This window comes from Sarcophilus harrisii, chromosome 4 (genome assembly GCF_902635505.1).
Source record: "Sarcophilus harrisii chromosome 4, mSarHar1.11, whole genome shotgun sequence".
Taxonomy (NCBI): domain Eukaryota; kingdom Metazoa; phylum Chordata; class Mammalia; order Dasyuromorphia; family Dasyuridae; genus Sarcophilus; species Sarcophilus harrisii.
Window position 1 is genome coordinate 107,191,012 of NC_045429.1, and position 288,358 is coordinate 107,479,369.

General features: G+C 35.8%; 2 protein-coding genes and 1 pseudogene across 4 annotated transcripts; 2 read left to right on the forward strand and 1 right to left on the reverse strand.

Moving 5' to 3' along the window:
- Positions 1 to 56,429: 56,429 nt before the first annotated feature.
- INTS7 (integrator complex subunit 7) lies at positions 56,430 to 123,922 on the reverse strand. Its single transcript, XM_003767682.4, has 20 exons — positions 123,666 to 123,922; positions 118,563 to 118,692; positions 115,102 to 115,248; positions 111,732 to 111,869; positions 110,444 to 110,490; positions 105,065 to 105,264; positions 101,919 to 102,041; positions 97,168 to 97,285; positions 94,153 to 94,287; positions 89,847 to 89,944; positions 87,118 to 87,357; positions 84,175 to 84,312; positions 78,957 to 79,163; positions 71,995 to 72,189; positions 71,263 to 71,366; positions 69,530 to 69,598; positions 66,604 to 66,736; positions 64,375 to 64,473; positions 62,042 to 62,227; positions 56,430 to 58,857 (listed from the first exon to the last, which is right to left on the reverse strand). The coding sequence occupies exons 1-20, from the start codon at positions 123,757 to 123,759 to the stop codon at positions 58,573 to 58,575; spliced, it is 2,886 nt and encodes a 961-aa protein (XP_003767730.1). The 5' UTR covers positions 123,760 to 123,922; the 3' UTR covers positions 56,430 to 58,572.
- A 104-nt stretch (positions 123,923 to 124,026) lies between these two features.
- Positions 124,027 to 170,761, forward strand: DTL (denticleless E3 ubiquitin protein ligase homolog). Of its 3 annotated transcripts, none has more exons than XM_031937330.1 (16): positions 124,027 to 124,291; positions 136,826 to 136,951; positions 137,844 to 137,942; positions 138,814 to 138,875; positions 138,956 to 139,076; positions 140,940 to 141,005; positions 141,785 to 141,897; positions 143,534 to 143,607; positions 145,381 to 145,484; positions 145,923 to 146,027; positions 150,391 to 150,503; positions 155,382 to 155,471; positions 159,121 to 159,256; positions 167,246 to 168,081; positions 170,090 to 170,213; positions 170,315 to 170,761. In XM_031937330.1, exons 1-15 carry the CDS (start codon positions 124,147 to 124,149, stop codon positions 170,186 to 170,188), a joined length of 2,289 nt encoding a protein of 762 aa, XP_031793190.1. In that variant the 5' UTR covers positions 124,027 to 124,146; the 3' UTR covers positions 170,189 to 170,213; positions 170,315 to 170,761. The 3 variants fall into 3 exon arrangements, with proteins under 3 accessions (XP_031793190.1, XP_031793192.1, XP_031793191.1); XM_031937332.1 differs by having other exon boundaries at positions 167,246 to 167,829; XM_031937331.1 differs by having other exon boundaries at positions 167,249 to 168,081.
- On the forward strand, positions 130,606 to 131,354 carry LOC100931053 (annotated as a pseudogene).
- Positions 170,762 to 288,358: the final 117,597 nt, after the last annotated feature.

Below are 288,358 nucleotides of genomic sequence, written 5' to 3' on the forward strand. Positions count from 1 at the left end.
GTCATCCATTTTATGAAGAAAATAAAGTGAAAAATATATTTCAATTTATAGAATCCAACAGTTCTTTCCCTACCTCCCCTTCTTCCTTTCTCCTTTCCTTTCTCCCTCTCTCTCTCCCCTCTCTTCCCTCTCTTTTTCTCTCCTTTCTCCCTTCCTCCCTTCCTCCCTTCCTTCTTCTTCTTCTTCTTCTCTCTCTCTCTCTCTCTCTCTCTCTCCGCCCCTGAATAGTATTTTATATCAGGAATCTTTTAGAGTTGTTGTGGATCATTGTATTGATCATAATAGCAAAGTCACTCACAGTTGAATATCACTACACTATTTCTTTACAACATTCTCCTGGTTCTGCTCAGTTTACTTTATGTCAGTTCATATATCTTCCCAGGTTTTTTCTAGAACCACATCTTTAATCATGTCTTACCATCACAATCATATACCACAACTTGTTCAGTCATTTCACAATTGATGTGAAATCTCAGTTTCCAATTCATTGCAGGACTCAGGTTCTTGAAAAAATGCTGCAGCATGTACCACTAATCTTGCTGCCTGAGATGACAAATGAAAAGGGTGATAATGATATAAACTTCCTCACCTTTAGTAGAACTAATTATTAATTGACACAGTCAGCATGGCCTTGACTTATACCTGTAGCCTTAGGGTTTCAGTTCAAAGTCTATTATGGTAAGGATGAATCAGTCCTGGTGCTTAGTCCTATACCACAAATTGAGTGCCAGGGTTTTTTCAGTGCTCTGAAAAGTGACAGGAAGTTGAAAAGTTCCCACCCTTTGTCCCATTATCTTAGCAGACTTTGCCCTGATGATGCAGGCAACTTTTAGGATGTGTCCTTTCAGCCCAACATAGCATTCTTCCCTTCGTTTGAATCCATGCTCTGTAGACATTTCCACTAAAGGTGATTGTTGTTTAGTCTTCATTCTCAAAGAGGACCACGACATCAGGGAGGTGATGCCGTGACATGAGAGCAAATTAGATTTAAGTGTAGGAGCTTTGGGCAAAGTCAACAGCCTCACTTTCTCCTCTGGAATCATCTGGGTCCAGTGGTAAGATCTAGATCATAATGATTGGAGATGGCCCTGGATGCAGTGGGAGACCTTGGTCTTTGAAGTTAAGGTCATTCCCAGGTCTCAGACTGAGACAAACTCAATCAGTGGTTAAGATTAGCTAAGAAATCAGGCAAAAAAAAATGGCCTCTTTTACTTAGGCCAAAAAATATCAATCTGGAAGGGAAAGCTCCTAAGGGTTTCTCACCAAAATGGAAACAACTATTGTTTACCTTCACTGTGAGCCAGTCAGGTTCAAAGACCAAGTGGGGCTTGGCCTGGGACCTATTGCTGACTAATTAATAAGAACCAGAGTCATTTGAGTTCAAAGCATAGTTCTTAGGAAAGAAATCTAACATGTAGCAAGGAAAAAGGAGAAAGAGAGAGAGACAGAGAGAGAGAGAAAGAGAGAGAGAGAGAGAGAGACAGAGACAGAGAGACAGAGAGAGAGACAGAGACAGAGAGACAGAGATACAGATAGACAGAGAGTCAAAGACAGAGAGAGATACAGATAGACAGAGAGACAGAGATAGAGAGACAGAATCAGAGACAGAGAGACAGAGATTCAGACAAAGACAGAGAGACAGAAAAAGACACAGAGAGAAACAGAGAGATAGAGACAGAGGCAGAGACAGAGACAGAGACACAGAGACAGAGAGACAAAGACAGAAGAAGCAAAGACACAGAGACAGATAGAAAAACAGAGATAGAGACATAAATACAGAGAGGAGACAGAGACAAAGAAATAGGGACAGAGCTATGCTGCCCAACTGGCCAGTTCCAATTGGATTCCAGTGGGTTAGCTCCTCCTCCTACTCAAAGAGGTTGTTGTTTGTCCTTCATTCTAGACTATGTTATCAGGGAGGTGATATCATGACTTACAAGTGAATTAGACTTAATTGAGGGAAGGCTATGCAAGTTCACCAACCTCATTTTCTCCTCCACTGGAGAAGGGAGATGATCATAGAAAAGAGGAAGGTGTCTGATTACTTTCCTGTTCCAAAGCTTAGACTTTTAGGTCAGTCATGTCTGACTCTTCATGACCCAATTTGGGATTTTCTTGGCAAATATGCTGCAGTGGTTTGCCATTTCCTTCTCTATTTTTACAGATGAGGATACAAGACCGGAAGGATGGAGATTCTTTTCCCAGGGTAGCTCCTTCCTATCACCTCATTCCTGTGCTCAGCCTCTGGGACCAAATTCCTTCACCAGGGTTCTTATGACCATCACATCCTTCTTTCTAAAGTGCCTGGATACTAGGGCAGATTGCCTGAATTGGAGATTTGGGCCAATAGACATCAGTCAGTATCATTGATGTAATAGATAAGGTACTCTGCCCCATCTCCAAAAAACTCAGCTTTCCATAATCTCTTCCTCCTTCCCTTTTCCTTGTACCTTCTAGTGTTCTATATTACTAGTATTATTAATAAAGTTCCCATTTACCCTCCAACTCTCTAGTCTTCTGTTTTGTGATTTCTTAAAGCAAGATTTCTGCTGGAGGCATCTTCTATCAAGCTAGCATCTCTTTCTCTCACACCACAACACATAGGTCCAGGAAGCGGATTGGGCATATTCCTTACTTTATACCATGACTTCCAGACCTCCCTGCCTGTCCCAGTAAGTCAGTAGCTATCTGTCATCCTTTAAAGTTCATTCCAGGCTTTCCAGATATTGTCTAGATATTATCAAGCCTGGACCTGCAGGCCCCTCTCCCAGCTTCCAATAAATTCCCTACTTGTGTCTCAATCTCCTTAATCCCAATGAATATCCTAATAAACTTTCCCAACTCCTACGTCATGTGACTCCAGCCTACCTCAATGAGATCACATAATCACTCAGTGGATTGGCTCCGAGTTTCAGAATTCCTCTGACCCATGACCACTTGAGAATGAGCAGATGGTTCCTGCTCGGACGGGGCTTGGCTTAGGTCACTTCAGACTAATTGTAAGAGCTTAGGGCAAAAGTCAATCATACAGTGCACTTACTAGGGATCAGGGGTTGAACTGTGGAACCCCAATTAAGGGTGAGCTATTTTATTCTGAATACAAGCGTGTTTGAGTCACATTCAAAATGAGGCAACAGTGATGTGGCAACCCCCAAAGATACTATTGTATTAGGCTGCATCAATAGAGGCACTGTATTCCTAATGAAGGCACTCTCAGACTCAGTGTCCTGGGCCCCGATCAGGCCATATCTGAAGTCTGGTATTCAATTCTGATGGACACACTATAGAAAAGTCATTCTCAAAGTGAGCAGAGGCTGGATGACCATTTATGGTATATGTTTTTATTATAGCTTTTTATTTACAAAGATACATGCATGGGTAATTTTACAGCATTGACAATTGCAAATCCTTTTGTTCCAATTTTTCCCCTCCTTCCCCTCTCCCCATTTCCCCAGAAGGCAGGTTGACCAATACATGTTAAATATGTTAAAGTATAAATTAAATACAATATAAGCATACATATCCAAACAGTTATTTTGCTGCACAAGAAGAATCAGACTTTGAAATAGTGTACAATTAACCTGTGAAGGAAATAAAAAATGCAGGTAGACAAAAATAGAGGGATTGGGAATTCAATGTAGTGGTTTTTACTCATCTCCCAGAATTCTTTCGCTGGGTGTAGCTGGTTCAGTTCATTACTGCTCTATTGGAACTGATTTGGTTCATCTCATTGCTGAGGATGGCCAGGTCCATCAGAATTGATCATCATACAGTATTGTTGAAGTATATAATGATTTCCTGGTTCTGCTCATTTCACTCAGATCAGTTCATGTTAAGTCTCTCCAGGCCTTTCTGAAATCCTCCTGCTGGTCATTTCTTACCAAACAATAATATTCCATAATATTCAATGGTATATGTTTTTTTTAAAAAGGAGATGGTGGATTCCTATTCAGATATGGATTAATTTAGATAAACTCTGAAGTAATTTTCTACCATAAGATGCTGTAACTGGGAAATTTCTCACTATTAAGGGTAGGAATGGGAGGGGAATTGGGACATCCATGTCCCTCTCTCCTCAAAAGACAAATCTAGTATCTACAGATCATTAAAGGGTCTTCAAGAGTTGCTGTACCTGAAAAATTCACCATTTTGAGCTAAGAGATTAAGATGAGCCTCTCCAAGTGTAGCTAGACTGGTACAACGGATAAGAGACAGTTCATGATCGGTCCATATTAAAAGCCTATCCAGCTTTGTGGGGCCTTCGCTTCTTTTTCCAGGGGTCCTCAAACTTTTTAAATAGGGGGCCAGTTCACTGTCCCTCAGACTGCTGGAGGGCCAGACTATAGCAAAAACAAAAACTTTGTTTTGTGGGCCTTTAAATAAAGAAACTTCATAACCCTGGGTGAAGGGGATAAACGTCCTCAGCTGCTGCATCTGGCCTGCGGGCTGTAGTTTGAGGCCCCCTGCAGTGAGTTTTTGTATTCATTAGACTGGCAAAGCTTTGAATGATCCAAGGTCACCTCTACACCAAAATGAGGCATTCAAGTGGAGCTTTGGTGGGTATTTCCCTGAATGTTAGAACAAACGCCTCCGATGACAATAGCAGTGGGAACAAAGGTAGCAGGAGAACAGGAAGGGTTTCAGCTGCAGTGTACCAGTCCAGATTGGTAGCTTCATTCAACATGCTTGCCAAGTAGCTGTTGGAAATGTTGACTACCAGACTGGGGGGAAATAGAGCCAAAATAAAATGGATGCAGATCAAGCTGTGGTAAATGAAGTAGGAATGCATAGATTGACAAGCAATTTATTTTTCTTAAAAGTTTAGCAGCAACAGCAAGGCAATGGGCTTTGGGAGATCTTGAACTGATTAGCTTTGATTGCATGAAAATCCTCGACCTTTCCTTAGGTACTAAAGGAGCAATATTGGAATTATCATCTATTTCAGTTTCAAATAATTGCATGAAGCTTAATATAGGAACCCAACACGAATACTGTAATCCTGTTGGACTAATTATAATTCCAAGTGAAATTAATTGTTTTCAGATGTTTCTATAAATGAGCAGAGCTCCCTTAATAATGATAAAGACATATCTGCATAGAGCTAGTCCTTTAAGTTTTACAAAACATCATCACAACTAAATTCAATTGAATTTGTTTCAGTCCAATATGCATTTTTAAACATAATGACCGAGCTTGGCCTGGAGAAGAGATGAGAAAAGTGCCGCATGTTGCATGAGCTATTTTTGGTCCCCATTAATGTGTTGATTGGTTTCAGAGAACCAGTTTTTATTTATTTATTTATTTATTTATTTTGCTGAGGCAATTGGGGTTAAATGACTTGCCCAGGGTCTCACAGACAGGAAAGGTTAAGGGTCTGAGGTCAAATTTGAACTCAGGTCCTCCTGACTTCAGGGCTGGTGCTCTATCCCTGTTTATTTGTTTTTTTGTTTTTAAATGTTTTCTACAAAAGCAGACAGTGGAGAGGGAACAAGATATTCAGAAGGTTCTATTAGAATGAATATAATAAATGAAAGGCAGTAATAAAGTTTATTTTTAAAATGCACAATGAATTATGGGTCTTCTATTTGACAAAAGTTGTGCTAAGTTCTGGGGATACATATATGCTACTACTACCAATAGCTATCAATAACATAGTGATTTAAGATTTGCAAAGTGTTTTCTATATGTTTAACTCATTTCATCTCTACAACAATCTTGTGAAGTAGGTGCTATCATTCTCCCCATTTTACAGATAAGGAAAAGATGAGGTTGAAATAGGTTAAGTGGCTTGCCCAGGGGTACATAATTAATAATAATAATATTATATATTAAATATATTATAATAACAAATAGCATATAATAAAAATAAATAACATTTACATAGTGTTTATTATGTACCAGACACTATGCTAAGTGCTTTATCTCATTTGATCCTCACAACAATCCTTTGAGGTAGGTGCTATTATAATCCCCATTTTACAGATGAGGAAACTGAGACAAACAGGTTAAGTGACTTTACCAGGATCACCCAGCGAATAAGAATCTGAAGTCAAATTCAAGCCCAAGTCTTGGAGGAGATAGCAATTGATCTAGGGCTTGAATTAAGATTTCAATAGTTGGAATGGAACAGAGGAAAGTGTTCTAGGTAAAGGGAACCAGGAGCATGGAGCCAAGGAAAACAGGATATATTTGAAGAGGAGTATGGCATAGACATTCTTCACCTAATGTTATTACTAGGTTAGTAATAATAATAATAGCTCATAGGTGATTCAGGCCAGTTGCAATCGTCTTGTGCTGCAGAGAACCATCTGTTACCCAGAGAGAGAACTGTGGGAACTGAGTTTGATTCACAACATAACATTTTCACGTTTTTGTTGTTGGTTTTTTTTGTTTTCTTTTTCACCTTTTTCCCTTTTTGATCTGATTTTTCTTGCATAGAATGATAATTGTGGAAATACATATGGGAGAACTGCACATGTTTAACCTATATTGGATTATTTACCATCTAGTGGAAGAATTGGGGGAAAGGGAGGAAAAAAAATCAGAACACAAGGTTTTGCAAGGGTGAATGTTGAAAATTATCAATGCATATGTTTTGAAAATAAAAAGCTTTAATAAAATAAATACATTTAAAAAAATAAGATTAAAAAAAGAAAAAATCCTGGATTTAAATTGAAAAAATATTAAACCTCAAAAAAATAATAGCTCATAGATGTATACTTTTTCATACTTTACAAAGTACTTTTCTACAGCTCTGTGAGTAATGAAAAAATGATTGTCCTAATTTTACAAAGTCGTGAAGCTTAACTGACTCATTTATGGTATCACTACTTACTAGGGAGATGTTAGAGATGGAACAGATATAGATCATGTGAATCCAAGTTCAACATTACTCTGGACTATTTTTACAAACAGAAGATGTCAGGTGATGTGATATTACAGGGGAGAAATTATTATCAGAATAAATGGGGTAAATTGACAGTTGGCTAGATGATGCTACAGCATAAGGTTTCATAGTTTTACAGTTGCTGTTGCGTGGGGCAGCTATATCTGGCATATGCCTGTAGCTCATTTTGGCTGCATTATGGAATACATGAAGGGGAATGAAGATAAGGCCAAAAAAATACAAAGCCCTGCAAAAAGACTTCAGTGCTGGACTTAGGAGAATGGACTTGGTTTGGTAAGACAAAAAAGAGACATTGAAAATTTGTGAGCAGTAAAGTGATAGGGTAAGAGTTGTAATTTAGCAAAATTAATATAGATATGATATATATAGATTAATATGTTAATTAACAATTATATGATATATAATTATCTATAAAATATAATTAATATATATTAACATAGAATGAGATGGGGTTGAACTTGGAGACAAAGAAACCAGTTAGGAGGCTATTTCCAGAGTGCCCAATCCTATTGATTCTACCTTCTCCATAATTCAGACACATTCCTTTCATTCTGCTCACTAAAAAAACCCGCTCACTAAAAAAACCCGCCCACTAGTTTGATCTTATATCACCTCTCAACTGAAATATTTCAAAAGATTCCTAGTTGGTCTCTCTATATCCAGCCTTTGCCTTCTCATTCCAACCTTCCCTCAGTTGCCAAATTAATGGTTTTTTAAATTAATTTGCATTTTAAGCTAGTAGCATTCATAGATTATTTTGCTTTTGACCTTTGCTAATTTTTTCTTTGAAACTTCATTAATGTAGTTGATTTTGTATGAGCAATAATTGAATTGAATGGAAAATTACTTTTTAATGAACTGGCAGTTAGATGAACCCCTAATATGTTTATTTACAATTTTTATCTAATTCATTCATAATTAGGAAAGAGGAAAGAAAACAATATATACTCAACATATCTGCCATAGGAAGCTTACAATATATTAAATGAAAACTCAATACATTTGTTAATACCCTTTTATGGGATACTTCCCTTAACTTGGAATTTACAGATAGGTTTGTAGATTAGGTTCTTTGGGGATGACAGTTTTAAGGTTAAAACATACATTTATATATATGAGCCTTTAGTAGTGCATTTCTTATTAATTGTCAACCAACAGAATCAATTAGCATTAACAAAGCCAATTACCAAGAGGGTAGAGTAAAAACAGTGGCAAACAAAGCATCCTTTCCCTATCCCCAAAATTCGAGATATACTTTCCACAAACATACACAGCATCCATGGAAAGAGTAGCTCAGACTTATAGTCTAAAATAGTAGTGGAGAATACATGTGCCACGGAACTCATGACTGAAACTTCAGGGCCTGAAAGTTTCCTGTTTGCAGGACAAACCATCTCTTGAGTCAGAACTGGCTCTTTTCTCTTCAACCACAGGATATGTTCCTTAAAACTGATGTTTCTCTTAGATATTCATGTCTGTCTGGTGCATGAGTTCCTAAGCTGGGCTTCAAACGCTATCAAACTGACTCTCCAACATCTGAATGAAACGTCTTTGGGGCTGGCAAATATGTTGCTAGATGGTTTTTCTTTCTAACCTCCTTCCCTTATCACGACATACCTGTTTCAAGCCCTAACTGTCTCCTCTTGCTTTCAAGCAAGTCATTCATCAATTCAGGAGGAGGAAGTCTAGATTCAAAGCAATTGTGTAGTGAGTTGGATAAATTGATAGATAGGTAGATGTATAGACAGACAGACAGACAAATAGATAGATGCGGAGATAAAGATACACAGATAATCAGATAGTTAGACTGAGAGATGGATGGATGGATGGATAGATGGACAGATGGACAGATGGACAGATGGATAGATGGCTAGATAAATAGAGAAATGATAGATAGACAGACAGATAGATGGTTAGGTGGGTGGATAGATAGAGATAGATAGAGACAAATAGACAGACAAGTAGATAGATAGATGCATAGATAGATAGTTATATAGATAAATGGTTAGGTAAATATCCCTATCTACCTGTGTGGTATAATTTGCCTTCATCCAACAGGCAAGCCATTTTAACTTTTTATTAGTTGATTAAGGAATTTTTTCACACTTTGTTGTAGGGTTGAGGAAAAATTTCTTAACACTCCTTTATAGTTTATAAGGATATAAAACAACTTCAGATTATCTTTCCCCCCTCACATTATATATTTGTAACTAAAGCATTCAAAAGAGGAAAATATAAAAAAACTTTATATATATATTGATGTTAACTTTTTTTCTGATACTGTATTCAGTAATATTTTTACTTAAGGCCAAAATAACTTCAGATTAGGCAGATATAACTTCATTTTACCAGCTTTACAAAATCATAGTGGGACTTAGCACTAAAAGAGAACTAAAATTTGACTTAGTCCAATGATCTCAAGTTTTAAATATTGTCTTTTGTCACTTTATTCTTGGGCAATGACTAAGTTTATAATAATAGCATGATCTTCTTTGGATAAGTACATTTTAACCACAAGAATGTAGCATGACTTAAATAAGATGAATGGAAGGGTTCTCAAAAAAAGTAATCTTTAAAAAATAAATGAAAACACGAAAAAAATCAAAGCAATAAACTTTAATATTCAAATTACTTTTCTATTAAAAATATTCATGAGTGATGGTTATTTGGTTGATTTTTCCCACAATTATATAGAGTTAGGGGAAGAGGATCTTATAGTTAAATCATATTCAATACATATAGTCTTTTATTTGAAACTATTGCTTTAAATTTAAAGGTATTATCATTTCAAAAAAGTTTTCTTGTTATTATTATTAATTTGACAAATGTAAAAAATTCCTTATAAAAAATAGAAAAAAATGATGATATAGAAAGCTGCAAATCATTATGGCATATTATTCTTACCAAAGTACATACTAATTTAACACAATTCTAACACTGTGATCATCTTCATATTAACATATTTTTAAAAATCTCTATACTATGTTCCTGCTACAAAGTCTAAAACATCCTTTGATCCATCAGTTTTCTTATTCAATAAATGTTTATCTTAACCTTTTCCAGTCATAGTAATGTTTCAATATATTTCTGCTTTCAGGGCTGATTCTGTACCCAAAGAAACAACCCTTGATATATATTCTTAATGAAGTGTTACTACATGTAGTTTGTTTCTATAACATGAAAGTCTTTTCCTGCATTGATGAGAATTTATTTCCATTGGACAACATCCTTCAAAGCTCTTGAAGCATAGTTTAAGAGATTTCTCTTGCATCATTGATGTGATTATTGCACCATCCACAACTACCAGGTGTCCAAACAAGGAAATTGGAAACAAACCTTCTAAGAGAAAGAACATTGACAATTATGTGAGATTATAAATTTGCTGTCTTTGAATGCTAAAAAGCAGCAGGGGCTAATCCTGACTTACTTTTCTTTCATTTACTAATGAGATTATTGTGGAGAAAGGGCTTTGAAAAACTCAAATCGATGTATAAATGTGAGTTATCATCACGACTGTCGTGAAGTCCAGTGACCTTACTTTATTGCTATAGAAATTGAGGACTCAGAGAAGGTAAGAGACTTGTTTATAATCAGGCAATGAGCTTTGGGCAGGGCTTGTACTTTCTCAACTAATTCCTTGTTGACTTGAAATTCTTTTGGCATTTAGCCACTTTGTACAGCTTGGGTTGCAACCCTGAAAATATCATATGACTAGTTTTTTGATCTTGCTCCAGTACCCATTTGAGGAACTGAACTCTTCTCTTTTTTCCATGAGCTGAGATTTCATAATAAGAAATCCCAGACGATAATGGTTCCTTCTTTTGGTGCTCTCATTGGCTACAGTATTGACAACAGATCTCAGAGCTCTGTTCATGGACTCTTCTTGCTTTGTAGGCGTAGATGAAGACTGAGTTAGTGGGCCATTTCCTTAAAATTATCATTCAATTCATAATTAACTTTACTAGAGCTAAAGGAGAAAAGGAGTATGTTTATCACTGTCTGAGACAAATGACTTTCAAAGTGTCCTGGCCTAGTATTTACTCCAGTGAATGATTTAAACATATCCAAAACCTTAATGATTTCTGGTAGAGTTATGCTATCATTTCCTATACCTTAAAGACCATCTGCCCTCTCTTTTCCACTAAACAAATATAATCCCATTCCACAACCTCTCCAGGCCAGGGCTTCTTAAACTTTTTTCACTTCTAAGCCCTTTTTGCCCAAGAAATTTCTATGTGACCCCAGGTATATAGATATATAAAATAGGTATATGAATCAAACATTTACTGATGACAAATCACAATTTTATTACCTCCACATTCAGCTGCAAGACCCACTTATGGGATTTAGAACCATAATTTAAGAAGTTGGGCTCTGGAACACACTCAACATTGTTGTGAATGTGATATTGCTTAAATGGACCACCATAGCAAGTCTTTTCACATGAGCTCTGTGTGTGCTGTGATTCCACCTTATTTCTCTCCACAGGATGCCATGGTTTATCTGCCTACCTGGAGCAATGGGTGTCCCTTTCCTTGAGCAGGTGTGCATTTGTACTCTCAGCTGTCCAAACGGTGGTTGATCCAAAACTGACATGCATAAAACACATATCTGCTTTAGAGCTAACACTCCTCTGCTCTAGAAGCCTCAATGGTTTTCCATTGCCTTAATAATAAATTACATCTTTATATGACCAATAAAACCCAGCAGCGAAACATAAAAAGAGAAATTCCATTTAAAATAAATATAAACAGTATGAAATATTTAGGAGTCTACCTGGCAGGACAAACTCAGGAACTATATGAATACAATTACCAAACACTTTTCATACAAAGACAAATCTAAACAATTGGAAAAATATCAGTTGCTCATGGGTAACTGAGACAATATAATAAAAATGACAATGCTGCCTAAACTAATTTACTTATTCAATACTATATCAAATTACCAAAAAATCTGATAGAGATAGAAAAAAAAATCATAGAGAAGAGCCAAAGGTCAAGAATATCCAGGGAATTAATGAAAAAAAAATATAAAGGAAAATACCAAATCTCAGACTATATTATAAAGCAGTTATCACCAAAACTATCTGGTATTAGCCAAGAAATAGAGTGGTAAAGCAGTGGAATAGATTTGGTATATAAGACACAAAAGTTAATGATTATAGTAATTTAATGTTTGATAAACCCAAAGATCCTAGCTTCTGGAGGAAAAAGACCTCACTATTTGACAAAAACTTCTGGGAAAACTGAAAAACAATAGGATAGAAACGAGGTCTAGGTATAACTAACATCCCACACCATGTTCCAAAATAAGTTCAAAATGAGTGCATGATTCAGACATAAGAAGTGACACTATAATCAAATTAGAAAAGCAATGAATAATCTACCTGACAGATCTATAGCAAGGGGGAAAATTCATTACTAAACAAGAGATAGAGAGCATTGCAAAACACAAAATAAATAATTTTGATTATATTAAATTTTTGCTCAAACAAAACCAATGCAACCAAGATTAGAAGGAAAGCAAAAAAGTGGAAAAACAATCTTGACAGCAAGTGTCTCTGATAAAGGCCTAATTTCTCAAATGTATGCTGAGTTAAATTTATAAGAATACAAGCCATTCCCCAATTGATAAATGGTCGAACGATAGGATCAGGCAGTTTTCAGATGAAGAAATCAAAATATGCAAAGGCATATGGAAGTGCTCTAAATCACTTTTGATTAGAGAAATGAAAACTAAAACAACCCTATGATGTTACTTCATACTTATCAGATTGGCCTATGTGACAAAAAAAAAAAAAAGGAAAATGATAAATGTTGGAGAGGATGTGGGAAAATTGGGACACTAATGCATTAATGGTGGAATGATTCAACCATTCTGGAGAGCAATTTGGAACTATATCCAAAAGGTTATAAAACTGTGCATACTTTTGATGCAGCACTACCACTACTTGATCTATGTTTCAAAAGAATTATAAAAAAAGGAAAAGAACTTATACATGTAAAAATATTCACAGCCATCTTTTCCTTGGTGACAAAGAACTGGAACTTAAGGCAATGTCCATCAATTGGGAAATGTCTAAACAAGCTATGTTATATAAATTCAATAGAATACCATTGTGCACTAAGAAATAATCCACTGCAGAAAAGAAATGTATAACTGATGCAAAGCAAAATGAGCAGAGCCAGGTATACAGCATCAGCAACATTGTGTAATCACACAATTAATAATAAATGACTCGGTTCTTCTCAGCAACACAGTGATCCCAGACAAAGAACTCATGGAGAAAAATGCTGTCCATTTCCAGATAAAGAACTGATGGACTTTGAATGCCCACTGAAGCATTTTTTTCACTTATTTTATTCTCAATTTAAATTTAGTTTAAATTTTAAAATACAAAGTTTTCAAAAAGTTGAAAAATGCTTTTTTTTGGAGACATTAGGGTGTGCCTGGGCAAAACTACCTCAACTTACACACGCCTGTGGGTTTTCTGATATCATTAATTTTATACTTAAAATTAAACTATTACATTTTTATAGCTAAAGGTTAATTTTATTTCACTTAATATAATCAAAAGTATCTATTTTGTTATCAATTATTAATTCTAGTTTTTCTTTGGACACAAATTCATTCCCTTTCCACATATCTGAGATGTAAACTATCCTATGTTCTTCTAATTTGCTTATAATATCACCATGTCTAGATCATGAACCCATTTTCATCTTATCTTGGTCCGGTGTTAGATGTGGGTCTATGTTTAGTTTCTGCCATACTAATTTCCAGTTTTCCCAGCAGTTTTTGTCAAGTAGTGAGTTCTTATTCCAAAAGCTGGGGCCTTTGGGTTTATCAAACACTAGATTGCTGTAGTTATTGACTATTTTGTCCTGTGAACCTAACCTATTCCACTGATCAACTACTCTTATTTCTTAACTAGTACTAAATGGTTTTGGTGACTGCTGCTTTATAATATAGTTTTAGCAAACCCTTAGAATTTGCTATCTGTGTCTGAAAGTAGATCCAAGCCCTCTGGCTGGATCTGAAGTTCACTGATTCATTTATTCCATATATATTTATTAATATGTAAAGCTCTACCAGGATCCCCCAGGACAAAGAAAGTTCACTGTGGGCAGGTATTGTCTCATTTTTCCTTTTGTGTTCCCAGTGCCTAACAGTGTAGCATATAGTGTGTAATTATTAAATCTTTGATGATTGAAAGATAGATCACCCAGAGGAGCCATACGAGTCTGCACAGGGATGGAGTCAGTGGGTACAGATATGAATGTACTGTGATCCTTGGGAGCATGGATTCTCTAGCTCTGCTACTTACACAGTGATCCTTTTGAGGAAATTGTAGCAGAATCTGGCATAGACCCAGACCCAAGACATTTAAATGGCACTGAACCAACCTTAGTTAATATAGGAGAACATTTCTTGTACTTTAGGGATAATGTTCACTGGTGATTGCTCAACAAGTTACTGCAATGATTTGTGGGGCTCCCGAGGCCCCAGATTACCTCTCAGGCTAGCAGTAGGCTATAGTGTGACCCTTTGTCTATTATTTCTTGCCATTATTCTTTGGAATTACCCACCAAAGGGAGGAGCCTTTGAAAGGCCGCTGCTAAAATACCTGTTTCAGGGTATCAGTTATAGCTTAAGCTTAACAGCACAGGAAAACCTATAGAATTGTGGTGCTGGACCATTAGTCCCGGAAAAGGATTAGGGTGCCGTAAGAGTTGGGTCAAAGAAGGCAGGCTCTGGGAGATGAAACATAACAACAAAGAGAAAGGAGACAACTCAAAAAAAAAAACTTTACAACTTAGAATGGGGTTGCAGAGGCAGCTCCTTGTGGCCCCCTTTCCTACTTCCATTCCTACTGGTCTTGAATAAAGTTGTTCTGGGGCAAGTTAATGCATTTGGAGGCAAGGGTTTTCTTTTAACATAATGTTCAAAGTTATATAATATAGATGTTTATATGCAAGTTAATACCAAACAAAATAAACCGTAGATTGCCTGAAGGCCATTTGGCAGTCTTTGAACAGGATTCTTTTCTTTGCTCTGTAGAAGGGGCACAGTCCCCAAGGCAGTGTCTGGGCAGATTTGTTAAAATGAAATCAAAAAAGAGGACATGTTACTCTTTGTTGGATAATTCCAAAGGTCATCAGTCTTTTTTATTCCAAGGGAAATTCATGGAGAAGGGGGAAAACTTAAAAGTTGATAGATGTTCCTTTCCCCCTACTCCAGGGTTTGGAAAGGAGCCTAAATGTTATTCTAAGAAACCAAACCAAACCAAAAAATAAAAAATAAAACAAACACATAAGAAAGTGAAGGGATTAGCCCAAGGTTATCCAACTAGTTAGTGCCAGATCCAGAATCAGAAAGTAGGCCTCCAGGCCAAGCTCTTTCACTTATACCATATTACTCTTTCCTTTAGCCTAATACTCCAAATGCAGATTTTTAAGTAGTGGCTAGAGAGGTATTTCTTGGTCATGTTGAATAGGAGATTCATGCATTAGACATGCGGTTAGAAGTCTTCAAAGTGACCATGATCTCTCATATACCAAATCTAATAGCTTTTTCTCACTCCTAATGCTTCTGACCTCAAGAAGTTGGAATGAGACAGATCTAAGTGGCAGAGCAGAAGAAAGAAGTATATTGAGTTTTCCACAAAAACTCCTGCAAAAAGGCTCAGAAAATGCATCAGACCATAATGGGAAAAATCCACAAAAAAGTCACAATGAGTGAATTTTCTAACTTAGATCAGCATATGTAAGACATGGAAACACTGAGGAAAGGAAGTTTGAAGGTGGTCATTTTAAAATTTTCCCCATCCTCAAATTTCTGAGCTGTGGCCAGTCATCAATAAACATTTATTAAGCACCTACTATGTGCCAGGCACTATGTTAAGGACTGTGGACACCTGTGGACACAAAGAAAGAGAGACAGAGAGAGAGAGACAGAGAGAGAGACAGAGAGAGACAGAGATTGAGAGAGAGAGAGAGAGAGAGAGAGAGAGAGAAATTCCCTGATCCCAAGGATCTCACAATCTATTTGAGGTGAGGGAAATAGCATGCTAACAACTAAGTACAAACAAGATGTGGATAGAAAAATTGAAAATAATCAACCAAAGGAAGACTCCCAAATTAAAGGGGATCAAGAAAGGCATCCTGCAAGAGGTGGGATTTTTAACCAGAACTTGAAAGAAGTCAGGGAAGGTAGAAGGTGGAGATGAAGAAGCTCTACAATGGGGACGGACAGCGAAAAAGCTTCATTTCCACATTTCTCGCAGCTGGGAAATGAAACAGCAAGAAAGCCATTGTCTCTAGAAGGAAGAGGGTACATGGAGGTCAGTGATGTAAAAGGAGCCTGGAGATGTAGTGGGAGGCCAGAGTTCTGTATTTGATCTGGAGGTTACAGGATTGTCGGGAGCCACTGAAGTTTATCAGGTAAGGGGATGACACGGTCAGATCTGTGCATTAGGAAGATTACTTGGACAACTGAATGTTAGACTGGACTGGTGAGACCATGGCAGAAAGACCAACTAATAAGCTGTTGAAATAGGCCAGGAGTGAGGTGATGAAGGCTTGTGGCAGGGGAGTAGCAGAGTCAGAGAAGATCTTTCCCACTGGATTATAAGTGACAAAATTGCAGAGTTGAGGAGGGTATCATTAGCTATATCATTCTAATCATCCTGTAAAAAGAACTCTTGGTGTTAAATTATTTGCTCAAGTTAAAATGAGTAGAATAGTTGACACTAGGGATCCAGATTTCATGTGATTTAGAACTGGTAGAAACCTAAATTAATGTCTAGGCTAATCCCCTCATTTCACAGATTTAATTTCTCCCTTCTTCGGATATACATAACACTTGGCTGATTTCTCCCCTGAATTTTATTGTATAACGCCCAGAAGGCATGGCCAGAGTTGGGGATCTCATAGGAGTTAATGCTTTTAATGACAGGTGTACACCTTGGGAACTGAAATTCTCACCACCACCCTTCCTTCCCCCATTAGCCGGGTATAAGATGGATAAAGCATAGGCTCTGTTGGGCACTGAGGGTATGAGATCTAGCAGCTTCAGCAGAAGGGCTGGAGCTGGGACCACAGCATGGCTGAGAGAGAAGGCTCCATGGTCAGCTACAGAGAATGGATCATAAGCCAAATTTTACTGGAAGGGGAGCAACCAAGCTCCATTTGTGGAAGCCAGTCCTTATTTATTCACTGCAGGCAGATAAGATTGCATTGACCCCCCTGGAGGAAGGGCCTGAGCAGTAGTGGGTCCCTCCTCTCCTTTGCTTAGCCCAAAAGCTACGTCTTTTTCCTTGTCTCCTCATCACTCTGAAGTTAAAAAACAAAACTCAGCATCCTATTTTCCTATTCTATCCCCAGTTTCCTATCGCTAATGGCAGTCTTTAAGCCTGATTTTCTTTTAAAAATGGAATTTGTTCCTATTGTCTCTCTCGGCAGGTTTTCACTCGAGGTCTGAGGGTACAGCCCACCTATGCTAGGATCCTGCAGTTCTGATGTGAAAAGTTAAATGGTCTTCCTGGGGGGTTAGGGAGCTATGGTTTGGTTTTATGAATGATCCTATAATTTTCCCAAACAGAACCCTAAAACTAGAACCCAAGGCTCATTTAAATTTCCCTTAGAAGAATGAAACTATTGAGACCAGGGTGCTACTGAGGATGTGAGGGGGTGAGTTCTGGTTCCAAAAGCTAAACTCCACCCATTTTTCTCAAAGAGAAGGTGGGAGGTGGGCGTTACTGAAGGGAAATGTCCTTCCTCCGAATTGGTCCAGTAGGTGTGGTCTGGGAAGAATCTGACTCTTCCGCTTTTGGGTTGGAAGGGGATTTTAAGGTGAGCGCAGATCCCTTTGAGATCCACAATAACACAGTATTAAATCTGTTTTTAAATATTATATTTGCATAATTCCCTATTCCTGTAAACATTAGGAGACATAAATTAAATATCTATCTTTGTAATCCTCTTGCTGTCCTTCCCCCCTGGTACCTACTATACTAGGGCCTACTATATTGTCTTGCATATGCACATATGTTCCTCCTATGGTGGGAACAAGAGCTGTCACAAGCCTGAGGCATTTTGGACCCTCCAAGCTGTGGGGATCAGAAAACACATGAAATAGATACCTACTATTCCAAGAGGACAAAGACAGTTTCAAGCTTTTTTTGTGTGAGTGTATTTTGGTCTCTGAGTTCCCATCCTAACAGTCACTGGCAAATAGTAGGCACATAAATGTTTGTGAAATTAAATTGAATTCAATGAGGTGACTCAGGCCAATTCCAATAGACTTGTGATGGAGAGAGCCATCTGCATCCAGAAAGAGAACTATGACTGAATGTGAATCATAGTATTTTTACCTTTTTTTGTTGTTGTTTATTTACTTTTTTTTCTCATTTTTTTCCTTTTTGATCTGATTTTTCTTGTGCAGCACGATAAATGTGGAAACATATACAGAAGAATTGTACATGTTTAACCTATATTGGATTACTTGCTGTCTAGGGGAGGGGAGGGGGGGGGGGGAAATGGAGGGAAAAAAAATTGGGATGAATGTTGAAAACTATCTCTGCATATATTTTGAAAATTAAAAGCTATTATTAAAAAATTGAATTGAATTAATTTAGTGGGGAGAATGATTTTATAGTCTTGCCGTAAGCCCAAAATTAGCTAGTCACAGTGCCTTTGATAAGTTCAAATGAATGAGAAACAGGACAGATTTTTTTTCATGATATATATATATATATATATATATATATATATATATACTTTTCCACAATCAGTGGAGCAGTAGATAGAGTTCTGTCCTGGAGTCAGGAACACCTGAGTAAATTTGGTCTCAGAAACTTCCTAGTTGTGTGACTTGGGGCAATCACTCGGCCTCTGTCTGCCTCAGTCTCCTCATCTGTAAAGTGGGGATAATAATATCATTTACTTCCCGGGGTGCTTGTAAAGGATCAAATGAGATATTCTTTGGGCAGTGTCTTGCAAACCTCAAAGTGCTATTTAAATGTTAGCCATTATTATTATTCTCTCACTTCTAGAATGACCACTTAGTAAAATACTTGCCGGCTTTAATTCACATCATCAAATAAAATATTATTTATAGAGCACTTTACATACTGTAAAAACTCTGGCTATTATTACAGTAAGAAGCTAGCTTGTTCTGACATGATTGAAAAAGCTTTCTTTCTAAAACCTGCAGAAGGGTAGTTTTGGGTTTGTTTTAAAATCGGGGTCCGAGCCCAGGATTTTATTCTTCCTTTATGAAGTGAGGGTGTGTGCAGAGAGCCGACAAGCACACTGAGGTTATCTCAGTTACCCCCAGGAAATCTTGCTGGGGGATACAGAAAGCCACCAATCTTCATCCCACAGGCTTCCTTCAGAATTCTGCAGAACTAAAAGACCTTTGTGTTTCTCTCCATGATCTTTCTGACTTCATGATCAGTTAAGGTCTATGCCTGTTGCTTAATTGGGGCAGTCATTCTGCTCCGCTGGGCTGTCATTGTTCCGGGTGAGCGAGTGGCGACGGTTTGCTCTTGGTCTGAGGTCTGTCAGATTACTTCCTGACAATGGCACCCAGTTCTACTTGGCTGGTGATGGCCCCCGCTCTGGGCTGTAGCTGTCCCTCCCCGGCTCTTTGTCCCAGAATGACTCACAAGAAAACCTGAGGAGAAAGGAACTAGTCACAGTCATTCCAGAGGAACAGAACCGTTTCAGGAATTTTCTGTTGGGGATTTTTGGACAGTGTGTTGCCACCCCAACAGTCACTGGCAAACATTAGGCCCTCAATAAATATTTAAATGCAATAAATGTGGGAAGCTTTTAACATTTATGTACCACTTTAGGTGTTTTCATGGGAGGGAAGGCAAATGGAGAGAGTTTCTTGCATCATCTCCAGAGAACTGAGAATTCTTAATTCCTAGCACAGAGATTTTATCAGATGTTAGAGGATCAGAAGTTACTGCCAAGGAAAGGTGGGGGAAAGAGCCTGTCCCCTGCCAATAAAAGGTAGCCAAGGTCCTCCTCAAGGACTGAATTCCTGAGCCTTCCCTCATTAGACTGCAAGAATCACAGAGCAGGACTTGTTTGCTCATTACCTACCTTTGTATCCTGTATGTGTCTATCTCCCTCTCCCTCTCTCTCTTCCTTTCCCTCTTTCTCTCCTTCTCCCTCTCCCTCTCCTTCCCTTCCTTCTTATTGAACACAATGTCTGGTATACAGTCGTTGCTTGATAAACGCTTGCTTACTGATTCACTGAGATCCTCTGACACAGGCTGACTTTGTGACCTGAAAGCCAATATTTAACCTCTCAGAGCTTGGAGCACCTCTTTTTTTTTTAAAATTAAAGCTTTTTACTTTTCAAAACATATACGTGGACAATTGTTCAACATTAGCCCTTGCAAAACCTTGTGTTTCAATTTTCCTTCCCTTCCCCCATCCCCTTCCCTAGATAGCAAGTAGTCCAATATATGTTAAACATGGTAGAAATAAATGTTAAATTTGTCATTGAACAAGCATTTATTAAGCCTGCTCATGTTTAGAATAGATTTTCCCTGGCAGGGAGATAGAAGCCTCTATCTCTCTGTCTCTCTGTGTGTCTCTGTCTTTTTCCTTTCTTTCTCTGTCTCCCGCTCTTCCTCCCTCCTCCTTCCTTCTCTTCATCTCTCCATTCTCTCTCTCCATCTTTCTCCTCTATGTGTGTGTCTCTCTCTTTCCCCTTCTCTCTCTCTCTTCCCCACCCCCTCTCTTCCTTTCTCTCTCTCTCTCTTTCTCTCTCTCTCTCTCTTTCTCCTTCCTTTCCTTCTTCCCTTATTTCCTTCTTTTCCCTTCCCTCTCTTCTGTTCTCTCCCTTCCCTTCCCTCTCTTTTTCTCCCCTCCTCTTCGCTCTTCTCCTCTTCTCTCCTTTCTTCTTCTTTTCTCTTTTCTCTTCTTTTCTCTTCTCTTCTCTCCCTTCCCTCTCCATTCCTGCTTCTCTTCTTTTCTCTTCTCTTCTCTCCTCTCCTTTCCTCCCCTTTTCTTGTTCTCCCTTCAAATCCCACCTCAAAACCTACCTTCGCCTTGATTCCTTTCATGACTCTCTCAGCTGACAATGGTCATTCCCTCCTTACATTCCCCTCCCTAGTTTTTGGCTTTTCTTTGTCCCTTTGTCCCACACTTAGGGATGTGCAAATACTGTGGTTTTCCCCATTAGACTTTAGTTTCCTTGAGGGCAAGGACTATGTCATTTTTTCATCATTGTCTTCCTCATCTCTCTCCCAAAGTACTTCACATTTTGTGATTGTTTATTCTCCGCATGATTTCACTGGCCTAGGAACTCCTTTGGGGAAATTCCCCCAACCAGTGGGAACCATCACCTGTTGAGCACTCCAAGTCTTACAGCTGCCTAGGGCCCTGAGGGGTTAGGGAACTTTCTCCCTGGTGATGGAGCCAGTTTGTGCCAGAGGTGGGACTTTAACCCAGGGCTTCCTCATTTTGAGGATATTTCTGATATGTCAAACCGCCCGCCTCTTCACGTTCCTGTAGAAAGCATTTAATAAGTTTGTTGAATTGAATTGATTGGGGGGAAAGGGAGGGGAAAGAGAGACAGAATTTAAGCTTTTACCAATGACTTTCAGGGGTCCTCAAACTACGGCCAGCGGGCCAGATGCGGCAGCTGAAGGACGATTATCCCTCTCACCCACGGCTATGAAGTTTCTTTATTTGAAGGCCCACAAAACAAAGTGTTTGTTTTTACTATAGTCCGGCCCTCCAACAGTCTGAGGGACAGTGAACTAGTCCCCTACTTAAAAAGTTTGAGGACCCCCTGATTAGATCAGTCAATTTATTAAGCCTATGCTATGTGCCAGAAACTGCGCTAAGCACTGGAATACAAAGAAAGGTCTAAAGGAAAAGTTCCTGCCCGCCCTCAAGGAATTCACCATCTAATGTGGAAAATAGCATGCAAAGAATTATATATGAACAAGTTGTATATAGGATAAATAGGAAATAATCAGCAGAGGGAAGTTCCTAGAATTAAGAGTTTAAGAAAGGTTTCATGTAAAAGGCAGGGTTTTTAGCTGAGGTTTGAAGGAAACTAGGAAAGCCAGGAGGGAGAAATGAGGAAGAAGAGATTTTTCCACTTGAACCATGAAGGCTTTCAAGAATTATCTCTATTTTTTTCAGCCTAGTTCCAACGGTCTTGTGATGAAGAGAGTCATCTACACCCAGAGAGAAGACTGTGGGGACTGAGGGTGGATCACAACACAGTATTTTCACTCTTTTTTTTATTGTTGTTTGCATTTTGTTTTCTTTCTCATTTTTTCCTTTTTGATCTGATTTTTCTTGGGCAGCATGATAATAGTGGAAATATGTATAGAAGAATTGCATATGTTTAACATATCTTGGATTACTTGCCATCTAGGGAAGGAGTTGGGGGAAGGGAGGGAAAATTTTAGAGCACAAGATTTTTTAAGGGTGAATGCTGAAAATTATCCATGTATATATTTCGAAAATAAAAAAAAACTAATTAAAAAAGAATTATCCCTATTTTAAAAGCATTCCAAATATTTTCCTATCTCTATTTTTTTTGTTGTTGTTGTTTCTTTTAAGGTCTTCTTTAGTTCAATCCATCAAATTTATGAATTGCCTACTTGTATAAAGAAGTGTGTCTTCCGTATTATTTATCTTCTAAGCTCGTAAAGTGCCTCTTCCTTTTCTTTTTATCATTTCATTTCCCCTTTCTTGCCCATTTCCCAGAGCACCTAGTAGAGGACTCCAGATACTGTGAGCACTCAATGTTATTAACTTGATTTTATGGCATTTTGTGACTACCCAGGCCATCTCCTTGATGGAATCCTATAGATTCAGAGCTAGAAGGTTCATCTAGTCCCAAAGGCCATCTAGTCCAAGCTCTTCATTTTATGATTAGGAAACTGAAGTTGAGGGAGCTCTAGAGCCTTGCTCAAAGTTATGCAAGAAATGAGTTATAAAAGATGGGATTTGCACCCAGATCCTCCAACTAGAATCAGTCCCCTTATCCAGTGCTATATATATTACCTAATAACCCTTTTATGCTCCTCCTTTAAGTCATTTGGTCAGCTCCACAGTGTAGTTAATTCTCTCTCTCTCTCTCTCTCTCTCTGTATATATATATATATATATATATATATATATATATATACATACATACACACACACATATATATACAAGTATATATATAGTTACTATATATACACACATAAATACATATATATGGATATAATTGCATCTATATTTATTTAGCACTTTCATCTTCTGCTATCTATTTTCACATATGGCATTTTATTCTAGCTTTAGGATCACCCTGTGGAATAGGAAGGATAAATCTTTTCTTCTAAAACCAGGTATTCCCCAAATTATAGGGAATTTATATAGAAATTATATAGGAATTTCTAAATTATAGAAATGTTGATTTCAACCAAAAACAAAGGGGCCCATACTTTAAATTATTTATTTAAATCACAAGTTAGTGCCTTCCTCCTTGCACAAAACACTGACTTTTTTTGTTGTTGTCATTTCTAGGACCCTAAAATGACACAGCCTGAGCCTAAGAGATATATAATCAAGTAGTTAAAGTGTGGGAAGCTGCTGGCCACCATTTCTGAGGGCCACAAACAGGGTTCACTCTCTGACTTGTTCCACAATCTCTCTGATCTGTTCCACTTCCTTAGCAGCTGAGTTGACCCTCCCAACCCACCTCAGTCATCTCCATCCTGTGACTGGGGAGTCTCTGCTTGGAACCTTCAGACATTCAGAAGGCTCCCTCACCACGTCCTGGGCCCACTCCAGCCTGCTCCTCTTCAGCGCCAACTATCCAGCCCCCAGCTTTCCTCTTCCTCCCATTTCCCAGCTCTTCTTTACACTTTGTCTTTCTCTGTTAGAAGGTAAGCTTCTTGAGCAGAGGAATCATTGTTTCCTCGCTTTTTAAAAAATCCCTAGCAGAACAGTTCTTGGTACATAGTAAGAGCTTATAGGATGCATTTTCTATTTAGTCTCCAATACAACCTTACTCACTTATACTCAATCCAGCCCAATATTCTCCTGCTCCATCCCCTTCCTCAGTTGGGCCATCTACCGACTTCTGAGTCAGCTTTACAAGGCAGTTTATACATGAAGCCCAATCCAACCCATTTTTTCAACAATTCCCCCATTATACTAACCAGGAAAAAAACTAACAACAATTATATTTTTTATTCCATTCCTATAGTGTTCAATAAAAAAAAATATGGTGATCCTTGCTATGTAGGATGAAAATATTGTCAATTCCTTCACTTGGTATTTAAGGTCCTCCCCAATTTTGTTCTATCTACTCTTTCAGCTTTACTTTAGATTAGTCTCTTTCAAACTAAGCCTGAAACAATTTTTTGGTAGGAATGGAGAATAAACCAGTCTCAGAGCCAGGAAGGCTTTGGTTCAAGATCCAACTCTATCATATATTGGCTGTGTGACCCTGGACTAGTCATTGAATCTCAGTATTTTAGGTCACTGTGTCAAACTGAAGTAGAAACAAGGGTCACTAAACCATACATGAGAATGTCTATGGCTGCCTTAGTGGCTTAGAAAATCACACATATTTGTATATTTTTATTAATACATCAACACATTAAAATCAGATTTTGTTTTTTATCTCTCTTCCCCATTCCCTCCCTTAGACAGTGAGTAATCCAATATATGTCAGTCAAATATGTGCAATTCCTTTATACATATTTCCACAATTTCTTATTGCACAAGAAAAATCAGATCAAAAAGGGAAGAAATGAAAAAGAAAACAAAAAGCAAGCAAATAAAAATAAAAAGTGAAAATACTATGTTGTGGTCTACACTCAGTCCCCACAGTCCTCTCTCTGGATGTAGAGAGATCTTTTCATTACAGTCTTTTAGAATTGGTCTGAATCCCCTCATCGCTGAAAAGAGCCATGTCCCTCATAATTATATATATGTATAAACTTGTCCCTGTGTATGATGTTCTCTTGGTTCTGCTTATTTCACTTATCATCAGTTCATTTAACTCTCTCCAGGTCTTTCTAAAATCATCCATTTCTTACAGAACAATGTTAAATAATATGTATACATATCTATACAGTTATTTTGCTGCACAAGAAGAATCAGACTTTGAAATATTGTACAATTAGCCTGTGAAGGAAATAAAAATTGCAGGCAGACAAAAATAGAGGGATTGGGAATTCTATGTAATGGTTCATAGTCATCTCCCAGAGTTCTTTCGCTGGGTGTAGCCGGTTCTATTCATTATTGAACAAATGGAACTGGTTTGGTTCATCCCATTGCTGGAGATGGCCACGTCCATCAGAATTGATCATCATCTAGTATTGTTGTTGAAGTATATAATGATCTCCTGGTCCTGCTCATTTCACTCAGCATCAGTTCATGTAAGTCTCTCCAGGCCTCTCTGAAATCATCCTGCTGGTTATTTCTTACAGAACAATAATATTCCATAATATTCATATACCACAATTTACCCAATCATTCTCCAATTGATGGGCATTCATTCAATTTCTAGTTTCTGGCCACTACAAAGAGGGCTGCCACAAACATTCTTGCACATGTGGGTCCTTTTCCATTTTTTATGATCTCTTTGGGATACAGACCCAGTATAGGCATTGCTGAGTTAAAATGCACAATTTGATAGTCTTTTGGGAATAATTCCATATCACTTTCCAGTTATGATAGGATCCATGCACAATTCCACCAACAATGTATCGTGTCTCAGCTTTCCCCTCCAACATTTGTCATTATCTTTTCCTGTCATCTTAGCTAATCTGAGAGGTGTGAAGTGATAATTCAGAGTGGTCTCAATTTGCATTTCTCTGATCGATAGTGATAAAATCAGATTTTTAAAAATTAAAAATATAATTTAATTTAAATTTAGCTCTGATAATACTCAGATGGTCACAGGGCAGGTTGTGGGCAGCATGCTGCCTGTACGTGGGGTGTGTACATTCCCTCTGCTCAAAGCAACTCTCTAAAATGACATATTTCAGAAAAAGCAGCAGCCTGCACTGGCAAATGGAGCTTCTGCCCTAGGAATTCTCTATATCAATGATATCACAGGTCTAGTCCATATACCTTGTTGAAGTTCAGTCATGTCCAAGTCTTCTGGACTCCATTTGGAGTTTTCTTGGCAGAAATACCGGAGTGGTTTGCTGTTTACTTCTCTAATTCATTTTACAGACAAGGAAACTGAGGCAAACACAGTTAGATGGCTTGCCTAGGGTCACACAGCTGACCTTTGAGGCTAGTTTGAATGGGGTTCTTCCTGATTCCAGCCCCAGTGCTCTATCCATTGCACCACCTTTTTGAGGCTGGATCAGTTTAATATCTAGCCCTCAGTTTTATATGCCAGAAGCTTGATTTTATCAGTTTATTAAGAGATAATGAAGCTCTGGGAATCAATTCAGGCCAGCCCAACTCACAAGAGACTACTTTATGAAAATAGTCCAGTTTATTAATTTATAAGAAAGATACTGAAATACTCTTGTCCACTATTCATAGTCACTCCTTTCCAGGAACAAAGTGACTAAGATGCCAAAAAGAAAACAGAACCGTTTCTTTGGTGAGCATGGGAATGGGGCAAGTGGGATTTGGTGAATCTGAGTTACTATTTCTTCTGGTTTATGACAATCTGATGAATTACTATTTCCTGTTTCATTCTAAGATATAGGTCAGATAAACACATACACACACTTACCTAGGTAAATCTTCAAGGCTTGCAATGTGCTTTCCCAAGCTTTGTGGGATAAGTAGAATGAATCCCCATTTTAAAGATGAGGACTTTGAGGCTCAATGGTCAAGGGACTTGACTTCGGGCAAGTCAGTTGTTCTCTATATTTTATCTAAAATTCAAATTTATCATCTTTGGTGGTTCATCAGTCCCCTTCAATCATCTTTAGTGGTTCATAAATCTCTTCCGTCTCTTTAACCACATGTTATCTGCCATGATTTTCTTTTTCTTTTAAAATCAATTATACATTTAAAAAAATATAGAATATAGAATTCCATTATTTGGTAATTAATAACATGGAATAAAATTCTCCCTCTTTACCACAGGATCAAGATTTTTAAAAAAATATACATTAATTTCTACATGATAAGATGTGCTATATTCCATCGGCCTATGAGTAATGAGCCCTGGTTCCTTGCTCCAGGTCTTTGAATTCTAAGTCCATTGATTTTTACATTTTATGGCTACTAATTTATTTTTAGCAGGGTTCTCCCACCTTGAGAGGATACCAAATCTACTAAGGGCTTCTGACTCCAGTTCTAAAGTTCTTCAATTATGTCAAGCAGAATATTGTTTTACTGTTGACCAATTTATGTATCACCAATATAGGAATATAGATTTTAAATTCAGAAATAAAGAACCTTAGAAATCATAGGTTCCATAGTGTTTCCTTTACTTATATATAAAAAAATTTCTCTTCAGTTTTATCTGTCCTAAAGAATGGACTTGCCAGGGATAATAGTGGGTTTATCCTCAAAGGAAATCTTCAAGGAGAAGGTAATGGCTTTAAATATGTTATCATGGAGTTTTATTCTTGGAATGGGTTGGACAAGATGGCCTCTGAGATATTGTCTAACTCTGCAATTATGTAGGTATACCTATTTAAGCTGTCATCACGGGGCAACTGCTCCCAAGATCATAGCTTACATTAAATGTATCCAGAAAATACTTGGGGAATACCTGAACCTCATCAATGAAGAGGGTTGCTTCTGGGAAGGTTCACTAGAGACAATTAACCCCATCCCAGACTGTAGAGCTAAAAAGGGACCAAATCTCTACTTTCATATATTCTACAATGTCTAGCAATACAAATTGTTTAATAATTATTTGTTAACACAAAGTCTACTGAATTACAGCTTGTGGTTCTTTCTATCACATGTTTCTTATTCTTTTCTTGCCCTCTGCCCTAATCTTCTTAAATGGATTTCAATGTGCTTCTTATTGATAGAGTGTTAAGATAAATGCTGACGATGGGTAACATTTATTCCCTCCAATCTCCTTTGGGTCATCCTTCTATTTACCCATAAATCTTCTTAGTCTCTGTCGATTATACCCAATAAGAGACATTTCTGAGAGAGCCTGATGAATTATTAATTCAATTTCTATCTGGCAATCTCCCCTTCTTTGGAAGCAAACATATCACTTTGTTTTTTCAACCAACATTTCTCTAGAGTTTTTTTTCTGTTTTTTTTTTCCCCCTCTTCATTTTCTTCAAAACAAGGAGATTTTATAAAGGCTGGTCTAAGTGGCCTTTAAGGGATGTGAGATGGAGTAATAAGTAAGAAAACTGGAAAGGTAGGATGGGGAATGATTGTGAAAGACTTAAATATCAAATGGAAGAGGTGGATTTTTCTATCCCACTGGTCTGTAGTATTATCAGATGACCAAAAATGCTTCTCTTTTTGTTTCTGTTGATCTTCACTCAAATGATCTCTACTATGCTTTTGGATTTCATTATATAATTATATCCTCATTTTTCCCCCTTGGGAAATGTACCTAACTCTGTGTATGTATATCTGTGCAAGTGTGAGTATCCTTCTTTCCTTCTTTGATAAATTGAAATTCTCCTCAATGAATCACTGATATGGCAATTATAAAAGGGCAGTTGGAGTGACTCACCAGGATACAAAAAGACCTGGAGGCAGTAGACATTTCATCAAGGATTGCTAATTATAAGGTTCAAGTGTTTCACCATGATGGGAATAGTTGGGGATGAGAGGAGAGAGAGAGAAATGACAGAGAAAGAGACAGAGGGGCAAAGAGAGGCAGAGATAAAGACAGAGAGAAGCAGAGAGACACTGAGAGAGACAAAGATAGAGACAGAGTCTTGCAAAAACAGGAGTGAGAAGAAAGGGTGAACATTCAGTCTCTTTCTTAGTAACCCATTCCCACTGTCCCTTTCATCAGTTCTTCATATTTTAGAATTTAAATATCTCATACAATTAACTCTCTAATTTTTGATAACATCTCATAATGCAGACCCTTGATCTTCTGAAAACTTCTCCTCTTAGTCATTCTCTAAAGGGCCTGTTCTCAGGACAGCTTTTCTGGTCTCATTTTGGGTGAAATATGTTTATCATAATAAGATTCTTATGATAAATTAGAATTTATTAAACTACTTGGAATTAAGACAAACAGAGAAAATGCATAGATTGGAAGATCTGTTAATTTTTTTGTTAAAGTTTGTGTGATCTTAAACTGTTACCTCAATTTACCAATCTGTGAAGTGGAAAGATAATACCCCACATTGATTTGACAATTCATTGTATTAGGATTATTGGCAAAATAGCAAACTTCTTTTAGATCAATATTCTTTTTTAAAAAGCCTTTTATTTTTAACACACATGCATAGATGATTTTCAACATTCACTCTTGCAAAATCTTGTGTTCCAAATTTTTTCTCCCTCCCCTAGATGGCAAGTAATCCAATATATATTAAACATGCAATTCTTCTATACATATTTCCATAATTATCATGCTGCACAAGAAAAATCAGATCACAAAGGAAAAGAATGAGAAAGAAAACAAAATACAAGCAAACAACAACAAAAAGTTGAAAATACTATGTTGTGATCCACATTTAGTTCCCCATAGCCTGGGTGCAGATGGCTCTTTTCATCACAAGACCACTGGAACTGGCCTGAATCCCCTCACTGTTGAAAAAAATCCACATCCATCAGAATTGATTAGATCAATATTCTTTTGGATAATATATTCAATTGTTAAAAGATTGATGTAATTATGGTTTAAAAAACTTTTTAGAAACATAGAAGATAATGTTTTTTGTGAAGTTGGTATTTAAAAGATTGCTGTAATTTAAAAAACTTTTTAGAAAGATAGAAGATAATAATATTGGTTTTCTGTGAAGTTGGAATTGCAAGAACCCCCTATCTGTGAAAAGCAGATTACTAAGATCTTACCAACCCTCCTAACAGTTTGAAGTAATTACAAAAGGAAAAGAGTCAATCCCTATCCATTGTATCACAAAATTCCCTAAGATTTTTCTGTAACTTTGACTTCTTAGTCTCCTAAAAATGAAGGTGAGATAAATAACTGATAACTGTGTGCTCACAGAGTACTTAGCCTCAAGTCCATTTGTGCCCATCAGTCACTAATAAATATTATTATTATTATGATCTATGACTATTATGTAGTACCTTAAATGTTTCCTTGTTTTGTATAAATTGAGAATTACTTAATTAAACTCCTGTCAGCACCTAACTTAAATCCTCAGGGATTTTATGCTTCCTCCAAAAATCAATCATCTAGAGTCTTAAAGTATTTAGCTCAGCACATTTTAAGTTACCTAATAATAACAGGTGTGAATTCAAATCAGTAAAGCTGTGTATACACACATACCCACCCCCCCCCCCACATATTTAGTATTGTTAATTATAAACAACTTATTTGGTCTGCACTATTTTGAAATTGATTATTCAATGTATTGATCTGTGTTAGAGATCATCTTTTTATATACTCATCAGGACCTACTACCCCTAAAGGGTTGGGAAATTAATTGATTAGAATTAATTAATCAGAATCAGTCAAGTTAATGCAATTGTACCTGGGATTAGAGTTCTAAAAATATTGAGTGAAATTCTGAGGTTTGAGCTAGAGATCACCAAAGGACATGATTACTCGCAAAACAAAAATGAAGTAACTATTGTATTAAATTGTATTAAGATTTATTTTGCAAGAAATTTTATCAGAAAAAAGATGTCCACTAGTAACCTGAACTGGAATTCCAGTTCAGCCTCTACCATAATGTCTAGAAGGAGAGATTTCTAAAGCCCAAATGAGCTCAGGAGGAGATGGTCTCAGAAATCAGGCAGCTGCATGAGATGCCTGAGCCCTAAGACATAGTGGACTGATGAAATGGACAGTGGAAGTGGGTTCATTTCCTTTACTTTTCCCCACACACCTTATTCTTTGTAAAGCCTACTAGCCAAAGGAGACTGCTCGCAATGGCTCCTGTTAAGACTGATCAATCGCTTTCTCCTTTCCCATCACACTATTTACATCATGTTAAGTGTTTGTTATATCAGTCAGTGATTCATTGAGAAGACAATGTCTTTGAGCATATCAGAGGGAAGAATGAAAGGAAAATTAATTTTAATATTGTTAATATCAAATATAATATTCCCTTCTCTGTCAAAAAGCCATCTTGACATTAAGAGAAGCCCTTCTAGTAAAAAATACTAGAAATGTTATTCCATTTCAGCTCCCAAGGCCTTTACTCTCAATTAAGTTGGACTGGGATTCACTCTGGACCTTTGGAATCTGTAGCTCTGTTTATTCTATGAACAGAACTAACTTGGACTGTCCATAGCTACAAAGTGACTTCAAGTTTTCTTGCTCCCTTATTAAGGTTTTGGGCAAATTGGATCATGAAAGGTAAAAACAACCAGAATGGACATAGATTTTCTTGCTCAGAATTCCCAATGACCTCATGACCAGACTTTGCTCCTTATATGATTTCAAACTTATCACCCATTCCTCTTTCCTTCTGAATGTATAAAAAAACTCTTTCTATAAGTTTTCCTAGTGGACATCAGTATATTCAGGTCCCAGGCTCTCAAGCCTCTTTATCTTGATTAAAGATATCTTTTCTTCCATTTTTAAATTTGATTTATTTTAAAAAAATTTGATTTATTTTAGGATTCAACAAACCTAATGATATCCAGATTACAAGTGAAGTCATTTTTCAAACAGTGCTGATGTTACCGAGTTTCATCATATAAACATGTACTTAAATTTACATGAACATACATAAGAAACATATACATAAAATTTGACCAGTTTAGATTTAGTTTATATTTATATAGTTTAGATGTTAATTTCTAACATCATAATGGGCCTACTAGGAGAAGATATCTCCCTTAAAATGTGACCAGAAAAAATCAATATCTAGCAATACTATTTTCCAGTTTCCTCAGCAGCTTTTGTCAAATAATGAGTTCTTATCTCAGAAGCTGGAGTCTTTGGGTTTATCAAACAGTATTATTATGAGGTTAGTTTACAGCATGCTGGGCTAACTATCATAATCCATTGCTTTTAACATTTCTCATTCTAGAATTCTGAATAAAGGATTGATTTTTGTCCAAGCAAAAGAGTATTTTTGAGAAGTTTGGTCTGATCTCCCTTAGATTGAAGTCCTTGAGAGATTTCATAGAATACAAAGAGAGAAAACAATAATTCTCAATTTGTATGACACAAGGAAACATTTAAGATATTATATGATAGTCACATTTAAAACAGAATGGAGCACTAAGAAGCACAGTAGCCAACAATTACATAGTGCTTGATGTATGATATGGGCAATATCTCATGCTAAAAATACTGTACAAATAAGAATTTCTTATAAAATATCCTGAAAGATGGATAAGCTCAACTAACAGAAGCTTATATAATTTCATGTATAGCAGATTAAGAGGTTAAGGTTTAAAAAAACCCCACAAAACACAAAAGGGTGGTGTTATATAAAGGGCTTAATAGAGGGATTGAATCCCTTTTCTTTGTCATTTCCAGTTTTCAAATAAAATTGACAAATTTTCATACTTAGATAGTTAGCATAGCTAGTAAGATCTTAGAACTCTTTCACAAATGAGAGCATTTAAGAGACTATATTAACTGTGTAGAAAACCATTATCTTTATTGTCTACATTTCTAAATAGTTTTTCAAACATATTTATATCAATCTTTTAACAATTGATAATTTCTAACATCACAATGGGCCTACTAAGAGAAGATATTCCCCCTTAAAATGTGACCAGAAGTCAATATGTAGCAATATTATTTTCCAGTTTCCTCAGCAGCTTTTGTCAATTAACCCAAGGAAATAAAAAAAAGTTTATTTTTCTAACAATATTTCTAACACAATAAATTGTCAAATATATTCTAAGCACTTTACAATCACTATAACATTTAATTTCCTCAAGCACCCTAGAAGCACTACCTGTATCAAATTAGAAAACTTTGCCTGAAGTCACTATAATTATGGTATCCCCTGAGATTTAACCGCACATGGTAAAATATCAGTGACAATCACAGAATGAGATAAAAATTAATTTCATTCTCTCATGGATTCTACATATGCATATGTATGTTAATTCTATGAAGCCTTATCATCAGGCAAAGCTTAAAAAAGATAATAAGCTCCCAAATAATAAAAGCCTATTTATTTTGTCAAAATTTTGTCATGCCAAATAGTAATAATTTCTAACATCACAATGGGCCTACTAAGAGAAGATATTCCCCCTTAAAATGTGACCAGAAGTCAATATGTAGCAATATTATTTTCCAGTTTCCTCAGCAGCTTTTGTCAAGTAATGAGGTCTTACGTCAGAAGCTGGAGTCTTTGAGTTTATCAAACAGTATATTACTATAGTCATTGATTATTGTATCTTTTGCACCTAACCTATTCCACTGATTCACCATTCTCCAGTACCAACTAGTTTTGATGATTGCCAATGTTTGATAAACTTGAAAACATAATTTACTGAGAAAATTACTCACTCTTTGAAAAGAACTGGTAGAAGATTGGAAAGTAATTTGACAAAAAATTAGGCTTAGACCAGCATCTTGCACCATATGTCATACTGAATACAAAATAGATATATGACCTGAATATTAAAGACAGTACCATAAAAAATTTAGAAAATAATCAGATAATATGCCTTTCACACATAGGGAGCTATGGATAAAGGATCAATTGTTAACCAAATAAGCAATAGAGGTAATTACAAAATATAAAATAGATAATTTTGACTACTTGAAAGTTAAAAGCTTTATACAGATAAGATTAGCTCATGCATGATAAGTAGATGAGTAGTCAACTGAGAAAAAATTTGATATCTAAAATATAGATAAGATACCAAAGACAAATACCAAATATATAAAGTGTGTGCTGTACATATTGCATATATTTATATGGGCTGTTTAAATGTGACTCACAGGGTTCACATAGATATTTCTATGATAGGGTCACACTGATATTTCTGATATGTGATATCTCTGATCTATATCGATAACTATGATATATGTTGCTAGATATCTTTGTAATTTTGCTCATCCAAAAAAGACTTTGATTCCTTCCTAAAAAGGACAAGAAGGAACTATGAAGCTATTCTCTCTGTTCTCTTCTGAGGGAAAATACTGAACTAGAATTATATCTACCCCTACCCTCAATATTTCTGGTGTAGGGCATCAATTTTTAATTCAAGCCATTTCCCCGACCATTATCTCTCTTTTTTTCTTTATTATTTTTATTAACAACTTTATTTTCAAAATGCATGCAAAAGTTTCCAAGATGGACCCTTGCAAAATCTTGTGTTCCAAATTTTTCTTCCTCCCATCCTTCCCCTAGACAGAAAGTAATTCAATTTAGTTAAACATGTACAATTCTTCTAAACATATTTCCACATTTATTGTGCTGCATAAGAAAAATCAGATTAAAAAGGGAAAAAATGAGAAAGAAAAAAAAGCAAGCAAAAAACCAAAAAAGGCTAAAATAGTATGTTGTGATTTATATTCAGTCCCCATATTCCTCTTTCTGGATGCAGATGGCTCTGTCCATCATGAGTTATTGGAATTGGCCTAAATCACTTGCTGAAAATCATTGTTGAAAAAAGTCAAGTCCATCACAGTTGATTATCACATAAACTTGTTATTGCTGGTTCTCTTGGTTCTACTCATTTCACTTAGCATTCGTTCATATAAGACTCTCAGGGTCTCTCTGAAATCATCCTGCTGATCATTTCTTATAGAACAATCATATTCCATTACATTAATATAACATAACATTCATCAGTTTCCCAACTGATGGGCATCCACTCAGTTTCCAGTTACTTGCCATTACAAAAAGGACTGCTACAAACATTTTTGCACACATAGGTCCTTTTCCCTTTTTTATGATCTCTTTGGGATACAGGTCCAGTAGAGACACTGATGGATCAAAGAAAGGGTAAGTACAGTTTGATAGCTCTTTGGACATAGTTCCACATTACTCTATAGAATTATTGGATCAGTTCACAACTCCACCAACAATGCATTAGTGATCCAGTTTTCCCACATTCCTTCCAACATTTATCATTATCTTTTCCTGTCATCTTAGCCAATCTGAGAGGTGTATAGTGAGTTGTCTTAATTTGCATTTCTCTAATCAATAGAGATTTAGAGCATTCTTTCAAATGACTAGAAATGACTTTAATTTCTTCATCTGAAATTTATCTTTTCATATCCTTTGACCACTTATCAATTGAAAAATGGTTTGTATTCTTATAAATTTGAGTCAATTCTCTAAATGTTTTGGAAATGAGGCCTTTATCAGAGTCCTTAGATGTAAATTTTTTTTCTCAGTTTTCTGCTTCCCTTCTAAAGTTGGCTGCATTGGTTTTGTTTGTACAAACCCTTTTTAATTTAATATCAAAATTATCCATTTTGCATTTTATAATGTTCTCTAATTTTTCTTTGGCCTAAATTCCTTTCTTTTGCACAGATCTGAGAGATAGACTATCCCCTGTTTCTCTAATTTGCTTTTAGCATCACCCTTTATGTCTAAATCATGAACCCATTTTGACCTTTTCTTGGTATAGGTGTTCTGATCATTATTTCTTAAAATAGGGCGATATCCCAAAGTTTGTACCTGCAGGCTTGACGCCTTCCCACCAAAAATTAATTACCCCAAAGAGCATTACAAATAATAATAGAAAGTAAACCCACATATCGAAGGATAACAAAGTTTTGCAGAGTGAAATATGCCGGAAAATATAGATTGTACAGAATGAATAAAATAACTAAAAGAGTTCAATATGGCAACTCAACATGTCCTGAAATGGCTAAACAAATAAAGAGTATGAATTCTTTAAATGAGAGTGAGCTGAAATCTCACTCAAGCAAGAGAGAGGTCTCTATTTAATCCCAGGGAAAAAATCTCTAAAATCTCTAAGGAAGGGAAGTTTGTAATGCACTTAAGGCTAATTACCGATTGTGCATACTCTATTAGCATATACTTGGAAAATGGCCCTTCCCCCTATTCTGTGCTGGATCGATCTGTGGGTGTATACAGAGAATTGGAGGAGGGATTAGAAGGTGGAGTAAGACAAGCCAGAGTTACTTTTGGGTGGGAGATGAAGAAGAGAGATTCCTGTGTCCATTCCTCTCATTTCGACCAAGAATAAAGACCAAGGACTTTTGCTTATCCTGACTCTGGCTGATTCTAAAGTATCCAGGGTGCTAACTCGGTCTTCACAATTGGTGCCCAGAGTGGCAAATTTTATTAAGCCATGGCTCCAAATTTTACACACAGGTCTCCATTAAAGATAACCAGACTATTACATAATTGGCAATGGATTCTTGAAGAAAAGGTTTCTATAGTTCCTCTTAAAGGACCAACTATCTTTACAGATGCATCCAAACATAATATTTGCACTGTATACTCTCTTGACTTAACTATAAAGGGAGTAGTCAGAACTCCTTTACAATCCACAGCAGAATGAATTGTATGCAATCATTCTAGCTCTCCTTTATTATCCAGGAGATATAAATATAATATCTGATTCAGCCTATTCAGTAGGTGTGGTACAAAGAATTGCCACACCCCAAATAAAATTTGTAGCCTCTAATACAGTGGTTCTCAAAGTCTGGTCCAGAGCATCCTGGGAATCTCTGAAATCCTTTCAGAGAGTCTACAAATTCATAATTAGTTTTTATTTTTAATGTGATCAATATCTATAACTATAAACCACATAAACAAAAATTCTTTGGACAGATCCTCAATTATTTTTAATAGGATAAAGATATTGAGAAAAAAAGTTTGAGGACCACTGCTCTAATATATATCAGCTCTTTAAGGAACTTCAAGAGCAAGTGAGAAAGCTTCCAGGTAAGATTTATATCTTGCATGTCCACTCTCATAGTGGACTTCCAGGTCCTATTTTTGATGGTAATTCAAAGGCAGATAGCCTTCTAACTATGTTGACCAATACTCCTTTATTTCAGGAAGCCCAAGAATCTCATTTTAAATATCATCAGGCTGCTTGAGCTTTACGTTCACAATTTGGAATAACAAGAGAAGAAGCTAGGAGCATAGTAAAAGCCTGTACAGCTTGCATTCTTTTCCACATTCCTACACTGCCTCCAGGGAAGAACCCTCGTGGTTTGAGACCCAATGAAATCTGGCAGATGGATGTGACCCATTATAAATCTTTTGGTCTGTCTTTTATCCATATTGTGGTAGACACTTTTTCAGGATTCACTTTTGCAATACCAGCAGCAAAAGAGACAGCCCGAGTGGTCACTGAATTCCTTATACAAGCATTTGCAATTATGGGTGTGCCACAAACAATAAAAACAAATAATAGACCTGCATATATTGCTAAACATTTTGTGCACTTTTGTGCACAGTATAAGATTTTACACACTACTGGTATACCCTTTAATCCTCAAGGACAGGCAATAGTAGAGAGGAGAAACAGACATTAAGATGCTCCTCCAAAAACAAAAGAAATGGGGAGCCACAGTTAACCCTAGAGAACTTCTAAATCTAACCCTTTATACTATTAACTTCTTGATTTTTGACAAAGATGCACTGGGTCTGGCAGACAGGTTTTACAACCCACTGAAAGGGCAGTGTCCAGTGTGAGCAGCTCCACTATCTTTAGATAATCACCAGGTGACGTGGAGAGGTCCAGAAAGTGGTGAATGGAAGGTACCAGATAAGTTAACTGCTTGGGGGAGAGGGTTTGCTTGTATCTCCACAGATGGAGAAGGAATCAGATGGGTGCCAATGAGCCATATTCGCCCTGTCCGACACAGAGAGGCGGAGCAGACCCTTGAAATGAAGGAGAAGACCCAGGAAACATTGGGTGGTTCCGTTGCTGACTGTACCTACCACTGAAAGAGCCTGGTAGTTATGGTGTTTGACTCATGGACATCAAACATTGTTGGACTTGAAAACCCTCAGGAATAATTGGATTCTCTAAGACATGATAAGACTGTTGTAGGACTTGAAAACCCTCAGGAATCATTGGATTCTCTGAGACATGATAAGACTGTTGTAGGACTTGAAAACCCTCAGGAATCATTGGATTTTTCTTAGAAATGATAAGACTGTTGTAGGACTTCAAAAACTTGGGGGGATCACTGGATTCCCTGACCTGTGAAGCAATGGACAATAGATTGGTTTTGGACTAACTCTTGGCTGCTGAAGAAGGCATATGTATGACTGTTGGTTATATACCCTCATTCTAGGACTTCTGGAAATCTTTTACAACAACATGTTGATTCATATTGTTTGTTATATCACTACTTGCATGTATAATTCATGTTCGTTACACCACATTGAGCCTGCACTGACTGTGGGGAGAGTCATCCCTAATAGTCTCTGCATTATTGCTATGTGCTTGTGTAATACTTCCCATGCTGATGGGTTTGTGCATACCTATTTCTAATAAGACCCTTCAGCCCAGAAACCTGCTAGCAATCCCCACTTCCCTTTGGTATTTTTCACCTCCCTTCCTGAGAAGTCAGGGGAGGCATGATCATCTCCTTTTTAGTGCTTTCACCTCCCTTGATGAGAAGTCAGGGATGGTGTTTACTACCTGTGTTCTAAAACAAAAGAAAGCGGGAGAAGTTGGATATCGGGAACTTTTTGAATCAGCTTTTTTATTGGTCACCATTTTCCAAAATCTTTGGTCTCTTCCATGTGTCTTTCCTCAAAGAATTTATGGAATTGCACATGTCCTCAAAGAAAAACTGAAAAATATCCTTCTCCAAAGATCTGGCATTAATCCCACTCATTAAAAAGCCATGTAGCATTTTCTTCATCAATCTAAAATGATGGTTGGCAGACAGCAAGTAGCACAGATCTCCCCCACCCAGCTTAATTAATAATTAGGCTACAAATATAAGACCAAAAGCCATTTCCCAAGAGATAAGTAGTCAAAAGATTTAAATAACAGAAAAGTTGCAAAGTATTAGTAACCATATGAAAGAACATTCCAAATATTGATGATAAGAGAAATGAAAACCAAAACAGCTCTGAAATTTTATCTTATACCCAGAAAATTGGCAAAAATGGCAAAAGATAGGACTATTCATTATTGAGAGACTATGGGAAGAGAGGCGCATTTTTGCATTGTTGGCAGAGCTATTGATGGGTTCCAGCACTCTTTAAAAGCAATTTGCAATTATATAAATGAAATTATTAAATTTTTTACTCAGAGAGTCCACCACTAGGCATATTTTGCAGATGGGTCATTGAAAAAAGAAAGTCTGTATAAACACCAAAATATGTATAATTACCCTGTCTGTAATAGCAAAGAACTGAAAACAAAGTAAATGCCCATCAATTGGGGAATGGCTAAACAAATTATGAATGTAATATAATGTTACTGTTATAATACATAATGAGCATAATGATTTTAAAGACTCATAGAAAAACTTACAGAAGCTGATGAAAAGTAAAGTAAGCAGAGCCAGGAAAATAATATAGAGAATGATTACAATAATGTAGATGGAAAGAAGAAAATCACACAATAATCAAAACTGAATGTTGTAAAGGCTACATCTATCCTCACTCTTTTGTAGATGTTAAAGTCTATGGGAATGGAGCATTGCATATTAGCATCAGATTCTTATTGGAAATGTTGACTGTTTTTGCTGAATTTTTATTTTCTTAAAAATTGTTTTGTTATGAAGAATGGTTCATTGGAAGGGATGTGGAAGAAGTTACAAAGAGAAATCTAGGGGATATGAAAGCAAAAAATACTAATTTGAAAAAATCTGTTTAACAAAGTTTTTAAAAAAGGGATGTTGAAAACTATATGTATTTGGAAAAATAAAATACCTTTGAAAAAGTCTATTAAAAAAAAAAAGAACTAAGACTGATTATTTAGGTCAATAGCAGGGTGTAGGATTACAAGAAAAACTGGTACTATTGTTTGAAAACCTAGAAAAAATTAAAGCCTCTGAAATGTTTGTGTAAAGGATTTCTAGGTAATATGTGCAACAAGATGTCAAACTAGATGTTTTCCCTGATTCCCACAACTGCTCAAATCTCTCCAAAACACAAATTCTGTTTGAACAATAAAGCAACTTCATCAATTTCCATGGTCTAGGACACTCAGAATCCAAAAGGAGCTTAATACCCCTACCGCCCCCCCCCCAAAAAAAAAAAAAACCTAAATTAAAACCTCTGGTCCTGATGCTCACTTACTGAACTCACTTAGCACCTATCTCTATGCTGTGAGGAGCAAAATTTCATCAGTAGACCCAAGGGCATGGCAAAGGCTTACATCAAACTCTCCTACCCACCCCCTACATCCAGATTCCCCCTCTTTCTGGTGTCGTGGAGACCCCAGCTCCAGACAGAGGACATTTGTTTGGAGTTCAACAGCCTGCTTGGTCCGAGCCCTTCAGAAGCATAAAGCCTGGTGGGACTGCAACTCAGAATCACCAGCACAGTAAAACTCTGGTTCTGGTGCCAAGGTAAATAGGTCTCTGAAATGTCAATGATGGGCTAATGAACTGAGAAACATAGAGAGTGGGAGAGGTCATCGGGACAAGGTATTATGGATGTAGGGGGCTATGCAGCCTTCCACCAAGTCTGAGGAAAAGAGCACAGCATCCAGCCAACGCCAGTTTGGACCATCCAAAAATCATCTGGGGCAGGGATCCAGGCTACTGAACTCTGAATTGCTCAATGTGGGAGGGGGCTGAGACACTTTGAAATCTTGTTCTCTCGGAAACCACAGGAGAGGGATCAGGAAGTACATGATAAAGAAAAAAAGGAGAAGGGGGAGGACTGAAAGTGCAAAAGATTTTGGGAAGAAATCTCAAAAACCTTGGAATTAAATAGGTGAATTAACAAGAAAAAAAGTAACAAAAGAAGGAAATTTGATCTCCATATCTAGTAAACAAGGTATCTATGAATATCAAAATAAAGGAAAATGATCCAATACTGATGAGAAAGAAAACTGTGGAATTTGAGGAGAGTGTGAAACCACAACATGCTCTTTTAGAATGGTTTAAAACAGAAATGAGAAATATGAAAGCAGAATCTGTATTCTGCACAGCAAAAGTAACCAAGAAGATAGAAAAACATGGATCTGTAATAATAAGCCCCATCAAAGAAACAAAAGAGAGAATAGATTAAAAATGTAAATACACAGAAGTGAAGGACAACCTAGACTAAGAGAAGAAAAAGCAAGAACATTAAAAGAAAATGTGCTCATTAGACAAGCAAAACATACTGAACTCACAGAAAGGATGCACAGAACCAACACCTAAGGATCATAAGTCTCCCAGAAGTCTATGACAAGACAAAAAATCTTAACAACATAATGAAGGAAAGAATAGAGGAAAATTACTCATAACTTCTAACCACAGAAAATGAAATTCCAACTGAAAGAATTCACATTAAAAAAAAAACCCAAACTGGAAACTCCAATACATGTAATGGTTAGATTTAGTAATATAATTCAGATATCAAATCGCTTGCCTTTTCAGGAATAGGAGAGGCAAGGGAAAGAGGGACAGAATTTGGGACTGAAACATTTTTAAAATGAATGTTAAATATTGTTTTTATGTATAATTAGAAAAAATATATTAAAAATTTCCAAACAAACCCTACCAATCTAATTCAGAAAAAAGTTCTGTAAACCATTAGATAAAGACCTTCAAATACAAAGGAAAGGACATTTGAATAATGTAAGACTATTCCATATCAGAGCTCAGTGGATAATGGACTCCCATCCATGACTTCTATCTATGTAAACTCATTTTAACTGCCCTAATAATTATAAAGTCCTTAGGAGTTACATGTATCATTTTCTCATATAGTGAGATAAACAGTTTAACTTTATTGAGATAAATTACGATTTTCTTTCATGTTTACATTTTTTGCTTCTCTTGGGTCTTCTGTTTTGTAGAGTATGGGCTAACTCCCTGGAGGGCTTCAGGGACAGCCAGAGTCAGGATAAATCAAAGTCCTTGGTTTTTAGGGGGAGAAGTGAAGGAGGCAGCCACGGGCTCACCAAAGATGTATCCTGGATTCTGGAGTCCCCAGCCTCTCTCCTCCTCATCCTATCGCCAAGTGATTCTAAATTCTCTCCCTTTGCCCTCCAATCTGCCCTCCAATCCTTGCCTACAATTATCTCAACACCAAACATTCAGCAAGCACCAAAAGTGAGGAGAGCCATGATCCAAATATATGTGAATAAAGCCATTGTCTCACATCGAATAGGAAATTAGCCTTAAGTGCTCTGCATTCTCAGATTCAAGCACACCTGTTCAGAGTTGAAGTCCTCCACATCTCCCACTTTCTTTTGTTTTAGAACACAGGTGGTCTCGCCCTCCCTGACTCTCAGAGAGGTGAGAACCCCAAAAAAGGAGGTGATCAACTACCTCCCCCACCCCACCCCTGACTTCTCAGGAAGCGAGGTGAAAACTGTTAAGGGTCATGGCCCCAACTTCCAAGTGGAACAGGCCTTCAGTGACCAGCATTGCCTGTCCACCTGAAATGGTGAAAACTGTGAGCAATGAGCGATGAGGGCCATGGGTGGCTCCCAATGCCATCTTGTTCACCCTTAAAAGGCTGCATTACCTGAGCCATGCCCTGTGTGATGTCCAAGGCAAGTCCTCTTATAGAAAACACCAAAAAAGAGGTGATCACCTCCCTACTTCTCAGGAAGGGAGGTGAAAAGCACCAAAGGGAAGTGAGGGTTGCTAGCAGGTTTCTGGGCTGAAGGATCTTATTAGAAACAGGTATGCACAAACCCATCAGCATGGGAGGTATTACACAAGCACATAACAATAACGCAGAGGCTATTAGGGATGACTCTCCCTACAGTCAGTGCAGGCTCAATGTGGTGTAACAAACATGAATTATACATGCAAGTAGTGATATAACAAACAATATGAATCAACATGGTATTGTAAAAGATTTCCAGAAGTCCTAGAATGAGGGTATATAACCAACAGTCATACATATGCCTTCTTCAGCAGCCAAGAGATAGTCCAAAACCAATCTATTGTCCATTGCTTCACGGGTCAGGGAATCCAATGATTCCTGAGGGTTTTGAAGTCCAACAATTTTTGATGTCCATGAGTCAAATGCCATAACTGCCACGCTCTTTCAGGGGTGAGCCCAATCAGAGATGGAATCACCCGATGTTTCAAGGGTCTTCTCCTTTGTTTCAAGGGTCTGCTTCATCTCTTTGCCACGGAGAAGGTCAATATGGCTCATTGGCATCCATCAGATTCCTTCTCCATCTGTGGAGATACAAGCAAACCCTCTTCCCCAAGCAGTTAACCTATCTGGTCCCTTCCATTCACCACTTTCTGGATCTCTCCACATCACCTGGCGATTATCTAAAGATAGTGGAGCTGCTCTCACTGGGCACTGCCCTCCCAGTGGGTTATAAAACCTGTCTGCCAGAGCCAGTGCACTGTTTGAATGTCAAAATTTTCTATTCAGCTTTGGTCTTTTCATCAGGAATGCTTGAAAATTCTCTATTTCATTAAATATCAATGTTTTCTGTCTGAAGGATTATATTCAGTTTTGCTGGGTAAATTATGCTTGGTTGTCATCCTAAATCCTTTTGTCTTCTGGAATCTCATATTCCAAGCCCTTCGCTCCTTTACATGGAAGCTGCTAAATCTTGTGTGATCCTGTGGTTCCAAAATATTTGAATTGTTTCCTTGTGCCTGCTTGAAGTACTTTCTCTTTGACCTGGGAACTCTGGAATTTGGCTCTAATAATGTTAGGAGTTTTCATTTTAAGACCACTTTCAGGAAGTGACTTTGTGATCTCTTTCAACGTCTGTTTTACACTCTGGATATCCTAATATCCAGATATATTTTTAGATATTAGAGAAATTTTTTTTAATTACAGTTTTTTATTTTCAAAATATATACATAGATACTTTTTGACATCCATCCCTACAAACCCTGTTTTAATTTTTTCCCTTTCTTCTCCCCATCCCGCCTCCAGTTCAATATATATAAAACATGTGCAATTCCTCTATACATATTTCCACAAATATCATGATGCTTAAGAAAAATCAGGTTAAAAAGGAAAAAAATGAGAAAGAAAACAAAATGCAAACAAACAACAACAAAAAGAATGAAGATGCTGTTTGTGGTCCATATTCTATTCTCACAGTCCTCTCTCTGGGTACAGATGCTCTCTTTATCACAAGACCATTGGAAGTAGCCTGAATCACCTCACTGAAGAGAGCCACGTCTATCAGAATTGATTATCATATAATCTTGCTTTTGCCATGTATAATGATCTCCTGGTTCTTCTCACTTCACTCAGTATCAGTTCATGTAAGTCTCTCCAGACCTCTCTGAAATCATCCTGCTGGTCATTTCTTACAGAACCATAACATTCATATATCATAACTTGTTCAGATTCTCCAACTGATGGGCATCCACTCAGTTTTCAGTTTCTTGCCACTACAGAAAGGGTTTAGGACAATTTTTCTTGATAATTTTTTGAAGTATGATATCGACTCTTTTTTTTGAACATAGCTGTCAGTTGGTCCAATAATTCATAGGACTGCTTTCTTTTTTTTTTTTTTTTTTTTAATTTAATAGCCTTTTATTTACAGGATATATACATGGGTAACTTTACAGCATTAACAATTGCCAAACCTCTTGTTCCAATTTTTCACCTCTTACCCCCCCACCCCCTCCCCTAAATGGCAGGATGACCAGTAGATGTTAAATATATTAAAATATAACTTAGATACACAATAAGTATACATGACCAAAACATTATTTTGCTGTACAAAAAGAATCAGACTCTGAATTATTGTACAATTAGCCTTGTGAAGGAAATCAAAAATGCAGGTGTGCATAAATATAGGGATTGGGAATTCAATGTAATGGTTTTTAGTCATCTCCCAGAGTTCTTTTTCTGGGTATAGCTGGTTCAGTTCATTACTGCTCCATTAGAAATGATTTGGTTGATCTTGTTGCTGAGGATGGCCTGATCCATCAGAACTGGTCATCATCTAGTATTGTTGTTGAAGTATATAATGATCTCCTGGTCCTGCTCATTTCACTCAGCATCAGTTCGTGTAAGTCTCTCCAGGCCTTTCTGAAATCATCCTGTTGGTCATTTCTTACAGAACAGTAATATTCCATAATTTTCATATACCACAATTTATTCAGCCATTCTCCAACTGATGGACATCCATTCAGTTTCCAGTTTCTAGCCACTACAAAAAGGGCTGCATAGGACTGCTTTCTAGAACTTTTTGGTTCATTATTTGGGTTTATTTTAAATTAACATTGAAAAAAACTAAGTATTTATTTTCTTTCTCTCTCCATAGGGAAAAAGAAAAATTCTTGTGACAAATAATCATGATTAAGCAAACTAAATTCCTACAAATGCACATCTCACTCTGGATCTTGTGTTCATAATCTTTTTAGGAAGTGGGCAGCATGCTCATCAGCCCTCTAGAATCATGATCTGTCATTGCATTAGTCAATAGTCACAAAATTATTTTTCTTTATAATGCTGTTGTTATTGTATAAATTTTTCTCCTGTCTACTTTCTTCTGCATCAGTTCATGCAAGTCCTTCCCAGATTTTCCTGAACTCATTCTTCCATCATTTTTTCCAACTCAATAAATATATATTAATATATATTATCCGGTGTATAACCATTCTAATCAATGGGCTTAATTCCCAGTTCTCTGCCACTACAAAAAAAAGAACTGCTATAAAAATTTTGTGTACATATGAGTACTTTTCCTTTTTCTTTGATTTCTTTGGGGTGTAAGCTATTGGCTCATTTGTATTTCCTGTCCCAATACAAACTCATTTCAACACTAAAAAGTAAAATTCCAAATACATAGCAGAAGCTCCTTAAAGGGTTTCTATATCACCTTGATGCTGGTGATCTAAGGCAAGATACAGCAAAGGAATGGGAGATTTGACCAGAGGACTAAGCAAAAATAAGTAATATTTTACTTATAATAATATAATTATTATTATTAATAAGTAAATATCAATTTTACGTGATATAGCACTAAGTATACAAAATATGTTTAAATAATTTCTGCCTTTTGGGAGGCTTATACATGGGACTTGATTTTGAGCAGGTGAATGGATAATTACATTCTATTTCTATGTTTGGGTCCACACTTTGCCTTCTTATTTTTGAATCACTATTTAACCTTTTGGCTTTGAGATGATGGATCATTTTGGGGAAGAGAGAGAGGGATACATTTGGACACATGCCCTCTGGGAAGTATTTCCTCACAAAGGGCAGGAGTCAGCATGATAGAACGGAGCTGTATACCGGAAACCAAACCTGGACTCCTCTTCTTCGCCCTTGGTATTCAGACTTCTGGCTTCCTTGTGTGGGTTGATTGGCATTTGCCCATTGTCCTGGAATTGTTAAGCTTCCTTGACGCAAATAGTTCTGTGGGTGGAGCCAGTGCTGCTTTAGCGTTAACCTATCAATCAGCCAGGGAATGAGATTCCCTCCAAGCTATGGAAGTAACCCAGATTGTAAAACCCAGAGGAGGTCCAGAGCCTTAGAACTCCATATTCCCAAACTGGAAACTACTGAGCATTCTGCTGGTTATTGGTTGAAATCAGGAAGCTTTTCTCTCACTGCTCTTCCTCTTTTTTCTTTTGGTAGCATCCCTGATCTGAAATTAGGGCTCTTATTTTCTTCTAATTATAGTTATCCCTTCCAGATCATAGGGTTAGGGTTGTTATGTCCCTGTGATCTGGAAAATCTGTGTAAATTTTTTTTGGCTCTCTCTTCGTAACAGAGAAATCCGAATTTTCTTTCTTTTTCTTTTATGGTGCATTTATAGTACCTTATTGTAAAATTTGAGTTAAGTATTTGGTGTTAGGTGATATGTAGGTCAATGCTAAGTAAATATACTATGCATAATTTATGCATTTCTGAGTTTCTAAACTTTTTCTGTGTCATCTGCAGTTTTCACAAAACTTCTGAAAAAATCCCACTTAATTTCATGAAATATCAAAATCACAATGGGAAAGTCTTTTTGTAGAAAGAGCTAATTATTGCTTTCCTATGATTTGCGGATGTATGAAATTTGGAAATCTTCATAAGCACAGAATTCAGAGTTCACCAAAGAAAAGGTTTGGGAAAATAATTAGAATTTGACGGTTCTTTTATGTATATTTATATACTTTTAACTTCCTTTTTTACTAACACCAATAAATCATAGTCAGTTTGTTGAATTTCTGTGTACTTTGACCTTGGGAAAGTAATGATCGGAGAGAGAGGAAAACCTAGATAGGCCATAGAAGTTTTTGAGCTAAAGATTTCATTTTTCCCTTCTTATTTTGAACTATATCCCATATCATTTCCTAACCAAATTCTAAATCTGATCAAATGTGGGTTTATATGGGTCAGTGCTAAGCCCTGAAGTCAACAACATGGTGAGAGTAGGAAGGCTACCTAGGTGTTTTCAGGGTCAATGGCTAGAGAAAATACTCAAGTCTTTAGAAGATTAACATTAGAAATCTGGGAGAGATAATTGAGGTGGTGACGGGTTCATATATTATACTCCCTCAATAGATAATTAATGCAATGACATACTATTATCCCATAGGCTTAAGGAAGGGAGCCAATGTGCCAGTTGAAACAGCTGCCACTTTTGCAGTGATCTAAGTGTCACATGTGGGGCAAACAAGCTATTATACTTGTAGCACATACGGCAAACTGTGGTATAAGGGAAAACAATTGAATTCTGAATCATGAGACCTAATTTCTTTGATTCCTGTCTTTCACTAATGCGTTATGACATTTACTCAGTAATTTTGTCTCTGTTATTGTGTTTCCTTCTCTGTAAAGTAAGTGATTAGGCTATATAATCACATAGCATCCTTCCAGTTCTATACATTTCTAACTCAAAATCAGTAGTGATGGGGAATTTTTATTTTTCATAGGCCTGAGGTATCTAGGTATATAGTTTCACTATGGTGACATCTAGAGGCACATGCATTGATTAGAGCAGGGGATCATATCTTCTTTTGCATCATGGACCCCTTTAGCAGGCTGATGGAACTTATGGATCTCTTCTCATAATAATGTTTTTAAATATAAAGGATTGCCAAGGAAACCCAATTATATTTATCAATATATAAATAAATCAAATTTGCAGAACATGGGTTAAAAAACTTTGAACTAGATGACCTATGAGACAAGGTAAAGATTTTATCTTAATTATACGGAAAATATCACATTACTCAAGAATATGGAAAGCAGAAGAATGGAGTGAGTTATTATACTGATCATAAATGAGCTTCTTATCTCTTAAAATGGGGTGTAAAAGGAGTGGCAAACTAATCCGTAACAGAGGAAATGGTGGATTTTTAATAACAAGACAGCCTTACAGAACTGAGAAGACTCGGGATACAAACCTTCCTGCTAGCACAGACCAAATTATTTTTCAATAATAGCCTGGCATGAGCTTTTCTTCCCCACCCTGCCATGCCCACATCTATCCGAACAGGGGTTGATTGCTTAGGCTTTTATAATTCTCAATTCCTGTTCCAAAGAGCTATTGTGGTTTAAATCAATGTGCTTCTGAAATAAGTGTGCTTATTATTCCTGGTATACATTCTTTGTCATGTTTTTATACCACTGTGACATAATAGTCTTTGTATTGTGGTACAATGCTAGTCCTTTCAAGAAATATCTAAGGGCTTTCAAATCAAGACCCACAGCCACCTGACAGATGGAGAAACTACGCTCAGGCCCACAGAGAGGAGGAACCGTGGCTATGAGGCAGGGGACAAGAAAAATCAAATCCAGGTCTCCTCTTTACAGGTCTGAGACCCCCGTGCCTGCTCACACCGTCTCTGTCTTTAAAGAATGAGGTTTATATAGGATTTTAGAAAGTTCAGTTATAGCCATCAGAACAATCTGACTTCTTTAGAGGAATATTTCTAAGCTGATTTGCTTCTGATATCTGTGTCCAACTTGTGACCTTAGCTATTCACCTGGACTCTTGAAATAGCCTTCTAAGGCTCCCGAAATCAATTCCCCCAAATCAAGTGTAAGCTCCTCCAGGGCAGGGGCTGCTTCGGCTTCGCTGACAGAAGCACTCGAGATGGTCATCTGGGCATCTTAAGGGCCATCGGCAAGGGGGCTGTCTGCAGAGGTTAGAGTAAGGATTAATGGGAGGAAACTAGGCTAGGTTTTGACCAAATATCAAGAATAGTTGTTGCAAAATGGAGCAGATCACCTTCGGGGGACAGTGAGTGGTAGTCTATCCTCCTCCCCCCATCCCCACCTCCAAGTACACAAGGCACAGAAATTAGATAAGGGAGAATTAGGCAGGCGTAAAACCAGCCATCCCTTAAGGCTCCAGGGGGACTGATGCTGGGGGCGTTTTCCAGACCCAGACACCATAAAGGAAACACACAGTCACATCCCCAGGCCTTCAGACCCAGGACGGTTCCCCTGCCCCAATTCCACCGGCCCTGGCTCGGCGGGAGGCCCCTCCCCTCTGGCTGCTGCCTCAGCACTCTCCTCCCCATCATTAACAATCTGTCCTTCCCTGCTTCCCCTGGGCTTAGTGCTCCAGCTGTCCCGTCCCACCCCCACCCCGCCCCCTACCTACTTCCAGTCCAGGCAGAGGCTGAAGGGCCTCATTCTAAGGACAGAAATAGCTGTGCCCGGCTCTGGATTATTTATATCTGCTTCTAGCCGAGCGCTCTGCCTGGAGGGCATTTGCGCTGTCGGGAAGCAGAGCCACATTCCCAAAGTCCCAGGCCCCTCCGACTCCTTTGGGGGGTCGCAGGGACCAGCAGGGAATCGTTGGGCTGGAAGGGACCTGAGTCAGGAAGCAGGTCCAGAGTGGGGAGCCAGAGGGTTCTGGGATTTGCCCCTTTCGATATTTTAAATAATTTGGCTGGTGATAGTTGTAATAATTTATAAATTAGCATTTAATAATTGAGGCCTATTAAAAATGGTGATCCTCTTCACCTAGAAAATTCCGCTGTGGGGGAAAAAACCCAACCAAACCCCCCAAATCCTGGACCAGCCCTGTGTTGATGGTAGAGTTAGTTAAGTCTTGACTATTCCTCACCCTGTCCCTCCTCAGAAAAGCATGAAGGGATGGAAACTTTCCTTCATAGGACCATAGAGTTCAGAGCTGAAAAAGACTTTTTGAGTTCATCTGCCTTTTCTTGTTTTACCCATGAGGAACTGGGGATTCAAAGAAACTAAGGGTAGGAGACCACCTGGAAATGGAGCCCTGGTTTTTGACTCCCAATCTCTTGTTTTTTTCTACCTATTCCAACAGTCTTTTTTCCCCTTCCCTCCCTTTATTTTAAGGAACAAACAACTTCAGCATTCGAGGAACTCACTAAAATCTTTATACTCTCTGGTGGAACCCTGAGGACCCAGGAGAGTCTACTTCCCTTAAGGAGGCTAAGGCAGCCGGATTGGGGTCCCACTGGGATCCCTTCCACTTTGCTCTGTTCTGTAGCAATAATCTAGACCCCTAGACTCACCAACCCTGGAGAGGCATCTCACTAAAGAAGGATATCAAAGGGAGGAAACGAGTCAAAAGCCAACCTCTCTCTGTACTGAGAAGGAAAAAAGATATCCCAAGATATCAATAAACTTTATTAAGCTTCCACTATGTGCCAGGTACTGTTGGGGCTGGGGATACAAGTACCCCACTCCCAAGAGCTTGTTTTCTAATGGGGGAAAACATAAGTACATATAGTAATACAGACCTCATAAATTAATACTTGTCTGATCTATTTCCAACCTCTTTCTCTCTTTGAAGCAGTTAAACACAGGATAGCTTCAGGGAGAGGGCCCTAGGAATCGGAGAGATGGGGAAAGGTACCTTCTGCAGAAGGTGGTACCTGGGCTCCATAAGCAGCTGCTAGAAAGCCCACGAGGCAGAGGTGAGGAGCAAGTGCATTCTAGGCACATGGGAAGAGGTAGTCTTGTCTATGGGGAACAGGAAGGCCAGTTTGGCTAGATTGCCGAGGAGAGGTGGGAGAATAAGGTCTGATAGGGCTGGAAAAACAAGTTGGGTCAAGCTATGAAGGGCTAAATAGTGTAACTTTTATCTTAAAGTTAATTATGAAGTCACTGGGATTGAGTGAGTAGGAGAATCACAGTCAGATCTGTATGTGAGGAAAATCATTTTGGCAAATTTGCACTAGATGGTCTAGTGGTGAGAAACTTTGAGTTAAAAGAGACCTATTAGGAGATAGTGGAAAAGATCCAAGGGAGGAGTGATAGGGGTCTGAACGAAGGTGTTAGCTGTGATCTGGGACATAAAGATATAGCGATTGGAAGATATGACAACTTATTAGCTATGTGGGGGAAGGGAAGGAAAGGAGTTAAGCATGATGATGAGATTATGAATGTGGGAGATTAGGAGAATGGTGAAGCCTTTGACACAGAAAGGGAACTTTTTAAGATGGGAGAGTTTGTACTGGGTTTGTATCCCAAAGAAATACTAAAGAAGGGAAAGGGACCCGTATGTGCCAAAATGTTTGTGGCAGCCCTGTTTGTAGTAGCCAGAAGCTGAAAAATGAATGGATGCCCATCAATGGGAGAATGGTTGGGTAAATTGTGGTATATGAATGTTATGGAATATTATTGTTCTGTAAGAAATGACCAGCAGGATGAATGCAGAGAGGCTTGGAGAGACTTACACAAACTGATGCTGAGTGAAATGAGCAGAGCCAGCAGATCATTATATACTTCAACAATAATACTGTATGAGGATGTATTTTGATGGAAGTGGATTTCTTTGACAAAGAGACCTAACTCAGTTTCAATTGATCAATGATGGAGAGAAGCAGCTACACCCAAAGAAAGAACACTGGGAAATGAATGTAAACTGTTTGCATTTTTGTTTTTCTTCCTGGGTTATTTTTACCTTCTGAATCCAATTCTTCCTGTGCAACAAGAGAACTGTTCGGTTCTGCACACATAGATTGTACCTAAGATATACTGAGACATATTTAACATGTATAGGACTGCTTGCCATCTAGGGAAGGGGGTAGAGGGAGAGAGGGGAAAAATCGGAACAGAAATGAGTGCAAAGGATAATGCTGTAAAAAATTACCCTGGCATGGGTTCTGTCAATAAAAAGTTATTATAATAATAAAAATAAAAAGATGGGAGAGTTTGGAGGGAAGATAAGTTGGGACGTATGGAGTTTGAGATGTTTTTGAGATATCTAGTTTGAAATGTCCAAGAGGCAATTAACAATGCAGAAGTGAAACTCGGGGGAAGAGTGCGGCCGTGTGTACAGATATACATACGCACATATGTGTTTGTATGCATGTGCTTTTAAAAATACTTTACCCTAAGCTTAAAGCAGTTTTCCTGAGAGACAGACCTGCTATGTACAGGAGGAAACATGACTCCTGAACGTATGAGAGAAAGCTACGCTGTGAAGCTGGTCCCTCTGTGCATGGAAACGGGATCTCTACAGGGGCAGCCAGGTGGTGCAGTGGAAAATGTTCTGCACCTGGAGTTAGGAAGAACTGAGTGCAAATCCAGCCTCCAGACTGGATATTTAATCCTGGGTAGTCACAATCTGTTTTCTCATCTGCAAAGTGGGGATAATAAAAACATAATTATACCTACTTCCCAGGCTTGTTGTGAAGATCAAATGAGATTATCTGTGAAGTACTTTGTAAACCTTAAAATGCTATAAAAATGCAAGCTATTATTTCAAGAGAGGTGAGGAGAGACAGATGTGAAGTTTGGAATAATGAACAGAAGATCCCTAGAATCACCAAAATGTGGGGATGCCAGTCCTTTCACATGTCCCTCAATTCCCAAAGCTTGTACCCCAGATGAAAATTTTTTTCCTTCATTTAATTAAGTTCTTATCTTGTTCCTGGACCAAGTATTCCTTTATTCTTATCTATTCTCTGATCTAGTCTAATTTATATATAAACTCTCATTTTAAAATTTTTTTAAAAATAAAGATGTGTACTAAATATATGTAATAGTCTTCTGGGTAACCCGTGTTTGGAGTGAGGGAGCTAAGCTGGATAGTAAGGTATTATCTTCCCTTTGAAAGGGATCAGTGAAAAAGATGCTTATCCTGGGGCACAAAGTATCATATTCCTAAACTTCAATTTTTGTGTTAGACAGAATTCTAGCCTGATGCTGCTTCTGAAGATAGGCAGGGATATAAGCAAGTGCCCAGGCAAAATCCTGCTCCTGTTTCCTACAGAGACAGAAATCAGAGACAAAGGGGACCAAATTCAGAGCAGAAATCAATGGATGTGTGAGCTGAGATGCATTTACATTAGATGGTCATCCCCAGCTACACCCCGTATATGAGGCACACACATACAAACAAACATTTATCTTAGAGTCATCTGTATTTAGATAACAGTTAAGCAATTGGGAACTAAGGAAGTTGTCAAGAGAAAGATTGGGGAGAGGCGGCCAATGCAGAACCTTGGTGAACACCCACAGTGATGGCCTGTGATGTAGTAGGAGTTAAAAAAGAATATGGACAGTGATCCGAGAGCCAGCAGAAAGTACGGTTCCAAACAGCCAGAGAAAGATGTCCAGAAGAGGGGTCAGAAAGGTCAAATGTAACAGACAGACAGAGGCTGAAGACTGGGAAAAGACCATCAAATTTGGCAGGAATTGATCAGTGAGGGCAGGAATTAGACTGCAAGGGTTGAATGAGCAGCTGTTGTAGACAGCTTTCAGGTTCACTAAGAAAGGGAGAAGATACGGGATGGTGACTCACACTAAGGACAGGGGAATGAGATGGCGGTCCCACGTTGGAGGGGCCGGCCTTGTCGAGGAGAGGCTCAGCCTTCATTATGCTGTCAGAGCTTCCTTCTCTCTGGTACTCAGTCTCAGCTAAGGGAGGGTTACCTGGAGCATGGTTTTGACATACTCACAAAGATGCAATGCTGCTGACTTGAACTACTCTTTCCAGCAGAGGTTAAAAAACCCTGAAGAGACTGAGACCATTTTCTTCCTAGACAGACATAGGCCCTGCGTGTGAACTCTAAAGCCTGGTGGGTGGGTCTCTAAAGGTACATGTACATATGCTCTTCAGGCCCCTGGGGTAACAACTGCTGGCAGAAGAGTCAGGAATAATATGCTTGCTGCTCTTGAAAGCCTCCAGTGAGAAACTCCAGAGAGACTAGGGCAGAGTTAATGCTGCATAAATGGCTCTGCACTTCCAGTTGTTTTTCCTCTATCTACCTAACTTAAAAATGAAAGACTGAGATTTTTATGTACCAAAAGCAAGTAGCCAGCCAAGAGAAATTTTAAAAGCGAGCTCTGGAGTTCTTAATAACCTCTTTAGTTTCTCTTTTGGATATATTTTTATTTTTTTCTGGATGTGTCCTGCTGAGAGCTACCTAAGGATTTTCCTTTATTCTCATTTTTTACTGAATATTTCTTGGTTAATATCTAATATAAAGATACAATTCTTGGGCTGATTGCTGAAAAATGTCAAATGACTTAATTCCTAATCATTAAAAATCTTCTATTAGGTACAGAAGTGAGATAAGCTACTAGAAATAATCTTTTTCTAAAGTTCTCCTTAGTCTGTTCCTTGAACCTGTATATATACTGTATATTGTATATGTGTGTGTATGTATATATATATATATATATATATATATGTACTACAGACTGTACACACTAGATATATATGTACTGTATATATACACTAGACAGTATGCTCCTTGAGGACAAAGTCTGTGATCTATTTTTGGACACCCTTTCCCATTCATTCCACAGTCCTTACCTAGGACAACCCTTTCTAATTTTTCTCTCCCTTCCTGCCTTTTGGTTCCTGTTCCAACTCCCTTATTGCCTGGGCATCACTTTTACACACTTTTTGTCAAGTAGGGGATAGTTGCCAGGATATATTCTTCTTTTATCTCAGTCTATCACCTTAATAGTAGGGGAGAGAACTAGACAATGGAGGAGAACACTGGTAAAACCAAACTTAACATCAATTTGACTATTCCGCTATCTCATTGGCTCCTGACACCAATGTTCAACATAGCAAACTCATCAGCTGCCACAATTGGCTTTAGAAATTTATGCAGATAGACTAGGTCAGGAGTAAAAACAAAAACATATCAGGAACTTAAGAAGGGAACAAAGAAGTTAACAAGATCTCAGTTCCCCATGATCATAAGAGATAGTTCAACAGGTTGCACAAATGAAACTGAGACTTTAAGACGTCTTATTCTTTTCTAGAAAGGTTGCCTCATTTTAAACTCTTAATTTGACTTTATTTTCCTTAAAATCTGGATTAATAACTCACTTTAATTAATCTAATTTTAATCTTCCCCTTCCCACTATGGAGAGTAGAGATAATATGAGAGCCACAGGTACAGTATGGTATAAGGGATGGTAGAGTTAAAGGACATGATTACAGAATTCTAGTAGATGAATCACACTACTACTCTCCTGGCCCTATGGTAAAAGAACTGTTGGGGAAAGGTCAAAACTTTATCACACTGAACGTCCTTCTAGCTCTAAAATCTATGATTTCACAATCAAACAACCAACAAGCAGAGAATAGAAGAAAAAAGCTTGTACTGTTTCATCCTACTAAGTGGGTAGCTAACCTCTAAACAACAGTAAGATATTCTACGCAAGGTAGGGACTAAGTAGGAAGAGGAAAAAAACTAATAATTAACACATAATATAAGAATCATATTAATATCTGGCATTTTAAAATTTATTACTATAACAAAAGAAGTTGGACTCAGGTAATTTAGGCTATTTGGGAAAGAAAAATGACTTTTCCACTTAAATCTCTATTTGAGAAGAAAAATGTACTTAGAATTGTTATTTCTGACTGAGACAAAGCATAGTAAAGGGAGGATGGCTTGTGGAATAAAAACTGAGCCAATAAACTGTGTTGTTAAAAAGATCAAAACCTTGGCTTGTACTTTTCCAGGAACAGGCAGTGCCATGCCATCTGCTGGAAGGGTTTGGTAGACAGGAAGCAGCAGCCAGATCCATCATATAGTGTACAGGCTTCCAAGGTTAAAGTTTAAGTTGGACTGGGATTGGATCCAAGAAACAAGTACTAAGAGAGCAGGCTTGGACCAACAGGCTGTAACAGGCATTATCAGAAACTAACAAGTTGATCTAACCCTTTCTCCAAACACATTCTTTCATCTGACTGCTGCATAGAAATTTCCTATATATATTATTATTCTGGAAACTTTAGTACTTTATTACTTTGTAATGATTCCAAAGAAACATTATTTCCAATATCTTAACGGTGGTTAAAAATTATTCAAATTATCAATATGAAGTCACTTGTCATAGTGAAGGGACTTGTCTACCGTCACAGAGAAGACAATGATGTAACTTGATCATGTTATAAAAACACAAATATGCAGACATAATGTGAGTATACATTCACACACACACACACACATCTTTCAGTTTTTTAAAAAAATTATTTTATTTTTAATTAATATTTTCTTTCCCTCCACCTCCCTATCCCATTGTAAAAACAAAACAAATCCCTTGTAACAAATATGTGTACTCAAGCAAAACATTTTCACACTATGTTAAAAAATGTGTCTCATTCTGTACCTTGAGGTCATCCCCTCGGGAAGCTGGAAGCATGCGTCATCATCAGTCCACTATAGTAGGTCATTGCAGTGATCAGGATTCTTAACAATATTACTTTACAATATTGCTATATAAATTATTTTGGGTCTGTTCATTTTACTTTACATCAGTTCATACATCTTCCCAGGTTTCTCCAAATACTCCTTTTTCATTATTTCTTACAGGACAATTAGGACAATTAGCATTATCATTACACTCACATATCATACTTTATTCAGCTACCCCACCAATTGATGGACATCCTCTTAGTTTCCAGTTTCTTTCCATTGTAAAAAAAAAGCTGTTTAAATAGTTTTATACACAAGTCCTTTTTCTCTCTCTTTGATATCTTTGGTGTACAGTACTAGTAGTGGTATCACTGGGTATGCACAAATTTAGTGGCTTTTGGGGTATAATTTCAAATTGCTTTTCAAAATGACTACATCTATGGTGCACTGGCCTCCCATTATAAACATTTTCCTTTCAACTCTAAATCTATGACCTTGTTATTACCAACACTGATAAAAACTAACACATACCCTTCCCTGGAGCTAATCTTTCATCTCCCAGGTCAGAGCAGATTCCAATATAGCCACACTCAGTCCTACAAGTCCTCATCTTTATTCATGCTAAGGCTTTACCTAGAATGTCCTTAAACACAGCCCCTGAAAGCTTATTTTTAATCTCTGTTACAAATGCTATTTTATTTTGTCCTTCCTTACTTGTGGACATGTTTGATTCTTCTTTCCCTCCTCATTCCAGGAGAATCCTCAGCTCCACCTGGGAACAAGACAGTTTTTTTCCTTCTTTTTGATCCCCAGAGCCTCGCTCTTGGTAGGCACTTAAAGTTTGGTGCATTTAATTAAACTTGTTGAATGAAGGGGCACAACTGTACAAATAATTCAATATTGATTTCTACATGGCTTTTCAAAGTTACTCAGATTTTTATAAAAATTTGAAGCTGATCTACCTTCTGTTCAATAAACATTTCAATTAGACACCAATTATACACAGAAAATTTTCTTAGTCACAAATTCCTTTTGGCTTAGGATTAATGTTAAAATTGTTTTGTTTCCTCAGCACATTGTTAATATATATAATGAGGCAACATAGATATATACCAGGTGACAGAGTAAGGTAAACTTGTTATTAAAAATTTGTCTTAGGTAACTCACAAAACAGATAATGCACATATGATTAACAACGTTTACCAAAATGTAGATACCCAACTGAAAACTGATACTTGCTTGTATAGTATTTACAAGCTGCTAACTGTAAGAAATGGTATGTCTGGCTTTCTTGATCCAGATTAGTTTTGAAAACACAGAGTTCAAATAAAAGCAATTTTAATATGAAGGGATATATATATACACTTTATAAAAATGGTTTGTCAAAAAACTATCTTCATTATATTGTGAAAAGGCATGGGAATATTTTTGAAAGATTTTCACAAGTATGGAAACATATCCAATTCCCTGAGTACTACAGTTAACTGAGGTTTTAGTGTATAAGGAGTATCCTCACTAGATAAAGAAGTCTTATATTCAATGACCCTAAGACTTCTCTCCAAAACAAAAACAATATAGCCAACTCACAAAAAATAGGAGTCAAACAGAATGCAAATCGTTATGAAAAATCAGCATAAAACTTAGGATAGGTCTTTCAACAATAATAAAAAAAGAAAAACCCAAACATACACAAAAAAAGCCAAAATTTCCTAGAAACTCCATCTACCACTTTTCTTTACCACCCAGCCATTCCTCAAGGAAATTACCCACATACAGATAAAATTTAAATTTAGAGTCACTATTCAGTATGACAAACCTGAATATTTCAGTTAATTGCTTTAAACATCTCTAGTACGCTAAAATTTTTTGATGTACATTATTCTCAATTAATGAGGTAGGCAGGAAAGACATCCTCCTTTTTTGATTCCCATGCCTTTTAAAAAACAGAAGAGGGAAATCAAAAGTTTTATTATAGATGGATATTTGGTGGCTAAAATCGAGAATATGCATTACGCTGTTGCTGTTGCAAGGGTTGCTGTGCTTGCTGTTGCTGGAGGCGAACTTGCTGGGAGTAAGGATCTTCAAGAGATTTCACAATGATGGTGGTTTTAGGTCCAGTCTTCCATACAATTCCATTGGAGTCCTTCACAGAAGATTCAACTGTGATGTTGTGAGTTCCAAGAATAGCAAAGTTCAACAGAAATTGAGTGCTGAAGTAATCATTGTGTGGTTCAACATTCTGTTCCATCTCATTGGTTATACTGTCAAGGGGTATCTGAAATAGAGGAATTATTGTCATTAGGTACAAGTAGCTGAGTGCTCCTAGTGCTTTTTGCAATCTTCTGTAATTGAGTGAGACCTAATTTCTTTCTGTAGTTTGTAGAAGCTTTGAAGAAATAAGATAAAACCACTACATTGACCAGGCCCTGTGCTATGCACTGGGAATAAAAAAGCAATAGATAATCCTAGCACTCAAGAAACTTGAAATCTAATGGAGAAGACAAAGGGAAGGTACTAGAATTAAGAGGGATTGGGAATAGTGGAAATGATTGGAAAAAGTGGGATTTCAGTTGAGACGAAAGGAACCAGGAGGTATAGATGAAGAGGGAGAGAGTTCCAGGAATGAGAGACAATGAAAATATTTCAGAATTGGAAGATGGGATGTCTTGTTTGAAGAACATAAGAAAGTGGGTCACAGAGTAAGTTGCAGCAGGGAAGTGATAAAGAGGTATAAGAAGATTGGAAAACAGTCTGTGTTGGAGAGATATACACAGGGAACGAGAGAACAGAGACAGAGACATGGCTAGACTGGATCCTTTTGATGGTTAAGTAGAGGATGGACTTGTAGCAACTAATGGGCTACTACTCGACCATGAGATGATGAAGGCTTGCACTAGGTTGCTACCACCCTGCCTCACTTCCTGGCCTCCACTGATGGCTTAGTTGAGTTATATAAGAAACAACTGTGGTCAGCAAGCTGCATGACTTTTTACCATCAATTAGCACAAGTGTAAAGGAGTGAAGGCAGTAGATGATGGGAGCAACTCAATGATAAAGCTTGGCAAGGCAGGATTGGTTTGATATAATAAAGGATGGAAAGGATTAAAAAAAATTAATCAGAGTTGAACTAGTTCACCAAGGGGTCAAGATGGTGAAAGCAGCAGCCTAGGGCTAATGAAGGGAGCATGGCCTAAGGAGAAAATGGGGCGGGGTTCAAGGGATTAGAGGTCACACTGTGGTCAAAACACAAAGATAGATTTTAGAAGGAAGAAGAAGTGGAATTCCAATGGACTATGTTCAAATAAGGGAATTTCAGAATTTCTGAACCCAAAATGGGTACATTTTGTGGTTAAAGGCAAGACCTAGGGTATAGCTATTTTTTTGGTGGCTGAGAGAGTAAAGGAATAGGACATGAGAAATTTGCCTTTAAAAACTAAGCTATAAAGTATATGGTCCAAGGTGGAAAATGTTAAGGGAAAATTATTATTGCTAATTGTTTATACAGTACATTTGATAGTATAAATTCACCCTAAAACTTCAATTTGTATCAAAAAATGAGTTAATGATCGGCCATTTCATTTCTCCCGAAGTACATTAAATGGATGAATTGTGGTAATCAATTTGCAAAACACACTATGAGAACTTGTATTACAGTTAAATTAAAAAAAAAATTTTAAAACACAATTCAATTTGTAAGATATGTTCTTTGGATAAAAAATGTTTTCCTATGTTATTACAAGAATGTGAGAACTTATTTAACAAACATCCCAATTGTCTATGATTTAAATAAACCCTAAGGCACAGAATTTAAATCACATAACTTATCACTGTCAGAGGCTGTATCTGAACTCTGGTCTTCCCTATACTAAGTCTAGAATTAAGGGTATATTGATGTATGTTTAACATTTGGTTCTTTGGAGAAAGAAAAACTGCGTGGTAGGACAGAATTAAATTTAATCTGCACATCTCTTAAATTTCTTTGAGGTCCTCTTTGAAGAATGACTGCTCCAAACATGTTTTACTGCCTTTTGGGTAGGAGTAACCTCCGAGTTCTACTATTTCTCCTCTCTTTTCCAAGTCTGGAACAATAAACAAATCAGTACTTCCAGAGGCTACCAGAAAGGACATGTCAATCTACTTCATAAAAGCTCCACTTATTATTCCAAAGACTTTCCAAATCAAAACACCTCTTGCTGGCCCATTTATTCCTTGAACACGTGTAGAAACCCCTTTTAGAATGTAAACTTTAGAGAAAGGTTTATCTTTGTTTTTTATTTCCCCAGCACTGTCCATGGCACATAAGACTGAATAAGTATCTTCATTCATTCATTCAATAATAAATATCAGTGACAAGTTTTGCTCTTGTAAGTATGATTCCATAATATATAGTGGGACAGTATTACTACAATTTTTCTTTAGTCTATATTTTACTGATGCTAGTTTTATTATACCAGAGAATACAATGATCAGTGTGTTTCCAGATGTGTAAAACATCTTACTAGTGAAGGAAACAGTACCGCAAAGTATTAAAGGGTGACAACAATTATAGTTACTGAGCTGTCCACATGTATAGAGAATTAAAGACAAACAGAAGCAGCAGAAATTTCTCCTTAATTCTGGCATTGATAAGAAGAACTGCACAAATCTATTCCTATATTCCTGCAAAGCAGAACTCAATAGATATTAAACTGATTTTGAATAAAAGAAGAAATTGGGGAAAGAAAGAAGAATTTTCAATATGTGAGTTGATCCTTAAGAAAAAAAAGATGTTAAAAGCCTAAGTCAGAGTGTTCTTGTTCATTTCAGAATCTGTCCTTTTAGCTTGATGCCCTTCCCATTTCTGCATTGCTCTGTGGCTCCATTTCTGCTCCTTCCTTTCATAGTCTTTTATTTATAATCCTGGGTTCTCAAACTACCAAATTCACTTACAGAGGCATTCTTATGCTTTCATAAATGAATCCTATTCCCAGCTAATTTAGGCATTATGGCAACTACATCTATAACTCTGTGTCGTCGTCCTTTTATTCCTTTTCTCAGAGTAGATAATCAAAATGGGAAATGGAAAAGCTTACTGGAACAAATAATTTAAATTTAGGATCCCCCAGATCCTCCCTTTGGCTAGTAAAGTAAGCTTAGTTTTTAACCAAGGCAGCTAATAATATTACTACTAATAGTATTTATATAACACATATTATGTGCCAAGCACAGTGCTAAGAGCTTTATACCAACTCTGGCAGATGGGAGGCACTATTATTATTATTGGCCTTTTATAACCGAGGAAATGAAGGCCCACAGAGGATTTCTCTAGGATCACACAAGTATCAATAAGAGCTCAGGCCTTCTCTACTTGAGGCCCAGAGCTCTATCCCGGCTGCCATGGAGCTGCCTCTCAGGCCAAGCCAAAGATTTTGACAAAAATTAATTTTCTTCTCTAAATAGCATCAGGTCTCTTTCCTTACCTTGTAGTCTTGTATAGATTTACTCTGTAATGTTGAAGAGACATTCAAACACACAGACTGAATTTTACGAAAGAGTCCTGGCTTGGATCCATGCTGAACCACTCCTTCTACCTTTAGAGCCAGTTGCTGATTATTCTGGACTGCAATGGGTTCTGTTGGGTTGCGTGGGGATGGTGATAGAGCAAGCTGAAACATATCAACATCAAGATCAATTCCAACAATGAAGGGCAAGTTTTCTTTTCTTTTCTTTTTTTTTTTAAATTCAATTTTCTTTTCTTTCTTTTTTTGGCTGAGGCTATTTGGGGTTAAGTGACTTGCGCAAGGTCACACAGCTAGGAAGTGTTAAGTGTCTGAGACACTCAGACTTTTTGACTAGAACTCAGGTCCTCCTGACTTCAGGGCTGGTGCTCTATCCACTGTGCCACCTAGCTGCACCTTTTAATTTTATTTTTAATTTCAAATTATCTTTTTCCACCCATTGAGAAGACAAGAAAAATAAAATCTACACACACATATATATGTGTGTATATGTGTGTGTGTGCACACATGCCGATTTCCACATAGTTCTCTTCCTGCCCTCCCCAAAGAAAGTGTAACAAATAAAAAAAAATATACTTTAATCTACAAAGATCCTATCCCCCAGTTTCCTGTTTTTCTTTTAATTTTAGCTGCATTGGTTATATAGTTGGTATATATAACACTTGCCCTGAAATTAAGAGGACCTGAGTTCAAATCTGACCTGAGACAATACTTCCCAGCTACGTGACCCTGGGCAAGTCACTTAGTACCAATTATCTCAGAAAAAAAAAAAAAAAAAAAAAAAGATAACATTCGGGGCAGCTAGATGATGCAATGGATAGAGTACTGGCCCTGGAATCAGGAGGAGTGAAGTTCAACTCCAGCCTCAGATACTTAACATGTACTAGATGTGTTACCCTGGGTAAGTCACCTAACCCCATCTGCCTTAAAAGGTAAAGAAAAAAAAAGAAAAGAAAAAAAACTTTTAAATTTCATGTAATCAAAATTATCCCTTTTGCCTCCCATGAATCTCTCTATCTCTTGTTTAGTAATGAATTCTTCTACCCATAGATGTGACAGTTAATTTCTTCCATGCTTCACTAGTTTGCCTATATCTTTTATTTTTAAATCATGTACCCATTTTGACTTTATCTTTGGGTTTGACTGTTCTACTAAGCAACAATACTTTAATATCTGAACCTGTTATAAACTTGTGCCAAAAGCATACAATAAAAGAGGATCATGAAGAAAATTCACTATAGAATGCCCATCTCTTAGAAATTTCCTCTCCCCCTTTCCCACAATATAATTTTTAAAAGGAAATTAGTTATTAGACTTCATGAGTGGCTTATAGGAAATTACTCACTGTAAAGGAGCAGGCACTTGGTATTCTGTTTAACTGCTTTAGGGATAAACAACTGTAGAAGAAGGTAGAACAAGTCTGGCATGCAAATATATTTTTTCCATTTTACACAGACTTCCACTTAGATTTTATGATACTTAATTGTGACATGAAGATAATCTCTGAATCCATGAGACTCTGCCAGAAGAGCAGAAGCTCTGGAAAACTTTACAGTATGATGGAAAAGCTCTGAATGTGATTGGTCCAAGATTATGATTACTATTCAAAGACCAGGACAAAATAGCTAAAAGTGGATAAGTTTAGCCACTCATTAATGAAAATCTTTGGTCCTATCAGTTTCAGTGAAACAGAAACATTAAATATAATGGCCCTTAATCTGTGAAGCCACTTACTAAAGGGTGCTGAAAAGACAGAAAAAGAAATCAATCAATATTAACCTTCCTGCTCCAAACAGAGCTTCTACTTATACTAGAAAACAAAGAAATTGTCATTAAATGGAAGTGTTTTATAGACTTTTCTCAAAAGAGCAAATAAAAGTGGTGCAGTTTGTTTACTAAATATTAAAATGCAATAAAAATGCCCTTTCAAGGTCATGTGAATATCTTATCTTATGGTAATTATGATGAACATAAACAAAATGGTAAAGAATAAACATTAACTTTTTATTTTATCCATTACAGAAGATGACATTAAAATAATATGAAAAAGGAAAGGAGTATGTCCTCCTATCCCCCTCCTCCACTACATAACCCTAAGGTATAAGACAAAAAAGATGGACAGAAGTATCAGTATGTTGACAATACAGATAGGACAGTCATGGAACAACTGCCATTGCCAAATACTTAGAAAATGATCAACTTTTATAACTCTAATAGCAAAGCATTAACTAAGTCACACTTTTAACAATTTTACTTAATATATAATCTTTGGATCCCAAAAAAAACTGCCTTACCTTAATGCTGGTAGACTGCAGTTTCTGGAAAAAATATCTTTGAAATGAAAGGGGAACTTTCAGCAAGGCAATGATAGCATTGCATAGGCAAGCTGTGTGCTGCAATAAAGAAAACCCAAGGAAGTTTAATTAGATGAACAGAAACTCAATGATGCCAATCAACAATTCTTCCACGAAGAAAATTAATATGAGACACACATTTTTAATTCAATTCAATACACTTTATGGACTATCTACTACAAGAAAGGTCCTGTGCTGGGTACTGTGAAAATAAAAACAAGATCACAACATGTTCAAACCTCAAGAAGTTTCCATTCTCTTGGGGTGGGTGGGTGGGTGGGGGGGAACAGCTTAATAATTAGGATATTGACCTAAGGAGGAACTGTATATTTCTGTCAAATCTTTCTGGTTAAGTTGTATAGAATGACATTTTTTACCTAACTGATTTTCAAACATTAAAATAGGAGAAATCCTTATCTCTTTGGGTTCAAACAAAGAGCACATTTATTTTTCACATATCTTGGAATAAGGTACCAGTTTTGATACTGAATATGCAGTCAGTCCACAAACATTTATCAAGCACCTACTATGTGTCAGGCACTATAGTACTAGGAATAGAAAAAGAAGTGAAAGACAATTTAGGAGCTCACAAGTAAATGGGGGAGACATGAAGTAAATTTGTATGTACTAATAAGCTATAGATGGAAAAGTTGGAACTCATTAAAAGAGATTTAGGAAAGGCTTCCTATAGAAAATGGGATTTTAGTTGGGACCCAAAAGAAACTAGGAAAGAGAGATGCAAAGACAAAGTATCCTGGCAAGGGATGCTTGTGGGACCAAAGGCAGAAGATGGTGGGAATGATCCAAGGTTAAGGCTAACATGAAAAGATGCAAAGGACAGACACTCAAAAGGACAGTGTGGAAATGAACTGGTTCACTAGGTCAAGAGGGGAAAAGAGGCGAGAGCAGCCAGCGCAGGGTAGACCTATGACTACAGCAACAAAAGAGTCAAGTGTGCTCATGTCCATATTGCCTTCTTCCCCACCACACTAAAAGGCATGATAGCTGATAGGAAGAAAGCATGACAATGGAAATGAAAGGAGAAAGAATAGTGGCTGGTACATATTCTCCCAAGTAATCTAGTCTGGTGAGGTTTTGTTTCCATCTCTTAATTCCATTTCAGCTCTGCTAAAGAGCCGGGAGTCCACAGAGGGTGATAAGCAGTGGGGAGAATAACTGGAATACAGATTCTCTGTGCTGCTGCATTTCAGTTATCTCCAATTCTGTTACTTAAAACTGTATTATAGCAAAAACTATCATTTCTTTTCTAAAATAAGGTTTCAAGAAATGAAGCTAAATTGTGAGCAACACATTTTCCTACCCAGAAGAAATATATAGTGAACTGTTCAAATTTTAGGAATAAGACATGTTACTGAATTTTCAAGCTGAAAGGATTTTGGAGATTATTATCTGGTTTAAGCTCTTCTTTAAGAGATGAGATACCAACAGATACAAAGAATTTAATGATTTCCTGGAGAACAAAAAACTGGACTCTCAATACAATGCTTTTTATTAGATAATGCAAAAAGTCCTTTGGACATTGCCTGGCCCAGAGTTCTGCTTCACAGCACAATAGCATATAATTCCTTGGGCCAGGCAACAGCTGTCCATCTTTAACTGAGCAATGCAAAAAAAGAATTCTAATATCATTGAGGCAGGGCCGCTGTCTTTCACTGTTTTTCCTGGAGTACAAATTCTGAAAAAACAATTCTGAATTGCTAAAATAAACTTTAAGAAGAAACTAAAAAATTATTTAAAATTACAATTAACTATTTAACTTGTATCAATGGCAATTAGAAAAAAAATATGATTGTACAACCATGGCTATTATTCTAAGGAATTTAAAATTCAGAGACTATATCAAGATTTTATGGCTATAACCAGGAAACAACCATTCAGTGTTCAGAACAATCTGTATTTTTAATTTCTGATAAGTCAACAAGTAACAAAAAGATAATAGTATTCCTTTGCTTTTCCATTTCTATTCAGTCTTATATACCTCAGGAGACAGGATCAGAATTAACTTAGATTAGAATAGTAGGATTGAATTCATGTATACATATTATATTTTCATATTTTAGTTATGATGGTTCAATTTGAAATTCATTTAAGAGCAAAAGATCATTGTAACAAATAATTCACCAACATAGTAAAAATACTGTGACTTGCCATATAAGAAACAGGAGCATATTTCCGGTTCAGTGATTCTACCTCTTCTAAGACATGATTATATACAGACATCATTCTTCTTTCATATTCACTATCAGCATGTGCTGATCCAGTGGAACCATATTCCTGGAAACTGAAGAAACCATCCAATCAGCAAATTAATTAAATACTATGTAATAAGGCATTGCAACAAATGCTCTGGGGCAGGTATCAAACTGGAAAGCAGCCTGGCAGCAATGAGATAAAAAGTAATGTCTACATTGTGTACCAAGCTTCAAACTGGGATATAATTAAGACATAAAAAGATATAATCAAAAAATTGGAGGAGCAAGGAAGAAACTGATTTAGTAAGACTATGGATCAAAAAGAATTCATGACCAAACGAGATAAAAAGGGTCACAGAAGGTAAAATAGACAGTTTTGATTTCATAAAACTAAAAAAACTTTTTGCACAAACAAAAACAATGCAACTAAAATTAGAAGAGAAGTCTATGGCAAATTTCTCTAATAAAAGGTCTCATTTTTGAGCTATATAGGGAACTGAATCAAATTTATAAGAATTACTTTTTTGGCATATAAGGAGGTTCAAACTCCTATATTTAGAGTCACAATCTAAAGTTTCTGTTCAACTATATATGTCATCCCCTAATGGTTAAAGCATATGAACGAAATCCAAGCTATCAATCAATAATCCAATGAAGAATGTAGTCCTTCTGTAAAACTCAGTTGCTTCTTTTTAGAGCTGCTGTGGCTAAAAACTTCATGTGTCTAATCTGCCTCTAAGCCTTTCTGAACTGGTCTTTGGACAACAGACAAAGTTTGCTGTTGGGTGTGTCAATATGAAGTGTTGCTACACAAATAATTTGGCTGAATCATACTAATATCATTTCATGATAAAACACTTCTATCATCAAAAACACATTTATTTAACCCATAATTCTGTACCAAGCAAATTTAAACTACACAAGTCTCTACTCCTGTATAAGGATATGTTATCATTGAGATATAGAAATACTCGCAAAATACCTTTAAAAATCTAAAAGAAATCTTTTTCAAATTAAGGCTGGGTTTGAACTCAGGAAGAGGAGTTATAATGGTTCCAAGCAAGAGGCAGGGCAGGGCAGAGAACTCCCTAACGTCCAGTGCCCTATCCACTGTGTTACCTAGTTGTCCCCGATTTAGTAATGGAGTTGTAACCAAAAAGTCTTGTGGATAGAGCATCCTGAAATCAAGAGACCTGAGTTCAAATTTGGCCTCAGACATTTAACACTTCCTAGCTATGTGACCCTGGGCCAGTCACTTAACCCCAATTGCCTCAGGAGGAGGAGGAGGAACAGGAGGAGGAAGGAGAGACAGAGAGAGAGAGAGAGAGAGAGAGAGAGAGAGAGAGAGAGTGAGTGTGTGTGTGTGTGTCTTGGAGTCAAGAAATTCTACATTCAATTCCTGCTTCCGACACTCACTCTCAATTCCTTGAGTAAAACTACTAAGCTGTAGAGCACTCAATGAACTGTACTGGTGGAGGCAAGTGCAGAGCATAGGATGAGGAGTCAAGAAGAGCTGGTTTAAATGCTGCATCAGATCTTAGGTTTTCCTAAGCACCACCACTGCTCTGTGCCTCAGTTTTCTCCGCTGCAAAACAAAGGGAGTGGGTGGTGGACTTGATATCTCATAAGGGCCTTTCTAAGTCTAAATCTATGATTCTATGAAATCACCAGGCTCTCCCCAACCCCTGCTACTTAAGAAGCATGATCAGGCAGAACTCTTCATCCTGATAGGAAGGGGAAGGGAATATCTATTCAAATAGCACTGAGCATGTGCCAGCCATGGCACTAAATACTTTACAAATATCTCATTGGATCCTTACAACAACCCTGCAAGGTAGGTTCATTAACCTCCCAATTTACAGATGAGGAAACTGAGGCAAAGAGAAGGTAAGTGATTTTTCTCTAAGTTCATACAATTACAAGATCATGACAGGCTAGACATAAGCCTCCTAGGTGCCTCAGCAGCACCTCTTTACCAGAGATCCCTGTCTGCCAAACTGGGAAGCAGGTGCTCCCTCAAGCTCCACCGTGAAGAGCTCCCCTTTCCAAGGCGCAGCCCAAGAAGAATTATAAGGTCAGGGGAGGACAGGCTTAGCATATGTGTGCTGTTGTCCCTCAAAATTCCCAGGTTATCTGGGAATACCACGTGCCTTCATATAAATAGGTACAGAAGGGAATACAAGAAGATTCCAAGAGGAAAGGAGCCAGCTATGGGGAAGACCAGGATGTGGTACTTGTGCTGAGCCCCAAAGGAAGCCGGAGGTAAGCAGGGACCACACCAGGTGTAGAAAACAGCCAGGAGATGGCAGATTTTGTGAAGGTCTGGCTGGATGGTAAAGGGTATGGAGGGGAATAATGTCAGTCTGAAAAGGCACATGAAGCCACATCACAGATCTTTCTAAATGGGAAATGTAGGAGATGGCATTTGATCCTGAAACTTTTAAAGCAGGAAAGTGTTAATGTTCTGAGTTTCAAGAAATATCACTTTAGCACCAGTATAATGACAGACTGGAAAGGGGAAGGACTTGAGACTTTTGCATCAGTTCAGTTAAGATATGAAGACCTTAAGAGAGATAGCAGGTAGGAGATAAGGAAAAGCATATGAGAAACGTTAGAGACTTGACAACAGAAAGTTGGCCTAAAACAGAAGTTTGGGATCAATCAACCACAAGACCATATTTTTGTGAAGAATGAAGGAATATGGAAATTCATCAGTCAGAGAGCATAGCAAACATACTTCTTTACTAGCAGCTGGGAAAAATGATGTCACTGAGGTGTTTGAAATTAAAGACAAAAGCTAAGTAAAAATGGACTGTGCATTAGAACATGAATCAGATGACTGCGCAAAAGCAGTAAAAATAAGTTCAACTAAAAGGACTTACCTCGCTGACTCTGGATCCAAAATCAGGGCTTCTATTGCATGAGAGATCAGCAAACAACTTTGCTGCTGTCTAGAATAACATTAAGGAATTTTTTTTCTTTTTGTTCAGAACTGTAGATGTATGATTTCATCAGTTTGTGAAACTCCCAATATGGAAAACTATTCTTTGAAGAAAGTTAGCAACCCATAAAAATAATCATGCTATTTCTCAATATTAAAGGAATACATTAAAATAAAGAATTTTATCATGAAATAACAATCTTAAAAATCTTAAGCTGGCACAAAATGTAATTAGTTGAAGTTTGAATTTTGCTCTGACAAACTAGCCGTAGAGCTGTACTGACACTGGCAAATTGTTTATTATCATTTGAGCCTTGCTTTCCTCATCTGTAAAATGTAATCAAAAAAAAAAAAAAATCCCCCGGGGTTGTAATGGTCAAATGTGTTGGTTCATGAAGCATACATTATTATCATTAGGCCCAATTTACAAGTGAAAGTTAAGTTTTCAATATGTACATGACTTAAGGACATAAGACATTTGAATGATCGCAATTTTACGAGTGCCCAGTTTTCCTAAATCTCATGCAAGCACTTTTCAAATATATTACATTTCTTTTCTGGGTATATGAAAAATCAGACAAGGAAAAACTTCATTACTATTAGCAGGAGCAACATCACTGTTGCTGAATAAATAAAACTAGTTAAGGGGCTATTTTCTTTGTTAAGAGATATAGGCCAAATAAATAGAAGTTATTCTATTGTAACTCTACAGCAAGGGTTATCCTTTAATATGCCCCAGACTTCCTTCTTATAATAACATTTAAAAATAATTGAAAGAATGTTAAATTTCTATTAGAAGTTAGTAAATATAAAAATGTAATTTTCTCCACCCAAATTCACAAATTCCTTGAAATCTATGCATTCACCTCTTAAAATCTGTGGACCCAACTTAAGAATCCCTGATTTAATCATGTATTTATTTATGTTCTACATCTTTGAGGAACAGCTAACTCAGAGGTTTCAAGAACAAAGATGATTAAAGGTTTAAAGGAAAACAAATGCTGAAATAACGGTTTGGACATGTATACTTATTTTGTATTTAATTTATACTTTAATATATTTAACATGCATTGGTCATCCTGCTATCTAGGGGAAGGAGTGGAGGGAAGGAGGGGAAAAATTGGAACAAAAGGTTGGCAACTGTCAATGCTGTAAAATTACCCATGCATATAACTTGCAAATAAAAAGCTATTAAAAATTAAAAAAAAAAAAAAAAAAAAGAAAAAGAAAAAGAAAAAAGAAAACAAATGCTGTATACCTCTAAGGCCCTTCTAATGTTAAATCTATGATCTTATAAACTAGAATTATTTAGTATGACTAAAATTATTTAGTATAAAGTAAAGAAAGCAGTTGAGTGACACAATGGCTTTCTAGGAGAAAAATATACTATCCTTTTGTAGTAGAAGGAACATAAATGATTACCCTAGTAGGATACATACTGAGGACTATCCTTCCTTTCTCTGGAGGTCCTTAAGAGGAAAACAAATTCTGAAATAATACCTATTATTTTAAAATTGATTTTAAATCAGAAAACTTTATGCTAATTTTAAAAACCACGTTATTTGACATGTTAATTTTGATGAGCTACTTTCTGTCAAAAAAGCATGACTAAACAACACTTTGCCTTTAAAAGAATGTTTAAAAAGTACAATAAATTTGCGGCCACATGGATACAACTCTACATTCCTCAATGTTGCTGAGTCAGCATCAAAAGATGCCTGATAAAGTTCCTCATAACGGGATGCCAGATTTCGAAATTCTTCCATAGATTGTTTCATCTACAAAGAAAGAAAAATGACCACAAAAAATTTTTTTAAAGTTGTTATGTAAACAAGAAAGCCAGAAGAAACAAAATTTGTCCCCAATTGATTAAATTCACACATATTCTAATGAATGTTTAATTTTTAGACCATTTAATTTTACAAAGTTTTATAGCAGAATGTTTAACTAAGCATTTCTAAAGAAATGCAAAAAAGAAGTTAGCATATATATTCATTAGTACAATGATGTATATATAAAAATAAGTATATGATATAAAAGATTTCTTTTTCTGGCTACTTTACAAACTAAAATATCTTAATGTTACCTAAATTATATCTCCATATACAGTAAGTTTAAAAAAATACCTTTTATCCATTAAGAAGCTAATGCCTTATAAATTTTACAGAATAAAAAACATGAAACACATGTAGGTCTACTTTCTTTATGAAAATCTGAAATAAAAAAATTTGCTAAGAGCCAAATAGAAAATAATAGGCCAACCAATTGTTAGCAAGATTATTTAATACACCTTGTATACTTATTTCTAGAATACAAATCATTAACAACTAACACACTTTAAAATTTTTCACCTTACAAAAAATACTGCAAGATATATACCTATTCAAGAACAGAGCTAAGACATACCTGATTGGAAATGCGGCCACATCTTTGAAGGTCATTCCCCAAAGTCATAGCTATGGTTGTAGCAATAGCAGGTGGAGGACTTGTCTTTAGGCTATTACAGGTGCAGAAAAGTTGAGAAAAGGCTTGCAGAAGGTCAATTCTTAGTTTTACAAACTCACACTGAAAACTTAAAGGATTCAATGGTGTGCTGGCAGCCTAGAAAAATAAAAATAAGTTTAAGACAAGAATTAAATATAATACTAAGTTAATGAACTGTTATAATTCATGCAATAATAACAGTACCTAATAATAATATATAATTCAAACCAAGATAACAGAATTTTCATACAGATGGATGAATGCCTAGATTTATAACAGATCTAAAATAAGAAAAGAAAGCTAACTAGAGGAAATATGGGTTCTGAGACATCATCATTTAAAGAACTATGGGTCTGAATGTAATGGTGAGCCACCCCTATATTCAGGATTGGATGTGATGTGTAGGAAGACTAGGCAGTAACCTATAAGGAGTCAAAACATATAAGGTATAATTTGAAGGTACTATCAGAGTCTGTAGATATTAAGAGTTATTTACTTTACCAACCTGTGACATAGCATTATCTCTTTCTACTGGAACTGAAGTGTATTTCACTAAAGCCAGTATTGGTAGGAAATATAAAAAATAAAAAGGAAGAATGTCTTTAGGAGGTCACCTTTAACATATATAATCATCAACAGAAGATAGTTGTCTTCTTCCACTAGAATATATTCATTTACCAAATTAGCTAGTTAATACAAATAATGCAAAAACTAAAGAGAAATAATATTTGGCACACATAAGTTTAAATATAAATATAAATATAAATAAAAAAATAAAAATAAATATGTCTAAGTCTAGAGAAATGATAGGTGAATAGTAGTAAGACCTGTGTATACTAGACTAAGGAGAGCAAGGCCAAAGAGATGAATGGATTTTCAAGGAAGGGCAGGAGGCATTAAAGATAAATTTCATTTATTTATTATCTGGCTTAGAATAGTTTCTTACATATATGGCAGACAAATAAATATTTATTGATTTGGTTTATAACCATAGTTAATTCAAACCATTTGTAAGTAAACAAAACATTTCAGTGATTCATAGTCTTTCCATAGTATGAATGGTTTAAAATCCTCTAGTGATATTATTTATGTAATATCTGACATAAACCATTCAAATACATATAAGCAATATTCTTTTTGCAGTAGGGCTAAATATGTAATTTCAAAGCCCCAGAAATGGACTACCGTATTATCTATTAAGCAAAATACAATAGATTAAATTTGTGCAGCTTATTCTATAACTTTCACAAGCTACTTTCCACTAATCTCATCCTCTGGTAACTTAAATCAATTTAACAAGTATTTACTAACTTCTTATCATGTGAAAGACACTATGCTAAGCTCTGTAAGAAATATCATTAAAGGGGACACTGGGGATCTGATTGAATGAAACTATTTTTAATCAAATAAGTCACAGAATCTAAGAATGGGTCCTTGCACAGGAACTCTTAAAATAACAGAGACCCTTGGTGAAAACCTTTAGTCAATCTAGATTTTTGTGCTGGAAGCACTGGAAGATTTGTAATCTTTGATGGATAACAGAATCAGGAATCAAAATTAACCTAGAAAGCAGAATCAGTTATATAGTTAAAACTAATAAAATGAAAGTTAACAGGGATAAAAATGCAAAGTTTGAAAGCAGCTTATGTAAAAAAATCTGAGGATTTTAGATTATTATAAGCTTATTATGAGCCAACAGAGGCAAAAAAGGGTATAATCTTGGTTTATTCAATTTTATGCATAACATTCATATCAAAATAAGGAATAATTCCACTGTATTGTGCTCTTATTCGCAGGTAGGCAGTATGGTGGATAGAATGCTAGACCTAGAGTCAAGGAGACTTAAATTCAAATCTGACCTTAGACATTTACTAATTTCATGTAGCATTAATCTATATTTGCCTTAATCCATAAGAGAAGGAAATGGCAAATCATTCTAGTATCTTTGCCAAGAAAAGCCACAGATAGTATTGGTGTTCTATGATCCATGGGATCACAAAGAATCAAACACAACAAAACCGAATGACAGCAAGTTATGCTTGTGCCAGGTTACTGCAGCAGTACTACATCTAATTCTGGAAGCCAGAATTAAAAGACAAAAAAACATTTTAAGAAGATGACCATAACTATGATGGACGTGGCTTTTCTCAACAATGCACTGGTTCAAGGCAATTCCAAGTGATTTAGGAAGGAAAATGCCATCTGCCTTCAGAGAAGGAACTTTGGAGATTGAATAAGGATTTTAGCATAGTTATTTTCAACTTTTTGGTTTTTTTTTTTGGGGGGGGGAGGAAGGAGGTTTCTGTCCTTTCTTGTGGTTTTTTTCCTTTTTGGTGAGATTTTTTATGCACAACATGACAAATAAATATGGCAATATGTTTAAAAGAATTGCACATGTTTAACCTATATCAGATTACTTGCTGTTTTGGGGAGGGATAGGTAAAGAAGGGAGAAAAATTTGAAAAAGAATCTTGCAGAAAGAACGTTGAAAACTATTTTACATGTAATTTGCAAAAATAAAATATTGAAAATAATTTTTTAAAAAGGTGATCATGTTGGTTGGATTTTTTAAACTATATCAAATGAAAGATTATTAAAAATAAATGGGCATGCTTAACCTGGATAAGCAAAGACTTAAGAAAAAAAGACAGAGCTTAAAAAAGAGCTTAACAAAAGAGCTAAAGAGTAAACAGTGGAAAGCTCCTGAGGATGAAGAAGGATAATGACTGATCTTGTAATTTCACTGATAAGGAAATTCCTATCAGTACAGGCCAGAACCTTCTCTACAACTGAAAGAGAGAAAGTTGCCTGAAGCACTGAAGGCTAAGTGACTTCCCAGCACTAAAGAGCCAGGACTTCTTTCTGGTTTTCAGCCCAGCTCTTTTCCCACTATGCCATGCTACAGAACCAAAAGGTGGAAGCGATAAGGAAGAGTGGTAGATTTGAGTTTAACAAGAGAAAACAACTATTTGCTAAGCTATGAAGTTCCCTTCATTAGAAGTGTTTAGGCAGAGGTCTGATAATCACTTATTAGAGTATCTTGCATAAGGAAGAAGTTGGATGGGGAAGGACACCTCTAAGATCCCTTCTAATTTTTCAGTGTGAGTTTTCATAGGATGAATTTTCATCCAGCTTTTGCCTCTCTCTAGAGATAACAGCTATTTAATATTTCTAATCTGTTTAAGATTATATAGAAACCTGAAGTTAAAAAAGTTCTTAGAGGACAACCAGGTTATTCCTTTTTTAATATGAATCTTTTTTTATAACATTCCTGATAAATGATTGCTCAAATTCTAGATAGTTTCATTTAAGGGGAGCCCACAGGTTTAACTTTAGATTATCTTAAAGATTATATTGAGGGGGCAGCTCGGTGGCGCAGAGCACCAGCCTTGAAGTCAGTAGGACCTGAGTTCAAATGTGGTCTCAGACACTTAACACTTCCTAGCTGTGTGACTCTGGGCAAGTCATTTAACCCCAATTACCTCAGCAAAAAAAAGAAAAAGATTATATTGAGGAATTCTCAAAAAGATATCTATTTCATAACAAAGGCTATGATTAGTATTATTAAAAATACCTGATGTGTTGTTTCTGAAGAGAATTTTACAAACAGAATTTAAATGGATAAATTCATTGTTGTGTCTCAAGTCCTCAGTAAATTTAGGTGATCTTTACATACTTAATTTATGAAGAATTTTCTAACTGCTTTCGATAGTAGACATAGTTCCCTTGACTATAAAATGTCCCCTTGCAAAGCTGTTGCAACAACCAAATGAGGTAATATTTATAAAGGACTTAGTCCAGTGTCTGACATACAGCAGATGCTATATAAAAATGATTCCCTTCCTTCCCTCATTGAATATTTCAAATCACTGAAAAACACGATAATCTTTGAACAGATTATAAATACCCTTTCCATTTCTCCTCTTCTGAGACATCATACGACATCAGAAGTGGAAGGAACCTTAGAGATTAGCTAGTTTTAAGACTTTCATTTTATGATTGAGAAATCTGAGACAAGATGATGGTTTCCTACATTAAATATTCCTGAATATTAAATTACTTGATTTAAGTTTATTCATATTTTCCCTGTATCTCTTGATTTATAATAGGTCCTTGCCATGCAACTATAAGGCAGAATGGAGAGAGTATGGGGCCTGGAGTTTGAAAGACCTGATTTCAATGCAAACTTACTTATCATCTACATGATTCTTAACTACTGGCTGCCTCAATTTCCTCAACTGTAAAATGGGAATAATAGCACTTACTTCAAATGATATATTTATCAAATGGGAAATGTGTAAAATGCTCTTTAGTACAATGTCTAGGTACTTGTTTCCTCCCTCCCTCAACTTATAAAATAACAAAATATAGAATTTGCACAACTGACAGAATGCTTATTTGAAACTAAAAAGCTGAAAAATGCTTCAGATTCCAAGTCAACAGTGACCTGAGAAAAATATTTTAAACTATTTCGCAGGATCTTATTTTCCTATCACTCTCAATATTATGTACAACTAATAACAAGTTACCATAAAATATGTTCAAGAAAAATTCTCCCTTAAAAAGGAATCATTTATGCCTATATAGGGCCAAGTTATTATTAGGTGAAAATAGCTAAAATGTTGCTTTACTAATGTAAAAACACACACACTTTTTTTTTTTTTGGTAAACATATTTTTAAGAATATGTTTCTCAAATATTCTCAAATTAAATACCTAGAGTTCACAAAAAACCCCTATTCCTGAAAAATTGCAAATCTCTAACTGGTTTGGAGCAGTCAAAAACCATTCACTTTCTCCCAGATGTTCTAATAAAGACAAGAATGGATCATTCATTAGTTGGGAAGTAAGCAAATACCTATGCTCTAGTGAATCAAATAAAATGTTCATAGAGAGCTGTGCAAACTTTTGAATGCTAACTAAATGTCGGGTATTATTTATGATGCTCCTTTTAATTTAATTTTTTTTCTCTTTAAATAAGAGGAAAGTTTTACAAGTCTGAATTTACAAAATGAAAGAAACAAATGTTGATTTCAAATGTTAATAAATGCATTTTAATATTAAAAAAATTTAGGCAGATCAAAGGCACAAACAAAAATTTATTCAACTCATAACTGCCTCACTGTGTTATTCTACTTCACTGTTTCCAGTGTCATTATATAAAACAATTAAGAAATTTTCTGCTCTACATAAGTTATTCACTACTGTTGTAGTTCTGCTTGACCTGGACTAACAGTTCTCTTTACCAAGAAAGATGGACTTTTTTTTACAACTTGAGTTATAATTCATTTTCAGTATATCCAGTAAGATTAGACTGTTAAGTTACAATTCTTGGCCATTCAATAGAAATAAATGAATGGCTAAATAACTTTTAAAGATACTACCCACATAGCTAACCTTAAAAAGAGATGTTGTATTCCTGTCTTCAAATAATCAGTGAAAATCAAGACTTCAGAAGTCTTGGTCTAAGCATGGCCTGGAAGGAAAAAAAATACATTCTCCTATTTTGAATCCTCATATCGTAATGGTATATCTCTCAGAGTGGCTAGGTACAATGGTCACAAATACTATGTAGTCTCTCTTGGCCTTCTTACAAGACTCCATCTTCTGACTGGGACTTGTCACTAACTGTCCTCCAGGCCTGGAATGCTCTTTTCTTCATCTTTATCCCCTTCCTTTGGTTTCCTTCAAGTCTCAGCTCAAACCTCACCTTGTGCAAGGGGCCATTACCAGTCCTTCCCACTGATTGTGTCTTCCACAAGATCATTTTCCATTTACCCTCTCAATCTCCTCCCAGATTCTCCTTCTTCCCCTCTCCCTCCTCCTCTCTCTCATCAAACATTTGATTGGCTGTTATATGGGAAATAGTCTTTATTACTAGAGAACAGAATTAGAACCAGTAAATGGAAGTTAGAGGAATAAAGTTTTCTCAACATAAAGAATATAGATTTGTTTAAAAATGGAAAGTGCTACTTTGCAAGATGGTGGTGACCTCTAAGCTCTCTCCCATACATGGAATTTTCTTCCTCAAGTCTCAAGAAAGGCTTTCTAAATTCTAGTGCATTTCCTCTATTGATAGCCTTCCAATTATCCTGCATACAATTTATTTATACATAGCTGTATCTATACTGAATCTTCTGTAACATTGTAAGGTCCTTGAGGGCAGGAACTTTAGCCTTTCTTTGCATCATCAGCACTTAGTATAGTTCTGACAACAATGTAGGCACCTGATGTTAGTACTAACTTTTCAATCCCATACTGAAATTCTTTTCACAAATTTTGTAGAGAGGACACTACAATTAGAAAAAGGTAGACTACATGACTAAAGAGTCTCTCAAACTCTAAGAGATTTTACATGAAATTTCTAGTTATTAATCTTATTTGGCCCTTTCTTCATTAGCTGTAAGAAAAGGTAACTAGAGCAGCTATTTCTGGTATTTTTAAAAGAATACTTTGCCCTTCCTAACAGAAAGTCATGCATAAGCAGAGATGCTAAACCAAGGGGATTTGACGTTAATATATCTCACTGTTAGTGATCTGGCTAGAGTGCTGTGTAGCAGAAAGGAAAGACTCTTAACTTTACTCCTTTCATAATTTCTATGTGGCATTCTCTCTGCTATAAAAGATTTGCTCTTAAGATAATTAAACTTCAGTTTCCTATTCAAGCTTTAAAAAAAAGGGATTGACTATCAATATCCCACCAAAAAGCAATCTAAAAAAGTATACTTGCTGATAAATACTGATAAATACTAAATCCCTCCTTTTAATCATGACCAAGAAGTTAAAAATTTACTAAATTAAGTCTTTGAAAGCGGTAATTAAAAGGACTCAAATAAATATGTTTATTCCCATATAGGCCATCATATTATAACAAAAGAGACTTACTGTTAAGGATGCTATCCCTTTATGGTAGAACTTTAAAGATTCAGCAATGCAGGAAAGTGCTGAACTATAATCCTCTTCTTGCAACCCTGTGAGACACTGCTCTGCATGGGAGAATTCCTTCAAACTGTTCAGCCAAAAGTAGAAATGTTCTGAGGCTACCTGAGTCAGCAGACTTTGATAAAGTTCTCTGGCCATGTCATGATTACCCTAAGAAAGGACAAAAAGAGGCAAGTGACATTCTTATACTTGAAATAGTTGATGCTGCAGTGTAAGGAAAACCCCAACCTTGGATAAATTTCAATAATAGCTTTTCATATTATATACTTTGAGGCTCAGTCAAAATATTTCTGAATAACATACCAAGTCATTCTTATATAATACAAATTTAAATCCAAAGAGAAATTATAAATTAAAGTCTATAAATTTTCTTAGGAAAGAATTTACTAGGTAAAAACTTTGGGGAAAATAGAAAATTAGTTTTAGTTCAACATCCTATGCCATATCCTAGAATACATTCAAATGCACACATGCCCTTAATATTTAAGATCATATAAAAAAATTAGAAGGGAAGTATATCATATACATTTGACAGCTATAGGTAAGATATATTTTTGTCTTTTTATAATTTTGTACTGACTTTTTTTAAGGGGGTGATTACTCTTTCCATTTGATAGAGGCAATTATGAAAGAAAAATATAATTCTGATTGCATGAAATGGAAAATCCTTTGTACAGACAAAATTAATGCATTTAGTATGAAGTAACTGGATGTCGAAAAAATCTTTATGACAAATTTCTTAAAAGTTTAGTATCATATATATAAAGAATGTAGATATACATACATTCCTCCAGCTTCACATATGTGTGTATGACCAGAAATCATTTTTCAATAGATAAGTAGTCAAAGAATATGAACACTTGTCAAAAGAACTGCAAACGATTAGCCATCACAGAAAATAATATTCTAATTCACTAATAATGAAAAAAATACAAATGAAAATATCCTTGAGGTTTTACCTCATATTCAGCAAAGTGAAGCAGCAGAATCGCTTTAGAAAGCAATTTGGCATTACAAAATTAAGGTGACCAAAATCTTCATTCCCTTTGACCCAGGAATTCCACCACGAGGCTTCTACCCACTGAGAATAACAAAGTCCTCATATATAGAATATTTATAGCAGTACTTTTTGCTACCACTGAAGTTATCTATCAATTGGGAAACGACTAAATAAAATGCAGCATATGAATATAATGGAATATTAGTGTGCTGTAACAAAAGGATGAATATAAAGAAGCATGGAACAACCCACATGAACTGACAGAGAATAAAGTAAGCAGAGCCAAAAACTAATATAAACATTAACTATAACAAATAATCAAATGGAAAGAACAATCACCAGCCCCCAAAAAAGCAAATACAAAATTATAAAAGATAAACCTATCTCCAAAGAAGAATCATGAGAAGATACCTCAATCCAACTCTTTTGCAGATGTGAGAGGTTCCCAGGTATGGAATATTTTACATAATTTAAGACTTTTAAAATACTGGTTTCTTCCTCTTTTTTTTTTAAACCTAAAAAAGCATACTGACATATAGGATGGCTTTCTGGTAGGAGAGAAGAGGAGCATACTAGGAGAAATATTGATGATATAAAAACAAAAGATATTAAGAAAAATTTGTTTGAAAAAATAAATTGAAGGCTAGCTATTTAGAGTTATTTAAGACTTAATTTATTTAGACTTGCCTATGGAAGTCAACAGTGGCTTTTGCTCACCAATCTGAAAAAGTGTATTTTTTCTGGGGTAAATGGATGAGATAGGGAGGAACTGTAACTATGATTTTATTTGTGTAAGAAAGTCCCTAGATAAAAACTCCCTTTACCTATTCTCTCATAATTGGTATGTTTCAGAGGTAAAACTTGAAGCCAGGGTTTCCTCACTCCAAAGTCAATCGTCTACCCATTCTATCATTATACTTCTCTTTAAGTATACACCTTTTTTGATCTATTTACTAGTCTGTAAAATAGCTGTCTAAAAACTTGGAACCTATTATGAAAAACCAAACAGATGAAAAATTTATATTCTAAATGTCTCCATTTTTTTTTAGTGTTTCTCAAATTTAATTATTTCAAGATCTTTATCACAAAAATTCCTGAAATGTTGATGTCCTATCTTCTCTCTCTCTCTTTTTTTGAAAAATAGCCTATTTCAATCTATATTTAAAAAAACAGCAGTTCTTTCTCTGAAAGCAGATGGCATATTTCATCATTAGCCCTTTGGGATTGTTTTAGATCATTATGTTGCCAAGTCATTCACAATTCTTCACCAAATAATATTGCTGTTAACTGTGTACAGTGTTCCTCCTGGTACTGTTTACTTCACTATGCATCAATTCATGTAAGTCTTTCTAGATTTTTCTCAAATCATCCTGCTTGTCATTTTATATAGTATAATAATATTCCATTACAATTACAGCTTGTTTAGTCATTCTCCATTGATGGGCATCCCTTAAATTTACAATTCTTAGCAACCACAAAAAAAGCCACTATCAATATTTTGTACAAATATATCCTTTTCCCTTTTGTTAGTTATCTTTGGGATAAAGACTCATCAATGGTATTGTTGGATCAAAGGATAGAAACTGTTTTATAACACTTTGGATATAGTTCCAAATTGTTCTTGAGAATGGTTGGCTCAATTTAACTTTTTTTTTTTTTAATTAAATAACTTTTTATTGACAGAACCCATGCCAGGGTAATTTTTTACAACATTATCCCTTGCACTCAATTCTGTTCCGATTTTTCCCCTCCCTCCCTCCGCCCTCTCCCCAAAGATGACAAGCAGTCCTATACATGTTAAATAGATTATAGTAGATCTTGGATACAATATATGTGTGCAGAACCGAACAGTTTTCTTGTTGCTCAGGGAGAATTGGATTTAGAAGGTATAAATAACCTGGGAAGAAGAACAAAAATGCAAGCAGTTTACATTTATTCCTAGTGTTCTTTCTTTGGGTGTAGCTGCTTCTTTCCATTCTTGATCAATTGAAACTAAGTTAGATCTTGTCTTTGTTGAAGAAATCCACTTCCATCAGAATACATCCTCATACAGTATCGCTGTTGAGGTATATAATGATTTCCTGGTTCTGCTCATTTCGCTCAGCATCAGTTCACGTAAGTCTCGCCAATCCTCTCTGTATTCGTCCTGCTGGTCATTTCTTACAGAACAATAATATTCCATAACATTCATATACCACAATTTACTCAACCATTCTCCAATTGATGGGTATCCATTCATTTTCCAGCTTCTGGCCACTACAAACAGGGCTGCCACAAACATTTTGGCACATACAGGTCCCTTTCCCTTTTTTAGTATCTCTTTGGGGTATAAGCCCAGTAGTAGCACTGCTGGATCAAAGGGTATGCACAGTTTGATAACTTTTTGGGCATAGTTCCAAATTGCTCTCCAGAATGGCTGGATGTATTCACAATTCCACCAACAATGTAGCAGTGTCCCTGTTTTCCCGCATCCCCTCCAACATTCTGCATTATCTTTCCTGTCATTCTGGCCAATCTGACAGGTGTATAGTAGTATCTCAGAGTTGTCTTAATTTGCATTTCTCTGATCAATAGTGATTTGGAACACTCTTTCATATGAGTAGTAATAGTTTTAATTTCATCATCTGAAAATTGTTTGTTCATATCCTTTGACCATTTATCAATTGGAGAATGGCTTGATTTCTTATAAATTAGAGTCAATTCTCTATATATTTTGGAAATGAGTCCTTTATCAGAACCTTTGACTGTAAAAATGTTTTCCCAGTTTTCAATGTAACTTTTTAAAAAATCTTTATAAAAATGATCTAGGTTCTTTTCCTCTCTGACATGTACTTGTTGTACATGTTGTAAGACCTCCACACAGGTCATTTAACCTCTCAATTCAAAGAAGTATTATAAATTTAAATAAAGTCTCCTATCTGCACTGGTAGAGAATGGTAAAAAAAAGTAATGTATGATCTTCAAGAACGAAAGTCATTAGAGATCAGAGAACTCGAGGAAAACTTCATGGAAGAAGCAGCATTTTGTATGAGAATCTTATTCCAACAACTCAGATTTTTTTCCCACATCCACTGCTATCTTAACATATAGTTTTCATCCTATACTAATAGGAAGGTTTTATGCAATTAATTAATACTATTGTAGTGTTATTGTTTGTTCCAAATTTCACACTGAAAACCATAAAAGCCCATCCTGTATTCATGTAATGGAGAACATTCATATTTAATAGGCAATTACAGTTAACTAAAGGCAGAGAGAGTTTGCCCGAATTTCCAGTGGTGGTTGGAGCTGAGTTGCCAGCAAACTGGGTGGGTGCTAGTGAGGAGAAGCAGCTAAGTAGCTGGGAATCAGGAAGATTCTTCTGACTTTAAAGCTGACTTTACTCTTTAACTAGTTGTGTAAGCCTGGGTAAGTCACTTAACCCTGTTTGTCTCAGTTTCCTTATCTGTAAAATGAGGGGAAGAAAGAAATAGCAAACCACTCCAACATCTTTGCCAAGAAAACACCAAATGGGGTCACAATGAATTGGACAGGACCGAACAATAAAACTCTGTACTTGAGAACCTCGATATATTGCATTAATGTGAAGATGACAGCAATAACATTTTGTGTATTAAAAAAAAAAAATGTACAGTGAGGCAGCTAGGTGGTGGATAGAGCATCAACCCTGAATTCAGGTGTCCTATATTCTCTTAAAACAAAATAGTAAGTCTTTCCTTTGCTTTTTCCACTTTAAAAAAGATAGGTGAAGGTTCTGCTGAGTGATGGAGAGTAAAAGGTAGATACAGAGAAATTTATTTCTTATGTGCAGAGATACATGATTCTTCTGATTACCGGAAAAGGAAGTAGAGAGTATGGAAAATAGGTAGTGATGATGTGCTAATGAGATTATGTTAATAAGATGTAGTACACTCCCGACTCAAATCTTTAGGACTCTTGCAGAAGCTCCCAAAGACTTGTGGTATGGTTAATATTATATACATTTTATTAAGAAAAAACTTTAAAGTAGAATTCCTCTCCCTACACATCATCCAAACTCTTAAACCAAACCTTGGAATTCATATTTTCGTCCTAAGCAACAAGTATGGTTGGTAATTCCTTATTCTGAGGGTGGTTTTATGTTATCTCTCAACAAAAGTCATTTGAAAAGCTGGTACTTACCATTCTAGATGCCTGTCTGGCAATACGGTAAGCCGTCCAACCGTTAGACACATTCTCAAGTTGTTGTTTAATAACAGTTTTAACTTCAGCAGATAATGCTTTCTGACTGGCTACAAAAATCACAGTAGCCAAAGAAACCTAATGTCAAACAAAAAGAAAAAAGTTAATTTAATTTTCCATATCATAGCAAAGTTAAAAAGTATTTAATTTAAAGTATTACGAACCTCTCAAAATATTCATTCTCTCATTAAATTATTAATTAATCAAAGTTGATTACTATTCTGAAGAATATCTACTCTTCCAAAGGCATATAAAATGTGATCCCATCACCATGACTGGTGTTTGGTCCAAAAGAGTTGGCCAAATAATCATTTGTTTTATATACTAGCATTATTAATAAAATTATTAATTACCCCCCCCCAAAAAATAAAATAAAGTATTACGAAATAACACTCCCCGCTAAAGCACTATAATCTCTTGTCCTGAAACCATTTTCTTTAGCATCATAAAAGCTAAAAAAAAAAAAAAAAAAATCTAAAGTACTTAAACAAAAAAAACTAAAAAATACCTCCTATTGACAGTCTATAATTTGAAAGATTCTTTCATTACACTAGTAGTCAATTCCATTATATGGCTTATTTAGATTAGACCAAATAAAAACAAGCTCTCAAATTTAAGGAACATCAGCTGTCTTCAAGATGAAAACATCACTTCGATTAGAAATGAGCTTAGCTGGTTATTTCAGAACAACCATTATACTGCAAATTCACACACTGGCTTAACTGGCATCTGTTTTATTACTAAAACTTGTTACTAAAAGAAGCCCTAATTCAATAAAGTGCCAACATGCAGTGCCCTCTCGTGGATGAAATATAGAATACTTTTTTGGGTCATATGTGAATTTCTTCCAAGTCAGTTGTTTCTGCCAGCATTTTTCAAGTATTCAATTAATTAATATGTATTTAAGTCCTTACTATGTTGTCAACCACTGTGCTAGGAATTGGATATAAATACATTAAATGAACAATCTCTGCTCTATTTGCAAGCAGTTTTCAAGTAGAGTGTGGAGGGGCTCACAGTCCACCTTCCTCATTTTACAAATAAGTAATCACAGGCTAGGAAAGATTAAACATTTTGTCCCAAGTTACACAGAAGAGTAAGCAGGAGAGGAGGAGTTCAAACCCAGCTCGTTAGATTTCAAATCTAAGAGCCAGGAGAAGAGAAAGCAAAGGAAAAGGAAGGAAAATAACTAATTGTATGGGTCCAACATGGTTATTAGCAAGTTAAAGTATACCAATTGGTACTGAATCAGGACACCATCCCCCTGCCCCTTTTCTCCACATTTTCTGACTCTATGACCTTAGGGAGTTAGAATTCTCCCTGTTCCCCTCCCTATTTATGGTAACAGAATGTTTTGACTAATACCACATTCACTTCTCCTTTAAGATTCAGCCTCAAAATTTCTCACCCAATCTAGATTACAGTAGCTGCAAAAATAGCTTCATTGGACATTATTTCCCTTCCTGTATACTATACACAAACAAAAAGTCTTTTCTGTTCCTCACACAGGATACTCCATCTCCTATGACTCCACATCCAACATGTCTAATGCAATGATACTGTGAGTGCTTTGCAGGCAGGAACTTCTTGCAGGGGAATATATCCCTTCTTCATCTCCTCCTTCCTGAATCCCCTTTTTCCTTCAAGATGCACCCAAAAGCTATTTTTTGACATTCCCTTCACTCTCAAACTACCTTGTAATTTCTTCTTTTCCATTTGTACTTATGGAGATCTAATAGAACTTTATATTTAGAGCTATTTATCTTATACACAGCTCTAAGTCTGTTTTCTCCATCAGAGTATAATTTACCTATGAGCAGAAATTGTTTTGTATATCTGGTACCAAACATGGCACCTGGTACATACTTGATTAATAAATACCTATTGAATTATTAATTGGTAGATAATTTAACCCATTGTTTTTAAATAAGAGGCATTTAATTCATAATTTAATTGCTTCACATACATAAAAAAAAATCATGTCTTTTTGACAGTTGGAATTTAGTTAAGATATTAGCAAGAGCATTTTACTCAACAACTATCTTATAAAACAGGGACAAAGATAGTATAGGATTGTTATGAGAATCAAATAAAATATTTGTAAAGCACTTAGTATAATGTCTGGCATATAGAAGGCAATCAATAAATGCTTATTCCCTTCCATTCCCTTGAAGGTTCTTAGGAAAAAAGGTAGGTTAAGAAGTAGGATAAGAAGTGTATCCAAAGTTAAAAAGAACTTTGCAGATTACAAATGATAACTTAACTCAAATAATGTCCACTGTTCAAAATCAGTCAAACATTATGGTTCTAATTCCAACTTTAAAGTCAATTTTCTTTGTATAGTTTTCTCATTAATGTTGTACTTTCACACATATAATTCATGACTCTTAACACCTAAATTCAATGCCCCGGCTGTTTTAATATTAGGTCAAGTACTATAAGATATTTACTTCAAAGGGTTAGTGTTAAGGTTCAAAAAAGATTAGGAACAGAGATTTAGAGTTGGAAGGGGTTTTTAAGGTCACTGAGTCCAATCCTTTTATTCTGCATATAAAGAAACAGAAGCATGACAGGTAGTGAAAACAGGTGAAGGGGCTTGCCCAAAGACATACGGGAGAGATGTGAATCCATACCCTATGACTCTACATCCAATATCTTATAATTGTGTATAATACAGTGATCCTTTGGACTTTGTCTCCTCAGCACTTAGCACACACTAAAGTAGGCATAAGAAAAATGTTAACTGTCTACAGTAACTGTAAAATAAGTTAATTATTACTAAAGTAAGCTTAAGTGTTACAGTGGTATAAAAGTTTTCAAAATAGATGCAACTGGCCCCAGGTCTATTCATCAACAATCCATTCCAAAGAAGTGGTTTCCTACCAAAAGCTCCTGTTGTTTATCTGTAGCAGAACGTCCAATCACTTTGTAGAGTTCCATTAAGTCTCCAAGCATCCCATCACCCAACACAGGCAGCTGCATGGCAATGGAAGCTAGGCAGTGACACATGAGAATCCTGGATGCATCCTGAGCACTGTGCAACTGAGTCAGCAAAGACTCAACTACTGACTGGCTAAGATGAGGACGGCACTTGGCCAACTTCACCATACAAGTCAAAGCAATCTGCATATATATTATTTAAAAAAAAAAAAAAAAAAGTTTAGTCAATTTTCATTTTCTAGTACCTAAATTCAACTTCATCCTTATTGCAAAAGAATTATGTGCACTGTTTCTTAACAATATGGTAGGCTAACTTCTTGAAGAAAAATATAATTTTCTTTTAGGAATACTTGATGTATTGAGTTAATATAATCCTATAAGTTTTACTAGCCTCATCATGCTTAAAACTAAATAATAAAAGTAAAGCCAATGCCTTTTTGATATACTTGGAACAAGGCCTGAGAATCTCCTGGAAAATTAAGAGAAAAAGTATTTATGTCCAAATCTAAATGTCATTATCTCTTGGTCTTTATTCACAGAATTAGAGAAATTCAAGTGTGGGTGGGACAGAACCTCAGTGGCCATCTATATTAAACTACATGGAATAAAAATCCCATGTGTATTATCCTAGAAGCTCTTCTTGCCCTTGCCAGAGTAAGAAAAGGTTCCTCGCTTTTCCTCGAAGTGCCATTACATTCTAAAAAGTTATTAGCTCTTGAGTAAATCTTGATCTTCTAGAAACAATTTTAAAATTGGAGGGAGCCACTAACTTGGGATATATTATCACCTGACCCTTAGGATAAGAGTCAACCCCTACTTTTCACATTTACAAAATGAAAAGGATGGATAAAATTATTTCCACGATCCTTTTAAGAGATATGAAATTACATAATCTAAGGAGACCTTCAGCAATTATTCCAATCACTCTCATACAATAGATGAGTAAATTAAGGTACAAGGAGGGTTAAGTGCCTTGTTCATGGAGTGCCAACTAGTCCTTCTTATTCATCATTACAACTAAGTTTCCAATTTTGGGAATAACAATGCTGAAGAAAGCAATGCTGGATATTAATAGTAGTGATATGTCATGGGAGTCACTATGTCTAAGACATGAGCTTCCTTTATCATGTGCTCTCCTACCATGTTGGTTCTTCACTCCTAAGTGAAGGCTATCCTATCTCTAACTCTTAATTTCTCCTTGTATCTCTGGATATGGTTATCCTTGGGTAATCTGTATCCATTCTATTGGGATAAGATCATAGGTGTGCTTGTAAGCCCTTTTCTCAGAAAAGATGGTCTTCTAATGTCCAAATTCCCATCAGGTAAAACTTATTAAAAGGTACCAAACACATATTTATTTATCCCTCTCCTGTGGGGACCATTCTTCAGTGCTATTTCTTTAATTTCCCACCATTATGAGCTGAAATTTTCTTTTCACTCTTCTTTTCCAGGTCTTGCCTTACTCTGATTTTTTGTCATGTTTCCACAGTCCCACCTCTTGTTAAATATACTAAAGATTATCCTTTCACTATGCACATGGCGACTATTAGTTTACTTCTGTTGCATAACCATTCCCTCACCATTCATATAACTTTTTGGTATATTATTATTTCCCAAAAAAGGTATTAATTCAGTGCAAAGAGTTGTTGGAAACTAGACAGCATTTACAATTTTTTTCCTCTTTCTCTTCTTATTTGCTAGCTTCTTTGTTCTTTCTTCTACCCCTTAGTTCAAACTATTTTTAAGTGATAGTTTATATATATTAAGAATTGACTTATTTAGTTTTTTCTTATAATTGTATTTATTTACCTTTCTTGTGTTTTTTTTTTTTGTGTTTCTTTTTGTGTTTTTGTGTGCGCATGTGTTTTTTTTTTTTAAATCAGTGCTGCTTTACATTAAAATGTTCAGGATGTCACTTGCTTTTAAAGTACACATACATACTATTCCTTCCATTGATTTCTTTTGTGTTTAAAAAGCATACATCATTTCTCTGATTTCTTGTCACTGTCAAGTAATCCTGGGTTACTCAAATTGGCCTTTCTTCATATTTAAATATTTTCCTCCTGGCTAATTTCCAATTTGTTTTTGTTGAAATTGTGAATTTTAAGAATTATGTCCCTTAAAGTTGAAGTATGAGACTTAAAAATAAATATTAGAAACTATTTCTGCTTATCGTGTGGATTCAGCTCTAGGTACTCTATATCTAACGCATAATTACCTCGTTCTAAGATTTTTTGAGTTGTTGAAGATTGCAGAAAAACTGATTTGCCATTTTGTCAGTTAAGGTCTCAAAGAAGTGTTTTCTAATTGCTTGTAAGTAAGACAGTACCAAAACCCAGAACCAAGAAACTTCATATATAACAAATATCAATATTCATGTGAATATTTATAGCATTCCATCAGCTTTTGGTAAAATAAATAGTTTTATCATCAATATTTTATGTTTTAGATTATAAATTCCAAATTAGAAGAGACTGTCAATTTCATCTACTTTATACAGTTTTCAAGACTATTTTATGTAAACATATGCTTATCCTTCTCAGTAGTTTAAAATTTTATTTTGTCCATTTTTTGGTGATAATTTAAATTAAAAGACACAATTTTAAAGTGACAATTAAAATAAAGCCTTTTGTTTATATAATATAAACAATTACATTAAGCAGGTAATTTACCTTTAAAGTTGCTTGAGCACCTGGACTATCATCTTGACTACAAAGCACCAGGAGAGACTCAAGGCCAAAGACTGCATCCTGTTCCAAAGCCAAAAGTTCTAGAGAAATAAATTACAAATTCTGATGTGATATTAAAAATAAAAGATAATTATACTGAGAACAAATAGCCTGAGAAACAGAAATCCCCAAAATTTATAAGGCTATTACAAAGACAGTAATAAGACCAAAATAGTTTCAAAGAGAAAAAAAAAGAAATGTATTATTTCTTCTGAAATTAAAATCTTTATGCTTTATTAACTCCTTCATTACTTTAATGAAAAATAGTTTTTTAAAAAACCTTACACTTATTAAAATCAGAAATCAATTATCAAAAAGTTAAAGTTTTTGGGTGGGGAATACTATAATAAACAGCATAAAGCATGCTATGTCTACTTCCATAGATAGCATGTTTAAGTTATAAATGCTTAAAACTGCCCTTTAAGAGACACATAGAGGCAGCTAGGTGATGTAGTGGATAGAGCACCAGCCCTGAGGTCAGGAAGACCTGAGTTCAAATTTGGCTTCAGACACTTAATACTTCCTAGGCTGTGTAACCATGGGCAAGTCACTTAACCCCAATTGCCTCAGGGGGGAAAAAAAGATACAAAATTATGTGCAGAATACTGTAATTTCTGTGGAAATATTATGCAGGAAAACAAAGATTTATGGTTTAGAAAGCTAAATTATACTTATAAGATGTAAATATAAACCAAAACAGAACTCTTGCAATCTCATTAAGGTTGTAAAATCAGACCAAAAAAGAAAGAAATCCTTTGTATTAAAAATGCTATTTTATGTTTGTAGCAGACTTTTTTGTAGTAGCAAGGAACAAGAAACTGAGTAGGTAACCATCAGTTGATGAATGGCTGAATAAATTATGGTATATCAATGTAATGGAATATTATTGTTCTTTAAGAAATGATGAGCAGGCTGATTTCAGAAATTGCAGTGATGCTGAGTGAAGCGAGCAGAACCAAGAGAACATTGTACACACTTAAGAGAAAGATTATGTGATGATCAACTTGTGTTGATTTAGATCAATTTCAATAGACTTGTAATGGGGAGAAACATATGCAGTTTCAGATACTCAACATCTTCCATCAATTCCCTTAGTGGTCCTCTTTTCTTTGATTAGAAAGCTGGAGAGTTAAGGCACTAAATTTCTTCCAAAGATTTTCTTTATAGGGACCTGGGATATGAATTAGAATTTCTAGGGAGTTACCCACTTTATCAGAAGCTCTACTTAGTTTCTACTCTATGACCTTCCACATTTGTAACATTCCACTTTTCAACTTCCCTTTGAGTGCTGTGTTCTCCAATAGATTTAAGGGCAGGGTTTGTCTTTCGTATTTACATCCCAAGCGGTTAGCATGGCATAGTATCTAGCACAAAGTATGTGTTTAATAAATGTTTATTTTTTTATGAATATGGAAATTGTTAGGGTGATATCTACATTACAGACTATAACTATCTGCTCTGGGCACAGGGATTCTATGTAACATTCCAAAAGTTTTAGTGGAGCATTAAGCTATTAAAATTTAAGCTATTAAAGCTTTAAACTGTACTGAGACTTTTTGTAACACTCTATATATTCATAGATAGAAATATTTCAACATAAACCAGGTAGGCAGTTCAGTGGATGGATTACTGGGTCTAAAGTCAAGACCATCTGAATTCAAATCTGGATTCATCCATTTATCCCTTCATTGGTCCATCCATCTGTCCCTTTTTCTTTCAATAGAAGGGAGAGACAGGAGGCAGCAAGTACCAGGCAGGTCAAACTACCACCACCACCACCACCACCACCACCACCACCACCACTCTGATCACCATTTCCCCACAAAACCTCTCAGAAACAGCCCAGGATTCAGAACCCAAGAGCCTTGAATACAGCAAAGCTTCTATCCCAGTGTCCTTGACCATTATCCTATGAAGCAATCCCTGTTAAGATATAGTCTAGCAGTTTTTCCTGAAGGAGGTACAGCCATAGCTATTTAATATCCAGAAAAGATCTTCCTCTCAATGATCTTAGCATCAGAAACTGATATGATTTTTATCAATAAAAATGACATCAAAGAAGCAGCAATAAGCAAAACAAACTCTAAAGATGTATGAAAATATTTAAACTTCTTTTTGGATTTAACAAAGAATCTGAGTGGGTACCCATAAATTGGGGAATGGCTAAATAAGTTATGGTGCATATGATGGAATACTACTGCACTGTTAGAAATGAAAGAATAGTTTCAGAGAAATTTGGAAAGCCTTGTGTGAAGTGATGAAGGACAAAATGAATAGAACCAGGAAAACAATTTATACAATGATAATATAGCAAAAACAAAAAATTTTGAAAATCTTAATAATAATAACTCTAATCAGCATAGTGAATAATAAAAATTCTAGAGGTTTAATGATGAACCATACCACCCACTTTATAAAGACTTAAGAGTGCAGACTGAGGCACATTATTTTTGGATATTTCCAATATAGAAATGTGATGAGCTTGCCTATACATGTCTGTAATAAAAGTTTTGTTTTTCTTTGGTTCTCAATCAGAAAGTGATGGTGGGAGGGAAAGATGGTAGATTTTTGCTCATTGCAGTTTTTCACTTAAAAAAAAAAGGCATTACCATTTGCTTTACTACAGTATCCTAACCATAGAACTTTTCTGTTTGATTTGCATTTGAAACTTTCCATGTGTCAATCTTGCCTTATGGATTGTGAGCTCCTTCAGAGCAGGTACTTTTCTATTTGTATCTCTAGCACTTTAAAAAGTGCTTTGCACGTAGTAGGCATAAATGCTTTATTCGTTCATTTACTCTATGCAATTGTACAAATAATGCTTATTCAAAAAGAATTATACCAACCAGTAAATAGGTTTGATTATTTAAATCAGAGCAACACACAAATTTATACAGAATGGAAGGCAAGAAGTGCTTCTAAGGAGATGTGCTCCAGACAGACTTACTAAAGACTAAAATGAACTATGTATTTATAATTCCTTTACAGAAGACTAAAGTAAGCAAACAATATAACTGGCAAACTTCTGATAGATACTGCTAATGAACACTCGGTGCCATGCACAGTGCAGTAGTAAAATAACCAGTAGATTTAGAACTAGAAAAAATAAGATTAAAATTCCAGTTCTAGTCCCTACCCCCTGGGTGTGAAACTTCCTTAGTTTCCTGATGTTCCAAATAGAAGTTGGACTAGATGATCTCCACGATCTGTTTTAGAGAGCCAAGGGTTACCTTACTCATGCGTTGAATGCTTAATAAAGATTACTTTACGATCATCAAATGCATATACATGTCTTTTAAAAACCTTATAGTCAATAGACGGAAAAAAACTTCATAATATATAACATAATACTTTTCCCCCTAACTAAAATAATTAAATTCAATGTTTTAGATAAAATAAGCGTGTTAGGTTGAATCACCTTTTGTTGTTTCAGCCCTTAAGTATATTTAATGGGGACCTTGAAATGATCACACATATTTTTCCCCAGCTTCCCATGGTATATATACTAATAAAAGAATTTAGGACATGATGGTTAACTTCAGAGAAGATACCTATCAGGAAGTCAATACAGTGTCCCTACCTGCAAGAATATAGATATTATTCTTACTCATTTTCTTTCCTTTTTGATCTGATTTTTCTTGTGCAGCAAGAGAATTATATAAATGTTTACACATATTGGATTTAACATATTTTTAACACGTATAACACTTATTGGATTGTTTGCCATCTAGGGGAGGGTTGGGAAGAAGGAAGGGAAAATTTGAAACACAAGGTTATGCAAGGGTCAATGTTGAAAAATTATCCATGTGTATGTTTTGAAAATAAAAAGCTACAGATATTAGAAGAAAATCTGGAGGAAATGCAAATACAATGCATTTGACATTCTAAGCTCACTACCTACATAGTAAGAATTTGCATCATTCTTATTTTGCTTAGTAAGCTTTGAGATAATCTTTATATAAGCCTCTGGTAAAGCGAAAAGCAAGAGAGATGTTATGGTGTCAAGTAAGAAATACTGGACACTTAGCACTTGAAGTCAGGAAAACCTGGGTTTAAATCCCACCTGTGATACTTACTAGCTTTGTGACCCCTTTGGTGATAAGTCACAATTTACCAACCAAATCCTATGATAGAACAAACTACTTAGAGATTAGAAAACAAACAAAAACACACACACACAAAAAAAAAACCACAAACCAAACTGAGATGAATGTGTAAGTCCTCAACCCAAAAAATTGCTTAAATTTACCTTTTTCTTGACAAGAAGCAGTTATATTAGTTAGGACCCTCACTCCATGAACAGCAATACCTCGGTTATTATGGTAACAGCATTCTTGTGCCAATTTGACTAAATCAGAAGACCTTGGTGAAGTAATTGTATTTCCTAAATGAACAGAAGAAAAAACCAAACAGTACATGTAATTCTTTAGCAACTTCCTGATGTGGATTATGTAACCTTAAAATTTTTTTAAGTTAAAACTTCTTTCCTTACTTTCATCTCATTTTTTCCATTCCTACCAATATTATAACATTTCTTCTCCCTCTATCAGGAAGAAAAAGATTGGATAGGTAAAAATAATTTTAAAATGATTTCACTTCCTAAGTTTACCCTGATCTTGCCTTTAAAAGGACTATGTATTTATAATTTCTTAACAAAAGACCAAAGCAAGCAACCAACATAATTGGATATTCTGATAAACATTTATTGCTTATGGACACTCAGTACCATGCCCAGTGTAGTAATAATAATAGTAGTAGATTCAGAACTAGAAAAAAATAGATTAAAATTCCAACTCCAGCCTCTATTTCCTAGATGTGAAACTTCTTTACCCTTTCTAATCCTTTAGTATCTGTGCCATAAGCTGCAGAATTTCTTGTTTTTTTGGACACATGAATGTTGATGATGGAACATATGTATTGTGTAGATTCAGTTTTGGGTCTAGATTCTGAACCCAAAGGTAACAGGGGGTAACACTCCAAAGGAAGACAGGAAAGGAGAGATTGGGGTCAAGTTTTAAAATGACTCCTTTTTTTAGACCACATTTCAAAGTGTGTCCTGGTCTCTCTTGCAGAAGATCACCTTGTCCCTTCTTATAGATTGCCAAATTATAAATTCTTTGGAAATAACTTCCTTGGTTAAATTAAGAGCCTATTAATAGTATTACTTTACTATCACCTAAATATTATGTTGCCTTAAAATTATTTAATAACAATTACATTTCACATAATAAAATTATCTTGACAAAATGATATTAATTTTTAATGAAAAAGACAACCATGCATACTTAATAGAGAACTATGATACAACAGAAAGAGAACTAGACTGAGAGTCCAAAGACTTGGGTTTTGAGGTCTAATCCTGACATTCAGGAATTTATAGTAACAAGTCACAATCTCTCTTTTATCATTTTCAAAATTGTGGTACTCCTGCTCCTAGCAGTTATATAGCACACACCAAGTGTCAAGTACTGTATTAAATCCTCTATAATTATTATCTCATTTGATCCTCATTAACAGTCTCGGGAGAGAGGTACTATTAAGCAAACAGAGGTTAAGTTGTTTGCCTAAGGTCGCACAGCTAGGAAACGTCTGAGGTGGTTTCTGAACTTAGCCCCAGAAATCCATCCACTATGCCATCTAGCTGCCTGCCTCACTTCACAGAGTTGCTGGAAGTAAAGTATTTGTAAGCCGCAAAGTGATATATAATAGAAATCATTATTGTTGAGACTTGCAGCTCAGTGGACAGTTAGATTGCCCTCTTAACACCCCAATGTTGATGAAAGTGAGTTGGAAAACTGGGCATATTAATTATATTCAAATATAAATAAAACAAAGCCAAATATGAATGATTCTGGGTGTTTAGTCATACCATTATCCTTTTTTCCTTTGTATGGATAATTAAGAACAATGACTAAATAAGTGTTTATATAGCTATATACACATCATGTACATCTATATTTATTCCTTCCACATTGCAACTTTCCCTGTCATGATTTTGATATATTGTGGGTCAGCACAAGAAATTAAATGGGAATTTTTCTGAGTTTTGAGGAAACTGCCGACGACAAGCAAAAACCAGCAGAGAGCCTATGACCCAATATTTAACCCAAATGTTTTAATAAGGTACTGTAAACACCCATAAAAGAAAAAGAAAAAATTCAGACTTTCTCTGGTACAAAGGGAGGGCCAAAAATTTTTACATGGACTTTTCAGATCTCACTCCTAATCCTCACAATGTGGAAGGGATAATTGTACTTAAACTGCCTGGAATAGTAAAAAAAAAGTGCTGACTTTGAAGCCAGAGAACCCAAGGTTACCTCCTGACTGCTATTTACTCTGTGTGACCTTAGGAAAGTAATTTTACTTTTTAGGATCCAATTTCTTCATCTATAAAATGTAGCAACTGATATAACTGCTAAGGTCCCGTCACTCTAAATTATATGATATGGAGCCAAATGAAAAAAACATTAAGCAAAAAGTATATGTGCGGGCAGCTAGGTGGCAAAGTAGATAGAGCACCAACCCTGAAGTCAGAAGTACCTGAGTTCAAATCTGGCTATAGACACTAAATACTTCCTAGCTGTGTGACCCTCAGCCAGTCACAACCCCAATTGCCTCAGCAAAAATTACAAAAAAAGCCAAAAAGAAAAAAAAAAAGCATATCTGATTATTTCACACTTGACACAGCCAGTTTTGCTTTCTCTGGAATATTTTTAAAAAGGAAATTGCCTTATATTATCAGTTAAAATCTTGTCTACTGTAGCTTTTTGCAAAAGAGGTGTTTAATCAAATGACTTAATTGATCATAAAAACAAAACCAGAGCAAAACATCCCGCAAATCTTGCTGGAAAAAAAAAATCAGGATAAAAGCCTTATTAGTAAGTAAATTATTACTTTTTGAATACAAGTTAATATGTACCTTTGTATTGTGGGATTTAATCAATTTTGTTCATTATGGCATGTCTTTATAAATACAATAAATAAATCATTCATTTGGTTATCAGATTAAGTATAAAACCACATTACCATTTTAAGTAACCATTAAAGTACTGTTCTACCCCACATAGGAATTTTTTTAATAAGTCAAAGGAAAGCAATGCTCTTGAATTATGATCCCGCTCCATCCAAAGCCAATTATCAGCAATTGATGGGCTATTTGATAACTATAACAAAAGTTGGAATACCAGAAAAATACTTGATCTTTCAGGATTCTAATTTTATGAAATTGAGTAATAACCTGAAGAAGACTTCTTATCCTCTTTACCTGGAGCAAGGCTGAAGTAATGCTTGATTGCTATGGTCCCTGATAATGTGGACAGAACAGAGAGCATTCCTAGTTTCAAACTGTCATAAGGAGTTTGGAGAGCACATTCACAAAGTACCTGAAATTCAAAATTGACACAAATAAAAGGGTTAAACCACTCCTCAGTATCATTCTGATATCTACTTAGTTTAATTTTTCTAGATTTTAAACAAATTAAATACCAGTTATAATTTTATAAGAGGTAAAATCAGAATCACCTTGGCATCTTTAAGAAATACTTTTCTGAAAAATTACAATAAAGACAATGAACCCAATATTTACCCTCTCTTTACTTTGCTTGGTTTTCTTTGCTACTTATTATCTGTTGGAATCTTTACAAAGTGTTAAGACATTGGAGTTGATAATGACAATAGTTATCTGGTTTGGCATGGTTCAGTGTGATTGATTTGATCTTAGAAAGAGATATTTTGGGCCAGAACTTGAAACAAGGTACTAAGTGGAACTGATAGAAACAATGCTTGTGTTCACACCTTTAGAGAGCTCATAAGTATCTAAGTACTCAATGGAATTCACACGTTTGGGAGAGTCAGGGTTTAGAAAGAAACATCGAATACATACTTCCCTTAGGGCCAGAGAGCACTCTGGGAGATAACCCAGAATCCCTCTTCCTCCAGAAGATGGAGTTAACTTTGGGAGATCACATATATAGGAAGCTCTTGGAGCTTGAGTTTTTAGTTCTTCTTGTGGGACTGACTGGAGTTAGTTACTTGAGGAGTTACTAGAAACTCTGGGAGCTCGAGAGAGATTTACTTGGAGTTGGAGAGAGCTCTTGGAACCCACAAGCCCTATCTTCGAGGCAAGAGATTCATTGCATCTTCTACCTTGGTGCTGGCTGGAGGCTGAAGAAAGCAGAGGCAGAAGCCAAGGACAAAGCTGCAAGATCTCTTGGAGCCAGGCAGAGAGTTAGGCCTCAACTAACTGGGCTATTTTGGAAGGAGAAATAAACATTTGCATTTTTACCAGCTGGCTGTGATTTTGGAATAATTATTGATTATAACTGAAACTAAGGCTGCCTCCAGAAAACCTTCACAATTATCATCATCATAGCTAGCCTTTATATGTTGTCTATCATCTGCCAGGCACTGTGTTCAGGACTTTACAAATATAATCTTATTTGATGTTCACAATAATCCTGGGACTTAGGTACTATTATTATCTCCATTTTATAGTTAAAGAAATTGAAGCAAAGAGAAGTTAAGTGACTTACCCAAGTTCACACAGGCTGGATTTTTACCTCAAGTCTTTCAACTTCCAATTAAGGGTTGCCTAAAATCCTACATTTATGGATTAATGTTATTTTGTGTATGTGTTCATAAACTCCATGAAAGCAGGTTCTGTGTCATATCTAAAATACCTATATCTCTCCTAACAACAAAGAATTCTGCACCTAATAGGCATTTTTTACTCATTGAGGTTGAAGTACTCTTTTTAGAATATGATATATTCCAAAACATACTGTTTGTCAACAGATCATAATCAATTCAGGTAGGCATTTATCAAACAGTTACTAGGCATTACAAGCATCCTGGTCTTCAAGAGACAATAAGACAACACATGTCAGATACAAACCTCACCAAGTCCTCCCTCTTCCTAACTTTTCTGTAGAGGACATCACCATACTCCTAGACTCACAGCTCAGGGGGTCATCTAGGACTCGTCACTGCTTTCACCCTCCATAACCAATCTGTTGCCAAGTCCCATTAAGTCTCCATTCCGGCTATTTGCCTGCCTCTTCTCCAGATCCCAGTCACTACTCCCATCCTTGTTTAGAAGCTTCTTCCTGACGGAAGACTCTCCTTACTATAGTGCATCTTCCATTAGGTTATCAAAATGATCTTACTAAAGAAAAAAACTCACCATATTATACTCCCACTGTTCCTAAGTCAATAGATTCCAATGGTTCCTTATCATCTCCAAAACCAGAAAATTTTCTGGCATTCAAAGCCCTTCTTTGATGTTTTCACTCTTCTTATTGCCTACCTCAACTTCCTATCTGCTGCATGATCCAGTAACATGGGCTTTTCTGCAGTTCCTCACAAAAGACATTCCATTTTCTGACTAGGATATTTTCATTGGCTATTTCCCTCTGCCTGGAATTCTTTCGTTCATCTCAGGTCTTGGTTTCCTTCAAGAACCTTGCTAAAAACCCACTTTCTATAAGAAGTCAATCCCAATCCCTTATAATGCTAGTGCGTCCCCTTTGTTTATTAGTTCCAATTTGTTCTCTATATAGTTTGTACAGAGTTACTTGCATACTGTCTCCTTTGTAGCCTGAGTTTTATTGAGAGTAAAGGCTATCTTTTACCTTTGTTTATATGCCCAGACCTCAGTACTGTGCCTGACCAATAGTTTGCACTTAATAAACGCTTGCTGATTGGCTAAGAATTAATCTAGTAAACACCTGTCACAATAAGACAATGTCAAATCAAAGGCCATCTTCAACAACACTAAATAAATAAATTTCACCTCAAATTATTCATTTAAATTTAAAATTATAATTTTAGCCTTCAATGAACTAGTACATTTGTTTTTATATGCATATTGTTACAGAGTATTTAAGAAAAAAGAAGAAAGGAGCAAGTCAGTGATCCTCATAAGTCTTGCTGTGAGAAGCAAACTAATTCTCTTTTGAAACACAGTCTTTCAAGCCAATGAGATTAGAATGAATGTAATCATTCAAAGATGCTTAACAAATGGGTTAAAACAGCCTGATATTATCAAAAGTACAGGCAGTATACTAAATATAATGGTGAAAGTGTTATAATGGTAAGTGATTATAATGGTAAGAGAGTCAAGAGATAGGAGTTTTAGTTCTGCTTTAGACACTTAATAGCTATTTTACTATAAGCAAGTTGCTTAAAATCATCAGAAACTTAGTGTCCTTGTCTTAACAATAGGGACAATAACACCCACATTACCTACACTACACCCACAGAAGCATATAGTTTGTCTTTTGATTTTTTTCCTCTTTAACTGTATGTAAAATCTTTTCAGTTTTATGTAATATGAATTATCTATCTTCTAAAATTGCTTTTATTTCTTGTTTGGCAAAGAATACATCTTCTATGATTAACTGTGAAAGATATATAATCTGTTTCTAACAACACAATAGGAAAGATGATGTGAGGAAGACACTTTTTCAATCTTCAAGCACTATTTAAATCTGAGTAATTTTTTTCTTTATAGTATCTGTATCTCCCTAAAAAGACCTTTTATAGTCATATTAAGCTGAAAGATAGAACCTAAAAGACTGAACAAAAATAGCTGAGTATTATTCTAACTCTACTACTTCCTAAGTAATAATTGGGTACATTGGACTCCTAGATGCAAAATGGAGATACTTAGATAAAAAGAATAGAGATTTTTTTTCAATGTATTGATCAGTGTGATGAATTTTCTCTCTTCCCTTTTTTATTTTTTAAAAGTCTGTTATAAAGCATAGCTCTATCTCAAGGAGTGGGAGGGAGAATAGCATAGTTTAAATAAGCTTATGTGATATAAAGACAAAAAGTTTTTCATAAAAAACAATTTTTTAATGATAGTTCTGCTCTTTTGAGTTTAAGGATTGCTATAAAAGGAAATCCTCTTTTATTCAGTTTGGACTGGTCCTTATGAGGAAAGAGTGATTTTTGTTTCTCTGATGCTTGAAGTATTAAGAGAGAAGCCTAGGAGAAGTTCATGTCAAAACCTGAACCTTATTTCACCTCTATGGAATACTTTCCTAGATGTGATGATTTTCCAGGAAAAACTGAATATTGATTGAAAGTTTTAATTCTTTAACTTGTTTCTTTTAATTTTTGATTTAGTAACTGATTTTTAACCAGTTTTTATCTTTAATGTGTGTTTATTGCATTTTTAGGACTTTGAATCTGCTCTACAATTAGTCCAAAATAAGGACAGGATGCTCAAAGCTATTGGCATGAGGATGAAAATTTTGACCATGAAATATAAAAGTCAATTCCCTTTGAATTTGAAAAAAGCAAAACTGAGTAATTATATTTGATTAATTAAATTTCAGTATTCTTCATGATGAATATACAATTTTCAATGGGGTAAACAGGTCTACAATCTCATAAAATATGAAAATCTAAAAATAAAGAATGTGATTAAGATTTCAAACAAAACTTTCAAGTAAAAGATTTCAAACAAAACTTTCAAGTAAGTTTAGTATTATTAAAAAGCAATAGAAAATTCCAAGAACATCTCTTCATGAAAAAAGAAATAAATACCTCTTAGGTGGGGATGGAAAAACATTAATAACTACATTTCCCCCAATTTCATTAAGAAGGAAAGGATTAAGAAAAAAATTGCTACTATGTAACACTAGAGAAAATATGAAAGGCAAACTTCAGCAAGAAGTTGTAGGAAAATAGACAGCTTTATATCACTGGTAAGTGGTTAAGAGTAGAATGGAGACTGGGAAGAGGGACTTAGCATTGGTGATGTGGTGCTATAAAACCAAGTATTTTTTTTTAAGATTTTGAACCCTAGGAACATATAGTTTAATACTCAACAAAAAGTATGATTTTAGGTCTATTATGTTATCAATCTTTATCCCAAATATTGATCACTGAGATTGTATTAGATGAAAAAGAAACAAAAATAACAAAATTGAGGCCCCGACCACATTTAAAATCACATTTAAAACATCATTCAGTTCTTCCAACATAGATAATTAAAAGTCTACATACCTGAATGTTCTCTTTGCTCCATGTATGTGGTGTTTTATTTGCAAGTAACTTCAAGTCCTGAATAGCAAGTCTCTTTACTGCTTTCCTAGGATCATTCTTCAAGTATTGTAATAAGAGTTGAATCTACAAAGGAAATAATGTTACACAAATTAGGGTTTAAAAATTTTATTTGGGAACTGAAGGCATAATTTATAAATTACCAAGACATCTTTTAATAAAACATTTTGTGTTTTTTTTTTTTTTTTTACATTCAAGGCTATAATAAGAGATTTCATTCAATTTATAAATACAACCATATCTCAGAAATATTGAGGTTTTAGTTCTAGATCACCACGATAAAACAACTATCACAATAAAACAAACCCACATAAATTGTTTGTCTTCCAAGTGCATATAAAAGTTATGTTTATATTACACTGTAGCCTACTGAGAGTGCAATAGTTTTGTGTCTTAAAAAAAATGTAAATATCTTAACTAAAAAAAATTTGACTTAAAAAATGCTAATCATCACCTGAGCCTTTAGCAATTCATAATCTTTTTATGGTGGAAGATCTTGCCTCATTGTTGATGGTTGATGACTGATCAAGACAATGGCTGCTGAAGGCTGGGGATAGCTGGGGCAATAGAAATTGTCAAATAAGACAACAAAGAAGTCTGCCACACTAGCTAACTCTTCCTTTTTGCTTGAACACTTAGAAGCCACTGTGAAGTTATTAACTGGCCTAATTTCAATATTATTCTGTTTCAGGGAATAGGGAGGCCCAAGGAGAGGGAGGGAGAGAGAAAAGGGAACAGTCAGGCAGTAAAGTGGTCAAAACATGCACAAAATTTATTAAATTCATCATCTTATAAGGGTGGGGTTGGTAGCACACCATAACAATTACACAACATCACAGATCACCATAACAGATATAACAACAATGAAAAAGTCTAAACTATTTTGAGAATTACCAAAACACAAAAGAGACATGATATGAGAACATACTGTTGAAAAAATGGCATCAACAGATTTATTTGACATAGGGTTGCACAAACCTTAAATTTGGAAAAAACAACAAAAAAAAAAAACTAGTATTTGTGAAGTACAATAAAGCAAAGTACAATAAAATGAAGTATGCCTGAAAGTTATCCTAAAAATTTATTTAATTGTCCAAATAATTAGCTAAGTTCCCACAGAAATCTCATTGTAAATGGTAATTAAGTGCCATGGTTATGCAAACACATCTATTTAATTCATGATATAGATTTAACAGTGTATGTTTGCTGTGAAACACAAACACAAATTTGCTATACTAATTAGTCAAATGGAAAATAAAATTGAACAAAACAGCTTTTAAAAAATTTCTGAATGCTAGTAAATGAGAAAAAGCAGCTTTAATTAAGAGGTAGATAAGGAAGTAAATGGAAACCCAAAGAATTTAAAGGGGATTTCTGGACATTGTTAAGAGTTCAAGAAATAGATGTGGAATGCAGATGTTTCCTTTCAACCAGGAATTTGGAGACTGAATTTCTCTTTAAAACTGAAGATAATAAAAACCAATTTAAATTCACATTTAAAAGGTTGGCTTGTAAATGTTTCTGATGAGACTAGGGCTTTCTAACTTTCAGCAAGGGACTTAAGGTAACTCTCACAAAAGGAAGTTACTAGCTTAATATGTAATTAATGCAGAAAAACCCTAAGCTTGTAATTATAATACATGTTTTTAAGGACAACATGAAGTTATACAAATTTTAATAACTGATAAGGAATAGTAAGACAAAATGAATAGTAATAATTTACTAGTATTCAGACTGCTCCCTTATCAGTCACAATTAGAACTATCTTCTGGCTTACAAATGGAATAATATAAGATAAAATGAAAATTGGGGCAGCAGAGAAATTTCTATTAAGTAGCAGGCAAAAGTTAAATAGAAAAGGAGGAGGAAGTTGTTAAAAATGGAGTTGCTTGTATGAGAAACATAACTGAGCTATAAGAGTTGAATATTAAAGGAAAAGGCAAGAGACAGGTATATGTATAGTTGACAGGGAAGAAAAGAAGACAAGTGACAGGGAGAGTAGAGTACCCTAACACAGACCTAACCCACGGTCCCAGAAACTTAAGTTACAATTTGGAAGAAATAGTGGGATAGGAAAATCCCTTGAGGTAGTGAATGACTACAAAGGCAGTATTAAAACTGGTCATATGCATATGTTTTGAAAATAAAAAGCTTTAATGAAAAATTAAAAACAAAACAAAACAACAACAAAAAACCTGGCCACATAAAGTTAAAGGCCTAGGTAATGTGTCATGGGCCAGAACTCTGAACTTGAAACAAAGGATGTTTACAAGGTACTAAGTGGAATTGAGGAGACAATAGTTAAATCTAGTTTAGCACTGATTTAATCTCATAACAAATAATGATTTCCTAGTGATAATAGGATTGGTTTATACTCAGTGTAGAGCTTTAAGCTAGGAGCCTTAACCAGGATTCATTCGAGAAGCTGGCAGAGGCAGAGAAGACAAAGGACTGGCGGCAGGAGCTCAAGTTCCCGGAACCAAGGAGAGAGAGATAGCTAACCTGGCCCCAGGAAAGGAGACAAGGCTTTGAAAGAGATAATAAAGTACTTGGACTTTAATCCGGGCTGTACTTGTGGTGACTACTGAACTGAAAAGAAGGCTGCTTCCAGAGACCCCAAGAAAACCAAACCGAAGAGAACATTACAGTAATATATCTGCAATTTAGATATTTCTATTTGTAGAGCCTCCCAAATTATAGGTTTTAACCAAATTAAGAATCTTATTTAAACTTTTTAACTTTCCCATAACAGACACAAAACTGCTAGATTAAAGATCTATAAGATGACTTGCTTATAGTTATTAGAGAAATAAAGATACTTCAACTGGTAATGAATGGCTTTCAAATGACCAGATGAGAAACTACTACTTGTTTCATCTTAAGGATTTACAAATATTGGTATAGAAATCACAGTGAAGTAAAAAAGCAAATATATGGAGTTTAACTACCATCTACTAGCGAATATAGCTTAAAAAAAAAGTCATAAAAATTGAAAAGCCTATTTTTATTGTATTTATGAGGTGTGAACAACAAATTTATAATTTTAAGGGCTTGAAGATGACTTGTTTAATAAAGAAAATTAAAATTACCTGCTTCGGAGTATCAACCAAAGATGAAGCAGCAAGCAGGGTAAAAGTGTGCAGTGTAACAATAACCATGTTGGTAGAAGGATAGGATGTGACCAGCTGCTGTAGGAGTTGCCGAGCACTAGAAGCCAGGCTTGCATCATGATGCATGTGTTGCAATATGGGGATCAATTTCAGTTTCAAGTCTACTGGTGTGGCTAAACCTAGATGCAAAAGGAAATGTTAATAGCTCCCAGATAACCAAAATTATTGCTTGTCCCAAGTAGTACATATATCATTAAACAGTTAAATAAACAAAGGAAATAAAGGGGTTAAAAAAAAGTCCAAACAAAACCAAAAAAACAAACAAGAAAAGGCTTTTCTTCTACATTCCTTTGTAAGTCTATCCCATGTGACGTTTTTTCCTTTTTATCTTTAAAAAAAGTGTAACATTTTCTTTATTATCTTACCTTAGTATCTCATGTAACCTTCTCCCTCTTCCTCCCCAAGAACCATCCCATATGAATAATAGTACTTTCAATGAGAAAAAAAGTCAGCATAACTAACTGATACATTGAAAAAGTTTAAAAACATGTCTAATGTGTGTCACTTGGCTTATTTCTTCCATTCTCCCCAAAGGAGTAGGTTGGGAGTATCTTCTCCTTTTTCTTTTTCTGTGTCCTACTTGATATTTATATTTACTTTTATTTTTTCAGTGTAGTTTCCATTTACATTATTTTAGCCAACTATGTACATTGTTTTCTTGGCTTTGTTTACTTCACTTGGCATCAGTGCCTATAGATTTGTCCATGCTTCTTTGCATCACAAACATTATTTCTTAAAGCAGTTATATTCCATCACGTTAATGTACAACAATTTTTATTTAGCTTTTTTCCAACTGATGCATGTGTAGATGCACATCTACTTTTTAGTAATTGCCACCAAAAGTGCTGTTATAAATATTTTGAAGTACATGGGAACTCTTTTCTTACTGATGACTTTGTTGGGTTATAAACCTAGCAATAGTCTCTGGCTCAAAGGGTTTGGACATTTTAGTCACTTTATTAACATAATCCCAAACTTCTTTCCAACATATTTGGACCACTTAACTCCATAAAAATATATTAATGTGCTTTTCACCAACTATTGCCAATTTGTCATTTTTGTTAATTGGTAAGATAAAGTAAAAGTAAAAAGTATAATTAAAGTAAAATGTCAGTGTTCTGACATGCATTTTTCTTACTATTAGTGATGTGGAACATTGTTCTCATGTGATTAACGAACACCTTGCAATTCTTTTGAAAACTATTCATATCATTTGACCATGTATGTGTATACATGCATATATACATGCAAATGTGCATGTGTATTCATGTCAGTTACATATCTTGGATACCAAATTCTTATCAGAGAAATGTGATAAAGACTTTTTTTCTCCATTTGACCACTTTCCTTCTTATCCTAGATACACTAATGTCTATGCAGCTTTTCAGTTTTAAGTTATCAAAGTTATCTATTTTATATTCTGTAATTGCTTATATTCATTGTTTGGCTAAAAATAAAATTCCCTACTACCTATAGTTATGACAGGTATGTGATGTTTTTAATTTTTTTCTAGTATGAGCTTATTAAAATTATATATTCATTTAGAATGTATTGTGGGAGGTAGTATAATTTCTGCCAGATGGTTTTCTAATTTTTCCAGCAATTTTTTTCAAATTAGGAGTTTTTTCCTATGTAATTTATGTTTTCCCTTTATCAAACACTGGATTACTCAATTCTTTGGTTTCTAATTTTTAATCAATACCAGCTAGTTTTTGATGCCTCTTGCTTTATGATTTTTTTTTTTTTTTTAAGTTGAAGCCTGTGAATATGGTTCTGGTTAGGGATACAAATCCACCTAACTGCTATAAGAACTACACAGTTTTCAGAGTTTTAACTGAATATTCAATCCCTAATAGTTTTTAGAAAGGCAGAAAGGATCACCAGATAGAGTACCAGACCTGGAGTCAGGAAGACTCATCTTCCTAAATTCAAATTTAGCCTCAGAAACTAACTGTGATCCCGGGCAAGTCATTCAACCCACTCTGCCTTAGTTTCTCTCTGTCCAATGAGCAATGACAAGCTACTCCAGTCTCTTTGCCAAGAAAACTTCAAATGAGGTCACAAAGAGAAAGACAACAGAAAAATGATCAATATTTTAAAAAATGTTTATCATATACAAATCTTTTTTATTAATTGTATTCTATTTCAAGGGTCTCTTTTCTAGTCTACTGATCTACTTTTTTTTTTCAGTACCATAGTTTTAAAAATTGTTTTGTGCTAGCTTATTTAGTATTTAGTAGTGCTAGCTTACATATTTAGTAGTGCTAGCTTACATTTCTTCCCATTGCTCCTCCTGTTTTGTCATAGTTCTTGATAATATTTTAAAGTAAATTTTGACTTCATAAATTTATAAAATAATCTTATTTTATGTAATGCCATGTATAGCATTAAATCAGTAAGTTAGTGTGTGAAGTATTGGCCTTTACATATTTGTTCTATATTAATATGCACAGATGTCTGTATGTTCAGTTCTTTCTTCATTTCTGGCAGAACCATTTTGAAGTTTTATATTTATACATCTCAGATGTTTTATAAATCATTGCTAAAATATCCTGCTACTATAGAGGCTATATATATAAATATAGAGGCTAAAAAGCTATACTTTTTTTTATTCTTGACACTGATCTACAGAAATAAATATTTGTGAGGTTTTATCTTATATCTTGCTACTTAAATTATTTATTACCTACATTGTTTTTATTTATTAGTGCCTTAAGTTTTCTATGGATTCGATTTTGAGTACTGTAAACCGAGATACTTTTAAACTACTTTAATGTCAAAGCTTATTCCTTTTATTTGATTTTTCTCATGACTAATGGTGAGTAATTATAAACCTGTTAGAAATCTTGAGGGTTACTAGGTAATACACTGAATAGAGCATTAGGCTTGGAGTAAGGACTCGAGTTCAATTTCAATCTCAGACATTTACTAGTTGCTAGGCAAGTCATTAGTTTGTTTCAGTTCCCTCAATTGTAAAGTGGGAATAACACTTACAATACAAGGTGGTTGTGATGAATAAATGAGATATTACAAAGCATCTGGCACAGAGTAGGCACTTAATAAATGCATATTTCCTTCCTATAGTAAAGAGAGGAGAGTAGTTATCTCTGTCTTAATAAAGCTTATTTATAAGCATTTTCCCAGTCTTTAAAGTGTTAGTTTATGGCTTCAAATATACTTCTATCAATCATATAGCCAACAAGCATTTCAAAAGAGTATACTGTGCCAAACAGTACAATGTTAAGCATTGGGGACACAAAGACAAAACCAAAATAGTTTTTTTTCTATATGAGGTTCTTACACTGAATCTCAGGAACTAATATGCACACATCTAAGTGAATATGGTGTGCATACAATATAGCCCATATTACATATTTTTATGTTTATGTATTATAAACATATGCATGCACACACACACACACACACATATCTAGGCAGTAATTTCAGGGGTAAAGGGGAAGGATCAGGAAGTGCTTCATGTAGATATGTCATATAAGCTAAGGGGTAAAAGCTGGGGGTTCTGAAGAGCTAGAAGTAAAGAGGACTGCATTCCAGCCACAGAGTTCATCCAGATGAAGAATTAAAGAGAAGAAAACCCAGGTCAGTGCTTCAAAGTGTTAACTGTATTTATATATAAAGTGATCCCATTTATTCTCAAGACAACTCCGGGGGAGGATAGGTGCTATTGTTACCCCTACTTTATGGATGAGGAAACTGAAACAGATCTAAGTCATGTTACTTGCTCAGTGTCATGCAGCTATTAAATTAAGGAAGGATTTGAATGATGATCTTCCTGATTCTAGGCCCAGTAACCCATGCACTGTACCAACTAGCTGCCTCTAGTAGTGGACAAAAATAAGCAGGAAGAAAACATATTACAAAAATAAACTCAAAGAGGAAAGAGTATCTATCAGGAGAACATGATCAATAGTTTCAAATGCTTTGGAAAGGACAAGGATGAGAAGTGAAAAAGGCCTTTGGAATCAACAATTTCTGACATTAATATAACATAAAAAAAACCACGTATAAAGCCATAAATGCGTATGTGTGCATGTCTTTGTGTGTGTGTATACATATATTTTTTCTTTAATGAAATAATAATAAAATCATCCTATGTGCTTCCTTATCTTCTCAACTCTTGCTTCTAAGCAACATTGTTCATGGACAAAGAACAAGACATTCCCAATGGCCTTAAAATGTTTTCCTTGAAGCAAATACAAAGTTATCATGGGTCTAAAGGAAGATAAGCTCTACTTGTACTGAATATAGACACAATTCAAGGTCTAGAAAATTATGGCCATGGGTCACCTCCCAAATATGAAAAAAAAGGTGTTTCTTTTTTCATGGTTGACACAAAGCAAGCATGTATTTTTATTATCAATGACAATTTAAAAGCATATACTAAGGGGTTATAGCTTATATTAGAATAAGATTCTAAAATCAATGTAAAATCACCAATAGTTAAAATTATCCTCGAAAATTCCTTTAATCACCCATAATACATAATATAGTATCTTTAACATTTGTAAGTGGAGAGATTCCAGAGTCTTTTAAAAAAAAGATAGCCCATATCAAAAAAGCAAATTGATCTGAGATGGAAATAACTGAACATAAATTTTATTTTCCATATTCTCACTATACCCAGTGAAGCTACTAATTAGAAACAGGCAATAGTAAGGACTTTGACTCAAACAGGAAAAAACAATTATGAGGAGAAAAAAATATCTTGAAAGGGCTTGGAACATAAATGTGATTATATTAGAGGGTGATCCCTACCATCACATAATTGTTCCTTTTTCTTATTAACCATAAAACAAATGAGATTATAAAGAAGACAAAAGAAAATACAATGGAGGCTTTCTAGCTTACCAAGAAAGCTAAGTAGACCAAATAAAGTTGTCCCTTCTCATTGGTTCTATCATCATAAATAGAAAGTCAGTAGGTATGTTCAAGAGATTATTGTATAATTATGCTCAATGGGATGAGATGTTCATCCTATAAAAGGTACCTACTGAGGAAACAGAAGATTCACATTTCAAATGATTTAAAACCTATAAAAAGTGCTACATAAATGCTATTATCTCCTATCTCACACTTGCTCTGAAGCATGTGCACACAGAGTGAATGGGTGCAAAGAACTGTCAATGCTATTTGAATCATTTTTTCTCTCTTTAGTCAAGTGCATGCATATATGTGACACAATTATAATACAATTAAACCATCCTAATTAATTCAATAGTGCATAAAGTGAATATAAAGAAAAACTCAATTGTTTCTTACCAAGTGGAACTTACATACCTTGAATCATTTCACTTATTTTGTTACAGATTCCTGCAGCAAAATCCCTATGGAAAGAGAAATAGATGTTTAAAGACATCTTTAGTTAAATTCACTAAAGTTTTTAAAGATCTGAAAAGAAATGACTTCTAAGATCACCCAAAAGATCTGGGGATTTCTAAAATAGAACATCCATCTATTCTCCTATCCCCCAAAGCTAACCTTAATAAATCTACTATGATAGTAAGCAAGAGTTTTCAAGCCTATAATATGTAGACTAGCACCACAGAACTTGAAAGGAGTTAACAAATTATCTAGTGCAACCCTCTCCTTTATTGGAAAACAAAAGCCTGGGAGAGACTAAGTGTTTAGTCCTAGGTCATCTAAATAACAAGCAGATGGAAGAGGCTTCCACCAACGAAAGGTCTTTAAATTTAAATTCGGTACTCTTTCCACACTACCCGACACTATCTTTTAGTACTAGTTCTTTAATAAAATGATCTTCATTCTTATCATAGAATTTACACTTTCACTAGTAATTTAATTCAAAAAACATTTATCAAGTATCTATATTGTGTAAGCAAGAGTGCTAGGTACAAGGGATTAAAAAAAAAGTTTACAATCTAATAGAGATAATAAAATATATAATAAGTAGCTAAAACACAAATTAGACTATGACAGATCCAAAAATTTAAGGGAAAGGACTCGGTCCCACCTTATATGCATACTAAACTATCATCATCTATAAAAATAGCAAAACAGCAACTACTTCACAGAATTATTATAAAGAACAAATGAAATAATACATGCAAAACACTTTATAAATGATTAATGCTTTCAGTATTTGAGGCTTCCTCAGTAAAATGGAAAAAAAAGGTATAAATATAAACCATCAGTTTCTTAACATAATTAGGCTTTATATTTACTTTAATATAGATACTTAGAAGTATCTTTAAGTGGTAAATAAAATCAATAAAATTTATTTTAAATAAAATAAAATAAAAGGAACAAAGAATTAATATTTACTGAAGAAAGGTTATCGCCTTGATGGGAAGAAGCTCTGAATTTTTCATGACATCCTTCTAGCCCTCTGTCTACTGCACTGAATTATGCCTTTAATTCATTGTGCATGTTAATCTTTTCTCACTAACTAGAGCATATACGCTAGTAAGATCACATTTTATTGTTCTTTTATAGTCCCAAGAGCAAAACAATGCACTGATCATTTACTAGATGCTGGGCAAAATTAAGTGGTCACTTCTTGAAATTTATATACTTGGGAATCTAGAAGTTAAAAGTATGCTCTTACTTGGATTGTGCAGAGAAATTAGCAGCAGCAAACACAGCAGCTTCTACTTCTACATTATCATGTGAATCAAGGCTCTGCCGAATACTGTGATGAGCATTCTTTCTCTCAGGAATGATGGATGCCAAACTTCCCAACATCCTACAGCAATGCCCAAAAAAAGAAGACAAAAGTAAATTCAGGGGAGAGGGGAAGAGGAAGGTCAAGTTAAACTGTATTAATAAAAATTAAAATAAGATAAGTATCACTGAATCTATATCCCAGAGATCATAAAAGATGGGAAAGGACCCACATGTGCAAAAATGTTTGTAGCAGCCCTTTTTATTGTGGCAAGGAATTGGAAATTGAGTAGAATACCCATCATTTGAGAAATAGCTAAATAACTTATATGAATGTAATGGAACATTATTACTCTATAAAAGATGAGTAGGCCAATTTCAGAAAAGCCTGGAAAGACTTACATGAATTGATGCTGATTGAAGTGAGCAGAACCAGGAGAACATTGTACACAGTAAGATTATGTGGTGATCAACATGATAGACTTAACTCTTCTCAGCAATGACATGATCCAAGACAATTCCAATGGACTTCGGATAGAAAATGCCATCCACATCAAGAGAAAGAACTATGGAGTCTGGATCAAAGCACACTATTTTCACCTTTTTTTCTGATTGGTTTTTTCTTTCTTGTGATTTTTCTCTTTTGTTCTAATATGGAAATATGTTTAAAATAATTGTACATGTAGTACATTGTATTACATCAGATTGCTTATTGTCTTGAAGAGTGAGGAAGTAGAGGGAGAAAAAATTTGGAACTCAAAATTTTACAAAAATGAATGCTGAAAACTATCTTTTTAATTGGAATAACAAAATACTCCTCAATTTTTTAAAAAATAGAATGAGTTTCTTCCTAGACCAAAGCTGAAAAAATATATAGAATTCTTGGTTATGAAAATGATGCTATGAAATTTCTACAACATGCTGTGAAGTGTTACTTTGTCTGATACATAGTAGGAAAAAGACCTCAGGAGTAAGTTATATTAAATACATTTTTTAATACTGAAAATAAAGATGTAATTTTTTGCTTATCTATATCACAGATTCCAGGTTAAGAATGTCTGTAGCAGGGAGACACTAAAACTTTTTTTTATTGCAATTTCATTATTTTTCAGGCTGCCCTCTTGACTCTCCCCTGACTTTGTCTTTTTATCCTGGAAGATCATATGATGTTCACTGCATCTCTGGACTCTTCTTACACTTAAGTACTTTGTCCCAATGTCCACATTGTCTACTAACACTGTCTACTTTGCCATAGCAGACACTCCAACTCTGGAAATCACTCCAGTCCTTGACTACTTTTTCTTGTAAGCTGCTTGAGATATAGGCCTATTTTTCCTTCTGCTTGTACATGTATTCCCCAGCACTTAGCATAGTGCCTGGCAAATAATACACACTAAACAAAGCTTGCTAATTTAACTTCGTTAGCAAAACTGGTGCTTTAGGGTAATCAGTATGGCATCTGTATAAAGGATGGGTTACAGGAAGGAAGAATTTGTGATACCAAAAGACCAATTAGAAGGGTACTGAAAAAAAAACAGGTAAAAGATGATGAAAGCCATGAATAAAGGTAGCTGTGATAAGAATAGAGAAAAGGGAATAGATGTACAAGATGGTATGGAAGTTAAATCCACAAAGATTAGCAACTGATTGGATATGGAGAAAGGGAAGAGTGAGAAAACAAAAAGTTAATAATGATTTTTAGCTTCTAAATGAATGAATGAAAAAGCTCTTTATAATAAACATTAAGGGCTTATTGTGTATAAAAGTACACAGTGGTGGTACCCTTGGCTGAAAAAGAGAAGTCAGGAAGAGAAATGGGTTTAGGGGGAAAAGACTGAATTCAGTTTGTACATGCTGAGTCTATGGAACATAGAGAGAGCTCACCAAGTACTTGGAGATTCAAGAATATAGCTCAGGAAGAAGATAAGGACTGGATAAGTAGATGTGGGAGTTATATCTATCAGAATTGATGAAATCAGTAGAGAGCATAAAAAAAAGAAAAGAAGGGAGTAGGATGTGTATGATAATCCTCTTCTTTTTTCCAAGCTTCCTGGATGTGTATAGATGTGGAGGAAGGGAATGTCTTATCCTCTAAGTCAGGGAACAAAGACCATAAAAGACAGTTTCTCCGAAACATTTTGAAAAAATTGCTTATATGATCTGTTATGGGCCAGAACTTGAAACAAGGTGCTAAGTAAGTGGAATTGAGGAGACAGTGGTTAAATCTAGTTTAGCATTGATTTACTCCTACAACAAATAATGAGGAGTTCTCAGGGCCAGAAAGGACAAGTGCACTAGAAGCTTTCTGAGGCCAAGACAGATTCATTCCTTTGTCTACCTTTGTTGTGGTGGAGGCTCAAGCACAAATCTTTGGAAGCTGAGGAGATTCAGAAGCCAGAGAAGGCAGTCGGGCAGAACTAAGGAAGACAGAGTGGTGGTAGGCTGTCCTGTGGAGAACACTGAAACCAAGTTCTGGAAGGCCTCCAGAAAACTAGTAGAGCCCCAAGTGAAGGAGATAAGACTTTGAAGGAGACAATAAAGGATTTGGATTTTAACTCCTGGCTGCATTTGGGGTAATTATATTGAACTGAACTGAAACTAAGGCTGCCTCCAGAAGTCCCCCCCAAGAAACTTGCTCCCAGAAAACTTTACATTTTAGAGAAGAATATTACAATGATCTGTTATTTTTAAAAAGTAAACCTCACTTTCTACCACACCACCATTATATAAAAATATTCTTTATATCTTCAGAATATTATAAGATTTGAAAATATAAAGAAGATATATATTGAGTTTATTTTATATAGTTAAAAAGAAAAGCTGTACAAAATAGCTACTATTTTTTATACAACCCTCATTTTCTTTTCTACTATGGATATGGAAATATCCTTTTATCTTAGTGTTTGTTAAGGTTAGAATAAAAAAATTTAAACAAAATTTTTTTCCCAGAAGTTGGCTGTTACCTTTTGGTATAAATAATTTAAAAAATGCAGACTTAATCATTATCTGACTTCAAAAATCATCATCTACTGAGTGTAAAAGAAGGTAAACTTTAATCAGAATTTAAAATACATATATATATATATATATTTTTAGATCACATATCCATCTTATGCTACTATTTAGATAAAAATTATATCATAGGATATAAATCCCAAGTACTAGGAGTGACAGATTATTAGTTTATCTTCTTCATTATTTGAGCTTTAATGTTACAAAAAGAAATCCCTAAAACCTACAAACAAATAATATTCTAGTTTCCTAAAGAATTTAATTTTGTGAATCATATTAGATGCCAAGTGAAATTATCATACCGGAGTGTAATAGCTCTTGCCACAGGATCATTGCTATGAATCACGGAGAAGATCCTCTTCACAAACTCATCCACATTCAGAATTTTCTCCAAATGCTTTTCACTTTGTTGAGTAACTTTAAGCACACACAGCCTTAGGAAATTGTTTCTAAAAAAGGAAAAAAGAAAAGAAAACATTCTATCTGCTTAAAATAGTAATGACAAGGATCAATCCATAATCACTCAATTCTCTATTTTTAACCTACTGGTTGGACTCATCATTTAAGGAAAATGAATATGAAGTAATAACAGTGACCCACTTATTTCCTTTGTAGCATGATTTTTCTCATCAATTCGACTAGCTAAGGCCAATAAGCCAGACTAAATCAGGAAAAAAGTTTTATTATACCAAGTGTGTCACTCTCCACCAGCAGTGAATGGGGAATGCACAATTTACAATTCACCTAACAATATTTATACATAAGAAACATGGAAAACAGCAACATGGCTATCCAACAAAGCGTAAATGGCCATACAAAGAAAACAAGAACACTTGCTAAAGGAAAATATATATCATTTGTTGCAGTAAATAGATAAAAGTGTTCATTTTCTTGGTATAACTCATTTCACTTTATCAAGAGAACTGCTCATCAGGCCGACAAGGGAGGAGGACATTTCAAGGACTCCAGAGTCCTCCAGCTTCAGCTATGAAGTCGTTTTGTTCTGATAAGAACAAGAGAGAAGACACTGAAAGACACAATTGCTGCAGTTGGTTGTTTCAGTTCATCAGGGATTAATACGCAAAATTAAAATCAGAAAAATGGCTGATACAGAACAAGATGGAGTTATAGCCTCCCTCCAAATTTACTTTCAATACCTTTCTAACACTTACTCCACATATACACATATAACATATAACGCCCACCCCCCACATACAGATACACACACACACACACACACACACACACACGTAAACAATAAAAAAGGTGACTGTCCAATCATTCTCACACCTCCTCAGGTTATTTCTGTGACAAATTTTTTTCTTCAAAGTAAAGTATGATAGGAAAGGAAGAAGAGAAGGCATGTTTACTAAAGGTAGCATATTAGCTTTTCAGATGGCTAAAATTTACAAAGTCATTGAACAGAGTTTATGAATATGTGGATTTTTATAATACATTAAGAGCTCTTCTATAACCAATATTCATGGAACATTTACACCTATTGTAGGGTATAAAAGCAGAAGTGTGAAACAGTAGTAAAAAGTTTTCAGTTAATAAGTAGGAAACGGATTCTGATTTCAATTCTGATACTAGTCACTAATGTGATTTTAGAAGCTACTTTAATTCTAGATTAAACTTAGTGGAGTGCAATTTAAAAATGTCAATAAACATTAAGCAAGCAACTACTACTACATATAAGGAACTCTTGTTAGTAACACAAAGACAAAAACTACACTCTAGGAACTGATACATTTTATAGGGGCATGCAAAAAAAAAAAAGCATATAAAAAAGGTGGATTACAAAGAAGAGAGTAAAGGGAGCAAGGGTTAGATCAAACAAGATGGTCTAGAAAACTGATAGGAGGGGAAAAGTTTACAAGGAAGAGATTCTGTTCTGTATGAACAGAAGCTAATATGGCTGGAGCCAAAATGCTCCAAGGATCTGTGCTTTATACTATGCTTTTTTTTTTTTAAAGCATTTTTCTCAATGACTTAGATAAAGGAATAGATGGCACATTCGTCTGCAGCTCACACAGAAGACTGGATGACAGAGCTGAGATCCCAAAAGATCTGATAGGCAAGAGTATTAGTATTAAGAGCTCTTCTATAACCTATATGCACGGAACATTTACACCTATTGTAGGGTATAAAAGCAGAAGTGTGAAACGGTAGTAAAAAGTTTTCAGTCAATAAGTAGGAAAAGGATTCTGATTTCAATTCTGATCTGTGAATCTATGAATGAATTTTAATAACAGTATGAATGAAATTTAATAACAGTAAATTTCATGTCTTACACTTGGAAAATTAAAAAAAAAAAAGTCATAATCCTAATATAAGGAAGCAGAGAATTCCTCCTCATTGGATAACTTAAAACAAACATTAGATGACTATTTCTCAGGTTTGGTTATGGGCTGGACTGAATTCCTTTCAAATTCTATAAATGACTATTTTGGTCTTTTTTTGTTTTTGTTTTGTTTTAAATCTGAGAAGTAACTTCTTTGGTAACTGTTTAGAGTTGATTTATGTATTTGCTTTTATTGTTTTTTAATAGATGGATACAGACTTTGATTATGTATATGAATTTTAAGTTTATGCTATCTCTCATGCTTTATATTTTACTTAGAAGGAAAATTCTGATAGCACTCACAATGACGTGGTTAACAGCTCTGTATTTTTTGATTATTTTAACATTATGTGAATAAAGTAAAAATATCTATTATGAAGAGATGGAGTGGAAGGCTGGTTTAATTCAATTTAGGAGGCATTCATTCAGCATCTAGTATTTTTAGTTACTTTTACTTAGTATATTTTAGTTACTTATATATTTAGTTACTTAGCCTTAAAATTTTTGTATACTTCTGGAAAGAACAATATGCACACAGCTAAGAAAATACAAAATAATATAAGTAAAAAAAGTACTGAAGGTAGAGGAACCAAAAAAAAAAAAATTGGAAAAAAAAATTCTATGTATGAAATGACCCAAACTGAGTTTTGATGGAAACTAGAGGTTTCAAGAGGCAGGGGAGTGAATGGAGAACATTTCAGCATAGAGGAAAGCCTATACAAAGGCTGATGGGAGGAAATGGAATATCATAATAATAAATGACATTTACAAATTGCAGTTTTTCAAAATATTATACACACACACACACCCCTCATTTCACCATCAAAACAACCTAAAGAGATAAGTATCACAGTTATGACTATCCCCATTTTCCTGGAAAAGAAAATGAATCTAAGAAATAATTTACACATCTAGTGAATGAGGCAAATCTGAACCAGACCTTCTGGGCCTTTACACCATCCTGCCTTTCAATGATCAATGGCAGAACTCTGAAGAAAGATAAAGGCAAAATATGTAGATGTGGAAGTCACCCACAAGATACAGGGGTCCTCAAACTTTTTAAATAGAGGGCCAGTTCACTATCCCTCAGACTGTTGCAGAGCCGGACTATAGTAAAAACAAAAACTTTGTTTTGTGGGTCTTTAAATAAAGAAAACTTCATAGCCCTGGGTGAGGGGGATAAATGTCCTCAGCTGCCGCATCTGGCCTGCGGGCTGTAGTTTGAGGACCCCTGTGCAAGAAGATGATAACAGAACCTGAGAGTAAGTCAGAAAAAAAAAAAAAAAAAAAAAAGAAAAAGTAAATCAAATAATAGAAACTCTAGCAAGAGAATCCAAGATAGAGGGAAAAAAGTCTACTTCCAAACTAAAACAAATAACTTTAGAACATTGATCTTTAGAAAGGACATATTAGACTTACCCCACTCTGAATACATCAGCCAGCTTTAGAAATGCAGAGTTGATGAGAATAGGGAATGGATACTTCTGAAAGAGTCTAGGAAAGCGTACAACTGCTTCACACTGTTCTCCAAGTTTGCCAGATCTTAGCCCTATTAAAAGCAACAATAGGGAATGTATATACATTGCAATGTTAAAAGTACTTTTCAAATACAAACTCCCAAAGGGTTTGAATATTATTAAATGTACATTAAGATACTAATAGCTATAACAATATATTAATAACCTGTACTGTAAAGCAGAGGGCTTAAATCACCATGAATATTTAAATGAAAAAACATTCTAAAATCTTCTTGAAAAAAATCTGTCAATGAGAATTATTTGGAAACATCTTAGGTAATATTATTTACAAGAGGAAGCTACTAAAGTAAAATTTTTTAAGAATTGTTTTCTAGGGCTATTTTCAATAATGCCTTATTCAGACGTTTCCTCTTAATACTACTCAATATTACTGGATAAAGAATAGTCTCTTGTGATTTTGAACCAAAAATTATGTGACCTAGAAACCCTAATCAGGACAATTACATGTGCTGTTACCCATGTACCAAGTATCACATTTATATAACTGCTTAAAGTTTACAAAGTGCTTTCCTCATGAGGATCCCATGAGTTATGAAATACTGTGGGGAAGGATAGCTGTGCTCATTTTATAGATGAGGAAATTAAGATTGAGAGAAAGGAAATAACTTATTCTGTAATAACAAAACTATTTAGAAATTTTATTAGTTGCCTCTTCTTAAGGATAATTTAGGGTACACAGCTATTATCATCCAATTTACATCCTAGTTAGTCTTAGTAACTTGTATGCTTAAAACTCATTCCCTCCCAAAATAGCATTTTAATTGTTAGTAAAGTTCCTAACATTTATTAGGTCCACATTTATTTATCTCACAATGAATCTGGGAGTTTTTCACAAAGCATCCTAATAAATGGTGTTTAAGAAATATACTTAAGTTCTCTTCCTTTCCCCCAATTCATTCCCAGACAAAAGTTTGAGATATGATTGATGTGTGAAAAGGGCAAATAAGGGGAGAGGGTGGTCCACTCAAGTACATAATACTTGTATGACCTTGAAAAACCACCTTTCTAGAATAAGTTCCCAGATCTGTAAAAAGGAGTGGTAACACGATTTCTAGCATTGTTTCTAGCTTCCAGTCTATGATCCTAAAACGGTTGATTTAGAAGTGGTAGGATGAGGAGTCAGTAGTGGAGACAGGTTCTGAAAAAGATAAAAGAATTAGGAGTGGGAGTAAAGAGAGATCTCCCTCAAGGGTACTATATAGTAATAACTGACCAAAATGGGGATAAGGAAGGAGGATGGCATAATGAGTGTTATAGTAGCAGCCAGCTGGATTTCTGCCCATGCTTTAATTACAAATCAAGCTGGAGTGACAATGAACCAGAAAGGAAGGCAAAAGACAAAGGAAGCAAAGGCTGGAAAGATGATGTGAGAAGCTCCACCTGTACCTTAAGGTTATTTTTACTTCCCCTTTACAAATGGCCTTAGCTAAGTAGCACGGGTGAAAACCAAAAGTGGTCATAAATAAAAAGTCCTAATAGAGCTAAAAATACCTAAAAGTATGGAGAAGAAATATTCCTGCAGGTATATGGTGTTTTACTTTTTGGTAAATTTCTGAATAATTTTATTTTAATGTCTTTTTTTTTTTTTTTTTTTAAAGATCTTGTCACCTTTGGAAAATCCTCATTCATAGACTTCACCAATTTTGTAAGAGCTCTTTTTTTGTTTTCTTTAGCCATAGTAAAGTAATGTATTATTGTGTATTTTTAAAAATTCATTTTTGATCTAAGGTAGTTGTCTTTTATGAACTCATATCTGGCTGAAATAATCAATCTTAAGCAGAATGACCCATCATACAGACTGAAGATCCACTTTTGATATCTAGAAAAGACCTAGATCTTTTTCTTTTTCCTTTTTCTTTTCCCTATTTACATGTAAAACAACTTTTTGGGGAAGATTATACATGTACATTCACTTTCCATGTTATCTCCTTATGATCATGTTGGAAAAGAAAAATTAGATCAAAAGGGACAAACCACGAGAAGAAAAAACATCAGAAGAAAGAAAAAAGTGAACATAGCATGATGGCATTTTCCATCCAAAGTTTATTGGGATTGCCCTGGATCACTGAAATGCTGAAAAGAACCAAGTCTATCATAGTTGATCATTACACGTTCTTGCTGTTATTATGTACAATGTATTCCTGGTTCTGCTTGTTTCACTCAGCTTCAGTTTGTGTAAATCTTTCTAGGCCTTTCTAAAATCAGCTTATCATTTTTTATAGAACAATAATATTCCATTACTTCCACATACCATAGTTTTTATTTAGCCATTCCCCAACTAATGGGCATTCTACTCATTTTTCAATTCTCTGACCCCATAAAAAGAACAGACATAAATATTTTCATACATGTGGGTTTTTCCTTTTTTTTAATGATCTCTTTGGGACACAGCATCAGTAGTGGCGTTGCTAGATCAAAAGCTTATAGCAGTTTGACAGCTCTTTGAGCACAGTTCCAGATTGTTCTCCAGAATGACTGGATCCATTCACAGTTCCACCAAAAATGTATTAGTGTCCCAGTTTTCCTACATCCCCTCCAACATTTATCGTTATCTTTTTCTGTCATCTTAGCCAGTCTGAGAAGCAATGAGATAGTATCTCTGAGTTGTTTTAATTTGTATTTCTCTAATCCATACTGATTTAGAGCATTTGTATTTGACTATAGATGGATTTAATTTCTTCATATGAAAACTGTCTGTTCATATCCTTTGATCATTTATCAATTGGGGATCCTGCAGCTATTTGTTACAGGCTTTCCCCATTCCCAGCCCACTCAATTACTTCCAACTTAATTGTTTATAAATAGTTTTCAAAAGAATGAGGGAGTAGTAACTGCTTTGTTTTTTACCTCTCATATTCTCAGTGTTAGCAAAGTGTCTGGCATTTAATGAATATTCGATGTTTGATAGATGCTGAACTCAGGCACATTAGGGATGTAAAGTTGTTTCTCAAAGCTTGATATCCTTTAGTAATAATCAGTGCTTTAAACATATTACCTCATTTTACAACAGTGTGGCATAGATTTTTACAGATGAGGAAACTGAGACTGAGAGAGGCTGACTTTTCTAGGATCACATTTTGCTAGAAAAGATCTTTAGCAGAATTCAAAGCAGAAAGCAAATGTAGGTCTTTTTACCTACAATTTGCTCATTAGTCTTCTTTGCTGGATTTCCATCCAACTCTTACCTACTAATTGTGAGGGTACCCTAGATTTTTAGTCTAGACAGAACCTATGTCCCCCAAAGTAATTCAATCAGTGATTTCTTCAGCTCCTATGGATTCCTTTGCTATCTCTGTCAACAATGCTCAAATCTACTTATCCAGCCGTACTTGTACCCCCCTATCTTTTCTACCTAAATAATATTTCTCTCTCCTCTGACACTACCACCTCCCTACAGCAGGTACTTCTCACTGGTCTCCCTGCCTCCACTCTCTCCTCCTCTGGTCCATCCTTCACTAGCTATCAAATCTGCCTTTCTGAAGGCCTGGACCACATCCTCCCCTAGTCAAGCAACAACAGTGGCTCTCTCCAGGATCAAATATAAAATTCGTTGTTGGGCTCTTAAAGAACTTTCCGAAATTTCTTACACCTTCTCACTGCCTCCTAGCTCTGCCATCCGGGGGCACCTGTCTCTTCTTACAGGGGATACTCCATCACCAGACTGCACCAATGGTGCTTTCTTATTCCTGGGACTCTCTCTCTCTTGCAACTCTGCTGAGCTTCTCTTGTGCAGGAAGCCTTTCCTCAGAGATTATTTTTTCTATATTCTGCAAATCCCACACCCCTTTAAGGTGCATGAGTCCAGACTTTTACAGTGCCTGGCGAACAACTGACTGGACTGGCTAGAGCCAGAGTGTGGAGGGCTTTAAATATTAAAAGAATTATTAGAGGCAAAAGGGAGCCATCGAGAGCTCTTCGGGCACAGTACCAGGCTGAGCGGCTCATCAGGTCACAACTCCACCAACAACACACGAGGCTTTTCCCGCCTTAGCAGAGGTGTGAGGTGGTACTTCAGAGTGGTTTCAATTTGCATTTCTCTAATCAAGAGTGATTCTGAGCACTTTTTTCATGACTATGAAATCAAAGATGGCTTTGACTTCTTCATCTGAAGAATACCTATTCACATCTTTTGAACGACTTACAATTCTTAAAAACCACCCAAGTTCCCAGAGCAGGGGAACAAAAGCACTCTCGATTTCGGAAATAGAAAAACATCTACTCTACTTTTCTCTCACAGCGAGTTAAAAGCCGGAACGAAACCTCCTGCAAATCCCCGACGGTATTCAAGATACAAACCCAAGCCCGTTAAAGTGCAGAAACCTCAGCTGGTTAGCCAACGCCGGGGGAAGCGGGTGGTGCAGCGGATGGATGCAGGCGGACGTCCGCTAGCCGTGAGACCCTGGGCGAGTCCTTTGCCCCCGTGTGCCCCGACTCGCGCCTCTTAAAATGAGGTGGGGGAGAAAACGGCACACAGCTGCAGGCGGCACCTCTGCTCAGAAAACCCCAAATGAGATTTCCCGAGTCGGACACGGCTGCGCCGTTACACACTAGAGGCGAGGCTGAGCGCTTTGGAGGACTTGGCTTATAAAAGGGGCACACTCACAAATAACCGTAGCTTTTTATTAAACTAGCCCGACTCTGGGAGAATGAAAGCTGTCCTAGCAGGTGAGTGGCTGGCGCGTACGTCTAGGACTTCAAACCCCGGTTACCACGCGGCGTTTCTTCTCCCCACCTACGTACGTTTTTGCAAGAAGTTCATCCCCCCCCCCCTCCCCCACTCTCCGAGATGACTCCAACCGCAACCCGCAGGAAGCGTGAATGGTACCACTCCGGCTTCCCAGGCAAAAAGACTACCCCACCTCCAAGTCTGCCGCGCATGCGCCACCGCGGCGGTCTCGAGGCCTCGACCAGCGGGTGGCGCCATTTCTTTCCCCCCTCCCCCCCCCTCACCACCCCATTTTGACGCGATCAGCTCCCGTGATACCTTTATCCAGTTCCATGAGGGCTGAGTTCGCATCCAGTTCCTGTTCGCCGTAGCCGGCGTCCGCCAAGAAAGACTTGGTCGAATTTGACGCCATAGGGCTCTTTACAGGGACCAGACCAACCTATTTAGGACTGAAAACTCCGCCGCAGCGCAACCATCTCCCTCCAATTTGTTCTCGCGTGTTTTCTTCCCCCTTAGCCCGGCTCTCCGCCAGCTAATAACGCGCATGCGTTCTTAGTAGTCTGCCGTTCAGGTCTTCTTCGTTCCCCTCCGCGCAGGCGCAAGCGCAGCCAATAACCAATCGCCCTGAGGCTTTCTCCCTAAGCGAAGGAGGGGTGGACGAGAAAGAGGTGGAGATCTCGAGGCAGGCGTGGCTTGCGCTTGGGCGATGGGACAGCGGGAGCCAATCAGCGGGCTCTGCGTCAGTTTGGCGCGGAGTTTGTGGGCCCTGCCCGGCGGTGGCGGGAGTTAGCCGGCATAAATGGGCTGGGGACGGGGGAGTGGGCGCGGGGGTTCCACGGCTCGGACTGCTTGCAGGTCTGTTGTGTTCGCTGCCCGCTTCCCGCCGTCCCCGATGCTGTTCCATTCGGTCCTCCGCCAGACCCTTCTGGGCACGGCTGGGAATGGTGAGTAACGGTTCTAACGGCCGCCCGCCGCCAGCTCCGGGGCTGCGTACCCCGCTCCGCATGTTCCCCGCGCCCTGGGCTTGCGCCGCGGGGCACGGCGAGAGCATGAGGCGACCCCTCCCACCTGCGTGCCCGCAGGCCTCAGGCCCCTCCAGAACCGGGAGAAAATGTGGCAGCCGCGACTGGGCTTCCGAGTGGGGGGAGGAGAAAGCGACTCCTTTCTTGTGTGTGTGTGTGGGGGGGGGGGGGGGGCGGGAAGGGTGACTTCGTGGGTCGCTTGCAGTCTTAACTTTCAGTTTGATTATCGATACGTCTCGAGTATTGGGAGAAGATCGTTGTGAAGCGCTATTATTGTGCTTATTATTGATTGCTCTTTCCATAGCCTGATTTCCTTCGGCCCAAATCCTACCTTAGGCGCGCGTCCACCCCCTCCCCTTTTGTACCTCCCCTCTTCCGTGAGCTGCTATTTGCATCAAATAGATCTCATTTGCATAGACTTTTTTTTTTTTTTTTTTTTTTTTAATGTAGTGAGCTCTTTTGGAATGCGAGGGTCCCAGAGAAGCCCTTCTCGATGCTTCCCTCGTGGACCCCTTCCCTCTAAGACGGGCTGCAGGGCGCGCTGTGTGGGTCTCGCTTGTTCCCGTTAGACAGGGGGTTTGTGAGCAACTGCTAGCCACCCTTGGTACCCCGAATTTACCCAGCCCGGCCGCTCCCACGGAGCTTGGGAAATGCTTGTTGCCCCGCGTCGGGCATCGAGTTTGTGCCTTTGTCTGCATTAGTAGGAGCTTAACAAACCTTGTTGATCTGAGACCTAGTTTTTGCCTTTCTTTGCATCAGTAGGAGCTTAATATTTGTTGATTTGAAGATAGGCATCGAGTTTGTGCCTTTGTCTGCATTAGTAGGAGCTTAACAAACCTTGTTGATCTGAGACCTAGTTTTTGCCTTTCTTTGCATCAGTAGGAGCTTAATATTTGTTGATTTGAAGATTGGCATCGAGTTTGTGCCTTAGTAGGAGCTTAACAAACCTTGTTGATCTGAGACTGGCGCCTAGTTTTTGCCTTTCTTTGCATCAGTAGGAGCTTAATATTTGTTGATTTGAAGATTGGCATCGAGTTTGTGCCTTTCTCTGCATGAGAAGCTTAATGAATATTGACTTGAGGTTGGCCCTGAGTTTTTGCCTCCTTGCATTAGTAGGGGCTTAATAAATGCTTGTTGACCTGAGGCTGGCACCGAGTTTTTGCTTTTCTTCAATTAGTAGGAGCTTATGGTTGTTAATAAATGCTTGTTGACCTGAGGATAGGCGCCAAGTTTTTGCCATTTCTTTGTATGTCCAGGACTGAACTCTGCAGCGGGTACCAAATAAATGCTTAAATTCTCATTAAGTAGCTGATAGTCTTCCTAAGCTTCTTTCCAACTTTTCAGCTTCCAACTAAAGGAAACCTTAGTAGCTTATCTTCCCTGCAAGATTCCTCCCCCATCCCTCCTCAATTTGTCTGAATCCCAGGCCTAGCATTCTGTCCTTATCTCTTGCCTGTTAAATAATTCTCTCCCTTCCAATACCCTGATTCCCATGTTTCCACCCTTATGATTTATATACATTTTTCTAGAGCATTTTGTCAAGAACTCTCCTTTATTCTTATCACATACTTGTGTGTGTATATATTACAAACCTCTTGGAGGCTGAGACTCCTGTCATTTTTCACCTTTTTTCTGTACAATGACTTGCAAATATAAGGTGTCCCCAAAATCTTAATGCTTTAAAAAAATTGGCCCTTTTGGAACATGCTATATTAGGCTCAATAAATATTTATTGGATTGAGAGATCTATTTATAACTAAAATTGCTCTAGCATTGTTTGGGACAGATGTGCTTTGAGGGGAACCAAATTAGACCACAAAACAGTTTTTTAAAGCACACTAATCAAGAGTACGGTATGCTTGCTAATCAAACAAATGTTAATTTTGTGGCACTAAGTACTGCAGGTGTCTATTTTGATGGATGTACAAAGAAGTACAGGCAACTTGAAAATTATGTGTTCTAAAAGTTCTTGGTAAATTGGCTGAGTTCACATTTCCCCATAGAAACAATATTATGAATTGTGGCTAAGTTTCTATTCTAACCTTCAAAAACCTGTTTAATTCACAATGAAAATGAAATAGTACCAGATGATATTATTCTAACTAGGGAACCTAATAACTATTATGTGACACTTTTCTATGAGAAATGAAAAGGAAAGGGTTTGTGATAGCATTAGACAAATGCTTTTCTCCTCTTTTCCACCATAGTGACAAAATAGAACAGTTTGACACATGTTAAGAAAGGAATAATTTGGAAGGCCCTGTCACAGGATAGTATAAGCTATTTTTACATATAAGGGATTTGTGTATCAGAGAATTCTTGTTTAAGAGGTGGGCTCTTGGATCTTCATTAGTCTATCAAATATCCAATTATCATTTACAATTTGACATGTCCAAAATTAAATCCTCATCTTTCCCCCAAAACTAGTGTTTAATCAGGAGTTTCTCCCTTTCCCTTAGTGTCTCTATTAGAACACTAACTTTTTGAGGGCAGAATTTGCCTCTGCTTTTGATTTTGTATCCCCAGGGTAGTGGAATGCTTTGTTAAGGACTGCTAACAGATCCCCTGAATTTGTCTTTCTGAGTTGCCATATATTCCAGGAATATAGGACCCAGAGCATGCAGGAGACCCTGAATGTGTCAGGCACATAGAACTACCTATGCACACCCCTAATCCCAGTTGATATAATCTGTAATTTGCACTCTGAGGTGGATTCCCTTTGTGTTCTTGGAAAGCAAGACTGGACATCAGCCATTTTGTGCCAGTTGGGAAAAATGATTGTGCAGCTGAGGTCCTTTGCAAATAAGTGGACCCTCCTATTTTACTAGTCTAGCGGTTTCCAAGGGAAAAGAATGTGACTTTAGCTATAGCTTTGATCTTCCCCTTTGGGAGTTTTGTTCTTTTCCAGTCTTTACTGTGCCTTTCTCTTTCCATATCACTTTCCTTAGGATAGAAATAGACGTTTTCTCCTCTTTTTGTTATACTTCCATAAATATGCAAACTTTTGTGAGGACTGGGAACTCTGGGTTCTACATGTAAGTTTATTTCTCTAGTAATAAATCTCGTTTTCAAGTGCTTAATAAATTGTTTTTCATTCATCCAGTCAGGTTTCAAATCATACTCATTCCTTCATAATATGTCTTATGTGCTGCTTTCAAGTTGTACCCACTCATGTCCAAGCCCACTTTATTTCAAGTCAGAACTATTGCAATGATAATCTTATTGGTCTCTCTGTCTCTGGTTTATAACTCATTCTTAACTAATTGATCTTCTTAAAACACTTGCTTTGTATATGCCATTCTTCTACCTGTTCTGCTCAGAAAACTTAAAAGGGCTTCCATTGCCCATGCAATTCTTTGGCTGATATTCAAAGCCCTCTACAACCACTTCCTTACACATACCTATTTAGAAAATTTAAAAAAAGTTATAGGTATCTTTTGTTTTTGGGTCATCTATATTTCCCAATATATCCTTCCTTCTGGAAAGCTATCCCTTATAATGGGGAGTGGGGGGAAGAGAGACAGTTCAGAAAAATTTGCCAACATATAAAAAAAAATCTAGTCTGACTTTTTGGGTAGTGTTTATATCAATAGTCCTTTACTTTTATAAAGAAGTCGGGGGAAGAACACACACCTCTAACTTTACATATTAAGTACTTCTATGGGATTTCTATAATCAGTCCATCCTGTTCTATTCATATTGTCCACATTCCTGTTTCATTGTCTTTGGTCATGCTTTAAAACACCTGGGATGCTTCCTCTTTTTTCTTTTTGTCTAAGAAAGACAAGAAGATGGTTAGAAGATTGAGTACATCCTCCATTGTAATGTTCTTCTCTAAACCATAAAGTTCTCTGGGAGCAGGTTTCTTGGGAGGCTTCTGGTGGCAGCCTTAGTTTCAACTCAGTGTAATAATCACCTCAAATGCAGCCAAAAGTTAAAGTCCAGATCCTTTATTGTCTCCTTCAAAATAACCCGGTTAGCTTTCTTAGAGGCCTATCTCTTTCCTTGGTTCCGAGAGTTCTTCTTTGTCTCTGCCAGCTTTAGCCTCTCTTCCTCCAATCTCCAGCCAGCACAAAGGTGGAAGTTGGAATGAATATGAATCTGACTCTGCTTCCAATAGTGGGCTTGTGGGCTTCTGTGTCTGACCTTGAGAGCTTCTTGCTTATATGCTGTGCACTGAGTCCAATCATTACATCACTAGGAAACCATTATTTTTTGTAGGATTAAACCAATGCTAAATTAGATTTAACTATTGTCTCCTCAATTCTACTTAGTACCTTGTTTCAAGTTCTGGCCCATAACATCTCCCTCTAGGATCAGATCAATCATACTGAACCATGCTAAATTAGATAATAATTGTCTCTATCAGTTCCACTGTCTTAGTATCTTGTAAGAATCCTAACACTCCATGGAGAGCTTACTGAAAAATATTTTCAGTATTTTCAGCAAAAAAGGTGGGTGACTGGGGCTTGGGATGTATTCTGCATTAATGGAAATGCCCCTTGCATCCAGAAAAAAGCCAAGTCTTTGTTAGGTCCTGACTCCATTTCAAAATCAGTTTGTTTCATCTTTATGAATTGTTTCCCAGTTTCTTCAATACTCACTCTTCAGTACTTGTAGCATACCTCTTCATTTGTCATTGATCCTGTGCTAAGAAATGATATCTGTTAAAGTCAAATTTGTCACAAATATTTTTTATCTTTGAGTGTAAGTATAAGGCATAATATCTCTTAGTATCCCTAACCTAATATGAAATCCAAATTTGTTGAAGATAATGCCCTCAAGGAGTTTAGTTAGTAAATAAAACAAATGCCTTCAACAATAGTGTAAATAATAAAATAGTGTATTGTTGGTCAATCTATAAAATAGAAAAAGAGTACACAAATATGGTACTGATATCTAAACCAGGAAGAGCCAAAAGAGAGAAAGAAAATTACTGAACCAACCTCCCTACTGATTATTGATGCAGAAATTTTAAATATGGGATTTATACCAGGAATGCAAGGTTGGTTCAATATAAGGAAAACTATTATCATAATTGACCATGTCAGTAACAAATCCAACAGAAACCATATGATAATCTCAATAGGTGCAGAGCTTTTGACAAAATAATAGCACCCATTCCTATTAAAAGCACTAGAGAGCATAGAGATAAAGAGAGCTTTCTTTAAAATAATAAGCGATATCCATTAAGTACCAAGCATTATTTATAATAGAGAGAAGCTGTATGAAACAAGGGATGCCCATTATCACCACTATTATTTAACATTGTATTAGAAATGTTAGCTTTAGCAATAAGAAAAAAAATTAAAGGAATTAGAATGGGCAAGGAGGAAATAAAATTATCACTATATACAGATGATATGATATTCTTAGAGAATCCTAGAAAATTATCCAAAAAGCTATTGAAAACAATTAATAGTTTTAGCAAAGTTGCAGGTTATAAAATAAACCCACACAAATCATCAGCATTTCCATATACTACTGACAAAGCCCATAAGCAAGAGTTAGAGAAATTCCATTTAAAATAACCATTGACAAAATAAAATATTTGGGTATCCATCTGCCAAGACAATCCCAAGAACTATGTGAACAAAACATTAATCCACAACAAATAAAGTCAGATCTAAACAATTGGGACATTTTTGATTGCTTATGATAGGCTGAACTAATATAATAAAAATGACAATTCTGCCTAAATTGATCTACTTGTTCAGTGTTATATTAATCAAACTGCCAAAAAATTATTTTATAGAACTAGGAAAAAAAAAAAACCCAATTCATCTGAAAGAATAAGTCAATACTATCAATGGAATTAATGAGGAAAAAGTACAAAGGATAGTGACTTAGCAGTACCAAACCTAAAACTATTATAAAGCAGCAGTCATCAAAACCATTTGGTACCAGTTAAAAAAAAGAATAGTGATCAGTGGATAAAGTTAGATACACACAATACAACACAGTCTATAGTAATATATAGTATTTGATAAAGCCCCAAACTACAGCTTCTGGACTAAGAACTCACTATTTGACAAAAATTGCTGAGAAAATTGGAATATAGTGTCAGAAACTCGACATAGACCTACCTCTCACACCTCATACCAAAATAAGGTCAAAAGAGATGCATGATTTGGACATAAAAGAAGATACTATAAATAAATTAGGAAAACAAGGAATAATTTACCTATCAGATCTTTGGAGAAGAGAGGAATTTATGACCAGAGAAGAACTAGAGAACATTATGAAAGGCAATATGGACAACTTTGATTACATTAAATTAAAAAGGTTTGGCCCAAACAAAACCAACAGAAACAAGATTAAAAGGAAAGTACAAAGATGAGTCTCAGAGGAGAGGTGGTAGAAGCCATGCAAGTCCGGCTCTTGGCCTGCCACCATGTCCTCTACTCGCTTACCTCCTGTAGTGCTAACCCTCAAACAGTTCATGAGAAGGTAACAAGTCCTCTTTCTATAAAGATTTTACAAACAATTTGCCAAGTACCAAATGAACGTGACCACAAGTATCTACAGAACTGTGCAAGGGAAGAATTAAAAAGAAATAAGGATGCCACAGAAAAAAATATATCTGAATGATGATCACTCAAGGAAATCTGCAACTGAAAGAGTTGGAGAAAACATTAAATTTGTCAAAAGTATAACTTCATAATTTCCCCAAAGGTTTTTCAAAATTTATGTTGGAGTACTACTACAAGGTAAATAGAGTTTAAAACTCATTGCAAGGAGTAGAAAGCTAATGTGTTTGTAACAACCTTTGTCTAGTGTTGATCCCTCTACAAACTCAAAGAAAGTGCTACATATGTGCAAAGTAGCCTCATAAGGACCCTGACTAGTGTTGAGAACAAAATAAAGAGCATCTTGGGAGTTGCCTTAGCAGTGAACAATACATACCAAGGATTTGTTTTATTATTTTGGATATGCTGGTCAGTTTTCATGAGAAATAACACTACTAAAACATAACATATTGATAGAAAAAACTAAAAATGTGTTTTCTTGCATGTTACTTAAAAAAAAGGAAGTACAAAGTTGAGAAAAAATCTTTACAGCCAGTATTTCTGATAAAGTACTCATTTCTAAAACATATGAAGAACTGTGCCATATTTAACAGTACAAGTCATTACCCATTGATAAATGGTTAAAGGATATGAACAATTTTCAAATGATGAAGTTAAAGCCATTTCTAGTCATATGAAAAAAATACTCTAAATCATTATTGAGTTGAGAGAAAACTGAGGTATTACTACACATCTCAGATTGGCTAAGATAACAGGAAAAGATAATGATAATTGTTGGAGGGGATGTGGGAAAACAGGGATATAATGAATGCATTGTTGGTGGAGTTGTGAACTGATCCAACCATTCTGAAGAGCTATTTGGAACTATGCTGAAAGAGCTAAAAATATATCCTTTGACCTAGCTGTGTCAATACTGTGTCTGTTTCTAGGGGAAATCATAAAGGAGAGGAAAGGACCCACACGTGAAAAAATGTTCATAGCAACTTTTTGTGGTAACAAGGAATTAGAAAATGAGTTAGATGGCCATCAATTGGGGAATGACTGAACAAGTTGTGGTATATGAAAGTAATGGAATATTATTGTTCTGTAAAAAAAAATGATGAACACACTGATTATAGAAAAGTCTGGAAAGATTTACCCAAACTGACGATAGAAACAACCAGAACTAGGAATACATTGTACACAGCAAGATTATGCGATGATCAACTAGGAAAGACTACGTTCTTCACGGTGCTAAGTGGTCCAAAGCAATCCCAATAGAATTTTGGACATAAAATACCATCTGCATCCAGAATACAGAACTAAGAAAACTGAATGCAAATCAACACATGCTATGTTCACTTTCTTTTTTTCTGCCTTTTTTTTTCTCTTCTTTTTCTGATTTTTTTTTTTTACCTTTTCTGATTTTTCTTTCCTAACATGATTCATAAAGCAATGTGTATTAAATATAAATAAATACATTTTTTTTTTAAAAAGAGAAAAAGGAGTAGAGGGAATGGTAAAGATTAGTATGTGCAAGATCCCTCAGAGATCATATCCTCTGATCTCATTTTATAAATGAGAAACTGAAATGACTAGTCCATAAAAAACCCATAAAGAAATAATGGAGAAGGATTTGAACCCAGGTTGACCACAAATCCTGTGCTTTTCTTTTCTATCATTCCTTAGAAGAAAAAATGGAAGCTAGGATATCTTAAAGAATTGTTAGCTTCTGATCAGGCTTCAGGCTAGACAACAGCATAAAAAGGCCTAAAAATAATACCAGAAAAATTGTGGATGGATGTGTTTTTGCTTGACTTTTGGGTACAAGTTGTATACAGGTATATCTCTTTGTAAGAAAGCCTGACATAAAAAAAAAAAATTAAATTAACAACTGCTTTTTATCAAGAAAAAAAATTAGTGATTGAGCATTTCACAAAAATTTGCTGCCTAGATCACTTGATTGTTAAATAATTATAGAGTAAGAATTGATTTTCCATCTAGTCCAACCCTTACTTGAAAAGGAATTTGCTTTACAGTATCTTAACAAGTAGAGTTGACTGATCTTTGTGTGAAGACCTTAAAGTTAGGGTTTATCCACTCCTTCCTGTAGTAGCTCCCTCCACTTTTGAATAAATCTCATTGTTAGGTAATTTTTTCCTTGCTGCAAACCTTAATTTTTTTTTTCATAGCCTCTGTTATTCCTAAACCTGGGGCTAAGAAAAAAATGACTAATTGTACTCCTCTAATACTGAAAGACAACATGTTCTCCCCCTTTCCCTGGCTTGGTATCTCCAGTTCCTTCAGGCCTTTTACCAAATTGTTTACTGACTTCTGGATAAACTGGCTTACTGACCTTTTGAAAATAATGTCCTCAATATTTCACTATATTCCAGATGTAGTCTGAACAGATAAGAGAGCAAGCATTTCTTAATTAACTTGATACTCAAAATACATATTTTCCAAATCTAATTTTAAAGTGGGTATGAGTGTGATTTTGTTTTTTTAAACTAAGACTTGTGAAACAGCCTTTGAAATATCTTTTGGTACTTCAGATAGATGAAAGGCTGGGAATCACTTTCAAAGTTGTGCTTTCTTTCTATCTTAGGCTACTTAAGATTTGGTAGATTTGGAAAAGCAAGTGTTAATAGTTCTAAATAATAACTATCATGTAATCTTAAAAAAATCATTTTGTAGACAAGTATAGTGTGACTTACGAAGAGCTATGTGATTTAATGAAATTGTTAGGTTTGGGGAAATGGTACTTTTGCCATTAATATAAGTAATTCCATTAAAAGTGCTCTTCACTAAGGAGCAAAAGTTTAAAAAAAAAAAAAAGCTTCTTTTGTAATGTGTGCAGACCACATCTTTATTTATTTAATGTTTTTCCCCAGTTACATTCAAAACAATTTTTTTCTACATTTGTTTTTAAATTTTTTGAGTTTTAGGTTAAAGTCATTTACAACTGCAGACCACATCTTAAAGAAGTCTAGTCTACCAATGAATATCCTGTTAGGGAATTTAAGCACAGATGATATCTAAACAGAAGTAGCAGTTCTCGTTCATTCCTTTGGATGTCTCTTTTGAGTAGTTAATCAGAGCTACACTAATCTGTAAGATACAGTAGTCAGTCATTCAGTGAGTATTTATTAAGCTCCCACTATGTGCCTGTCACTGTGCTAAACATTGGAGATACAAAAAGAGACAAAGACAATTTCTGCTCTGGAAGAGGAAAGGGGGGGAGGAAGACTAGCAAACAAGTATTTACAAACAACATGTATGTAGGAAAAATTGGAAACAAAGCAGAGAAGGCACTATAATTAAGAGGTGTTAGGAAAGGCTTCCTGTAGAAGATAGGATTTTAGTGGAAGTCCCTAGATGGAAATGAGAAAGGAGAATATTCTTGACAGAGCCCAGAGACTGGTGTGTCTTGTCATGAAACATCAAGAAGACTAGTGTCTTTAGATTGAAAAATTGGGGTGGGGGAAGAGGGCAGTAATGTAAGAAGGAATAAGAAGATTGAAAAGGTATAAGTTATAAAGGGCTTTGAATGACACACAATACCATAATTCTTCTAAAGCATTGATTTTGCAGCATTCAACTTAACATAGTGCAGTTTTCATAGCCACACATTAACATAGTGCAGTTTTCATAGCCACACATTGCTATTGTAAAAACCATAGTTTTGACTGTATGGATATTTGTTGAAAAGATGATTCTTCTACTTTTTAGTATGCTGTCCAAATTGATCATATCTTTCCTTTCAAATAGGAAGCTCTTTTAATTACATAGCTGTAGTTACTGTATGCACTTCAAAAGGATATATATATATATATATATATATAAGGATATGAAATCTGACATTATCAGCAGAGATAGTAATTAAATCCATGGAAGCTGATAGGATCAGCAAGTGAAACTTCATAAAGGGAAAAGAAAAGGGCCCTGCTGAATATGACCTCAATGAAGATCCAATTAAAAAAAAAAAAAAAAAAGGTGTGTCCAGGAGAGGATGATTAACAGGTCAAAGAGAAAGAGGATTGAGAAAAGGCCATTGGATTTGGCCTTTGTAACTTTGGAGAGAGTAGCTTAAGTGAAATGGTAAGGTCAGTAAAGTCAGACTATAAGGGATTAAGAAGAGAAGTGGGCACAGATTATGGAAGGTTTTTTTCAAGTTTAACCACAAAGGGTGAGAGATATTTAGAGGACAATAATGGGAATGGAAAGATGGACATGTTTATAGGCAGTAAGGAAAGAGCCAGTAGGGTAAGCAAAGATTGAAGATAAGTGATAGAGGAGGATGATAAAGGGAGCAATCTGTTGGGAGATAGGTTGGAACAGAATTGCTTGTTGAGTAGGTCGTGTTCACCTTGGTAAGGAATAAAGTTAAGTGTAGGTGAGAGCACGGGCATAAATATATGTGTTTAAGTAGCCTGTTGAGGAGAGGTGGGGGGGGGGCAGGGAAGAAAGGGGGAAAATAAAGTAAAAAGGACAGAGTAGACAACCAAAGAAAACCTTCAAGGAAGCAAAGAAAAGGTGGACAGTTATAAATATGTCTTCTATAGTAATATTTGCTTTCTTGAAATAGAAATATACTGTTGTGTATTTTGAATCCTCCCTTATGTTCTGTGGGGCCATGACAATTTTTTAAAGTTTTAAATAAATATATTAAAAAAAAAATAATGGGGGGCAACTAGGTGGTGTAGTAGATAAGAGAGCCCTAATCTGGTCTCAGAACACTTCCTAGTTGTGTAATTATGGGCAAGAAACTTAACCCCAATTGCCTCAGCCAAAAAAAAAAAAATCGGGCACAGTACAGTCTCAAGAGAGCATTTGCTGAGAAGTGGTGGCACTGTTAGACGTGGGAAATCATCTAGGAGAACAAATCTATCAATAAGGGAGGAAAAAGAATAAGGGCATTTCTTTTTCTAAGATAGAAAGGATAGTGGCAGAAGACAAAGAAAGATAGGACTAGTTATTCAAACCAAATGACTTTTTTGTGAAGTGTGTACAATATAAGTTTATGAAAAGTATTGGCTCACAAAAGTGACCTTTATTGTGAAATGTATAAGGATAGTTATCTCTGTTTATAAAAGGTGCAGGCTAATTTGAATAGCCTTTTGTGTGAAGTGTCTTAACCTCTCTATGTATAAAAAGTGTTGAAATATGTTGTTTCTGCATAAAGAGAATGCTACAAGGAGATAATAGATATGTAATACTTATATATTTAGTAGTAGCAATTAACATTAAATAAATTGCCTAGGAATTCAGTTATGATCCCCAAACACTTGGTTCAGAAATAGAACAAACATCTTTAAACAGGGAAAATATAGACTATTTAGCATAGCATTTGCGTAGAGCTTTTTATATGGTAAAAGGTTATTGGGTTTATTTGTTATATATATATATATATTCTCTTTATTTTGGTCCCTATAAAATATAATTATCAGAACACTTAAAAAGGATTTTTAATTGTACATTGATCCTATTACCTTACTTCTATATACAAAGCCATTTATTAAAATTACCTATCCGAAACTAATATTTTGAATCTTATTAATATAATGGAAAAATATGATTGTAATTTCCTCCAGGTATCGATTTCAGGGTCTCACAGTCTATGTATCAGAGATTTTTTTTCTTCTAAATGTTGTAATTCCATTTATTTACTCTATCAAAATGGAAAGCAAATTATTAAAACTCTTAAATAACCAAAAAAAAGAAATATGTTGTTTCTGAAACGAATAGGCAGTGAAATAACTGCTAAATCTGGATTCATAGCACCCCGGCTCAAACATAACAGCTTTATTTTTATCACCTTTATGAACACAGAGAAATCATTTAACTTCTTTGGACCTAAGCTAGGGGGTTGTATTAAATGGCCTCTGAGGACCCTTTCAGCCCTAAATTATAGTCTCTATAAGGAATTTACTTTTTTTTATTTTAGGGTCATCTTCACAGTATCCTCTCCAGTCACTCTTAACTGGTTACCAGTGCAATTATAATGATGATCACATTTCTTATGGAGAGATGGGAGTTCCAGTTCCTCCTTTTGGATGTACCTTTTCCACTGGTAAGGCCTTAGCCACTTTATAAAGGGATAAAATACAGTTTAGGTATGAGTAGTAGTTACTTCTCTCATTCTTATACTATTCTAAGAAGTCTTTTTTTTAATATTCTAAGAAGTCTTTTTTTTAAATTGAAACTTAAGTGACAAGTTTTTTAAAAATTATAAACATATTCTATAAACTAGTTAGCTTTATGTCAGTTCTTTTCTCAGTTTGGAGTGGAACTTTTCTACCTTTTTTTTTTCTTTTTTTTTTTTTTTTAAACAAAAAACAAAGACTAATCAAAAAAAGAAAAGTTAAGAACTACCAATTTCCCAAAGCCCCTGCTCCTTCTTTTGGTATGTTAAGGCTAAAGGCCCCTGGCTGGCTTGGTCTTCCCACCTCCCACCTCCGGAGCTATAGTACTCTGAGAAAGATGAAATACTGTTCTATAGTACCATAAATGTTCTGCTTGATTTCTAGAAGCATGACAAAGTCAAATACTATAATAAAATAAGAAAAAATTCTCTAAAATAATATGTAACTAAGACTACTATACAGTTTGGTTAAAAAAAGAAAAAAACAACTTGATTTTATAGTCCTAAGGGTTGGAAGAGGTTATAGTATTATTTGTAAATCACCATTGATAAGTATGACTTCATTGTTAAGTATGAATACAGATTTTATTGGAAATTTGAATAAATGCAAGGTAATCTTATGGAAATCTAAGGAAACTTTGTCTTCAAATTAATCATTACCTTAACTCCTGACATTTGACTTATGTCAGCTTTCTCAGTTTCAAATAAATTTTCTCTGTAGTTTTTATTTCCTCCTGATGGAATTGTTATATCTGAACACCTTTAGCCTATAAATTTGGTACTGGTGTTCATATTGGTCTTTACCTTTTTTCTTTTTTAGCTCCCAACTTGGATCACATCCTTGCAGTGGCCAATGAAGAAGGCTTTGTGAGACTATATAACACAGAATCTCGCAATTGTAGAAAGAAGTTCTTCCAAGGTAAATCTTCTTGGTCCATAGACTTAAATATAGAAATTTGTGCATCTATGTCCTGACTATGGGGACTATAAAGCACATGAGGACTATCCTCAGGAAGCTCACAATCTACTTGGGAGGGTGGATGAATGAAGTAAGACAAGCATAGAAAAAGCTACATTACAAAGTACAATATAATAAAAATGATGGTAAGAAAAATATTATGAAAGTTTAAAGGAGGAAAAGGAAGACTTATGAAAGATAGGAATTTGAATTGGATTCAAAAGATGTGTAGCGATTGATGGAGGCTAGGACACAGAAAAAAAATGATAGGAGTAAAAGATTAATTTATTGGTTCAGATTAGATTTCAGGATAAGTTAATATGGTGACTGGAAATTGGATGGGGGAAAAAATGAATTTGAGAGATTCTGAACAGAGATAAGATTTTATAAGATTTGATAACTTTGGCCAGACTATATTTGAATGTTGTAGAAGTAGTAGAGATATAAGGTCAGAAAAAGAAATTCGAATTTTAATGTCAGATTTGTTGCAAAAAAAAAAAATTAATTTCTAACTTCAGTATAATGTACATCCTAACTACTCAGAAATAGATCTATTTAATATTTATTTGTACATTCACCATTTATATGGATTACTAGTGGTTATTGCTCTGACTCTTGATCATGTGCTACTTTTTTAAATCATTTATCCTCAGAAAGATTCGATGAGTTTGTCTAGGACAAGGACCCACAGTCAAGATATTACTCATTAAGACACTTAATTGGTGTAGAAGTAGTGATGAAGCAGTGACAGCCAGATGACATTATGTCCTCACCTTGTCTCTAGAACAATTATATTATTATTAGTGACCATTCTTTTCTTTTCTTTGTGCAGAGTGGATGGCTCATTGGAATGCTATCTTTGATCTGGCCTGGGTCCCTGGAGAACACAGACTTGTAAGTGACTTTTCTGCTTAGTACTAAATAAACATTCATAAGCCACTGAATAAAATTCTGTGATTCCTTATTTCTGGAAGGTCACAGCATCGGGAGATCAGACAGCCAAGATTTGGGATGTGAAAGCTGGTGAGCTGATTGGAGTTTGCAAAGGTCATCAATGTAGTCTTAAGTCGGTTTCCTTCTCTAAATTTGAGAAAGGTAAGTGTTTGTAGAACAGTTTGATTTGGAGTCAAGGTATCTTACCTCTGCTATTTGATGATTTGTGTTGCTGAAGGCAACTTTACCTCTGGGTCTCAGTTGTTTTTTATACTATAAAGTACAAATACTAAGGCTGATTTAACCTCAAATAGAGACAGTTTTTTATGTAAACTCATTTTGTGAATTCAACATGAGGAATGGGCAGGCACTGAAGCTGCTCAGACTAGGGTGGGGTGGGGAGCTGCAGACAGGGAAGGGAGAGAAATGTGAATGGGCTAAGGGAGAACTGGTTATACAGGAGACAAATACAGAGAATCTGTGTCCATTCCAATAAACAGTCTGCCTTTTCCTTCTCCTTTTTTTTTTTTTTCTAGTAAGCCATACTTCTCAGGAATTTAAATAGTCCTCTGGACTTAGAGCATTGTTGGTTGAGAAAGAAGTGTGAGGGTTGATAGAGAATTGGCTTCCTAACCCAGACCAACAATCTACATATAGAGTGAACAACAAGGTCTGGATTTGTTCTTCTACTTCCTTTTCCTGGGGCAAGGTCAAATTCCAGCCCTCCTAGTTTGACCCTGCAGTTTGCTATTCAGTCCATACCCAGGTCTCTCTCTAAACAACCGAGGCTCTAGGTTTAGTCCTTGTCATTGTCTTTCTGTCTGCCTGTTTCTCTTTTTTAAAAAAGCCTAGGTAGTGCAGTGGATAGAGCACCAGCCCTGAAGTCAGGAGGACTGAGTTCAAATGTGGCCTCAGATACTTAATACTTCCTGGCTGTGTGACCCCGGGCAAGTCACTTAACCCCAATTGCTTTCCAAAAAAAAAAAAAAAAAAAAAGCCAAATCCAATCAAATGCTTAGTGTGGTAATTAAAAGGCAGAGAAATGGTGCAGGTGCTTTAGGCCTATTCACAGCTTATCAGTGAGTTAACCTTGTTTAGGTAGCTTGAGGTGAAGAGAACACCTTCTGGGTATACCTGCTACATATATAGAGCAATTTTTAAAATTTCATTTTTATGGAAATGGCAGTTACTTTTAAGTACAAATGAGTATTAGTGTCTTCCTATCCCTTCATATTTGTTTTCCTGATACTGATTTTAACATTGATAACCCATCAAGGGGTAAATGCAGTTTTGATTCTTCCACAACTTTTCAGAAGCATAGCTATTTTATAGAATAAAGCATATACTCATATAACAGTTGATTTTGAGTTTCTTTGTTAAAAAAATGATTTAAAAAACCCCTTGATTCGTAAAGCCCTATGAAGAATTGACAAAAGAAGAAAAGCATGTCTACAACATTGTTTCCTTTAAAGTATTTTGTTGACAATTGTTTGTGAGATAGAAAGAACTACTTGCTCAACACTTGTAGATTATTTTCTTGCATTTTCCGAGTGCCAGTTTTGAGGGAAACAAGTATGAATCTATGCATGTTTAATAGAAAGAACACTTGAATCTGAGTTCTGCTATGGAACCCAGATCATAGCATTCAAGGACCTCTTTTGATCTCAGTCCAATACAAAGGTTGAAGAAAATGATTGGTTATTTTCCTTCCAAAAGAGAGTATGATTAAGTGATTTCTTAAGTCCTTTCCAGATAAATTCTTTACAAAGCTATGATTTCTTGGGTAATCAAGAACTGTTATGTTTTGTATTTTATGTATATGTGCATATACATACAAAACAGTTGATCAGCAAGCATTTATTGTTTCCTATGTACTAGGCACTATGCTGTTCATTAGGAAATCATAATAGCCTCTGACTTGCAGTGGCTTACATTTTCAGAGAGACAGACAGACACAAACAGAGAGTGGGTGTATGTATATGTATAATTTCTTGAACAATGACTCATTTACTTTTTTTTTTCCAGCTGTCTTCTGCACAGGTGGAAGAGATGGCAACATTATGGTCTGGGACACTAGATGCAGTAAGAAAGGTAGCAGTTCTGTTTTAACTTTGCCAAAGGGACTCTTTTTAAAAAAAAATCTTATTACTATATCTAAAATGAAATATAGAATGATCTTTTCCCAGTGACCACTAGGGGGAATGTGTGTTCACACAATCATTAAGAGATCCCTATTAATCATTGGGAGCATCACCGTTGAGATTTTTAGATTTCCTTCAGAACTAAGTTTTAAAGGAACTACAGGTTTAAAACATTGTATATATTATGAGATACAACAGATAAATATGTTGATTTTCTTTAATTGCTTATCTTTGTTACAAAGGAGAGTTTGTTAGGTAAGAAACAGAAAGATATAAAAACTAATAATTATCAGAATAAATTAATTTTTAAAAGCAAATTAATAATCAAATGGTGACAAGGGATTTATTTAGCATTATAAATAGGATAAAATGAGTTGCCTTAATTTTAATTTAAATAACTTGTTTTTAAAGATTTGGATTAAATTAAATGCAAGATCAAATTAATTTATAATCCTAATAATTACAGAGCTTTATTAACAAATTTCTGTTATTTTATACCTATGAATGATGTCAGTTGATTCTTTTATGTTCTATTTACTTTTTTTTCCTTAGTACACCAAAACCACTTCACTAAATGTAGTACAGCTATCACTAATTTTACTTCTCTAATCACAAATTGATGAATTTTAAGGGAAGCCCTTTCTATTATGTTTTCATTCTTATTATTATTAAGACTCAACATGAGATCAAATATCACAAATTTAAGTAAAATTTACCAATATCTTTCAGATGGATTTTATAGACAAGTGAATCAGATTAGTGGAGCTCATAACACTTCTGACAAACAAACCCCATTGAAGAACAAGAAAAAGCAAATTTCAAGAGGACTGGCTCCTTCTGTGGTAGGTTCTAAACATTTCTAAATCTTTTTAGATCTTATTTAAGAGATTGTTATCTAGACTTACAATGCTGGTCTGGAATTAATTAGGACTTTATTCAGCTGTCAATGCCATAGATTCAAGGAGACTTGTATTAAGCACCTGCTGTATGGAAGACACTGTGCTAGATATTGTGAATATCAAAAATAAATTGCCCCCAAGGAGCATATATTCTTCTGGGAAGATAACATATACACAGATAAGTAAAAATAAGGTATTTTTAAGGCCAAAGATATAACTAATAAATGGGAAGTCTAGAAGATTTTGTGGAGGCTACATAATAACCTTCATAGTTGAGAATTTGAATGGTGAGAAGGACTCTGAAAGGGAGAGGTAAAGATGTAGTGTGTCCTAGGCATGAAGCACTGTTTGCGGGAATGTACAGAGACAAGAGGTGGAATGGAGAGTGGAATGTATAGTGTATCAAAGGAAGTAATATGAAATAAGAGAATAGAGGTAGAATTGAGCAACTTTGTAGTAGACCTTTAATGCCAGGAATGAGTAGTTTGTATTTCAGAGGCATTTATGAACTAGCAAAAGTTTTGGGAAAGGGGGTTTCATAGTTGGACTAGTGCCTTAGGAAGGTTATTTTTGATGGTGATTTGAGAATGGATTGGAGAGGGGTGATACTGGAGATAAGGAAACCAACTGAGACAGATCATCCATTTAAGAGATAAGGATGAATTGATAGTGTGTTGTTTATTAAGGTATTAATGGTTCCTACTTTCTAGCAACTTACATCTCAAGATTATATATGAGGTATGAATATAAATATGTTTTGAAGAATTGCATATATTTAACCTATATTGAATTATTTGCTGTGTTGGGAAGTGGGGTGAAAGGGAGAAAAAATTGGAACACATGATTTTGCAAAAGTGAATGTTGAAGACTATCTTTGAATGTATTTGGAAAAATAAAATACTATTTAAAAAAATTATATTGTGTGTGTATATATATATATATATATATATATATGGCACCTTCCAGATTTCTTTTTTTTTTTTTTTTTTTCTTTTTTTCTTTTTTTGCTGAGGCAATTGGGGTTAAGTGGCTTGCCCAGGGTCACACAGGTAGGAAATATTAAGTGTATAAGACCAGATTTGAACTCGGGTCCTCCTGATTTCAGGGCTGGTGCTCTATTCACTGTGTCACCTACTGCCCCCAGATTTCTTTCTTTTTAAAAAATGTCATTTTAATCTTTTTTTCTTATTGTTGTTCCTCTTTCATTCTTGAAGATCAAAATGACATCACTATGTTGGAGTCAGATTAAATTGTGTCCCACTGTGGCTGATCAGACTAGTAAGAACTTGAAATGCTCTACCACAGGGTCAGACATAAATACTTCATATAAACATTTGATGTAAATAATATATTAAAAAGAAGAACAATTGCTAGGACATTAGATTTCAAGGCACAAATACCATAGATAGGGTATAGATTAGAAGTCATTTCTGCCAAATTCTGTCTATCAAGTAAAGAAGAAAACAAAGGAATTAGGAAACTGGATAAGGTAAAGATACAGGTAATGAAGTTATTAATGCTTTCAGCATCACAATCAGGAGGAGCTGACTTCTTTTCTTCTTTTCCCTTGTCCTTTTAGGATTTCCAACAGAGTGTAACAGTGGTCCTGTTTCAGGATGAGCATACATTAGTGTCAGCAGGAGCTGTAGATGGGTAAGAATATGTCTTGTACTATCTTTAAACAACTTTGGTGGAATGTGATAGGGAAACAACTTAGTTGCTAGTATGTATCCTCTGATAGGATGAATAACCTAACTGAAACCAGAACACCAGTAAATAATACAATTAGTCCTCTTCTACTTTGAGAACAAGAAAGATAAAATAACTTACATACTTATGAATCCTTTAAGATTTACAAAGTATTTTTCTTATGCCATACCTGTGATGTAGAATGGGAAGTATTTTTATCTCCATTTTATATATGAGGTAATGATCTCATAGAGAGGCCTTGGTTGTACAGCTCTTAAGTATTAAAATTAGGACTGGAATTTAGCCAGATTTTTATGACCCTTAAGACCAGTACTTTTAATTCTATGCTTTAGTAATCTATCCTTATTTTAATTGACAGAGTTCCTAGTGTTTGAGGATTAGACATCTAATCTGTCTCTCTGGGTTTAAGAATTGAATTTCTTTGTGACCTGAAAGAAGAAAACTGATTATTTCAGATTTTTTTTTTTTTTTTACATTTTTTGATTGAGACCCTAACATGAGCTGGCTGCTTTTCCAACCTAACAATAAGGCTTTAGTATCTTTGTAGATATGTATATAGTTCAAGGATCTGTGATTTTGTTGATGTGCATACTCAATCCTCCTTGCAGAAGCTGATCATTTTAATGACTTGGTAAACCATCCTTGTGATTCATCCAGCAGCCTGATGGTGAGCCTCTTTACATGGTTGGGCAGCATCTACAATCTACCACTATTATTTAAGAGTTTTTCCCATTTTGTTAGGAACTTTCAGATCTTAGGGAACCAAGGGTTTCTGCTATGCCTCAGTGGGCCATTAGGTGGGACTAAAGAATCAAAAGTGTTCACAATAATCTTTTTGCCTTTTTCTGGATTGCTAAAAAAATTAATCTGCTTAAATTTGCTGATAAATATTGATATATTACTCTGTTGGGAGGGGGGAAAGGTCAGAAATTGTATTTCACAGATATGTATTTTGGTTCATGTTTCTGAATAAACATTTTGAAAACAGGAGCTGATTTTTTTCTTGTTGTTTTCCCTTATTATCCATAGTAGCTCATACAGAAGTAAAATTTTTTTCAGTCTGTGCAATGTTGACTTTATGCCCTTTAGAAGATGGCATCTTTCTAATGACCAAAGTCTTAGAGAAATTGATTTCATTTATTATGTTTAGTTGACTACTATTTCTTAATCTGTCTTTGTACAGAGCTATTATGTACTAACCCATATACTTTGTTTTCAAAATGTCAGTTTATTTGAAGTGGAAAATTAAGACAATTTATTTCATTTCTTATGTTATTTAAACATTTCAAGAGATATAATCTCAGTAATTTAAATTAAGATCTCATGTATAAAGAAATAGCCTTCCCTATCACTCCATTTATTAGTGAAGGATATATGATGACTATTATAGGCTTGGAAACAATATGCTTTCTGAAAACAATGGGATAAGTATTATCAAGAGCAACCTTCTTCCTTTTCCTTTCCCTTCAAATAAATTGCAAGGTACCTGCTATCGTTGGGTCAGATCACATCTGTTTCCTTTTTGTCAAACAAAGCTTAGCAGTGAGTGATCTGTATAAACTCTCAGTCAACATTTCTCAAAAACAATCCTTCAGTATACCTGGTGGAGGTGCCAGAGGAGTTCTGCCAAAAGTCATCCCTTACTTGTGTGAAAGCAAATTGGAGAGGGCAAGAAATTGCTCTAAAAATCTCCTGCCTCTCTGTCTTTGCTTTCAGAGTGGTCAAAGTATGGGATTTGCGCAAGAATTATACTAACTTTCGACAGGAGCCTGTGGCTTGCAAATTCTTCCCATACCCAGGTAGCAGCACACGAAAATTGGGTAAGTAAGCATTTGCTTGGGCAGCGTGACCTCAAGGCATGGGGAGGGGGGGGGGAGAGAAGGGGAGGAGAGGGTGGTCGAGGGGAGGAGTGGTGTTCAAGTTTGTCTCAGAATGTAAAAAATGAACATATCATATCGTATCAACCACCTTGGTAGTGACATAAATGGAAGCGTTGCCTTTGGGAATTTTTGGTTTTTGCAATATGGGATTTTTATAGTCTTTTTTTGGAGAATACTAATTAATACCCAGAAATTTATGGGATTTGAACATCTTTCTCTTCATGTTAAAGAAAATATTCTCTGTCCTGGAAGAAACAGAAATGGGATCATTATTTTGGTGTGATCTATTCATAGCTGTGATCCATTTTTATCACTAAACTAGTGTCAGTGCTGCCCACTTTTACCAGTGGCCTGCTGATAGAAGTCTTCTTTCTTCAGGGTACTCAAGTTTAATTTTGGACTCTACTGGCTCTACTCTGTTTGCTAACTGCACAGATGATAACATCTATGTGTTCAATATGACAGGATTAAAGACTTCTCCAGGTAAGGCAATGGTGTTATTGAAATGACTGTCAGGATATTGAAAATAATTGAGTGTTTTTGGTCAGTCACCTACTAATTTAACCTTAACAATATACTTAATAGGAATACGAAGAACAGAGTATCTCAAAATATGAAACAGAGAGTTAATAATAGATAACTGTTACCCATCAGAATTCTATTTAACCTGTGTTAGTAACTTAATTTCCATGCACTGGTAGTTACCTTAAGTGATATCCGCCTTAGTCCCTTTGAGGTCTGGGGGATGTTGTTCCTATTATCCATGCTATAAAGAAAAGCATGTACTGGTTTCTCTGTTGAAATTAAGGGATTTTATTTTTCCCCCCCTAATGGGAATGACTCTAGAGACTGGGGTACTGACATCAATTTATGCTTCATAATAGATCCACTTAATTATTATAGGTTTGATTTGGTGTAAAAAAAGAAAAACAAAAATCCATGAAAATTCATATTTACAGACTAAATTAATTTTAGTCCGGGCTTGCCCATTTATGTTTCAAAAGATTTCCCTGAAAATGTGAAGTTTCCCACAAATGTCCAAATATATTTTTAAGATATAATTTAATTATATACCTTTCAAGGAATATTCCAATAAAGCAAGATTGTCTCTACTAACGTGGAACTGACTATAGAACACTACCCTGCAGGGAAATAACTTTGAATTCTTTCACCCAGTCCCTCATGCCATACAATCTTCACTAAAAATAAAATTAAGATAGAGTGATAAACAAGAAACCTTAAAATAGTAAAGAACTTTTAACAGTTATAGCTGAGTTTTTTCAGAAAAGATTCCAGAGACCGAAATTTCTATTGGCTGTTGTTAGGATTTTATTATCAATAGTAGAATCAAGACTAAAACTTTTAGATGGCCTGGATTTAAATCTGATGTTCAAATACAAATAGGATTGAAAGAGATTTTTCAGAATCTCCTCCCTGCCTTCCTCCCCCCCTTAAATTATATTGGTCTTTTTTTTTTTTTTTTTTACAGAAAATGCATGTGACTTATTGGTATTATACATTATGATCTATATGATAATAAAATGGCCTAGAAAGCTCATTTAGCATCTTCCACCCTATTTTGCACCCTAGCTTTAGGTTTGCTCTGATATTTCATTTAGACTTTTCTAGTTTCTTAAAATAATTTGAGTATTTATGATCTACTTAAATGAGAAAATGAAATTCCTTAGGAGGCCTAAATGATGCTGAAACATTAGATTATTTATTCAAAAATTCCTTGGGCTTAATAAGTACAGTGCAACTGTTCTGCTACCATGGAGCATATAGAGATGAATAATATATGGTTTTTGATCTTTGTTTTATGAGTCTTTTTTTTTTTTTTTAATGGCTTTTGATCTTAAGGATCTTCTAGTCTATTAGAAAGATATCATTTGTTACCTTATGCTATGGTCACATGTGTACATATTTTTAATGTATATTCCTAACTGAAAGGGTCAGAGAAAGCTGTGAAGAGGAGATAGCATTGAAACTACCCCCTCAAGGAGATAAATTGTTTTTAAACAAGAGGAGATGGAAGGAGGGGTATAGAACAAGTGAGGTAGAAGAAATGAAACAGAAACAAGAAATAATAGTGTGAGAAACACTTAGTATGTCTATTTTGGCTAATGTGAAAAAGGAGTAAGGGAAGCCAAAGTCAACATCGTGGAAGACTTTGAATGCCATGCTAGAGACTTTGGAGTTTATTCAGTAGTAAGCATACTTTGAGAACGTTTCCCTGGCTACAGTGTAAAAAGTGGATTGAGGAGGGAAGAATAAAGATGAAGAAGATTTTTTAATGTTCTGTTCCCAAAAAAGTAATGAGAACCTGAACTAGGATTTTAAGTCATGATTTTCAGTTATTTAAGAAATGAATATAGGATTGTCCACAGAGAACGGTTATTAAGAGTAACTGGTGAAAACTACAGAACAGATTTAGATTTGATATAAGGAAACATTTCATCAAAAATAGGGCTTTCCAAAAATGAATTGAGCTTTTTGACGAGATTATAATAAGTTTTCTATCACAAAGAAGTCTTCAAGTGGGAACCAGATAATTGCTTGTCAGAGATATTAAAAGGAAGAAGAATGAAAGAAATATGGATTGGATTATATCTCTAATTTCTATAAATCTCTGACTTAGTGATTGATTAGATATGAAGGGTGAAGAGAGAAAAGTAGTCCAAAATGATTTTAGCTTTGAACAATAAAAGTATGTTAGCATTAGTAATAGAGATAGAAGAATCCAAAAGATGGTGGCAGAGTTTGGGTGGGCTTTTTGCTTTATTTTGTTTGGAGAAAGACAAATTCTAATGGCTAGGTTGAGTTTCAGGTACTGATAGATCATCCAGGGAACAGAACTCAGCAGACAGTTGAGTCCTGAGGCTTGGAGAAAAAAATTTTAAAGATGCAAATTTGTGACATATATATGATGATAGTTGAAATTATGAAAATGGATGAGCTTGCTTAGAGAATGCATGTAGAGAAAAAGGACTTACAGAACTCTGGAATATATCTACATTTTAGGGGGCAGAAGAGCTAGAAGGGAAAGTGTCCACTTAAAAAGAGAGAGTAGAAATAGAGAAATAGAGATGGAAAGTTAAAGGAAATGATAGTAGTGAATTCATGGGATTTGGTAGAGGGGGGAAATGTGAAAAGTTCAGCCTCCATTGAAAATGGTTTCAAAGCAAAATAAATGATGTCTTTAGGGGACAGTCAGGTTTTGACATGAATGAGATAATAGAAAGAAATTCTGATAAATCTTATCAGTTGGAATTTTTTTCTTTGAAATATCTATGAATCCTTCAGGGCATATCCTAAGTTCAGTATATATTGAGCATTATCACTTTATCCATAGTACTGTATATTATTAGCTTGTTGATAATGATAGCCCTGAAAGCAGTATGAAAGCACAAATAAGCAAAGAAAAATTAAATTTAGCCCATCAGAGTGACCACATGTGACCACAACAAATTTACTATGAACCAGCAGAGGGCAGTAAACACTTTGTTTTTGCTAGAAAGTCCACTAGTTTGACAAGTTACCTTTTTAGGATGGAAGGTGAGGAAGAATATAACAATTCCAATTTTAAGTCTATATTCAGAGCAAAGGAATCCGCTTTTCTGGGATGGTTGTGTGTGTAAAATCTCCCTGCATTTATATCCTGCTTAATTTTCATCTAGAAAAATTGAAAGTATAAGATTAAGCTTTATTCTGCCTAAAAAAGTATCTTAGTTTTTTCAAGTAGATTCTCTTTTAATAAATGGAAGAATTTTTTAATAGTTAATTTGATATCAGTAACTTGTGATATAGCTTCCTAGAGTACTTCCCCTCAAGTATATTGTGCTAAACTTAAATAATATGAACAACTTGGAAAGTTTATTATCTGAAGACTAGGCCTAACTTTGTTTTATTGTTATGAATATGACTATATTATTTTATACTTTCCTGCTGCTACACCCAAATTACCACAGACATTTCTGGCATATGAGCTATGTAAAGGAGTTGCTCAGATCAAAAATGCATGTCAGATGAGATTAACCATAACAAGAATTCAAATGATATTTTTTTACTAAAAAGCAATGAAGATGTCTGATTTTGTCATTAAAAAAAGAACTGCTTTCTTGTTTATTTTGCATCGATTGTAGTTTTCTTTTCTATATCCTGCTCATAAAGGTACCCAAACTAAGATCATTACAATGCCTGTTTCTCTGATCAGCCTCAGAACACATAGGTAACATAACAAAGAGAGTTCCCATAATCCAGCCTTCTTTGCTGTGTGACCCTGGGAAATCACTTCACCCTGTTTGCCTCAGTTTCCTCCTTGGAAAAGTGAAATGGAGAAGGAAAGGGCAAACCACTCCTAGTAAATTTGCCAAGAAAACCCTTATTTGGAGGTCACAAAGAATTGGACGCAATTGAACAATAATAAACATGATCAGCTTGAATTTATTTGCACAGAATTTTTTGGTAATATCACTATATTCACATTCCCTCCTATTTGGTACATACTGCCTTTTTTCTTTTTGGTATTAAAATGAATATTTTTCACAGATATCTCATTTGTTCCTCATAACAATCCTATGAGATAGGTACTATTATTATCCCCTTTTAATACTTGGAAGAGACTGAAGCAAACAGTGGTTGTGATTAGCCCAAGGTTACAAAGATAACTATTTGAAGTGGAATTTGAACTGCAGTCTCAATGATGCCAAACTTAGGATTCGGTCTACTGTCCTAATAGCTACTTGGAGGCAAGGAGAGGGACATGCTGTAGAAAATGTTAATTCATCTTTAGTTGAACCCTGGGAATAACAGGAGGTAGCACTTTGTTTTCTTCTTCCTTTGGCAGTGGCCGTCCTCAGTGGGCACCAAAATTCAACCTTTTATGTCAAATCCAGCATTAGCCCAGATGATCAATTTCTGATCAGTGGCTCAAGTGATGAGTCTGCCTACATATGGAAGGTGAGTGACCAAATTTCCCTGCAAATGTGACACAAATACTTTTGCCAGCTTCTTAATTTACTAAAGATGTTGAGGGTTCCGGTAGTGAACCTACAGTGTTAGTAGTATTTCCCAGCCAAGTATTGATCAAAGCCTGCTTCTTGCCCTAGGCAGTAGGCACGTCCATATTGGTTGTTAAAAACTAGGGTATGTTTTTCAAAAAAATGTCCTTTCCCAAACTATGATCACGTTGCTCAGAAATTTAGTAGTTCAGGAGCATGGCTAGAATGTTGATTATTTACTCCTCTTCAGTTATCTCCTGTGCCTTTTATATTGAACTATTAATCTCTTAACCATGTCTGGGATTTCTGGTAATAATCTTTCCTTCTACTCACTAGTAACTTTGTTTCCCCTCAGTGAGCATTAGAAATTTTTTGTAAGTCCCAGACTCTTTCAGTCTTATCACTATACTTAATTACCTTAATGAAATATCATGATTTGTTTGATTTTAAAAAATTAAACACCGACTAAGTTTAATTTCTTGAGTGCAAGCTTTTTGGCACGTGAGAATTTTGCCACCATTTGGAACTCTGGAAAAAGTATGAATGTCAAGTTAGAAGTTTGCTGGTTATTAAGGGGTGTCTGGGGAAAGGCAAAATGAGACTAAAGGGTAAGAACTGGTTACAGCAGTACTTTGGGAACTCAAGAATAGGGAAATGCCAATAGGCTTTTTAAAACCAAAAAGTTAAGTACATTATGAGGTTTCTACCCCATTCCCCAAGTATTTAAAAAAAAAAAAATTAGTGAAAAATAAGTTATCTAAGCAGTGGTAAAAGGTGACAGGGTCTAAATCTCATCTTCAAAACCTCTCTTGTGTCTCATAAATCCAAATTCCAACAAGTTGGTCTCCTTCACAGGATACAGTTGGAATTGCCTTAGAGCTTCCTATAGGGGACAGGAGCTGAAAAAGTTAAGACCTCAGCTGAATCTAATCCTCTGATTAATTTCATTTGCTGGTGTGGGGAACAGGGGTAGTCATCATCAACAGATGGTCATTTGTATGTATCTGTACTTGTGAAAAACAAGTTTTTTAAAAGCCCGTAACAGTATTCTAAGTGTCCACAAGATGATAGTAATGCTTCACGTTCTATTCTCGGTGTTGGTTTAACTAAATTGTGTATTGTATGTTCTTAATTGAAAGGTAGAAAGGTAAAATCTCTGAATTTTTTCCTTGATAAATTGTTTTTTACCTATGTAATTATTTTTTTCTTTCACCTAGATAAAGGAAATTCTCTAATCTTTGAGTTCAGTGTTTCCATAGCATAATGCTTTTCTCAGGGAAATTTTTATCAGCTGTGTGTTAAATATATAGCCTTTGCTTCAGAACTCTCCCTTTACCCCATCACTACTTTCTAAAATACGTTTGGTTTTGTATCCTGAGATTTGACATCATGTTCTTGACAATGTCAACTGATTGTCATGTTGATAAGTAAATATTAAGTGACTAGTTTTGTTTGTTTGTTTTAAGATTTGTATTTCTAACTCAAGGTTAGACTCTCTCATCTTATCCTTTTTTTTTCCTCCTTCATTTTTCCTTTACTGTCTTATCTACATTCCTTCTCCCACTTCAGTTTGCCTTATACTGTCTCCCAACTCCACTCAGGGCTTTATTTCTGTTATAATTTTTCACAGACATTTCTTAGTAATTTTTGAAAAGTTTATCTTGTACCCATCCTATGTATACCAAAAGTCTTTTTTTCCCCTCTGTAGATGTTCAGGGACTTCTTTTCCTCCTTTACAAGAATAATGATAAAATTATTTGATTAGATTTCTTGTAACCCATTTTCAGGCCATTGCACATGTGTGACCTGTTCTGATTTTCATGGCTGGGTCTCATGTCAGTGTTGATTGACATGGTTTGGGTGATAGACTTTCCCGCCGGTCCACACATAATTCAATGTGCAGCCTCTGATATTTGAGACTTTGGCAAGGTTGCCGTTTCTAAAATTGAACCTGCCTCATTGGATGGTTCATTTTCTCTTATCCATTGTGAAAAAAAAGAAAGACATTTTTAAGGCCAAAACAGTCTCAGTGTAAATGAATATGCAGAGCATTCAAGTTGTCACCCTGTTTGAATGGTCAAAAAACGACATTCTCATATGTTTTCAGTGCCCTCAGTAAGACTCAGAGGATATATAGAAGCAAGTGAAAAGTTTTAAATCCTAGGAGCTAAATTGAACTCTTTAACCCTTTAGTTGTTTTGTTTAAAAAAAAAAAAAAAACAATAGCAAAGGGGCAGCTAGATGGTGCAGTGGATAGAGCACCAGCCCTTGAAGTCAGGAGGACCTGAATTCAAATATGGCCTCAGACACTTAACACTTTCTAGCTATGTGACCCTGGCTAAGTCATTTAACCCTAATTGCCTCAGCAAAAAAAAAAAAAAAAGAAAGAAAAAAAAACATAGCAAAAGAAAACATACAATTTAAGTAGAAAGTGTCTATAATAACACTCTGGTCCAGGCTTATATTTTTGTTTTGTGTTTAATGTGAGGGTTTTAGTGATGGTTTTTACTATTTTTTTCTACTCCTTTCTGATGAGGCCATTTAATAGTATAAAAGTGGCTATAAATAATTTTGGTACAATCACTGACTGGTGAAACATTGAGCCTGACACTTTAGGAAGTGTAAATGATCTCATGGCAGGAATAAAGATTAGTCTTGTTTCCAACTGGTTAGAGTAAGGAGATTCTGTAGGGAAAGATACTGATCTTATTGCATCCTCAAGTGTGAAAAAACGATTTGATGAGGGTTACAGATGAGAATCAGAGTAAGCTACTTCTGGAGTCAGCTGTGGAGCTTCAGGGGTTTGAAATTTTGAATTCCTTACGTCTTGTATGGCTGTTACTATGTTTGGGTTAATCAGAAGTGATGGGGGTGTGTGTGGTGTGAGGGGGCTTTGTGTTTCCTTCTAACATCTTGCATGTCCCCAAAATAGATAAGAATAAACTTGTACCTTGGACATCAAAATGCTTCTCCTTTCAATTTGGAAGCATAGTATAAAACAGTAATTATGCAATTAAGTGTAAGTACAATAACGCAGTTAAAAAAATAGTAGCCTATGTTTTCATAAGAGAAAGTTGACTCTCGAGTCAAATGGTTCCCAATCCTGTGATCTAATGTTAAAACATCTATAGTGATGGGTCATTTGTTGCTCAAGACTATTAATATAAATATAAAAAGCTTTTTTTTTCTTCCAAACTCAGTTGATCCAGAGCTCTAAGTTGTTAAAAAATAGTTTGATTTGGTTTTGAATTGCCTTCTTTAAAAATGAATTTTATCCTTCTCTTGATCATCCTTCTCTTACTCATGAATTTAATATAGACTTGATCCCTAAAGAAATACTATTTTACTAAAGTATTTATCTAGACATTTTAAACAAACTATCTGCAAGGATTGGTATTGTTTCCATAGCATTTCAGTCTTTGTCAGGGAGAGTGGTTTTATGGATAACACTCATTGAAAAAGCTCACTTTAATTGTAACAGATCATTAGGTAATCTACTAAGACAATGGATTCTATTCTTTTACTTTTTGATTCATTGAGTAATGTGCTGTACATATGGAGAGGAGTAAAATTCATTAAAAATCACTAAGTTCCCCCCCAAAATTGAATTGGATAATCTTTCAGATCAGTATGTTGTGGATCTCTTTGCAAGCTGAAAAGATCTGCTAGGTTCACTTAATCATCATGACAAATATCCCTTTCATTTATTTATTTAGTTGCTTGGAAAGGTAAGAAGCTCAGCCTCTATTCCTGTGTCTCCTACAAACTTTCTTCCTAGTCATTCTCTTAATTCATATGCTAATAATAGTGACATTTATTTAATTGCTTAGGAAGGTAAGATAGTCTCTATTCCTGTCTCCTACCAACTTTCTTCCTAGTCATTCTCTAAATTCATGTGCTAATAATAATGACATAAAATTGTTTATACTTTTTCCTCCTGATTAATTCTTATGGCCTGTGATTAAGAAACAATTGACAGCTATTGTATGAGTCAATTAAAAGAAGCTATCAAAAGAATATCACTAATAACATTCAGTGAAGGAAAGTGAATTTCTTAGTCATTTCTTAGTCCTACATGACCCACCTTTAAAAATCACACTGAAAATTACAAAGATGATGATACATCCTTGAATGTATTAAAATTTAAATGACAAAATTAGGTAGAATGGGTTTTACTGAAGACATTTCTACTTGGCTAAAAGGAGTTCAGGATCATCCCACCATGAAATTCTTAGCTTCTACTTCATAGGATTAAATAAACTTATTTTGAACATAATAAAAATCATCAAGTTGGTGTATCCTGAGATGGAGGTATGTTTTGAGCACCTTCAACATTCAGTCAATTTTTTGATCCTGAAAATAATTGAAATAGGATAATTGGGCTATACAACATGGAGACCAGATTGACCTTCTGAATTTTCCCACTAAACAGTTCAATTCTGACCAACCTGGAAAGTTCACTACCTAAGCAAGCTAATCCTGTTCCTGAACTTTACTGAAAGTGTGGAGTGTGTGATATCCATTCTGGAAGGATTGGTTTTATGTGAAATAAGGTTATGGGCTCAAACCATATATTCAGTCCAGATTAAGAAGATAAATAGCTAGTTTCAATATAATAAGTATTTTTTCCCCCTTGAAGCATTATTACTAGGAGGTTATTGGATAGTCAACCTATAGATAGATTGGATAGTCAACCTGTGTATTTTTATCTAATATTATGCAAGGAGAAAATTGGATGTTTCAAAGTCTTTAACACTGTATAGCTTCAGACTTTTAGAAGATAAAACCTAAATTATTGCTATATTAACTTTGTTTTCTATTTTTGTGGGGAGAATAGATCTCTGAACCTTGGTGTCCTCCAACTTTGCTCCTGGGTCATTCTCAAGAGGTCACATCTGTGTGCTGGTGTCCAACTGATTTTACTAAGGTTTGTAACTATAACTGTATTTTTTGAGTATTGGCTTAATAATTTTTTAAATTTAGTTTCAGTGTCTCAGCATGAAATAAATCATTCAGAAGCCTGGATTGGAATTGTTCACACAGATTCTAATTTTGCCTACTATTAGAGAAAACTTATCATAAAGCTGTGAGCATCATTGAATTCCAAGTCTCTTTAGCTCCTCTACTTAAGTAAAAATGCCCTAAAAATTATGTGTTGGATCTTTCTGAAAAGAGCAAAATTTACCAACCGCTTCTAGAAGTTGTTTCTTCATTTCGCCAAAAGTATCTTTTAAGGAGTGATGTTCTTCAGACAGAAGCTCTCATTTCCTTTCTCCATTTTTCTTCCCTTTTAAGATACTTTTTGAATTCTTCCAAGGGAACCTTATGAGATGGAGACCTACTTATATCACCCTTTGAAGCTTCATCTGAAAATCTTTCACTTTTAGTGTCCTCAGGGTTTGAGGTCTGTTTTTCTCTGACTCCATAAAAGCTATCTGTGGCCAGAGCTTTTTTTTTTTTTTTTGCTAATTTTTAAAGGTTGAGGTCTATTTTTAAGGCAAAGGGGAGATTGTCCCAAGCTTTCTCTACAAGCTATGCAACTTCCTTCTTGTGCTGGGTGGCCAGCACCCATTTATTAAGCTGGGGTTTAGGGGCTCACTATTTGCCTTCTGTAGTTGGGTTGGAGTTGTCATAGCTAGTCTGCTGATCCATTGGCTTCTGCACCAGGACAGAGTAACCAGCACTGTTATGTTTTGTTTCTGAGCCTCCCATTAGATTTCCCCAGGGCACAAAAGCCTCTCTGCTCTGGGTCTCACTGCATTGCACCTGCACTAGGCCGCATCCCCCCACATTGAGACAGATTTTTCTTGAAATTCTTCTAAAATATCTTCTGCTGGAAAATTGTTACACTCCAAATATTTGTGGGTTCTGTCGCTCTTAAAACCTGTTTAGAGGCTTACTCTGAGAGAAGCCAGGAAGGACTCAAAGACTTCTCTTCTCCCCACCATCTGGGCTCTGCTCCCCTTACCAATCACTTCTTTTATCAAACTGCATTGTGCTGCTAATCACACTGAAACAAAAAAGAAATATTATAAAAAACTAATAGGGAACTAATAATCTTGTACTAGGCACTAGTCAGACATACATCTGTAGTCTTATGTTTGATTATGGGCACCATATTTTTAATAGGTGACAAAGTATAGCATATGTGGAGAAAAGTGACCAGGATGGTGAGGGTCCTGGAAATAAGCCATTTATGAGAACAGTTGAAACAACTGGAAAGATGTAGCCAGAGGAATAATAACCCACATCTTTATCATTCTTTTTGGTTATAAAGAGCATTATCTACAGTATCTCAGTGACTTTTAAGTAGTATATTATACTTATTTTATAGCTGGAACTAAATAAATTGATTTGCCCATTATCATGTAAGGTGATAATAGGACTTGGACTGAAACCAAGATATTCTGTGGACTAAAGTCTACTAGATTAGATAAAATTCTTTCTAACATGAAGTGTTTATATCCTCCTGAAATAATTCTTAATGCAAAGTCATTAGTTTAAGGGTAAATTATTTTTCTACTCAACTAAATTTAATTATCCTTAAGAGTCCTTAAAATTTGGGTTGTTTGTAAGCACTGAAAGACTTAAATATAGTATAACTATCTGCCCATCCACAGCTAACACTTCTACCTGAAGTGTTACCTGAAAAGTAACCACTTTTCAGACGTCTCCCCAAAAGTACTTCATCCTAACCCTAGAATGAATAGAATTAAGACTACTGGGATTCCAGGCATTTTTTCCATACCAGTTATAATGTCCTAGAGTCCTGGTAGGGAAAGGAAAAAGCTAACCTTTTCTTAGGGGCCAGAGCTTGGGAGGATATGTGAGATTTTTTCCCCCCTTCAGTTACTGAATTAGAGAAATTGTATAAACAAATACTCAAGAGCAGCTTTGGCATTGATGGCCAATTGCCATAAGTTCTTCCAGGCCAAACTTTATTTGCCATAAAAGGCTTGGGCACTGGAATGGTCAGATATTTTTAAAGGGGCAAAGGTTATTTTTAACTTCCTTAAGTTTAGGGAGGCAGATGTTTTCTTATTTGTTTTTCTACCTTTTGGAAGACAGACCTCAAGGGAATCTCCCTTTGCTCCTTTCTCCTGTTCGTCGTATTCTACCAGTCCTGAGCTCTGCTAATAAGTAAGCATTGGAGAAGTGGATGGGAGGCAGAAAAAAACTAGCTGCAAATATATTGAACTGACTTCAAAAGATCTGTTGTTTTCTTGGTGTAGGCATTTCCTTTATGTACAGATTTCAAGTCTCTTACAGCGTAGGAGGTTATTGATGGATACTATGGCCAAAAAATGTTCATCACCTTCTACCCAACCTCCAGGTCCAGGTTCAGTGTGTTGCTAATGCTTTTATATGCTGTCACTTTTGCAACCTGGAAGGGTTTACCAGAACTTGTGCTACACTGTCATAATCTCCAAGAACCCAGGGCTACTTCCATTCCATGAGGTATCAGTGTAGAACTTGAGAAGCAGGAAGATGTGATGAGTGTTGAAGGAAAAATATTTCCAAAGAAACTATAGAATAAACTGGAGTCTTAAGATTCATATTTATACAAAAGGTGTTAAAAACTTCTTGGAACACTGATACTAATATGCCTCATGCTATGACTTACACAAGTGAATTGTAACTTAAAAGATTTAGATTAAATTGCAGGAAGAATTTTTTGAACTTTAAACAGAATGAATGAGTGAATGCAGTACATCCAGAATAGAATATTATAATTTAATAATAAAGTCTTAAAGAACTAGGGAAGAGAAATCTTAGGGGAGAAATGGTCTGTAAATATTTCATAGATTACCCAATGGAGAAGAATCAGTTATTCTTGCTTCTAAGGCAAAACTAGAAGCAAATGGGAAAAATTGTAGGTGAGGCAGATTTCTACTTGATATTAAAAAAAAAAAAAAAAAAAAACTTTTGGACACTTAAAACTATCCTAAGTGATATGAACTGTCTCAAGAAGTAGATGCCTCCCTAGTAGATGTCTTTAAATAGAGGTTGGATAGCTACTCCTTGGAAATAGCTTAAAAGATTCTCCTTTTCAGACATGGATTATAAACCTAGATGGCCTCTAAGATCTTTTCTAATCTTGAGACAAAATGTGTCTTCCCTTTTCTAAATCAAAAGAAGAGCTTATTTTCATCTATTTCATCAAGTGGGTTAAGGAATAAACCCACTTGAAAACAGGGAATTGGATCTTAAAACCATTTAAGGGCAAGAGATTTTTAATCAAGCAAAATAACTACAATAATGAGTTAATTTTAAAGTTCTAGCTTGCTTTGTCTTGTTACAAATCTCTTACTCAATTGCAAGACACGGTATGATGGTCTCTAAAAGAGACCACACGTGCTATAGTGATTAGAGTGCTATAAGGCCTTAGTCAAATCCTGCCCTTTGCCAGTTACTAGCTGTGATTACTTGACTTTGAGTCTTATTTTGTCTGCAGACTGGGGTTAATAATAATACTTGTATATACTATGCAGGATTGTTATGAGACTCCAATGAGATAAAGTATGTAAAGCTTTGTAAACTTTAAAGCCTATGTAAATGTTGCCTTTCCCTCCCAGATTGCTACATGTTCTGATGATAATACCATGAAGGTTTGGCGTTTGAAGCGTGGCTTGGAAGAAAAACCAGCACTAGACAAACATGCTTTAGTGGGTTGGGCATATCAGAAGAAATTGGATGAGAGAACTGACTTAGGTAAGTATTCCATTCACTTCATAATTTGTTTAGTGGTTTGAGTAGGGGAGATTTGCTTATCTGTTCTTATAGGTAGTTTCATACCAAATTTCATAATTTTCCACATATGAATGAAGGAGAGAATTATCATCTTCCCAGCATAAAAATATTTAGTGAGTTACCGTTCATGTACTGAGTGCTGTACTATATATATCATGAAGATCTAGGGTTTTAAGATTCCCTGTCCCAGAAATTACAGTCTCTGGGAGACATATGTGTTATCTTTACTTTAGACAACTGCATTTATAAGAGTGAACATTAAGAAGGTGGTTTTTAAAAAGGATCATAAAAGTAGTGTCAAGTGCTAGCATTAGGAAAAGAATGAACTCATATTTTGATAAGGAAAGACAAAAGACAGTATCCTTAGGGTACAGAGGCAAAGCAGTTGGTCATGCTTCTTTGGTGCCATTAATGCACTGGTAACTCCGCAACTTTGTGGTGTTTAACCATTTGGAATCACCAAGGCCTTTGGGGCCAAGAACCTTCAGTAGCTGTAAGTGCTGAGGGGGGCAGCAGAGGCAAGGAGCAGGTTTTTGTGGACGCTCTCGGGCAGTAACTGTGAGGGCTGGGCCAGAAGCAGAGTTAGTGTGGGGTGGAGGCGGTGTTGGAAGCAAAGCCAGTGCTTTTGGGGCTCTGGGCTAACTCCTCCCCCCCTCTCTATCCATCTTCTGTCTCTCCTATAGGAGGCCTTATTACTTCCTTCACAAAGCTTTACATAATTGCAAAGGTTTTTCAAAAGGTAAAAAAGTGAAATAGGAGGGGGTATAATAGGTGCACACTCATTTTCTGATTTAAGGGAATGAGAATTCACTCAAAAGTATGTCAGTTGTAAGTTGAGCCAATTAGGACTTAAACCCCAAACTTTTCATTCCCAACAGGTTTCTTAGCATTGTGTGGAGTTTGTGCATCATCACTTTCTAAATGACATTTAATGATTTGTAGGATTTGAGCTTGAAGGGACCTTTTTAAATAATATAGTCCAGCTCTCCTTTTAAAGCCGAGAAAAAAGAGGTAAAGGAATTGCCCATAGTCACATAATACATAATAGAGCTAATATTTGAATGTGGGTTTTCTAACTCCAAATACAATCACTTTCCATTACAATGTCTTGTCTTTATATACTTTTAACCACAGTTTTGCTATGCTGTCCAGGCATTATTTATTAGTAAGAATTTATCTAAGACCTGAATTCAAATCCTATCTTTTTTCTTTACTATCTCCAGGCAAATCACTTAATTTCCCCACATCTTACCTTTCTTATGTGTAAAATGATGGGGTTGGACTAGATATCCTCTGAGGTCCCTTCTTACCCTGAATCTAATATCTAATAATCTGGGCTTCAAATTGTTTACTAGAGGGTTAAGAATAAAATATGCTTACTAATATGTTTATATGATTTTGTATATACTTTCTATTTACTTATCTTAGTGTATAGATTAGCATATGTAGAATGAAAATTTTTTGTGGGGAAAAGATAAGTGTCACATCTTTAGATCCCCAAAACCTAGCACAGTGCTTAGCACATGTTAAACATTTAATAAATGTTTGTTGAAGTGAATCTGACCCCTTTATAAAGACATAGTAGAATTATTTCCTTGTAAAAAGTGAGTTCTCTTAACATCTTTTAATGGAGAACTGTCATTCAGGAAGTCTACAAAATAGTTGTTCACTCTATGCCATTTGTTCTCCCAGTTCCAGAGAACGGCTTAACAAGGGTTGGTGAATGAGGTAACCAGTTGGGTAGGTAGAGAGCACAATATTTCATCTTCTGAAGAACAACCACACCAACTTGAATTTCTTTAGAGCAGGTTTTACAATAGCACTGGGCCAAATCAGTCTGTCTTTCTCTCAACCCCCACACCCTCTTAGCCGATTCTGACTCCCCTAAGGAAGAGGAAATACCCTAACCTTATGAACATAACAGGCTTCCTGCTGGCTTGGATACAAAACATGAAATGTGTACTTTGAGAGCATCAGAAAATTCAAAATATGAACCACTTTACTTCTTTTTTCCCCACTTTACTTCTTTTCCTAAAATTGGCAAATCTCAAAAGTCCATCCAGCTATTTTAGGAGTCTGGCTGAAATGTTCATCAAATTGTTCTCCTACCCCTTGATTGGAACAAATGACTCCTCTGTGGCTGTACAGTGACCTGTACTGAGGAATATAGCAAATGAAAACTTCCTTCCCTCCTGAAATAATAAGTGTACCCAGTCTCTAGAACATAACCTCCTACATAACCAGGAAGCTCTGTGGACAAGAGTCCCTGCTACATTTAACTTCTTTTTCCTAAATACTCTGTATATTTGTTATTTGATAAGGTTTTTAGTTGATTTTTTTCTATTGACATAATACTGTCAACTCGGTTATACCTCATGGTTAGAAAAGGGGGTTTGGGGAGGGGAGGGTTGGGGAGAGGGAAGATGGAGGTTAATTCCTTAGAATGAATGTAAATAGCAGGAATTAAAGATTTGGATTTAAATTAACGATAGAGTATCCTAAGGGAATCCTTAGCTTTTTCTTAGAATCTAAGCCTGAAAGTATTTGAATTAAAAAGAACTGTCACTTTTCCTAGAAATAATATGAGGATTTGTGTTCTACAATACTTAATGAACTTCTTTTGTGACTTTAGGATTTCTGCTTTTCAATATACTCCTTTTCATATAAGTTCTCAATACCCAATAGAGGCTAGAGAGAGAAGGCAGAGAATTGGCAAATGCTTACTCTTAGAAGCATACCTGTCTCTGTAGTAAAAAAGTTTATGGGTTAGGAAACCAAGTCTTGTATGATTAGTCCTAATTTAAATGTTTATTTAGAGCAGGAGGAAAAAGTCATACTTGCATATTAACCCTCATAAATCCAGTTCTATGTGATTCCAAGTTAGTAATTTAATTTAATCCAAATTCTAGTTCCAAAGCTTTAAAACTACAATATGAATAGATGTTTTCTGTATGTTATTAAAGATTAATACAATTGGAGAGTCTGAACTTAAGAAAGAAGTTAAACATTGAATGGGTTTGACTTTTGTAAAGTAGGAGTGGAAGATATACATAGAATATAGAGATTTTTCCAGTGTAACTGCCATACTTCATTCCTGCCACACTTCAGAAATGAATATCAGAATAATAGGACATGCACAGAATTGTCCTGTCAAAATCAGCATTGCATTGCTTTACAGAGAATAGACAGAAACTTGAAAGCACATGTTCTCATATCGCTTGTAATTCCATCAGCAACTTGGCATTTCTCAGAGGCATAAAGATTGACCTGTGTTCTAGCTTCAGAACATTCAATGTCCTTTCAAGCACATGAACTCTCAGCATCAGAACAAGGACCCGCTTTACCTAAAAGTTAATAAGTTCAAGGAGATTTTTGTTACACTCAGAATTTCTCTATCTTCTTTTACCTTGAGGGCCCTCTTTTTTAAAGGAAAAAAAAGTTTGACAAACAGGTTTTGTGGGTTTCCATTATACCTTGTAGATAACATTCTTAAGCAGATTTCTCTGGCTTTTCCCTTGATGCAAAGCACCCTGGATCATTTCCATGTGACTAATGCAAAATTTTTATTTGATTCAATAAACATTAAGTACCTACTATGTGTCAGGTACTTTGCTAGGGCAACAAAGGTTAAAAGAAAAAAAAATCTTCTGCTATCCGAGAGAGATACAACATATATGAGAGGTAATGAGTAAAAATATCATAAGAGGAGGTAGTTTTTGTTGTTGGTCAGTCATTTCTGACTCTTTGTGTGACCTCCAGTTTTTCATTTTCTTCAGCTCATTTTACAGATGATCTGGAAGTTAGGAAAATCTGGCTTCACCTCTAGCCTCAGATTTACTAGGTAAATGTTTCTGGATAAGACATTTTAACCTACACCTTGTCTCAGTTTTCTCAGCTGTAATACAGGAATAATAATAATAGCACATCTCCCAGGGTTGTGAAAATCAAATGAGATGTTTGTAAAGCATTAGCACAGTGCCTGGCACATGATATATGCTTAATAAATACTTGTTCCCTTCTGGAAAAAGGGAAGTTTGAAGAAAGGGTATGTCCAAATAAATGGGGAGATAGGAGATACACAACAGATAGATGATATGGGAGTTCACGATAGAAATTTGGGCTGGATACATAGATTTGACAATCTTTAGTATACATTTAATACTTGAACCTTTAGGAGCAGATGCGATAATGGGACAGAGGAATGGCATCTTCTTCTCGGTGATGAACATTCCTATCTATAACATCCCTGGAGCTCTGAATTCTGTAGATCATCTAGATTTCATCCTTCACTCATTCCACCTGATTTCTAATTCTCCTCCCCAAAGTTTCAGCCTAACTCCACCCACTCCTTTCCCTGTACATTGTGGAATACCTATTCTATAGGCAACACATTTTCCTTTATCTTAAATCTTTTCCTTTCCCACTCCTTTCATGTATCAGTTCTCTCCAAAATCTGGCCACCTTCTGATAATACCACTTCCCTGGCTACTCACTGTCCTCAGCTCCCTGATTGAAGCAGGGAGTTGGAAGACTCCTTGTTTTCCCTTACCACTTCCAGGTTCTCCCTCTACTTTGTTCATCAGAAATCTCCCTTCCTTGGAAGTTTATGCTATTTTGTCTACCATCCCATCAGAATTCTGATAGCTGTTGTTTATAAATCTCTTCCTACCCTCCCTGCCACCCTAACTCAATGAATTTAATACTTGGGTCACAGTTTTTCTTCCAACTTCTGCTCTCATATTAGGGACTTTGGTATCCATATTGATTGTCTCTTAAATACCCTAACCATTCATTTCCTTAGACAACTCAGCTCCCATGAGGTATTTCTCTGCCCTACCTCAGCCACCCATAAAGATGGTCGTATCCTTGATCTTGCCCTCACCCACAAATGTATTCCCTCCATGTACAAAAATTCTGAAGTGCCCTTCTTGAACTGTAAAATTATAGTCATAATCTGTGATACTTTTGCTTCCTCAGCCTTTCCTTATATAACCTACTCTTCAGCTGCACTATGATCTCCTGATTTCCTTGAGCCCTGAATTCTCTCCCAGACCTTCTCTCATGAATTGGACATTTTATCCTGTTCCCCATCTTGACTCCTTGATAAACCAACCAATTCAACTCCATACTGCCCTTTTCTCTGGAATCAGTATATCACCTATTATACCCAGTCAAGTCTCAGCCTTAGATTACTTCCATCCAATGTTTTTTCTCTTCCACGTGCTGCTGAACAAAGATGGAGAAAGAAATGCTATCATTCTGACTGAGGTCCACTACAAATTTATGTTTTACTAACTCAACTGGGTTCTCCCTACTATTAGGCTATCTTTCAACACCTCCTTTATCAATTCGCTATCTTACTTTCCCACAGTGACTTTTCCATACTTCCTCCTTAGACTTCTCATGGCTCCCTTTCTCACTCTTTCAATTAAAAACCTTGCTTCATATTTTACAGAAAAATCTGAGGCCATTTGCTGGGAGCTTTATCTTGTCCTTTCTTAAATTCGTATCACTCAGGTACCTTCTGCTACTTTCTCCTCCTTCACCCCTGTCTCATATGATAAAGTGACTTATTCTTTATCAAGGCTAACCCCTACCTGCTCAAGCAATCCTGTTTCATCCTGTCACCTTCAACAGATTTCCCCTCTTATTATTAATACTCTTTCAGTTATTTTCAATCTCTTCTTCACTACTGCCTCATTTCCTACTACCTACAAACATGCTGCTATTTCCCCTATCCTGAAAAAGCCCTCATTTGATCACTATTTTTCTCACTTGATCCTTCTGAGCTCAATATATCAAAAATGGAAGTCCATACTTAGAACGGTTTCCTTTCACTCCCCACTTATTCTCCCATGTCCTCCTAAAATCCTGTCTTCTACATGAAGCCTTCTTTCTCTTCATTCTAAGCCCTCTTAAGTCCATCTGTCATCTTCTATTTATCCTGTATGTGTTTCTATGCTATTCCCCCTTCCCATTAGATTGTAAGTTTCTTCAGGACAAGAACAGTCTTTTGCCTCTTTATGTAGCCCCAACACTTAGGACATAATTGGTGCTTAATAAATGTACGTTCAAGTGGATAGAGCACCAGCTCTGAAGTCAAGAGGACCCGAGTTCAAATCTGACTTCAAGACACTTAATATTTCCTAGCTCTATGACCCTGGGCAAGTTACTTAACTCCAATTGCTGCAGCAAAACAAACAAACAAATAAATGAATGGATGAATGAATGAGTGTGCATTCATTGACAATAAAGAGAGAAGAACCCAAAACAGAACTTGAGGAAGCACCCTTATTAAGGAGGTTGGAAATGTGTAATTGTTCACCAAAGGAGACTGGAACCAGAAAAGAGCAATCAAACACAAGAGAAGAAATAAATGGATCGAAGCAAATTTCTGGATCAAGGACATAAGCACAGGTGTTGGCCTTGGCATGGAGACAAGTCATTTCTTTAAGAGAGAGAAGTAGAGGACAAGATATAATGGAACTTAGAGGTTCTCAGTGAGAACACAAGACAATTCATGATGGATGTCCTTAGGTTTCCTGAAAGACATCTGTTGATAGAGAGGGCTGGCTAAAGTGGCATTGGGGGTACGAAGACAAAGAAAGTTTTAAAATAGGTATTGTAGAGGGACAAAAGTCAAAGAAGAATTAAAAAGTATAGATTACAACAGTGACAGCCCAGTTAAGATTGGAAAATGTGAAATTTGTAGTTCTAATTTTTAATTTCTTACAAGATCATTCAGAAGAGATGTATGTTATACAAGAGCCTTGTGAAATTTAAAATATTTAGTCATTTATTATCAGCAGCAGCATCATGACATTTTCAGTAGCTTAAAAGTAAAGAAAGTGGTGACCTAGGATTGAGTGTTGATAAAGTATGCATGACTATAGGATAAGATGGCACGGAATGGGAACTGGGGTACTTTGTATAATAGTCACATTTGTGAAGCGCTTTGTATACATTAATTCCTGGGAGCCTCATAGTTATACTATGAATTCCCCATTTTACAGATGGGGAAGTAGATGGGATGGTTATGTGATGTGCCATGGATCAAAGAACTAGTCGATTTTTAATATGAATTTAATCTAGATTTTTTTGATTCTAAGTCTAGCATTCTATTCTGTCACCAAATGGTGTTATAGCTTACTAAGACTGTAAAGGAAGAAACATGAGGCTGGAGCAGACCTGGGAGAACAAGAGATAATGGAGGAATCAAAGATCATAATGAGGGAGACTACTTTAAAATAAAGGGAGAGGTGGAAGGGTGAGAGATAATAATCAGAGCATGATTTCAGAATTCAAAATCATGAAGTAACATTCCAGGTAGTGTGAAGAACTTAAAGTATGACTGTCTCTGTGGGTGGTGGGATAGAATAAAGTTGTAGGTCATGGGAATTGAGGAGGTTGGCTAATGGGGAGGCCATAGTGTTTGAGAGGATCCTTATATTGAACTTTCCAAGTATGAAATAAGGGGTTTTGGTGAAAATAGCCTGAATCGGGTATTGAAATCCTTGAGAGGAAACACCGGTGATTGGAAGCTGGTAGATTACAGCCACACAGATCTGGGCCAACATAGAGATAAATGGGTAAGTCTCAAAGGATAAGAGGTTGCTGTGATGGTTGACAAAGGGAGTGGAGCAGAGCAAGGTGTAGGCTAACTATTCTTCCTTGCCCAAGTGATATACTGTAAAGACTGAATGTTTTTGATCCCAGGCAATTGTAATGTGGGCATAAACACGAGTAATTGAAAACATAGGGGATCTTTGTGACAAGCTCAATACTAACTAAATCTTTCATTAGAGCAGTTGATAGAAACCCTTTCCCTATTCCCCTACTCCTGTTCCTATATTGTTCTTAAGTGCAATGGAATAAGAAAAAACTACTTAGCAGAATCTAGAAAATGTTTCTGGTTTTGGTGTCTGACTTCCACGATTATCTCTTTTTCAGCAGCAATGACAAGCAACCATATGACTCCTGCCAAAGCTCCCAGAGTCAAGAACAGTCCACTTGTTTCTTCTCCATGGTCAGCAGCTTGTGCTCCAAGTTATGCTGGAGATCTTCCTCTCCCTTCTAACACTCCTACATCCTCTATAAAAACCCCTCCTACTAAGGCTCAGAACACTCAAAAGGACTCTCCATCTTCCATTTCCCCCAAGCCACCTTCATCTTCCAAGATTTTATTTCAAAACTGGGTGAACAAGACACCCTCTCAGTCTCCATCCAACACTCCACCTATCTCGGGGAGCCTGATTCTATCTCCCAGGAAAGCCCTTATTCCTGTGAGCCAGACTCTATCCCAAACAATGTCCAACCCTGAAACTGCAGCCCTGACTAGAAAAAAAGCTAAGAGGAGGTTGGATTCAAGCTGTCTGGAAAACACAGAGCAGAAGTGTTTAAAGAGCTGCAGCTGTATCACAGAGCTGGAGGGGAAGGCTAAAAGATCTCATCTGAGTCTGTGCTGCCTGTCAGGGAACCAAGGGACCAGTGGTAAAGATCTTCTGGGACTCACCAAGTTAAATGAAATGGAAAAGGTCAGTGAGAATACTCCAGCTCCATCATCTCCTGCCAGTGTCTATACTCCAGCAGGCTTTGGATCACCATCTTTTTGTTTCAAACCTGGCAGAGGAGGGCCTGAAGTGATAGATAAAGAGAATAGTTCCCCTGAGAGGAAAAATTGGCTATTGGCTATGGGGGAAAAATGGCGGACTGAAAAAGGTGGGAACCGGAGTCCTTCCAGTGGTTCATCTTCTCAAACTAAGAGACAAGATGGAAAGAACTCTCCAGTAAGTCCATCAGGCATCTTAGTTAAAGATAGTAAAACAAACAAAAACCTTTCAACAATTTTCTAAGCTTAAAATGGTGCTGCATATAAATCTTTTGGGGATCAAGATTCCTAAAGGGAAGGAAAGCCCATTTAACTCTTTTGTTGAACTATTTCTCACAATTATCGCTGTTCCTTTTTTAATTTAAGGGATTATAACCTTATGATATCTGACAGGAAAGGGACTTAGTGGCAATCCATGATAAGAAACAAATTTCAGCAGCAGTTTTTAAAAAAAAAAATTACATCGAGGTCTCACGTCCCTAGGAACAAGGTACAAAAGAATTTATTTTAATGGATTGCTGAGCACTTTATAGAATGAGTATTTGCTATAATCCCTGCTCTGTAGAAATTTAAATACTTTGAAATGTAATAAGGATTTTCTACATCTTCTAACAAATATACTAAGTGCTGATCAGAAATTTGTCATCTTATACATAAAACTTTACAAGTTAGGTGTTCTGTTGCTGAAATAAAAGGGATTGCTATTTATTGATTTCCTTACCACACCAGTAGCATTCAGCTATTAAGTAACTGGGTCAGTATGAGCAAAAGAAAGCCAGTTCATTAAGTATAAAACATTATTGCAAGCATTTATCGAGATTTCTGCTTACTGAAGAATCTCATGTGTTTTATCCCAGTTTAAAATTTTTATGTGCTATTTTATAGGAAGGGGCTAAGAGTAAGTGATGGTAAGAAGTACAGAATCCCATCTGCTCCCTATTTTCCCTAAAAGGGGGTTTTGGTGATCAGGCTTTGACATTGGCAACTGCTTTTCCAGAGAAACTTTTAGCCCACTTGAGTAGTTTATAAGGTCCCTATAATCCTTAAAATCCAAAGAGATTTAGCCACTCTTTCAGAGACTCCCTAATAATAACTAACATAGTATTTACAGTTTGCAAAGTGTTTCCATATGTATGTGTGAATGTGTGTGTGTGTGTATACAAATATACATATATACATACCATCAATAATAATCTTTAACCTGTAGTTTTGGTTTCTACCCCAAATAGTAAAACTGAGTGAAGTAGAGGTGATAATGAGTCAAGTCAGAGATAAAAGGAAGAGTTAACTAGAACTTGAATTAGCATTCCCTAGAGTCAAGTTAATTTTGTGTGATATCTACTCTCCCACATGCTCAAGGAAGGTATCTTCCAATTTATGAATGGGTATAGTTCCCCAAAAAATATGTTTGATGATTGGGACTTGGGATATAGTTTCCCAGAGAAACAATACCTAGATTCTCTGGGCTGCCCACAAAAAACCTATTTAATTCATTATGTAATGACAGTAGCTGACAGGTTAGCAAAAGCATTTGGTGCAGGCTCTTTCTTTGTGTGACTAAGGGTCACACAACTAGGAAATGCTTGAGATGAGATTTGCACCTAGATTTCTCTTAACTACAATGCTTCATCCATTAGATTATACTTAATTATAATATTAATAGTATTAGCCTGAAATCTGTTAGCAAAGGGCCATGTATGGTACAAGACTGGGAATAGTTTCCTCTCCATTTCCTGGCCACAAGACGATCTAATTGGAATACATCATGAGCCAACAGTTCAAAAAGCCTCTCTGAAGTATTTGTGTTTTTTTTCTTAAATAGGATGCTTATTAAAATGATTTGTTCATTGGTAGAATTTCAGCACTATAATGAAGGGGAGGAGAAAATCAAGCAGCATCAGGAAATCATATGACAGGATTGTTAAATATAAATCAAATTTGAACACAAAACATTTTGCAAATCTTCAAGTACAATATAGATGAGGGTTACTATTGTAATTACAACAAACAGGCTAGCCTTAACATGGCACATTGATCCACAGTTTTGCTGGCAAATACAATTGTAACTACAAGAGATAATGGTTTCAAGGTGATCATGTCAGTATCAGAGATACCTTGAATTTACTTTTTCTTAACTTCCTGAGAAGAAGCAGCACTGTTTAGACCTTGATGTTTACCACTTTTAGGTTGCAACTACACCTGGTTCCATGAGGAAGATCTGTACCTACTTTCACCGAAAGTCCCAAGAGGAATATCGTAGTCCTGAGCAATCTAAAGAATTGTAGATCCTTCATTCAGAATCTGAATATGGTGAGTTAATGGAGCTTTGCTCCTCTGCAGGAATAATTCATATGACTTAAAATAATTATAGTCTGTGATAAAACTAACTTTTTTCTCCTTCTTTTTTAAAGGAAATACCTCAACGTTGAAAAATCAGCATGAAAAGCTGTGGCCTGGAGGTAGCTAGTGCCTGTTTCTATTAGCATAGTGTAAATTCTGCATCTGAAAGGAAATGCAGGATTGTGTTTTTAAAAGTTCCTTTTAAAAATTATTTTCCATAGAACATATTAGGATAACTAATTCTCTTTGGAGAAAAGATGTAGCTGTTCTGCAATAATAGCATAGCAACTTCCATAGGCACAGGACCTAGTCATGTAGTTCTCTTCAGTGCTGAGTGGCCAAAGAGGCCAGGTGAAGTCTTCTGAAGCTTTGGGGATCTGCTCAATGTTATATTCTTTTGTATAGCAAAAATGCATGGCTATTTATGAAGAAATTTTGTAATTTGTTGTAAATATGAAACTTCTATTTGGGTGACTTTTAGTATTACCCAAAAAATTAAATAAATTAATAAAAATGTTTGTTTTTATTTACCCTGACATAATATTAAAATAGTCCTGGAAAGAAGCAGGATTTTTTTTTTTTTTAGATTTGGATTGGTAAATTATTCTTATAAGGCTAATAATAATAATTTGGACATAGAGAAAAATAAATTAGATCTGGAAACACAAGAATACTCTCAGTTCCCCCTTAGAACTGTATCATTTTTGACACATCCAGCTCAAACCTCATCTCTCCGAGCCTCAGTTTCCTCATTTATGAAATGGAGTTCTTTTGCACTACTTATTTGTTGTACAGAAACTACTTAAAATTTAAAGCACCACAGGAAAGTGTTATGTTTGAGGCAGTAAGAAAAGAAGAGCTTGGGATTTCTTCCTTTGCTCGATTCCTTATTCATTTAGCAGGTGTTTGTTTTTTTTTTTTTTTTTTTTTTTTTATATAAACATGCTGTTATAGTATTCCAAGAGCTGGGACACAAAGGCAAAATAGTCCCTGTCCTTCAGTAGCTTGTATTGTACTGGGGGGGGAAGCATATACTCAGATCAACAAATACAGTTTATATATAGATCAATTTTTGGAGAGTGAAGAAGACACTAACAACTAGGAAGATCAGATCAGCTCTGATAAAGGAGATAGCACTTGAGGGAAAGCTGATTGAGGTCAGTGCAAAGGCACTAAGAAGGAAGGCCAAGAGGAGGAAGATGGAATGTTGAGTTTGATTGTGAAGCAGTTGTGGATTAACCTTGGAGAGGTGGGTTGTAGCCAAGTTGTGAAGGGCTTTGAATGACAGAGATGCCATATTTTATTGTAGAGGCAGGAGAGAGTCACCATAATCTAACATTTTTATGTGCCAGAAAATTGTGTAAAGTACTTTACAGATACTTCATTTCATCCTCCAAACGACTCTGGGAGGAGGGTAGGTGCTGCTGTTATCTCCATTTTACAGATTAGGAAACTGAGGTAAAGGACTTGTGACTTGTCCCGGCTCACACTGTGAAGCCAAATTTGAACCTGACTTCACTCCCTGAGTTCTAGCTACTGCCACCTAGTGGCCCCTCGTTGGCTCCATGACTGCTGCTGGATCAACAACAATTAAGGGTTTGCCTTACAAATAAATGTTCTAGTGCTTCACGTTTCAGCAAATTTACAAAGTAATCTGTTTCACGGTTGTACCTGTATAGCTTTTGTTTACAGTTCAAATCTTTCCATTTAATATAAGAATACAAAAATATTAAATTAATCGCAAATATGGATTAGAATGTAGTTTACTATTTAACATTATTGAGGATAAGAGCAATGAATAAGCACCCCCTTTCAACTCAGAAAAAAGATAGCTTTTCAGTCAACTGAAGGCAAAATGCTGAGATCTAGTCAAGTCCTAATTTGTTGAATTATATCTTTCTAGTATTCTCTGTACTTAGAAAGTATGTTTGCAGGCCAAATTGCTTGCCTGTCACTTCATGCAATTTTCTTCTTCCTGGTTCTCTACCTATAACACCAGCAGTGTATACCTTGACTCCTAGGTATTGACAAGTTACAACATTTGTAAAAAATGTGTTTAGCAGACTTAACTTAATAAACTTAATGACTTACCTTTGAACTGATCTGGAGCCTTCTTTTTATACAAGTATATTTTCAATATGTAATTTGTAGGCAAATACTTAAACTGCCATTTTTTCTCTACCCTGATTTGTTTTTATTGGGACTGGGAGTGGGAAGGAATGTTATCCCAGATCTCTGTATTTACTAATTATGAAAACATTCTTCATTTCAGAGTACCTGGCTCCAGAGAGTCATAGGACTTAATTTTGTCTTGTTAGTGGGTGTTATTTATTTGTTGGCTTTGTTTACTTTTCTTCATTCTTTTGTCAGCATTTCTGCATCTGTTTCTTCTCTAACATAGGCATAATACTTAACATAAACCTTATGAGAATCAAAATGAGAGGAATGTATTTTGTCATTGTAAAGCATAACATTGATGGTATCCGTTAGTTGTAATTTTCCTTTTCTAATTCCATTATGTCTTAAGTTCAAACAAGGACTGCACTTAGCACTTCAAAAACATCACCTGTAAATGAATATACAGAAAACGATAAAAGGGCTGTCAGCTTTAGCATACAAAATGGTCATGTTAAACGAATCTTTTTTGTTAAGTTTCTAGTGTTAGATGTTGCCCCTTCATTTACATTTCAGCAAAACTGGCTTACACTTTCCTGAATTTTTGCATTCCATCTCTAACCCTTTGTCTTTTCACAGACTGTCCCTGTGTTTACAGTGCTTCCTCCCTTCACCTCTACCAATCCTGGCTTCCTTCAAGGCTCAGATCATGGGCCACCTCCTATCCTTTTGTTAGTTCCCACCTCTTAGGTAAATTTAGATATGCCCATTGGCTTATATTCTGTACCACTGCAGTAGAATGTCAATTCCATGAGGGCAGGATTAGTTTTTAGTTTTGTTTTTATATCAGCAGCACCTAATCAACATGGTATTTGGCACATTGTAGGCACTTGATAAATGCTTGTTGGATTTAACTTATGGAAAATGGATTCTATTATGTCTTTGTCTTACTGTGGGAGGGAATAATTTACCAACATTACCAAGAGTAGCATTTGTCACCATTATTTTCTTTTCCTATTTTTTTACATGTTAAAATAATTTTTAAAGCTTTTTTTTTTCAAAATATATGCATAGTTTTCAACATTCACCCTTGCAAAACCTTGTGTTCTAAATATTTTCTCACTCCCAGATAGCAAGTAATCCAACATGTGTTAAACACGTGCAATTCTTCTATATATATTTCCACAAATATCATGCTGCCCAAGAAATATCAGAACAAAAAGGGAATAAAGCAAGAAAGAACAAAGTGCAAACAAACAACAACAAAAAAATGAAAATGCTATGTTGTGATCCATACTCAGTTCCCACAGGCCTCTCTCTGGGTGTAGATGGTTTTCACCATCACAAGACCATTGGAACTGGCCTCAATCATTGTTGAAAACAGCCACATCCATCAGAATTGATCGTAGTATAATCTTGTTGCCATGTATAATGATCTGGTTCTACTCACTTCACTTAGCATCAGTTTATGTAAGTCTCTCCAGGCCTCTCTGTATTCACCCTGCTGGTCATTTCTTACAGAACAATAATATTCCATCATATCCATATGCCACAATTTATTCAGCCATTCTCCAATTGATGAGCATCCATTCAGTTTCCCAGTTTCTTGTCACCACAAACATTTTTTGCACATGTGGGTCCATTTCCCTGCTTTAAGATCTCTTTGGGATATAAGCCCAATAGAGCCACTGCTGAATCAAAGGATATGCACAATTTGATAACTTTTTGAGCATAGTTCCAAATCGCTCTCCAGAATGGCTGGATCCGTTCACAACTCCACTAACAATGTATTAGTGTCCCAGTTTTCCCACATTCCCTCCAACATTTGTCATTGTCTTGTCCTGTCATCTTAGCCAATCTGAGAGGTAGTATAGTGGTAACTCAGAATTGCTTAATTTACATTTCTTTAACCAATAGTGATTTAGAGCATTTTTCATATAACTAGAAATGGTTTTGATTTCATCTGAAAATTGTATGTTCATACCTTTTGTCCTCATTGGTTTCAAAACCCACAGGGAAAAAATGTAGAAAAGTAAGAAGAGGAAGAACAGAAGATTATTTTGCTGATCCTAGCAGCATGACTGAAAATTGGGGGGAAATGAGCTTCAAATCATGCCTGCAATCCTGTTTGGAAAATTAGCATTTTAACTTAATCTTAATTGGTCAAATGTAATGAAATTTTACCCTAACTGTATTAGTGTTGGACTTTGAGCTCATCAAAAATAATGGTAGTCATAAATCTCCTGACCTTATTTAGTGTCCATTTCAAATACTGCATTTGGTTTCAAGCATTCAGTTTTACATAACAGCTTGATCATTTGATAAAAGTCTGCTTATTTCTAGGGATACAATCTAAGGCTAAATGAGGTTTCAGTAAAACTTACCTTGCCTAGTCAGAGTCTGGACAATTAAGATGCTTTGTACTTTATCTTCATTATGCCAACAGTAGTGCATTACTAATGTCCTCTTTATATATAAAGGATTGGAGGTGACTTGGACTGTGGTTCAGCTGAGGGAGGGACTCAAATACTTGATTGTCTGGCCAGAAACTTCACCACTAATGTTATAAGCTTCCCCTGAGCCACCAGTGTTCCCTTTCCAGTCTCCTAGTGACTATCAGACATTTGGAAGGTACTGGCCAGTAATTAAGAGAAAACTCACTACTTCCCATGCAAATATTTCTAGGTTGCAAATTACTTTTATCAGCCCCAAACTTGGGTCCTTGCCATATCGCTGGCAGCCAGCCACCCATGTAGTTGTGGAATATTATTGGACACCTGTTATTTGCTCTTATGTATTGGTTGGGTGGTTATAAACTATGCTCATCTAGCGTCTTATTTTCCTGTTAGATGCAAGATGATTTTAACACTATTAGTTAGTAGCCAAGAATACAGTTATATAAGCCTAACTTGATCAGAATTTCATTACTTGATTTCCTAGCATGGTGGAAAAACCTGCTGGATCAGCTTCTGGACCTTTAAGTTTTGAGTTACCACTAAAATCTTTGGGTGGTATTAAGGAAGAAGTTAAGATAGCTACATTCAGAATCTTAAGTTTATTAGCTCTCCACTGAAATTGTTATGCCTGTAATTAAGAACAAGTGAAATTTTTACAATAAAAAGATGAGATAAATTGGACCCTTAAATACCTCCTCTGATAACCTAGGAGGGAAGATTTCAGGAATACACAGAATCCCTTTTATGCTGAATTTCAAAGATATAATTAAGTTTTATTTAAAATTTTCTCTGTAATCTCATAGTTGATTGTATTCATGTACCTTCCTAATTTGACCTATTTGATTTCTATTCAAACTATCACAGGAAATTGGAATAGCATTTATTCCCAAACACATTTAGTGGGAGAGTCAACAAGTTTTTATTAAGTACTTAACTCTATATCTAGTCACTGTGCTAGGAATTTGGGATTAAGAAAAAAAAATGTTTTTCAAATTGTCCATACTCCATGGAGCTCACATTCTAATAGAAGAGAAAAACGTGTAAATTATGTTCACATCAAATATACACATAGATGGGCTGTAATCTCAGAGGGGAAGGCATTAGCAGCAAAGGGATGGAGAAAAAGACCTCCAAGATGTAGAGTTTGAGTCTCGAAACAGGTAGAGGAGGACAGGGCATTCCAGACATGAGACACTCTGGACAGACAGACTTGGGAGATCATGCCGTTTTTAAGGAACAAGAAGATCCAGGTGACTTGGTTGTAGAGTGCATGGACTGAAACACAAGTCTGGAGAGGCAGGAAGAAATCATGTGAAAAGTTTTCGATACCAGTCAAAGAACTTTGGTCCTGAAAGGAGCAGACGAGTCACTGAGTTTTACTAAATGTAGAGTAATAGGCAGGGAGAGGGACATGGTGAGACCAACACTTTAGGAAAAGCATTTTGGCAGCTGATCAGAGGATAGGTTGGAGTTAGGAAAAGATGAGGCAGGAAGACCAACTGGGAGGCTTGTGCAGAAAGCCAGCTGAGAAGTGATCTATAGGAGGAAGACTGAAGGTAGGAAGGACAAGGTTTGACAATAGACTGTCTATGAGGCATAAATTCAGCCAAGTTGCTGAGAATGTGGGGGTGTGAGGGGGTGGAGAGTTGAGTTGATTTGAACATTTGTAATGCACATTGGGTCCAGATGTCCAAAAGGCAGATGACAATTAGGGACTGGAGTTCTTCAAAGAGAGTTGTATTGAATACAAAGATCTGGAAATCATCCGCATAGAGATAATCATTGATCTCATGGGAGCTGATGAGATCACCAAGTAAGGTGGCTGGGGAAAGTGTGGGGGTGGAAAGAAGGGAGGAAGCCTTCCTGGGACAGAATCTAAATTAGTTGGCATGATGAATAAATTAAGATCTTGCAAAGGAACTGAGGAGCAGGAGAAGAGTGTAATAACCCGAGAGAAAATAGTATCCAGGAGGAGATGATCGACAGAAATGGATTTTCAGTATTACAAAGAAATAGCTAACGACTGAGACATTTAGATTTCACTGAAGTATAAAGCACAACTCTTCGAGTCACAATTGGAACCTAAGAGTTTTCACAATTCCATCTTGACTCAGCCCTACCTAACACTAGAATTCATCCTTCATATTGAAAAGAACTCCAGCTTCTTATTGTGCTATGCACTATTCAAGATACAAAGAGGCAAGGTCTCTGTCCCCAAGGAGCTTACCCTCCTTTCAGGTCTTTTGGAAGAGAAGGTAGAAGCTAGCTACTTGCCTGCACAATCAAATCAAAACTCTCAGTAGCTCAGTTCCCACAAGGTAATAAGGCTATTGTGTGGTTTGCTGTCCATCGTATTTGAAGGTGACTGAACTAATCATTACTGAGAGTTATTGCTTTATGATAGAGGAGAATGTGAGGCAGATTTAAGACGAACTCATCTCATCTGAGATGCTGGCTCTGACCACAAGCAAGTAGTCTTGATTGCCCTGATGATCAGTTTCTTCCTCTGTAAAATGGGAATAATAATATTGTCTATTATTTTAACTCCACTGTGCTGTATATTGTCATACATACTGTCTCATTTCTTTCCTGTCCTTTTTTACCCCGTATAATAAGCTTGTCAAGTAGTTAAAACAAGAATGATTATCCCTCTTTAATAGCTGAAAAAAACAGACATAAAAGAGGATAATAACTGGAGACAGCTAGGTAACTGGATAACTACATCTGGACACTTAAAAGCTGTGTGACTTTGGGCACTTATTCTGTGTGCCTCCATTTCTTCATCTTCAAAATGCAAGTATTACACACAGTATCTTTCTCCCATGATTTGTGAGAATAAAATGGGATAATATTTGTGGAAGCTGATTATCTGTTATATAAATCATTCAGCTTCTTTAACCTTTCTTCCTGACTGCTCATTTTTGCTTTAACCCGTTCTCTCCCCCAAAAAAGAAGTTGACTGGGGAAAGAAATTAAAGTTAAAACTAGTGACTAATGAATTATATTATCACATTAGTATAATTACAAAATTATAATTCTATTCCCTGGATTTATAGGATTATGTATTTAGAATTTGAAGGGACCTTAGAGATCACCTTATCCAGTCTCCTCATTTTGCAGGGTAAGAAACTGAGGCCCACAGAGCCAAAATAACCTGTCCAAAGTCATATTGGTAGTAAATGACCAGGAATTCAAACTCAGGACCTGTGATTCCAAGTTCAGTGTTCTTCCTATTGTACCAGACTGCCTCCTCAGCTCTCATTTAATGAAACTGGCTCTTCTCACTGCCAAATATATTCGTCCTTTATCTACAGATTAGAATTCACTCCTCTTTGACACTTCCTAGCCTATTCTATGCTTCCAAATTATGCTTTTTCTACTTGGCTATTTCACAAGGTCAGCAATAGTGACCTGGACTTTTCCCCAGGTCCTTTTGGCCCTGACTTTTCACCTTCTGCTGGGGCCCAAGTCTCCACAGCACTTCCCAGACAGATCCACTCATTGTGTGCCCCCTTCCCAGCTCTCCTTTATTTACTTTGTGCCATTAGATTGGAATATAGATTCCTTTAGAATAATGTAATGCAGGGATTGTCACTTGCTTCTATTTCTATCAGCTCTTAGCACAGTACCTGGCACCTAGTAATTGCTTGGTAAATGTTTTCTCTCTCGCTGCGAAAAATGCCTGCCACCAAAGTCACCTTAAGATTTCTCTGGGAAACTTCCCCCACTGGGGACTTGGTGGGCAGCAGAGAACCTCTGACTGCTGCTGCTGGTGCTATTTTAAGACTTTGGTTCCAAGTTTACAGGGCAATTCCTGCAATGTGACTTATCAGGAGGCAGGATCTACAGCTCTGCAACAAGGTGGGGAGCTTGCTCAAATTGCCTTCCCCAAACTTCTATGCTCAAGTTACCCTTTTAAATGGAGGGCTTAAGGATTGAATATTTTTCCTTGCTGCTATTCTTGATGCTATGAAAATATCCCACAAACAGTATTTCCAGAGAATATAATTCTATGCTATTGAAATAGTGAATTAGAAATAAAGCCATTTGGCCCTGCTGTGTGGATAAGAAATTAGCAAATACTGTCATACCAAATCACTCAATGATTATTCAGTGTAACTGTCTTCCTCTTCTTAATTTCTTAAGGTTACTGCCCTCTCACACACAACACACCCCAGAATGGATACATACAGTTTTCTAAGAAGTCCTTGAGAAGGGTGAGGAGCTCACTAAGTGTGACTGATAAACCTTTTTTATATTTGGAAAAACAGCCTGTGAGTTGGAGAAGGGATCTATAACACAGGGAAAAGTCCTTCCAAGCAAGCATCGCATATGCGATCTCCCGTCTCATTTGGCCCCAGGTACCTGAAGCAACTAACTAGATGCAACAGCTTCAAAAGGGTTAGTGGCTTGGAGAACTTAATTTAGGACTAAGGGACTCTGGAGTGAAAACTGGTCTGTGCTGAGGCAAGCAAGATGGTCCTCTACCTCAGAGAGGAAGAGATAAGACATTAAAGGGAACTATAAAAGCTAGGGTGGGGTGCGGTGGAAGGGGCATCTGGTGTGGAGATGGCAAGGAAGCGTCCGGAAGGCCAAGGGCAAAGTCCAAAGTTCTGGTGGGAATGACAGCCCGAACAGAGGCAGCGTGAAGTGGAGATGACTGGGGAGTATTGGGCAAGATGGGGAAAAAACTCTCTCAGAGCATGAATCCCAAGCCTAGAGTCCAAGGTCCAGATGGTTTAGGAATGAGAGACGAGGATGATGGCCAAAGTAGATGCAGCTTGGTGTGAAAATGGTCAGAAGTAAATGCAAACATGGTTTTCATGTTAAACCTATTATATATCAATTTAGTTAAGTGTGAGGGGCCTGAAGGAAAGAAAAACCCCAAAGGTAAGAAAAAAATCTCAGATCCTATTAATCCTGAAAGGGTGACAAAGGGCATTAAAAAGTTCTACAACTGAATCTCACCATCTCACAGTTGCTTGAGATCCTACCATGCTTATTGTTGGTTAGCTAAAAGGTGTTGAAGTAGGAGAGCAAAATGCTCTCTTAAATATGCTCTTCCATGAGGGTCTCACATTCATATAGCAAAATGACTCCGGATTCATTTAAAGCTATGACAACAGAGACAGCCTCTGATCAAAAATACTAGGCAAGGTTTAAACGGGAGATGTATATTTACAAGTTGTTTGCCCCTGCCACAGGAGATTCAGCGCAGAGTCCAGGTTGAAGAGGGATTCTTTGTGGATGGGACGGCCGTGTTCTCCAGTCTCCTGTTTGTGAATGGCATGCTCTTTGCTTTAAGCTCTGTGATACTGCAGTCTTCTGTACAAGATTTGTGACCGCTCTAAAGGGTTTGGTCTGACCATCCACACATGAAAAACCAAGCAGATGAAGAATGTTGGTCAGATTTTGACAACCTTTAGAGGTTTCTTAACCTTTTTTTTTTTTTTAATCCCAGACTGATGAAACTTTAGAACCTCCACCTCAGAGTAATATTTTAAAATGGACAAATTAAAAACATAGGATTACAAAGAAAGCCAATTATGTTGGGTTTTAATTTTTTTATTTTTTAAATTTAATTTATTACTTTTATTTTTTTTGCTGAGGCAGTTGGGATTAAGTGACTTGCCCAGGGTCACACAGCTAGGAAGTGATATATATCTGAGGCCAGATTTGAACTCAGGTCCTCCTGACTTCAGGGCTGATGTTCTATCTACTGCACTCAGTTTTAAGATTTTTATTAAATTTTGAATTAATGACATAAATTAATTCTCAACTATAATATGGAATAATAATGGCACCTACCTTACAGGGTTGTTGGGAGGAACAAATAAGATGTTTGTGAAGTGCTTAGGACAGTGCCTGACACATAGTAAGCACTTAATAAATTTTTGTCTTCCTTTTCCTTTTTCTTACTTTCTCCTTCTTTCCTTCCTTTCTTCCTTTTCCTTCCTTCCTTTTCTTTCTTTTGTTCTTTCGTTCTTTCTTTCTTCCATTTTCCTTCTTTTCCTCCTTCCTTTCTTCCTCTTTCCCTTCTTTCCTTCAATACAAATAGACAATAAGTTGGACCCATAATTAAATAGGAGAGCAGTGTGTATTACCTTTAAGAATCCACAAAGCTCCTTTAATGACCCCAAACTTTCCCCAGAAACAAAGTCCCATCTGTATAAAAAGCAGCTAATGTTGTAAAATTTTGAGTTAAAGAACACAATAGTCTCCAAAGAATTAAAAATAAATGTCACACAAAGGGAAATGGAGAGGTATGTGGATGTAAGCAGTCTGCAAAATAGAACAAATAAGAGACATCAAAGATGAAATAGGGTAAAGAAAATGATCAGGAAAGTGCATAAGTAAAAAAAAGAAAAATGGACTGGTCACTCCCATGATAAGGGTAAAGAAGAATGAATAAATGGAAAGCCAGAGGCTCCCACTGATACTTTGTGATATTAGTTGGAAAGGAAGATGTTGGCAAGAGTTGAGTGAGATGGGCAGACATGGACGGATGACTAGTAACATTCACATCAACATAACATGTATTTGATTATTTTAGAGTTTTGGGACATATTGGACCACATAATTTCCCTGTTCAAAAGTCTCCAATGGTTCCTCATTTTCTTTGGGCTAGCATTTGAAGCCCTCTTTAATCTGCCTCCAAACCTATTTTCTCATCTAATGTCACAGTTATATTGAAAAGGATATAACAATGCTGGCTCTTTGCCTTCTCTAGAACTCATCTAAGAGAACTCATTTTCTGAATCTGTAAAAAATGGGGCTTAGGAACTGTACCAAAATTTTTTGAATTTGAATTTGGAGAAGATGCTATAAACTGACTACCAGTCTAATTAGATTGTTTTCCATTTTCCAATCCTGACCCATTCTGCTCTCCACCTTCCCCCTGACCAAAAAGAAAAAAAAAAAATGCATTGGCTCCCTGCATCTCCACCTGTCAAAATTCTTTCTTTTAATGCCCAATTTGGATGTACCTTCTCCCATGAAGTCTCCCCAGCAGGAAAGGGTCTCTTCTCTCCTTGAGTTTCTCTTAGTACTTCATATGAAACTCTTCTCTGTCCTTGACTATACAAATAAAATCAATCCTTAACTTTTGAAGAAAGAACATTCCAAAAAATGACATGAAAGTAAAAAAAAAAAAATGTTGATACACTGAACCTATGGGAAATAGGGGCTTAGGTTCCCATAACCATCAAAAACTATAATTCACTAGAGATTGCTGAAAATGCATACAATTTTTATAACAAAACATTAATTCTGATAATATGCATTTTCCCTAACAGTAGTCATGCAGTAACCTATAAAATACAGTGCATAAAATAAAATTAGTAACATGTAAAAACATTTTTCACTAATAATTCCTTATAATTATTTCACCTTTTGTGCTATCTCAATTGAAGAAAAAACAAATTTCAGACTATATTCATTTTTCATAATATGTGAAATATACACTACCATAAATACTGAACAGCAAAAACAATTCTTAAAACTAAAGCATTTTTTAACCTGAATCTTACTTTCCACTATATCTTAATTGTATACTATATTTATTATACTGTATACCATACTGCTGTAAACCTTACCTTGGCTACGTTCTGAAAAGCAAGAGGAGATACTGCTGGGATTTTAGTCCCTGCTGTCTGAAGATGCTGAGACTGCCAAGCTTTCTACATCACCTCTGACACCTTCACAGCTGGTGGATGTCACTCGAGATTGGGAAGGACACAACAAGTTGATGTTCAACCTTGAGGCTATAATAAGTGATGGGATTGGCAGCCTGGATGTCTCTTGCTTAGGCCAATGGCAGTTGCAGACATTCTGACAAAGGTATCTTTATTTTCTCACTAAACCTCATCATTAACTTTTCACAATTGGCTTCAGAGTCCAGAGGACTTGCAGTAGGCTTTGGGAGCACAACTGCAGTACAAAACTTAAGTTTTAAAGGCAAACGTTGAAAATATGCAATGAATGCATAAAGAAGAACTCTTTACAAGGGTGGGGAGAACAAGACCAGTGAAGTACCTAGTAGGGTACCACTCACTCCACAAACTTGAGCACATCAGGCCTCTTTATTTTATTATTTTTTTTTTACATTTTTCCCTACTCTGCATACTTAGAAATGAAAATGATGTTACTAATACGATCACATGAATGCTTGAAGTAAAAAAAGTGGAATGTGTGTGAATGTTGAAAATAATCTCTACTTTGTATTATAGTCATCTGTACATAGATAGAATTTACTAGGCTTCAGGAATAACTGTTTATATACCCAGAATTATAACTGTATGTTTTTTACCTAAGTTAAATGCAGTTTAGAACAACTTGTTAATTCTTATTACTTCCTGTTTACTCTGAGTATTTCCAATTCCATTCATTATTTCCTTTTCTATTTTATTTTGGCCACTGAACTTAGTTGGTGAGCATAGGAAGCCACGTTTTTGAGTTCAATCCCCTAGTGGGGGTGGTTAGTTTCATTCTATTCTGCTATCTGAGATGTCTCACAAATACATGTTGGGGAGTAATTTCAAATTCCTGAATCCCAAAGCCATTGCTCTGGCACAATAGAATCCTTCTGGCGTCCACAGAACCAATTGGGCTAGTACGTAGAAAGATCACCAGCATTTCTGGCTCTCATTCTGCCTTAAATAACCCTGCTATTAAATCAGTAATACTCAAGAATGGGGATCCCTGATGGCAACCCTTCACAAAAATCTGTTTTTCCTGGTGCCTCTTATTTAGGGGACATCAATCTTATCTTCTGCTCTATACTATCATGAGACTTTATCCTTTTCCCTTAGATTCCTTTGGGAAAAAGCAATTTTTTTCCTTAGATTCCTTTTCATACTTTCTTTTTGCTGCTGTGGAAGTGACAGTTCTTATAATTTCTCCTATTTCTTGGCTACTTCCTTTTCCATATGCCTGACCTTATCTTCCTTGTCAGACGGGACTTCGAATTAAGTTGAAGGCCTGAATTCAAATGCCTCCTCAGACACAAATACATGTATCATGGATGCAGGATCACAAAAGATCTTTGGGTCCTTAATTTCTATTAGCCTTTTTTTTTTTTTAAACCTGTAACCTGGGAGTAATAAAAGCACTTAATCTATTGGGTTGTTATGAACACCAAATGTACAAGGCTTTGCCATCTTTAAAGAGCTGTATACATGCTAGCTATCATGTTAAACTCCCCACTTGTTATTATTATGTTAATTAAACTCAGAACCTGAAGACTACTGCCTGCTTCTCTACCTTTTGTGCTTCAGTGATAATATCTGAGAGGCCATCTAGCCCAACCTCAACATGAAAAGAATCCTTACTCTAAATAACATGCTGACATCTGGAAGCGGAGAGGTGGCCATGGCCATATCTAGATGTCCTTGAATTCTAAATCTGGACTGGAAAGGTCTTCAGAGATCATTTAGTCTGATCCCCTCATTTTGCAGATAAAGTAGCTAAGTTCCACAGAGGTAGTCCTGAAGGTCATATGGTAAATAATGGGCAGAGCTGGAGATCTTCTCCAGATTTAATATTTAGTTAATAAATTCAGATAACTACAAAAAGTGTGATTGAGCTACCCTGGGAGTGTGATTTTTACCCTGCTTTGACCATGGCAGCATATTGTCCTGGATGGTGAGGTGAGGAGAATGGCAAATGTTCATTTTACAGACCAGGAAACTGAGACAAACAAGGTTAAGTGACTTGCTCAGGGTCACACAACTAGTTAAGTGTCCAAGGTCAGATTTGAACTCAGGATGAGGAATCTTCCTAATTCTGAGCTGGGCATTCTGTCCACTGCATTACCTAACTGCCCTTGTCTACCTGTACTGTGCCCCCAAGAAATGTAAGATCTGTAGGGTATACAACCAAATAAATGCATGTTGAAATCTGTGCAATAAATATTCTTTATCACTTGGTGTTTTCTAAGTAGATGGAAAGATCACAGCCTTTGATTGATTGTAAATTTCTTCTAGGATACCCTGTGGTATTCTAGGGTTTAATAAAATCAGCATAATATCATCTACAAAAAGAAACATCTAGAGTTCATCACTATCCACAGGAGATTACTCTTAGACGTAGACTTGTTTAACAACAATCAATCAACTAGAGATTGATTGTCTCTGCCCTCAAGGATATAACATTATAAAGAGAAAGACAAAATAAATGTCAGTAGGTCCAGACTAAATAAAGTAGATTCAAGGTAGCCTTAGAAGGAAAGGCAGCTGGGCAAGCCTCCTACAGAAGGTGATTTTTGAATTGAGCTTGAAGGCAATCAGAAATCATTCAAAGGAGTTTGGCTGTCCATCCACACAGAAAAGACCAAGTGGATGAAGAATGTCTAATGTTCACATTTCAACATGCATTTGGATGGCTATCATACAGAACTTATCCAACATAGTTCTGAATCCTTAAGGATTATGCTTATATGGATGGGAAATGGGAAGAGAAAATAATAATATTAAGTACCTACTATGTGGCAGACACTGTAATAAGTGCTTTACAAATTTTTTTTTCATTTTATTCTCATAATAATCTTGGGGGGTAAGTATATTATTATTCCCATTTTGTAATTGAAGAAACAAATAGAGGTTAAATGAATTGCTCTGTATCGCAGAGGTAATGTTTAATTCAGGTCTTTTTGACTCTAGGCTCAGCACTCAACTCACTGCACCACCTAAACATATCTTGCTATGAGAAGATCCTGAAAAGTAGCATTTTGTCCTATTTAGTCTAAGAAATCTCAAAATGAAAACTCCTAAGAATATTATAGCTAAATTCCAGAGTCCCCAGTCAAGAAGAAAATACTGAAAGCAGGCAGAAAAAAATAATTCAAAAGCCGTAAAGCTGCAGTCAATTTAGCAGCTGCCATTATAAAGGGCTTAGAATATACTATTTTGTAAGGCAAAAGAGCTGGAATTATAATCAAGAATAACCTACCCAGGGTTTATGATCTAGACAGAGAATGATACTATAAACAAATTAGAAGAATATAGGATAGTTTACCTCTCAGATCCATGGAAGAGGAAGGAATTTGTGACCAAAGAGCTAGAGATCATTATTGATCACAAAGTAGATAATTTTGATTATATTAAATCAAAAAGTTTTTGTGCAAACAAAATTTATACAGACAAGATTAGAAAAGAAGCAATAAACTGGGGAAACATTTTTACATTCAAAGGTTCTGATAAAGGCCTCATTTGTAAAATATATAGAGAATTGACTCAAATTTATAAGAATTCAAGCCATTCTCCAATTGATAAATAGTCAAAGAATAGGAACAGACCATTTTCAGGTGAAGAAATTGAAACTATTGAAAAGGTGTTCCAAATCGCTATGGATCAGAGAAATACAAATTAAGACAACTCTGAGATACCACTACACACCTCTCAGATTAGCTAAGATGACAGGAAAAGATAATGATGAACGTTGGAGGGGATGTGGAAAAACTGAGACACTGATATATTGTTCAAGGAATTGTGAATGGATCCTACCATTCTGGAGAGTAGTTTGGAACTATGCTCAAAAAGTTATCAAACTGTGCATACCCTTTGACCCAGCAGTGTTACTACTGGGCTTATATCCCAAAGAGATATTAAAGGAAGGAAAGGGACCTGTATGTGCCAGAATGTTTGTGGCAGCCCCGTTTGTAGTGTCTAGAAACTGGAAAATGAATGGATGCCCATCAATTGGAGAATGGTTGGGTAAATTGTGGTATATGAATGTTATGGAATATTATTGTTCTGTAAGAAACGACCAGCAGGATGAATACAGAGAGGCCTGTAGAGACTTAGATGAACTGATACTAAGTGAAATGAGCAGAACCAGGAGATCATTATACATGGTGACAAGATGATCAGTTCTGATGGATGTGGCTCTTCTCAACAATGAGATGATTAAAACCAGTTCCAATTGTTCAGTGGTAAGAAAGCCACCTATACCCAGAGAGAGAGAACCATGGGAACAGTGGACCACAACATAGCATTTTCATGCTTTTTGTTGATATTTGCTTGCATTTTGTTTTCCTTCTCAGGTTTTTTTTTCTAAATCCAATTTTTCTTGTGTAGCAAGATAACTGTATAAATATCTATACATATATTGGATGTAACATGTATTTTTAGCATGTTTAACATGTATTAGACTACCTGCCATCTAGGGGAGGAGGGAGGGAGAAGGAGGGAAAAATTTGGAACAAAAAGTTTTACAAGGGTCAATGTTGAAAAATTACCTGTGCATGTTTTGTAAATAAAAAACTTTAATAAAAAAAAATAACCTACCCAGCAAAGCTGAGCATAATTCTACCCTGAATAAAACAGATATTTAATGAAATAGAGGACTTTTGAGCATTCATAATAAAAAGACCAGAGCTGAATAGGAAATATAATATTCAGAAAGAAGAATTAAAAGAAGCATAAAAAAATAATCATGAATGAGAAATCAGAAGGGAGCTAATAAGGTTAAATTATTTACTTTCCTATGGAGGAAAACAGTACATGCAATCCCTAAGGCTTTATCATCATTAGGGCAGTTAAAAGAATTCTACTTATACAAAAGGCATGGATGTTATGTTGAGATGATTGTAAAAGAAAATTGGAAGGAAAGGGATGCACTGGGAGAAGGAGAGAGGGAGGGGAATAATGGGGGAAATTATCTCACATAAAAGAGGCACAGAAGGAAGTTTTTACAATAAGGGGGAAAGGGCAATGCTTGAACCTCATTCTCATCTGAATTAGTTCAAAGATGGAATGATACACATAGACACATTTAAAGGAAAGTAGTTGATGAAGGGGCTGAGAAAGAGAGGAGTGATAAGAGGATAAGGACAGGCAGTAGTCAGAAGTAAAACAGATTTTTGAGGAGGGGACAGGTTCAAAAAAGAAAAGGATAGAGTGCAGAGGAAGATGACTAACAAGGCCTGAATTCTTCCTGAAACCCTGCCAGAAGACTCAATGCCTCAAAACAAATTCTAAGGGACAGAACTCGCAAAAAGAGGGGGTAAATCAATTTTCCACTCCAAGATAATTTAGAAGCTTGGCAAGAAAGGTCTGCTGCAAGATAATTGTATAAATATGTATGCCTATATTTGATTTGCATATATTTTTACTATGTTTAATATATATTGAATTACTAGCTATCTAGAGGAGGAAGTAGGGAATTAAAACAAAAGGTCAATGTTGAAAAATTATCCTTGCATATGTTTTGAAAATTAAAAGCTTCAAAAAAACAAAAAACAAAAAAAACAGGTCTGCCCCAGAGCACAATCCATCATAGGTTGTGCCCCAGCAAACCAACAGTCAGCTTTGGGGGCCAGCAGTGGCAATTTCTGGCTCTCTCCACCCACAGACAGTAAGAGGGTCAAACAACTGATCAGAAGAAGATTGCAGGGTTCCATTCGCTGGCACCAGGGGCAGGACTCTGGTGTTACCCATACTTGGATCTGGGTCATAATCCCTGGTCTGAGTAAGCACTTGCACACCAGAACTTGCCATTAAAGGGGAGCTGATCACAGTTCCAGGGCAGAAAAAAGTGTTTGTGGACACTCACAGACCAGATTTAGGCCAGATGAACCAAAACAATTCCCCAGCTGAAAACAACTGCACAAAACACCCAAAGCTTGAGGCAGTGCCTGCTTCACTCCGAAGCAAAGCCTTACTTTAGGACAGAGTTAAAAGTCAAGAATTAGACTAGAAAAATGAGCAAACAGCACAAAAAGAACCTAACTATAACTAGTTACTATGGCGGCAGAAAAGATCAATACACAAACTCGGAAGGAGAAAAGTCAAAACTACAACATCTAAAACCTCAAATAGAAATATTAATCGATCTCAGAGTATGGAAGAGCTCAAAAAGCATTTTAAAAATCAAGTAATTATGGTAGAAGAAAAATTGGGTAAAGAAATAAAAGTGTTGCAAGGAAATCATGAAATAAGAGTGAATAGCTTGGTAAAGGAAGCACAAAATAATCCAAAGAAAATAACATCTAAAAAACCAGAATAGGTCAAACAAAATAGACACAAAAATCTAATGAAGGGAAGAGTACCTTGAAATGCAAAATTGGCCAAATGGGAAAAGGGGCAAAAATTCACTGAAAAGAATAAACTTTTAAAAGCTAATTTGATGTCAACTGGTTGATTAATATCTAATCTAATTAGACTAATCTAATCTAATAACTAATTAGACTAATCCTGTAGAAAAACTTACAGAGAATAACTCCAAGAAGGGAATAGATTTTTAAAATCAATAATAGTGGGAAAATTTAATTCTCAAAACAAATTTAACAAATAGGTTGGCAAGAAATAAGTTATTAGAGTAGTAAATAGAGTTGAGATATATGGAGAGAATTAAATATGAAAAACAGAAAATTTCACAAAACATATCACATACCACAAAGAAAATTAAGGTAAATGTTGAAAAGCAAAACTTGAATATGACACATCTGGATGCCAGAATGAAATAATACTTTAACACTGCTTAATCCCCTATTGTCTGTCCTTCAAAGCTAATGATGTGTCTGAGTTTTCAATGGTTAAGAAAATAAAATTTTGAAATTGGGATTAGAAGATTTTTTCTCACTTATGAAAGTGTTGGTTGGGTCCCTAAACCTTAGTGTCTCAACATAAAGTATGGAAAATATGTATTGTTAATTTCTACTTACCTTGGTGGGGGATGGTAAGAGGTAATAACTAAAAAAGTATTTTGAAGTTGAATTACAAATGATGGTATTTTCTCAAACAAAAAACACCTCCTTGCATCCCTAATCCCTTCTAATTTTGACCATCCCTTCAATGAAACTGACATTGGTATGTGTAAATAATATGAAATGATCAAGAACTTCGTATTAAAAAGTGACATTGTTTAATAAATAATTTAATGTGAATTTTTAATGATTATATTTTAATGTATCACTTTGTTTTATTCTGTATTTCTTGACAATTAGCTATGAGTCTTGCTTTCTTCATATTCAACAAAAGAACTCATCTTTGTAAAGTGCAAATATGTGTATATATATAAATTTTTTTTTGAGATACCATGAATCTAGATGACCAGTTTTGAAATGAGTTACTCATTTCCTGGCAGAAAAGTGATTGAATCAAGATTGAATCTTCAGACATGACCAATATGGGAATTTGGGTTTTTTTGGCTTTGCATATTTGTTACAAGAGTCTCAAGTGTTGTCTTCCTTTATATTATTTTGTAGATTGTTCTCTGGTTTTAGTCAGCTCACTTTGCATACAAGTTCATACAAGTCTTTTCAGGATTCCCTCAATATTCTTTATTTTTTTTTAATAGTACAATACCATTCCATTCCATTTACATGCCATAATTTGTTCAGCTACTCCTCAGTTGGTAGGTACCTACTTTTTTTTTTTTTTTATTAAAAGGGAATGTTGTCTTCCTAGCTGTGTGACCCTGGGTAAGTCACTTAACCCTAATTGCCTTAGCAAAAAAAAAAAGGGGGGGGGGAATGTTGTAAGATGGGGGCTAAAGTTACCTGGGGAAGGTAGAAGAGGATCCTTGAAGTCTGTAAATGATAGCCATGAGTCTAGTGACAAAGTGTTATAAACTTACATGAACTTGAAAATAGGAGAGTTTCCTGGAACTCAAAAATTTAAAAAGGGGGAAATATATATAATTTTGTTTTAAATGGGAAATAAATAAATCAAACACAAAAGATTAAAATTAATTGAATTTTTGCTAGAAAAAATAGAAGGAATAAAGCAATGCAATCAATAAAAACAAAACAAAACAAAAAGGAGAATTTGTTGAGTAATTAGAGGGAAACAAGAGCCTGGAAGCTGTAGTAAAGTATTGGACAGTCTGGAGTGATGAATGTTTTAGAAGAAGACTCCAGTAGATATAATAAGATTATGAGTATAATGACAAGGTCCAAAGAAAATGAGATTTCAGGTAAGGGGACATAATAGAAGCAGTATATAGTAAAAGTGGAGGACAGAAGGAATTGGTTTGTAGTGATTTCAGGGACCATTCCTAAATTATCCCCGAACAGAGATTTTAAACTTAGGTTTTTATTTTTTCATTTTTGAAAACTATATTTCAATATAATATAGCTCCTCTGTAATCTTTGTATATTTGTTTTATACATTTTAAAAACATTATTCTGAGAAGAGATCCATAGTTTTCCCAGACTTCCAAAGGGATTTACAAAAAATAAATAAAGAAAGAACCCCTGACCTAGAAACAAGCAGCAGCTTGGTTCCATATGGGTCAGAGGATCAAAGTATTCACAAGAAGAGAGGGAAACAGCAGCTATCTTTTGGTGGGATGTGTTGCTTCATCTCTGTAGGTCTCAGTTTTCTCAGCTGTAAAATGCAAAGGTGGAATTAAGTGGCCTTTGAGTTCCTGTCCTGATCCCAGGATCCTTGCTACTGCCCTGGTTGGAATGAATGGCTCCCAAGAAACTCTAAAAGGCATTTTCCAGGTTACAAAGAACTTTCTTCCCAGTAGCTGAGAGGTGGGACACTAGCTTCTGTGCAACCCAGATAATAACAGGTCCCATTTCTACAGTACCACAGGATTCACCAAAAAAATTATGTATAATAGATAATAAAAAGAATATCCTAGCTATCTTATGAATGAAGAAGCAGGAGCTAAGTTCAGTTTGGGGGGATATATTGATTAACTTCCTGTCCTTAAAGAGTTCACATTCTACTTGAGTAACTTACTCTAGAATCAAAATGACTTGGATACCTTTGATTCAGGTAGATAGATGCTGTAGGAGCTAGAGTGCTGGACTTAGAATCAGGGAGACCCAAGTTCAAATCCTGCCTAAGACACTGTGGGAAATTACTTCTGTTTGCCTCAGTTTCTTCAACTCTTCAACAGTGAAATGGGGATAATAATAATAGCACCTATCAAGTTTTATTGTGAGTCTTCAATGAGATAATATTGGTAAAGCACTTAGTGGAATATCTGGAACATAGTAGGTGCTTAATAAATGCTTGTGTCCTTCATCCACATTTTTCTCATCTTGTTCTTGGAAATCCTCCATGAGGGTTCATCCGGCATGTTTGGGGGCCTTTTCTCCAGCTAGCAAGTCTCAGACGCAGGAATACACCTGGGCCAGCTCCAGAACAAGAGTTCTTACCATACCATTTCTCATGTGCCATTTGCCGTATCCCCCGCCGGAAGAAGACATTTTCAGCACAGGCACCCCCGCTGTGAGAATGGGAACATAAAGCCCTGCTCTTCTAGGTCAGCAGCCCTGTCCTATCTCTGCACATTGGCTCTGCTGACTAATGGCTTGTCCGTTGCTGCCAGTTTCCCATACTGAAGCAAGGGGAAAGTGAGAAGTCTGGATTGGCACCTTATTTTGGGAGCTGTCGTCAAAGGCCCGGCTCTTGGGTTTTGCAAGCCTGGCAGTCATCAGCAGCTATTACTACCCGCCTGCACTGCCAGTCTCTGCCTGGGCTTGGCTGTGGGGCCAAGGGGTTTTAATCCCTAGCTACAATGTTCCGTACACAGCAAGCACTCAGTAAGTGTTGGCTGGCCCACAGATGCATCGCCCAAATTCTTTGTGCCTTGACTCACCTCTGCTAAGCAGGGATTATAGACATATACACACACAAATTGCATACGTATACATTTAAATCTATATTTTGTTATATAAATATATGAAATATATATATTTAGTATATATCTAAACTATATGTGCATATGCATATACATACACATATGATATAGTTTATATGATCTATATAATTATATATGTATATAATATTATGTATAATTTATTGAATTTATTGAAATTCAGTCATTTTTCAGTTACGTCTAACTGTGTCATCTTTGGGTTTTCTTGGCAAAGATATTGATTGGACTGGTTTGTTGTTGCCTTCTCAACTTGTTTTACAAGTGAGGAAAATAAAAATAAATGACTTGCCCAGAATCACAAAGTGAGTGAGAAAATGAAGCTTCCTGATTCCAGGCCTGTCACTGTGTCTCTTAGCTGCCCTTGTTATATGTAATGCATTATATACAAATATTATATGTGTATGTGTATAATATATAACATATATGTGGATATGTGCATATGCTGATTGTATGTGTATGTATATGTGCCTATGTGTGAGCAATGTGGGGACAAGGAGGTATGTGTGTCTGTTCCCTGGATATGAGCTATAGGTTAATCTCCCACAATACATTTCCTGCTCAGTCCCCTCCTGGACCCCCTGTAAGAGAACTGTCTGAGAAAAAGAATGAGACTAACAAAAGAGTACAATATTTCTCTAAAGAGAGATTGGTTCTAGTTCTGCTTTTTATATTTACCATCTGTGTAAATTTGGACAATCCCCTTACTCTCTGGATCTGTTTCCTCATTCATGAATTAAGGATCTTTAATTTCCCTTCCAGCTCTAATCATCTATATTTAAAAGGAAATGTTAAATTTGGGAGATTTTCTTTGGTCACTCCTGTTCCGTGCAAAACCACAAGGTCTTTGTATATCTGTTTCCTAGTTTAGAGTCTAAATATGTGTTGGATTGGATTAGATGGTCTCCTAGCAATAGTATGGGTTCAGAGAATTTAAATAAATGGGGATTGGTTGATTCCAAAGGCAATGCTTTCACCTAAAGTTATTCTGACAATGACATTGAGTCCAGTATCTTCTCCCTTATTTGTATGGGATGAAGGATAAATGATATTTTATGATGGAGCGCTAATGGATAGATGAATAGGAGAGAGAAAGGAAGAATATCTATTAAGCACCTACTATGTGCCAGGAGCTTATAAATGTTATTTCATTTCATCTTCACAACAACTCTAGGAAGGAGCTGCATTTTACGGTTGTCCATGGTCACACAGTCTTTGAGACAGGATTTGAACTGAGGTGTTCCTGACTAAATCCAGCACTCTAAACCACTGCAGCATCTGGCTGCCTATATTTTACATATGAAGCAACAGAGGCAGACAAATGTTATGTGACTTACTTATAATCACACAGCCAAGAAGTGTTTGAGGCCAGATTTGAATCCAAAGCTTCCTGACCCCCAAGCCCCAGCTCTATCCACTGAACCACTTAAAGGGTGCCTCTAATGGGGACAGGTGATGATGATAACTACTGTTACAATGGCATCCACTCTTTATCTGATATGACAGTTGATTTTCTGGCTATTTTTCTCTAGCTGTGGGGATGATTCTCACTAAGCCATCCTTACTCCCTCACCTAGTCCCCTCTAGGTCCAATGACACACTTTTTCATAACAGCTGGTGAGAGCTAGACAGTGTTCTGGCTGGATATGGAAATAAGAGTAGAGTTAATTGTCCTATATAAGGATCAAACCTGTGACCTTGGCTTGATGCACACCATGTTCTGACCGACTAAGCTAACTACCCACAGACAGACTTTAAAAATAGGTTTGTAGGAATTGTAACAGAGCATATCTGTAGGACTGAATATTCTAGGGACACCCTTAGGCAGATGGCTCTTTGATTTTAGGGGCAGTACACACACTTAGATTTCCTTTGAGACCCCTCAAAAGACTGTATTCTTTCTGCTTTTGACTTTCATTTTCTTTTTTCACCCTCTTAAAAATACTTTTTATCTCCTCAATTATTTAGTATTATTATTCAGTGCCTCAAAAGATCTTCTATTTCATTGGTGTGGATAGTTATTCCAGTGGATACATCCAAAAAATAAATATATTAGGGGAGATGGTCCAGGAAAGCAGCATAAAGAAATAGGCATATTGAGATCCTAACCTAGGAAACAGACATACAAAGACCTTGTGATTTTTCCCTGGAACAGGAGTAATCAAAGAAGGGAAAATGCCCCAAACTTAATATCTCCTTTTAAATATAGATTTTCAGAGCTGGAAGGGAAATTAAAGAACCTTAATTCATGAATGTGGAAACTGAGGTCCAGAGAGTAAGGGGATTGTCCAAGTTTACACAGCTCATTAATATAAAAAGCAGAACTAGAACCAGTCTCTCTTTAGAGAACTATTGTACTCTTTTGTTAGTCTCATTCTTTCTCTCAGCACAAAGCAACAAAAGACCGGAGTTTAAACCCACACTCTGCCATTTAATATTATTTTTAATGGGCAAGTAACTTCAGAAAGTTACTCTCTGAGCTTCAGTATCGATCTATAAAATGAGGGGATTGAATTTTAATTTTAATTTGTTGACCATAAAGAATGCCTTTCTCTAGAGACATCATAGGCTATAGATGTAGAGCTGGAAGATCATTGCATAAAATGATCTTAGAGAGCACTGAGTCCAATAGCCCCATTTAAGCAAGGAAGAAAGTGAGGTGCTTGACAACTAGTCACTGAATGAGACAGGAAATAAACCCAAATTCTCCTAATTTATAATCCAGGTTCTGTCTACCACATTGCACACTGTCTTTGGCAGATATTCATTCAGCAAGTATTTATAACCTAGTATGTGGTAGAAGTTGGGTTTTGATAGTATTTTTTTAAGGTCATCTACAAAATAATAAATGAGAGGACTGACCTGGATAACTTTCAAGTCTTCCCAGCTCTAACTCTACTAGAATGACCTCTAAAGGTGTCTTGAAGTTCTGACATTCAATGAAAGTAAGTAAATGGTCTTTTGTTTATGTTAACTCCATCTCTGCTGGAATTTCACCCTGACAGATAATAATTGTTTCTAAGTCCAAATTCTCTATTGAGAACATCTTTGTTTCCTTTTCATTGACAAGCAGGAACTGCCCTCAGGGAAAGAGAAGTACACACGTGGTCTGAGTGTCTGTCTCAGGCCAGGATATGCTGGCTTCATTCCCTGGGCCCCTGGGCTTGTGCTCTGCTGATGTACAATAACTACATCCACAACTTGTACATTTGTCCATGATAACCTTACCACAGAGTCTTCTTGCATCTTGGGTTTCTATAGCATCATTACTTTGAAAGACACAAAACATTTCTTTGGCCATTTAGCTTGGTCAGTTTGAATAAAGTTCTAAAAGGCCATTGTGACTGGGAGTTGATTCTATCTGTCTATCTATCTATCTATACATAAAAGGAAGTTTTTTGTTTTGTTTTGTTCGCACAGAAAGACTGTCTCTTGGCTGTAGACTAATTCTAGAGTGGTAGAGCTGGAAGATAATATCAATTCAATTCAATTCAATAAACATTTATATAAGTTTTTGCAGTAATTTTTGTCAAATAGTTCTTATTCCAGAATCTGGAGTCTTTGGGTTTATCAAACACTAGATTACTATAGTCATTTACTCTTGTGTCTTGTGTGCTTAACTTATTCCACTGATCCATTACTATGTTTCCTAGCCAGTACCAAATAATCTTGATGACTGCCACTTTATAATATAGTTTTGGATTTGGTATTTGCCCACTAATTTTTAACTTACAGACCACAGACCCTTGGAGAAGAGGATACATTGGAGTTATTTAAATGGGTCCAGGAATCCATAAGCTCACCAAGCATTTTGTCCTTATTAAGCAAAGATATTTCTTGTAGACTACAGAAATGTGTCCCAAATTACCATTTTTCAAATGCTCACTCAAGCATTGTCATTTTTGTCTTTATTAAGCAAACATACCTTCTGCAGCCTAAAAAAAGAATGTCTTTGAAATTGCTATTTTTTTCAAACTTATGCAGAAGCTGTTAGAACGAATGAAGTACAAATTAACTTAAAGCTTTTGTCATTCTTTTCAGTATCCTTGACATTTTTTGGCATTAAAAAAAGGATCTTCACACACAAAGAATGGGAAACATTATGATAATCACTAGGAGATAGAAAAATGAGAGAGAGAGAGAGAGAGAGAGAGAGATAAACTTTTAATTTCATGGTGCTCAGTACTTACCACACATTCTTTAGGAATTTAATACAAAATGGAATATGGTGGATATAGATAAGAGATATTAATAAAATGCTATCTGTGGGGCAAAGAAGGGAATATAATTTCCATCTAGGAGGATTAGGGAAGGCTTCATGGACAAGTCCAAAAGTTAGAATGACAAATTAAAACAAGATCTTAAGATAAGCAGACAAACTTAGCCTCATGGATATCACTAAGATAGTGGGATGAATCCAATGAATAGACCTAGATGGATGGGCATATCTAATATAAAAAGAAATAGGATAAATAAAGGGGGTGGAAGTGGAATGAGGTAGCACTGTACATTTGGAAGACATATTTCTATGAGCAAATTTCAAAACCAAAACAAGAAAGAATGATGGAGAATATTTAGATGAAGGCCAACCAAGGGAGAAACAGAAATGATTTTATAATTAGTGTATACTACAGACCACCTGGCCAGCAAGAAAAAATGGTTAGAAGTTTGGTAAGCAAATCACAAGTCTGACACAGAGATAAGATATAGTAATGATGGGAAAATTCAATTATTTCACCATCATTTGGAGCTTTTTCTCTAAACACAGAACCAGCTAATAACTTTTTGACTCATTTTAGTGATAATTTCATCTTTCAAAAGATGAGAAACTCACAAGGGGAAACTCTATTCTAGTCTTATTCCCACTAATAAAGAAAGATTGGTTACTGAGGTAGAAATGATAGGAACTCATGGATCCATAGATTTTGAAAAAAAGATTTTGAAATAGATCAAAAGATTCAGAAGAAAGATGGGTAGGATTTTATAGGCTGAAATATCATAGGGGAAATCTGACCAGGAGGAATGAGAGATGCTCAGAAATGAAATTCTGAAGACACAAAGGGAAACTCTTCTAGTGAAGGATTTGTCCAAAGAGATTAATGTAGTTGCAAAAGGAATTAAGTCAACAACCAATTTAAATTTTAAAGAAATGTATTAGAAGATGGAAGAAACAAGACCAGTTAACAGCCTCCAAAATAATTTTCCTAAAGCACAGGTCTGATTTTAGTTTCAAATTCTCTCCTGTCTTCTTTTATCCCCTCAAAAGGCAAGTAATATGATACTGATTATACATATGAAATCATGCAAAACATATTTCCATATTAGCTTCTTCTATTTAATAGACCCTATTGGCTCCCTATTATCTCCAGGATCAAATAAAAAAAATCCTGTTTGACATTTAAAGCCCTTAATAATCTAGCTTCCTCCCAGCTTACCAGACTTCTTACATCTTAATCTCCCCTCTGCATCAATTTTTGACCTAGTGACACTGGATGTTCCTCCTTCCTTGATGTTCCTGGAACAAGACATTCCATTTTTTTGGACTCCAGGCATTTTTACTATTTCCCTAATTCATGGAATGCTTTCCCTCTTCTTCTCTGCCTTCTGGATTCTCCAGCTTCTTTCAATCCAGTTAAAATCCACAGAAAGCTTTTCCCAATCTCTCTTAATTCAAGAGCTTTGCCTTTGCTGGTTATTTCCTATTTATCTTCTACATAGTTTGCTTGCATATAGTTGTTTGCATGTTGTCTCTTCCATTAGACTGTGAGTTTCTTGAAGGATGATACTGTTTTTTTTCTTTCTTTGTATCCCCAGTGATTAGCATAGTGACTGGCACATAGTAGGTACTTAATAAATGTTTATTGATTAACTGGTGATAATTGTATTTATTTATGTAATTTTATAAGATTTGCAAAATTGATTACATATATCAACTTACTTGATCCTTATCATGACCCTGTGAAATAGAAGCTATTATTATTTTTATTTTATAGGAAATCAGATTTAGAGAATTTAAATGACTTTTTTATAATCATCCAGCTAGGTGATATCAGATCATTATTGTACTATAAGAAATGATGAGCAGGATGCTTTCAGAAAAATCTGGGAAGATTTATATAAACTAGTGCAAAAGTAAAGTGAGTAAAACCAGGAGAATGTTGTATATACTAACAATATTGTAATATCAACTGTGAAAGCATTAGTTGCTCTCATCAAAACAATGATAAAAGTCAGTTACAAAGGATCCATGATAAAAAAAGGCTGTCCACCTCCAGAAAGAGAACAGATGAACTCTGAGTGCAGATTGGAGCCTACTTTTTTTATTTTGTTCATTTTTCTTGTTTCTGTGTATATGTATGTTTTCATTTTCAATGTGGCTAATATGGAAATATGTTTTGCATGATTTCATATGATAATCAGTATCCTATTACTTTCCTTTTGAGGGGATTAAAAAAAGGCAGGAGAGAATTTGAAACTAAAACTTTTAAATAATGAATGTTAAAAAAAAGTCTATATGTAATTGGGAAGCATTAAATGAAAAAAAATTTTAAAATAATTTGTTTAAAGGAAGTTTCAATGCTGTAGAGTGATATATATATATATATATATAAATAAAACATATCTAAATATAGATAGATAGATATGGAAATCATTGGGATATAAAAGGCATCAATAAAATTTATTTAGAAAAATATATTTCCTCATAACATATATAAAAATATTGATGATTAAGTATAACAAAATATTATTAAAAATCTACTAATGCTGAGGAGTTGCAGAAAAGAGAGGAGATCAGAATTTAGGGTAATCAGGGAAGAAATCCAAGTGACAGTTAATTTATCAAGTCAGTGTCTCCTCCAAGCCATCTGCAGATAAAGTCCCTTTGGCTAAGTCCATTTGACATTTAAACAATGATTCCAGCCAGTCTTAAAACAATGTCAAAAACCACAAACACAAAGCAAAGTCCCATCTATACTCCTTGTAGCCAACACAGGAAAAGATGGATTTCCTTACAGTCTTCAAATCTCTTCTCTGTTTAGCTTTAAGCTTAAACCTTCCATAGCACATCCTTAGTAAGAAGGACACCTTTTATGGTGGTTTTGAGGAGCTGAACATCCTTCCCTTTGGACAAGGAGGTGGACTGGCTGCAGTTAGGACTCATTAGTCGTAGCTTCAAGTCTGTTCCACAGAGGAAGCAGAATACAAGGTAAAGCTCATCATGGCGGGTGCAATTCCAGACCAAGTCCAAAGGAAAGAATTGTAAAGGGAAAATATCCTAAGACTAGGTTGGAGTTAGAAGGAACTAGGAAGGACATAGAACCAGGGCCCAGGGATTTAACTACTTACTTTTTAAAAAATTCCTTCACACTCATGTATCTTACTCCTTTATCCCATCTCACAAATTCTCAACATCTTACATCTAGAAAACCCTTCAAAGACCATCGTTCTGCTATTTCTTATATACCAATCTCCTTTTTAAAATCTTTGATCTCTTGGGTCTCCCATCTTGGTCTCCATCTTCTTGCCACTTTAATTCATCTTCTACATAATTGCCAGATTGAAATTGTTAAAGCAAACATCTGACTCAATGACTCTTCTGCTCACAAAGCTGCAGTGACTTCCTAGGAATTGTCCTAAGCATTGAGGCTCCACATAAGAAAGACAATTCCTGCCCTTAAGGAGCTTACAATCTAATAGGGAAAGATATCACACAAAAGAAAGCTGAAAAATGGAGGTTAGAAAGATATGATTATAGTAGGGTCAAAATGAAAGAGTACAGCTGAGGAATAAATAGACTGTGAACCCCAGGAACTTTCTTTAAATGAAAGAACTTCCTTTATGTGGAAGCTTTGGGAGGATTTCTTTTGCTTTATCCTTTAGCTCCAATTAATGCTTGAGGCAAATGAGAATACTGATGAGATAGGAGGATCAAAGATGATACAATCAGAATGATGAGTTTGTTGGGGATGAGCTCTTCCCCTTTCCACCAGATTTCATGCTTCTGCTTTGATCCTTCTTTGCTGGTCAATCAGCAAATAGGCGAAACATAACTTTCTGCCTCACATCCTCCTTCTTCCTCTCTCTCCTCTTCATATCCATCACTACCATAAGTAAGAATCCTTGGGATATTCATCAAAATATAAGTCCTTTTATTTTTATTCTGTAATCCATTCCCATCCTAAACATAGCATTTGAGGGCAGGATAGAGAAAAGTACAATTGAGACTTTAGGGCTTTCTTGGTGCTTTGGTGCCTTTTGTGATGATGATAGCAATTTTACATGTTGCCACATAGGCAGTGGATGTTAGTTTAAGTTCTATGTTTCTAAGCAAATTTGGTAAAAGCTCTTCCCCTATATTGGGGGAAAGATTTTCTATTAATGATCTTCCAGCAGAGGCAACTTGTGCAATTATGACTCCTTCATCTTTGAACCTTGTGTTGGATAGAAAGGTAGATGGAACCCAAGGCAATGAAGTTCTGTGCAATAACAACTAAAGGAAAACGATTAAGAGACATTCTTCTTCCTATTTCTATAGAATTAGTTCTAGGCAGTTCTCTGTTGGAGAGTGGAAAATGACTTTATTTTCAAACTTCCTCTCCCTGGGGAACCTGACCCTTTGTTAGTTTGATGGATTCCTGACACGGTATTCCCTTCTCTTGCTGGACTTTGGCCTACAATGTGATGTATACTGCTTTTGCAGGCTTGTCAGGTTCGATTGTTTTTCAACTGGAACAATGTTTTAACAAAGAGTGCTGCTTAATTCATATAGAGTGTGTTTTGGGAGTGGGGGAAATCAAACTTCAACACGCCAAGTGAATAATGCCTTGTTTGTAGATGTGGGGGGACTGTGAATGTGTATTACAGAATATACTTTCAGATTTGATATATTGATTAGCTTTGTTGAAATATCTTTCTCCCCCCTTCTTTTTAAAAAGTCTGTTATAAGAGATGATAGCTGTCTGGAAGGAGAAAGGATATATTAGAAAAGGAAGGTGAGATGAAACCAAAAGTTATTAATATGACTTAAATTAAAAAATAAAATCATGTGCTTAAAAAAACACCTAGAAAGGCTGTTAGTTTGAACAGGATAGTATTTCTGATATACCTACTTTCTAATGAACATTAAACATAGGAAGACCTACATTTGAGTTGCAATACTGCCATAGGACTCATCTAGCAAGTGTAGAATCAAAGCAAATGGTAGAACATTATACAGTTTAGGAGAATGAGACTAATTCTCACCCTTCCCCATCTTATTCTTTGGCAAAGAGGAAGGCAATCTGGTCTAGAGTAATCCTAACAGCTTCATTTTGATCCTCCAAAGACCCTTTGAGATACAAAATTACCCTGGAACTACCTCCTGGGATAGAAATCACAGAACTGCAGGGTTGGCATATACCTATTCCAGTTTGTGCTTGAGTAGGGATCCTCTTTATATTGCCCACAAATGATCAGCCAGCTTCTACTCCAAGATCTCCATTGAAGGGAAAACCACCATGTCCTAATGCAGCCTATTCCATTTTTAGATAGGTCTAAATATTAGGAAGTTTTTATTTTTCTTCTAAATTCCAACTTTTATTGATGTTTTGTTTTAACATCACAAACACTTGCAAGTTACTGTTACTTCAAGAAAAATTTCTTGTAATGAAGTAAAATAATTAAGCAAATAAAACAATAATATATTGACTTCATCTCAAAATACATCCCAACCTTCACAATTGGAATAACTGTCATCTTCATTTTTTTAATTAACAGAAGTCTATTTTCTCTCCTTTCCATCTCCAATCTCATTTAAAAAAGGTACAAAAAAGCAAATTTCTTGTAACACACATTCATTGTCAAGTAAAACAAATTCCCTCAATGGCTATGCAAAAATGTATGCCTCAATATGGAAATATGTTTAGAAGAACTGCACATGTTTAACCTATATCAGATTGCTTGCTATCTTGCAGAGGGGAGTGGAGAAAAAGAGGGAGGAAAACTTGGAACACAAGGTTTTGCAAAGCTGAATGCTGAAAAGTATTTTTGCATGTATTTGGAAAAATAAAATACTACTAAAAATATCTCATTCTATGCCCTAAATCCATCATGTCTCTGTAATAAATAGCATGTTTCATCCTCAGTTCTCTAGAAGAGAACTGTGATACATGTGTCCCATTACACTCCCCAGTACAGCTGGAACAAGATTAAAAGGTAATTGGGAAATATTTAACAAAGTAAACCAAAATACAATAAAACATACATAATGTTAGTGTGTGGTTTTCTAAGTCAACATGTGCCCATTCTCTTTGTACAGTTTAATGACTTTGTTTCTATTTAAGTTTGACACCACTGTTCTAAAATCATGAATGGTCATTGTATTAGTCATAGTTCTCACAGCTTTCAAAGTTTATTTTTATAGTACTGTTGTGGTATGACTTATTCTGATTCTCGCCTGCTCATTGCATTCTTCATCACTTTATAAAAGTCCTTAAAACCATTCCTTTTTATAATTTTGCTGTTATAATATTAATTCTGCAACAGGAAATGGCAAACCACTCCGGTATTTTTGAACAAAAAAATCCCAAATGGGGTCACAAAGAATTGGACACAAATGAAAATAATTGAACAACAACAAAAGAATTAATTATTCTTCCGGTCCTGCTCTCTTTACTCTGAATCAATTTATATGTCTTTCCATGTCTTTTTGAAACCATCTATTATCTCATTTCTTGCAGTGAAATTTCTTATTCTGTCACAATCATTTGCCATAACTTATTCAACCATTCTTCAATCATTGGACATTCTTTTAGTTTCCAGAATTTTGCCGCTTAAAACTGCCATATAGATTGTTGTATATAAAGACTTTTTTTTCTCTTTTTTTTGGTGGGGGAGTGGTGATAGTGGGAGGAAGGTGATATAACTGGATCATAGGACACACATTGTTTAGTAATTTTTTGTGTGTTTAATTCCAAATTGCTTTCCAGAATGGTTGTACCATTTCAAGGTCCACTAATAATGATATATCACAGTCTCTCCAATATCAATTGTATCCCCTTTGGTCATCTTTTGCCACTCTGATGAGTATAAGGTAGAATCTTAGAAATGCTTTAATTTTCATTTAGAAGTTGTTCTTAGCATTAAGCCTTAGTCTATTTCTCTGCCACTTCCATCTATGACTCCTATAATAGAACACTCCTGATGACTTTTCTTTATGACATTTCTATGAATTCTTAAACACAATTAAGATACTCACTCTCCACCAACTCCCAGTAAGCTATCTCTTCTCTATGCTAAATATTCTTCATTTCTTTAACTAATTCTCAATCTTTCTTCCATCCCCTTATCATTACTCCAACTTGCCAATGCCTTTCAAAAATATAATACCTAGAACTAAACACAATATCCCTCATGTGATCTGACCAAAGCATTGGGAAGTGGGGCTATCATTTCCTAAATCCTAGGGAGTGACTACTTTCTTAATGTAGCCAGTCTTTATTTCTTCTTTTTACTGCCATATTGCCCTGTTGCTTCCTCATCAACTTTCAGTATGCAATAATGTCCAGCTTTTTTTTTTTTTTAACATGAGCTGATGTGTATTATTATGACTGAATGATTGAATGTAAAATCAGGGAATGTGCAAATGTTAAAGGAAGACAGCCCTTACATTCAAGGAATTCACATTCTAATAAAGCAAGGGTCCTTAGCTTGAGGTCCATGGATAGATTTCATGGGGTCCATGAACTTAGATGGGAAAAAAACCCTATACCTTTATTTTAATTAACCTCTAATTGAAATTTAGCATTTCTTTCAATTCTTTAAAAATATTATTATGTGCTGTAAAGTTACCCATACATATAACCTGTAAATAAAAAGCTATTAAATAGAAAATATATTATTATGAGGAGATCTGTAGACTACCAGATTGCTAAAGGGTTCACAACGTAAAAATGTTAAGAACTCCTAAAGAAGATTTCAGTTGTAAATCAGATGGAAGTCTCATGGCCCTTAGAATCCATTGACAAAGCAGTGATAATGCATTTTCTTCAATGTCATTTAAACTGATAAAACCATCTTTATTTTTCAGTGTTGAATCATTTATCAGTGCCAAAGACTTTGGTAGCAAGAGTATTCAGGAACTCAGTAGCTCTGGCTGCTGGAGGGAGGAAGATTATGTAGTACCTGTGAAAATGGTTGCCAGGTTGAATTTCCACCAAGGTTGATTCCCTGGATGATGGAGAACATTGGAGCAATATTCCTGGGCCTTTCAGACACAAGGTTTAGAGTTGTCTCCAATGGGGTCTGGGGAAAAGTGGTTGTTGAAGTGGTTGCATTTGTTTGATTTATTTGGCCCATTATCTCCTCTCCTGAAGGATGCCTGTCCTATGGGTCATTGTTTAACAGTTGATGGGGTTAGCTAACCATTACTATCCCATCCTATAGTTGCACGTTTAATTTTAATAGACAATAATGGAATAGATCAAGGGAGGTTAGGACTGGAACTAAGGTAGACCAGTAAGGTTGATAAAAGTCTAAATAGATGGAAGGGGAGCATAGTTGTGGAAGATCAGCAGGAATAAGAAGGATGGATGAATACCATGCAGGAGTAAATAGATCACAAATCCCAAGTAAGTAAAGTAGATCAAACTCTGGATCCAGAATTTGAACTGGGTTGCAGAACATAGATAGGAAGTAGGTTCTTGCTCTGTAAACCAGTTAAGAAGTTTGAAAGAGAGGTAAAGTGGAAAAGGAAGGGAGAGAACAAATATTGATCAGGTAGAGAGAAATGTAAGTAAGAAATGCTAGTTGATTAACTGGATTAAAGCCTCAAGTTTTAGTAAAAAAAGATTGATTTGCTGAGAAAAAGAAATTAGATTCAGACCTTAGGATATACAGTATCATTAAAACAGGCAAGGACCTTGGACATCTAGCAGGGAAGATTGGGATACAGGCAAAAGACTAGTGGAAGCAGGAATAGGGATGCAATTGCTCAGGGATTAAGCAATAAATGAATATTAGACACTTGATTCCAAGGGAACTAGGATATAGAAGTTAGAATTCAGACACAGGGATTTGGAGTATAGGTTATAAACCAAATAACAACTCACATTTTAAAATAATACTTTAATTTACAAAGAAAGGCAATATGTACTGGAGAGCTGTTCTTAGATTCAGGAAGATCTGAGTTCAAGTCTTAGATCTGACGCATATTGACTGTGTAACTTGGGATAAGTCAGTTTACCTCTTAGTGGTCTAATGCTTAAAGTGGCAGAGATCATCTTCTGCATTGGTAAAGGGAGTTTCCCATACCAATAATATCACAGGTCTAGGCCCAACTGGTCCAATATCCAAGTCTGCAAAGCACTTTCCCCCCACAATTTCTGAGAAGTAAAGAATGCAAGAATGATTATCCTTATTTTTATAGAGGAGGAAACTTAGTCACAAAGAGAAGTTCCCCAAAGTCACATAACAAATAAGCATCAGTTTTTTGTGATTCTTGCCAGTGTTCTTTCCAAAGTACAAAGTTTCCTCTGAGACTTTCTGGGCACGTGGAATCAAAACCATAGAAAACAAGTCAGGTCCTAGATAAGACTGGATAACAGATTCCAGGGCTGCTGTCTCGTGAGAACCCTTACCTCAAGAGCTGTTTTAGCTCCAGAGAACAATGGACATTGAGAAGGAAAGGTGTATTTAGCAGGAACCTCAGCTCATTGAATCAACATGCTCTCTCTTGAATCAATATTGACTACTCAAGGATTTGGGGGTTGCCTTACTTTGTTTTCTAGCTATATTGAAGTTAGTTCCAGCAGAGGCGAGCTTGTTATTCATTCCACCCTCACAAGACTCAGGAAGAGCCTTTAGGGCCAGATCAGTCAATAGCTCCTTTCTTCCCCAGCATCCCACTTTGATTCTCCTCTAGATCTGTCTTGAAGATGGGAAACAGTTGTGCTTGGTTTCAATGACTACAGGACAAAAGTGTGTGTGTGTGTGTGTGTGTGTGTGTGTGTGTGTGTGTGTGTAGGAACATATATTACTACAAAAGAGATTCAGGTTATAGGGCAGGAAGACCAATCTTTGAGATTGATGAAACAAGGGAAAATTCTCATAATTTTTAAGAAAAATTAACAGAATATTAATTTTGTTGAGTGATTTGAGAGAGGATCAGGTATAATAGAAAAAAAATTTACTTAAAAAACCCACTAGACCTGGGCTAAAAGTCTGGCTCAGGTCGTTTTTACCTATGTAACTTTGGATAAGTCCCTCAATCCCTCAGTTACTTCATCTGTATAATGAGTGAATTAAAACTAGACCAAAGTTTCTTAAACTTAAATCCCATATGGAATTGTATAACTGAATATGGGGGTCATGAAATTATAATTTATTATCAGGAAATGTTTGATCTTAATAACCTATTTGATAAATTTATATATATCCAAGGTCACATAAAAATTTCTTGCATGAAAAGGGGTTCTAGTAGAGTACCTTTAAGAAGCCCTCAACTAAATAATCTCTAAGGTCCCTTACTACTCCAGATTTGTGATCCTATTAAGTCCTATTTAGAGACATTAAGTTGGACTAGATGACCAATTAAAAGGATTCCAGGAATAGTTGCAGAATACTAACAATTCTGGGCTGGGCTTGACAAAGAGCTCTGGTGGTTTATGTTTGATACTGAAAATAAATAATAGGTCACTCAACCAAAAAAAAAAAAAAAAAAAAAGGAAATTTATTTAGTTGTATCAGAGAAGAAGGCTATTCAATGAGGGAATACCCTGAGCTTGATCTGTCAACCTAGGGGTTCAAGAGACTGTTTTGATTCCTCTGAATGATTGACATGTATCCAAAGTAATGCCAGTAGTCTGAACTTTTAATTCTTTTAGCCAATTAAGTCATGAGAATTATTTTAATACCTTTTTAAAGAAAAAAACTAATCTAACTTTCACTGGTAAAGTCAGAATATTTTTTCCCACTACACACCTTCAGTGGTAAAGTCCTTCTGGAGATCTTTTACCACTAAAATGATTTTAGGGCTGTTACTGGTCAATCTTGATCTTGGGGATTCAGTAAGTCTGACATAGCAATAAAAGAAGAAAAAAATTAAAACAGAAATATAGCTCCTCAAAAACAATGTAATAGATCTCTGAATTACTGTTTGAAAATGGTAAAGACTAGAAAGTCAAGGTTTTACATCTCTCCTTTATCCCTCCAGTTTCCCTTATTTCTTCCTGATTTTGAATGACTTAGTCCAGATCAAAACTATCTGTTCCATGTGACTGATACAAAATCTTTGCAGTTCACAGTGAGTCTTTGAATGTAAAGAGATGACCCTAATCAGAAGTGGTAATAGGAATATCAAGACTGTAGCAAAGGTGATGACATTCTGTATCACTGATTCACATTACAGATCAGGAAGAATTGCTACTTAGTCTTCCCTGGCCCACGAGTTAAGACCTGTTTCTCCTTAGGAGGAGGGAGGGAGAGATAGAAAATCTTTAATCCATGGTATCTCTAGGATTCTCTAAGCATAGCATCTTATCATCTGCAAAGAGCGATAATTTTGTTTCCTCATTACTTACTCTAATTCCTTCAATTTCTTTTTCTTCTCTTATTGCTAAAGCTAACATTCTAATACAATATTGATTGATAGAGGGCAGTTTTGTTTCGCCCCTCATCTTATTGGGAATGCCTTTAGTTTATCCCTATTACATATGATGCTTGCTGATGGGTAGACATTTTTACCTCTCCTTTGTTATCAGAAAACAAATTACCTTCTAGCAAGGTTATCTCTTGTTATCCAAGGATCTCTAGAAAAGTCAAGCCAGGAAGGATGAGAGATATCCAAGAATGGAATTCTGAAGACATAAAAGGGAAACTATTTCAATGAGGAGGAAAAGTAGGGATGTGGCTGAAACTAAATCTAGGAATGTTGAGCTCAGGATGGCTCACAGATACTCAGGGAAAATAATAGCAGAGAAGGTAACTGGGAGAGGCTTCGTGCTGAAGGTGAGATATGAACGGAGACTTAGAGGCAGCCAAGGAAATCATGAGGGATAAGGTAGAGCATTCCATGCTTGGGAGATGGTTCATGAAAATAAGATTGAACATTATATGTAAGGAACAATTTAAAGCATTTGGCTATGTTTTAGGCTTCATTTAATCTAAATCAGGTGAAATAAGTATGATTGAAAAGCCTGAAAAGACTGAAAAGAACTGATGCTAATTGAAATAAGTAGAACTGAGAGAACATTGTACACAGCAACAACAAGATTATGTGATGATCAGCTGTGATGGATTTGCTCTTTTTAACAATGAGGTGATTCAAGGCAATTCCAATAGACTTGGGATGGAAAGTACCATCTGAATCCAGAGAAAGCTATGGAAACTGAATGTGGATCAAAGCATATCTTCATCATTTGTTGTTGTTTGCTTGTTTTTTTCTTTCTCATGGTTTTTTTCCCTTTTGAGCTGATTTTTTTTTGTTTGTGCAGCATGATAAATATAGAAATATGTTTAGAAGAATTGCATGTTTAACCTATATTGAATTGCTTGCTGTCTTGGTGAGGGGAGAAGGGAAGGGAGGTAGAAAAGTTGGAATACAAGATTTTACAAATGTGAATGTTGAAAACTATCTTTGCAGATATTTGGAGAAATAAAATGCTACAAAAAGAAATAAATCTGATGCTCTTAAAAAATAATCAATAAACATAGTAATATCTTTTATACATCACATATTTCAGTCAATTATATAACCAAAGACATAGTTTGCATTATTTTGTGAAAGTCTGCCTAATCCATTTTCTTTTTTAAAATTTAATTGATTGTTTTGTTTTTTTCTGGTTATATATGTATATTAACTTTTTAACACACATTTCTTCATGAATCATGAAAAAAAGGGAAAAACCATAAGAGAAAAAAAAACAGGAAAAAAGTGAACATAGCATGTATTGATTTACATCCTATCTTCATAGTTCTCTTTCTAGATACAAATAGTGTTTTCTATCATAAAGTTTATTGGGATTGCCTTGGAGTAATCCATTTTCTTATTTTCATTAAGATACCATATGTAGGGGCAGCTAGATGGCACAGTGGATAGAGCACCAGCCCTGAAGTCAAAAAGACCTGAGTTCAAATCTGACCTCAGACACTTAACACTTCCTAACTGTGTGATCCTAGGCAAGTCATTTAGCCCCAATTGCCTCAACAAAAAATTTTTTTAAAAAGATATCATATGTATTTATGTATACATGTATATATGTGTGTGTGTACATATATACAAATATGGAGACATATATATATATATTTCTCAAAGTCTTAATAAAGGTAATAATAAAAACTAAGTTTACATTATTTTAAGATTCTAAAGCACTTCATATATATATATATATATATTCTCTGATTGATCTTCATGACAAACCTGTGAGAAGGATGCTATTATTTTTTTTTTTATTTTGCACATAAGAAAACTGAGGCTGAGTAGCCAAGATTCACAGAGCTAGGAAGTATTAAGACAAGATCTGAACTTAGACTTTCCTACCAGTATTCTATCTATTACTAACCACATCTAGCTGAAAATTTAGTATGTAAGTCAGTTATTGATGTTTTCTTGATCTTTTAAAAAATTTTACTAATCATTATCATTTTATTAATATTATCTGTGATAATATTTTCCATTTTTTTGGCAAAGATATTTTGAGATATCTTATCAAGAGATTTTTCAATGCATTCAAGGCTGTGGTTCCTCCAGTATGGATTTTTTGATATCTATTTGGTCTGGACCATTCTTGTTTTATATAAGCAGATAGTTCTGCAGAACTATATGCAAAACAAATTTTACATAATTCTCATCTGTATGAGAAGGTGAGGAAGGGAGGCAGGAAGAGACTCTAAGAAGTTCCCCTCTTACCTTACTTATGGAGAGAGGGCAGCAGGGATAGAGAGATGAGAGCAAGAGGGGAAACACATAGTCTGGGGGCCAGCTACCTGAGCCCTGGCCAGAACTGAGAGGAAGAACGGGTCAGGGGCAGATTCCCAGGCAGGTGGGTGAAAGGGACAAAGATTTTCCTCTATGAGTGGAGGTGTTAAACCAAGCCTTTCAAATAGGGGAGGATGTCTCTATACCCATCCTTTCTTCAGCTTTCACTTGGAGGGATTTTTTTTTCCTTGGGGAGTTAAGGGAGATCACAAAGCACAAAGTTTGAAGGGCAGGGGAGAGAAAGCACAGTACTGCACAGTAAAGTTAACATTTTTTGGAATGCAGATTTCATTCTGAATTCTTTAATTCCTATAATGCCATTTTATATAAAGTAGTAACTATCAGTATATGTTGACTTGCTTGGAAGGATAGAACAGAATTTTTGCAATACATGTTGGCCCATAGGCTGCAATTATCTTCATAGAAATCTTTTTTTTTTTTTGCTTGTGTTTATGAATATCATCAGAAGAAATGAGTAAGTTTCCTATTAGATGGTGTTGTAGCCTTTGAGTATATTATCAAACCAATTCCACAAATTTTTCTCTTTGTTTCCCCAAGGAGTGCCAGTGAGCAATCTTTCCAATAACTTCCTTGTGTCTTCTAGTTTCCTCTATTACAATAATATCAATACTGATGTAGGTCAAGGCTCCTAACATAGGATACTTCATTGTCTTTGGGTAATGAGCTCATGTTCAGAGTACAGTGAACTTCATGTCTAAAAACTTAGCACCCTCTGCCTTCTTTTTCAGACATCTTACCATTATCCATGTCAAAGCACAAAGGAGTCACATAGGACTGAAGGCCGTTTTGTATTTTTCTTGTTTTATGCATGGCCTTGGTCAAAGAATTCATTAGGTAGTGGCCAATCTACTGATGATTAACTTTCCTATTTTTAGCTAGCTGTTCTTTGGCTTACAGCATTAGTCTGTTGCTAGGGCTACATTCAAAGCATTTTCTATTATCATAAAACCTGCCAGAGATTATATTCTGCTCTCATAGTCACCAAGAACCTCAGGCCAACTCTATGTCAGGATAGGGCATCAGAACAGTACTTTATGGAATACATAAATTAAATAAATTTGTAATTTATAAACCAATATAGATGAGGCAGATATAAAATTTCTTTCCACAAAACACAATCCACTTGCTTCTTATTGTAGAATTGGAACTTGGCTGCTCTATTTTACTCAGTGAAGAGTCAAGAAACTGGATTTCAAATACTGTCTCTGGTACTTATTAGCTTAGCAAGCCACCAACTCCCTAGGCTGAAAAGTTAGAAAAATGAGGAGAAAACTCTCCATTCATTAAAAGACATTTAGAACTAGAAAGGGTCACAGAAATTATCGAATTCAACTTGCCATTCTACAAATGAGTAAATGGAAGACTTAGAGGTGCTTCTCTTGATAGATTTTATGACTGGCCAAGGGTGATACATCTAGTAAGAGTTGGACATAGCATTTGAACCCAAAATATATATACTCCAAGGCCACTGTTTTATCCATTACACTATACTGCCTCACAAAATCATTGCTGTAGAGAAGGTGGTCTTAAAAATGTCATTTCTTATTTTGATTATATCAAGTTAAAAGCTTTTGTACAAACAAAACTAATTCAGACAAGATTAGAAGGGAAGCAATAAACTGGGAAAACATTTTTATAGTTAAAGGTTCTGATAAAGGCCTAATTTCCAAAATATAGAGAGAATTGACTCTAATCTATAAGAAATCAAGCCATTCTCCAATTAATAAATGGTCAAAGGATATGAACAGACAATTTTCAGATGATGAAACTGAAACTATTTCTACTCATATGAAATAGTGTTCCAAATCACTATTGAGCAGAGAAAGGCAAATTAAGACAACTCTGAGATAGCACTACATACCTCTCAGATTGGCTAAGATGACAGGAAAAGGAATTGATGAATGTTGGAGGGGACGCGGGAAAACTGGGACATTGATGCATTGTTGGTGGAATTGTGAACAGATCCAACCATTCTGGAGAGCAGTTTGGAACTATGCTCAAAAAGTTATCAAACTGTGCATACTCTTTTTACCCAGCAGTGTTTCTACTGGGCTTATACCCCAAAGAGATTCTAAAGGAGGGAAAAGGACCTGTATGTACCAAAATGTTTGTTGCAGCCCTTTTTGTAATGGCCAGAAACTGGAAAATGAATGGATGCCCATCAATTGGAGAATGGCTGAATAAATTGTGGTATATGAATGTTATGGAATAATATTGTTCTGTAAGAAATGACCAGCAGGATGAATACAGAAAGCCCTGGAGAGACTTACATGAACTGATGCTAAGTGAAATGAGCAGAACCAGGAGATCATTATACACTTCAACAACAATACTATACGAGGATCAATTCTGATGGAAGTGGTTATCTTCAGCAATGAGAAGATCCAATTCAGTTCCAATTGATCAGTGATGAACAGAACCAGCCACACCCAGAGAAAGAACACTGGGAAATGAATGTGGAATGCTTGCATTTTTGTTTTTCTTCCCAGGTTATTTTTACTTTTCTAAATCCGATTTTTCTTGTGCAACAAGAGAACTGTATAAATATATACATTGTATTTAAGATATACTTTAATATGTTTAACATGTATGAGACTGCCTGCCATCTAGGGGAGAGGGTGGAAGGAAGAAAGGGAAAAGTTGGAACAGAAGTGATTGCAAGGGACAATGTTGTAAAAATTACCCATGCATATGTTCTGTCAATAAAAAGCTATGATAAAAAAAAAAAAGTCATTTCTTGTTGTAACCTAATGATGTTGGCAGGGCCAAACACAATGGCTAGGACTAAAGGTTCCAAAGCTTTTCATTCATCTTCTTGATTTATATTCCTCAATGGTATTGTCTTACAAGTTACCTAGTTCATTTATTCAGTCCTGTCTAACTCTTTGTGATCCCATATGGGCTTTTCTTGGCAAAGATACTGGAGTAGTTTACCATTTGTCTTTCTCCATTGGATTAAGGAAAACAGAAGTTAAGTGACTTGCCAGGGTCACACAGCTAGTTAAGGAAACTAATTACATGACAAACAGCTCAGGATCACAAAACTAGAAGGTATCTGAGCTGTGTTTGAATTCAGATCTTCCTGATTCCAGGACCAGAACTCTATCTACTAAATTAGTCAGCTTGCTCTTACTTAGTTCATACTCTTTCAAAACAAATAAACAACAAAACCCCACTCTGGTTGATATTCATAGGGATTTGGAGAAATGCTTTATAGCTTCAGGCTATTGGCTCACTAATCCTTTGATTTAGGCAAATTTTACCTACAGTGGATTTCAGTTTTATCATCTGAAAAATAAGGAAAGTAATCATCAACCTACTTGTCCCACAAAGGTTTTGTTAGAATAAAATCAGATAATAGATAGGAATGAAACTAATACTGTTATCAAGTTCAAGAGTTTGGTGTTTTCATACCTCTGGGTATTCTGGTTCTAGCACATAACTTTTAATAAAGACATTAACAAAGTTGGCTTATTATAGGATGAAGAGCACTGGATTTGGAGTTAAGATCTAGATTCAAGTGATAACTTCACCACTTACTGAGATCAATTACTTTCTCTCTTTGAGTCTCAGTCTCCTTATCTGTAAAAGAAAGTATTTTTGCTTTTTTAGCATCATCCCTAAAGGAAATGTTGAGCAGGGTACTCTCAGAAAAACCTGGAAAGTCCTCTATGAACTCAAGCAAACTGAAATGTATTATGTGCAAAGTAAGAGCAATATACCGGGATAATCAGCTGTGAATGGCTTTGCTATTCTCAGCCATACAATGATCCAAGACTACTCTGAAGGTGCTAGGATAAAAAATGCTCTCCATACCCAGAGAAAGAACTGATTATGTCTGAATACAGATTGAAGCATACTTTTTTTTTTTTTTTTTTTTTTTGTCATTTTTCTTGGGGTTTTTTGGGGGGGAGGGGAAAATCTATTTTTTTTTTTTTCACAGCAAGATTTTTATGGAAATGTTTTGCATAGCTTCACATGTGCCTTCTTAAAAGAGGATGAGGGTGAGGAGGAAGGGAGAAAATCTGGAACTCAAAAGTTTTAAAAACAAATGTAAAAATAAGATCATCCCTAAAGGACTCTTCTAGTTCTGAAACACTTTAAATTTTAAATTGGGTAAACTTCTTTATCTAGAGAGAAAACTATGGAGGCTGAATGCAGATCGAAGCATACTATTTTCACCTTTTTTTTTCCTTCTGTTTTTTTTTCTCATGGTTTTTCCTTTTTGTTCTGATTCTTCTCTCTCAACATGATTCATATGGAAATATGTAAAAAATGAATGTACATGTATAACCTAAAAACAAAATTAAATTGGGGCATTTAGGTGATGCAGGCCTTGAAGTTAGGAGGATCTAAGTTCAAATTTGGCCTTACACACTTACTAGCTGTGTGACCCTGGAAAAGTGACCTCTTCTTCATCCATAAAATAAGCTAGAAAAGGAAACGGCAAACCATTCTGATATCTTTGCCAGTAAAACTCCCAAAAAAGGATCATAAAGAGTTGGATATGACTAATTGACAAAAAAAAAAAAATCTAAATAAGAAATATTAGTATTAGGGTCAACTCTGGACATTTGGTAAAGCTAACAAAGTTTGTTTTGGGTATGCTACTATCTCCCTTTTAAACATTCTTCTTTCCTCATGTTGCTTTCCCCAAATCTACCTCTAGCCAGAGGGGGAATCTATGAGCTAAAAAAAATTTTTTTTTGATAGCTATATTTCAATATAATTGGTTTCCTTCAAAATTCTATATTTTATTTTATGGACCTAAAAACTTTCTTTTGAGAAGGGTGGGTTTCATTAGATTGCCAGAAGGATTTATGATGCTGAAATGGATTAAGAAACTCTATTCCAAGGGTTTCTATTTCTTTCCTACAAAGTCTTGATCATCTAGCTAGCTGTCTTGGTTCCTTTAGTCATTCATTCAACAAATCTCTAGAGAATACCTACTATATTTCCCAACATAGTACAGGCATGCAGATGCATACAGAAATATAACTAGAGGAATCTTGATTTCCTGAAGGGCTATGATCAAAGACAGTCATACAAGATAATATATAGAAGTACCAAAAGTGGGGTAGGAGACAGGAGGATATGAGTTTGAATTCAGCCTCATATTCTTACTAGCTATGTGATCCTGGACAAGTTGTCACCTAACTAATTTCCTTAACTGAAAAATGGAGTTAATAATACTGCCTACTTGATAACGCTGAAACCATACAATTGTCCTTTCCACATGGAGATATTCTCCATTGCAGTTAGTTTCCATATATAGCCAGAAAGCATAGAAAACTAAATGGTAATTTTGAGGGAGTTTTGCAGAAGCTGTGAACAACACAGAAAAAGTTAGAAAGTAAGAAATTCACATAATATACATATTGTATTGTATATTATCAACATATTTTATCTTTTAATATCACAATAGAGATTTCTCGTTAGAAAGGAGGGCTAAATTTTGGGGTTTCTTTTGCATATTTTCCAGATCACAAGTGCTGTGCCCCTAATCCCTGTGATATGGAAGTGCTATATATTTGTAAAAGTGTTTAGCACAGTGTCTGGTACATCACAGGCACTCGAGAAGCAGTTATCCCTTATTTTCTTCCCAAGCATCAACAGCATCCTGCAGTATCTAGCAGGTTGTATTCAAGTGCATTTGATATGTTGACAATAAGAGAGAGGACCAGACTAGTTACATGGTGGTAAACCTTCCTGTATCCTACTCTGGGGCCAGAAGGTTCTTATCAAAGATGTAACTGTCACAAAGCAAGTCATTATCATTCAAACTTTTGGCACCTTCTGCCCAAAGCCTCAGACAGATTGTTCCATGGACCAAGGTTCAAACCTATGGAAATACACAACACTAGAGATTGGTGACATGGGCTCATAGCCACAGAACTCAGCCACAAAGAGCTCTCACCTGCCTCTCTCTTCCCAACAATGTAAAAGACCAGCCTAAAATATTATCCCAAAAGTTATGGCTGCCCCTGGCTTATTGTTTTATCTATAGGCTGTCTCAGAATAGGAGAAAGTTTGATATAGTCTTCAGAGCCTTGAAAGTGTATCATGTCCTCCTCCCCCATCCCCATCCTTCAGTTTTCCACTTGCTGAATAATTCAGTTACACTGATTTCCTCAGTGTGATAATATGTGGAGATTCAGGAGAAGGGCTGGAACTTCAAAAACTATCTAATGTTGAAAGGAAAGTTTTTCATGTAGATTTTCACCCTGATTAATGAGGTAAAACTTAAGACAAAGAGAATTAAAATTATTTTATTATAAATACTTTTAGATAACAACAATACTGAAAATCAGCAATGGCCCCAAAGTAGGGACAGTTTTTTAGAGGTAACTTATTTATTTGTTTGTTTGTTTTTGTTGAGGCAATTCGGTTTAAGTGACTTGCCCAGGATCACACAGCTAGGAAAGTGTTAAGTGTCTGAGGCTAGATGTGAACTTCTGACTTCAGAGCTGGTACCTTATCCACTGATCTGCCTAAGCTGCCCCTATAGATAACTTTTATAGGTAACATTAAGACAATTCAGATCGGTCCAAAATCAGCAAAAGATATGGGGCCCTGGAATCTCACTTTCTCTCTAAGGAAGCAAGAACGAGATAATTTACAGTTAGGGATACCTGACAAAGAACAAGTCATATAGAAACTGCAGACTCAGAGTCTCCTTCCCCATCAGAACCACCCCCAATACTGATTGATAAGCAAGACTGTTGAGTCAACATCACTTTCAACAATAAGATGTGACTTGTTCTGGACCCTGGAGCATGAAAATAACTTGGAGTGTTGAAGAGGAATGGAAATATCATCCAATGAGAAGAAATATAAAAGTATAGGTCCAAAATGGGCATGGACTAAAAATGGCTTTTGTTGTCAATGTGTTTTTTAAAAGGACTCTTTCCCTTTCCTTCCCCTCTCAAATAAAAAGCCTTTCAGAGTCAAAGAAATTCATTCCTAATGATAGATTTTCAGACATTTTGACAGTATGAAGGCAATACTTTGAAAGCTGGGGAGATGTTTCCAAAGTCCCTTACAGTTACATTACAAGAATCGTCGCCTACTCAGCTGATCCTAATTATAACCATTTGTTAGTGAGATATAAATGTGGCTACAGAGCCGATGTCCATCGATACTGTATCACCTTTGAAAGTGATGTCAGTCCTGTGTGAACTGTCCTTACCACAGACAGCAATAGTGGCCGTGGCCCGGGGAGCTCTCTAGCTGAGAGAACTGGCGAGAATCTAGAGGACTGGCTGGCTACACTGTTCGGGTCTGTAGCAAAGCTGGTGCAGATAACTGAGTGGGAGACATTGTAGCATAGCTCCTAGGATGGAGCAGTATAATAAATTAGAAAATACCATGGATCAGAACATAGGGTTCACATCCCTTCTCTGCTAATTAAGTACTAAAGCATATACAACTGTAATGTTCTGGTTGGTTTTCTGGAGGTCTTTGGACCAGCCTTCATTTCAGCAGAATAATCACCTCGAGAATAGCCAGGGGTTAAAGTCCAAATTCTTTATTGTCTCCTTCAAAGTCTTGTCTCCTTGCCTGGAGCCCGGGCTAGCTTTCTGGAGGTCCTCCGGAATGGGTCTTGATTTCTGTGGAGGAAGCAGGAGGACCACCACGACAGTCTCTGTCTTGAAGTCTGTCTCAGTCGGAGAGCTTGTACTTCAGCCTCCAACCACCACAAAGGTGGGAGACGGAATGAATATCTCTCCTTAGCTCTCAAGGAGAGCTTGAGCTCCCGCCTCCAGTCTTCTGTCCTCCGAGCTCCTGTCTTCCTCAAGACTCTCTCTGGCTGAGTTTGTGCCAGTTTATATGCTCTATTACAATTAAATCCATTCATCATACTGAGCATAAGGCAATCATTATATCACTAGGGAGCCATTATTTGTTGTAAGATTAATTCAATCATACTGAACTAGAGAACTATTAATCACCATGCTAAACTAGATAACCATCATCTTATCAATTCCACTGAGTTAGAAAAATATAGCGAAAGGACCAGCAGCGCATCTTGTTTAAATCAATCATACAGAGTTTCTACATACAACAGCTAGACCAGATTTGACCTCGTGAAAGTGAGTCTTCTGGTTCCAAGTCCAGTGCTCTATCCACTGCACCATCTAGCTGCCCCTAAGAGAGCATGTAATAGTGGAATAAATCTTAATCCCAACTAACAAACTTAACTCTTCCAACAAATAAAAGAACCAATCCCAGGAAATAATAATTAGCTTTGCTTTGATATTTTTTCAGCAACCATGTGTGTTTCAATTATACTTAAATCATGTGTCAATAATCTTTTCTTTAACAACAATTTTATCAAATGGCAAAATACCTGGTCTGTGGAAGATCTGCTATTGTCTCCCCACCTCCATCTTCTTTCCTCTATTTTCTAATATACTCTGGGTTCATGCTATGCTAATCCAATTACTAACTCACATAGGAAGACAAACTTGATTATGACAATTATTTACCTTCTTGGTCATCAACCAAGGTTCTGTCTGGAGTATGTAAGAAAGAGGACTCCAGAGACAGGGGAACCCCAAGCTGGGCAACTTCTGGTGGAAATACATTTGATTGTAAAAGAAAAATGTGGTATAAATAGTCTTCACAAGGAGTCAGGAAATGAGAAAGTTCTTTCATGGAATTTTGACTTGGCCACCCAGAATAGGACTTAATTTATAGAGCACGTGAGTTTTTAGGTTCCTATGTATAGGAGGTGAGGGTGGTAGTGGTGGAAATGGTCTCCACCCCCTTGAAATTCTTCATCAGGACAGGAAATGGGTTTAGCCAGTAATAGGAACAAAAGGAAAGAATCCCACCCAGTTAGCTCCTCTTTGCCCGTGGGAAGACACCTACTTTACGAGTACCAGGCCCTGCCCATTAACTGGGGCAGAATATCCCTAGTTACCCCACCTCTCCTAGCACAGTGACCTAGAATCTGGAGGTTGGAAAGAGGGATGGATGAAGGTGGGGCTGAGGGTTGACATCAGAGGTAGGGTGGGGAAAGGGCTTGGGGCTTAGAAAGGCTGGGTGGAGTAAGGTGACTCAGGGGAGGGGTGGGAGGCCTGTCTGGGGTTGGCCTTGGCAGGCAGGAACAGATCCAGAGAAAGGTAGTGAGCTACACCTTTCTGGGCCTGGCACCTGAGTCAGCCATTGGAGAATCTGCTGAGCAGAAATTCTTCCATTGGGATTCAAGGAATGATCTGGAGGAAAAGGGCTGTCCATGGACCATAACACTAAAGAGCCTGTCCCCAGCCTCTCTGAAACCAGGTCTTTTCTAGAATTCTGCATGCCAAAAATGGATCGATTTCCCAAACTGGTTTTTGGTGCAAGGGAAAGGTGACTGTGTTTCTAGGAATAGATCTGTGTGGAGTTACAATTTGCCACTCTTTTCGCTTGCAGATTCTGCCCTCCTCCATTCTCTATTCCCCATTCTCACTGTCTCTCCCTCAGGCTCCCCTCTTCCTGTCCTTTATCTTCCTTTCTAGGTTTTCAGTACCTTTAGCTGGGGACTGCTAATCAGTTCATTCATGCAAAAGGTCCCAGGAGGATTTGAATTCTGAAAGAGGCTCAGAGAAAGAAGGTGGGGGCTGAAGGGGAGAAAATCCTACTAATGAGATTTCAGGCATCAGCAGGGAGATGTTTTGGATCAAAATGTCTCCCCTTCCCTATATTCACATGGACACTACCCTAATCCAGGCTTTTATTTCCTCATTGGTCTGAAACTCCTACAATAACCTTTTTGGGGTCTCCCTCCTTCAAGTCTCCTTCCACTCCAATTCATACTCCACACAGCTGCCAAAATGATTTTCCTATTGTACAAATTGACCAATCATTCTCCTACTCAATCTCATTGGTTCCTGTTGTTCAGTGGGTTTTTTGGTCATGGTTACTCTTTGTGACCCCATTTGGGGTTTTCTTGGCAAAGATACTGAATAGGCTCGCCAGCTCTTTCTCCAGCTCATTTTACAGATGAGGAACTGAGACAAAGTTAAATAACGTGCCCAAGGTTACAACAGCTAGTGTCTGAGACCAGATCTGACTTCATGAAGATGAGTCTTCTGAATTCTAAGCCCAATGCTCCCTCTACTGTGCTACCTAGCTGTGATTCCCTATTATTTTTAAGATCAACTACAAAACTCCTCAGTTTGCCCTTTACTACAGCCTGACTACAATCTATCTTTACAGTCTGATTACACATTAGTGCCCTTCATACTAGTCTACTAAAAGAACTTCTTAATGTTCTACACATAGGATGCCTCATTTCCTATCTCCATACTTTTGTCCAAGCTGTCCAGCACATTAGAAAGTACTCTCCTCACCTCTATCTCTTATAATCCCTAATGTTCTTCAAAGCTCTGCTCAAGAACCACCTTCTGCATAAAGTCTTTCTGAATCCTCCCAGTTTCTAATATCTTTCCATTACCTCCTTCTCCCTGCTTCTTGTCCCCACTGCCTAGGTGGCAATTCACTGAACCCTATTTCCTCATCTGTAAAATGAGCTGGAGAAGGAAACGGCAAACCACTTCAGTATCTTTGCCAAGAAAATCCCCAAATGGAGTCATAAAGAATCGGACATAATTGAACAACCAATAACAACACCACCGTACTTCTCTATGTCTATGTTGGTATCTTCACATAGAATGTAAGGGACAAAGTGAAAGGGACAATTTTATTTTTGTCTTTACAACCCCAGCTTCTAGAAGGAAATTCTTAATAAAATACACTGAGTAGGGATGAGGAGATGGTGAGGAAAATCTTTCTAGGTCCCTCACATCTGAACTGTAAGTCTGATTTGCTGCCTTGATGTCAATGACTAGTTTAACAACTCTCTCTGAGTATCAGTTTCCTCATCTGTAAAACAAGCAGGAGGCTTGTAGGTATGAACTACATAACTCTAAAGTTCTTCTAATCCTGATATTTTATTTCATTTCATTTCATTTATTTATTTTTTTGCTGAGGCAATTGGAGTTAAGTGACTTGCCCAGGGTCACACAGCTAGGAAGTGTTAAGTATTTGAGGCCAGATTTGAACTCAGGTCCTCCTGACTTCAAGGCTGGTCTTCTATGTACTGTACCATCTAGCTGCCCCTTAATCCTGGTATTTTAGAATTTCCTGGAAGCTGGATAAAAAGAGACTTAATCACTTCTAAGACAGCTGAAAGGTTATGGTAGAAAGTCCATTTTAAAGTTGGAAAGTACCTCTGAGGTCATCTCTTCTAGTCCCATTATTTTACAGATAAGTAAACTGAAGCACACAAAGTTTAAAAAATATAGGATAGATAGACAGTAAATAAGATAGTCAAAATTCAATTATAAATCCTCTGTCTCTCACTGAAGTGATCTGGAATGACAGTTCCTATTTCAATATAGCCCCAAAAAAGCTATTATTCTGAACAAGCCAACATTGCCCCAATAGATAATCAAATCTAGCCTGTTGTACTTTTTAGACTTCTAACTTTTGCTACTATGACCTGAATTGTAGGGATTATGAGGAGACCATTATATTTACTCCATGTTTCATCTTACACCATTAGGAAAACGGACACATGTTATCTATATCCACTCAGGAATATAAAGGAATTTGGGAGATCTATAGGAATAGACAGATTGGAGGATATTTGGGGCCTCTTAGATTACTTCCTGCACAATCCTTTCTCCACCCAGGAGCCCAGGTGCTCAGGGTCCCCTGGGAGCCAGCACAGAGGGAGGATCCTTGGCTCTAGTCCTGTGTTTATGCAGCAGCAGAAAGGATGAGGATTTCTGCTTTAACCCTGGGGCAGAAACACTTGGGCAAGGCCAGCTGGAATGTAAACACTGGAATGCCAGGGTCCTGAGCTGGCACCAGTCTCAGGGCCAGGTAGGTGCAGGGTGACCTTCCTGTTTATTCTTTCTTCCCTAAAAATGGGGTAAGAAGATATCTAGCTCCTCTTCCCCTTATTTCAGGTCCCCCTCCCCCATTCTTTCATTCCACTCCTGATTTCAATTGAATCCTACTTTATAGTCTCCATAGGTGGGAGTGACCTTCAGGGAGGGTGTGCAGGTGAGCAGCTGAGATTGTAGAGTGTGAGGGGTGTGTGTGTGTGTGTGTGTGTGTGTGTGTGTGTGTGTTTCTAGGTAGAAGGAACCTACCCAAAAGGCCTTTTGCATTCCACTTTCTCTAAACCAAACCCATTTTCTAATAAGTAACTTGGTAACAATCATACAAACTAAATATATGATGTTTTTATCTTCAAATTGAATCATACCTGAGAATAGGAAGTGCCTCTCATGGTCATCTAACTGGTGTGAAATAGGATTCAGTGAAACACATTCTTATTAAGGATCTACACTTATAAAAAGCCTGTAATTAAAGACAACTTTACAATTTACAGAGTACTTTCTTCATACAATTCTGTGAGCTAGGCAATAGAGGTACTATCTCCATTTTTTAAAAAGGAAAAGTGAAGTCCACCATTGTCCTCTGATTGGTCTATGCTTGGATCTAGCACAAGCTATAATGCTTATGTTTATACTTTTTGATAGAGAAAAGGACGGTAGATCTGAAGTTAGGAGAGACCTTGTTCTAATTCTATCTTTGCTACTAACTATCTATACAGTCATAGACAAATCATTTTATTTTTTAAAAAATTAAAGCTTTTTGTTTTCAAAACATATACATGGATAATTTTTCAACATTAATTCTTGCAAAACCTTGTGTTCCAATTTTCTCCTCTCTTCCCTCACCCCCCTCCTAGATGGCAAGTAGTTCAATATATGTTAAACATGGTAGAAATATATATTAAATCCAATATATGAATACATATTTATACAATTATCTTACTGCACAAGAAAAATCAAATCAAACAGGAAAAAATGAGAAAGAAAATAAAATGCAACCAAACAACAAGAAAAAGAGTGAGAATTCTATGTTGTAATCCACCCTCAGTTCCCACACTCATCTCTCTGGATGTAAATGGCTCTTTTCATCATAAGATCATCTTATTGTTGAAGAGAGCCATGTCCATCAGAATTGATTATCACACAATCTTACTGTTGCTGTGTACAATGAACTCCTGGTTCTGCACATTTCACTCAGCATCAATTCATGTTAAGTCTCTCCAGACCTCTCTGAAATCATCCTGCTGATCATTTCTTATAGAACAATAATATTCCATAACATTCATACACCACAACTTATTTAGCCATTCTCCAACTGATGGGCGTCCGCTCAGTTTCCAGTTTCTTGCATAGGCAAATCATTTTGTCTCGGTGACCTCAATTTCCTCATCTGTATAGTGAGTATAATCCCTGTAGCAACTGCCTAATAGTATTTTGGAGAGAAAGAAATGAAATTAAATATGTAGAGTGCTTTGCAAAACTCTAAGCAATATGGCCATGTCAATTATTATTCCAGTTTCTTTCTGGAAAGAAACGTACAAAAGGGTCGTGCTATCTCTAAAGTCCTCGGGAACATATACAGCTGGGGAACACCTCCTCAGCCCCCTGCCCAACCTTTCCCCCTTCATTTACACAGGTGTGGTTTTTGACTAGGAGTTACAGGAGGAAATGACTGGTTTCTCCTTGGAAAAAGAGGTCCATTTGTGTTTGTGGCAAAACAGATTGAAGGGTGATGTGCCAATGAAAACACATTTCTCCTGGGCCACCTCCTACCAACAACCTGGTTCCCACTGGAGTGGTTTTGATCCAAATCCAAAATGCACTTCTGCCCACCAGGCTGTCAGCTGCCTGGCCTGAGTTCTTGTCTGGATCCCTACCTGAATTTTGTCAATCAATCCCAGAGGCTAGAAAAATAACACTAAGCCTAAATGTATCTTCCCCTTCTGGCAAGACCTCTTGAAATCTGGTGGCACTTCATTTCAATTAAATCAACAAGTATTTCATTATCTATTGCTTAGCACAGAGCTTAGCTTTCTAGGAGATTAAAAAAGAAAAAGTGTAATGCTCTCAAACTCAATTGTCAGGTTAATAATAATAATAATAGCTAGCATCTATATGGCAATTATATTGTGCCAGGTCCTGTGTTAAGTGCTTTACAATTATTATCTCATTTGATTTTCACAACAACCTTGGGAGGTAGGTATTATTATTCTGCCCATTTTTTACAGTTGAGATAACTAAAGGAGACAAGTAAGGGGACTTGCCTAGGTTCATCCAGCTAGTAAATGTCTAAGACTGCATTTGAACCCAGGCATTCCAAGACCAATGCTATACTTAATTAATTGCCTTTGAAGGTAGGGACACAAGACATAAGACCAACTAACAGTAAGTTACAATATAAAACAATATTTGAATTTTCAAGATCAGATGTAAAAACACAGACCCAGGGATCCTTTGACAAAGCTCCAGTTTCCTGTAGCTTTTGGACTATGATCACGCCTGATCCAATGAGAATGATTTGTCCTAAAGTTATGTTACTTTCCTCCTGGATTAATATGCTTACTAGGAACTTTAACCCTGACATCCTTAAATCCAAATTTCTGTTTCACAATTCAACACTCATTCCAAACCACTGCCACTATCTAATACTTCTCATCTAATGCCCACCTCTCTAAGACCCTCCTCTACATGGAGTTTGCAAGAATTCTGTTGTTACTGAGACACTGCAGAGATCTTAAAGGCTATAAAAGTAACCTTAGTTTGGATAAACTTTCACTCCATGATCTCTCCTCCTATCTGCCATCAGAATGACCATTTCTTTTTTTCTTTAAAGACCCTTTCAGTGGTTCTGGCTCTACCCAGTTCCTTGGGCTCATTAATCTGAGTTAATTTTAACTATTTGGAAATGACCACCACTGGCTAGTTGTAGCCCACATAGTCCCATTTGTTGATCATCTATTTTTTTTTGCCTATTTCATTGTTCATACCCTTAAAGAAATGGCACCTGACATAGAATATATCTGCATTCCAAGATTAATACAATTTCTCTATCAAACAGTGCTATAGGAATTCAGAGATGGAGGGAAATAATAAGGGCTGGAATGATGGGAGAAGAATTTATGAGGAAATAAAGACTTGTGCTACAAGTTGAATGCAAGATAAATGGGAAAGCTAGGCTGTTAAATAGAATGGGAAGAAAAGTATAAGCAAAAGAATAATATGTGGGAATAGAAAACACGAGGAAACTGACTGGAATGGAAGTTTTCTGTTAGGGAAATAGTACAAGAGAAGCTTGAATAGGTAAGGTTGGTCCTTTCTTTGGTCCTTCACAATAAATTCTTATCTCATTTCTCATCTTTATAGGAAGAATGATGATAAAGGATCAGTGAAGTGGAGTAAAAAAGATTAGAGAGAGATTGTGACAGTAAATACTTGTTTCAGATGACCTACTCAGGGAAACACTCGTATCACTACCATCTTTTTATCCCAGAAAAAAGGAAAGAAATGAAAAAGGAAAAGAAAGCTTTTGTTTGAATTCCCTGCCCCTATCCTGTGGTCATTCCAAACCAGGAAACCAATTAAATCCATCTTGTTCTCCTTTACGAACAAGAGGGTGAATTGACCATATTTTTTCCAAATCAAAGGTCTTAATAGATGATCTTCAAAATTGACAGTGGTTGAAAAATCTATCCCCATGTAGCCAAACTAAAGATGAACCTCTCTAACTTAGCCAGGTTAATCAAAAGTTGCTTTTTTTTTATCCCATAGTAACCACTGTGTATATTTATATACTATTTTCTTCACTCTTACTGAATCTTTTAATATATCTGTGTTCGTCATATTTCTCTTTTTTTTTAGATTTTTAAAATTATAGCTTTTTTATTTTCAAAATATATACATGGATGATTTTGACATTCACTGCTACAAAACCCTGTGTTCTAACTTTTTTGTCTTTCCTTCCAACCTCTCCCCCAGTCAGCAAGTGATCCAACATTTGTTAAACATGCAATTCCTCTAGACCTATTTCCATAAATGAAATACTGTACAAGAGAAATCAGATCCAAAAAAGAAAAAAAGAAAAAAAAAAAAACAAAATGCAAGCAAACAACAACAAAAAGAGTGAAAATACTGTATTGTATTCCACATTCAGTTCCCATTGTCCTCTCTCTGGGTGCAGATGGCTCTCTTCATCACAAGATCATTGTAACTATTCTGAATCAACTCATTGTTGATGAAAGCCACATCCATCAGAATTGATCATCATATAATCTTACTTTTGCTGTATATAATAATCTCCTGGTTCTGCTCATTTCATTAAGCATCAATTCATGTAAGTCTCTACAAGTCTCTCTGAAATCATCCGGCTAGTCATTTCTTATAGAACAATACATTACTCTAAATGTTGGAGGAGATGTGGGAAAACTGGGACACTAATGCATTGTTGGTGGAGTTATGAATGGATCCAACCATTTTGGAGAATAATTTGGAACTATGCTCAAAAAGTTATCAAACTGTGCATACCCTTTGATCCAGCAGTGTTTCTACTGGGCTTATATCCCAAAGAGATCTTAAAGGAGTGAAAGGGACCTGTATGTGCACGAATGTTTGTGGCAGCCCTCTTTGTAGTGGCCAGAAACTGGGAACTGAGTGGATGCCCATCAATTGGAGAATGGCTGAATAAATTGTGGTATATGAATGTTATGGAATATTATTGTCCTGTAAGAAATGACCATCAGGATGATTTCAGAAAGGCCTGGAGAGACTTACATGAACTGATGCTAAGTGAAATGAGCAGGATCATTATATACTTCAACAACAATACTATATGATGATCAATTCTGATAGAAGTGGCTCTCTTCAGCAATGAGATGAACCAAATCAGTTCCATTTGTTCAATAATGAAGAGAACCAGCTACACCTAGCTAAAGAACTATGGGAAATGAGTATGAACCACAACATAGCATTTCCACTCCCTCCGTTTTTGTCCACTTGCATTTTTGATTTACTTCTCAGGTTATTTTTACCTTATTCTAAGTCTGATTTTTCTTGTGCAGCAAAATAACTGTATGGATATGTATACATATATTGTATTTAACATATACTTTAACATATTTAACATATATTGGTCTACTGTCATCCAGGGGAGGGAGTGGGGGGAAGGAGGAGGAAAGTTGGAATAGGTTTTGCAAGAGTCAATGCTGAAAAATTACCCATGCATATATCTTGTAAATAAAAAGCTATAATAAAAAAAGAAAATAAATTTATCTGCACATTTACACACACATACAAAAGAACAATACATTACATTCATATACCATAACTTATTCAGCCATTCTCCAACTGATGAACATCCACTCAGTTTCCAGTTTCTTGCCACTACAAAAAGAGCTGACACAAACATTTTTGCACATGTGAGTCCTTTCCCCTCTTTTATGATATCTTTGGCATATAGGTCCAGTAGAAACACTGTGGGATCAAAGGGTATGCGCAATTTGATAGCCCTTTGGGCATAGTTCCAAATTGCTCTTCAGAATGGGTGGATCATTTCATAATTCCATCAATAATGTATTAGTGTCCAGTTTCCTTACATCCCCTCCACGATTCATCATTACTTTTTCCTGTCATTTTAGCCAATCCAAGTGGTATGTAGTGGTACCTCAAAGTTGTCTTAAATTGCATTTCACTTAATAATGATTTAGAACATCTTTTCATGTGACTAGAAATGGTTTTAATTTCTTCCTCTGAAAATTACCTGTTCATATTATTTGATCATTTATCAATTGAAGAATGGTTTGAATTCCTATAAATTTGAATCAATTCTCTATATATTTTAGAAATGAGGCCTTTATCAGAATCCTTGAATGGAAATTTTTTCCCCCAGTTTATTGCTTCCCTTCTAATTTGTCTTTATTGGTTTTGTTTGTACAAAAACTTTTTAACTTAATACAATCAAAATTATCCATTTTGTATTCAGTAATGTACTCAAGTTCTTTTTGGCCTTCTCAAACAGATCTGAAAGGTAAACTATCCTTTGTTCTTCTAATTCGCTTATAATATCACTCTTTATATCTAAATCATGAACCCATTTCAATCTTATCTTGGAATAGGGTGTTAGGTATGGGTCAATGCTTAGTTTCTGCCATACTAATTTTTAATTTTCCCAGGAATTTTTGTCAAATAATGAGTTCTTATCCCAAAAGCGGGGGTCTTTGGGTTTGTCAAACACTAGTTTATTATAGTCATCAACTATTTTGTCCTGTGAACCTAACCTATTCCACTGATTGACTACTTTATGTTTTAGCCAATACCAAATGATTTTGATGACTGCTACTTTATAATATAGTTTTAGATCTAGTACAACTAGTCTGCCTTCATTTGCATTTTGTTTCATTAATTCCCTTGAGATTCTTGACCTTTTATTCTTCCAGATGAATTTTGTTATTATTTTTTCTAGATCTGTGAAGTAATTTCTTGAGAGTTTGATTGGTATGGTGCTGAATAAGTAAGTTAATTTAGGTAGTATTGTCATTTTTATTATAATTGCCCATGAACACTTGATATTTTTCCAAGAGATTAGATCTGATTTTATTGTGTGGGAAAATGTTTTGAAACTGTCTGTGTTCATATAGTTCTTGACTTTATCCTGGCAGGTAGACTCCTAAATATTTTATATTATCTACATCTATTTTAAATGGAATTTCTCTTTGTATCTTTTAATACTGGACTTTGTTGGTAATATACAAACATGCTGATAATTTGTGTGGATTTATTTTGTATTCTGCAACTTTGCTAAAGTTGTGAGTTATTTCTAGTAGTTTTTAGTTGATTCTTTAGGATTCTCTAAATATACCATTATATCATCTACAAAGAGTGATAATTTGATTTCCTCCTTACCTATTCTAATTATTTTAATCTCTTTTTCTTCTCTTATTGCCAAAGTTAACATTTCTAATACAATACTGAATAGTAATGGTGATAGTGGGCAATCTTGTTTCACCCTGATGTTATTGGGAATGGTTCTAGTTTATTCTCATTACATCTGATGCTTGCTGATGGTTTTAAATAGATGCTATTGATCATTTTAAGGAAAACTCCATTTTTTCCTATGCTCTCTGGTGTTCATTGGATTTTGTCAAATGTTTTTTCTGCATCTATTGAGATAATCATATGATTTTTGTTAGTTTGGGTACTGATGTAGTCAATTATGCTAATGATTTTCCTAATATTTAACCAGCTCTGTATTCCTGGTATAAATCTTACTTTGCCATGGTGTATTATACTGGGGATAACTTGGAGTAATCTCTTTGCTTATATTTTAAGATTTTTGCATTAATATTCATTAGGGAAATTGGTCTATAATTTCCTTTCTCTGTTTTAATCCAACCTGGTTTAGGTAGGATGTGTCTGTGTCTGTGTCATAAACAGAATTTGGTAGGACTCTTTTTTTCCTTATTTTTCCAACGAGTTTGCATAATATTGGAATTAATTGTTCTTTAAATGTTTGGTAGAATTCACATGTAAATCCATCTGGCTCTGGAGAGTTTTTCTTAGGGAGTTGATTAATAGCTTGTTCAATTTCTTTTTTCTAAAATGGGATTATTTAAGTAATTTGTTTCCTCTTCTAATATCTGGGCAATCTATATTTTTATAAATATTCATCCATTTCACTTAGATTATCATATTTGTTAGCATACAGTTGGGCAAGATATTTGTCATTTTTTATGGCCCTATAAAGTATCTTCCATGTATAGTTAAGATCACATGAAATTTAGTGATAGACATAATCACAGAAATAACTTCTTCAGTGGTCCTCAAACTGTGAAAAACAAATAGAATGTGAAACAAAAAGTATGCCCAATACATACTTATTAGTTTCAAGGAGGCCCTGCACAGAGTACAAATGAAAGGAAATCTTATAACTGGTAAGAATCACCACATACACCTAGTTTCATTGCATCAAGCTCTGAGATGTTACAGGACCGCCTAAATGTGACCTATGGCTGCTTAAAAGAGATTAGTTGAGTAATCCAAGAAAGAAAAACCAAGTGGAGAAATAACACTAATTGTTCAAATTGTGGCATGAAATTGGAACGGCAGGCCATTAAATTGGATCAACTGAGATAATGTATGCAAAAGGTTTTGCAATATTAAAGTTCTATAAATATGTATAATTATTATTATTATAGCACATGAACTCAGGATTCATTCTTCCAGTCCACTCTCATACTAGTAAGTCAAGTTTCTCTCTATGTATATGTTCCATCTCTAATACCTTTTATCTAGAGATGCATCTCTTCTACCTGAGGACTCTAGGAATAATCCTGAAGTGTTGGGTTTTCTAATTGTTCATGAGCTCCTATCTGATATTCCCTTCTTTATCAATTGTCAATAAAAATAACATTACCGAATTAATATCAATTAGATTTTACAAAGGGATATTTACTGAAAGGGTATAAAGAGGATCAAAACAGCCTCTCCAAATTAGGAGTACATTTTCTCCCTTGACGTCTCAGTCATCAGAGAGAAAGGATTCAAAACATTGCTATAAAACATTCCTCCCACCAAGTTCACTTCTGGTTGTAGTAGAGTCAACTGATGAGTTATCCTCTTGCTTGCAGGATGTAATTCAACTGCTGAGTCAATTTAATGCTCAGCAGGTCTGACCTGGTCTGTCTGTCTTTGATATTCATCCACCTAAAATCAGGAAAGAAAACTCAATAGAGATAGAAGAAACCCAGGAGCCATTCATTTATAGCCAAATAGTGCCTAGATGGAGATAAAGCAGCTAATTTCAGGAGACCAGTTGCTGCTACTGCTGTGCTACAGCTATCCCTTCCCTCTATCAAGAGAATAACAGCAGTTCTTGCCTCAATCACTATCAAAAAAAGAGCTTATCTGTTTGAAACTCTTGTATGCACACACAATTCAGACTTGGAAGACAAAAGGCTTTTTGTTACCATATAGTCAGCCAAGGAAAACAGTTAAAGCATATCTGTGCCAGCTCTGAAAAGTGGGGAAGGTCCTTCCATTGCATGTGGAGGTTCATCAAGCCTCCATGTAGACTGGTACAAGGCAGAGCACTATCTAATTCTCTCCTCTTATTTTTATGTTGGACGGGTATGGCAAATGTGCAAAAAACTAGTCCCAAAGTGAATAATAGGAAGAGCAAAGTTAACTAGTTTGAATTTGGAAGTTATAAGTATTACAAGTAAAGCTGCACAGAAGGTTTTTGTATGACTTTCCCATTTAAGGGAATCAGGCTTGGACACTGGCTCCTTTCTCTGTGGAAAAGGGAGCACTAGTCCTGAAGAAGTCCTTGGGACATGGGGACAAAATAATTTTTAAGGAGGGTACCTCCTCAGAAAAAGATTATTTTTAAAAAGAGCTCATGAAAAGACTGTTAATTACACTTTATCTGAGGAAAAGATTTTCAATCTTTAAAGATGCTCTCTAATGAAGGAAGCCTGTCATTAAATTCGAAATTTTTTAATCATTAAAAGTCTCTAAGAATTTTCACCACTTCATAAAAATTGTGCAGAAATGTCTGTTTGTTTATCCACAGTACCTCTTACCATCTTGACTTTTCTTTGAAGTTGTTGGAAATTCAGAAACAATTATGTTGTGCAATAGGAGGTCAAAAAAGAAGGAAAGGAGAAGTGCCGATGGGAGGGGATAAAGATAACTTTATGTGAAGTGTACAAAATGGGCAACACCTGAAGGCTCCTCTGTGGTTGCTCTATTGGGAAATATCTGCTGCAATCCTTTCCACCCCAGGGGTGTTCTAGTAAAATTCTCTTCCTAAACCACACCTTCTTCTTGTTCTTAAAATACTCTTCTCAAATATCCCAGCAGTTTAAGAAATTCTAAAGCAGAATAATTTACTATACTGGGGAGAAATTTAGGGGTACAAATCTTATATTGTAGGCTTTAGGTAATGGACTGAATAGACCCCAGCAAAAGGCCATGCCCCTGGACATTATCTTTTTGGCGAACATTTGATAACTGCACATGTAAATTCAGTCACATTTGAATTCCTCTTGCCCCAGTTAGACTGAGGATATTCTCAATTCCACATAAGAACATTTGGAAACGGAGATGTGTCTTTTACATAGACACAGTCCCTATCTGTTATCAGAGATTAAAGGAAATAACTCATCTGAAACTAGGTAGAGAATCAGGTGTTTTTTGTTTTTTTTTTAATACAATATTACCTTCCTCTCCTCTTAAAAAAAATTACCCAGAAGTTACACATTTACAGTGATTATATTTCTGATGAGCGGGGAAGAGATCAGGAATCATAGAGAAAATGAGAGAAGGTTATAATGGGTAGATTGCTGGTTTTAGAGTCAGGAATCTGCAATTGTGACTTACTAGCTCTCTGACCACATGCAAGTCACTTCATTTCTCTGAACCTCAATTTCTTCATCTCAAAAATAGGATGATAATATCTTAGCATTTACTTCCCAAGTTGGTTGTGAAACCCCAATTAGATAATGTATATAAAATGCTTTATCAACCTTGAAGTACAATATATTTTTATTGTTAAGTCATTTTCAGTCATGTCTGATTTCATGATTCCATTTGAGGTTTTCTTGGTAAAGATAGTGGAGTAACATTTCCTTCTTCAACTCATTTTACAGATGAGCAAACTGAGGTATATGTGGTTGACTTGTCCAGGGTCACATAACTTATAAATGTCTAAGGTTCCAGTCTGGCTTTCTATCCACTGCACTACTGGATCTATAATCTTTGAGGTATGAATGTTCCTTTCTGAAAATTGTGTTCATGCACAACTACCTCTTCTGTGCAAATCTTATCTCACCTGATCACTACATTTGCCAGAAAAGGTCTACTGAAGATTCTAGGAGCTTTTATTATTTTTTTTTGACATTACAAGGATGCTATGTATGGGAGTACATAGGTTGACTCCTGGTTATTCCTCATACTTTTGGGGAGGAGGAATGAAAGGGGAGTTGATTGGGGTTAATTTGCCCAGGCTCACACAACTAGTAAGTATTAAGTGTCTGAGTCTGGATTTGAATTCAGATATTCCTGATTCCAGATCCACTTCACCACTTAAAGACTGCTTCCATTTTTTTTTTTTTTTCAGTTTTACTTCAAATACTTACCAGTTGTATGACCTTGGGAAAAACACTTTATTCATCTGTCCCATTTCAGTTTTCTCATCTGTAAAATAGAGATAATAGCTTCTATCTTTCAGAATTGTTCTGAGGATCAAATGAGATAATATTTGTAAAATGCTTTGCAAATCTTAAATCATTATAGAATATTATTGTTTTATTAAAGTTTTTAATATATATGTATAGATAATTTTCAATGTTCACCCTTGCAAAACTTTTTGTTCCCATTTTTTTCTCCCTTTCTTCCCCATACCCCTCTCTTAAACAGCAAGTAATTTAATGTATGCTGAACATGTGCAATTCTTCTATGCATAATAAATATTATTATTGTTGTCATTATTTCCTACAACATGCTTTTTTGGGGTTTGTTTTTATTATATAGAAATGCTATTTTTTTTTATTTAATAGCTTTTCATTTACAGGTTATATGTATGGGTAACTTTACAGCATTAACAATTGCCGGACCTCTTGTTCCAATTTTTCACCTCTTACCCCTCACCCCCTACAACATGCTTTTTAATAGAATGTTATGGTAGAAAGAGCTTTGGATTTCATCTGAGGGTATACTGCCTTAATTTACTTGCTTCTAGGTTTTTTTTCAGTGGAGGATATGCTACTGAGAGTATTGATAGAGGGGGATGGTCTTTAGAGCCAAGAACACCCTGTAATCTAGGGAAAGAGAAAGAGTAGTTTGGTTCAGGCAAAGTCCAATAGATAAATGTTAATGGACACTGAACTTGACGTCAATGAAGGAAGTACACCATGTTCAGCGGGAAGAGTATAAGCCTGTGTTAGATGTTCAGGAGAATAGAATTGGGTTGTCTGCCTATGGTTCCTTCCCAATCATGGGTGCTTGAATGACCTTAGGTCATCAGAACCAGGAGAATATTGTAAATAGTAACAGGATTATATGATGATCAATTTAGGTAGACATAGCTCTTCTCAGCAATACAATGATTCAAGCCAATTCCAATAGACTTGGGATAGAAAATGACATCCCCATCCAGCGAAACTATGGAGATTAAATGTGGATGGAAGAATAGTATTTTTTTTTTTTTTACCATTTTTTTGTTTGTTTTGGGGAGTTTTTGTTTATTTTTTCTTTCTCATGGTTTTTTCCCTATTGATCTGTTTGTTCTTATGCAATATAACATGGAAATATGTTTAAAAGTAGATTGCTTATGACAAATGTGGAAATATGTTTTGAAAAATTGTACATGTTTAACCTATATTGGATTACTTGCTGTCTAAGAAAGGAGGTAAATGGGGGGAGGGAGAAAAATATGAAATACAAGGTTTTGCAAAGGTGAATGTTAAAAACTATCTTTGCTTGCATTTTGAAAAATAAAAGGCTATTATTTAAAAAAAAGTAGATTGTTTATTGTCTTGGGAAGGGGGAAGTAATTAAAGGAGGGAGAAAAATTTGGGACACAAATCTTACAAAAAGGAATGTTGAAAACTATCATTACATGTATCTGGAAAAATAAAATATTATAAAAAAAATAAATAAGGAGAATTCAAAATTCAAAAAGAGAAAAGAAAAGAAAAAATGAAAAATTGAGGTCCAGTAGAGGCAGCAAAAAACAGATACTATAGACAAACAAGGATGGAGAAAAATAGTCCAATGAGGAAGGAAGCAGAATGGGATCTGTGGTAGTAGAAAAGAAAAATGGCTAAGGACTCAAAAGAGAGCTAATGGTTGTAACTGAGAATTGAGCTATAGAGTGAATTATACAAGAAAAGAAAGGACTTTCAAGCCTTGAAGTTTCAAAATTATGATTAACATTGTGCTCTGTTTGTTCTCACTCTTTCCATGGATGCTGTGTGTCCTTTTGGGACATTCTGCCCTAGGGTTGGGTGGTGGGAAGGATGGGCAAGGAATAAAGTGTTATAACTACTAATTTTGCTGTTACTTTAATAAGTGCTTTTTACTAAGAACTAAGTGTACTGACTGATTGGCCATGTGGAGCATTTTAACGGGGGCTTATGGCATATGCCTTTTTTTTTAAATGGTTAAAAGTTATAAATGGTTTATATATCTATTTTTAATTATAGCTTTTTGTTTTCAAATTATATACATGGATAATTTTCAACATTCACCCCTACAAAACCCTGTGTTGTAATTTTCCCCCCCCTTCCCCTGTCAGCAAGTGATCCAATATATTTTAAACATGTACAATTCCTCTATATGTAGTTCCACAAATATCTTGCTGCACAAGAAACATCAAATCAAAAAGGAAAAAAATGAGAAAGAAAACAACAATAAAAAGAATAAAAATACTATGTTGTAGTCCATATTCAGTTCCCACAGTCCTCTCTCTGGATGTAGATGACTCTCTTCATCACAAGATCATTGGAACTGGTTTGAATCATCTCATTGTTGAAGAGAGCACTTCCATCAGAATTGATCCTCATACAGTATTGTTGTTAAAGTGTATAATGATCTCCTGGTTCTGCTCATTTCACTTAGCATCAGTTCATATAAGTCTCTTTAAGTATGGCATATGGTTTTCAAATGGTTATCTGCAAGGTAACCTAGAACCTAGCATTAGTTGCTGGTCTCTGGAGATGCAGCTTGTTAGTGCAAGCACATGTTGAGGGAACAGAACAGAATGGGTGCTATGTGAGTAGCATCAATGAAAACTATTACTATAGCCACAGCCCTGTTCCTATTCCTATTCAGAGGAATATGTGGTTGTGCTACTTGTATTACTGGCTAAGGACCTAAACACTGGGAAACCATCAGGGGATGAGGTGAAAATCAATTGCTGGACTTAAGCATACCCAGGTATGTTCCAGGAGAAATCTCCCTTCATGTGTCTCCATAACAAAAAGTTGAGTTCTCGTTGTTTCACTGATTGAGACCTTTGTTTTGTCATGATGCTAATTCACAACTACTTTATATGTCTTTTTTAAATTAAAGCTTTTTATTTTCAAAACATATGCATGGATAATTTTTCAGCATTAACCTTACAAAACCTTGTTTTTCAATTCCCCCTTCCCTTTCCTCATCCTCTTCCCTAAATGGCAAGTAGTCCAATATGTTAAATATGGTAAAAATATATGTTAAATCCAATATATGCATATATATTTATACAATTATCTTGCTGCACAAGAAAAAATCAAATCAAACCAGAAAAAAATGAGAAAGAAAATAAAATGCATGTAAATAACAACAGAAAGAGTAAGAATGCTATGTTGTGATTCACACTCAGTTCCCACAGTCCTCTCTTTAGGTGTAGATGGCTCTTTTAATCACAAGACCATAGGAACTGGTCTGAATCATCTCTACTTTATGATTATACCCTTGGTTTGGTCTTTAAAAGGTCAGATGTGAAACATAGAAAAGCTACTCATGGCTATTGACCCAACCCCCTGGAAGGACACTCATACAACTATAGTGCTTGCTACTGCCTCCATGACCTCAAGACTAGAAACAGATGGAAGCCATGGTGAAGAGGAAAAAAATCTTTTAAAAAATAATAACAGCTTTTTGTTTTTCAAAATACATGCAAAGATAATTTTCAAATTCACCCTTGAAAAACCTTGTGTTCCAAAAATTTCTCCCTCCCTCACCCCCTTCTCTTCTCCTAGACAGCAAATTATCCCACATAGGTTAAACATGTGAAGCAAGAAGTTCTTGAGCCAAAAGAGGAGTTCCAGGAACATAAGTTGGCAGTTGTAAAATAGCAACAGTAGAATGGCAGCAGCAGAATGATAGAGGAATCCTGAACCAAGCCAAGAATATGGTTCAATCAAGGTGCCGGTAAAGTTAAAGAAGAAGAGCAAAATTTGCCCTTCCCTGATTTTAGGAGTCATGTGGCCTGTGCAGTTCTGGGGAGCAAGAGCTGACTCTCTGAGAACCCCAAATTCTTTAATTGCTATGGCAAACCCAAATCTCCAGTCACCTATATAGTCATTCCAGAATTATAGGGACATGGTGAGATAAAGGCTTGTTATTGTTGTTCTCCAAGAGAATCATGACATCAGGGAAGTGATACCATGACATGAAAGTTACTTGGATTTCAGTGAGGGAGGCTGTGCAAGGTCACCTACCTCACTTTCCCCTCCAGAACCAGATGCAGATCAGGACAATTGGAGAGGGCTCTGGATGCAATGGGAAATCCTGAGATTAAGGAACCCATCAAGGGAAATAAGGCAGGATTGCTGCAGAGACAACCCGACTTCCCTGGATCTGCACAATCCAAATGACTAAAGGTACCACTGAAGCTTAAGGTGTTCTTTTCCTTGTTTTCTGGAAAACATCTCTAACATGTTGAATTGGTCCAGAAACTGCTCTGTCATTTTGCCACTGCCTGGTTCTGTCCACTCACATTTCTAGACCTATATAATATCCCAGAAGGGGAAAAGAGGCACCAAGTATTTATTAAGCTTTTATTAAGTATCAGGCACTATGCTAACTGCTTTACAAATATTATCTCATTTGGTCCTCATGACAAGCCTGAGAGGAAACTGCTCTTATTATTATTATCCCCATTTAATAGTTGAGAAAATTGAGGAAGACAGAGGTTAATGACTTGGCCAGGTCTCACAGAGCGAGTAAGTGTCTGAGGTTATGTTGAAATTCAGTTCTTCCTAATTTCAAATCCATATTTGATTCTACTCTAGCTACTGTGCTACTTAGCTGTCTCCCAGAAGTGGGCATGTGATTATGTAGGCCTTATTTCAGGGAAATGATTCTTTCCATCTCTCTTCTCTGTATGATTTACTTTCTCTGATGTTTGGATGTTTATGTTTAGATGTAATCCATTTTATTTAAAATTTTTAAAAATATTTATTCATTTGAATCTAAATACAGACAAAAAATTTCTATGTCCTAGCACAACACAAAAAGAATGTTCAATATAAAATTATAAATTTCCATTTCACACTGCTAAAAAAACACAACTATGTAATAAAGAGACATTGTTTTAAAAGTAAAAAACTATGTAATAAATAGACATTGTTTTCACAATCACCCTGCTTTTCTGTGCTTCCTTCTAAGTTTTTTTTTGCTTTTTGCTGTGCAGTTTTTTTTCTCCCTCTTTCTTCTCGCTTTACTAGAGAAGGTTACCATTAGACATTAAAATGTATAAATATGTTAAACCCTATTTATCAGTTCTTTCTCTGGATTTGGATAGCATTTTCCTTCATGGATCCTTTCTTAGTTTATCTGAGTATTTATAATACTCAAAATGACTTAATCATTCGAAGTTGTCTTAGAACAACATTGCTATTACTCTGTATAGTGTTCTTTTCATTTCACTGTTCATTATTTCATAGAAGTCTTTCTACATTTTACTAAAAATCAACCAGGTCATCATTTCTTATAGCATATCAATATTCCATATAACCTTATTTAAAAAGCCAATTGACAAGGGCATGTGGATTATTTATGACTTTGAGTCAGTGATATAATAACTAGCTTATCAGTAGAGCAGGGAGGACTTTACATCTTGTGTAGGATCTTGTTAAGAAAGCAACAGATAGAGGAGAGACTCATCCTAGAGCATCTATTCAACACTCAAGCAAAAAGCAACCAAGCATGATGGCCAAGAATCCATTCTGGTAGGTGGAAGATCAGAGGACAGGACAATATTAACAATGCCCAAGTTGACAACAGAGGTATGAATTAGGAAAGACAAGGATCATTCTTGAGCACAGAATAAGACAGTTGACCTGCCAACTAGGGAAGTCCTGTGGGCAACTTAACCTGTCTGCCTCACTTTCATCATAAGAAAATGGGGGATAATGGCACCTGCCTCCCAGAGCTGTTGTAAGGATAAAATGAGATAATATCTGTGAAGGATTTGGATGTTTTCAACAATGAGGTGATTCAAGGCAATTCCAATAAACTTGGGATGGAAAGTGTCACCCACATCCAGAGAGAGAACAATGGAGACTGAATGTGGATCAAAACATAGTATTTTTACCTTTTTGGTGTTATTGTTTGTTTACTTGTTTGTTTGTTTTTTTTCCTTTCCTGTGTTTTTTCCCTTTTGGTCTGATTTTGTGTGTGTGTGTGTGTGTGTGTGTGTGTGTTCAGCATGACAAATATGAAAATTTGTTCAGAAGAATTACACACGTTTAACCTACATAACCAAATAAATAAATGTGACATTTTTGAAGGCTTCATAATCCTCCTCATTCTGTTTCCTAAAGACATTGTCTCAGGCTTTTGTGTAAGGGTTTGGGAGAGCCATCCTGAGCCAACAGGTGAGAGAACCAGGTAAGCAAATGTATCTGACTGGCCAGAAGAGTGAAGAGCCAGATGTTGAAAAGAAATCATGATGCTCTTATTGTCTTATTGCATGCAGTGTACAGGAGGCAACAATGACCCATGTCCTAGTAGACTTGGAATCATGTTAGCAGAACTTCCTTCCTTTCTCTAATGACAACCTGCTTTTCAACAAAAAACAATCAAATCTGCTCATTACTGGCAGCCATCCATGGTCTGGACAGCAAAAATAGACCAGTCAGTCTCTGCTGATGCTCTGCTTTCCTTGATGAGAAACAATCAACCATTTGGTTTACTTTCCCTTCAAAAGTCCAGGAAGCCTTCTGACAAACAACATAGGGAGGTTTTAGTGAAAGGCAAGAGTTTAAGTTTGAGAATCTAAATCATCTGACAGGGCCTGGGGAGGTGATGAAAGCCAAGGAACTCACATTTAAGCAGAACTCTTGGACTTCCTATCTCACTGTCTAATCTAAATCTGGGAGAACATTCATCATCATTATCATGAGAAAGGTTTCAGATCCACATAAGAGGGAATGTTTTAAGGAATAGAGCTGGTCATCATCAGAGCAGGCTGCCCTGGATGGAGTGTGCCTTAAATGAAGTGAAGGGATTTAAGGAAAAGCTGCTCCTTCATAGCTGGTTTGGGAGGTACAGAAAGGATTTCTTAATGTGCCACTTACCTCTTGGTGAATAGGTGATGGATGAGATATACAGATATATCTTCAGACATGGGCAATCTGTTCATTTATTTTGCTTGACTAGGCTTGTTTATTTCAATAATAATAATAATAATAGCTACCATTTGTATAGTATTTTAAGGTATGCAAAGACCTTTCCATATACATAAACAAATATATATATATATATAATATGTATACATATATCATATATATATGTTATGATGTCCTTTTACCTTTAGATAAAGGGGGGATATGCTATTATTATCCTAAAACTGAGACAAGGTAAGTCACTTTCCCAGAGCCATACAGCTAGTAAGCATCTGAAGCTGAATTCAAATTTAAGTCTTCCTGATTCCTTTCATTGGTGAGAGGTAAAAATGACAAAAAATAAGAGGAATTATAAATAAAACATTTTTTAAAGAATTGTAAAAAATAAATTTCAGAAGGGGATACAAACTGTACAATATTGTTACTTCTGTGTTGCAGTTAATATACACTAAAAAATGAATATAACAAATTCATGGATAACTATTTTTGTTTTTCCTATATAATGTTAATGCTTATTGGTGAGTTAAGCTCCCAATAAAAAAGAAAAAAAAAGAAAAAAAAATTCTCCTTTTACTTGACTTCTTATTCAGCCTGTACTACATAAATGCTTCATTAGCTACAGCCCTAATACGCCTTACCCTCTGACCTGCTGCTGCTCCTGACTTGTGATTTCTTTGTCCCTGGATAGGAATCACTATCCTATTTCTCCACTTCTCAAAGGTTGCTGAACATCAGAAGATAAGTCAAGAAATCAATTTGATTTTATCCACTACCAATTGGCGGTACATGGGAAGGTAATGAAAGCCAAGGAACTCACATTTAAGCAGAAACTCTTGGACTTCCTATTTCACTATCTAAATCTGGTAGAACATTCATTATCATTACTAAGAAGAAGGTTTCAGATGTATATAAGTTGAGCCAGTTGAAGTTCAAAAAGAAATTCTTCTGGTATATTGTCATGGACTTCCTCTACAATGACTATTCTAAAAGTTTTCTTTTCCTACAGCACCAAAATGTACCTTACCTAAATAGATAATTTAATGTTTACCTCAAACTGGAAAAAATTTGAAGCCATTAGATCTAATTTCCTCAAATTTTTTCTTCCGTTCCTTAAAACATCTTAGAAGTATTATTTAGTTCTTTTCTCTGGTCAAAAAAGGTGAAGTATTCTTACTTCTCTCTCAGTCTAGTCTTCCTAGCCTTGATACTATTCCTTTCTATCTTGTCCAGAATCTTACTCTTATGGACATCCCCTTTTGTCATGTATTTTTAAAAATGTCCTTTTATATGATTGCCAACTTAACAAACATAAACAATCATAAACATGACTTTATATGAAAAAGAGAAAAAGACATCATCTATCTCTCTTATATACAGCTCGGTTTTTAAAAAAAAAAAGCATAGTGAAATAAAATATATAATATACAAAAACATGTATATATGTGCAATATATATGATGTATACACAATATGTGCATACATACACATATGTTCACACACATATAAAACATACTTACATGTATATATGTTTTTAACTTAGTAGCTCTCACACTGTCCTGATTGTCTGTCCCCATTTGAACTTTCTTTTGCTCCCTCTGTCTATTTTTAAAATCTTTCATTAATGTTCTTTTCCTTTCTCCTCACCCCCTTTTTTGATATTGCTTTCATTTCCCCTACTTCTTATTCCCCCCCCCCCATAACTCTCAAAGCCTTCTCCTGTCACAAAAAAGTAGAGTTAAACAAGACAAATCTATACAGTGGTCATGTCTTTTTCATTCTGCATCTCTAGTTCAATTAGTTGTGCATCTCTGCCAAGAGATGGGAAGCACGATTCATCATGGTTCTTCTGGAACCACGATTGGTCATAAATTTTTATCCTTGTTTTCTTCACTTTACTCTGCATTAGTTCATATAAGGCCTCTCAGGTTTTTCTGAATAAGTCCCCTCATGAATTTTCAATTTCATTTTCTTCCTGGCTCCTTCCTATTTTCTAATACACATGCTCAAATCAGTAAACTCGGAAAAGTCTTTAAAATATTAAAAAGTTTCCTTTAACTCTTCCTAATCCATCCTCTTCCCCTTCATTGTGAAACTTCTTGAAAAAAAATCTGTCTCTTACAAGCTCTTGTTTTCAGGTTTTTCTGTCTAACCTTGCTATAATACTATACTCTTAAAAATTAGTAGTGATTTACTTTTCATTTGATACTATTCTTTTTTTTTTAAAGGCCTCATCCACTTTTACCATAATAGTTTTTGATACTTTTTTTTTTTTTTTGGTTTTATTGACATCACATGGTCCTGGTTTTCCTACTTTACTAACAGCATCTCCTGTCTCCTTTGCTGGTTTCTTGAGAATTTCCCCATCCCTTTTGGATTTTCTAACATTCTCAACCTTGACTTTTTCTGTCTCCTTTGCCAGTCATATTCATTCCCATTGGTTTCACATACCATCTTTATTCAGAGGATTATTGACTCTGTCTTAAGCCTTATTCTCAACATTTCTACCTAGATTCAGTGAAAAGATTACTGGATTTGGAGTCAGAAGACCAGGGTTGACTCACTTACTATTTAAGTGATTTGGGGCAAATCAATCAACAGCTCTGGGACTCAGTTTTCTCATCTGAAAAATGAGCTGGAAAAGTATGAAAGCATTGCTCATGACCTTTACAATTGTTTTGTGGGGCTTTTTGAGCCCTAAGTCTATAAGCCTATGTTCAACAATAACAACAACAAAATCTCTTCTATCTATACTTAATACCCAATTTAATCCATTTTGGGGGCAGATTAGGCTTCCTCATTGCAGAGAGGTGAATCTGCTTCAAAGACTATAATGGTTCTCTGTTGCCTACCAAGAAAAGTTCAAACATCTCATCTGTTTAGTGTTTAATGTCCTTCACGTTCTGGCCCTAGCCTATATTTCTAGATTATTTTCTCCCTCCATGCACTATGTAAACACATCGGTCTTCTTATTTATTATTTCTGGTTCATGACATTCTATGACTGTTTTCTTCCTCAGGAAAGCTTTCAGCCCTTGGAATCCCTACACTGATTTGAGACTAAGCTCAAAGACTCCTCTCAGGAAGTCTTTTCCTGATTCTTGGTTGTTAATGTTTGTCTTTCCATGGTTGAAGTAACCTTGTATTCACATTGTATTTATTTATCTGTGAAATTTCTTAGATCATATAACTGGAGAATTAGAAGGGAGCTCAGCAGCCATCCATTCTAACCTATACACAAAAAGAATCCCTATTATAATGTACCCATCTAATGATTCTCCAACCTTTGCTTAAAGACTCCCAAGGAGAGGAGACCCATTGCTTCTTGAGGTGGTTCAATGCACTTAGATACCTCTGATAGGAAGTTTTTCCTAAAATCTAACCTAAACTTAACTTGTTACAAATTCCAATATCTAAGGCCAACCAGCATATATTTAATTCTTTGAAAAAAAAAAAAAAAACATACCATCAAACTATGACAAAAATACACATAAAAAACCACGTCCTTTTAAAATCCTAGTCCAGGGGTCCTCAAACTTTTTAAATAGGGGGCCAGTTCACTGTCTCTCAGACTGATGGAGAGCCAGACTATAGTAAAAACAAAAACTTTGTTTTGTGGGCCTTTAAATAAAGAAATTTCATAGCCCTGGGTGAGGGGGATAAACGTCCTCAGCTGCTGCATCTGGCTCGCGGCCGTAGTTTGAGGACCCCTATATAGCTATCACATTGTTGGCTAAGACTTCTTTTCTCCAGACTAAAGATGCCATATTCCTCCAACTGATTTTCAAGACTTCATAATCTTATGTGCCTTTTCCTAGACCTTTTGTAGTTTATCAATGTTCTCCTCAAACCACAGAGCCCAGAACTAAACACAATACTCCAAGTGAAGTCTAGTGAGGGCAGAATATAATTGGAATTATCATCTCCCTATTCCTGATATTGGTGACTTTCTTAACAAAGTTTTTGGCTGCCACATCACATTGATGATAATATTTTTATGATTAACAGTGAGATGTGGATTAGGTGATAAAACAATTGTATGAAATTTACCATCAATTAAAATTCCTAGATCTTTTCCTAAACAACTGCTATAAAATTATGTTAATCTCACCATTTACTTATGAAACAATTTTTTTTAATAGAGTCAGTTACATAGTACAATGGACAGAAGGCCAGACCTGGACCCAAGAAAACCTTAGTTCAAGTCCCTCTTAATTGTGTGACTCTGATCAAGTCATTTGACCATTATTTCCCTTAACTTCCTTCTTTGTAAAAAGAGAATAATAATAGCACCTATTTTTCAGGATTGTAAGGATCAAATGAAATAATAAATTGAAAAGTGCTTAGCATAGTGCCTGGAACATAGTAAGCACTATGTAAATTATGATGATGATGATGATGATGTAACCAAGTGTAAAATTTTACATTTATCCCTATGAAATTTCATTTTATTAGATAAAACCCAAGGTTAGAGTTAAATCTTTTTGAATCCTAATTTTATTTTCAAGTATATTAGCTAGTTCAGTTTTGAGTCATCTGCAAATTTTCTAAGCATATTACCAATGCTGATAACAAAGTCTTTGATCAAAATGTAAAAAAACTCCAAAAACTCTAGACTAACTCTGGTCATAAGCTACTGGAGACTTCATGCCATGATGATATTGAACTATAGACTATTCTTTGAGTCGGATGTCCATCTAGTTCTGAATTCATATAATTGCTTTATTACCTACTTCATATTTCTCTTTTACATAAAAATAGTATGAGAAACTTTATCAAAAGTTTTGTTAAAATCTAGGTTAAACTGTACCCATAGGATTGTCCTCATCTATTGGTAAGGCAATCCATCAAAAAAAGAAAAATTAGTTTAGTCTGGCACAATTTGTCTTTGAAGAAGTCATGTTGGCTCTTAATAATCACTCTTTCCCTTTCCAAATATTCACAAATCAACTCTCTAATAATCTATTTGACAACTGAGTGGTGTAGTGAGAAGACCTGAGTTCAAATTCAGTACCAAACATTTAATAGTTATTTAGGCAAATCACGTAACCCATCTGCTTCAGTTTCCTCCTCTGCTAATGAGGAGAATAATACCATCCACATTCTAAGGTTCTTATGAGGATCAAATGAGATGATATTTTTAAAGTGTACAGTGTCTTGTACATAGTGGGCATTTGAAAGTGCTTATTCCCTTATTCTCATCCATCTGAGAAATTCTCTAGTCAAGTTTACTAGCATATTGTTTGCAGACTGTTTTCTTCCTTTAAAAAAAATGGACAAAATGATCCTTTATTTTTTTGTGAGAGGCAATTGGGGTAAATTATTTGCTCAGGGTCACATAGCTAATTAATATTAACTGTCTGAGGCTAGATTTGGACTCAGGTTTTCCTGATTTCAGGGCTGGTGTTCTATCCATTGCATTATCTGACTACCTTCTTGCCCAATTTGTTTTTAAAAATTAGGATTTTTGTTTTTTTCCATCCTTGCAGAATGTAATTGTCTTTCCATGCCCTACTATTGTCCTTCAGTTCCATGAGGCCTTTCTCTCTTCATTGCTGCTTTGTTTATTGGACACTAAATGCCATCTTTTTGTCTGTTATGAAGATGAACTTTCATGCATATCTTGTCTTCTCCTAATTAAAACATGATCTCTCTGAAAGCATTTTCTAGAGTTCCCACTGCTGTCCACAGAATACTAAGTTATTGGTCCATAGAAAGTGCTTAATAAATGTTTTTCCATTCCACCATCACTGACAAGTAGCTTAGAAAGTACATCTACTAATTCTTCAGTATCCAAGTTCATTTGGACAGATGACATATTCATCGAAGAACAAAGGTGTTCTCTTACTATCTTCGTATTTTACTTGGGTATCAATTCCCTGTTGGTCATTTTTGTTCTATCATGCCCATTGCAAAGACTGCTCCTCTTTGCAAAGAAAACAGAAGGAAATTATAAACTGAGCAGCCCTGCCTTCACTCTAATGTCAGTTATCTTCATCCCATCCTCCAAGTTAAAGTTCTATCATTTCTTCTATTCTTCTAATTCTCCCAAACTTAGCTTGAAAAACAACTGCTTAAATGTAAATATAAATGCTACCTTTCCTGATTTTCAGTGTCATTAACAACCTTACCCCCTTGTTCATCACAGAGAATTTTGTTTTGTATCTCTAATTCATTTAAGATATATTATTGTTATTTATATTTATGTTTTTCTTTCTTCTAACTTTCATGAAAATAACTACTGTATCTTTGTATCTTCCCCATAGCTTAGCATAGTATGGACATATTTCATATTTGGTGAATTGTTAAATTCCTTAGTAAGCAATGATTAGATTAAATAAATGGTTTTAGGTGTTTTCCAACATAAAATGACAGGTCTATGATTAATATCATGACCATATGTTCCAAAGCATTGGTAAATATCCTGCATGCAGTGGGTGACTGGGTACTAAACAGATAATTCAGTAAATGTGCTACCTATTCTAAGGAGTTTCCTATTATAAATAAAATGATTAGGAGAGAGGCTAGTAGTTTGGAATGGGTTGACACAGGAGGTAGAACGCTGTCTCTCACTAGAAGTCTGCAAGATAAGGCTGAAAAGAGAAATTGCTGCACTGGTATGGATTAAACAGGATAGGCTCAAATATCCATCCCAGCTCTAGAGTCTGTTACTTCTTTGGACTCACTCTGAAACACCCACCAGGAATCAATGGTTTAGTTTTCATGTTTGCAGATTCAGAACATGGATTGTATTAGTTTACTTCAGGATGATAAGATTCTGGGAAATCAATTCATAGGTAAGATTAGATAGTGAGTTAGTAGAGGGCTCAGAGGCTATCTGGTCCAACCCCCTCATTTTTCAGATGAGGAACGGAAGCCCAAAGAAGTGAAATATCTTGCCTAAGCTAATAAGTGGCAAAACTAGTTGAACTTAGTTTTCTGACTTCAAACCCATTCCCCATTGTAGTGCAGTTATTGAGAGAAATAGTGAGGAAGATCTGGGGTCCACTTTATTAGAGAGGAGCATGGACCCTTTAATAAAATGTCATCATCTCAGACCTCTATCTCAGTCTTTTATTGTAGGTGGGATAATTTTAATTTCCACATTGCAAATGATACGTGACACACTCCCTCCTAATGAAAGCAAGTATCCTTTTGTTGTTATTTGATCATTTTGGTCATGTTTGATCATTTTGATCGTGTTTGACTCTTTGTGACCCCATTTGGGGTTTTCTTGGCAAAGATACTGAAGTGCTTTGCCATTTTCTTCTACAGTTTATTTTACAAACAGGGAAACTGAGGCCAAAAGGGATAAGTAATTTGCTCAGGGTCACACAGCTAGTAAATGTCTGAAGCTGGATTTGAACTAAAAAAGATGAGTCTTCCTGATTCCAGATCTGCAAGTTTATCCTCTTTGCCACTTCTGTCTAAAGAATTGGGGCTGGTTATGTAGAATTCACCTCTCATTAAGAATGTTGTTGACAACATGCTGACAAATTCATTTGCTAGCCAGATTTCTATGTTTAATATTATTTGTTAATCACCAAGAACTTCAGTGATTCCATGATCTCTGGATATACATGTTATATTTTCTAAGATTATAGCTTAGCTTGCATTAAGCACATTTTAGATTTGCTTTCCTGAAGAGATTTTGAGGAGACCCCCTTTCTCTTCAGTAAAATACTTACAAGGCATCTCTTAGGGCTTTTTTTCTGAAAAGATTTCTACAGCTGAATAATCACATTTCATATGAATTATTATTCCCCTTAATTAATGCTGAATAAATAAATGATTATTCATATTAAAAAGAGAAAACTCACATTTACATGGTGGTTTTGGTTAGAGTCATTCAGATATGTAGTTCTTCAAATGTGAGGTAGGTAGTATGTTTCATTCTAGAAATCAGGAAATGGATTTAGATAAGGGAAGTAGTTTATCCAGCATAACAGCTTCTAAATGGAGGATCCAGAGCATGTTGTACTACATCATTTTCCATCAACATGTTAGTTTCCATTTCAAAAAAATAACATTTTCTGACAACATCCTTAAATTCAAAAGATATACGTAGAGAATACCATCCCCATTCAAGAGCTTTCTGGTCATTAACTATATTTACAATCTAAAACCAATTAATTCAATTAAGTCCTACTTTTGCCATTAAAATAAAATCACAGGATATTGGTTGCATGTGGCTAACAGGTCACCTGTTTGACATCTCTTTTAAGTTAAAAGATTTAATCAAGTGCTTGTTACTTCTTCTAAATGGAAACCAATGTATATAGTTTCTCCTAAAGGCTATGCAGTGGATAGAGCCCTGGCACTGAAATCAGGAGGATCTGAGTTCAAATCCAGACTTACTAAGCAATGTGACTGTGAGCAAGTAATTAACCCTGCTTGCCTCAGTTTTCTCCCCTGTAAAATGAACTGGAGAAGAAAATGGCAAACCATTTTAGTAACTGTATCCAAAGGTCTATCATACCTAAGTTTTCTAAAATTTTATTTACCTCCTTAACTTCTTTCTTGTTTATTTTTGGTTCAATTATCTAGTTCTGATAGAGGGAGGTTAAGATCCCCCACTAGTATAGTTTTGCTATCTGTTTCTTCTTGCAATTCTCGTCTAGGAATTTGAATGCTATACCACTTGGTGTATATATGTTTAGTATTGATATTATTTCATTATATATGGTACCCTTTAGCAAAATATAGTTTCCTTATTTCTTTTAATTAGAATTATTTTTGCTTTTTCTTGATCTGAGTTCAGGATTGCTACTCCTGCTTTTTTTTTTTTTTTTAACTTCAGCTGAAGCATAATAGATTTTGCTCCAGTCTTTTACCTTTACTCAGTACATATCTCTCTGCTTCAAATGTGGTTTTTGTGGACAACATATAGTAGGATTCTGGCTTTTAATCTAGTTTGCTCTCCAGTTTTGTTTTATGGGAGAGTTCATCCCATTTATATTCACAGTTAAAATTACTAACTCCATATTTCCCACCATCCTATTTTTCCCAAGTTGTAGTTGTTATTTCAGTGTAATTTCATCTATGCACTTCTCTTTGAACCCTCCCATGCCCCATGCTCAAAAAAAGCATCTTTTTTTTCACCTTTAAAATAGTTCTTTTTATACCTTTTTATTTACAAGATATATGCATGGGTAATTTTTTCAGCATTGATAATTGAAAAACCTTTTGTTCTATTTTTTCTCCTCCTTCCCCCCATCCTCTCCCCCAGATGGCAGGTAGACCAATACATGTTAAATATGTTAAAGTATATATTAAATACAATATATGTATGCATATCCATATAGTTATTTTTGTTGCACAAGAAGAATCAGACTTAGAAATAAGATAAAATTAACCTGAGAAGAAAATCAAAAATACAAGCAGACTAAAACAGAGGGACTGGAAATGCTATGTGGTGGTTCACACTCATTTCCCAGAGTTCTTTCACTGGTTGTAGCTGGTTCTGTTCATTATTGAACAAATGGAACTGATTTGGTTCATCTCATTGTTGAAGAGAGCCATGTCCATCAGAATTGATCATCATATAGTATTGTTGTTGAAGTATATAATGATCTCCTAGTCCTGCTCTTTCACTCAGCATCAGTTCATATAAATCTCTCCAGGCCTTTCTGAAATCATACTGTTGGTCATTTCTTACAGAACAATAATATTCTATAACATTTATATACCACAGTTTATTCAGCCATTCTCCAATTGATGGGCATCCATTCAGTTTCCAGTTTCTAGCCACTACAAAGAGGGCTGCCACAAACATTTTTGCACATACAGTTTCCTTTCCCTTCTTTAATATTCCTTTGGGATATAAGCCCAGTAGAAACACTGCTAGATTAAAGGGTAAAGAAGCATCTTTCTTGAAAAATGTTGTCCAGGTTTTTTTTTTTTCATTGTGGTTTCAGGTAGTCCAATAATTCATAGTTTGTCTCTCCTGAATCTATTTCCCAGGTCAATTATTTTTCCAATGAGATATTTTACATTTTCTTCTATTTTTCCATTTTTTGTTTTGTTTGATTGATTCTTGATGTCTCATTGAATTATTCATTTTTATTTGTCCAATTCTAATTTTTAGTGAATTATTTTCTTTAGTTAGCATTTTTACCACCTTTTGCATTTAGCCAATTATACTCTTAAAGGAATTGTTTTGTTCATTTCATTTTTTTCCATTTCACCAATTCTATTTTTCAAGGACTTGTTTTCTTTTTTTCCATTTTGCCAAATTTGTTTTTTAAGAAGTTGATTTCTTCAGTATATATATATTTTTCCATTTCGCTAAATGTATTTTTTAAGGAGTTGTTTTCTTCAGTCAATTTCTCTGTTTCCTTTTCCAACTCTCCTGCAAAGCTCTCATTTTCTTTCCCCATTTTTCTTCTAACTCTCTTTTAAGATTCTTTTTGAATTCTCCCAAGAGAGCCTTTTGAGTTGGAGACTAACTCATATTCCTCTTTGAGGCTTCATCTGGAGGCATTTTGTCTTTAGTGTCCTCAGGGTTTGAAGTCTGTTCTTCTCTGTCTCTATAATACTTATCTATGGTGGGAGCCCTTTTTCCTTTTTTGCTCATTTTTAAAGAGCACAAGGGAGATTGTCCTGAGTTTCTTTTATAGGGCAACAGGGGCTTCTTACTGCCCTGGAAGTGGTAGTGCTACAGGCTTTTCCACTCAGCTGGATGGGCCTGGCTAAGTCCCAACTGTTATGCTCAGGTTCAGGGGCTCACTATTTGTCTTCTGTAATTGCTTTGGAGATCTCATAGCTAGTCTGTTGATCCACCGGCCTTCTGAACCAGGATATTTTGTATCTTGGCTGTATTTTGACTAAGAGCCTTCCACTAGATTCCACATGCTGAACCTCTAGATCCTGGTCTCCCTGTGTTACTACACCTGTGCTGAGTTGTATCCCCCCTTGTCCAATTGAGACAAACCTTTCCTAAAGTCCTTCCAAGATATATTATGCTGGAAACTTGTTATACTCCAAATATTTGTGGATTCTGTCACTCCCAAATCCATCCAGAAGCTGTTCTAGTGTTGATTCTGAGGGAAGCCAGGAAAAGCTAAGACAAAATCCTGTCTCCTTTCCATCCTATTGGTTCTGCCCATCCATTCCAGTAACTTTGCCAAGAAAACTCCAAATGTGGTCACAAAGACTTGAAATGAATAAATAATACCAATTGTCTCTCCTAATACAATTAAGTGATCTTTAAATTATAAAATCTGTGAGGTTAGGGGCAATCCCTCTTTAATGATTTCTACTTTGTTCTCTTAGGGCTTTGATACTTGTGGGTTTTAAATTGTTGTAGTGATTACTTCAATGTAACTTCATCTATGCACTTCTCTTGGAACTCTTCCATGCCCCATACTCAAAAGAAGCACAGTAAAAAATAGTGAAAGATTTATGATCAGAGCAATGGTGTTCAAATCCAGGTTCTACTACTTACTACCCATGTGACCTTGGGGAAATAACTCTCTGGGGGTATAGTTTCTTTTTCTATGTAATGAAGGAGTTGAACTAAGGTTTCTTTCAGCTCTAAAGCTACCTGGCAGTAAAGAGTCATTTTAGGACAGAGGGAGTGCCTTGAAGGCTGATTTCCTGACCATTTTTGATTTGGGGCCAGAATTACTATGTCTATACACTTCCTTTAGTTCCATTATTATGAATTTACTAAAGGGGAAACACCTGCAACCTGCAATCTGTGAAATTCTGCATGTATTTAGGGGTGTTTTTCCCTGATATAATCCATGAAAAAGTCATAGGTCCAGTGGAATCAGGCAGGTCCTCTATCAAGCTTTCTCCCAGATGTCATGTACAATATCAATTAAATTACACATACTTTGTTTCTGTAGTAGACATTTGTGTGTGTGTGTGTGTGTGTGTGTGTGTGTGTGTACTTTATCTCCCCTTCCCCATCCCTTTATATTAGAAACATAATAGGTCAGATATTATTCCTGTTAGACTGGGAGTACCTGGGAGTCATTGACCATATTTCCTCTTTGCAGAACCATAATGTTTAATATTTGTACCTGGGGCAAACAGCAAGTAAATAGCCTTCAAATATTACCGGGAAAGGGGGAACACCTGGACAACAATCTGGAAAAGAGAGCTACTCATTTTAGGTATAATCTATATGGTGGAAAAGGGAAATACCCAGTAGCTTCACATTTTATCTAATTATTTTTACTAACTACATGACAAGTTCAGGGCCTTCTCCTAAAAAGCAAGCATTCTTGGATTCCTCTAAATGTCACCCTGGGGGAAAAGTCCTAGTTATGACTCAATTTCATGTATCCTTTTCCCACCTTATCCCATAGTGCCTCATATATTGTCCGCATAGTGACTTATTGATCTGTGGTGTTGACCAATTTACTCATAGTAAAAAAAAAAAAATAATACAAATAAAGGCAAAAACTCTTCTTTGTATTGTATAAAGACTTGTTCAAACCAACATCTGGAACTCACTTTCCCAGTCATAGATACAGGGTACTATAATTGAGCTGATTTGGTTGTTAAGACGCAACTGAAACAGTGCAAAAGATAGTTTCTACTCTCAAGAGGCTCAAAGAAACACATGCAGACAATTATGTACAAACAAATTTGTACATTTGGACAAATTTGGAGCAATCAATAGAGAGAAGGCTCTAGAATTAAGTGGGATTAGGAATGATTTCCTGTAAAACAGAAGAATCAATCTCAAATAGAAATGAGAGCCATTAATTTGTTTATTATGGAGCACCTATAACTGCATATTGATTTAATTTTTAAATGCATTGTTATTTATGCTCTATTGGATTTGTATTTATGTTATTAAGGATTTCCCAATTACATTTTAATCTGCTTTGGGCTGCATAGGAGTACTGCTGCAGATGATGGCCCCCAGGCTGTATGTTTGATATCTCTGCTATAAAAGATGGAATTTTAGTTGGAACTTGAAGCCAGGGAAGCCAAGAGGCATAAACGAAGGGGGAAAGAATTCCAGGTGTAGGATACAATCAGTCAAATACAATTTGCATAAAAGGGAGAAGCTACCTCAGAGTTGGAAGACAAGAGGCTCTGAGTGAATGACTAGGACAGGTTGGAATAATCCTGGAATAGAGTGAACTGTGTGACATATAAAAAGTTTGATACTCATTTTCTTAATTGTGCTAGCAAGTAATTAATAAAAGGATGGCTACTTGTGTGTCTCTCCTTAACCAAAGATCCCTCAAGGAATCCATTCAATGCTTATATATGCTTTTGGAAGAGTGGGGGTCCTTGAGGGTGGGAAAAAATCTGATTGGTTAACAAGTAATGAGAGAATGAATATTATAATGAGAGAAGAGGAATTATTCAAATGAGGGTCTGAAGGAATATGACTCTGATCACTCAGTCTTGGTCAAAGAAGTTGTTTACCTAAAGATAAAAACAAAAGAAAAGGTGGCTACTTGGAAGATCCAAATGGGCAAAAAGACTTATGTCCTCCCAAACTACCCAGATGTATGGAAATCTAGAAAAAAGAGGGAATCTACTTCTACCCAGATCTGAGTAAAATACAAAATGTTTTACAATGGGCCAGAACAGACCTATTCACCTAAACTAAATTTTTTCCCTACTAATTCAAATTCTCCTTAACCAAGCAACATCTTATATTTTATAGTCATAATGATATAAGAAAGAAAATTCCTACAATAATATAAACAAGGAACAAAGTTTAAGTCTGGAGTTTTGATTTGCTTATAAAACTAATGACAGGGAAGATTTGGGAAAGATGTTGGAGAAGGCCAGTAAGTTTTAAACTCTCCAGATTTCCCCCACAGAAAAACAAATTTGTGCCTTGAGGTGAACATAGACGTGTGAAAGATCAAAAGCACTTGGCGTGGAACTGGAGTCCTCCTGACACAACCCAGGAAGAGCTGAATCCCCAGGCTAGGGTTTAAGCAGTGTGGAGTGTGGACTAGCTCCTCAGAAAATGGGGACCCTTGGGGCAAGCTAGGTTTGGCCTGAGCCTTAACAGGAACCACAGAAACTTTCACCTCTGGGCTGTGTGAGGAATCTGGACTCTGAGTACTGGAAGACTGAGAGAACTTTGGCTGATAGGAACAACTGGATCAGCTGTGCTGCTTGCTGTGGCCCTGGGTGAGAAGGAACCAACATACCCATGAGTGCAGAGGCAGTGTGGCAACCTCTGCCAGCATATGCAGAAGTGTGAAAGTCTTTGTTTAGGGTTCTAAGTCAGAGGGAACCGCTGAAGTGAAGCTAGAGTCATCATTCCTCTGTCCCACCATTAGAGGTGCTTACATTAATACTTCTCATTAAAAAAAGAAAAGAAAAGAAAAAGATGAACTAGTAAAGAAGAAAAAAACCTAACCATGGAAACTTACTGTGGGAATAGGGAAGACTGAGGAGGAGGACACTGAAGTAAAAATAGCTTCTTCTCCTACCTCAAAGAATCATGTTAAATAGCTCCCTGCCCAAAGAGAATTAACAGAAGAATTCAAAAAAGAATGTAAAAACCAAATGAGAGACACTGAGGAAAAACTTTTAAAAATCATCCAAGAAAAACAAGAAGATTATTTTTTTAAAAAATTAACCAACTGGAAAAGGAGATACAGAGTCTTAATAATTCCTTGAAAATTAGAACTGGGCAAGGGGAAGCCCGGGAAGCTGATCCTAAAACTCTTCACTCCATCTTGAAAGGATTTTTAAACTGCTCTTCATCAATTTAAAAAAATATATATTTTTTTTAGAATTGTATTTCAGCATAACTGGTTTCTTTTATAATTCTATGTATTGTATTATATATTCTAACTGAGGAGTCTGTCAAAGGGATACATAACAAAAAAAGTTTTGTTTTTTTTTAAAGTTTTATTGGGGGTTTTTTGGGTTCATATATTTCTTTCTTTTTTTGTCTTTCCTGCCATTCTTTTTTAAAAAATTTTATTTAAAACTTAGATACCAAATGGACAAAGAAAAAATAGGAAAAAAAACAGAAAAAGGACAAAAAAAAAGTTGCATGTGGACAGCAGAACATGACAGGTTTCAAAATATAAGACAATAAATTTTCATTTCAAGAAACCCTATAGACAAGATTACTTCTCAACTCAGCTAGCTCCAGGGCTCACCAAGCTGCTGTTTCAATGGAACTAGCCTAAAGGTCACAGGGATCAAATCTCAACCCTGTACCTTTCTTCAGATCTTCTCTGATTGTCCTGAAGAATTACTGTCAAATCATTCTTTATTAACCCTTTGTTATGATTTTGTCTTGTTTGTTGAGGGAAATCAGATCTTGAAATTTTCTGACCCACTCTGCCATCTTCCCAGAATTCTCCTGACAAAAAAAATTTAAGAATTCCTGATCTAATGATTTATCTCTCATTCTAGTCAAAGTTGGACCAAGTACTTCTCTTAATTGAATTAAGCAAAGGCACTTCTACTCTTTCAAACAGTAGGATAAAAAAAGTATTATCTTTATGGACTTGGTTCATGAAATTCTAAGGAATATTTTCTTTGGTTAACAAAGTGACATTTCCTAATCTTGTTCAGAATTAGATCTCTATCTCGACTTGATTAAATAATCTATTACAAAAACTAATTAGATCAAGTGAGAAAAATGGATTTTAGAGCATGGTACTGTCCTAATATTATTTCTTAATATTTTATTACACAACCAAGGTCTTAGTGGATATACTTCTGACACTACAGAAGCTGTGTGACCATAAGCCAATTATTATATAACTTTTCTGGACCTGAGGCAATACTTTAATACTATAGCTTTTAGTTTGCCAAACTATGTCAGTGGAGACAGTTCCTATACTGGTGAAATCACTATCCATAACCAAATCAATCAACAACTATTTACTAGGAAGTATAACAGTGCCTGCATATGAGTGCTTAAAATGCTATATCTATATTTACCCATCTATACATGAAAAGTCAAAACTCAGTTCCTGTCCTCCAGAAGCTTATCACATCATTGAGCAGCCTATTAGAAATAATTGAGAAATAGTATGACAACATATTATCTGTTAAATTATATCAATTTCAGAGAAATGAAAAGATTAAGCTTTTTGTAAATTGCTTCAGAAGAAGGAAGGATAGTGTTTATGTTTTTCAGCATTTTAATAGAAATTTCATAGTATTAGTACACAAGTACTAAGTAGTACATAAGTAGATATAGATAGTGGTCATCATCAATTATAGATATTTATAGAGGACCACAAAGATAAAAAAATAATTCTTGCCCTCATCTAATTGAGACAACAGAACTCACTATTCTATAAATTCCAGTAGAACCATAGAAAACCTACTAACAGGGATTAGACAGAGCCGCTCATTTTGTAGAGTCTGGCTGAAGAATGCAATGGTAATATCAAATGTACCACTTGACAAGAATTTGGAATTGTACTGATCAGTACAAAGTTTAGCTTAGACCTCACATTTCAGTCTTTAAGCTCACACTCATCTAGTTCAACTAGCCATTTATCATCCAGCACTAGACTTGTAATGTAAAACTTGAGCTCTTGCTAGCCCTACTCTTAAACTTTGCTTCCATTTCTGACCTTATTTCCATCTCTGATCTGCTTCTGGCTTTTTTGAACTTACTGACTTATCTCCACATACAGTTGTCCTTTCTACATCACAACTTTCCCCACTGTAACACATCATTGGTAGGCATAAGAAATTAAATAGCAATTTGGGGGGAGTTTTGTGGAAGCCACAGATGATACACAAAGACTAGCAGATGGCAAAGAAAAGGTTTAGAAACTCAGGAATGCATGATATGAATGTAATTATCCACATATTTTATCTTTTAATACCATAACAATCCAGACTTCTCTAGTATGAAGAGAAGGACAAAAATTTTACGGGGATTTTCCAGGTTGTGGGGGCACTGTGATGTGGAAAAATAACTGTAGTTTTTATTATACACTTTTTGGATTCTTTATCTTCACCTATGCTAATTCCTCCCACTGATCCAAACATACAAAATAGATTCTTTCACTATTCTCAGGGAGAGAAAAGAGGGGGAAAAAAATCTGTTAATATTATAGACAGGACACAGAAATGGTCCTCTCCAGATTCTGACCAAATTCTAAGCAATGGGCTTTAGGATATAGATATTTAGCTATCAGGTGGTGGTTATAGCCAGTCACCTGATTCTATTCATTTCTGAGGCTCTGAATCCCCTAGTTGCTTGATTATATCCTGATGAGTCATAGAGCTGAGAAGGCACAATGCTACAGAAAGTCAGGGACAGGCACAATGACTGATAGTGACAGTGTCAGTGACAGAAAGATGTAGCAGAAGGGTACTGTGCTTAAAATAAGAGAGAAGAATCCCAGAAATGATGATGGTAGCCTCCCTTGGCCAGGCCAGGATACTATGACATAGCTCCAACAATGAAATTATGAGTTGGGTGAAATGATCCAACCACAAATTAATTTTCATTCTCCTGTCTCTCTTGGCCTCCTCTATTTCTGGCAGACCTCACCTCCTTTTATAAGTATACTAAATTTAAGTGAATCTTAAACATGAAATATTAGTATAATAAAGCTAATTATCTATTGAAATAGGCAAATGTGCTTGGATATTGTATGTATCATGTACTCAGTATGGACTTGAAGAGCAAATAAATAGCATAAAATAATTAGCATACAATACATAAGATAAAGTATCCACATTTCTTTCAGCTAGAGGATTGATTTGGACCTGAGTTCTAGGAAATGTTTAGTTTGAATTTGTCTAATTCCTTTTGGTCTGGAAAATGAGAGTGCAAACAAAGAGTTCCTTTCCATAGCAGATTTGACTTAGGATGCCAGCATATTTAGTTAACAAGGAAGACACAAACTCTGGAGATGGGATTTTGGCTTAGCTCGGAATTCAAGATCTGGTGGGAACTAGAACTCATTGGGGCAGAGTTCTCTTTGTCCAAACACTGGAAGAAACATCTAGCTTCTGCTAGCTTATAGAGAAGGAGAATTTGGGGGCTGAACATTTAGCCCTAGTCACAGGTGATGCTGCAATCATTGATTCTGAAATTCATTTCCCCTAACAGCCCTCCTTTTCTGCATATTTCTCTCTTTGACTCCACCTTAAGCAAGTTCTTCTTGCCCTAATTCCGAAAGTAAGGGTAGGGACAGAGTGGGAGGGGATGAGACAAGATCTATACAAAGTAGTATTGCCTGAAGTGACATGAGAAAACTGTGATTTATGATCCGAATCAGGGGCCATCAAATCCATTACTTGGTCATTGTTTTGCTGGAGAAAATCAAGCCCAACATGCTTTAGTTGATTCAATCAATTAAATAGGTTACACATTTATTTGGAAGGCCCTTCCAGAGTAAGACCGATCTATAGACTTAAGTTTCCCAGGAACATTTGAGCTGGCACAGAACACAATTAGAATATAGTAGCTGCTTGTAAAAGATAACACTTAGATCTGCCCTTTCTCACAGGATAATTAGGGTCTCTGGAACTATGACTTTGGCATGAGATCAGAGCAAAACAATGCTTTAAGAAAGTGCATTGAGATTTTCACTTCCATTAACTCTGAAACAGATACAAATTGGTGTTTGCCATGTAGCTCAGCTCAGTCCAGCAAAGAAAGCTTCCTCAAAGACTCAGTCAACACAAAGACACTCCAAGAGAAACACAGAAGGGAAACTACTTAAGAAAATGAAACTGCTCCAGCCAAAAGTCCTCTCTTGCAAGGTTATTCTTGGTTCTTGCATCCCTATTCTTCAGAAGAACGTTATAATTTGGTCTTCAAACATCAACATGAAAGAATTGCATCTCTGCTTTAAATGTTACCTCTCTATAGTCTTAGTAATAGAGAGGGACTGGTGCATTTTTTTTTCTTTAATTATAGCTTTTTATTGACATAACAAATGCATGGGTAATTTTTTACAACATTGTCCCTTGCACTCACTTCTATTCCAACTTTTCCTTTCCCTCCCTCCACCCGCTGCCCTAGATGGCAGGCAATCTTATATCTGATAATATATTATAGTATATTCTAGATACAATATATGTGTGCAAATCTGTACAGTTTTCTTATTGCACAGGGAGAATTGGATTCAGAAGGTAAAAATAACCTGGGAATAACAAAAATTCAAGTGGTCCACACTCATTTCCCATTATTCCTTCTCTGGGTATATCTGATTCTGGCCATCATTGATCAATTGGAACTGAATTAGATCTCCTCTTTGTCGAAGAAATCCACTTTCATCAGAATACATCCTCATACAGTATTGTTGTTGCCATGTATAATGATTTCCTGGTTCTGCTCATTTCACTCAGCATCAGTTCATGTAAGTCTTTCCAAGCCTTTCTGTATTCATCCTGCTAGTTGTTTCTTACAGAACAATAATATTCCATAACATTCATATACCACAATTTATTCAGCCATTCTCCAGTTGATGGGCATCCATTCATTTTCCAGTTTCTGCACTATAAAGAAGACTACCACAAACATTTTGGCACATACAGGTCCCTTTCCCTTCTTTAAGATCTCTTTGGGGTATAAGCCCAGTAGTAGCACTGCTGGATCAAAGGGTATGCACAGTTTGATAACTTTTTGGGCATAGTTCCAAATTGCTCTTCAGAATAGTTGGATCAGTTCACAACTCCGCCAACAATACATCAATGTCAGTTTTCCCGCATCCCCTACAACATTCATCATTATCTTTTCTTTCATTTTAGCCAATCTGACAGGTGTGTAGTGGTATCTCAGAGTTGTCTTAATTTGTATTTCTCTGATCAATAGTGATTTGGAATACTTTCATATGAGTGGAAATAGTTTCAATTTCATCATCTGAAAATTATCTGTTCATATCCTTTGACATTTTATCAATTGGAGAATGGCTTGATTTTTTATAAATTAGAGTCAATTCTCCATATATTTTGGAAATGAGGCCTTTATCAGAACCTTTAACTGTAAAAATGTTTTCCCAGTTTATTGCTTCCTTTCTAATCTTGTTTGCATTAGTTTTGTTTGTACAAAAACTTTTCAATTTGATGTAATCAAAATTTTCTATTTTGTGATTAATAATGATCTCTAGTTCTACTTTGGTCACAAATTCCTTCCTCCCCCACAACTCTGAGAGGCAAATTATACTGTGTTCTTCTAATTTATTTATAATCTCGTCCTTTCTGCCTAAATCATGGACCCATTTTGATCTTATCTTGGTGCGCGGTATTAAGTGTGGGTCAGTGCCTAGTTTCTGCCATACTAGTTTCCAATTCTCCCAGCAGTTTTTGTCAGATAGTGAATTTTTATCCCAAAAGTTGGGATCTTTGGGTTTATCAAATACAAGATTGCTATAGTTATTGACTATTTTGTCCTGTGAACCTAACCTATTCCACTGATCAACTAATCTATTTCTTAGCCAATACCAAATGGTTTTAGTGACTGTTACTTTATTATAGATTATAGAATTATAGAGTATAGAATATAATTAGATCAGGTACAGCTAGGCCATCTTCATTTGATTTTTTTTTTCATTAGTTCCCTTGAAATTCTTGACCTTTTGTTCTTCCAGATGAATTTTGTTATTATTTTTTCTAAATTATTAAGATAGTTTTTTGGGAGTCTGATTAATATAGCATTAAATAAATAGATTAGTCTAGGTAGTATTGTCATCTTTATTATATTTGCTCAACCTATCCAAGAGCACTTAATATTTTTCCAATTATTTAAATCTGACTTTATTTGTGTGGAAAGTGTTTTGTAATTTTGCTCATATAATTCCTGACTTTCCTTTGGTAGATAGATTCCTAAATATTTTATGCTATCGACAGTTATTTTAAATGGAATTTCTCTTTGTATCTCTTGCTGTTGGATTTTGTTGGTGATGTATAAAAATGCTGAGGACTTATGTGGATTTATTTTGTATTCTGCAACTTTGCTAAAGTTGTGAATTATTTCTAATAGCTTTTTAGTAGAATCTCTGGGGTTCTCTAAGTATATCATCATATCATCTGCAAAGAATGATGATTTGGTTTCCTCATTACCTACTCTAATTCCTTTAATCTCTTTCTCAACTCTTATTGCCGAAGTTAGTGTTTCTAATACAATATTGAATAATAATGGCATAGTGGGCAACCTTGTTTCACTCCTGATCTTACTGAAATGGTTCCAGTTTATCCCCATTACATATGCTGCTTACTGATAGTTTTAGATAGATGCTCCTGACTATTTTAAGGAAAAGTCCATTTATTGCTATACTCTCAAGTGTTTTTATTAGGAATGGATGTTGGATTTTATCAAATCCTTTTTCTTCATCTATTGAGATGATCATGTGTTTTTTGTTAATTTGGTTATTGATATAGTCAATTATGCTAATAGTTTTCCTAATATTGAACCAGCCTTGCATTCCTGGTATAAATCCTACTTGGTCACAGTCTATTATCCTGGGGATGATTTTCTGTAATCTTTTTGCTAATATTTTAGCATCAATATTCATTAGAGAGATTGGTGTATAATTTTCTTTCTCTGTTTTCAACCTACCTACTTTAGGTATCAGTGCCATGTCTGTGTCATAAAAGGAATTTGGTAGGAGTCCTTCATTCCTATTTTTTTCAAATAGTTTATATAGCATTAGGGCTAATTGTTCTTTAAATGTTTGGTAGAATTCACATGTAAATCCATCTGGTCCTGGGGACTGGTGCATGTTTTAAGAAGATTGCCAGCAGCTGCTACTTTCCCAACCCCCATAGCTCAACTGCCCTTTCCTCCCCTTCCCCCTCCCCATTTAAACTCTGGTGACATTGCTAATTTTAAAAATTTTGCTAGTTAAACCTCAGCTATTCTCTAGGGTTTGAGACTCTCCAAGCAAAAACTATACCAATTTTTCTCTGACCTTACTCCTTTTTAGAAGCACTCTCTACTGTCAATCTCTGACAAATCAAAGAAGACTTATTAGGATCAAAACAAACTTTTTTTTTCTTTACTAGACAAAATTCAATCAAAAGGAAAACAAGTGCAGAACTTAGGTTAGCATTGGCACAGACCACTATTTCTGCCTTGGCTCTACACTGCTTTTTCCACATTGTCTCTCTTTTGTATTCTCTTTTTAAAGTTCAGACTTCTAAAACCTCATCCTGTGACCATCAGGCTTCCCTTCCCCCACTTTGTCTTAGAAGTTGGCACTTGTCAGACCAAGTAGTACAATAGGTCATTGATGCCAGTTATCTTCTTCATTTCCATGGGATCCCCTGGACTTTTCTAGCCTCTACAACCCATTAAAAAAATCTCTCCCACAATATTAGCCTTTTCTTTTCCCTTTTATGCTCTAGATTTTTAAACAAAATAGCACCTAATTGCTTCTTTTTGTAATATCTTAAGGACTTTCTGGGAAGTCAGCTGAGCTGTCCAGGGAAGTATTGTATCTCAAAGTCCATTCTTAGTCATCCTGTGAATGCTGAAGAAATGCTTGGCAAAGAAAAGAAACAAAAGAAAAGGAGATGAAATAAAATATTATTTCATTAATATAGCTTAACCCAGTGGTTGTCAAACTTTTTGATCTCAGGACTTGTTTAAAAATTAGAAGATTATAGAGGAGCCCCAAACAATTCTTGTTTATGTGTAATATATCTATGATATTTACTGCATTAGAAACTAAAATGTCAAGTATTATTATGAAAATAGTTTTTGACCATGGGATCCCAGAAAAGATGACTTGGTGACTGTTCCCAGATTAATCTTTGAGAACCACTGACAACCCAACCAAGTTGTCTGCTCCAGTTAGGAGTGGCAAAGAAAAGTCTGGGTAATTCTAGGATTTCTTGGAACAGAGACAAGTTAGGATCTTCATCAATGTTTGCTGAATGCATATTGTGTTACACTGAAAAGGGTGGGTCTTTAACTTCCCTGACTAGAGGATTGAGAGCAGAACTGCACTAAGACCATCAATTCACTGCCATTCACTCAAATGCCAATCATAGCATTCACTACCTTGCCTCAACTGCAGATAACAGGGCCATTATTTCAACTGCTCTCTGAAAGGTTTCCCCCATCCCCCATTTTTCATCCTTGGTGACTTTGCTGTAGTTTAACACTATTAACTACACTTCATGGTACTGTTTTCATTCTCCTACCTACCTGATTACACTTCTCAAACTCCAGTGTCTTCCTCCATCCTCCAGGATCAAATACAAAATGTCCTGTTTGGCATTCAAAGCCCTTCATAACTTAGCCTTCTCCTATCTTTCCAGTCTTTTTATACTTTACTTGAAACCTACTTTTTTTTTTTAAATTCAGTGACTCTGGTTTCCTGGTTGTTCCATAAACAAGACATTCTATATCTTCGCTCCAGATATTTTCTCTGGCTGTCCCTGATGCCTCAGATGATCACTTTACTTGGCTCCAACTACTGACCTCCCTGGCTTCATTTAAGTTTCTACTAAAATCCCACCTTCTACAATCCTTCCTCAATCTTTATTAATTCTAGTGCCTTTCCTCTGTTAAGTGTTTCTGATTTATTCTGTAGATAGCTTGCTTTGCATATATTTGTTTGCATATTGTCTTTTGCCTTTTTTTGTATCCCAGCATTTGTATGACTGGTATTTTTTCATTCCCCTTTTAATGTTTATCTGAAGTTCTTCTATTTTTGGCTTTTTCTTTTTTAGATAGAGTGAAGTATAATCAATAATTAGAGATTCTGGGCCTACCAATTTTACTAGGTGGTGCAGTGAATAGAGCACCAGCCCTGAAGTCAGGAGGACTTGGATTCAAATCTAGTGTCAGACACTTAATATTTCCTAGCTATGTGATCCTGGGCAAGTCACTTAACCCCAATTGCCTCAGTAAAGAGAGAAAGAGAGAGAGAGAGGGATAACAAGCCAGCTACCACAGCTGATTTGGTTTTTTGTTTATTTGTTTTTTTGTTTTGGTGGTGGTATTATTTTTTTGTTGGGGGGGTAAAGAGATAATGATAATCCAGTTTGGTCAGAATGAAGAAGGCATGGGAGGGAATACTATAAGTAATAAGTTCGAAAGGATAAAGTGGCCCTAGATTGTAAAGGGCCTTGAATATGAAATTGAATGTTTTGAACTTCATCCATTTTTGAGTAAAGGCAGAATATGGCCAGATATATGAATAAGAAATATTATTCTGACAGTCTTTTTTTTCCGACGGTCTTAAGAAGAAGATTTTGAAGGATGGTAATAGTAGGGGCCAAAAAAAAAAAAAAAAAGAAAAAAAAAAGAAAAGAAAAAGAAAAGCATCTAAAAATAAATGGTTATTTTTTGCTAGATTGTAAACTGCTATGAATAAAGGCAAAGGTACACAACTGATCCCCTATGGGCTATTTAGTCCCAACAGGCAAAAACACAGCTGCCATACAGATGGAATAAAAGTGTTTTGGAAAAAGTATACAAACAGGTTTTAACCTTTTTGTAGAATCACAAGATATACATTTAGAAAGGACCTCAAAGATCATCTAGTCTAACAATTTCATTGTCCAAAAGAGAATACCTCAGCTTGAGAAGTAATTTGGCCAAAGTCACATAAATGGTAAGTGTCATCAGAACAGGATTTGAATACATCTTCCATGCTAAAGCTAATGTTATTACCACTGTTCCATGTTGCTTCCCAGAAGTTTGTAGAGGTCTCCCCATGTCCTGAACCTTTGCATCAATCTAGAAAATCCACATGAAATTTTTTGGCCCTCCCTTCATACTAGAGAAGAAATATGAATTGTTATGGTACAAAAAGATAAAATATGTTGACATTATACAATGCTATACATATATTTTATGAATTTCTGAGTTTCTAAACATTTTCTGTGTCATCTGTGGCTCTGGCGAAACACCTCCAAAATTCTCATTTAATATCTTATGCCCACTCATGACATATTGAAACTAAGATGAGGAAAATAACAATGTGAAAAGGATAATTATAGTATATTTAGGGGTCCTGAGTTGAAAACAGAGTAAGTTTAGGTCTAGGGATATGTATTTGGAGGATGGTTACAGGAATTTCAAGAGATACCTAACTAATGGAAAAAAATATTTTAATAGCTTGTTTAAGATCTACAAAATTATTTATTTAGAAGTAGATAAAAAGTAGAAAAAAGTCCAAATCTGATAAATGTCAATGTCTTGATCTTTCAGTAGGGTCACCTTGGGTGACTCCTTGCAAGGAGGAAAGGATCATCACCTTGCAAAATCTCATCAACCTTGATATTCCTTCTTCTTGCTGCCTTTTTCCCCTCTGATTGGAGGGTAGGACTATAAATTTCCAAACCTCCATTTAAGGAAGGAACTCAGCTTAGAAATTTCCCAATTTCTTACCTGACTACACTAATTTGGGACTTCTCTCATTTCTCCACCATGTATCTCTGCAACAGTACCATTCTTCCTTTCTCCTCTGATTCCTTACTCTTGATTTTTCAACTTCCTTTTATAAGTTCTCTATTTTAATTCGATTTTAAACTCCTTGAGACAAGGAATGACTGTCTTTCATATTTGTATCCCCAGTGGTTAGCATGGTGTCTAATATAGGAGGCATATAAAAAAAAAAATCTTTATTTACTGTTCAATTGAGCTGAGGGTATTTTCTTCTTAAGTAAGACCCATAATTCTCATGAGCTCTCTCCAGGATCCAGTCACATAGTTCACGACAATTTCTTGTTGGCATTCTCTATTGGTGCTATCATGCTGAAAGCAAAGAGACTGAGAGGAGGGAGTGCCAAGAGATAGGGAACATGTTTGGAGAATGGGAAGGAATTTTATAGATGTGAGTTCTTCCCCATCTTTGCCTGGGCAGGTCTCTTGGGGGCAGCCCATGAATCACACTTTCACAATCCTTAGTATTGTAATCCAGGAAATCCCAATAAAGATTCTCTATCCTCCAGATAAAAGAATGAATTACCAGCCCGAGGTGAAAATTGTTCTTATTGCAGAAATTCACCTTTTACCTTCACCTCTTTTCCCCTTACCCTTCTGTTTCTCTATCTTTGTCTCTCTGTCTCTCTGTTTCTGTGTCTCTGTCTTGGTCACTTTTTTAGTCTGTCTCTTTCTCTTTGTTTCTGTCTCTTGTCTTTCTCTGATTCTCTCTCTCTCTCTCCCCAGTCCAAAATTCCATCCCTACAGTAACCAGGCAAATCATTTAACCTTCATTAAATTATGAGCTCCTTCACTGGGTTGTGAGCCTCTTGGAATCAAGGACTATTTTTTTGTATTCCCTATGTATAGCACAGTGTCTGGAACACGTAGAAAAAAATAGTTTATTGAATATTGACTATTCCCTTGATCTCAGTTTTCTTATATGAAAAATCAGAGAAGTTGAATTAGATTGCCTCCAAGGGTTAGAATAGATTACATTCTAGGTCGATTGCTCTACTGGTCTCTCTGAGTCTCTCTGCATGTCTTTCTTCCTTTATTTATATCCATTACCTTCCTGATTCAATCCTATTGTCAATGATCTTGACTTTGACCAGCTGAAGACAGATTAGTACAGCAGAAAAAGTTAATGGACTTGGGCTAAGCCCTATATCTGATACCTATTATCTGTGTAACTTTGAACAAGTCATTAACCTCCCATTTTTTTATCTGTAAAATGGATCAGATAGCTTTTAAGATCACTTCCAACTTAAGATCTATGATCCCAGAAAAGCAGATAGCTATCAGTAATAAGACTGATGGGGAGTTGACACATAGCTATTTATTTTGGGGCACGTACATAGATACAGTCTGTGCTAACATCCTCTTCTGATATTTCATTGTGGGATAAAGAAAACCCTGGGTTTTCAAAGGCCATGCCAATGGTATAAAAATCCTGGTGGGTTATATCATGTTACAAAGATTTCAAGTATGGGTTTGCAGGTGGGCTGTATTTCTGTCCTCTAGAGATTAAGCTAGTTAATGAATAAAAGCACTAATGGGTCCCAAACTCAACATTAAATCTATGGCATTCCTCATATAGGTTGTCTGGTTTGCATTGCCTTTGCCTTTTCAAAGTTCTTTTTTTTTGTAGAATTTGTAGAAATTTATCACCAGATTATTTACATACTAACAGATTTTTTCTGAAGCCCCTCTATTTAAAAAAAAAGTACAAATTTAATACATTAATAGCATGATATTTATCATCCATGTATAACTTTGAGGTCAAGCCATATAAGAATCAAAAAAAAAAAGAACTGAGGACTTCAAAAAACTTTTACCTTGATGAAGAAAAGACTTAGAGAAGACATGCAAGCTGTCTACCATTTAAAGAACAGTTGTGTAGATGAGGGATTATTGAATTAGCCATAAACGAAGAAAAATACATTTAGAATTGATACAAGTAAAAATCTTAATAATTAGTTATGCAAAAATACAATGGGCTACTTTGGAAGGTAAAGAGTAGGTTTCCTCTCACTGAAGGTTTTTATACAAATTAAGTATGACCATACCTTTTCAGGAAAGGGAAGGGAAGGCTTCTTCAGTTATAGGCTTAACTCCATGACCTGTTGAGGGGTGGCCTTGAGGCCCCTTTACTAACTGTAAAAGGGGTTGTAATCTGTATCTAAAGGAGGACTTATCTTGAGGAAATCATGGATCACCAAAATAAGTGTGTGCTTTTCACCCATTACATAGAATGGTAAGGACACCAGTGTCAAAGACCAAAAGCTGGAGTTTTAGTTCTGATTCCAACATTAGCCTTCTGACTCTGGGACAAAGTCACCATATCCTTAAGCTTCAGTTTTCTCATATATAAAAAGAATGTAAGAATAATGGCCCTATGTACTTTGCAGAATTGTCGTGAAGTAAATAACTATTAAAACTTTAAGCATGATATAAACTATTGAGATTATTATATATCCCTGTGATTCTTTAAAAATATTTAACTTTTTTCCAATTACATGTAAAAACAATTTTTAACATTTAAAAATTTTTTTGAGTTCCAAATTTTCTTTCTTTTTCTTTCACTGAGAAGAGAAGTAATTCGATATAGGTTGTGTGTGGCAGTCATGTAAAAACATTTCCATATTAATCATAGATTATCATAATCTAACAATCTAAACATAGCTCCCCCCAAAAAAAAAGAAAAAAGAAAAAGAAAATAAAGAAAGCAAAAAAAAAAAGTTTGCTTCAATTTGCAGTCAGATTCCATCAGTTCTTTCTCTGTAAGTGGATAATATTTTTCATAAGTGTTTCAGCTTTAGATCAGTGTATTGCTAAGAATAACTATGTCATTCACAGATGATTAGCATATAATATTGATGTTACAATGTACAATGTTCTCCTATTTCTGTTTGCTTCACTTTGTATCAGCCGCTATGAGTCTTTCCAGGTTTTTCTGAGTCATTTTTTATAGCACAAGAGTATTCCATCACAATGATATGTCCCACCCTGTTTAGCTATCCCCCAACTGATGGACAGCCCCTCAATTTTCAACGTTTATAGATATTGTTGTTCATATAGGTCTTTTTCCTTTCTTTTCCTTCTTTTTTTTTTTTTTTATTTTTTTAATCTTTGAGATACAGATCAAGCAGTACCATATCCCTTTGAGCATAGTTTCAAATTTCTGTACAGAATAGTTAGGTCAGTTCATAACTCCACCAACAGTGTTTTAATGTTCCAATTTTCTCACATCTTCTCAATACTTGTCATTTTCTTTTTCTGTTATATTAGCCAATCTGATAGGGAAGTATGTAAGAGTTGTTTTAATTTTAATTTCTCTAAAAAATGGTGATTTAGAGGGGCAGTTAGGTGATGCAGTGGACAGAGCACCAGCCCTAAAGTCAGGAGGACCTGAGTTAAAAGCCGGCCTCAGACACTTAATATTTCCTGGCTGTGTGACCCTGGGCAAGTCACTTAACCCCAATCACCTCAGCAAAAAAAAAAAAATGTTTTAGAATTTTAAAAAATATATGACTATAAATAGCTTTGATTTCTTCATCTGAAAACTACCTGCTCATATCCTTTGATCATTTGTCAAATGGAGAATGATTTGTATTCTTAGAAATTTGATCCATTTCTCTATATATTTGAGAAAGTAGGCTTTTATTAGATATAAAATTTATTTCATAGTTATGATTACTGTGTATTTCCTTCTATTCCATTCCCCCCCCCTTTATCTTTTTCTCTCTTGCCTTTCTCAAAAATGTTTTGACTCTGACCATTGCCTCCTCCAATTTATTCTTCTTTCTATTCTTTTCCTTATCCCTTTCCCCTCCTAATACCCTATAGGATAAGGTCTATTTTTATTCTCAACTGAGTGACTTTTTCAGCCAATTCCAATGAGAGTAAGATTGAAGTGTTGTCTGCCATTCAGCTCTTCTATCTTCTCCTCCTTTTTATAAGCTTTTTCAAGCTTCTTTTATGGGACATAATTTATCTCTTCCTGCCTCTTTTCTTCCAGTTCATTATTCTTCCTCATCCCTTCATTTTATTTTATTTTTATAATATCCCATCATATTCAATTCATACCTATGCTGTTTGTCTATGTATACTCCTTCCAACTGCCCTATTAATGATAAAGTTATTAACAGTATCAACTTTCCATCTAGGAATATAAACAGCTTAATTTTATTCAATCCTTTATGATTTTTCTTTTCTGTTTGCCTTTTTATGCCTCTTTTGAGTTTTTTGAAAGTCTTGGGTTTCATTAAATATCCATTTCACCCCAATTTTGCTGGATAGGTGATTTTTGGTTGTGATCCCAGTTCCTTTTCCCTCTATTATATAATATTCCAAGCCTTCCAATCCTTTAAGGGAGAAGTTGCTAAATCATCTTATTATCCTAATTTTGATTCCATGATATTTAATTTGCTTTTTTTTTTAGCTGCTTGCAATATTTTTTCCTTGACACAATTCTGAAATTTCTCTATAATATTCCTGGAAGTCTTTTTTTTCCCCAAGGAATGATCCATGGATTTTTTTTCTATTTTTACTTTATCCTCTAGTCTAAGATATCAGGGCAGTTTTTCCTCAATAATTTCTTGACATATGATGTCTAGGATTTTTTTAAATTATGGTTTTCAAGTAGTCCAATAATTTTAAAAATTTCTCTTCTCAATCTATTTTCCAGGTCAGTTATTTTTCTAACATGCTATTTCACATTTTCTTTTATTTTTTCATTTTTTGATTTTGTTTTATTGCTTTCTACTGTTTCATGCTTCCATTTGCCCACTAATTTTTAAGGAATTATTTTCTTTATTGAGCTTTTGTACCTCATTTTCCATTTGACCAATTCTACTTTTTAAGGAGCTCTTTTCAGTGGGTTTTTGTGTCTCTTTTGCCATTTAGCCTATTCTGTTTTTTTTTTTTAACCTTTATTTTCTCCAGTATTTTTTGAACCTTCTTTACTAAGCTGTTGATTATTTTTTAATGATTTTCATGTACCACTCTCATTTCTTTTCTTAGTTTTTGCTCTACTGATTTTATTTGATTTCTAAAAATTTTTTATTTCTTTAAGAAATTCTTTTTGGGTTTGAAACCAATTCACATTTTTTGAGACTTTGCATGTAGCTGTTCAAACTTTGTACCTTCTTCTAAATTTGTGTTTTACCTTCCCTGTCACCATAACAACTTTCTTTCATCAGGTTCTTTTTGTTATTGTTTGTTCACTTTTCCATTTCATTTCTTGACTTTTAAATTGATTTTAAAGTTGATTCTACTTCTGGGATAGAGAAAGCATTGTTCCAAACTTTAGGTTTTTGTGTTGCTGTTTTCAGAGGGAGCTAGGTCTGTAAGTTTTCAGTTCTTCCAAGGTGGTATAATCTAAGGAGAGGTGTGATCTTTGCTCTTCTGGTCTGTGAGCAACCACAAGCACTCTTTTTTTACCCTGAAACAGTGACCAGGGTCTCTGTGCTTCTCCTCACCCTGGAACTACAACTCTGAACTATATATGGGCAATGCAACAAAGCCTTACATCCGGTGCCAGCAAAGAGTCTCTGATAATCTCTTTTGGAACAATTGTCCAACCCCATTACTATGTGTGGGCTGAGATGTCTGGAAATTGCTGCTGCTTAATTCAGTCATCTCCAAGGCTTGCTGCTGGTTTGCTGGGATACAGTTTGTTCTGGACTGTACTCTACTCTTACCCCAGTGAGATGAACTTTTCTCACTGACCTTAGTTATTTTGGACTGGAAAATTGTTTCACCTCATTCTTTTATTGGTTCTACTGCTCCAGGATTCATCTTGAGGCTTTATTTTAAAATTGTTTGGAGGGAGAGGAGAGCTCAAATGAGTCCCTGCCTTTATCCCACCACCTATGGTATCTGTTTTGTTGCTTCAGTTAGACAAAGTACTCTTTCCTTAATCCTTGATTATGTTCTTCCCACTAAATTAGAATCTCCAAAGCCAGGAACTATATTTTCCCCATTAAATGGAGTTTTCCAAGAAAAATATTGTCTTCCATTCTTTGCAACTCTTCCCAAAATCTACTACTATATAAACTTATTTTTTTTCACATAGTGAAAATGTGGTCAGTATTATCAAATAGAAGAGCAATCTTAATAAATCAGCCAATCAACTCATAAGCATTGATTACTCTCCTTCCCTATGCCCATCACTATACTGAGCACTCTGATCTCTCTGCATTTCTCTCTCCAAGCATTCCCCAGGGATTGTGCCAACAGATCTACAAGTGTGGACATGGCTAACAACTCACCCCCACACGGGAATACACCAAGATGCAGTGGGTGTGGCAATAGCCATGGGCTAAGTACTAGGGTACCAGCTGCTGCTTCTTACCCATGCTGGTACCTCTTCTCTCGACTCTCTCTCTCCAGATCTTGTTGCCCCAGATTTTATCAGCTGAGAGGTATGGAGTCCACGGAGGCAGGCAAAGTCTGACCCCCACCTTTCTGGTATGGGAATCTCAGCTCTGCATTCATGCCCACTGGGTGCTTGGGTTGCTGTAAGGTAATCGGTGCTTTAATGAGGATTAATGAGCTCTCTGGGCAAGTTAGGTGACTCTGCCTTGGGAAGCTGCCCAGCTCTGTCACATTGGCACATAACACTAGGATGGAAAGGAGCGGGAAGGTTGAGTCAGAGCTTGCAAATGCTGAATTTAACACTCCTGTTCACATAGATGCCATATTCTCCCACATAGCATCCCTTGTGCTCCTCTTCCTGTGCAAGGTAACAATTCCCTGAAATATTTTTTCTCCAGGTGCATTCTGGCTCTTAGCTCCAATAGCAAATGAATATTTTCCCTTATAGTTAACACATTGGTACTAACGGAAAGAAGTAATAGTATGAATAATTCAAAGATATAATCCAAAAGCAAACCTGAGAGAAAGCAGCCAAGTTAAGGTTAAAATATCCTTCAGATCACCCCTGATGCTCCCAGACACGGACTGTCCCATCCTGCCTTGTGGATTTCAGGAGTGGGATGGAAGAATGGTTCTATCCTCATGCCAGTTCAGGCAATCTCCCACCTCTATAGACTTGGAAGGATTCTGTGAGACACCATTCTGTTAGACACAAAGTATGAAAATAGACAGATGGCTCTTCTGTACCAGTAAGGGGGAAATGCTCCTTGGGGCCAGCTAGTGAGGGGGAGGACTAAGTGTTGTGAGTGGAAATAGAAATTACTTCTGCAGGCAGAATTCCTACCTCTTTTCCAATTGGTCTGGTAAGGCTTCATGGAATAGCCAAGGGTGGAGTGCTGCTTGAAAAAAATGGGAAACAGAACTTAATGAACTGGTGTAATTTGGGTGCAAGTGCTTCTGCTAGCATCAAGTTCTTCCTCATTTCTATGCATCCAGGACTGGAGGGTGGGTGGTGAGAATCAGTTGTCTCACCTTCATTCTGACAAAAACCAATTCAAACCACACACCCCACCCACGATGGTCCAAGAGCATCATCTTTGTATATCAAGGATAGACAGGATACAGAGAACACACCGATCATTTACAGCCAGCTGTTCTGCTTAGTTCCCACTCTGTGAACATCATGCTCCCCCCAAGATAGGTTTATCATCAGAAATCTCATCATGGAGAATGCTTCAGCTTGGATACTCAGTAACTTCTCAGTATTCTCCATTGCTTTTTTTTTGATTGGAGGGCTGAGGAAGAGGGAAAATAACAGCAATGTCTCCTAAAGCTCAGAATATCTAACTCTTCCTTTTCCCCAGCTGCTCTGCTTGGTTTCAGCTTTATGAACATCACACTTCTTCATGTCAGGTACCTTCTATTGGCCCTCTCCTTTGCTTTTTAGCTTCCTTTTGTGTATTGTATTCCCTGTTAGATTGTAAACTCTCTGAGCACAAGGACTCTCTTTTTCTTATTTGTATCCCCATTGCTTAACACAGTGTCTGGCACAAAATACTTAACTAATTAACTTTTGACTACCTCATGCAAATGAACACTTACTAAGTACTATTCTGATGCCAAAACAGCTAAGAATTGGAGATGGCACAGAACTTGAGAACTACAGTATATATTACCTACTGATTTTTCTACACATCTATCTTTCTCAGGATAGGGTCTACTGTTAATGATTCATAATCTCATTCCCTTCAGAAATTCTTGGGAGAAGAACTGAGTACTTCCGAAAATCTGTTTAAATTCTTCAAGAAAGAATTCTTCTGAAAACTCCATTACAGGCTCCTTATCTAAAAGAGATTCCTTGAGGGAGGGACTCAGGGATGAAGTTAGAGAAGCAAGGACTAAACTGAACATTTAGATTTTTTTTCCAGGTAGAATATTATCCAAGTTGACTCCAAAAAAACCTATCCAAGTTGACTTTCTGTTGACATTTCTCTGTCTAGGTCTGTGTCTTTCTCTGTCTCTGCTTCTCTCTGTCTCTGTTTCTGTCTGTCTGACTGTGTCTGTCTGTCTGTATCTGTATCTCTCCTCTCTCTCTCTGTCTGTCTCGGTCTCTCTGTCTTTGTCTGTCTGTCTGTCTGTCTCTCTCTCTCTGTCTCTGTGTCTCTCTCCCCTCTATTTCTCCTCCCCCATATCTCTGTGTCTGTCTCTCTCTCTGTCACTCTGTCTCTGTCTGTCTCTGTCTCTCTGTCTATCTCTGTCTCTCTGTATCTGTCTCTCAGTAATCTCCATTCTTTGGATGTGACCATTCAACTAGTTCAAAATCCACCTAACTATACAAACAGAAATCTCTCTATTAGGTTGGCAAGGATATGAGACTATCCAAATGAGCTTTTGTAGCATAGATCTATTCTGTCAATGCCATTTTCCATCAAACTAGGAACTTGGTCAAAAATGGAAATAATGATAATTTCTCATGATTTATTCTTTAAAAATAATTAAACTAGTTAACTTAGTGGATAGAGTTCAAGGCCTAAAGTTAGCAAGAATTGAGTTCAAATACAGCCACAGACACTAGCATAGCCTTGGACTAGTAATATAATCTGTGTTTGCCTCAGTTTCCTTAAGTGTCCTCAACTGCAAAATGGGGGTGATAGCTACTACCTCACAAGGTCCTTTTAAGTATCAAATGAAATAATAAGCACTTAGCACAGTGCTAGCAACAGTAGATACTACATATAAATGTTAGCTATCAATATCATCATTATTATTATCACTAAAAATTATTGATGCCTTCTGTTTTTATGTCATTGTAATTTCAGGACAGTACCTTTTTTCATCCTCTTCTACTTCAGAATTAACCCCTCTCTGGTAACATAGTAAACCAGTTAAACTAAAAATAGGTACAGAGACCATGTTAAATAACATATACAATGTTCTTCATGTCTGCTAAGAGAAAGGAGGTGTGCCTCATTATTTGTTCTCTGAGATAATTTTTCTTTTTTTAAGTTTTTAAGAATTGAACTTCCTTTTTACCAATCTTGTAATTTACATTTTTGTAGTGATGTATAGTTGAGTTTACTTTACTCTGAATCACTTCATCTTCTCAAGTTTCTTTGAGTTCCTTATATTCATGATTTCCTACTATAGAATAATATTCCATCACATTCTTCAGTTGATTCATTCAACTATTCCCCATAAATAGCACCCATTTTCTTTCCCAGCTCTTTGCTACCACAAAAAGTGATGTTTTGAATATTTTGGTATATATTGAAATATCCCCTCAGTTGAGAATCTTGCCTCATATTCCTTTTTTTTAATTTTAGTTTTATTTTTTATAAAGCTTTTTATTTTCAAAACAAATGCATAGTTTTCAAAATTCACTCTTGCAAAACCTTGTGTTCAAAATTTTTTCTCCCTCTCTTCCTTCCATTTCCTCCCCTAGACAGCAAGCAATCCAACATACATTAAACATGTGCAATTCTTCTATACATATTTCCACAATTATGCTGTACAAGAAAAAAATCAAATAAAAAAGGGAAAATGAGAAAGAAAACAAATTGTAAGCAAACAATATCAAAAAAGTGAAAACACCATATTGTGATCCATACTCAGTTCTCACAGTCCTCTCTCTGGGTGTCGATGAATCTCTCCAATACAAGACCTTTGGAACTGGCCTGAATTACCTCACTTTTAAAAAGAGCCACGTTCGTCAGAATTGATCATCATATACATGTGTGTTCTCTTGGTTCTACTCACTTAGCATCAGTTCCTGCAAGTCTAACACTCATAGTGGGGAATCCCAAGACTCTGCCTTACTTCCTCTTCTCTTATCCCACCTTCTATTTAATTTGATGATTTTATTAGCTCCCACAGATTCAATGATGATTTTTGTGCATAAGATTATCACTTCTTTCAGGTCCTATCTTCTCTCTTGACTTCAGATATTGAATCTCTAACTGCTCATTGGACATCTTAAACTGGATATCCCGTGGACATCTTAAGCTCAACAAATCCAAAGAGGAACACGTTGTTTTTCTACCCAAACCTCCCCCTCTCCTAGCTTTCTATTACTGTTGAGGTTACCCTTATTCTCCCAATCACCTAGGCTCACAATCTAGATGTCATACTTGACTCATTACTTTCTCCTACTCTCCATATCTAATCAGTGGTCAAATCCTATAATTGCCACCTTTGTAACATATCATCTCACCTTGACTATTGCAATAGCCTCTTGCTTGGACTTCTTGTTTGGGTTTACCAACTCCACTTTGCCCTTCACTCAGCTGTCAAATGGATGTTCCTAAAATTTAAATATGATTGTGCCATATCCTCCTCTTCAATAAATTCTTCTTAGTATCTACAGGATAAAATATAATTTGTCTTTTAAAGTCTATATAACCAGGTTTTCTCCTATCTTTTCAGTCTTCTTATACCTTACTCCTTAATTCCACCTCCACTGTCAATCTCTGCAATTTAATGATTTTGGCCTCCCCATTGTTACTTGCACAAGATACTCCATCTCTGTTTCTCATGATTGAAATGCTCTTCTTTCTCATCTCTACCTTCTAGTTTTCCTGGCTTCCTTAAAATTTCAGCTAAAGTTTACCTTTTTGATTTGAACAGACAATTTTCAGATGAACAAATTAAAGCCATTTATACTGATATGGAAAAAATGCTCTAAATCACTATTGATTAGAGAAATACAAATTAAGACAACTGAGGTACCATGTCATACCTCTCAGACAGGCTAAAATTACAGGAAAAGATAATGATAAATGTTGGAGGAAATGTAGGAAAACTGGGACACTAATACATTGTTGGTGAAGTTGCAAAATGAGCCAAACATTCTGGGGAATAGTTTGGACTTAAATCCAAAGGGCTATAGAAATTTGCATACCCTTTGAACCAACAATGCTACTACTGGGTCTGTATTCCAAAGAGATCACAAAAGAGGGAAAAGGATCAATATGTGCAAAAATGTTTGTAGCAGCCCTTTTGTAGTCACAAGGAACTGGAAACTGAGTGGATGCTCATCAGCTGGGGAATGACTGAATAAGTTATGATATATGAATGTAATGAAATATTATTGTTGTATAAGAAATGATGAGCAGGCTGATGTCAGAAAAGCCCAGAAAGTCTTACATGAACTGAGTGAAATGAACAGAACCAGGGGAACATTGTATATGGCAACAGCAAAATTATATGATGTTCAATTATGATAAACTTAACTCTGCTCAGCAATACAGTGATCCAAGACAGTTTCAATAGACTTGAGATGGAAAATGCCATCTGCATCCAGAGAGAAAACTATGGAGACTGAATACAGACCAAAACATAATATTTTCAACTTTTTCATTTGCTTGTTTGTGTGCTTTTCCTTTCTCATTTTTTCCCCTTTGGCCTGATTCTTCTTGTACAACATGACAAATATGAAAATATGTTTAAAATGGCTATACATGAATAACGTATATCAAATTGCTGATGTCTTGGTGAAAGGGCAGGTAATGGACAGAGGGAGAAAAATTTGGAAGACAAAGTCTTACAATAATGAATGCTGGAAACTATATAGGTATTTGGAAAAATAAAGTACTAATGAGGAGGGGAAGTCTCCTTTTCTGGAAGATACCTTTCCTAATTCTCTGAAATCTTAGTATCTTTCCCCTGAGATTGCTCCCCAACAGATCCTATTTATATTTCACTTATGTAGACTTGTTTGTACTTTGTCTCCCCTCTCAGCTGTGAGCTCCTTGGAAGTTTTTTATATATTTCTTGGTCTTTTTATGCATTTTCAACATTTAGCATAATGCCTAACACATAATAGGTACTTTATAAATGATAGCGAATGGACCAATTCTGTCTTCAGTTCAAATTCCATGTTCTTGGGTTTTTCCTGGTCCTCCCAGCTACTATTGACTTTCCTTCCCATTTGCCTTATATCTATGCTACATGTATAGATGATCTCTCTCCTGTTACAACTTCAAGTTTGAGAGGCAAGGATGATTTTTATTTCTTCTTTTTATCTCCAGGACTTAGATCAGTGCCTGATACTTAGTAAATGCTTAACAACATTTAGTGATTATCTTTCTTCTTGTTGGATTATGTATCCCAAAGGGGGATCATTGTGTCACCAAAAGGGTATGACCAGTTTAATCACTTTTCTAATAGAATTATAGGATCATTAATTTATAATTTGCAGAAGTCATCTTGGGCAACTTTCTTAGGAAACTAAAGGTCAGAAATGATCACAAAAACCAAAATGGGCATAATTTCAATTACAGGAAATTTAAATGGTTTTGCATGCATAAAATCAGTTTAGCCAGCATAAGAAGGGAAATTGACAATGGTGGGGGGGGGGATCTTTACATCCCAAATCTTGGATAAGGTTCTGATAACCACAATATAATTAAAACTAATTCACACACATATACACGTACAGGATATATATATATATATATATATATATATATATATATATATATATATATGACTAATATCTAATAGTCATTTCCCAGTGAAAAAGTAATTAAGATTATGGACATTTTTCTAAAGAAATGTCAATTATTAATAGACATATAAAAGATTGTTCTAAATTACAAATAATAAATGGAAATTCAAATTAAAACAACTTTGAAATTTCATCTCATACCCAGAAAATTGTCAAAGATGACCAAAAAAAATGAAAATACAGCTAGGTCCCAATTATTGTAAATTCCATGAAATGGCCACATTATTTTAGTTCACATTGCTCAAAATTATTTTGATGTAAAATATGAGCCTTGCTTTCAGTTCAATGGGAATATACAATTAAAATTTGAATAATGTGTTATTTCATATTATTTATTGTTTGCACTGTTTGGAATATAGATAGCTACAATCAATTTTGGAGGAACAGGGGGATAGAGAGGAACATTAATACATTGTCTCTAGAAGAAAAGTCCCCAGCCATATATAGCACAAAATTCTGAGCAGCACTTTTGTGGTAGCAAAGAATTGGAAACAAAGTAGGTGTTCATCATTTAGGAATTGTTTAAACAAATGGGATATCATTATGCCTTAAAGAATTTTGAATATGGATAATCCAGAGAAACATAGAAAGATTTACATGATCTATAGAGTGAAGAGGAGAGAACTAAGCAAATGATGGTTACCACCAAAAAAATGCAAAAACAAAAAACCCTGAACATGGGATAATTATAGTGATCAAGTTTGGCCCTAGGGAAAATGCACCAGCTCCTTTTATTACAGGAATATATTGAGTATTTTATTGAGTATGTTGAATATTGAAAATATTCAACTGAAAAATTGAGTATATTAAAGGACATGGTTATAGTGTTCTTTGATTTTGATGAGCAATGAATGTTTCCCTCTTCTCTTAACCATTATTATGGCTTATAAGATAAAGCAAGGGGAAAAAAATTTGCTCAGAAATGAATATTACAATAGATTTTTGTATATCAATTTTATTTTATATATTTACATATAATCTTTTTTAAATATCCAATTTATTTAGTGTTTAATTTCAGAATTTTAAAAAGAAAATTTTTAAAATGGATTGACAAAAAATATTAATAAAAATAAAATGTATTTTAAAAATAATTTTCCTTCTGAGTTGTAAAAAGTACCTCTTTTTGTATTTCTTTAATTTTTTAAATTATATAATCTTTTATATTCATGCTGAATATCCATTTGTAGCTTATTGTGATATATGATGTAAGACAATAATAGCCCATATTTATAGAATACTTTAATTTATGAAGTACTTAGCAACCATCTAAGATAGATAGTTTTTTCCCCAGTTCACAAATGGGGAAACTAAGCCTAAGATGGATATTTAGATAATTTCTCCAGGGTCATACAGCTAGTAAATATCTGAGTCAGAATTTGAACCCTAGTCTTTTTGATGTCAAGATCAGCACTCTACCTACTAAACTAAGCTACCTTTTAAGGTTGTCACTTGTCCTTTGTTCCTGAAGAGGACTATGACATCAGGGAGATGATACCATGATATGCAAATGAATTGGATTTAAGTGAGGGAGGACTGTGCAAGGTCACCCCAACTTACTTCTCTAGAGCCATCTGGATCCAGTGGCCAGATCTATGTGAGGATGACTGGAGATGGCCCTGGATACAATGGGAGATCTTGGTCTTTTTTTCTAAGGTGTGTTTGACTGAGGTCACATCCATTCAATGATGAAGGTTAGGTAGCAATTGAAAGAGAGGTCAAGATATAGTATAAACTTAATTTTTGCCAAATTGTTTTCTAATTTTTCTTATCAAATAAATACAGGGTTTGTCTCCTAGTAATTTATATTATTGGGTTTATAAAATACTTGATTAGGCTTTAAATATTTCTAGTTCACATGATCTATAAATGATTATTTTTTAAAAATCTATAAAGGGCTCCCCTAATAGATTAGTTAATTTTTTATTTATTGATAACCTCTGCTTTTGTATCACCATCTTTTCCAAATGTATCCCTATTCTCTTCCTTACTCATTGAACCACCACTTTGGTTACGAGGAGACTGACCTATGAAGACCCAGGTCTTTAGAACATGCTTAATATGCTCTGCTACCTGCCAATTCCCATGTAAGCTTAGTGGGCCAGTTTCAGGAAATGTGTGATAGAAGGTCCCTTTCCTTTTCTGCTTCCAAGTACGAGCAGACATCCTCTGAATATTTCCTGTCAGCTTACCATGAAAGGATAAAAAGCCTTTCAGTTGTCTGCTGAGTTGGAACTGAGTGTGCTTAAAAAGTCTTGAAAGGACAAGCTCAATTTCTGACTTCTCTGGTGACAAACAAGTGAAATGTTGTAAGCATCCAGGCAGAGATGGGTATTAAGATCTCTCTTTTACCTGGCCAGCTGACCTTGATTCCATGCTATTACTATTTCCTTTGACTCTTTTGTATATAGTCTTTTCTGACCTTCAATAAAAGAATATCAAAGATAGAACAGACCAGGTTAAAAATCTCATGAGCTTCAAAAGGTTGAAGTAGCTCTCAAAGAATCCCTCAGTAATAGGGTCAATGGTTCCTGTAAAGAGCCAGCCATGATCACCAACTTCCAACCAACAGCTACCCACAGAGTAGATAAGGCAACAAGGCTGAAGCTGCAAATTAGCCTGAGGGAGAGACAGGAGGCGGCATGGGCCAGGCAAGTCAGTCAGTCAATGGGCATTTATTAAACCAAAGGGGAAGGAAGAAGGGACCCAGGGTATTTGTGGAGAGTTCCAAAGAACTCCAAAAGTAGTGTAGCTGAAGGGAAATGGAGAGGAAAATTTGTGCTAAGCCCTCTTTTTAAATTAAAAAAAAAACACAGCAGAGAAGTCCAAAACAGTCCAAAATCAGTGAAGATAATGGGAAATGGGGAATACAAACTATCACCACTACCTTGACTACCATCTTCTCTCAGACTTTGGTGGAAACAGTCCAGGGTCCTGGGCCTGGCAACTGCTCTCTCAAGTGCAACCATCATAAATGCTACTACTTAGGAAATAGTAAATGTAGCAAACATAGTAAATATAGCGGTGCTAAAGATCCAGATAATTAAGTTCTTGCACCAAAATTTCTTGTCCAATGTTCTTGGCGCTGCTGAATGGTTCAACATGAGAAACTGTTATGATTTTATCAGTAGAAATGACATTTCAAAAGAGGTATTATCATCTGCTTTGCAGCTGAACCCTTAAAGATGGTGGAACCTTTTCATTTGACTTGCAGCTGAAACCTTCAGTGTTGTTCTTGTCATTTGAATGTGAGCTCCTTAAGAACAGCAACTGTCTTACTTTTCTGTCATGTATCTTCAGAGCTTATCACAGTGCTTTTTTCATAGCAAATAATTAATAAATGCTTTATATACATTTGTCCCTTGAATGATGGTCCAGTGCTGAGGAATGACTTGTTTGACCTAGCCCAGTAAAGAATTGACCTGGCAGCCAAGGTAAGTCTCATAAGCAAGAGGATTACCTAACTATTATCTACACTACACCAAGAAGTGAACTCAGTAATGTCTCTTCATAGGAAAAAGGGACTCCCAAATCCAGAAAGTCCCACCCCAGTGTAAGGAAGGCTGTTTTATAAGAAAATACTTTAAATTTGACTCCATTCCATTAAATATAGTCCATGGATGTACCTCTTAGTTTAGGATGGAGAAGTTTTTGAGTTTCAGTCACACACACACACACACACACACACACATCTTTGTAAAAGTTAATTGATTGAACTGGACAAATAATTCTGGGAGTGTCTGCAGATGAATCCCCAAAGGAGGATATGATTTAGTCCCCAACACACAAAATTCTCATAGAAGAAATTAAAAAGGCTCTCACAAGAGAGCTAGAAGAAAAATGGGGAAAGGAAAGGGAAGCTTGGCAAGAGAGTCTGGGTAAGTCATCCCACTCATTTAAAGATAAGTGGATAAAGAAATCAAATCCCTGAAAAAACAGAATTAGTGAATTGGAAAAGATAAACAATTCCAAGGAAAACAGAATCAGTGAACTGGAAAAAGAAAATAGCTCTCTTAAAAAATAAAATTGGTGAAATGATGATTCTGGGAAGGTGGTATTTGGTCTTTTAATATTTGTGGAAGGTATTGGATAATTCATGAGTAATAATATTAGAAATTTAATTTGGATTTCAAAAATAGAGAATTTTGCAGAATACTATCCTAACTGATGGTGTAAATGATAACTTGACAGTACATGCTTTCATGAGAGGAGGAGCTGGTATGAGAGTTTCAAAGAAGAAAAACATTCTTCATTCCTTCTTTAAGAAAAACACACATAGTTCCAGCATCTCTTTGGGGAGAGACCCATAGGAATAGAGAAAAGAGACTTTGAAAAGTAACAAAAAGAAAAACGAAAGCCATTTTCTCAATATGAATCTGATTTTCAGCTTTCCTACTACAGATTTTAAGGAATTTCCCCTTGAAAATGATCAGGGTCTATTTTTTAGTTGAGTAAGAGTTCTGCTTGTTCCTATTGAAAGAGCTTGCTTACTCTATATGTTCTGGTGTATTGTAATCTGTAGAACTTCTCTGATTTCTGTTTGTTCTTTGCTTGGATAAATTTATTTATCACTACTTGCGACTGGGCAGCTAAAAGGCACAGTAGATAGATAGGGTGATGGACTGAAATCAGGAAGATGCATCTTCCCGAGTTCAAATCTCGCTTCAGTTACTTATTGTCTGTGTGATCCTGGGTGAGCCACTAAACCTCCTTCGCCTCAGTTTCCTCAACTGTAAAATGAGCTAATGAAGGGAATGGCAAATCACTCCAATATTTCTGCCAAGAAAACTCCAAGTGGGGTCATGAAGAGTAGGATACAGCTGAATAACAAGAACACTATTATGATAGTCTTTTGTGCAGCTAGTATATGGTAGAAAGGGCACATCTATGGCTGTAACTTCAGAGTACTCTTCTTCTTGGAAGTTAGAGGTTTTGTAACTTTTGAAACTAAAAAATTTGTGTCCCCACACCAGTAATATTCACTGGAAGCTAGATAAACATAATGTTAGTTTTATACTTACTCTCTGAGGAGAATAGAATGGCCAGTCTTAAAGTCCCTTCATCTCTTTTAGGCAAGAATGAAAGTTTCTCTTGGAAAAGGATGAGCAAGATTGCAGAGATATCTGTCAACACCTCTTCTCAAATTTGTGGAACTAGAAAAAATAATAACAAAATTCATCTGGAAGAACAAAAGGTCAAAACTATAAAGGGAATTAATGAAAAAAAATGCAAAGGAAGATACTTAGCCATACCACATTTAAAACTATATTATAAAGTGCTAATTGTTCAAATTCTTTGGTACTAACCTAGAAATAGAATGATGGAACAGTGAAAATAGATTAGGTATATAAGACACAGTAGTAAATGATTATAATAATCTACTATTTGATAAACCCAAACACTCCAGCTTCTGGGATAAGAACTCATGATTTGACAGAAACTGCTGGAAAAATTGGAAAATACTATGGCATAAACTAGGAATAGACCAATATCTCAAACCATATATCAAGAAAAGGTTAAAATGGGTACATGATTTAGACATAAAGAGTGATACCATAAGCAAATTAGGAGAGCAAGGAATTGTTTACCTGTTAGATCTATGGAAAAGGGAAGAATTTATAACCAAACAAAAAATAGAGAGAATTATGAGATGCAAAATTGATAATTTTGATTATATTAAATTTAAAAGTTTTTGCACAAACAAAACTAATGCAACCAAGATTAAAAGAAAAGCAGAAAGCTAGGAAAGAACTTTTAACTTTTATAGCAAGTGTCTGATGAAAGCTTCATTTCTCAAATATATGAAGAACTGAGTCAAATTTTTAAGCATACTAGTCATTTTCTAACTGATAAATGGTCAAAAGATATGAATAAGTAGTTTAAATATGAAGAAATCAAAACCATCTATCCGCATATGAAAAAAGGTCCTAAATCACTAATGCTTAGAGAAATGCAAATTGAAACAACTCTGAGGCACCATCTCCTTTCTATTAGAATGGCTAACATGACTAGAAAAGAATGATAAATGTTGGAGTGCAATGTGGGAAAATTGGGACACGAATACACTGTTAGCTAAGTTGTGAACTAATTCAACCATTTTGGAGAGCATTTTGCCCAAAGAGCAATCAAACCATGCATATACTTTGGTCTAGCAATACCATGAGTAGGTCTATAACCCAAAAAGATCATAAAAAAAGGAAAAAGATCCATATGTATGAAAATATTTCATAGAAACTCCTTTCCCATTAACTCTTTTTTAGGAAAATAGCTGAAAAATTTGTGGTATATGAATATAATGGAATACTGTTGTGCTACCAAAAAAAAAATGATGAGCAAATTTGGGCAGTTTACTACTCTATAGTAGTGGATAGAGCCACATTTGACACTTACTAGCTGTGTGTCCCTGGGCAAGTCATTAACTTCCATTGCCTCACAAAACAAACAATTGGTGAGTAGTTGTATTTCACAAAAACCTGTGAAGACTTACATGAACTGGTGCTGAGTAAAAGGAGCAGAATCAAAAAAACATTATACATAGTGACAACAATGTTGAGCAATAATTAACTAAGACTAATTTAGCTGTCTTCAGCAATACAATGATCTAAAATAATTTCAAAAGACTTATGATGGACAATGCTATCCTCCTCCAGAGAAAGAACTGATGGAGTCTAAATGCAGATCAAAGCATACTATTTTCACTTTTTTTTTCTTTTGTTCTTTTCTCCTTTCTCAACATAATATACACGGTCCTCTTTGATAATGAAGGACAAATAAGAACAACAATATGGAAACAATCATGTACATCTATAACTTATATCAAGTTACTTAATGTCTTAGGGGATAGAGGAAGGGGAAAAATTTAGAACTCAAAATCTTATTTAAAAAATGAATGTTAAAATTATCTTTACATGTAATTGGAAAAAATAAAATATAATTTAAAAAATCTCTTCAAGGAGCTTGGCTATACATTTAGACATCCCATGTGAATATATAAATCATGGACAGCACATATCTTACATAAACCCCCAAGAGCAATAATCATTTGCCCTTTGAGGACCGAACCTGTCAGAACAAGTAGGGATTGGAGGAGTGTAAGACCTGTGCTAACCCTATAACAAAGAATTTTTAAAATATAGAGGATAAAAGCAGTTCAGCAAAACCAATCCAGTTTGTGATGACTCAGTGATCATTAATTCCTTTTCTAAATGTTCACAATCCATCCCTTTTTAACAATACTTGCCAGGATCTTACTAAGAATTAAAGACAAGCTCACTTGTATACTGTCTAAAGAATCCACCTTCTTTCCTTCTATTATAATTAGACTCATTTGTTTGTTTGTATTCCTGTGGCATCTCTCCTGATTTTCATGTTTTTCCCCCCTAAAAAAAATCACTGACTGGCTAAGTGATTATATCAAACATTTTTTATTATATATTTTTTTTTAATTTTTTTTTTTTTTTTTTTACTGTGGGATGCAAGGTATCTGGATCTTGTGATAATCTTTATTTTCTTCCAATACTTAGAAGACCTCTTACTAGTTCATTAATCTTTGGGTTTTTTTTTTGTTTGTTTTGAGAAGGCTTGCTTACTGTAATCTTAGAGAATGTTGAGGAAGCATGTACAACAGAGAATTAAAGGTCATTTGCCCAGAGAACAGTACTATTTGTGCTCCTCTATTCTTGTTCCTCATGATAGTTATTCCATCTCTATCTAACTATTCCTGAGTATAAGCAAGATATTTCCAACCAACAATTCCCACCCCAACCTATTTCTCTAAGCCCCCATCATACTTAGTCCTTTATTCTAGATCCTTAACTTTCCCTATTTCATATTCATCTTCAGTGTGGAAACATTTCAAAATTTTCTAATGCAGCGATTTAGCATTGAGACAAAAATTTCACATAAGAATCCATCAACAAGTCTTTGTTGAATATCCTACTAAGCGCCCAGCTAACAATTTTAAAGCTTAAGAACACACTTAGCCTAGGGCCAGTACCACAGAAGTTACACCCTAAATCCCACAGAATTGTGGAACTCTATCTTTCTGGCAACCCAGATGAAAAATCCATTTTCTGATTTCCTGATTATAGGAACAGTAGAACCCCAGCTCAGCTCAGCCTAAGGCAATGCCTCAAATGTGGCTCCCATGAGTGAAAGAGAGACAGAGCTAATTCAGAAATGAAGCCAACTATGGTTCTCCTTGAATGCCCTCCTAAAGAACAGCTGTTGGTAAAGAAATATAGCCTGGCCTCTTTCTGTCAGTCAAGAATATCATAGTTAGAGAGCACCCACTATGGGCAGAACCCTGTTTATAGACAGACCAGGCAGGCTCTTTCCTACTGAGTGGGACTGGAAGGGTGCCTCATGACCTAGCCAGTGCCAGGTTCACCCCTAAAACTGCCTACCATTGTGTGGACCTCCTTTTTCAACTTCTAAGTACTACCCCTAGATGATAGTAGCCAAAGGGACAATTATCTCATGGAAAGAAAGATCAGGATTAAAATGAATTTATTGCTTGAGAGAAGGAAAAGCTTAGCCGCTTATGAGCACAACAGTAAAGATTGATTACTCTGCATATAAGAACCACTTAGTAAAGGTTTTTTGTTGATTAATTCAGCAATTATCAGATTAGCCAATTACCATTTGGACCAATATTCCTGCCTTATGTCAGTGAGATATAGCATTCTGATATTTTGGGGTAGGGAAGAGTGCCGGATGGAAAAGGAAGAAAACCCCAAAGGATATGGTCAAATGCTAGTTTAGATGGTAGAAGGAACTATGGGATACTAATCAAAGTGGACACACTGAAAATAATGGGGTACCCAAGTGAGCACCTGATCCTAAAAGAAGAGAAATCTGTATCCTTCACAATTTTGCTTAGGGTCAACTCAGCAGGACATTAAGGAGAAATAAAGGATAAGGGTCTTATCCATGAGGGAGTTTCCATTATAAATGAAGAGACAGTTATACATTTGATTTTAAAAATTATTCATTTTACTTATTTTTTATCATTAATCAACCAAACTTATTAAGTACTTAGTATGTGTTCACAAAAAAACCCAAAGGAATTATATTTTAAAAAATACTATAAAGGACATATGAAGAAAGATAGGATCTGCATCCAGAGAAAGAATTGATATAGAAGTTCATATAGAATAATTTTACATATGTATGACTAATTGTGTCTAATGAGTGCCATCTCTTGGGTGGGGGTGAGGTATGGGATGGAAATAAAAGGAAAAAATTAATTTACATGATAATTTTATTTGAATATTTGAAAGAAAGCAAATTGTACATAATAGATTTATAGTTTCATGAACAATCATATTTTATTGTACTTTTATAAAAATGCTTCTTTTATTCCATAAATTAAAAATAATTTTATTAAAAAGAAAAAAGTATGTGACTAATATTAGTTATATTCCAACATCAAACCTAAATCAACAAGATGCTATTGTCAGGTTTATCTCAATAGACTATCACAAAAGTGATAGACAGATGATTCATCAGGGCATAGAGATGACCCTGGTTTCTCAAAGACTTTTCCAATAATGTACATGGTTTGTCATGTTGGAAAGGCTTGGAATAAAACCAGAAAAGATTATTTATGCTCCCTGAGGACCAGAATGACTGCAAAACACTTCATCAACATGCTGTTCACCTAATGATCATCATATATGAAATTTGAACTTGCCTATGGATCCATACAAGGTACTGATTTCATTAACCAATTAACAATCAATCAATAACCATTTATTAATCTAAG

What these genes read in the sequence shown, in the direction of transcription:
- DTL (XM_031937330.1), top strand. Translation starts at nt 124,147, where the DNA reads ATGGGCTGGGGACGGGGGAGTGGGCGCGGGGGTTCCACGGCTCGGACT. An exon ending in CTTCTCTAAATTTGAGAAAG is followed by an intron (nt 139,077 to 140,939) that starts GTAAGTGTTTGT and finishes TTTTTTTTCCAG; the next exon opens with CTGTCTTCTGCACAGGTGGA. An exon ending in TCAGCAGGAGCTGTAGATGG is followed by an intron (nt 143,608 to 145,380) that starts GTAAGAATATGT and finishes CTTTGCTTTCAG; the next exon opens with AGTGGTCAAAGTATGGGATT.
- INTS7 (XM_003767682.4), bottom strand. Translation starts at nt 123,759, where the DNA reads ATGGCGTCAAATTCGACCAAGTCTTTCTTGGCGGACGCCGGCTACGGC. An exon ending in GTGGCCGCATTTCCAATCAG is followed by an intron (nt 71,367 to 71,994) that starts GTATGTCTTAGC and finishes CTTTCTTTGTAG; the next exon opens with ATGAAACAATCTATGGAAGA. An exon ending in AATCTATACAAGACTACAAG is followed by an intron (nt 58,858 to 62,041) that starts GTAAGGAAAGAG and finishes CCTCTATTTCAG; the next exon opens with ATACCCCTTGACAGTATAAC.